The sequence below is a fragment of the Chelmon rostratus genome, chromosome 4, assembly GCF_017976325.1.
Source record: "Chelmon rostratus isolate fCheRos1 chromosome 4, fCheRos1.pri, whole genome shotgun sequence".
Taxonomy (NCBI): Eukaryota; Metazoa; Chordata; class Actinopteri; order Chaetodontiformes; family Chaetodontidae; genus Chelmon; species Chelmon rostratus.
Window position 1 is genome coordinate 16,735,143 of NC_055661.1, and position 245,134 is coordinate 16,980,276.

Genomic DNA, 245,134 nt, shown 5'->3' on the forward strand with positions numbered 1-245,134 from the left:
TGGCAGTCGCAAGTCCAAATTTGGACTCCAATTAACATTGTTGATTAATTTCTTTGAGCTGTACGAGTAATCCATTGTTTCTAATGTAAGCAAAAAGATTTGAGGATGGTTCCCAAAGCCAAAGGTGACACAGTGAGTCCCAAACTGTTTGAAACCGCTGCAGCCCTTCATAGACATTTGCTTTTTCATGGCACCCCTCCATGTGCACCCGCTGTGGGAACCAGTGGTCTGAACAACAGTCCAACACTCAAATATGTTCACACACAAAAATCCAGCATATTTGAGCTAAAGCTGTTTGTCATTTTTGCTTGAGAAATTACTTAAAACATATATATTTTTTATTTCTAAAAAATGTTCTTGCTTAATTTAATGAGGATGTAATGAATTAATGAATGAATGAATTAGAGGTCTCCTCATTTCAGGACCACATGAACAGTAAGAAAACCACACAATTTTAATAAAACTAATTATCCCCTAATTATGTTGGATTTCTTATGAGTGTAATTTCAAACAAATATGGCCACCAGGTGAATTAATGAACAAACAAACATCCAGAAATGCCACTTTAATCATTTTACACCCTGCCTGAAAAGTTCGACTCATAGTAAAATATATTTTTATTTAAATTTCTGGTTTAATTTGCCGGGAAATGTGAATGTGCTGCAGTGGAGGCGAAAACGTGTGCGTGCACAGCAAATAACCCGAGCCGCAGGGACGGGCTGAGTGAAGACCGTCCAGGCTCCTCAGCGTGCATGTGTTTATCTGTTGGTTTATGTGTCAGTTACAGGCAGGACCCCTGCTGAGAGCAAAGATGTTGTAAACGAGGCACCACAGATAATGTATTGCAGCGGGTGTCAGTGAATGTGTCCCTTTGAGAGTACACATAAAACACACACACACAACACAAATGTCAGGACACAGAGGCAGGTGTGAGGCCCGAAAAACTAATAAAACACAGCAGTGAACATGTGTGAACACACTATACACACACATACAGTACATGCTGCCATTGCCCACACAGAGGGTCGGAGAGATACGTAATCCACACACACGCACACACTTTTTCATACACAGGCAGTATTTGTCTGATAAGAAAGGTCACTTTTGTCATTTGAAAGCACACAAACCACTACAGGCTCCACTTATAAAGCTTTTCTAGAAAGGAAAAAGAGGGCAGCCGAGCCTCTGGACGCCTCACTCAGGCAGTCATAATTACAGAACAAATCACACTGCTCTTTTCCCTCCATGTTATTGGAAATAGTGGATTAAGAGCAAAAAAAAAAAGCAGATTTTTGAAGCTCGGCCATCTGTGTTTGTGCACGAGAGAGAGAGAGTGTGTGTGTGTGTGCTTCCTTATCTCATCTGAACCATCCACCTCTCACACAGCTCCCAGTCGCGTTTTTACTCTCCAAGCTGGAGAGGTCGGCTCAGGGCCCTGAAACTGGGTCATCGGGGTGTTTGTTTAAAAAAAATAAAGTAAAACAGACCGGACACTGGCTGCAAAGCTGCCTGGACCACGCACAGGTAGGGGAGAAAGGGATGGAGCAATTGATGGGGCCGAGGAGAGTGACGAGTGGAAAGGTCAGGACGGAACAGTGCAGCCCCGTTGCTGGGGGAGATATTTTTGGACAGCACGCCGGGGTCGCAGCGCCAGACTGTCAGCCTCTGCTCTGCCGCAGCCAAGGCGGAGGCCGGAGAGCCTCAAGGTCGAGCCCCGCACCTCCTCTGCTGACAGAAAGAGGGAGGGAGAGAGGAATGGCGAGAGGAAGGAGGGGTGGAAAGGTCGCAAGAACCTGGACGCCACGCTGCTGTTACAGGTCTAAATAAAACTCGCTTCGTTCTTCTTGGGCGTAAATGTCCGCGCGCACACACACGTCATTGCAGGGCGGCTTTCAGGTCAAGATGGAACAAGCAAGGGCTGCTGGGTACACACTCTCATTTCTGAGGCGAGTGACAGTTCAGGAGTGTCACCCGTCCACAGGGGCCTCTGGCGTGAAACGCGATATCGCTCAGATGCTGACCCACATACTCGAGAGCCGCTGCAGTAATGGATATCAGGTGGACACGAAGTTTTGAAACCCAATAGAGTTCGACGGCACCGAGATTCAATGTTTATAATTAGTTCCGCTTGATTTTGCCTGTTTATTTGTTTCACAGCTCCTACTTCCATCGATACTATCGCAGGTAATTAATTGTTTAAAAAATAGCAGAAAAATATTGACGTTGTCCCATCAAACAGCTACTTGCAGAATTGTAATGTACTTATCTGCATGTTTGCAGTCAAAAAACGTGATCCCAACCCCCCCGACCAGCACCAGGGTTCAGAAAATATATAATTCTGCAAAGAAAAAAAAAAGATGAATAATAATTCTTCTAGTTTATAGGCTAGATTTCTAGACTTTTTGTGGTCATCACCTTGAGCTTCTTCCTCAACGGGACCTGCTACAGACCCATCGATGCATTACAACGGCTCTTAATAAAAATCAGTCCTGGTAGCTGACTGGTAAAGAGACACTTGTGTTGCGTGTCACACTCCTCTCTCACTGTCTGTGTTTCCTGTCTTTACGCTCAGCTGTCCGCCAAGTCCTAAATCGTTTTAAAAAGAAGTCTCTGTATTTATTTATTGTGTTCAACAGGAATAAAACACAGAGTAGTAAAGTTACGTTTGCCTTCCCTTTCATACACGCACTTTTCTCTCCCTCTCTCGCTCTTTCTTGCTCAGTGTTGAGGCTTACTCGTGTGTTCAGAGGATTAACAGATAAAACTGTCAATTTGAAAACAGTTCGGGGACCAATGATTTCAATGTTAAAAAAAAAAAACAAATGACAGAAAAGAGGTTTGTTTGTTTGTTGAAACATTTTATTGCTATGTAAAATTAAAAATCTCTTACCTCCGATGAAAAAGTACTACTCTTAAATAACACAAATAAAATCAGGCAAAATAAAAATATTTGGCATTGTGAATTGATGTTCAGTGAATGGGGAGAGTTCAGTTTGTTAGAATTAATGGTATAAAATGCACACCGTACTCTATTGTACAGTCTGCTGACAGACTACCATCTTTAAAAGTCTAGTCACTGTATCATCTCATGGGTACTACACAGAGCCAAGGAAACTACTAAACATATAACACTGCGTTTCTCCCTATAGACATTTAATACTGTATTTAACTGAGGTCCTACAGGAGATTTGTGACATATTAACCTTAAATAAAACCCAACTGAACACATGAAGTAGATGTGCTTATTATTGGCACATCCATGATATCCCTGGCACTTGTACCTACACTGCGGTGCTGGAAAAGGCGGCAGCTGCTCAGGCAAATCTCCACTGTTACACATTTGGCCTGATGAACCGAGTCATTCAACGTGCTGCACAATCTCTAAGCGATGCAACACATCCTTATTATCCCGAAACTGCACCCACGGCGACAGATCTACAAGTGAAGTGTCTTCTTCTGAGTGCAGCCGATACAAAGACACAATAATTAATGACAACACAAAACTTCAAGTATATTCCAAACGCAGCTCCTCAGTCTAACCACTACATCTGGGCGAGGGGCTAAAATCTAAGCATGCAAACACTACTTTTAATGTGCGCCCACGCTCTCGTTCCGTGACATACCGCAAAGTGCATATTAGGAGCTGGGCGCTCTCTGAGACTTGTGTTTGGCTCTTGACGCTGTCACAGTCAGCTCGTTCTCTACGAGGCAAAGAGGCTTGGCTTTACTACACTGACATTCTAAACATTGTGTTGCTTAATAGTGCTGCACTTAATATCACACAGGTAAAACATGAAGCATTAGCATTCAAAAGTTAAACATGTTGAGTTCTCTGGGCACCACCTCTGTAAAAACTAGAACATAAAGTGACTGTTAAAACACTTCGAAACATAAAGCCTCTGATATAAGTTATGAAATAAATTAAATTCAGAAATAAAATAACTGACAACAGCCAGCAAAAATAAGCTTTTTGTTGTTGTTTTTTTACATCCACTTTTTCAAACAAGGGATAGCTTTGTCGATATCATTCCATACCTGCATTCTGCATCAGCATTCACTGCATTCATGGAATACCTTATAAAATAAGTAAGTACATAAATAAATAATCCTTGCATTGTTAAGTATTTGTTATTCTTTTCTTTTACAGTACCATGACTTGTAACTGTACAGTGAGAAGGTATAATACAGCAGTTACAATGAGAACAGAGGGGTAAACCCATTGTCTGGTGTTACTGGGGCTAAAGGTTGGGGATGAGGGTGCAGGGGGTCTGCTGGTCTAGGCAGGTCCAAACTAATCGAAACAAGGCCCTTTAGCAGTCCCGCATCACCTGGCCTTTCTTTGTTGGTCTTTCACAGGAGGATTTGGCCAATGTTGAGGCTCCGATGTCCAGAGCTGCCCCCAAATTCAGATCCATACCGGACTTGCTGAGATCGGAGTTTGGCTGGGTGAGAGTCAGGGGACAGGAGGTGTCGAGGTCAAAAGGCGAGGTGTCAGAAGCCAGGGTTGCCACGGTGACCTCAGAAGTGGCCCATCCTGGCGGCAAAAAGGCTGCGTGAGCGTGGCATGGCCGAGGAGATGCGGCCAAAGCTGGACGAAGGCCACTTCATGATGAACTGGGAGGTCACTGGCAGCAGATACCTGGACAGACGGACAAGAGCGAGGGACGGAGGGATTAGGGGAAAGGATGAACATAATGAGAGGATTAGATATGCAAAGGTCACAATTTAGAGGTCAGGGCGGCATTAGTGCTCAGCACTGAGACCACATATTGCCCATTTTTTCATATATTGACTCTACCATTATGGCCATCTTCATTTGCACATTTCACCTTTAATAATGGCCGGGTGATTTCAAGATATGGCCCTGATATATCACCCTCCCCTTTAAAACGGGAGACAGGAAAAAGGATGTGGCTTCAATTGTGAGATATGTATGATCTGGAGTCTTTTGTGTAAGACTGCAACTAACAATTATTCTCTTTATTGATTATTATGGAGTTTTTTTCTGATTAATCTCTGCGTATAAAAGACCAGGAGAATGTCACTGACAATCCAAACCCCAAATATATTCAGTTTATTCATTTAGGACGAAGAAAAGTGTCAAAATATGTGAGAAGCTGGGAACAGCAAAAGAATAACTGAAGATTATCAAAATAGAAAACAATTCATTTTCTCACTGACTGATCAATCGTTGCAGCTCCAGTTTGTCCAAATGTAAAATGTCATATACACGGTGCCATCAGTCAGAGTCCTGTTTAATTAGCTTATGTGCGGCTTTAATGCAACAAATGATGGGCCTCACACTGCCGGACCTTTCTTTCAGGACAACTCAATGTTTTAACTTTGACCCTTAAATTTTTGGTATCATGAACATAAAATCCTCACCTATCATTCCGAGGCACAGACGTCAGTACCTTTCTAAGACTTTTCTATGACACCTTCCACCGAGACAGAGCAGTGAGGCAGCTCCTGCTAACAGCGTTCCAGTACCTGAGAATGAGACCAGCGTCAGGTTGAGATAGAGTCAGGAGGGGCTGAACCCTGCTCCCATCTTCCTTAGTTACTGGAAATGAGTCAGATATGGTTGTCAGAGCAATGTCAGATGAGATGATCAAGTCCTGGACAAGGTTAACTGAAGGTTATACAAATGTCGGGGGTGCTGTTCAGAAGACATGAGACAGGGGAACTTTGAATTCTTCCAGACTGATCAGTTGGAAGAATGACTTACAATTACAGGCTTATGCAGCACACTCGTCATATTGTGATATTATACATAATGTGACCTTCTTGCCACATCTGCAGGAAGGATCTTCAGCTAATAAAAAATACATCTAATACTCGTTTAGTTAAATGAGTACAATGGTCAAAAGAAATAGTCCCTGTGGACGTGTTTAAGATGTGACAATCTAATCAAAAGGGAGCCACTGGGGCTGAGGATTACAGAGCGGAGAAATAATATCTTCTTTCAAGCTGCTGCAGAGATAGCACACTTTTTTTTTCTCTGACAGCTCTCTCTCCTTGTGAAATAGCTCTTGGACAAATTAGCAGAGCGGCTTCTTCTAAAGTCGACCATAAAGGGAAAAAAAAAAGGTGCATGTCGCTGAGGGCGTCCGCTTCAACACTGCCCCAGACCCAGGAGAGTTACAAGGGATTCAAATTAAATTCATTTAGTCCAACGAGAGTGTCCTTGAAACAGCTTCAAGTGGGCCGTAGGTATCCCTCCAGCACATCTTCTTCGGCTCTGTCCGGACTTGGTGAGGGTTCTTCTTAAACTCCTGCACTCACGCCCCCAGAGGACACGAGGGCAGGATCTGCTTTGCTCGAAGCCTTTCACTTTCACTGCTGTTCCGTAGCTCTTCGAAGTGACATTAACTGATTTCGTACCATGATTTTGTGTGGATTAACTTCTTATGTTTCTCTTCTCCCCCCTCGCTCGTCACCTCATTCCATCACCCTCCTCTATGAGATTCACATTACATCCATTGGTATTCCGCTCATGGACTCGTGGTGCGATTTCTCCTGTCTCCCTTCCATTTCCATAAGGTTTTCACTGAAAAACCCCAAGCTCAGGCGTGGAAATGGCCGAAAAAAAAGGAAAGAAAATCAAATATTGAACATTCATTGGGGGCCGGGTGTGTGTTCTTCAGAGATCCTCTGCTATTCACTTTGAGAATATTCTGCTCACAGAAAGAATCACGGTGGTGGTAGTGGCAAGAGGTGGGGTGGTGTGGGGGTGGCTCCTCACGTCCGAGCGGCCCCTGTCTCTGCAGGCTATAGTTAATTGGACCCTCGTTCGGCATCTTCCAGGTTCGTCCTCCTTTTGATCATGAAGACGGTCTTGGCAACAGCGTGCATGCTTGAAAGCCAGGGGGAGGCTTGTTCATGCATGTGTGCTTTGCTTCAATCCATCAGTTGACGGGGAGACAGAGAGATACTCTCCTGCGCTGTTCCTTACATGCAAGGCTGCAATCTACCACTGTTCCTACTGACAGGCCTTCCACACTACTCTTAAGTCCTCCATTGAGATGCAGCTGCCACAGTGAATTAAGAGGAGGCCAGACAAGGCGAGATGCCATGACTAAAGATCCTCCATCCACTGCCACGCTAGCTGACGCAATCCTAAACCAAGAGGTACAGAGAGGCTTGAAGGTTATCTGCAGCCCACATTCAGCTCAACACCCCAATTAACCCTAATTACTGCCACACTTTTCAGACAGATGAAAGTTAATAGAATCTGAAACTTTTGTCATCATGGGAAAATTGTCTTTGGGTAGTGACAGTAATTCCAGGCTTAACAAGAAAGTCATTAGCGGAGCTATTTGGCTACTTCCTCTCATCTGCCCACACAGACTGAAGGACTTTTCTAAGACCCATGAGGCTGTTGACACACCGATCAGGGCACTCGAAAGAGGAAGGATGCTTGAACAAGAGCGGGCAGGTGTGGTCAACAATGGAGACCCCAAAGACCCCGGCTAACAGACCCACTTTGACGTGTGCCAAAGGCTGCCAAGAGCTTTGGAAGTGTATCTGTTGTATGTGTACACGTGTGTGTGTGTACATGCACAAGAGGCAGTGTGGAGCCAAATTTTCGGGCATATATGATCTCTGATTTTGATGTGTGCAGTAGTTGAAGTAGTCAGAATGTGGACGTCTGCCAAACTGGGCTTCCAGACGGTCGTTTTGTGTGCATGATCACATATTAAACGGGAAAAACTGGGGGGAGACGGTGAAACTTGCCAGTCTCCAGCTGTTGCATTCGGATATTCCACATTTAAAACGACTCATCTAATAGGAATCGATTCCTGACCCACTATTTCTCTTGTGTCTGTCTGACATTCAGTTTGGTTTTTTTGTATCAAATTACTAATTTACATTAAAGGATAGGTTCTCAAAAATGGACCATACTCACATGCCCACATGTGCACTTAAGGGTACTGTTTGCAGCAATTATTACTCTACTCTCATTCTTCTAATGTAAAAGATGTGGGACAAAAATCCACAATCCTCTCGCCATGAAAAAAAAGCTTTATTATGCATTTTGTGGGGTTTGCAGTCTGAGTTAGACAAATCAAATATCTTCCAAACAAGTCTTTTAGTCCAAAATTCCCTCTCTGTGTTTCCCTAGACAATTAATTGTTTTTCCAGCGAACAAAGACTGTGGATTTTGTCCCCCATCTCCTCCACTGGAAGGGATCTCCTCGCAGCCAGTGCGGACAGCCAGAAAGCTGTCTGAATGTACATATGGGCGTGTGAGTATCATGTCAAAACAGATGTCATATATGTAAGCCTCGTCAGTTGAATGTGAGCACAGCTCGAGAGAAATAGTTTGAGGTTAGCTGAGTGTGAAACACTGAAGAGGGACGGATGAGGGACTGTTGCATAACAGTCGCATGACGTGCATGCACACGCGCACACACACACTCTCATACACACACAGTTTACCCTCTCATATATAAAGCTTATGCATCAATGAGAAAATAATCCTAATTGCTTCTCGGCTATCTGAAGTGGCGGCGGGTTGCGACTGTTCCCTGCATGCCTGATGGAGGGATGTGAATCGTTTGCGCTGTGAAACTGCAAAGCACACACTGCAAAGCCGAGCCATTTTCTGTCTTCTTGAGACAAGAAGAGAGCAGTGCTTGGGTTGATCATAGCACTGATGCGGTGCAGGTGAGGCGCTCACTTCCCACCGGGGCCACTCGTACTGAAAATGCACTCAGGGTAAGATGCTCTTGAGAAAAGCATCGTGTGAAAGGCAGAGTTTAGCATGTCGCAGTGGGGTGATTGGCTGGTGATGTGCAGCAAGCTGGTTGCGAATGGTTGCAGTGTTGACAAACAGTGTCTTAATATGCTTCCTTCTCCTGCCTCCATCCTTTCCAATACATTGTTTACAGTTTTGGGCCAAGAACATTCAGATAATTTGAGACATATCCCATTGCTGTATAAGTCAATCCAAACATCACTTGTATGACTGTTAGTGAGGGAAAGGAGAGGAAACCATGCTAGACTGTTGGTTGTGCAGCCAGAGCAACCATCATTGGGCAGGTGGGACCAAGCCGTAGTCAGAGCCGTGAGGTGGTGGGAGCAGCGGAAAGCAGGGAACAGGGACGGTGCTGGAAGATGGGGGGGGTTTAGCAGAACTAAACCGAGCAGAGACCTGCGTCGAGGGGCGAAGAGACGGAGGAAGAGGAGGAAGAAGCGGCAGCGACAGCAGCAGGGGTGGTGCCATGGGTAGAGGCTGGTCCAGCAGCAAATGGTAAGCTTTTTTTCACAGACATATATAGACACAGAAGAAATAAGGAGAGACAGACCAATGCATGCTTTCTCAAGGATACCTACTGCAAAAATATGGATACAGCAGTGTGTCATTTCGTGCATGCTTGACTTATTAAATCTACAGTGATACCTTTAAATCCTCACATAGTCCACTGACGAATTAATATTCCTGAATCTGTCCTCAAAACAACTATGCTCAAGATAAAACAATCAATAGCAACAAGTCAGATCATGAGTAGTTCTACAACTGTACACAAGCCCCACATACTTTTTCAACAGCTGAGGCTTTTATACTGTAGGCGCAAAGTGATAGCCTGTTAAAATATGCGCAAGAGTTATGAATCATGTAAAGCGAGGCCCCAGGAAAAAAGGAGCTCTCTCTCTCGTAAGGTCATTTGCTGCTCAGGCTCATCTGGGCTCTAATTGAATTAAGCAGGCCTCGGGGGGCCCCGGGCTAACCTGAGCGCTAATCTGTGGGCCATTATTTCCTGTTAACAGCACACTCTTTCTCTCCCTCTCCCTACCCTCCTCCCGCCCTCACTGTCTGCCAGCCCAAAGCATATGTGCTTTTTAAAAGTTCACTCACTCCAAACCTGAGCTGCTGTCTCCTGCGGGCCTCCACCTTAAAAATAGAATGAGGCTGATTTTTGTGTTTGTTTGTTTTATCGGGGTTGTGTGATGAGGATGATGGCTCTAAGGCTCCGTGGAGGAGGGAGAGGAAATGTTTCCTGAGCGAGGTTTAATGATGAGAGCTGTTGAAATTTTCAAATCAAAGCTTTTCTTGTCTGTATGTCAGTCTGTTTATTCTTTATTCTTTTTTACTCAATTTAGGTCCTTTTTTTCTGAAGGGAGTCTCAACAAAGTTTATTACTAGGCTTCTCTGTGGTTCATATTGCTTCAGCAAACTCAGCTTTAACCAGTTTCCACATTGACCTAAAGGAGGAAGACACCAAAATAAATGTCTGAGGATGTCTCTGTCTGTTAATCTTAACGGAGGTTCAGCATCCTGGTGGTCTTGTCTTCCTGCCCCTGATATGTAGTCTATGCTGTGTTTTTATACTGTTATGACCATATATATGATCCATCCATCCATCCATCTTCTTCCGCTTATCCGATGCACTAGTTAAATCTGTAAAGTTGGACAACTTCTGTAATTTATCTACTTGTGGTTGTCCTGTGACAAAATCTGCTACCATCTCTCCCTGAATTTTCCTAAACAGCAGTTTACATTTGCTTTTCAGACATTTAGATTAATGCTTTTTCCAGACGAAGAGCTCAGCATCCTGCACCTGGACACCAAGCACTGCTGGGACGCACCAGTAGACCCTTGAACCCTCGTAACCTTGAATCTTATCCAGCCACCCTATTGTATAATGAAGTATCTATTGCAGGGGGAATGCTTATAAGAATCTTTTAATAATAAAGAGCTCAGTGGGAAGACATCAAAGCACTGAGTGTCCTTCTCACCTGGTGTCATCCCATTCTGGGCTGAGTCCGGTCAGAGAACCACGGGACTCTGAGACAAACTTGTAGACGACCAACAGGCAGTCTCGGCACAGCTGGACCAGCCGGCGGCAGCACTGCAGCTCCTGGGGTGACACCACCTCGCTGCTCTTACTGAAGATGGTCTCCCACGATGAACTGGAGAGGGAATGAGACGACACGCGCATCACCATGAATTCAACAATATACGAAAGTATACAGTGGATGTGCATCATGTTCGCGGATTTCGTCACATACATTCTTGGACAGTATATGGAAATATGTTCTCTAATGTCTGGCCTTTACTGTACATGTGTACATTTACATACACGCAGGCAGACGCACAGGAAGACAGACAGACGCACAGAGAGGGAGGATGAAACAAATCCAAGTACAGTTAACCCCCTTTACAACCCCGGACATACCCCTGACTGTGAGAGAGCTTCAACAACTGAGACACACAACTCCAGGGGGTACGTTTGATGTCTACCCCCTTTCACTCCTTGGGAGGTGGGGGGTGCTTCCTGTGAAAGGGTTCAAAACTGTGTGTGTTTCCATTCTCTTCCTCTAAGTCGTTTTCAAAGCCTGTTGAATTCATCACCCACAATAGCTGCTGGGCCGTTTGATTGTTGTTAAGTCCCTTAGATAAAATATCAAACAAGAGAAAGAGAGGAGGAGGGGGTGGGGCGGGGTGGGTGGGGGCTGCACTCAGATTTGGAGTGTGCTTTTCGAGATGCACAGCTTCACTGTGGCCGCATGACATGGGGGCCCCCTGTGGGGTTCATCCATGTTTGGGCCGTGGCCTGCCGAAGGGAGGGGCCGGACGATAGGCTAGCAAGCTAGCTGGATCATCCAGGGCAGGCTGCGATCAGACAAAAGCTGCATGGGGTGCGGCGCGCTGGGGGTAGCTGAGGCTAGGTTAGGCTAATCCTCCCGAGCCTCTACCCCTCCACCCGCTCTTTTCTCTACCGTTTTTTTTTTTTTTTTTTTCCACTATGTCTCGTTTTTAATCGCTCCCCTCTCTGCTTTTTCTCCATCACCGGGTCCCTCCCCGTCTCTCCTTCTGCTTATCATCCCCTTCGTCTCCATCACCCGCTCGCTCCCTTCCTCACTCTCCCTCAATTACAGCTGCCAAGGAAGTAAAGGAGGAGGACAATGGAGAGCTGTGGACTTCAGTTACACCCCCTGAGCCCTCTGTGTCGAGGGAAACACGGCCACTGAACAACTGAACTGTAAAGAATATGGAGAGGAGGAGATTCAAGAAGGTCACACCTTTGTCATAGCCGAGATGAAAAGCTACCAGTACAGCAGCTGTCTGCGTGTCGGTGCTGTATGTGTGTGTGTGTGTGTGTGTGTGTTCTGCTGCATGTGTGGCTCTGCTTGTGGGCGCTAAAGTGAGAGGGAATAAATGTGTGGAAACCGACTTCACGCATCTGGAGACGACTTGGTGCGTCTCTGTTGGGAAAATATGTGTTTAAGAAAGCCACTGTGAACCACTGATGGGAAACGGTTTTGTGTGTGTTTGCGTGTCTGCCGTTCAGGGGTTTCTATAGGGACATGATCAAGTGGGCTGTCGCTGCAGTGACTCATCTTGTAGGAAGTCACTTTCTGTCGCATCAGAAAAGTCAGGAAAAAAAAAGCCAAATGAAAACTTCAAAGTATCTGATAACAAACTAAAGTAAAAGAACTAAGAGGCCCTCGTTCACCTTCTTCCTGCTTCCATCCCTCCCCTCTCTTTTTCTTGCTCTCACCTGTGAAAAAGCCCTGATTAACAGCTCAGATTTGTGACCTTAATTTGCACCCTGTCTCCACAGAGTAACATGTTTCTTTCATCCCTGAGAGCTTTCAGGAAAGTGCAGCGGGGTCTGGTTGGTCTGTCACTCATTCTCTGTCATTCAGCCGCTGTTGCCTTCCCGGTTATACTGAATAAAAATAGCAAATTGTCCCCGCTGTCACTGAAATTGATATATCAACGAACACTGGGCTTGAGGACATAGAGCGTGAACTATGGAGAGGAAAACAGTGGCGTTGGTAATTGGCCTGCGGTGTGATCACTTGTTTATGTTGATTTCGGAGAATTAGTCTCCATGAACATCTCAGTGCATTCAGGGGTTTTTTGTGACAATTTTTCAATGTCTCTTGATTTTTTTAATTATCTAGTTTCTATGTTGGTTCGCTGGTCTGGTTTTAAGTCATCAATTACAGTCAAAACCAAACTTGTATGGGAAGCATGAAGGTTGTTTTTATTCAAAGGCGCTTAAGGTCTCTAATTTTGTTGATGGCAATTTTTTGCAGCTTTTCTGAATTTGATGGTTCCTTGTAAATGGAGGTTTCATGGCCCCAGACCAAATGAATGAATCAGAATCTACGATCATTTACTCATCTCCATTGTAGCACAGTCTGGCATCAGTAAGTGAAAAAACGTACTTATCAGCATCCAGAACCCTCTCCCCCCACACCTTTCTGACGTTGGAGCTGCAAGGAGCTTCACGCGACAATTTAAGTAACTGTCTGAAACTGACAATCACTCCGCCTCACACACACTGGCCAGGTGTGCAGAGGTGAGAAAGGAAGGAGGATTTGATCTTCTCTCTCAAGCTCTCTCTTTCACTCTTCACACAGCTACTGCTGTCACTTTTGTGTTTACAAAAGAGAGCAACACCATGAATACCTTTGAAGAGAATCTGTCCGAATATGTGCGCTCTTCTCCCCATTCGTGCGATCCATCACACCTTGCCTCTCTCTGTGATGACAGGCCTTGTACCCAACCTTGGATTGTGCCACCCTGATCCTAACCAAGCTCACAGCCTTGCTCAGACTGGCCTACCCGGTGTTGGAGAAGCAGTTCCACAGGCCCTGGCCATGACTCCAGAGCAGCCGGTTGAAGACGCGGTTAAACAGCCGGTACAGGTGGAGGCTCTCTACATCCGGCTCCCTCCAGATCCGCTGCAGCGCTGAGCGTACATTGGTACGTACAATATCCAACACCTGAGTGACAGAGAAGGTGAGAGGGAGATGGAGGAGAAAAAAAAGAGAGCAACAAGGGTTCAAATCAAGCGTGTGATAATGAAGGAAATTAATGCTGCAAGACAAAAGGTGACAGCAGTCCTAATTGATATGCGTGAGTTGGCATTTGTTCCAACTGTAAGATTTCTTTTCTCTCTTTTTTTTATCTTACCATAAAATTAGCAAACACAGAGGCTAATGCATTCACTCAGTAACAGAGAGCAAGCTTGCATTCATGAATAAACAGACAGATCCATGCACGCATACAAGCACGCTGACAAATAGAGCATATGCACAAACACATCCTGAACATTTTCATCATTACCTGCACACACATTGTGGGGATTTGGGCACGTTTATCTCTGCATTCATGTTAAAGCATGCACAGACATACAGGCTATGTGTAGTTTGTGTATGTGTGGTGGGACAAAAAGTGCTGGGGCAGACAGCGGAGAGCATGGGAGAGGACTAATTGCTGCACCGACGTCAGTCTTGGAGAGGAGATGTCAGAAGTTCCCAGGCGGTCTGGGGACACCTGCACCAGCCTTCCATCTTCCCTTCTTTGTTTTCCCATCCCTCACTGCCTTCTCTTCCTCCCTTTTTCTCTCTCTTCACCCCGCTCAGAGTGCAGCGCTGTGGCCCTTTTGACTTTGATTCCTCGCTCCTCATTACTGACGTGCCTCTCTGACTGTGTGTGTGCATGTGTGTTCGCGATGCGAAGAGGCAAGATTTCCCTGCAGCAATGTGAGGCGAGCGAGACGCGCAGACACACTCAGACGAACTGATAGATGAGTAAACACACACACACAGATATGTTTTGGTATGGTAATCAGATGGCAGAGCGGTGGGCGCTACATTCCTGACCTCTGCCTGCTGCTCATTAGGCTGCTCCACTCCAAATAAAACATCGGCTCGCACCGCCACAGCCCACAACACAGCCGAGCACAGTTGTGCAGAAAGCGGTGGCTGAGAGATCACATCATTACCGACACGCCTACTGGATGCCATTTCACATCTTGTCCCCTCTTCTGTTTTGTTTACATCCTATTTGGTGTCTCTACCTCTCACAGTCTGACATGATAATGATCTTCATGCTTGTCTTATTTTTGTATTTTTTCCTCTGATGTTTGATTTGGGGATTATTTTTCCCGTTTTAAAAGTTGTTCAAAAACATTGGGAGGAACGTAGCGCTGAAATTTTGTTGCATTCGCCGGTTTTAACAACATCCATTCTTTGCAGTCTGACCGTATAGGCTGTGTGGCAGCAAGTGCAAAGGCAGGCAGTTTATACATTTTTAAGACTTTCACGATTAACATATCCAAAAATGAGAAATGAGAGCTTTACTGATAGACCTGTACAACTCTTCTATTTGTCATATCATGTTTATCGTATTTGTGCGGGTGAGGACAAAGTCCACACTTTCACCAGCATTTTCCCGACAGCTGTCCTTCAGACCACGAGGATACAACAAGAAGTTCTCTAATTTTTCTCTTCTTTGTTGAATTGTCTCTCATTGTCTGTTGGTATGATCTAGTAGGACGCAGTGACTTCTTATCTGGATATCAAAGACGTTTGAAATAATTGGCTGTCTTTAAACTTATCTCCCAAGATGTGAAAGTTTTACACAGTTATTCTGCTGAGCATCGGGAGCCACAGAAGACATGGAGCCAAACTCCCTGTAGAGGGTCAGGTCAGGTGTGCTCCAATATCTTGCAATGTGATTCCGGTATGAGACTCACCTTCCGTTGTTTGGTGGAGTCCAGCTTCACTAGCCAATAGGAGGCCACCTTTGATTTATGGTACTTCCAGTTGTCAAGGATCTGTGGAAGAAAAGTGAGAAACAATCCTTTGAACATGCACAAAACTTGTCTTAATACATAGCACTGTTCCTTAAGAGGCCACCCTCAGAGCATTTTACAGGTATCATTTTGAACAAATAACACTGCAAGCCTACTCCACTGCCATTTTATTACATCTGCTGCTGTTTCCCAGCAATTCTGCTGTGCAGTTAAATCGCTGCCAAAAACAGCAACAACAAAATCAACAGATCGGTCTGGAAAGATACCTGCAGGAGGAAATAAATACACCTTTAAAACCTCAGGACAGGACTTGGCCAAAGGTATTCTAAAGAGGTTTCTTGGGCAGATCATACAATGTGTCAGACATAGACGAAGAACATACAGACCAAGTCTAAAGCTCATTCCCACTATCACACACTCATCCTTTTTTCCCACTTCAACCAGACATGAAATCTGTAACATGGCTTGGGTTCATCTATCTGTTAATATAATGGGTTTTTGGCTTTCACACATAGGCCTCCATTATGGAAAAGTTCCGTGTTCGAACATGACAGGACTCTTACATATAGAGGTGCAATGCTTGTGCGATATTTGGCATCTGGCTCGTGATACTAGGCAGCACAGGAAATACAACGTGAGAGAGGAGAGGCTTCACTGCAGCACATCTCTACGCTGTCTGGTTATTTTGTCTCCAGCCCGGAGGGGAGAGTAGGTCTGCAATTTTGGCATCAGACCAATTTCCAGACAGTTTTACAAAACCACTCGTCAAGATGGAGAATTTAGGCTACTTTTATCTACATTTGAGTACATGTTAAACTAGTAAAACCTTAGCTCCAAGTATGAGGGCTACCAGAGAGCCTTCTATGGCACTTCAGGTCATTTTCAAACATCATATCAACATGTGAAATTGTGGCGTGCGTTCAGAGAACACAGTGGTCGTCTGCACACGTTTGTCTGGTATCTTTTGTAGGTGAATTTAAATGCAGCACAATTCTGGGATAGTAGAAAAACAGTGTCATGATCTTTGGTTATTTAGCAGAAAAACCCTATGCCTTTTGCAGTTGTGTCAAAAATGTGTGTGTCGTTACGCTCAAAAGCTGTGCTAGATATTCCCGTGCACTTGCTCTGAGTGCCAACATCACTGTGTACCTACAGGCACTGTTATTGTTGCTCTGTTGACTTAGTCTACATCTCCCCACTGGTGCACATAAACCTCTCACGTAGCATGCTAGATCCCCTGCAAACAGCGCTCCCATTGGGAAGCTCCAGTGTAAACTTTATGTTTACTCACACACACACACACAACAAAACAATCCACAAGGATTCACAGATACAGAGCTGAGGTATACAGTGAACACTTTCATTCGCTTTCCAGAAAGTTGCATGTTTGTTTGTTTAGTATTCTCTCTCAATAAGAACCTTATGAACCTTGGGCCTCATCACAGAAAGTCTTAGATCCTTTTTTATCTCATTCAGGATGATGTTTAGGATTCTTAGTATTACAGAAACATGTTTTCTAGTTACAATTAGGGAACAACCCCGTTTTAGGAATTTAGCTATTAGAGACCCATCCTAACAGAAGAGGTTAGGGTGACGTAGACCCTGTCCTAAATTCAAAATAACTACCAAAAATAGCAGCACCACTGCTGTTTGGTCTGTAACAAGATGAACACATGAAATATTAGGATTGAAAGGCCAGAAGTGCTCCTCTTCTTGGCATCACAGGCCAAGTGATGGACCGCTTTTTTTTTTTTTTTAACTGCATCTGCAGTCCTCAAACTCTGCATACTGATGGCATCCACCACCTCTTGCAACTTCAAATCTTTATCCTGGACTGAGGTGGTGTTTCCTCTCCTCCACTGACACGATTAATGCCTCAGATTCATCAAAGCTAAAAGTGAGTGCCTGACTTTCCTTGTTCAGTATGGCAGGCTAGCTAGTGCCAGTGAAGGGAGACAGCCGTGGATAATTGAATTGAAGAGTCAAGTTTACAGTAAGATATGGGTGTGAGATTGGATACGACGCAGCCTTGAGGTTACGAATTGCTTCTGTAAGAGGAAGATAAAAATCGTACTGTCTTTGAAACTTAAGGTAGGAGAGGAAGTTTGGAGGTTTTTCTATAATGAGGCCCTCTGCCTGGTAAGATGCACAGTCATTTGTCACATTTGTTTCATATGTAAACAGATTACCCTCAATTAAAGCACAACAAAATGCACTCGATGCATTTCACCTTTCAAAGGTTCCAACTGAGACAAAAAAGGCAGGTTTTGAGTGAAAGATAAAGGAGACAATTACTCAGATATAAACACATAATTAGCCCAATTAGACCTCAACTTTAAATCACGAAAAACATAAATTGCCTAAGATTGTTTTAATGCCAAGCGAACACTCCTTCTCTCCTGAGGCAAAGAGTGAACAATACAGGTGCAGTGTGCTCATCTGCGTTTCCATGGTGCTCTCATTAGGGTTTGTTAACAGTACAGGTGTGGTGGTAATTGTCTCTCACGACCCTGACACATCCAGATGCCTCGCACACACACAGGCTGGTTTTGCTGTTCTTGTGAGGACATTGTGTGGGCTCACATTAGTTACTTGGTGGCTTGCCCTGACTTAACCTTAATCATAACAACTCACAGCTTTACCATAATCCTCGACTGACCTGAATTTTATTGAGAAATGGAGACAAGCAGATCAACACTAAAGATCTCGCGTGCATTACAACACATGTAATAAACTGAATCTGAAGATTCACCTGTGGTGTTCAGACAAATTCTATTTATGTATTAAATATTGTGAAGATTACATGTGAAGGGTTTAGCCCAAAAACCTCTGAGATGAGATGGGAAGTTCCCATGTCAGCTCACATTTTGTTAGCTGACTGACTTCCCAAAGACTTAAATAAGCCATGTCTTGTCCCAGGATGACTTAACTACAAAGCTATCGTTAACGGAAACATCGGGCAGCACGATGCAGAACAGAGTGACTTGTCTCTGTTAGCTGCTCTAACACTCTCAGTTTCAGTGCTGAAAGTTAGCAAAGTCAGCTAATGTTGGTACACCCTCCTCTAACGCCGCCCAGTGGGATTGACTCTTGGGCTAACAGCACTGTCAGCAGCCAGGGAGCCGCTACATGGTGCGAGAGGAATTTATAACTAAACTATGATCAGGACGCACACTTTTTTATTTCTTTAACTGTGAACTGAACGATGAACAAATTAAAATAACAATGTTGACCCGACTTGAGTTTTTTTTAGGAAACCTTGAGCAGCTCGTAAATGGTGACTCAATAGTCGCCCCCTGCCCCAAACGGGGCACTGCCAAAACCTTGCAAGGCTTCTTGCCACCAAGCCGCTTTGCCCACTGGCTTTTTGAAGTAAAGCAACATGAGAGAGGGACCAGCCTCCTTGCACTTTGGCCTGAATGTGACATAAATAAACTAGAATAAACCACTTCTATTTTCCTCCTGTCTGCTTCTCATGTAACCCACTGAAAACCTTTTTTTTTTGTCCTTTGAACATGTTATTTTGGTGGCATTTCTGTCATCAGTCACCCTGGTGAAGACAGTCTGGCCGGCTGCTGTCCTTTCAGCACCGCGGGAGCTGTGGTGCTGAAAGGACAGCTGGTTCTGAGGACGGCGATGGCCGTAACGGAGGTCAGAGACAGTGTGGACTGGACGGATGGACGCTTTCATAGTACTTCTGTGCCGCTGATGTGTTGCTTCTGGTGTGAATTCAAGGTGAGCCTCTGCCTCTGTTTGGGCTTTCTTTTCTTATTGCTTTGGCAAAATGCAACATCCAGTTCAGCTTTCCTGGAATGTTTTTTTTTTTTTTTAATTTTATTGACGAAATAAAAAAGGTTGGAGAATAAATGGAAAAAACTTCAACAGCTGTGTTTGTGGATGGCCCACAGTACAACACATAGTGGGTGTTACAGCTGCTAATAGTAGCTAGTTAACTAATAGCCATTGTTGAATTGTTGGGGAGCCTGCTTCCAACAGTACATACATGATAAACGTTATTTACATTCATAGGCTCCAGGGGTCTCATTTATAAAACAATTGCAATCAATTTTAACCTTAAGTATGACTGAAGCAGAACACCACGTATAAGCAGTGGTTTATAAAACCTTACTTTGACGTGGAAACGATCTTATCTCGAAACAAATACTAAGCTTGACGTTAAGGATTTTACTGTTATGGAGGAGTATTGCACTTTGGGACACATTTGCACTTGCATGAGAATGAATTATGTGGATTAGCAGGCCCTCAGTCATTGTTTTTGGAGACACCGCATCAGTTCTTCTTTTCATATTGAATTCTTAGGCAACTTTTGTGTTTTAGCTTTGTTGTCAACCCACTGAATAATACACGTTGCCTGGCTTCAGGCTCCACTGCCATCGCTGTGATCTCATCCTCCAAAAAGTTTGCTTTTCTCTTTTGGTCCATTTCTACTCCTGACTAAACCCTTGTTTGTGGTGGCATTATAGAAGGGGAAATCACAAGGCAGGTGCTGTCAATATAAGTTGATTTGAGATTTATAGATCACAGGTGTGTAAGGCACAAGTGGGGTTCTTACATCCTGCTTAAACAACATTTTTATGCTCAGCATCTTTTATGAATCAAATGTTACCACACCATCGGAAATGATCTTAAGACTCAGTTCAAGTATAAATCTAAGAATATTTTTATAAATGAGACCCGAAGGTAGTACTCTCAGACGAAAAGACAAACAGTGCAAACACACACACACACACTCAATGCAATGCAGAGGTCTGAACAGAAGTAGAGGCACTGATTAATACAAAGGAGCAGCGGGGAATAGCGCAGGGCTGCAGACTGACCGACAGGTTGTCACTGGGGTCATTTGAAAGACAATGGGAGCCAAGCCAGAACTGACAGGCTATTGTGGAGGGTGGCGAGGAGGTCTCTTTTAGTTAGGCTGCAGAGTGACCGCACCTGGCCACAGAGGGGGCTCTGGGAATGCCGATTTCTGTTCACTCCCACTTTCTTCTGTTTTATTTCAGCTTTTTCTTTTGTCACTTTTTTACACTTTGACACTTGTTTCTGCCTCTGAATTTGAATCATAGTGACACACATTAGATCATTGCAAAAGGTAGCAGACACACAAATACAACAGAGGTAGTGCACCCACCTCATCCAGCACAGACTCAGCCTCTTCCTCGGTTTTTCCCGGAAACCTGATCCTCATGGCGGTGAGCGCAGCCAGAGTCTGACGCACCAGCTCGGCCTCCTGCTCTTTACTCCTCAGGTTTATCAACGGATCGCCCTACACGCACACACAAACAGAAGGAAACTAGCTGAGTACATAGATACATGATAATATTTAGCAGAACGTTTCATTCAGCACTGCAGTTTCACATCACACCTGCACACCACACCACTTAGACTTAGTTATCAGGACAATTCAGGTTTTGGAGCATGTAGATGTAATTAAAGGGCTGCAATTAATAGTTATTTTCATATTAATTACCTATCAATTAATGGCATTTTCCCATGACAGTCAAGGCAATTGGACTTTTTTGTGTCAGAGAAAATTTTATCAGTCCCAATTTATGCAGGGAGCTACTCCAAATCACCTCAGCACAAGAGAGAGTTGTATTCACACAAGTGTTAACATGTCGTGAGCAGGGCGCAGTGTCTTATTACTGTATTATGTATGTTAGTCATTATTATTTCAAATTATCAGGGTCACTTGAAATTTCACAGATATTTTAGCCAAGTGCTCAATAATTTATGATCCTGCTGCCATCTCTTACAGTCGCAGATCAGCATTTCCTTTACAACGCAGTTAGCACAGAGCAGTATCAGTAACATGAATCATATTTGTATTAAAATAACCTCCTCAAAATGCTTTTTTTTTTATTGCTACAGAAATGCACTCGCTGTATGCTGTACCAGCATGTACTCATCCCCACATGTGATTCACACAGGGAAGTCAAGTGTGCAAGAAGGTAAAAAAAACTGAGAAGAAAAGAGGAAATTCTCCCGTCGTTCTGTATACGTGTGTCAGGATACAAGCATACAACTGATGCCCTCTATGGCCTTTGTACAAAAGTTCCCCACTTAATTCTATTCTCAGTGTTGAAAACTGTGCCTTTCCATTTCCTCCACTGTATCCAAAGGTTACCAGGGTGCCTTTTAAAGAAGGAAGGGGAATGGAGGAGGCAGGCAGAAAGCAACAGATGGCAACATAATAGAAGGTTATTGTGGTGGGCTACAGTAGGCCTATACAGTATGGAAGGAGCTGCTTAAGAGATTCCTAGGGGGGCCGGATATAACATATGCCACAGGAGGAGAAAAGCAAAGGAGACAGGTAAAAGCCACAGTGGCAGACGAAGTAAATTTGTACATTTGGTTAAATAGAATTGCAAAGTAATTCTAGATAGTTTACTTTAAACCTAGTTGGAGTAGTGGATCAGCAGAGGATTGCCACTATGAGCAATATGACAGCTTGACTATTTGAAAATGAATTTAGCATACTGTCTCTGTGAATGACAACGTATCTGACTCGCTCTGAATGGTAAAGAGGTGTGTGTGTGTGTGTGTGTGGAGCGTCTTACTATGTGGGAGTGGATGGTCCCCAGGCTGTTGCTGTGAGGCACGCGGTGGGCGGAGCCACTGCGACTCAGCGAGTGAGAACGCAGCGTGGCGGAGCTCGGCCTTATGAGCGGAGTGGCCATGGGAACTGTAGGAGAGGGCCTGGTGGACAACGCCCGCACCTCACTGGGCGATGACAGGGAGGCGATTGAGCGAGGGCAGGAGATTGAGCGCCTGATGGGACCAGAAAGAGTTGGGGAAGCGGAGGGGGCGGGGCTGGTTTTGAGTGACTTGACTGGAGGTTTCCAGTGCATTCGACCTGTAAAGAAACAGAAGGGGGGGGGAGACACTGACTCACTGTCACACTTCAATTTCTTTTCTTCCCTGATGCTGTCTCAGTGCCCAAGTCACTGTCAAGCTCTCCTCTCAGCTTTCCATCCGTTGCTGGGTGGCTTTGGAGATCAAGTGTGGCATTAAAACTCCCATTGCCGCACCCTCCGGCCCACAGATGCCCGGTGTGTGTATGTTATTAACGGCCTCAGCATGTGTAGTTGAAACCAGCAGCTAAACAGTAGTCCTGTCTGGTTTGGGAATGGATTAAAGAGCAGCTCTCTCTCTGTCTCAGACACACACGGAAAGTGCACACACATACACAGAAAAATGAAGCTGAAAACCCACACTGACACTCCCCATCACCCTTGACTCTCCTCCAGCTTGTCTACCAGCCAATGCATTAGTGTGTGCTTTCTATTCGTGCAGTGTGCGCGTGTGTGTCTGACATCAAGTGTGCACACAAGTGATTATATGTGTCAGTCAGTCTGTGTGTGTGTGTATGCGAGTGGCTGCTGAACCTTCCGAGGTTTGACCAGTGCCAAATGAGAGCATTATGGGGCTTAGTCCGAGCAGCTCTTTGGTGGCTTGGTATGGAGTAGGGCTTGGCAGGGTTGCTGTCTCTCTCTGCACACACATATGCACACACACACACACACACACACACACACGCAGTCCAGAAGTTGGGCTTTCATGGGTTTGTCCCTTATTTTGTGACAAATGAAATGAGCTCATGCAAGGGCCATCTCTATTGAGCAGTAAAATCGTCAGTCCACAATGCAACCAGAGAATTTTTTCTTTCCAAGGTCGGCAGCTATGAAGGGTGCCCCCCCTCTCAGTTCAGAGAGCTGAAAGTGAGTTGATGTATGTGACTTATGCGAATTTGTGGAAATGCTTTGCACTTATCACTCTCACTATAACACAGAGAGTTTTCAGCATTAAACTCAAGGTGTTTTCAAGGTAAACAACAAAAAAGGTTCCTGTCTTTCTCTTTTTCTCTATCAATTAAATTCCTTCTTCTCTTCACCTTCCACTCATTGGAACTGTACTGTTCAGGACACTTTTATTTCCTCAAGTGCTTTTCTTTCCTCAAGTGCTTTTTTTTCAGTGCTTCTTCATTTATGTATGTATGTGTGTGTGTGTGTGTGTGTGTGTTTGTCCAGATAGTGTGTGTGAAGCTAGGACACTCCTTTCCTGAGGAACTAAGAGACACATCCCACGGGTCGCAGGTTATGATCATCCTATTTACACTTTACACTTTAATTAAAATCCAATGATCTACCACCATTCCATCACTTCAATTAGGCACATAAATACTGGCAGGGTGATGAACATCAGTAATGTAGCACCTGCTGGCTCACACAATCACAACCTGCCCCACGCTGCTGCTGGAGAGTGTGTATGTGTGTGCACTGTAGGTACTGATCAAAGCAAAACTCTCAGCAGTTGTATTCAAGTGTCTGTGCATGTGCGCGTATGGAAATGTGGTCTGTGCGACTATGAATATTTTTCCAACTGTATAAATGTGTAAAGTGTACGAGGTCGGAGTGTATGTCATGAGCTTGGAGCATCACAGGATCAATTCCAATTTCCTTATTGCATCATTATATACATGCACACTCGTAATCTCTCTCTGTCATAGTCAGATAAAATGGAAATGGAGATGCTAATGCTAATGCTAGTACAGACAGTGTTAGGGAAGTTACTTCTCAAAGCATAATATATAACATTTGTATCTGAAAGTAGTAAGCTACTTTACAATATTACTGTCAATGTAGAGTAATGCGTTACTGATTACACTACTTTTGTGTTTCGTTCACCAAGTAATAAGTAATAAATGTTATATTTGGCTATGTCACAACAAGCTTTATGAGATGAATTTTCCCTACTTGTGCGTCTCACGCAACAGATTCGCTCGTATTTCAATCTCTGCAGCTGTCTTTGCCGGCTCCCTGCAGGCTCACGCTTCAGCTGTGTCTCACGGGCGTAACCCTGACCTGAAGTGTTTGTTTATGCTTCAGGTCTTCTTTTTTTGTGTGCGTAAACGCGAGGTTGATGCCCAATGAAAAGGCACTGAATAAATATTTGTATCTACATTTCGCAGCCCGGGTGGAGCAGAGTGTGCTGCTCTCTAGACGAAGCCCATTTGCATCAATCAATATGGCGCATCAGATTTTGGTTAGTAATTACCCCCAGAGCACGTACGCCTAAAGTGGTGAAGTTCTGTCCTCTTGGTTTTGAGCTACACGTTTCTGGTATTTGTGGTGCCCTCTGTAGGTCGGGCTCAAAATGCTTCGGTCAACCTATTCCCAAACATGGCCTGAAGATATGACGATTTATGATGACTTGACATATTGTTAACAAGTTATGGTCAGTTTCCTTCTTAGACCCTTGTGAAGTTTTCTGGTTGATGTTTTTCCACCAGTCTCACTCATTTATAGTAGAAAAGTGCATCTCAGTCCTGCTTTTTACTAAATTTTACTATTTGTCAGTTTATGCTAATTAGCAAAACAGCCATCATTTTGGACTTTTAAATGGGCTCATATTTCTTGGGAAGGACTTGCACATCATTTCCAGTTGTTGGACTGAGTTTCATGTTTCTAGCTCAGTCCAGCTCAAAGCAAATTGAGCTTCTGTGGCAGACAAATAATAATAAGAAACCGGCACCAACACAGTAGGGTTCTGCCCCTTCGGGACTTGAACCCTATCAAGAAAGCAAGAAAGAAAGAGTGCAGGAAACAAGGTCCCTGTCAAACACCAACGCTCCGTCTTCTTAATAAAGACACACTTAGACACTTTTATACATCCTGCCGCTTTACCTGAGCGCTCGGCCAAGTTCTTCTCCTTGCTCTCCCCAAGGTCGTAGGAAACTTTCTTCTCCCTCTTCTCTCCACCTCTTCCTCCTCCTCCGCCTGCTTTCCTCCTCTCCTCCTCTTCTTCGTCTGAGGAGGAGCAGGAGTTATCGGCGCTGCTGCCACTGGTGAAGTCAGCCAGATAGTCGGGTCGTTGACGTCTTGGTGTCTGACTGCATTCTGGCATGGTGGTCAAGGGCTGGCAGGGAACAAACACAGATACAGACACATACATGCACAAGACATACACATACATCATTAACAGCAGAATGTGCACACATAGATGCATTTAGTAGACATATATGTGCACATGATGATACACGTGTGCTCTCCCTCATACACACACACGCACACACACACGCACACACACATACTTCTACCTTTTCCTCATGGGATCTTCGACTGACTGCTTTCACTTTCTAACCCTAAGCTGTCCAAAATTACCTCACTTTGGAAAAATGTCCTCTTTCCTAAGGTCTAAAACTCAAACAGCCTCTCACAAGGACATAAGTACAAGAATACACACACACACACACACACACTTATATATAAAGACATTGAGATGTTGTCAGCCTCCCTCAGCTCATTACCATCTGTCTCTGGGAGACCTGGTGGTGACACGGCGAGCCCACATGCACACATGCGTGTATGCTTGTCTGCAGGCTCATTATACACAAATACAACATTACATGCACTCCTTTAGAAGCTTGGTTGTAAGTATGAATAGGAACATGAGTGGCTTCATACCTTGAACAAATTGGATGTGACTAGATGCGTAAAGGTTAAATTCAGAGTAAAAGTTTCTTTTGACATTAAACACTGACTAATGCTGACACAAAGTCATCTGATTCATCCCTAAAACACAAACACATGAGCAAGTTCATTAAGTTGAGTGTCTACTTCACATCCTGGAAGGGCACACGCTGATAGCATTAATAAAGCATTTATACATCTGTTATTCAACGGTTAGCTCGGGCAGTGCTGTCAGGCCACCCAAATTAATGGGCAGGAAGTGATCACAGGGCTTACACAGTCACCGCTGGGTAGCTGTGTGGGTGAGTGATAGAGGAGGATGGAGACAGAGAGAGATTAAATACATGAGAGGAAAATAAAAGGGAAGATGGGAACATCAGATTGATGGGGATACAAATAGGAGGACAAGGTGAGTCTTGAGTACGGGCGCGGAGAGGGAAACAGAGAGGAGGCATTGAATAGACGGGGAGAACGGAAATGAACGCATAAGAGAGAGAAAAGGACGCTGAACATACGAGTAGAGACAGGAACAGACAGTGGATAAACAAGAGCGAGGCAAAGAGGGAAGGCCAGACACTGAACAGATGAGGAGTGAGAGAGTGCAGACAGAGTGAGGGTGATTGGGTAAAATCAAGCTAAATGGTTAGCTGTGGAGAAAGGTGAAGGAAGAGGCCAATGAGGTGCACATCATACTTAGAAAGGCAGGAGTCAAAAAGACAGAGGGAGACAGTCAGAAAAACGACTAAATAAGAAGAAAAAAGGAGGCACTTCCTCGCTCCCCCTCCTTTCACCATTTCACTTCCTGCCTTCTTTGCTTTCAACCTCCTCTGCGTCTGAACATTTCCTCAGCGATGACAAACCTTTGCCCTGCCTTCCCTCAAAACCCTGTCTCTAATCCCTTCGCCTCACTCCTCTCTTCTAGCTCTCGCGCCCTCGTTGGTTCAGTTTCGCCAGATGGCTTGTGAGCACTACACCGAGGAGTGAGTCTATCCGTCACAGCTCTTTCTTTCCCCGCGCTCTCGACGTCTCTCCTCGCGCACTCGGCAACATCGAAACTGACGGGGTCCAAATTAATTTGGACAACAGTGATTGTGTCTGAACAAGTCCTCATTCCGGCAAAGGCCCCTCTAATGCAGCGCTGAACTGCCCTGTCGAGTCCCTAACATACTCTTTGAGTGTTCCAGCCAATTTAGCCCTCGAGTGAGGGACGGATGTAGATGTGCAGGGAGAGAAAAGAGGATGGAGAGGTGAAGGGAGGGGAGTGAAGCAAGGTGATGGAGGGAGTAATGTGCTGTCGTGGGAAATCGAGGGGGTGTATAGGTGTATGTGACAGAGAGAGAGAGAAAGAAAGGCAGATAGACAGAAAGAAAGATAGCATGGAGAAAGCGAGTGAGACAGCCTGACAGCTGTCCCCTAAGGGAGTTGGGTCTTTTCTTTGGGCCTCTTTCTGATTCTTTTCTTTCTTACCTAACCCAATACCCCCCTCTTTATTTTTCTGAATCACGTCCTATGTGCTTTCTGTGGGCGTTAGCTCCAGGCATCTGCCTACCTGCCTCCCCCCTCCCTCCCTCTTTCTCTCTCTGACACTCTTTTTTGCACTTTTTCTGAGGTCCCTTGAGGCTTGTGGCCCTTATTCTCCCTCCTCTCTCTTGGTTTCTGCGTCTCCCTGGCTCTCTCTCTCTCTCTCACCCACCTTAGGGCCTCGTTGCCTGGAGGACTTGCCCATCAGCTTCTCATCGTCCAGTTCGCATTGCTCCAGCAGATCCAAAATGTCCTCCTCCTACACGCACCAACACGAAACAAAAACACGAGGTAGATGAGAATATGCCAAAGGTGCTGATTTTTGTTACATAAGGAGCATACAGTATAAAGCATCAGCAAAGACTAACAGCGTAGTTCAATCTTGATGATACACTGATAAGAAATAATTAAAATTCTTTGATGTTCCTTATCTGTAATTACTTTGAAGTCAAAATGAGGTGTTAGAAAATAAGAAAAACTTTGACTTCACAGGAGTATGTGCCTTATCTGGGGGTCGAGGAAAAAAATGCCCTGGCTGAACATTGCATTGCTATTTGGCAGCGGTTATAGAGGCTGGATTTGGAAAAGGCAACATCACGGCCATCGCCAATATGCTGGGGCCTTGGCCATTTGGCCGTAGCTGAAATGCAGGCAAAGGTGATTAATGTTGCTTCATGTCTGGGACTGAAAAAGCTCCCATTTGCCACTCAAAAAGTGATTGTTTTCTCTCAGATTAGCCATCAAGCTGCTTTGTGGGGTCTGTGAAAAGGTCACTGTGCCCCTGGTCCTCTGTGTTGGTGTATTCATGGACATTTGTGTGAATGTGCGTATATGTACAGTGGCATATTTCCATGTCCAAAAGTTTTTGTTCTTCTGTCTCAAAGTATGCATTCATGACTATTCTTGTTGTGTGCCCTTTTAATTAATATATATAGCTCACTGTATTTTTCTCCTAGTGACTGTGCAAGCTATGTTTGCGATGGTGTCAGCCTCAACAGAGGTGGAATGAACTTTAACAGTTGTGCTAGTGTCTCTACCCAGACCTCATACTTTATTATGATCAGTAAAAGAAATATAAACATGACAAGCAGAGTTTACAGGTCACCACTGAGTGAGCTAGTTGAGTGTATCAATTCAAAACCTGCATTATCTTTATGGATAGTTTAAGTATTTCATAATTGCAGTAGTAATGTGGACTATGTGTTGAAAATGACTATGCCAGCTGTCTACTGCAGTATTTGTCTCTAAGATTGCAGCTGCTAATATGTCTCAAGAGGAACTCCAAGAATTATAAGAAAAAAAAAATGAAAAAAATGCCACACTGTGCGCAGCCATTCATAAATGTGGGATAGGATGCTGTAACATATCATGCACTAAATGGATTGTATAAGTGGTCCTGAGGCGGCCACAACCAAAATTGACAGTTTTATGTTTATTTAACTTGATCATTAAAAACAGTAAGCAAACAGTACTTCGCCGTGTTTTGAAAAAAAAAAAAAATTTGGAAATTAGAATCATTTTTACTCCAGTAAAAGTCTACCGTCTCAATAACCCTTTACGAGGTGAAAGCGTCTCCACCCACAGTGGTTTAGAAACCGCTGGAGGCCCATTACCTTGTTAAATTGCAGCAAAGCAGATTACATGGATGTTTTGACATGTTTTACAGCATGGGAGAATACCTAATTTGACACATATATAGAAATTACAGATGAACTGAAAGCTATTTACTTTCTCTGAAGTAAAGGTGTATGTAACACGGTGAGTCTACATCAAATGATGTAGCTCCACAGACTGGAGAGAGCTCTTATTTAGCAATCACTGGCTGCGCTGTCAAAATAATAAGTATTTCCAAACTTTCTCAGATGATGATTTTTAATGATCACTTTATGAATAATATATGTAGCTGTCTATTACAATACCTTGCCATTGCTAATAATGTCTGTACATGTCAGCTCATATTGTCCAAACAAAGCACTTTTTTGGCACCATAGGAGGGAAGTGTGTATTCCTTTCCAGAGGTCTTTAGAGCAGGCTGTATTTTTATCCACTTTTGTTGAAAACGTAATATATATATATATATATATATATATATATATTTTTTTTTTCCATTGCTGGCAGCTTCTACCATGCCCTTCCCTGACTCCATATTTCTTGGCTGTTTGACAGGTGACCCTGTCTCATCCATTTCTTTGGTAATGTAGTCAGAAAATGCTTTCCACTGGTTTAGGAATTTATTTCCGCTATGGTAAAAAGAAAAAAATAAAACAACACATACCCCTGAGCCAGCAGAAAACTTCTACGGGTAAAACTGAGCTCGTTCCTTCAGACAAATAAAACCTAATCAGGACCCTCCTCATTTCTTTGTCAAAGCAAGAATAGTCTCGGTGGAGAGAGGAGGGACAGCAGAAAGGATGATCCAGTTTCTAAAACGCTCTTACATAACAACCAGCAGTTGTAAAAAATGCAGTTTCGCCACCCGCTGCTTTACATCTGCAGCTGTAAGCTGTTGCTGCTGTTGCTTTTTTGCCTGTAGGTGGCGAGCTGCAGGTTTAAATGCAGTGCAGATGCTCTTCTGCAGTTGGATGATACTGGCTGGTTCTGGTTTCAGGCACTTCAATGATTAGTTCTGCCTGATGTGCAACATAATCAACAGACCTTCGGCATTTTCTTCATATTTTCCTCTTTACTGTCTTTTACTAGAAGTAAATTTTGAGCCATCCGCACCAAGAGTGGCCTGTTAAGTACAATGTAGTGAGCAGTGTCTACTTACAGCAGGAAACATAACTTTTATAACTTTCTTTTTTAAGGTGAGCATTGTCAAAAAAAAAACAAAAACAAATGATCCTTACAGATTTTTAATATCCCTCTGCTTAATGTACATTTGCAGCGCTTGCAAACTGACTGACTCTGAAGTGCTCCCAGACAACACTTGCAGTTTTTGTACTTGTGCTTTTTTATTATATTGGCAGAACACGACAGGCCAGCTGAGCATGCACCTGCTCAACAACAATTTTATTTTTAGTATAGTATTTTAGTATTCATGTGAGAAAAATGGAGGAATGGGAAAACATCAGCGGAGCGGGCGGGAAAACATAGATTGCTAACAACAGAACTAACAATTTGATGCATACCTGTCAGCCTAACTGTAATGGAAGTGGGGAGAAGGGTGATGCAAACCCTGTAGAAAGCAGTGTAACCCATGGCTGCCTTGTCAGTAGCACAACAATGAAGCCAGGAAGGGAGCTCTGCAGTGCATCAGCATGCTATCACTAGGACTACAACGCACATTTTGTTTTCTTTGATAGTGTGACAATTCATGACATTTTTCAATTCATGGCCCTGTGGAGCCCACAAAGGCAGTAAACAAGTCTTGTGAGTAAGATGTCTGTCAGACGCGACAGACAATATGTTGATGGAATGCCGGCAAATGACCTCTGGCCCCTTGCAACAGGAAAATACCATCATTAATTGTTATGTTTAGATAGAAACCTTAAGATGAGTATATACAAGTTGTGTCATTTATTCTTTCTTGTAACAAGTGCAGCTACGTGCTGCTAGACAGCGAATGCTAATTTTAGCTAATTAATTTCCTAGCAGGTCTGGAAGCAGTGCTTTGCGACAACAGCACTCAAACTAATTCCACTATTCAAATACGGTATTGGTCTAAATCATGCTATAGGCTATAAATAAGCTAAACTCTTTGTCTCCACTGTCAGTGTGTGCACTCATGGACAATGACTAAGCAAAAGCAAAGCAGGAGAACCCAAACAAAGCCACCTGAAGTCTGTCAAGAAAATTAACTCAAATCACAGCATCTTGACGGGAGACAGACTTGAAAATGCACGTTCAATTAAAAAAAAGGTAGGAAAAACATTTGAATGCATAATTTGAGGTCTGCTGAATGTCATATTCAAATTCATCCGTTCCACATCCTTTCTTTACTATAAATTGCCAAGATTAGTGTCTCACACTGTCCTTTGTCCAGTTGTCACTCATGATCATGTTATTAGATAGCAAACTCTAGAGCGTCCTTTGTTCTTATTATCTCTCTCCCTTCTTCTTTGAGCAAGAGCCACATCACTGTGTGTTGACTAAATTAAACTTACCTCGGCCTGGTGTTTCGACTCTGCCTGATCTTTGATTGACATCTCTATAAAAATTCTCTGCAGAGATTCCACTCTTGAAAGGACACACAATAACTTTCTGAAAAACAAACTGCAAAGGGCTAGAGGCTGTTGAGGTAGGTTTGTTTCTACAAAAGCTGCAATAGTTGCATATGACATCTCCTCCCAGTGCTTTGATTTGCATTTGTAATGTCAATACTACTGTCAAAAATATCCATATTCTGTATTGACTGTTGCTATTCAGTTGCCAAAAGCAGTTAAGTTTTTTTGTTTCATCTGCATCTTTCTTACTCATTAATGCATCTTCCTTCCATGTGTTTTAATATCCCACAATGCCTTCCTCTGTGTCTTTTTGTTTCATTGACTTGTTCTCTCTGAATACAGAACCAGTCTTGAAAACAGAAAATTGCCTCTTTCTGTTGCATATTTTTTGTACTTGACTCAAGTCATCCTAATTCGTAGTGTGTTCATAATAGAAGTCTGTCAAAATACTTCAAAAAGCATTTTACAAAAAACAAAAGTGACAAAACAACTATCTCTATGAGCTTCTCACCATCTTTTTACTCTCTGACTATTTTTCTCATCCTTCCCTCATCACCATTTACCTAAATACTCCACATTCCTCTCTATTCTCAGCTCTCGGTCCTGTGAAGTTGTGTGGTATGGAAATCAACTTCTCTCCGTTGCAAAGTCTCTTCACACCTTTACCTTCAAAGTTTAGCTGGAGCCACATTCTTCCTGATACCAGAGAGGCTTTGCATTTGTATGCATACAATGACTTCTACCCCTGTACAAACATGCACATATTTTGGCGCAGTGTGTGAACATATGTGTGCATTCACAGGTATATTTTCAAATATGTGTCCCTGAATCTTTGTCGTAAAACAAATAATGAACCTGTCTGAAAGTGCATTCAAATAATTAGGCAGCAACTGTAATCAACATCGCAGCCTCTTCACAAGCAACTCTGACAGAAAGAAAAAAAAAAGGACAGACGCAGAAGGTAGAGAAAGAGGACAAGAGAAACTGAAGGGTGTCTAACTGTAAAGTAACAAACATGACATTGTTGTGTGGGATTTGATTTGCTTTTAAAAGCTCATGTACACGGCACAATAAATATTTGTGGAGAGACAGCGTGAATGGCAGTGGGAAAGCGAGGCAGATAGAGGAGAAGAAGGACATTCTGTCATACTTTCTAACAAATACGAAGGACTGCGGCACACTTTCCGCATTATTTGCGCATCCTTTTCTGTCTCTGTGGGCAGAATCTTAATAGAAATGCATGTGTGTTTCTTTTCTTTGGCATGCGCTTGTCCACAAGTGTCTGCATATTGTGTGTATATATTTGTGTGTCGGTCTCTGCAGGTTTCTATGATGTGTGCGCGTGTGTGTGTGTGTGTGTGCGTGACAGTCTGCCACTGACGTACGTGCCTTCATTCGTTTCAGAGGATTATTCATTTCCTTTTGAAGTGAGGCAGCTCGCCCGGCGAGGAAGGTCTGAAAGGCGGCCGAGAGCAGGCTTTCATACTTCTCCAACAGCAGCTTGTCGTCTGGGGGGTAAATACGTCTGTAGGCCGCAGAGACACAGAGAAAAGCAAGGCAAGTGAAGGAGGAGTGGAGAAAGAGGGAGAAAGAAAAAAACGAATGGAGGAGGGTCATCAACACAGGGAGAAAGGGGATGAGAGAGGAAAAGGGAAGAAATTATGAAAAAGAGATAGAGAAAACATTTGGGGTTCATAAAGGAAGGGTGGGAGTGATGAGGTGGAGAGAAAGAAAGAAGAGGAGGATTGGGGTTCAGCAAAAGAGGGATATGAGGTGAGAGGAGGAGTGGTGGCAGAATTGGGAGGGAGGGAGCAGTGGCAGGAGAAAAGAAGAAGGGCAAGAAACGAGTAGAGGAGGAGGGTTGGCAAAGAGACAGAAAGATGAAGAAAATGAGCGAGAAAGAAATGGAGAAGGGATACAAAGATGGAGGGAGGGAAAGCTTGATGAAAGACGAGGGAGGAGTGGATGGAGTGAGGCACAGAGAGGTCAAGGCACAGCAGGTGAGAGGAAAAGAGCGAGCAGGAGGAGAAACACAGCGAAGGACAGAATTATAAGTATTTCAATGAGAGGTGTGAAATGATGGAGACAAAAGAAAGGTAAGTGGCAGGACCGAGGGAGAGGATCAAGGAGGAGGGAGCAAAGAGAAAAGACAGTAAGAAAGAAGTTTTAATGGAGACCTTGAGTTAAGAAACTGCACAAACATCAGTCTTTTCACATGGCGTAATGCATTAATTCACAACTGCTTCCCACACACACACACACACACACACGCTGAGATGTGCACGTTTGTCGCAGTCTTTGCTAACGTGCCGCATCGTTCTGCTTAGTTTTAACAGTGCTCGTGTTTATCTTTGGCCTGAGGGGATTAGGAAAATGTATAAATGTCTGCCTGTTTATCCTCATAATACATCTCCAAACTCCCCCCAAGTCGTCGCTTTAGCCATCAAAGCAAAACAATGGCAGCGTTTTAATCAAAATAAGCATTGGGCTGTGTGGAGTGTAAAAGCAGGGAAAGAGTTAGGCGTCCACGCAGACATATTCAGAGCCAGACTCCTCCCGAGTTGGCCTTTTGAAGGGAGTCAAAGGGAGCACAGACCTCCTTTTTAAAAGCACAAAGACATAAAGTTGGATGTTAATGTCCTTGCAGTCGCACAATTTCTGCGTAATGACCAACATTACAGGCACATTTATGTAAATATTGGTTAGAAAGCCATTACACATACCAGCGTCTGAATCGTAGATTTTAGTGCAAGTACAATGTCAAGTAAAGTTTAACATTGCACAGTTTCACCATTAAAACTTTTACTGCACCCCATCCGCCATTTAACTATTTTATGCAGAGATGCTGTTCTGAGTGCATGATTTCCATATTGTTGAGAAGTTGACCCAATTTTAAGCATTACTGTAGTTACTGCAGTTCAGATCAAACAACTACTGAACGTTGAGAGACCCAAGATGAACCAATCACTTTATTTCATTCCCTTTGCACTGTTTTCTGTGACATTTTGTAAGTGCCATACTGTACATGGATCAGATTCTTTTCCTCCTCTTGAGAGACACTCTGAGAAATGTGGAAAAAGTCTCTTCATAACATCCGGATGAACTGAACTGAAATGTTTAATTTAAAATATGTGAAAAGAGCCAGAACTTGTCAGTCCTCAAAGAGCAACATAAATCATTTGACTGAAAAACATAAGGTCAACACTTTAATAGTGGGTGTTAACGGCTCCCTCCTTTTGGCACTCTCCATCTCTCAGCATATGGACATTTTATTTGATGGTGACCCTACAATAGTCTTTAAATAAAACAGGCTTTTTTTTCTCCCACGTGTTTCCAATTGGGAAACTAATATTCATACTCCATTTCCGCCAGTTTAAATCTCTTTGTTTAGTTCAACAGTGTCTTTCCAGCCTCCTGATTCCAACTGCATGAATGATGTTAAATGAACATCAACAGCAGCGTTAACCAGCTGGGTTTCACTCTGATGCCATCGGGTCCTGGCTAGTCTGTACCTGATGCAAGTTTCATCTAATAGCCAAATGTAAGTAAGTTAATTACTCAAACTCATCAAATGAGAAGCAGTGTGTTAATCAGACTCCAGTGCTGCGCCGGGACACCATTTGAATGCTAAGAGATCTTTATTAGGGGTGCTCCAGACAGACCTCAGCCTGTCTGATTGACTGTCTGGCTGCGTGTCGGAAAAGAGGAAGAAGGTGACAGCACTTCATGCAGGCTGCGATCAGCATTCTGACTAGCCATTCAGTCAAGTGATGAGTCAAGAAGTCACTTACACTTGGGGAGACAGCAAGAAGGGCAAGTGTGTGTGTGTGTGTGTGTGTGTGTGTGTGTGTGTGTGCGTGTGTGTGTGTGTGTGTGTGAGCCACACACACACACACACACTCTGTATGAGCAGAAAAACTGTGCAAGAGAGAAAAAGAAAATCAAGACCTGGAAATGTGTGTGTGTGTGCACATGCCGGATAAAGAGACGGAGGCAGGAGGAGAGACTGGGGGGGTGAAGGAGCATTAACAATTTGCAAGGGATAAGCGGCAAATCAGAACGTCGTGTTGCTGAGTCATGGTCTAAGGTTGGATCTGCGCCATCTGTGAGGTGACTATTAAAAATTGACACACTCGGTGTCTTCCGACGTCCCGGCTGGTGTTACAGGAGAAAAGAATAGAGGTGTGGGGGAAAGATGAGATGCAGAATGGCTGGCAGTAGGCAGGCCAAGTACACATGCTAATTTGAATTTCTGAAGTGCAGAAAAGGTAATGTTGTGTATAGAGGACTAACAGTTTGAACCTTGTCGCTACACACTACCTCTGATTTCCTTTCTATTTTACATATTCTCTCAGTCTTAATTCTTCCGTCTCCCGCTCTGAAAACATTGGGTGTTCTCTTTTGTTTGTTCTCTCTGCAGCAACATTATTTATTCTCCTGAGAGCTTGGCGCTCTGCAGATGACCCCATAAATGTAAGCGAAGCTGGCACTGGTATGGTGGGTGGAGTTCCTGAAGGGAGAGCCCCCTCTCCCCGGCTGTTTGCCTCTTCCTTACCTGTAGTTCCCCAGATGTTGTTTTTCATGCTCCTCCCTGGAGATCTGCTTGCGGACCTGTGCCAGTCGCTCTTTCTAGAAATGGGAGAAAACCAGAGATAAAATGACTAAATCCTCCAGGAGAAAGCCCCCCCCATTTTGTCTTCTATTAACTAAAGAATAAAGTCTTACAAATGGGTAAGCAAGAGGAGAGAAAGGTAAGAATAGAGCAGTCTCACCCAACAATGACTCCAATCATTTGGAGGCATTCTTCCATCTGCTGTCTTATTAATACATTACAAAGGTATAATTGTGGAGCTCAGTTGGCCAATTTTGCATAAAGCAGAGAGGAGGGGTTCGCTCCACTACAGACACTGCAGTACCATCGAGCTCTGAGCGATATGTGCCTTCAATAGACCTGAGCGTGGTCTCGCACTTCAGCCATAACAGCACTTAAAGATGAGGTAGTGCCCTTTTTAAAATAGCGCCTCTGCGCCATCTTTCCTTATTCCTGCTGATTACTGCCGTGGCTGATCAAAAGGCTAATCAAAGAGGGAGGGAGGCGTAAAGTACTAGTAGCTGCCACTTTTCCCCATATAGATGAGAAAAGCTCCCCTGACTCCTTAATTTCAAAGAGAAAATAATTAAATGGTATGCTTGTCTCTGAAAACTTTGACTCTTTTGACGTAGAGTCAGAAGTTAGTGAAAGGGAGCTTTTGCTCACACTTTCAGCTTTTCATGTTTCAATCTTGTGGAAACACTGATTGTTTACTACAGTGTCCAATGAAATGAGAATTTGTTTTTTTTTGTTTTTTTTAAACATTTTTAAACTAAGTGATGTGTTTAGTAAATGTCTTTGCTGAAGTCAAGCCACCTTTAGTGCTCATTCTGGTGTGGCCTAAAAGGCTTAAAGGGCATCTCATGACTTATGATCAGGGCTTCTGACTGTTCAGCCGTTGTTTCAGTCCCCAGGCTGGTTTTGAAAGTCTGGGTGGGGAAATGAATTAGTTTCACTCTTAACTCCCTCGACCACAGTCAAGGTGCACCACCTTGCACAGGTGCTTAGCATCCCAGATGCTCCGATGCTGCAGTTGGTCAGTTGCCAGCAGAGAGACCTGTGGATTTACCAGGCAGATTCCAGGGGGGAATATGTGCAACTGTGTGAGTGTGAAACACAGTCTTGCTCAGCAAATCTTTTCGAAGTGAATAATGAGGCTTAAACCAAATGCAATAGTTAAATAATTTGCTTGTGCCTCACCAGCTCTTCTCTCCTTCGCTCCAGTGTGTGACGTTGTTTCTCCCAGTCCGAGGAAGCAGCCGAGAGTTTCTTCATGGAGCCGTGTCCATAGAGCCGTCTCTGAGCCTCTGCCTTCTGCTGTGCCAGGTTGCGTTTCTTATCACTGGCTCTGGATCCACACAAAACAAGTACAGAGTTGAGAGAATGCACATTTTCAAACTTAAAAGTGTTGCACCATTCAAGTGCATTATCTAGGAACACAAATTAGAGATGCACCAGATACCGACATCAGATAACAGTCGAATACTGAGTCAAACAGCTGGATCAGGCATTTGTGACAAAGCACTGATTTGGTATCAGATACCATTATTTTAATGAATAACAATTCAGTGCATTTATATCTATGTATCTGCCTGGTATGGCTTGACACATAAAAAATATGTTATCAGATCGGTACTCATTATGAGCCCATTATACCCAAGGCCCAGGTAAAAAAAGTCGGATCGATGCATCCCCAACACAAATGTTTTTGTACATTTTCAGTGTTTTTACACTGAAGCTCTGATAGGAACAATGTTTTTTAGAATACTTGCATGTTCGATTAGGTTTCTGTCACAGGTTTAGCTGCTGTTGAGAAACAAATGCACTATGAATGAAATCCCATTAGCTTAACCGGCTAAAGTGTTCTGTCCCTTTCTCATTTCGATTACAGGATCAGGGACTGTAATAGTTCTTTCAGAATACACAAGACTTGCTCTATTTTATCTCTACATACTCCACGAAGAACAGATGTTATCAGCAGTAAGAGGGTTTCTTTAATGCTTTAAACTATGATGAAGTTTGACAGCATGCAAGTCTCATCCCTAACTGGTGGACTGACCTGAATTTGCCTTTTGATCACATCATTTTGGTCGTTAAAAAAACAAAAAACATTCAACAATACAGACATAAAAGATGGAGCTGAGGCACAAGCAAACTGACAAAACCGGGATGAACAGGACTAGACAGCTAATTCTGAACAAGTGGGCCATTGCGGTCTGGAGAGAGGGCAATTCATTTTAGTCAATTGCTGGCCCTTTAAATTGGATATTGAGTGCTGTTGGGGGGCTGAGGTTTATCAATGTCCATGCCTGGCCAGGCCTGAATTGATCCCACGTTGATACAGTTGGTGTTGTGAGCAGAGTTGAGAGCCGACCTTACCTCTGCAGACCACCAGCCCCTCCCTTTTGGGAAGCAAAGCCATTACTATATAAGGAAAAAGTGAGCGAGGTAGAACAAAGCCCTCATTCACTCCAGCATGAACATAAGCAGTTTGTCCAGTGGAAAGAGCTCCCCGCCGCTTGTCGAGGCCTCCTACGATTTATTTGTCATGAAATAATCAAATCTCCCCTTTTAATCTGTGGGAACACAGCAAACAACAGCCATGAAACAAATCATTTTGATAAGAGATTTGTTTGTGCCGACTCAAGCTGGGCGGGAGGACGGAGTGAGTTTTTATGTGGGATGGCTGCACCACGCTCCACACTTGGCCAAACTAGATCTATGGTGCTGCATGTAATTGATCCATTGTGTATGTGTATGTGTGTGTGCGTCTGTGACTAGTTGACTTGAGACTATATTTAGAGCAGCAAGCGGAGTACAAGCACAGAGAGGGAAGGCAAAAAAGAGAGCAGAGATCCAGAGGTCTGGTGTACGATGATCAATCAGTGGACAGACTCACTGTAGCTGGGGGACAGAAAAGCATGCCAGCGAGCAAACACACACAAACACACGCATCACATATGTACAAAAAATATATAACACAAGAAAGACAGTACGCATACCCTAAACAGGCAAACAAATACACCCGTAAAAGCAAAGTTAAAGAGCAACACAGGAAGCTAAGTAAATACACAATGAAAAGGGTAAACAGGGTAGACTCTGAAATACAAATAGCATAACCGTTATCCTGTTCCTATCACACACACACACACACAGCGTCTCTGATTGATAGGTGCACAAAGCCCACAACAGAGGCATAGCTTTGCACCTTGGCCATTATCTGCCTTTGCATCCACCACAGCAGCACCAACAAATTTACAAGTGCAGCATTTTTGTTTTTGTCCACGGCTCAAACCTCCTGTTGGTTTCAGACTAATGTCCCTACTGTGTCATCAGTTTGAAAACAAAACAAGCTGAAGGCCAAAATGTGGCATGAATCAAAGTAATTCCAAAGTTTTCAGGTTCCCCAAATAAATAAAACAAAGAATCGATCCCTAAAAATCCTCAAAACCTCAGAGAAATAAATAAATAATAAAGTGTGACGTGAGCTTTGTCCGTCTGTGCACATGAAACTAACTGTAATGGGCCCCTAGATGCAATTAATATGTGTCTGTCTGTAAGCACGAGCATGTGTGCGTATGACCGTGGCGGAGAACAGTACCGAATGTTGAGGAGTTTGAGCGCATTGAGCAGCACCCCTTTCTTCACGTCGTAATCAATCTTCTGATCAGTCCCGAAGCTCGGAGCTCGATTGATCTGTCAGAGAGGAGAGGAGAGAAACATTCAAAGAATATTCTTGGGGCTTTTTTTCTACTTCATCTCATTTTTTCTTTCTTCTCAATTCAGCAGATAGAAATGCTATGCAATTACAGGAGCAGATTTAGGGCATCTTTGGAAAAAAGCGATCTGTTCTGAGAAGAAAGAGAGGAAAGAGGAGAGAAGGAAGAAAGAGATGGGAAGGGAGGGTTTTTTCTCTCTCAAGGACACTTTGGAACTCTTATCCTTTGCCTGGGCATAAATCCTGTCTGACACTGATGTGCGTATGTTTGTGCATGAAGAAGACGAGCCTATGTGTGTATGAGTGCACGCATTCGAACAGATTGTGTAGGTTAAACTGTCACCAGATTCGTGACCCTGCCCTTTTGAGCCAACCACAGCAAGCAGTCCATGGGTCTGTAACCTCAGTATGCCAGGCACTGCAACATCGCTCCGTGCTGCTGCCACCAATAATCTCTTTGTGAGCATCAGTGAATCACCACCGCTTAGCTCAGTGCCATAATATACAATCAGAGAGCGCTCAGAGAGTCAACTGAGCGAGAACAGAATAAGCCACCTGTGATTTGAGGTACAAAAGCCAGTATCACCCAGGGAAAAATTCAAGAGCAGCTTACCTTTCTTAACAGGACAATTTCCAGCACCGGTGCAAGGTATTCAGATATCAGTTATTATACCTGACACAACAAATCAATTCTTCCCCTTTACTCTTTGTTATGTTCCCTCTGTCTCTCTCCCAAGGTGAGAAAGATTGTTTGAGGCAACAAAAGGACCAGCAAATGGAGAGAAGTGCAGAGAGAGGGTGAATGAACTGGCAACCGTGATTGGAATGGCATCTTCCTATGAGGTGACTTCAAATGACAATGCAACAGATGCCCAGCGAAGGGCTGGCTCTGGCTGTTAAACCTTGATTATTGAGATAAGTCAGGTCTCCTCCTGACATTGTTCAAAATGCTCAAACAGCCTGTTTTCTTTTTAATTTTGGAACAATAGTATGACAGCCACCTTTTGATCATTCGATTTTTAATAGCTTTAATAAAGGTGTATTTGTTGAATGAAAGTGAGTGCATACACGTGAGCATTGTGAATGAACTTCTTCAACACAAAGAGATATCTGACTTTAACAAGTGTACAATGACTCACTAGACAGAATCTCACTCACTCGCCAGATAAAATCAGGAAAAATATCTATGATCCATACAGAGACCTGTGCAGTAATGCAGTGTACAGTTAACTAGGGAAAGATATTTTTTCCTAAGCTGCTTAAAGTTTTCATTATTAAAGATTTAAGGATATATGTTATTGCTACTGTCATACTATGAGCCAGCATACATACATCTGTCTATGAAAATCAATGTCATCAAATCAGTCAAATGAAAATCACTGCTTATAGTTAGCTGGAAATTCATCCCTCTCAGTTGTCTTAATCTGCAGTCAGAGTGAGTATTTGTGTCAGAAACATTATTCGTCCTGTTCCTATCTTCCTTTAGAAAAAAGCAGTTGGATACAGTTGAACTCATCAAAGCAGCACGGCAGCCAATCACAAATTGTGATTCCTGTAACGGAGTACCACGGGCCAATCAAACGCTTTCGAGCCCATTATCGTTCCATTCCATCCACCAATCAGGAACTTGGGTAAAGAATCGTGAAAGAGGCCAATAAGAAAACAGACTGTGTGCAGCATCAGGCCATAAAGATTTTTGGCTGAAAATGAGCAAAAGCTCTTTTACAGAGATGTGTGAAGCATCTCAAAGGTTGCGGGGGTAGCACTCACAAACACTCCATCCCTCTTTCTCCTCCCTTCTTCTGAACTAGCCATTACTAATCCAGACACAAAGGTGCTCACTGCTGTGTGGAAGATTTGGGAACAGTGCTGCAAGATAATATTTACATCACAACCAGGCTCCAAGGAACCGGGGGAGCCAGAGTGGTGTGCTGCCAGCCATGGGGCAGGTAGGCCAAAATAGAGCAGTAACTATTGAAAGATTGCCCATTTAGATCAAGAGCCAGCTGTAAAAAAAAAAAAAATCTGGGCAGGCTTAAATGAATCAATAAAGCCGCCCCCTACATTAACAGCTACTCCCAAATTGTCCTTCAGGAAGACACCTAAACCTTTGGAAGCATGTGAATATGGTTGAATAAGGAAGCTTCTGTGCTGAAGCGCATGTAGCTGTAGCTGCCCATGTTAACCTTCTCTGACTCTGTTGGGCCATCACTGCCCGAGTCTCTTTGGCTAGTTCGGAGGATGGATCCACAAATACCACAACCGAGCCACTAAATCCACTCCAACATGATGATGTGTGTGTACGGGCGTGCCTTCGTCAGTGCGTGCGCGCGCACCCACATGCACGTTTTTCTACTCAGCAACTATTTATCAGAGGGAGGGGGGCGGGTAGGTGATGAATGTCCCTGAGCGCAAAGAGAAGGAAAAAAGGAACAGAGACCCTATCCAACTCTTTCACTCAATAGAATCAAGTCTACAATACATCCCTCTGTGCGCTGAGAGGGACAGAGCTCCACTTCAACCTACAGTACCTTACCTAAGGAAAAAACACTACAAAAGAAAAAGAGGGCAGGGGTCTGTTTTCATTTAGAGCACTCCCTGATATGACAGCCACAATGAAAAGAGTATGGCTTTAGAGCGCCGTAGCCTATAGGTAACAGCCAGACTGGCAGTGATCCTGGCGACGGTTGTCTCGTTACTTGTCTTCATTTCTTAGTTTGATTTGTGGTGTCAAGCTGTCACAGAGTAGACTGGCATCACGGCACTCGCTGTCTCTCTTTGCTCTCCCTCAATCTTGCGTCTCTCTCCTTCTACTCTCCGCCTGTCGCACGCTTCTTCTGGTTAGTTTCCCTTCCCGCTTTGTTTCTCGCTGTCTCTCGCCCCGTTTTCTGTCTGGTCACTCATTCATCCCCTCCGCTCACTAGCCCTCACTCTCTGGTCGTTACCTCTCTTCTTCTGTTCGTCTGTTCTCCTTTTCCTCCCTGGCAGAGGAAGTTGGACCAGTCTGGTCCTAATGAACCCCTGCAGGCTCCCAAAACCCCCACTCTGATTTCTTTAAGTGACTCTGGCAGGGTCTTAAAGGAGCCCTCGGTTTCTCCAAGAAGCATTCAATAAAAATGTCAGATGAAAAGATTAGAAGCTCCTTCCTACTCATGCTTTGATTCGGTTCAGCATCGCATCAATGCAGCAAAAATATCACTCGTTCAAACAGCCAAATGAGCATGTAGGAAAAGAACATATCTATCTGTAATTTTTCACAGGACAGGTTTATCTTCCTCTAATCGTCCAATTAAAAAAACAAAGATCAGAGGGCGAGAAACACCACTGACATACTTTATACGGGACATGCAATTCTCTCTGTTCTCTTTCTCGTCTCTATTTTCTGTACCCGGAGGTATGTGACTGAGACACAGAAGTAACCTGCCAGTGTTTAGGAAGGCAGTTGTGAAACAAAAATTATGGTGGGGAAATTTTAGCATATTTTTTTCAGCTCTCCATTTGGTTTGAATTGTCTGTGAACTGCAAACCTGTCTGCCGATCTTTATTGCAGGTCTTAAAGTACAAACAGAGAGGTAGAAGTGCAACCAGCAAACTGTACATGCTTTATATTATTTTATACAGTACAGAAATTTTCTGTACCCTCTCACCCCTGTTTAATGTAATGGCCATACAGCAAAATCAAAATTGAATAGTAACAGTATTATTAACGCAGCCATGGGCCATTCTTAACACCTAGAAACAATAAACTCATTCTCAGTTCATACTATGGTTTAACAATTACTCCTCAGATTCCAACTGTGTCTAACAATTCATTATTGTCATTGCAATTATGAATAAACCTAGTAAAAAAATCCTTACAATGATTATATGACTCACTCATTGTTTAAAATGTCGTGGGCATTGCGCTTTGTGCCTGTGGCCTCTGCTGTGTCACACCAATTCTAATAACATAGCAACAGCAGTGGATCAACAACAATCAGCTGCTTTCTTTCCACAACAAATTGCTTCCCCCTATTGACATCTATTCCGTGTCTGGAATATTCGTCAAACAAGTGCAAGGGCTGCTCGTGATTAATCAGTTCGCAGAAACGACCCCCTCTTATTCCTGGCAGAGTGTAAACAACTACTGCTTTGACAAGCCCCGCACACTCGAGGGTATCGGCACAGTTCAACCGCTGTCAGAATGGGGTGTTTGTTGCCGCACAATGGTGGAATAAGAAAGGGAGGCAGAGAGGGAGAGAGAGGGAGAGCATGAGTAGCAGAGCGACAGAGAGACAGACAGCTGGCCGCCATGTTAAGTCGTTCTCTTGTTTCAGCCGTCTTATCAATCACTGTTTTGTTCTTTTTGTGGCATTTTTAGTGGTCCTGTCGGAGACAGGGAAACTCTAGCTCAGCATGCTGAGCTGCTGGTAAAGGTCCTGGGAGTGAGCGGGCCAACGCTTAGCTTAGCCACCAGTCAGCCTGACCTGCCTGACTGGCTGGCTGGCAGGGTGCAGGGAGTGTTGCTTTCTTTTTCTTTCTTTTTTTTAAGACACGCAGATACAATCATACACGGCCACAGAAAGCAAAAGGTGCTTTGATGGTGCACAAAAGGGAAAAAGTGGACATAGTTTAGACACAAACCTAATTCCCACTAAAATACTTACAAATCTGCAAGAGTATGTCTTACTTTACAGTCTCTTGCACACTCAACCACACATACTACAGTTCCATGTGTCACTCATAAAGATGCAATATATATCATCCTTCTCAATCACAGGCATGCACACCCAGACACGCACACACACACACACACACACAGTCACTGGTGCTGTCATACATGCCTGATGATAAATGACTAAATGTTGGGGTGTGTTTTCAACTGCCCCACATATGAGGCCTGTATGCTCCTAATTTGATACTTATTCCATGAAATAGTCATGTTGGGGGAAAATGGATGTGGATAGAGACAGACAGTCCCATACATCATTCTAATTATTCTTTAATAAACCTCTTATAAGCCAAAGAGTGGCTTGTAGGTAACTACTGCCACCTAGGGTTCACATGGAGAAAGACACCCCCTCAGAGCTAAGGCCGATATCCAGGTACATTTAAATAAGAATGAATCCTACTAAGTGGCAAAGATTAATCAAAGGCAAAAGGAGAATGAGAGGTGGAAGGGTGCAAGAGAGACTCTGGAAGATAATTGAGTATATCAAACTGTATGTATTCTCCTCTATCCTTTTTCACCCCAGAAAATTCAATCATGAAGGGATGAAAATTATTTGGAGAGCACAGGTAGCAAGTAAATTCCTCCTTAATCACCCTGAATACACAATAATTTTCGACCTGGCTGTTGTAGGGGTTAGAAAACACTTTTTAAATTTCCCGAAGAAAAACCTGAAAGACAGGCTAACCTCTAAATCCTTCTTCTAAAACTCCTAGGAAAACAGCTACGCTTTAAATGGCTACTCTTTAGACTTTCGTGGAGAGCTATAAGAACATACAATTTTCATCTCATTCTGCACAGATGAAACAGAATTTCGACTGAAAGCTTATTTAAGTGTGATGCACTATTTATTCCACCCAGGAAATTAACAGTATTTTCATTCGTTTCAGTGTGTGTGTTTGTCTGGGTTGCAGATGTGGAAGGGGGAAAAAAAATCCATGTGTTTGTTAGTGTATGTGTGTATCGTGGCATCTGTTTACACTTGCAAGCGCAGTGTACTCCCCACAGACATACCCCCAACATAAACACACACACACACACATATACACTTGGACTCAAAAGAAAAGGAAGTCTGGATTATGTTCGCTCTGAGGGATGGACAGGCAAACCAAACTCATCTTGAAACAATCGGGGACAGAGCACAGAAAGAGAGGAAAGTTGCAGGAAGGGGTGAAGGGAGAGAGGAGAGGGGTGAAGAATCACCGCCCTTAGGGGAGCAGTCCAGCTGCAGTCTGTTGGTCTGTTGTCGTAATGCCTATTCACATACACACACACACACCGAGACACAAACAAACTCGTGCCACGGTTGACCTAACCATGCCCGCCTCATTAGCTGCCAATCACTCTGCACAACCCGTCCAGGAGGGGAAGAAAGAGTGAAAGAGATGGATGAGGAGACGGTAGTTAAGTTGCAGCCATCAATAATCACGCTGCCTAAGCTCCTGTGTGTGATGGCATCTTTATACTGTTACACATAAAACACCATGAAAGTTGGCAAACAAGGTTTCCTGTGCCTCTCTTTATTCTGTCGCTTTACTTGAATTGGTCTGTTTTTGTCTTTTAAGCCAAATTCCTCCCTGCATCTCCGACTGGCTAAAAAGACCGGCTGTGGGCTGGAGTCAGTTTGGTAGGCAGATCAGAATGGCCAACCACACATACACACACACTACAGAGGACTGTTCCCAGAGGCACAAAGACCACACATCCAGATACTCAAACACATAGGGGAGTAGACACATTCACAAGAAACACAGAAATACCTTCAGTTGTATGCAGTGGCTTTCATAATGCATATGTATGTTTATAGTGCAGGCAAACACACATACAGTACCTACAGTATGTGCCCATTCTAACACCACACACAAACACAACACAAATGAAAATCACATTCTCTCTCTCTCTCTCACACACACACACACACACACACACACTAACTAACATTCATTTACACACAAACATGTGCACTCTCACACACTGACTGTGGCCCTAACAAGCAGGCCGACCAGCCTTTGAGCTGCCTGGAGCCTGACACCAGAGAGACAGCTTCGCACGGACCAGGCAGGTTTCTAATTATTCATGCTCACTACAAACACTTGTTTCTTTTTATTTAGAGTTGACCAGCTGGAGCTTTTTTTTTTCTGCCCCGTGTGGGGGAACAACTACATTAAAAAAAAAAAAAAAAAAGAAATTAAGCAAGCCAGAGCCTGTAATGAGGCTGGGCCTCAATCCACCCGTCCTTGTGTCGGGGTCCATGGACACCACTCAGGACCTCATGAGAACAATAAACTGTGCTCTTTGTCAGGTTCTGTTTCAAATATAAGGGGTGGAGCATTTAAAGGAGTATTTTTTTAATAAATAGTTTCCTCACCCATCACCCACCAAACCTCTAGTAATATTTTTTCCATTTTCCTCACTCCGGTTGACATTATTTGTCATGCCGGCTTACAGCACATGGGCCCTGGATAAACTTGAGAGAGGAGGGGGTTGCAGGGGTGATAGTGCTGTCCCATTGCTATATTTTGCCATTGAGTAAGTGCACTCCTTATGACTCACACTGGATTTGGAGTGGTCTGCTGTTCTCTTTGACCCGTGCACCCCAATTTTAAGTCACCACCACTGCGGAATTTATGAGTAAAGCCTGTGTCATGAGGCGTTCCCTGAGCTGAAGTGAATGTACGTGCATTTCTACACTGATATGTTTTCCTTTGATTTTTTTTTTTTTGTTTGTTTGTTTTATTTTAAAAGACAAACATTCAATGAAGCCCTTAAAGCCAAAGCCTTGGCACTGACAATACAAACCCCAGTCTATGCAGACTGTGTGTGAATATGCACTCTGTGTGTGTGTGTGTGCGTGCGTGCGTGCGTGCGTACTCATGTGTCTGTGTGAAGTGAAGAACACGGCTCAATGAAACGCCTTTCCTATACGAGACACAGATGCTGTCTGGGCTGGTTTAATGAAAGTGAACGTCTCGGGTTACGCCATTTGAGCAAGTGTGTGTGCCGATGTAGTGCTGATGTTTTGAATGTCAATAGGAGGCAAAACTTGTGTTGAAACCCTGCTGAATTAAGATAAGGATCACACAAAAGCCTGTCTCTCTTTTTTTACCTCCTCTTCTCCCCTTTCTATACTTGCTCTGAGCACAATGCGCCTGTTTGATGCCTGGCCTTGGTTTGAGAAGCATCACTCTTGCCTTCTCTTTTTTCACCCCTGTGCCGAACTACCTTAGCAGGTGTGCACTGGTCTGTGGATTGTTCCTCTTGAGTATCCGTATTTGTTATCAGTATATTTGCAATGATTTCTCTTTGTGCTTGGCTGCTGCATAGCCAGTGTATTGTATCTTGCACAAAGGTTTTCTGGCAATGGCAAGATACAGGCAATCATGTCCTCTGATTATGGGAGTTTGGAGTTGCACTATTTTGAATACCTTGTAAAAAAAAAAAAAAAAAAAGTGACTATTTTCTGGTGGTGTAATTGGAGGATGTGAGTGGCAATTGTGTTCCTTTTCCCTCCCCACCCTCCTACACACAGCAGACAAAAATACAAATACAAAGGGTACGACTAATGTCATTTGACAGTTTCTTACATATGATACCATCGAGCTTTCAGGTATCCGACTGGCTTTGAGTTTACACAGGTTGAACTTTCATTTCCTGGCTGCGAGTTTTCATGTCCAACAACCAACTTTGACGTTTTAGAGAGGAAGGCAGTGTCGGAACAGCAGTCTGGGTAAAGCCACGACGAGGCGCGGCACGCGTAATTCACAGTGGCACCAATAAGGAAACTTGAGCGGTAAAGTCCACAAATTCAAAACAAACCTGTAAGACCTTGATTGTGTTTCAATTCCTGACATAATTTTTACTGTGCTGGGACTCAGGGGGGTAACAAAAAAAATTAAGAAATAAAAAATGGTGAAATGGGTTGAAATAAATTCAATTTGCCACAAAATGTTGCAAAGTGATCTGCTGAAAAATTTAATTTGGACTTGAGGGCTTGCCATAGGGTACCGTTTGTGGCAACCAGCCGATGGGCCCGGCCGCCTGCTGCATCCCTGCTGAATAGGAATGAACGTCAGCAGACTAAAAAGTGGTAATAAAGTTATTTTCAGGCTTGACAGCATACGCAGTGAGGATTTGAGAAAGGGTCTCTATGCATGCAACTATCCCCTGACTAATCAGTTGAATTTTGGAAATAAATGATTGTTGCTGTAAATGTTGCATGAAAGAGAAGTAGGGTTGTGTGTGTGTGCGTGTGTTTGCGCGTGGGATGTTAATTGATGAGAGTTATAGAGAGCTGCTAGTAGCACAGGGGGGATCATTACTGCCGGAGTGGAACAACTGCATTCACGGCTGTTTGCCATGTCTCATACACATTTACACACACACAGAATGCACACATACTGTCACAGTGCACCAGCAGCCAAAAGGAACACCATCCTCTTGCTCTCTCTTGTACATCCTTTTTTCATATAGAACAACTGCTCAACCACACAAAGAGTCAGGAAGGGTAATTATAACACGCTAATTCCACGATCACTCTTCGGAAAACACCAACCAACTATAAAATATAAAATCAAACGCTTTTGCAAGATCGCAAGATTTATTTTGGGTTGGCATGATGGGGAAAAACAAACAATTATCCCAGAGGCATTTCCCATCCTTGAGTCAATTTGTGGGAAGGGGGGGCGCGCAGCCACTTTGGGTTAAAGGATTTAGGTCACGCTTTAACTGACTGGCTGACATCAGAACGGTGAGACAGAAATCCTGGAGTGGAATCTGCACTCGAATCAATCTCTTCAATGACTGACACTTGAGAGACTGACACTGAGAGAATGAGGGGCGGGTGTCTTGTGAGTCAACCTGCCATCCTGACCTATATTTTTATACTGTGTGTGTGTGTGTCTGTGTCTTTGTATGAGGAAGAGGTGTCTTTGTCTTGTCTTTTATGCTGCTGTGTGTGCCGGCGTCTCTATTTATATTCGTGGGTGTGTATGAATGCACGCATGCATGTAATTGTGTGTGCGTGTTATTGGTTGTGTACGACCCTTTCATTTTACATGGGAATGTGTCTCTCCTTGTGTTCGGAGGTGCATAAATACATACTTGAGACTGTGTGGGTGTTTGCTTGTGTGTTTGTGTGCACCGGAGACGAGAGTGTGTAAGCAAAATCAGTGTGTGTTTATGCTTTCTGTCAGTGTGGGGCAATGTCTCCCTCTCTCCTGCTGATGCCACATTACTTCAGTTTAGGAGCTGCTGTCACTTTTGCAGCGACATAGACAGGTGAGACTTCACAGACGGCAGCCATCCTCTCTCTGACTGACAAACACACACATACACTCTAGAGAAAAAAAAATCATAAATCACAAAAGTAAATATCCTGTGCTTTCATTATTTTTCATTATGTTTTAAAATTTAAAAACATTGATTTCCATAATATTCTGCATAAAAAAAAATTGAAGAATAACTTTAAAATTGAAAAATTCCAAATGATTAAATAAAAAGGTCCCTGTAAGTTGTGCATTAAATACACTTCTATTTGGATTCAGTTTTTGCCAGCAAACACAAGTAGAAATTATTAGGAAAGAGTGAGAAACACATATGCCTTTTCACACACACTACACACAAAACACACACACAGAGTTATACCTCCAGCAGCCAGGGTTTGAGTTTGTGATCCAGAATTATGTCAAAGCCCAGGACCTCAAAGCAGACGCTGTCGCTCCCTGGTGGCTGGCCGGGGCGACACATGCGATAGGCGTGCAGCACATGGGGCTCAGCCACTATTAATGTCTTCACCACGAGCTCCTGGCAGGACACAAACACAAAGACAGAGGAAGTCACCCAGCTGACAAAAAGAACACAAATCCTACTAATTTCTAGTGGTTTCATTCATGCTAAAAAGCCACAGGCGGACGTTTTTACAGCAGCTGATTCAAGCTCTTAAAGTGAAAATGGTGCAGTTAGTAGTCCCGCTTTAACTGCAGGTTGGAAACACTTGAACCTTTAGATTTATGACTCTGACATTGGAATAATCAAGGCACATACTTGTAACCTACAGACCTGCTTTGAGGTAAGACTACAAACCAGACTGACCCTTAGCTGTACTGTTTGTCAAGATACAGTTTAAAACGCGAGGAGAAACAGTGTTACTGGCACAGAACCTTTTTAATTTCGCTCACACACAGACTTTCACCAATGTTGGTGGTGGTCCATCTGTGTTGGTAGTGGCTCCCAACCTGTGCTTGTGTGTGTGTTTGCACGTATGTTTGCTGGCTGCTACCTGCCTACTCCCACTGTGCAACTGGAGTAAACATGCTCACTCTGACACACACACACACTCTGCACAAAGCTTCCCCTTACCAGTCAAGCCCCACGCAGTGCTGCTGGCCTGCAGTTTGTCCAGTCTGACTGCTGGGTGCAGGAGAGGGGTATGGTGGTCTGGCCCTGGCCTGATAAGGCGGCAGCCCCCCTCCCTTTTCTATCTGTCTGTCGCTCACACACCTCCATCCATCTGTCCATCCATCCACCCGTCTGACCCACGGGCTGCCCAGCACAAACACCTGCTGCCACCGTTTATGCCCGAAGTCCCCAGTACTGGCTGGTGTGTGTCTTTATCCCTGCCCCCATCACCTGCCTCCTTATCCTGAGCCCCCAGCACCGGCCACTGCCTATTGCTGTGCATGTGTGCCTGTGTTTTGTTGGGTTTTATAAGCCTCTTTGAACTCTCTATTTTTTAATATCAGCTGGATAAATGTGTTTGTTATTTTAGCTATTTCACCTGTGCATGTATAATTAATTTATCTAATCTCTGCTTAAATAGTGTCACTTGTCTTTCTGACAGTGTAGTAGAGACAGCAGGCTGTCGTAGTGGTTACTGAGGTTTACTCGGAACCACTGGTTCCTTGGTTCATTTGATAGTATGATAAAGATGAAAAAGTTAATCAAATTCGGGGAAGGATTAAGTGTAGTTTGTCCTTAAGTAATATTTCATGTCAAATTTATGCACACAAACTCTTCAAAACCATTTTCTGAAACATGATCACTGGGGAAATGTTTTTCTTTTCCAAGTGGCAAAGAAACTGTAACCTTTATTGTTTCTGAATATCTACCAAATGAATCAATAGACCTCCTAGAAAAGGAGCGTGAGAGCGTCACGCTAACGGTACTATCTGAGAGGACAATGTGTAACTACTTCATTATACTGACTAGTACATGCTCACTCTGACACACTCTGCACAAAGCTTCTCCTCACCAGTCAAGCCCCACGCAGTGCTGCTGGCCTGCAGTTTGCTCAGTCCAGTCTGACTGCTGGGTGCAGGAGAGGGGTATGGTATGGTGGTCTGGCCCTGGACTCCATAACAAGCCTATTTGTAGTCAGACACTGCTCTCAAAATTACATCCACAGAAAAAAGCGGCAGCTTTGCTGGTCAAACCTTGGACACTATGCCCCATACAGCACATCAATAATGCCTCAATATGAAAGAGATGTCTGTGTTTCACATGAAAAAAAAACAACATGATATTCTTAACCCCCACAGACAATCTTTTGGCAAACAAACTCTCTGACTCTCTGACCATGACCATTGGCGGGAAGAGTCAGGGCAGCCTGCTAGGTCTGTATGGGAACAAAATGTAAGAGGAGAGATGAAAAGAGAAGGAGAGAGGAGAGCGAGCAGAGAGCATAAATACAGAGTTGAAACAAAACGCAGTGTGCGAGTGTGAACGGACAGCACTAACACCAAAGTGGTGCAACTTCTGAAGAAAGAGCAGAGGAAAAAAACTGTGAGAGAACAAGAGAGAGCAGAGGGCGGTCTGCCTGAATCAGAGGGTGAGGTGTGTCACAGAGGGACAAGAGAGATGAGAGAAAAAGAAACGTGAAGAAAAAAGAAACAGAATTTAATGCTCTGACAAAAACGAGCACATGGAGAAATTGCACGAGATGGATAAGAGAAGAGAATAAAGAAAAGGAAAGATCACCTAAACAAGAACTTAGCCAAAATGGTAAAGCACTGACCACAATACCTACAATAGTCTCAAAAGAAACTTTGTTTAACATGAGCATAAAGAAAAGAGGAAGCTGATGGAAAGACGAAATAAAAGACTGCCTTGAGGTAAGTATAATAAGCAATGGGATTTGGTTTTGAGGTAGCATGAGAGCAGACAGTAAAGCAGAGAACAAGCACTGAGGGACCATACAACCCAATTGACTGTGGACCAAGGGACAAAAAGTCGAGGTCGAGAAAGAAATAGAAAATAAGAATAGAAGTAGAACATCAACAGAACCAGGGATAAAGAAAGGGGTAGAAAAGACAGACGTAAAAGCATGGTAACAGACAAAGGGGCGTATGATGAGATCAATGGGTATAAGAAGAGAAAAATTCAGAAATCAAGTATGGGAGTTAAAAGAATCTTCCAAAAAGACTGATGAAAGAAAATGGTTGAGGTAAAGGTGTTTGGATGAGCTGAGTAGTGCCAGGCAGGGAGAGCTCACCCTCCAGGAATGGAGTTTTCACTGAACTCTTCGTGGTGTTGAACAAGGCTCTGAAGCTCAAGCTTGAATTACTGTCATAGCAAATCATATCAAACCACTGCTTGTCCGCTAGTGTTTTGTGTGCAGCGTGTGTCAGTTAGTGGCAAGAGCATGTGTATATACGAGTGTATGCTTACAGATTACACTTACAGATGTATGCATGCGTTGTTTGCATTTGTGGTGTGTTTTCTCATCATACAGCACATCCCTGCTTTTGTGGAAGTACACATCCACCACGATATTTCTGCATTTGACTGTTTCTGTGTTTGTGTTCTGTTTTTAGGTGGACTACCCACGTACAGAGACGTCTCCCCAGAACTTGGCCACATCGTAGTCGTTGGTGCGGAGGAACTCGGTGAACCAGCTGATGGACCTCTTGCTGCCTTTGTCCACTGTCTCGTCTCGCTCAAAGTTCTCATTGTGTTTGTTGACTGAGTAGTTGGTCAGATGCATGTAGAGCTGGCTCTGTGGAGACAAAGGCGGGTGAGGAGGGCCTTTATGCATTAGACTTTGACAGTATGCATGTTCACACCGATCTGTGGCTAACAATTTCTAGCTTTATTTAATTTGATAGCAGTGCGACAACTACATGGGATAGCTCGAGCATTGGAACACAGATTTGGGAGAAATAGGCACAAACACATTACTTTAATATTGAGAAATACAGAATATCTAAGGACAGTTTGACCAGATCTGGTAAACTGCAGAGTTTAAGGTCTGTGGTGCACTTGTAAAACAACTTCTTTTTATAAGTTGTGACAACATTAAAAATCTAATATCACAGCAACAGCAGATCATATTTGCACCAGATGGCATGTTTTGTTTGTTGTTGCAAAAAAATCATTCTCTTCCTCTTTCCTGTAAATTCCATTATTTACTGAGCAGAAGAAGAAATCAAGCTTTTTTTCACCTGCTTCCTTCTCCCAGTTAGATGTATTCATACTTGATACATGTCCAGAACAACAACAATGTAATTCTAATGGCTTCCAATAACTCCACTGAAGCAAAAGTAAATACAATGAAATGTTATTTTAATACATAGTGTACATACTGTATATTGTATTTAAATAGCTGTGGTACTTGTGATGGTGCCCTTTAGTGTAATTATACCTTTGTCAGTGATGATAATCATCACTGCAAAGAACAAGCTCAAGGGTACTGATGCTTTTATCCCCACAGAGTACAGACCCTTGTCTTAATGGAAAACATTTTCTCCAAAGTAATGTGGGTAGACAAGAATAAAGGAAAAAGTGAAAACATCACAAACTAGTCCCCTGGCAACGACTAAGATGGTATGAAATGGTGCAGCAAAAAAAGTAAAGAGCAGCTCACTGTACTATATGGGAATAACTCCCATATAGCACCATGAGCTGTTCTTACAAAATGGGTCTTAGATGATGCTCTTATGGGATCGACTGATATGAATGCAACGGTAGGTAAGCGTACAATGATAGATCAATAAAATCTTAAGTGTTCAGTGATATGCAGAGTCATAGTGCCCTACAATGCATGGTTAAATGCATCACTGAACGGTTGGCTATCAGTAGCCATTGTATAACCCTTGCTGTGTCCCTCTCTTTAAGCACTATCCCTCACAACCTAAGACAATATACCCTTGTCCTTAACCTGCATGATAATAATGCTGTGGCTGCAGGCCACTCCAGCTCCTGATGGCTGTCTGGGAGCCACTCTCTGTGGGATTGAACATCCATCTCCATGGCATGACTCACTCCATCATGTGTCACAGACTGAGTAAGACAATATACACTTATGTCACAGGACGGGTCCAGCGTGTCTGTGTGCGAGTGTGTTCATATTGTAGATAAGCATCATGGCTGTGTGTGTGTGTGTGTGTACATCACATCATCAGCAACAGACTGTGCTTCAGCAGGTGCAGAACCTCAAGGCAAATATGAACTGCTTGATATTACAGGAGACATCTGGCATGTGGACATTTACGCTCAGCTGTGTTCCGACAGTATGCCTGCACATTCTGTGTGTGTGTGTGTGTGTGTGTGAGAGAGAGAGAGAGAGAGAGAGAGAGAGAGAGAGAGAACAATACAGGTAGCCCAAATGCAGTTGTCTGCATTTAGACACTGTTGACTGTGTAGATGAGTACTTGCATGTTTTTGTGATCATAGGGAGATTACACTGTGTGTTTGTGTGTCCAATTCGATTATGTTAAGTTGCATAAGCCCACAGCAGGTTTGTGGGAATGCATTGTTCTGTGAATCTACTTCTGCTATCTGTCTGTAGTGCATTTTCTGACTCACCTGATTGGTCACATACTAGGTACACTATGTACTTGATGATGTAAATCCATGTGTACATCTACAGCTCATCAAACTGGTCTTGTACACAGATAAAGCTTTGGTAAAGCACTACGTAACTTTGCTTTGAAAACTGCTACACAAATAAGAGCTATTACTATCATCATTATTTGTATGAACATTGTCTTTGACTCACCAGATTGGCTTCACTGGGTGCATGGTACTTCTCGGTGCCCATGCGAACCAGACCGTCATTGTAGAGAAAAATGCGAAGTGGGTCGCAGGAAGTGACAAGGATGTAGATGCGCAGGTCAAACTTGTAGCCCTCCATCAGGAAGGGCTTGTCCAGGTACTCCTGAACGATAAAGTGCTCCTGGGCTGGCAGCTTCTCACAGTTACGGATAAGTGAGATCCTGGATAGACAGAAACTTTATTAATCCTCGGGGGGGAAATTGGGGTGTCGTCACCAGCATAATAAAATATGGCATAGTAAAGACAAAAAAGATAATTAAAAAAGTGATAGATGGGAGCATAGCTGGGACCGTGAACATGACTGATGACATTGGCACTGTCTTATATACGCGTTGAAGCAAAAAAAAAAAACTGAGCCAAACAGTATACAGATTTTATGGGTTTCAACACAATATTTCATTTCAAAGTCATTGGGAAAAGTTGGGGGCATATTTCTGGGGTGCCACATCTGTCTCTTATGCTGATACTTTCAATCTTCACATTCCAAGAATAACTTTTTTCTTTTTTTCAAAGCAATGGATGATGTGTATGATGTTCTACAGGAGCAATAGATGCAATGAGAGGCAGAAGATGTGTCCTCCAAATGACTCAAAGGCGTTTGGCCTTTCAGAGTGAAACGGTTAGAGCCGTGGTGCCCTGATGGTGTTTGTTTGACCTTCCACTGCTACAGAACCATCACTGAAATCGTATGGAAATGAGTGCACTCAGCATTCCTCAGGTCTAGTTTGAGCAGGACAAGTTGTTTGGCTCTGTGGGGCATTGAACGTTCCAAAACTTTTGTTACTCTGCTCATTACCTGGCCATATAAATAAAACAGCAGAAAAATAAATGTACAAAAAGCAGATAGGTACAATACAAACGCTGGTTTGTCTGAGCAATTCTGAGCATCTGGAGAGCATTGTGATTTTCTGAAGTCCAACTCCACTCTGTCTGCATGGCACAGTACATCAAATGCTGTTGCAGGGTCTTTCAGCTGCGGGCAGGTTAATGGGAGCAGACATTGTGCTCCGTTTCAACCTCCACTCTAATTCATTTGCTTTGGTCTCATGTCACTGGCACTCAGTTCTTATAGTATGCAGGCCATTGCTAGCTGGACTAAAGAATGAGTTATGTTAGTTTGTGTGCATCTGTGTGACTGTGCACTCGAGGGTGAGGGGCAATATTTTCAAAACTTTGTGAATGTAAAAGTGTGTATGTCTGTCCATATGTGTGCAGGGAGGGTAAGGGGTATAAGCATTTGCAACTGACCTATGTAACCCTCACTCATAGGTAAGGCAGACTTGGCCTAAATTGCTTACATGCAAAGGTTGGAAGGCTCCATTATACACATGCAAGCAGGCATACCACTTACATAAATACAATATTTGGCCATAATGTAAAGTCTTGATTGTTCACAAAGTATAGTTTGAATATTGAGATATCATGGCACTAAGCCACCAGAGGGCAAGCATCGGTCTGCTTTGTGGCTTCTGTAATCTCAGCCACAGCATACAGTATCTTGGGAGCAGTGCAGTCTATGTTGTTTTACTTTAGCCAAAGAATCCACCTGCTCGGTTAACTCTAATAAAGTAAAAACACTGGAGCATTGTTGATGAGCTTCTAAGTGTGAATCTGTGCTGGGATCCATTTATTGCTTTTCAGGTTATGATGAAATAAGGTCTCAGTTCAGCAGTCCTCCCTTCAGAGGTTTGATAAAAAACCTTCCCAGCTTGTAGATCTGCTTTAGTATAATGTTGTTGTTACTTTCAGGTTTATAAATCACTCCCCATCACCACATGCTCCCGCCAACTAAAATACTGCCGTATTACAGATGAGCACCTCTTTGGCCCGCTTATCACAGTACTTCAACAGAAAAGAACAGGGAGAAGTTGATGTGAGCCTGACCGACGATGTGAGGGGCCCTCCTAACAGGCAGACAGCAAGCTGAATGATGAGGACAGGGTTAACGGTGTTAGTTAGTCGAGGAGGAGTAGCTGAGGAGAAGACGACATGATTGATGAGCTGTGGTGTCAGATAATCACAGCCCACTCTCCCCTGCCTATTTAATTTGGCACCGGAGGGGATCTCGCCTTTTTAAGCCCCGCACGCGCTTTTATTTTGTTTCCCTTATAACAAGCTGCGCTTCAGACACAAACAATAACTTCATTTAGTTGGCCGACGGAAAAATAAATTACAGGGGGTAGATATAACTTAATTTCCTGCCGCGTCACACCATGCACAAAAAATTGAGAAAAATCTAATCTTGTGAGCCGCCCGCCGTTGAGTGGACGAGCTAAACTCATCATCTTTCATATTCTTAATGTATTGCAATAATTCAGCCTTTGCTGCCTTTTATTCTTTAATAAATAAGGGCTTAGTGCAGCATGGAGTTATAAGTAATGCTCACATTATACCAGAAAGGACAAATTCAAAGAGAATTAGAGGGTGAGGTGAAGCACACTGAGCTATTTGTACTTCAATATCCCCACCTATTGGTGCCAGTGATGAATACACTCTAAAGTATTTCTTCATATGCGCACTTCAGAGATCACATTTTCAGAGAATATAAAAAAACAAAAAGAATAATTAATAAATATTTCACAATCTGAGCAGTTTAAATGTATTCTGTGTCAAGTGCTCAAGAAAGCTATGCGCAGTGTGCAAAGCAAAAACAAATTCGTTTCAAAGGAATCATGATTTTCACAGTTGGCCTTTGTTTCAGAAACAGAACTATCTGTAAAACCAACCACACTTGAATTATTTAGCTTAATATCACTTTTCACTTCATTTTAGTCTTGTCCTTGACCTCCACACAGGTCACTTTGGAGTTGAAGAGAATTATGTTTTCAGTGCGAAACGAGGGCCTTTGGCTCATACATAAACATTAGAATCAGTTACTGGGATTATTTTTGAAACAATTTACAGTATTTACCTTGTTGACCACTTTTTGAATATTAACTGAACTGCTACATTCTTGCCATGACAACACCCGTCAGTGTCGTCATGGCAAGAGACTACGATGAGTACAGAAGCTCAAATGTCCCCTGGGAGCTTCCTAATTTTCATCATCTCCTCCTGGGAAGGAGATGTTATTCCTCCAGGGTGTCGCGGCTCTGCCTCAGTCACAGGTAACTCCTAAAGCCAAGGAGCTTTCTTACTCGATGGCCAGGTCAGCTGAATGGGCTCTTCACAAAGCAAAGGAGCTTTAAAATCAATACCACCCTCAAGCTCACCCAAGCTTATAATGTTTGGGAGGAGGGGGTTGACACTGTGTCAGAAGGGAGTCAGTTCAACTCTTTGGAAAATTTTGGGTTGCAATGCTTTGTCCACCTTTATTTACATGCATTAGAGGGACAGAATGTTGGTAACACCTTAAAAAAAATGCCACAGCTCACTACAGGTAAAAGGTGGAAGCTTCACCACTGATTGCAGGATTTTTACATTTGACTCCTTAAGAACGTATGGGTATGCCTAATAAACCACATCACCATGCTTGCAGTTTAGAAAAAAACAGGGTGTCTCGAAATACTTCATGACTGCAACTGTCATGAGAGTGAAAACATCATGACACCTGAGATGGGCTCTCACCTGATGGGACTGCAAGTATGAAATATGTATTCAGGTGCCACAGCCTGCTCATTGGATGCTATTGAGAGACAGAGTCCCCCTGCAGCAGCCATCTTGGTCCATTTTCTAGTCTGGTCTCTGCTGATGGTGCCTCATAAAGGAATCTAATAATCACATGCAGAGACCTTCAGGGAAGGAACTACAGTAACTGCCAGGGACCGTGTGTGTGTGTGTGTGTGTGTGTGTGTGTGTGTGTATGTGTGTGTGTGTGTGTGTGTGTGTGCGTGCGTGCATGTGTGTCCTCCACTGGCAGCGATAACCTCTGATTTATGGAGAGTGTGACCATCGAGGACAATGAGGCCAACAATGAGATTCACCACACCCTCTCAGCTCAAATACTCAATCTGGTCCCGGCCATAATGCTATTTCCATAGACACCCATGTCAGGGTCACAAACCTCCTATTGCCTTGTTTTGTTGTGCTTGTCCTCTATTTGCTCTACTACTAATTTCCTCCTCCACTCACTCACTCTCTGGCTTTCTATCCTCCGCTTCAGTGACTCTCTCCTTCTCTTTCTTGCTCTAGCTCCCTCTTACAGCTGATTAGAGTTACGTGCTAGCCTCTGACCTACCCGTGACCCATGGCTCCATTGGCAGGTTTGACAATAAAGGTCTTCTGCTTGCGTTTCCTACGCAGCTCCTTGACGTAGTTCTGGAACTGAGTGTATTCGGCAGGGAAGATCCAGGTTTTGGGTATAAAACTGTACTCTTGAGGCTGGCACTTGATCATTCTGGAGAAACAAAGAAAGGGTGCGTGTGGGAGTGAGGTGACAACACTTTAGACACAGAATCATCTGGAGTCTTGTACTTTTACAGTACACGCTGCATTGATATTACAGTAAGAATTAATTTTGTGCTTTTACAGCAGTATCTTCTACTTATTTGGCTTGTTATGGTGGAGCGCTACAAGCACCCAGTTGTAACTTCACAGAGTGCCAGCTGGCTGAACACTGAGCTTTGAAATACTCTTGATTTTGCAACTGAACCTAAGTGCTGTCATATGTGTTAAGAGAGACAGACAACTTACTTGGACATGTTTCTTGCTAGGCAGTCTTTCCGGCAGATTTCGCCCATGCCAGGGAAATGGTTAATTCTCTGCAGAGGGACAGGCAGACATAATAATGTTGTTAGGGCCATTACGCCACTCAATTCCACCCCCACCCCTTCATAAAAATGAGCACATTAAAGGCAGCAACCTGAAGTGAGCTTACAATGTTCTGACATTTATGCCCAATTACGGACTCAAAACAAAAAGGTGACGCTGAGACCTTTCTCAACCCTTATTTAGTTTACCATGGTTTTTTTTATACTACTTAAAGGTTGGGGAGGGAAGAGCCGAGGAAAAAAAACAAAAAAAAAAACGATCAATCTCAACTCCGAGGGGCCGAGGTAATTGGTTCTGCATCGCAAGCTCCTGCAGTGACAGTTGAATGAATTGCTTTGAATGCGCCGAAAGGGGGGTGGGGGGTAAAGGAAAAACTCCGGGTTTTCTGTATTCTTTGACCAAATGAGCCTGAACAGGGGTGTTAATTAGGCTCATATGAACTGAAACTTGACAGCAAACTCTCACAGTACATCACTAAACGGGAAAAAGGAAAAAATTAAAAGAGGGAGAGAGAGAGGAGAGCCAGGGAAAAAAAGAACCCAGAGTGTAAAAGGATCCCGTGATTATTATCCAAACGAGACAGACGTAATTAGGGATTCGGAAGAGATTGCACAATTATGCCAATGCCGCGAGACGACGTGGCTTGTGAGGGGAAATCAAAACCAATTGTTGAGGGACCTCTACTTTTCTACTGAGAAATTACCTCATGAAACACCACAGTAGCAAGAGAGAGCAAGTGAAAACAATTGACAGCAAATCACCACTTCCATGTGAAACATTAGCCACATTGCTACACGTTAAAGCTGTGACAGTATTTGTAATATTCAATCTACTTAGCTGAACTCTTGCTGCCCCTGTCCTAACAAGCCATACTCTTACTAGCTTGTGATTTAATCAATCATTAGTGCCCAGTCTAATCAAATAAGCACTCAGGAAGATGGATGGCTAACGCTCGGAGCAGCAGCAGCAAGTTCACTCAGCAGGACCGGGAGGTCATATGGAGGTAAGATTACTCTCAGACTTGTACACACAACCCAGAGCAACTCTTGTTGTTTGGGCCCGTCTTGTCAACATCACTAGTGACATCTGAAACCTGACCCCCCACCCCCTGCTGCTCACAACTTGTCAGTCTACCTGTCAATCTTCCCATCAGGCTCTGTGTAAGCTCTGTTGTTCCCTCTCTCTCTGTCCACCTTTCTCTCCTATTTGCTGTCTCTCTCTTACCTCACAGGGGCTGAAAAAAGCAGGGGCAGATTTAGTCTTACGTCCATCTTGACTTACTTGCCATTCTTTCAATTCAATTTCATTTCATTTTCTATATTAAATATTAATATTCTACACTTTCTGTCGCTTTTCCAATCTCTGACTCATCTGTCTCAAATTCCTCTATATACCATCCCCTCTCCATCTGCTCTCATTTCTTTTTTTCCCCTTATATTTTCCTTTGCTTATTCCTTTACTGAAGACAGGTGGTAGAGTGGCGAAGTTGGACTCAGATACCACATTATACAGAAAGTGATTAGGTTCATCAGGTTCAGCAACCTGAGCCATGGTCGTGATGGAAACTTCTCCATTTCTGTACACTGTGAGTACATATAATACTTTATGTGTACTGTTATAACTGTGAGCAGGAAATATACAAATATTGTTGTAATAACCCAATGTCTTCAGGTGGGTTTTTAATGGTCTAAATGTTGTTGTTTTAATTATGTTCATTTGAACTGAAATTTCACTAGGACAGTTATTCGTGAAAGTTTTCTGACTTGCCGGGCAGAAAAATAGGCGTGACTTCAATTCTTTTTAAGTTTTCACATGTACAAGTGTCAGTTATGAAGAGTATTTATGTCTTAATTATTGACAAACCACTTTTTAGGCATGTGCTCACTGCTGAGGTTAGCCAGCAGTATACATGAGGCCTTGTTGTCCTCATGTGTAATGTATATGCCACAATGACTGCGATATCTCGTAACAGGGATTAATTTAAGGTGCAGTAGCTTTTTACCCATGATTGTTATAATTCAGATTTCAATGCAAAATATTTAAAATACTTAGAGTCCTGCATCACAGTGGTTTAGTGGTTTACTTTCTCTACAAGAGTGTAAAAAACGAATCTAGGAACACTTCTTGCTGTCATAAGTTCGAAGAATCTGAAGAAAATCGTGTCATGCTTATCCAACTCTAACCTAAGGAGTGTTTGAAGGAATTTTTATATCAGAAAATCCTTTAGATAAAAATTCTCCGAGCACAGGAGAGTTAAAGTATCTGTCATGTTCATTTCATCCTCTAAATCCCTTTCTTCTGCTGCGCTGCACTTTTTAACTTCAGAGGCATCTCTTTCACCTTTTCTCTTGAGGAATCCTTTGGGAATAGCTTTCCTCGCCTTACCAACAAGTGATGTACACTATTAGAGGTAGGTTATTTTGGTTTTAACATTTGGTTTAACTTAAAAGTCCACTGAACACATATGATCTTTTTTAGATCTGTTCCTCAAAACTTCCAGTTACATACATCCACTGGCAGCTTATCAGTATCATGGTCTTTGGCTGCTGGCCACTGAGCAGCTTTATTGGAGCGTACTATAAAGGTGAAGACCCAGATTTTCCTGTTCAGTGCAGCAATTGGATCTGACACCCTTATTCTTAAGCTCTCTTCTGTAACCTCTAGGCTACCATACAAGGTGTGCTGACTTGACATGGTAGCCATGCAGTGTACCTGATAATTCCTGAGCTCAGCGATTTTCTCGTGCTGCACGGCTGAGTCATTCCAGATGAGGTTGGCAGTCTCGTCCTCATCCCGAGACTTGATGAAGTCCATCTCACTGATGACTATACGAACTAGGGAAAAAACACTCACATTTGATTGTATTCCATTAACAGAATTAGGCATGCAGTCATTTAAATAAACTTTATATGTGGATTTTGAGTTGCCATGTTCATGATGACAAGCAAAATGTGACTTGGACCCACAAATCATAAATTTCTACTTTACAGATCAATGTTTCACTCAAACATTATGCTGGGCTTAAATTCTGTTTTTGCATAAATTAAGAGAGAAATGAGTCCTGGAGATAATATATCAAAAAGCTCACAGCAATATTTACCATTTATGGAATGGTTGCAGAGCAGCCAATCGTAATGCCTCTCTTCAAAAAGATAAATTAATTGTCTGTAATGCATTCAAATCCCACTGGAAACCCCGTAGTATGAGAGATAGGTGGCAAGCCCATTTGGACATTAATCCGACAACTATTCATTATTCAGAGAGTAATGAAAAATTCATATGCCCTAACGAAACGATGTATTAATTAATTTCTTGAAAGCCTTCACAAACCTGGAGAAGGCTTGCCTAATGTTGCATGATGGCACTTGAATGGGAAAAAGGTGTTTCCGATGTAACTTCATCCATCTATTAACTTCGGTAGAGGCTGACAGTGTTTTGCTAACTGGAACATGGAGGGTTTACATCCCAGCAGGTCTATGCTTACAGTTACCGGTAGGGTCTTTGAGTACAAAGCTATAATCAATCCTTTCTTATGTATCTCGCCAAACAGACATCCTTAAGGCCAGAGTTTACATTCCCTTCTCAGTGGGTGTAAAGCAAATTTCCAACACCATATTCCTTCACCTTTCACCTTTACCTGTAATACTATCAATTCTGAAACAAAAAAAGACAGCTGCAAAAAAGGTAACAGCAAAAAGCGGACCATCCATCTGGCCCTTAGTGTTAATTTTCCTTCAAAATAGCCCTACTCTACCCTCAGAATGGCCACTGTGAGGGTCTCGTCACAGCTAGCAAACTGACTCACAGCTAGATTCCCGTCTGCCTACAGGATCCCGGCAGCCCCCATCTTCTACTTGCTGCTGCTGCTGACTCCTTAGTTTCATAGGTTGTAGTTCACCCCTGAGAGCTGTGCTGCCACACAATATACTGAACATGTGAGGAACGCTTACTATGCTCTTTTGGCCCTTCTCAAAAAAACCTCACTGCCAAGTTAAATTACCTCAATAAAGATTTATGTACGTACATAAGGCCGAGCTGTCTCCGTGTGAACTGTTTGGCTGCGCTGCAACTCTATTAGGTTTCATTTAAGACATTAAATAACAACAACCTCCTTCAAACAATCCACCACAGCAAATTAGATTTTATCGTTGAGACGACATGGTGATTGGATTTGCGGTGTGTTTGTGAGGGGCCGACTGGGCCATAGTAAGAGTTCAGAGAGACTTCACTGTGTCACAGTGCACTAATCTTACCTGCAGGACCACCCAAAATGTTGGTCTTTATCACTCATGAAATTGTAATGAAGAAAATCAAAATATAAATTCAGAAGCTTGAAATCTGAGGCTTCCTTTTACTGTATACACCATGTAGCTAGAGCTGACATAAAATTAGCTTAGGCAAGACCATTGATCATTTATTGTGTTAATTTATGTTAACAGTGCATCCAACATGTCTATGTGAGTAATATGTGAGAAGAAAGAAAACTAGAAGAAATACTGATTCTGCAACTGAAACTATAACCACTTATGCTACTGCTTAATCATTTCAGGTAGCTTCCTTGTTTTCCAACAGAAAACATCAATACTCGGGTAATGTACATCAATGAAAGGATTTCATCAGCCATCACAAAGACAGCCTCTTTTCATCCTACACTAGCTTTTCCATTAAGATGAACTCTTTGATCAAAAAATATCTTATCTTTGCAGACTGGCATTTCTGTGGCGTATATGTTTTACCTCCCTTTTTTAATTGTGTCTGAAATCTTTATTGAACATTTTTATGTGTTGTTGTCATTCCTGCAACTTCCAAAATGTTTTAATATCATTAGTAATAAGTAACCGTACCAATCTCGTATTTGGTGCCAGCGACATTGGCTGTGATGGTGCCTTTCTTCTTTTTGGTGCGCACCTTCCTCTTTCCACTGCTCTGGTAGGAGCCCACAGATGGCCCGTTCACGGGGGACGCTCCTTGATCCTCTGGAGGAGGAGACAGCATACAACAAAACTAGATACAGTCACAGCTTGTGCTCCGGACTGGGAGGGGAGCAGGAGCATTCCAATATATTTTCCTCATTTCTTCAGGGGATTTAGTGGGGTTTGTTTATGGAGCTAGGGTGTAAATGAATTAGAATTCTAGTTTGTTATAGCTGCATGCATCATGATCATTTTATCATAATCTGTGTGTGCTAGAGAGAGAGTGTGCATGTGTGGCTCTATGCAGGAGAGAATACTAGGAGCGGGCAGGCAGGCACATACTGTATACAAGCAGGTGGCCAGGTGTGTGTTCATGGGTGTCACAGTGTATGTACAACATCTAACAGAATAAACCTGTCGTTCTGGAGAAAGCTGGACCGCTCTTACTCACCTCCTTCATTGGGAGGGGAGGGCATCTCAGGGGCTGGAGGAGTGAAAGGGCAAGCCAAGCTTTCTGCCAGGCTTGGGGGGCGGGTGGGCCTCGCAGGGTAATCAAAGCACCCTCCAAGGGCTCTCTCGCACTCGCACTAGTTAGTCTTCCCTGTCTTGGGCTGTATGGACGATGTGGTTCGGGATGGTCCAATGGATCATCTGAGCATCTCCCTGGCGCCTTTCAGCAGCATAAAGAGCAGCAGTAGAGTCTGAGTGGGCAGGGGAGTTAGAAGGGGGTAGCAGTGGAGGGGAAGAGTGGGAGGGGAGGGGGGGCTCTCAAGGGTCTACACAGCCCCAGCTTATTTACGGCCCCGAGAGGAGACAGGGAGAGAGGGGGTGGACAGAGGAATGGATGGGAATGCCTGTAGAGGAGAAGAAAAAAGATATTTTACAGCTGCAGAACAGTAGTAGTAGGCTGACTGCTCAGAGGGTCTGTGTGCATTTTCTCACTGGACTGGACTGCATTGGACATGCTTTTGATGTAAAGCAGCAGCAACACAGGCCTATCACAGGCTACATCAGTCAATCTGACGCTGAGCGTAACAGCTCAGTGAGAACTCTGTACAGCTCTGACACTGCAGTACTACTAATGAAATAATCTAAAGCTGTGTGATGTCCGTTGGACTAATTGGTATTCCATGAAACCATTGTGAAATATTAATGTGGTTGTCAAGTAAAGGGTTTGCAGCATCTCATTGTGCCTCATGTGTGTGCCAGCTGGGTTTCATTGTATGGCTGAGAGGTGACTTCATTCAAACAGATGGCATCTTTACAGTGGTTTGTTAAAAGGAAGCTTCGGGCTATGAACAGTGTGGGAAATTAACACCAGTCATCAGCCAAATCCTGTTATTGTTTGGCTGTGGTCTGAGAGTGTGTCTTCAAACCACTTTTGGATGCCATACACCATTGTTGAGATGTCCAGTCACATTTAATTTCTGCTGGCTGGGGCAGTGTAGTGAGTGGTTAGCACTATTCCCTCACAGTAAAACAGGACTGTTCTTGAATCTCTGTCTTCCTTATGAGGGGTTTGCATGTTTTCCTTTTGTCACTATGGGTTCTTGTGTCTCCAGATTCCTCCCATTCTCAAAGACATTCAGGTAGACCAGAGACAGTAAATTGCCCACAGGTTTGAATTTGCGTGACTCCATCCAGTGATGGACTAGCAAGCTATAAACTGTTTCCCCAATTTACGGCAAGCTTGGAACGATTCCAGCTGCTCGCAAATCAAATCGCTGCTTAATTTTGAGTGATCCATACTAATGGACTGAGGGGCTGAGAGCAACCCCCTTCCTGAAGGGTTTGCAAGATGAAGCTGAAGGGTTATGAGATGATTAACAGGAGACAAGCAACATATTTCTGCTGCACAGAATTAAGCATATTTATCTTTGCTACTCTAATCTTTTCTTGTTAATTTTCTGGATATTATACCTTCAAGTCACTAAAAGTTATTCAAATAAAATAAGAGAAAATATATCACTCTCTGGTCAACTTCGTCACAACCGATAAATACACGCAACCAGTGAAATGTGTTGCAATAAAGTATTTCAGACGTCACAAGCCAAAAAGCCACTGCCTCAGAAAGTGTTTCAAAATTGCCTTATTACAATTAAAAATTGTGTTTTCAGTGTTTTCCTGATGATGGCAAATATAAACTGCTCAGTGACTTCTGTATGATATAAGGCCATTTCCTGCTCAGCCTCTTCCTGTGGTTGAAAAAAAATCACAAATTCTAATCAAGATGTTCTAACTTTGCAGAAAAAAAATAACCGAAAAATTGTTGACTGACTCAAAGAGATTCAAGGTATCACGTCCATGAAGTACAGTAACAGATATAACCACATAAACTACAAATCATAGGTAATATAAAGCAGATACATCGACAGTACATTTGCTTACGGTGCCTTTCTCATTTCATAAAGAGATCAACAGTAGCCTCTAGTGGTGAGAATATACTGAAACGCATATTTCCTATCTACCAATGTTCACTGTCCACGCACACACAGATACACTTGTAGATGTACTTCCACAGATCCACATCGGAAAATATGCACAGACACTGACGTGAAAAGCAACCCTATTGATTCAATCAGCATCCTCTGGACAAATTAGATTGGGGAAACAATCCAGTCGCATTTCTTGATCACTCGGTAGTCTTCACTGTCAGCCTCTTGGCCTGCCTGCGGTAAGCACAAGACATTGATCCTGGGGAGGACAGGGAGCGGAATGAGATCAGCACAGAGGGGGAGAGCAACAACAAAGAGTCAGAGTGATAAAGTGAAGCAAGCTGTGCTGATGACAACCTGCCCCCACCTCCCAGTGGTGTACTGGTTCTCTGTACAGGAGCCAGGGAACTAATCTATAGGAGCACTGGACCTTGGTGTCATGTAAACCCTCAGGAACAAGAGGGGATCTGACAGGCACATATGATGCAACTAAACACCTACAAACACACACATATGACAAGAATACACATACATACTGTAATGAAAGGAATCTCAGAAAAATACACACAATGCCCAGACAAGGTCTGTGATGTTATTCTTAATTATTCTGCACAATATTGCAGGACAATTAATCTTCATGATTTACGGAAGAATTGCTCTTTTTGTGTTTTAACAACACTGAATATCAGCATCTTAATTCTTTTCAACTACAGCACACATTCTAAATTAAACATAAGTTTTAATTTGCTATTTATCTCAATATTAACAATTATTAATGGTGTTAACCACATTGTTTAATATCTTCAGTTTGTTTCATTTTTGCATTAAACTTGGACTAAAAACTTTTAAGTCATGCTGCCATAATAACTGAAAGAGAAGCACATTTACAAACAGAAATTCATTTTTCAAATATCTGATCATTTCATAAACTTCCTGTCCTTTCCCCTCGTAGAGTAAAATGTCAACACAGATTTCTATCTAGGCGTGTTTGCCTGACAACCATAAGGTCACAGTTGAGGCACTTATCGCAATGATGGATGACCCAGCAAAAAGTGGCTGTCGTGTTTTGCTCATATGTCTCAGTGATGGTGGTTATCAATAACAAGATGGCCCAGTTTTACTTGCATTCACATGATAGAAGGGGAATTTCAATGTAAGCAGACACCAGATTTCAGTAACTGTTATTACTGACTCATAGAGGGCCGCGAGCAGGACATGCTGTTGTGATCAGGTTTTAATTAAGCTCAGTGGCCGCTGTCACATGTCGTACCCTTCCTAGTGCTTCAGCACTTTTAATATTTCCTGTGTAATAAAATAGATAAGATACCATCTCTAAATAGAAACAGTACAGTACTACAGATAATGCATATTAAATATGAATAGAAAATAATGACATTTATGCTGATAATATGCTGAAGCATCTGTGAGCTGCTGTCCTTAGATGTTCCCTTTTTTCCCCTCTTTGCAGTTTCTATCAACCAACTGGTTACTTTTCCTAAATTTTTGGATACAGTGTGAGAATATCCCCAAAATGAGGTTCAGTCTTCGTAAGCATTACTTGATGATATATTGTACTACTGGCAACAAAACAATCCCTGAGTGAAATATGAACACAAAATCCTAACTAAATCCCTTCCAACAAGTAGAGTGTGTACTGTTAATCCTCTAATGTAATGACACATTTTTTCCAACAGAGTGAGCCAGAGGGGCACCACAGCAGAGCGGAGCTGAATAGGCTGAACTCATATGGATGGTGAGCTCATTCACTTCCCCTTTGCCACACACAACACAGAAAGGCTCCATTGTAGACAGTCAGCTCTTCATGCTGCTCAGCTGCATCACTCCCTGTTTCACAAGCTCTGTCTTTCAGGGCATTGATATGTTGAATTTTCCCCAAATTATGCAGCAGAAGTTGTTTGTGTGTGCTACGTTACTATCCCACATGTTGTCTCTCAGGAACACACATTTTGATTGCAGCATTTAGTCTACATTAAAAACAATTACTGAAACTATCAAGAAGTAAAGTGATTCTAGTTTAAAACTCTACCAAGAAAATTCATCTGCACACAGATACTGTCTCACTATCATAAGACAAGGCATTTCAAAAATATGGTACCCCCTTTTATATCAAAAGCAAATCCACAAAGACAGCACAAATAGCTTTACAAGAAGTGCGCCAAAGGAAGAGCTGAACCGAGGCAGGAGACGGTTTATTCATGACAAGTGTTGTCACACCAATTACACAAGTCCCTTCAACAACCAGTGGTACTTCCCTGAGGGGTTTGTTTTATGTTCTCCCTGCCTTACATGAAACTACATCTTGAAAGCAGTCGTCAAATACAGAATCAATAGAAAGGCTCTGGGATTCACCACTTAGCCTCATATTATGCTGAAAGCACAGGACTTGCAGACACAAGTTCTTTTCTGTACATGCAGTGCGCCGGTCTTGCCATTACAGCAGTGCCGGGACCTCAGGGTAAAAGGGCAGAGACACTGGCTCAAAATGAAGACATGTACAACCATATCACACATCCTTAACTGAAAAGCGAATGTAAACAAAATAGAAAATGGACCTTTTGTCATTTAAATAGTATAAACCCTTTTCACTTGACAGTTTTCTTACACTTAAAAGGCACAATGCCAAAGTCAGTCTGTACATGTTCCAGATCTAAAACATACAGGACACTTGCAAGATCCCTTTTGTAAAAACTACTTCTACTTCTATCATTATCTATTTGACCACCACCACAACATTGTCCCCCCAGGAAAAATGATAGCTGAGTTTGCGGACTACTCACAGGAAAGTAGTTGGTTTAGAATTGCCAGTGGATCTAAAATTAGCTCAAACCAGTGGCCCGACACAGGCTTCGTGCCTTCTTCCAGATAGGAGGAGGAACAAGTGTGGGAGCTATCAGCCCACAAGGTACTGAAATACTCCAACAAACAGCTGAGTGTTAATCTTAACTTTATCAGAGAGAATCTACAAAAAATACAGGCAAAATGGTCAAATGTAAAATTCAGCCACTGCCTTATAAATGTTATCAAACATTTATATTAACTACAGTCTTGCCTGACCTTATTTTGTGTAAGTGGAGCGCATAACATGAGGTTGCTACATTGTGTACATTAAGTGCTTGTTCAAAAGCACCACACTATTCAAATAACGTAAGCTTTATCTGTATGGAGGTGTATCATCAACACCTATGAATGTGGGTTAAACTGTGAACACTTTGCTCTAGCGCTGCAACTAATACTTATTTTTAGTCTTGATTAATCTGCCGATTATTTCCCCGATTAATTGTTTAGTCTATAAAATTTAAAAAAAATTCACAATTCCCCAGAGCCCAAAGTCATGTCTACAAAATGCTTCTTATGTCCAACCAGTGGTTCAAAACACAAAGACTCTTCATTTACTATGATAAATGACAAAGAAAAGCAGGAAATCCTTATATTTAAATGTTTGACATTTTAACTTGAAATATAGTTGGTCATTAGTATTCTTTCAATTGACTACATTGCTCTAAAGTTTTACCTAAACTGGTCTAATTATTGCCTGATAAGACTGGTGGTTTGCAGTCAGAAAAGCAAAAAAAGGTTCTATTTGTACATGAGAACTTGAAGACTTTACAAAGAGAAGGCCCCTGCCAAGCAAAATCTACCAGGTGAATTGCAATTTTGAAAATGTAAACCTGATGAACAATGTAGGCAAAATAGACCAAACCTACCAGTATTTGTGGTGTTCTCTCACTTTAGATGTGTCAAATAGCAACCAAACCTAATTCCTTGGATGTAGGCGCAATACTGCAATGAATATCCTGTATTAATCCAAAAACTTCAGGATGAAACTGTAGTCTGCATGAAAATAAAAGATTATACAGATCATATCCGTCTTAATAGCCTTATCCCTGGGATATGTTCAGAAGGCAGGATGCCATCCAGAACTCATATGTTATGCTGTTATCATTATGTAATCCATCTGCTCTGTCGGGACTGGTCATCTCCAGGGCGCTTTATCAGCATGTGGTCTCTAAGTGGCACACTGGACTACAAACAGACCAGACTAAATCAAATGGCTCTTCAAACACCACATCCCTCATGGAATTAACCAGGCTCGGAGCACCCAAAGTTAAAAGCCATCAATAGTATTGCATGCCACAACATATTTCTTAAGGGCACTTGCAAAGCTAGCCTGAGCTAAAACGCTATGCTGCTAAGAGCAGCGAGGGGACCTATGCCTGTCACAGCACAGCAGTCAATATGGTATCTTCCAGATCACTGGAAGGATAGTAGGCCATCCCTTCCCACAGATCTTGTCTGTATTTCGGGATTAGCGCAACATGGACTTCTTAAATCTCGCATTTAATGTCTCTGGTGTCAAGGTTTTTCAGGAAATCGGTTGCGCTCACATATTAAATGTCACAAACACTAAACAGGTGTATTATTGCTATGCATTAGTTGCTAGCAAGCAGTAGCTAACGGTAGGTTGCTAGCCACTTGTATAGGTCAGGTGGGATGATCAAACGGAAACAAATCTGGCAATGTTGCTATTCAGTTAACTTGCTGCCATCAAATGCAGCGTTACCAGCAACGTTAACGTTTAACTGCGAATGAGGCCGTCTGCATTTCATGTTGCTTCCAAATGAGAGAACAAATTCCTGAATGAGATACGGTCTAATAATTCAAAGGAAACACAATGACCCCGGGCTACTCTACAGTTAGCTTAGCCGCACTACCTAGCAAAGGATGGAGAGGCGAAAGCGGAGTAGCCAGTTAACGTTACCTTATTTATTCCAGGCACTGGCAGCGCAGCTCCTCTGCTGGTCTCATCCGAACGACACAGCCGCCGTTATTGAGGGAGACACTGGGGTCTCTTAAGAGAAACCGTCCAGTCCCAAGATTATTTTTCAAGACTGTAACAGTGTTAATGATAGATAAAAGCGTTACTACTGAAGATTGACGTTGGTTGACAGATACACACACACACAAAAATCTGTATCTTGTAGACCTCTGGTGTGCTGTGAGTGCTGGAGCGAGCCCATGGGCAAAACCATTCGCTCTGCGAGAGGGGGAACCTGAAAGAAGTGCTGAAGTTTGCATTCTCAATCTGGCACCAACGTGACGTTTAGTGTACTGTAGGGCGTACATGTTAAGTCAGCGCATATCATTTTCGACTCTTAACCAGTTGTGAGTGAAAATAAAAGTCTTACCACAGTTGCGAGATGTATTTCTTACACCTTTCGGTCATTGTTCAACGTGCGTTTCGGTGCAGCTCTTCCTCCACAACTTGCTGATACAAACACAGGGAAGCTACCTAGCAACTGTGTCGCTGACCATGGTGCTAAAAAGCAACCCTGTCGATTATGGGTGCAACCCGTTCAGAGGTCATTAACATGCCATTCACTTTTTATAACCACTTTGTCGCTGTATTAGCGTGGAAATATTCCTAAAAGGCCTCAGAAAACTGTTGCTTTTATTGTCCTTTGTAAGTATCAGTTTATGCCCATTTGACCTTTTTCTTTACTTTTATCATACTTAATTGAATGCATCATTCATGCTTTGCGACCAAGGGCACCCCGTGCAAGGTCATAAAATAGTAAAAGTAAATTGCATTAGTTTCTCTTCTTTCAGTTGTTCAGGTGTGTTTATTTATCACACTTATTTTATTCAGCCATTCATTCATATGCTGATTTATTTCAACACCTTGAAGTTTGAAGTATCAGACCACTTGGCACCTCTGAACAACTGGCTTTTGATGCAAAGCCTTTGTGAAAATTCTGTATTCTGATACAACACCTCTGATCCTTGTAGGGTAAGTAGGTCTGTGGTCTTGTGCCCCCTTGAAGGTCAGAGCTCACAGTCAGCTACAAAGTGTTAAACATTATATAGTACTTTCCCTACAAAGAAATTCAATATATTTTACATAAAAAGAAAGAGCATTAGAAGAAAGAAGCAGCACAAAAAGTGTTTGTGTTTGTGATACTGTAGCCTGCATCAAGTCTCATGGGTGTGCTGGAACAATTTGAGGACTAACAGATTACTTGATTCCAAAATAAATACTTTGGGGTTCAGCACTGTTAGTCATGCCATAGGAATTTTAAGACCTATGAATTCTAAACTTCTAGTGCAAGTGCAACTATTATTTTTGACATTCAACAGTGCATGTGCACACAAATAACTAACATTATACATAACATACAGCCAGATGCAACTTCAATTATAACTAAGGCTCAAAAGGTAAATCAAGATTAGAAATGATCTTTTGTTTTTCACATGCATCTTAAATTACTGACTGGTAGTCACCCATTCAATTCAATTTGATTCAAATAAGTAATGTTATTGTGATTAGTGAAATGAAAACATGAACATTTTTACCTCAAGCTGAGGTGTCTGTTAAGGGAAAGAGATTGCTAACACCTCTCATCACAAGGATTCACCTTATTGGTGTTTTCATTTTCTCAAACCCACCCAAATCTAAACTGCGTGTGGTCTAAATTCTCAAAGGTTTCTTCCAAATACTCTTGACTTTGAAGGACAACATCATTCCCTCAGCACAGTAGTTTGCAACTGTGCTATCTGCTGCATTCATGTGTCATTGTAAATGCTGAAACCCTGTGCTTGAAAATATAATATACGCTTGCTAAATTACTATCATTTTGTGCTCCAGATTCTTAACTGTCACAGCTGACAGGATATTTCCATTGTGGTACATACTGCAGAATTTATATGATATATTAATACTGTTGAACAATGTCCATAACTTCATTGGTAGTGTTTCATAGCAGAACACAGGGTTAGAAGCCATTGCTTGTGTTGATTCATTCATGTTTTTTGAAACCTTGAATCATTGTACATAATGGATGACCAAACAGCATGAAAAACATTGTAAAAATCACCTTTTTTGCATATTACATCTACTGCGTAACATTATAACTACATCTGCATGCACCTTTTACACTGTTAGTCTTAATATCTCAGATCTCAGTCAAATGTGCTACAAATCATCTAATAAGGATACAGTCCCATTGTCTCTGATGAAATCTCTTTGCATCATAATTGAAAGAATGCACAAATTGAGTAGTAAGTTTAATTTGAGTATATCTTAAGGAGTATTTTCTTGTCAGCAAACTTTTGATAAATTTGACTCCTATGTATGTAACAAGCAACTTTCATAAAATAAATCAAATCATAGTGATGTATGCATCTTGACGATTTCCGACCAATTTGAACGCAGCATTTCACCCATCAAGTCCGTTCATGGGTATTCCCATATGACCTGAACGCAGCACAAAACGACAGCAGGCAGAGGTGAAAAGTCTGGATCATGTTTTCATTCCAGCGGAGGCATACGTGAACGACAAAGGACACTGTAAATAAAGATCAACAGGGCGGTTAGCAGAGCACGTCGAGGTTCTGTCTACAAAGAGAGGACATTGATGTTGGTTTTAGCCAACCAGCTAGCACAAGCTGAAATTTGTTAGCTAGCTAACGGAGGACCCTCTTAGCTAACCGCCACCATCATCGCTCCTAGCCAGCTGTGCATCGCCCCGTCTTCCTACGATGGGAAACGCAGCAACTGCCAAGAAAGGCAATGAGCAAGAAAGCGGTGAGCACCTGAAAACCATCCAGCTAGCCTGTTAGCCACCTAACGTTAGCTGCTGTACAGCGTGAGAGCTTGTTTGTCGTGAAGTCAGTGGAGAGCAGCCTTTTAGCAGCTGCTGCCCAGTATTAGCAGGCAGTACAGGAATATGGGCTGCAGAGAAGAACCATCTTTGGTAGGGCAGTTTACAAGGTGTGTTAAGTTAGCTCCATCCGGATGATTTCTGTTAGCTTATTCCACTTGGAAACAGAGTCACAGATGATGCAACTAGCTAATTATTAAAGCGACGTATGTGCAGAGGGTAGGGAGGTCTTCACCATCCTGTTGAAGGTTTTCCACAGCAATGAATGCAAAGAAACATCCTTGACTCAACGAAATAAAAGCTTTCCTTATTGTGTCACACAGTCACGTTTAACTGAAGTTATCAAGGCACCATGTTTATACTCCAAAGGGCTAATATCAGCCGCCTGGAGCTAGATAACATCATCAAACACTGGTTTCTACTAAAGCTGCAGTACAAGGCCTAGTCACTGCTAACAACAGGTACCTGATAATGACTGACAGACAAGCTGCTTGATGTGGTTAAACCAGGCTAATGATTGCAATAAACGAGTATTTGTAGTACCTAGTGTAGCTTTGTTTTCAAAGTAAGGCCTACAAAATGGCTAGCAACAGTTTCTAGCCAGCCTGATTAACACTGATGTGTCAAGCCAGCTGTCAACAAATTTACTGTAAATCAAAATGTCATGCCTCGATCTCTGCTTCCTTACAGTGACATTGTTTTGATGCTATAATATAAAGGAAAGGTTGCTTCCTTCTAGTCAAATTGCACCTGTTGAATAGCCAGTTGGCAACCTCAAGTGCTCCATCAATCGCTTGAAAGCAGTAGCCAGAGGGCACTCTGTTGTGTTTATGGTGTGTTTGTCAGTAATGACCTACGTAATCCACTAAACTGTACCATGTCTAGTAGTCTGTCTGGAAAGCACTGATCTTGACCTGCTTTCTGACTGGCAGTAGTCCATACACTCTTGTAGCCTTGTGACTCAAGCCACCTGTAGTGTCTGTAGGGAAGGGCTGAGGGTTGTGTACAGTAACACTGTGGTGCAAAAAGCAAGCTACATAACCACATTGTGCTAACACATTGTTTTTGTCCTATAGATTTCTGTTTAGGTTTTTGGTATTTGAATATACCAGCGTGGTCCAAACTGTTGTTACTCCAACACAAACCCACATTTCTAGCACACCATATGCAGCATGCGGGTGAGTTCATAAGGGTGACTTTAAAGCACAGAGGAAAGCTCGTTGAAGAACTGCATTGTAAAACTTTACCACCAGAGAGCACAGTAACCTGTGAGACTTACAGGCGTATGTCCTTATCTTTATCAGTACTCTGAATGCACCACAGCTGTGCAGTGTTTTTGACATAATGTTATGAGACTGGCTCATGTGTGTGTTTTGCTGGCTTTGTATACCTTTGTCAAAATAACATCACCATTTGCATGGGAGACCAATAGGTGTTTTCAAATGACACCACATAGACAAAGCAGACAGGCCGCTGAAACTGATGCAGAGTGCATGAACAGGAAGCTTAACTTTGTGTGGTTAGCCAAGCATTGCAGCGCACTTGGCTGCAGACAGGAAGTTTGTATCGCTGTTCTTGGTCTTCAGTCTGAAAACGGTTACTTTGCCTGTGAGCCTGTGCACTCACACTTAGTCTCAAAATGGCCCAGGGAAAGGATCAGTCCTTCGCCAGCCGTTTTTTCAAATATTGTAAGAGTAACCAAGACCACAGAGGACAAGAGAGTGAGGCACCTCGCGTCTCAGAGTTCACCATCATGTGGGATAAGTCGAGTAAGTGCAGCGTTTTGCTTTCCAGTTCAAATGCGTCAGACACCTTCTGCAGTTGTGAGCAGGATGAGTCTCACCTTACAACTTGTAGCTCTTTGTTTTTGCAGGACAACTGATTTGGATGAAGCTCATAAAATAAATCAAGCGGCATGTTAGTCGAAGTTGTACAGGTCTTTTAATGGGTTTGATAAGCCTGTAAGTTTGAATATCTACTTTTTTCATACACCGGGTTGTTCAGTTGGCCATCATTAGTTTGTCAGGTCTTAAAGCTTCAAGCATCAGCCTGGTTTCACAACCTGTTATTGCTTAGAAGGCCTCCTCACGTTCCTCGTCAGGTTCACAGTGGCTGTATTTGCACACATTCTTGATCCACCAGTAAGTGCAGCTTAGGCATAACACTTTGTAAGATGGGCCGTTTGTGGTGCTCCAGTCGCGTATTTCATCTTAATATCTCTGTCCTGTCATTTTCACGTACTGTTTTTCAAGTATCAAATGTGTTTTTATGTGTGCTTTTTACAATGTCTTTTCAATCACTGTTGTTTTATGTTCTTTGTGGAGGATGTTTGTGGTTTAACATAATTTTATTCAGTGTAGGATAGTGAAAGCCTCGTCCAGCACTGGTAAGAAAGAAAGAGAAAGATGGGTCCAGATGTTGAAGACTACCTACTGTGCAGCATTAAACTACTATGAACAGAAATATCCAACTATTGTTTAATTGTAAATAACTAACAAAAATATATTCTAATGAATATGCCATACAACAGTATATAAATACTCTTGACTATTGTTTTCAGAAATAAGTCGTCCAGCCAGAATAATCTTCTTGTTTCAATGCAGAATAATTTAATCAGGTTCAGCTTCTGTCAGGTTTTAGAAATTCCTTATGTTGTCTTTTAAGTGTCATTTTGTCCTGTGTTACATTTAATCCACTTGAATCTCAACTGTTCATGTTTTAAGCACTTCATAAATGTTTCTTCCTCTCTTTCTCTTCTCCATCATTTCCATCCATGTGGGTGAATGTTCCTGCAAACCCTTGGTGAACTGTAGAGACTTTTGGTATGCTCATATTTTCCATGGGCCGTCCTAAGTCACAGAGAAAATATTAATTCTGCAGTTTAGGCCTGCTAGGCTTGTGTTATCCTGCACATAAATATTAGCAAGATTGAAGTTAATTAGGGTAGTATGTCACCATGCTGTAAAGCTTCCACATATACACTATAGCAGTCCTTCAATGCCAGTTATTAATTTAAATCCACAACTGCATAACAAATACACCACCAACTAGACATTAGATACTTGCCATGACTCTGTGACTTTGGACATCTCATGTCTGCTGTGACTTTCACAATGCACTGTCTTTCTAATGCCTGCACTGTAGTCTCAGTTATGTTCTGCATTTTGTCCTTTTTCTCTGCCCATTATTACTGCTTCCCCCGTCACTCCCACTTATTCCTGAAAGGGATGCAGAATAGCTTTCCTTTGAATTGGCCAGTTCTGTAAAGTTTACAAGAGCTCTTTGCATCACTTTATAAGTAGAATTTCCTGCTTAGACGTGTGGTTTTGAGTTTCTTTAGGAGGTATTTTTTGCTGTTTTGTCCAGTATAGTCCTGCATCCCCAGTATTTGACCTTTGCCTGACTCTAATGCATTTCCCTCAACATGTGAACTGATTCTGTTTATTTTCCTGAACACGTTACACTGCCCCGGTTTTTTACTTCCCTCAACATTTTACCCGACCTCGTGTGAGTGCCAAAATGCCAATTGTGAATTTAAACTTTTGTCTGTTTTTATAGTGAAAGAGTTCTTAGCTAAAGCCAAAGAAGATTTTTTAAGAAAATGGGAGTGTCCTCCACAGGTAAGCTGTTCTCATTTCTAACTTTAATGTTCCTTTACACTCTGGACGCAACCGTTTTTTTCATGAAGCAAAGGGGTCGACATTTTGTGCGATAGTGCCTAGCCACTTCCTGGCTCAGATCTTGTTGACTTGAATGCTAGCTGACTGTGCTAGCTGATTGTTAAAAAAAAAAAAAAAAATCATCAGTTTGCTGTCTCACTTTCACTTATAATGTGTTTCCTCAGAGCACAACAGGCCTGGATGACTTCGACAGGTTCAAGACTTTGGGCACTGGCTCATTCGGCCGAGTTATGCTTGTCAAACATAAAGAAACAAACCAATTCTATGCCATGAAAATCTTGGACAAACAAAAAGTAAGTGTATGTTTGAAAGAGAACTGTTTACCCGTCTCATAACAGTTATTGCTGTAAATGTGGGCAGCGTGTGAAAAGCAAACTCGTGCATGCTCGACAAGTGCTGTAACTACATAAACGCTGTGTGTCACATAAAAGGAAATGGAACGTTTCCTCTCATGCACTGCCACCATGTTATCACTGAAAACCTCAGAGACGCTTCACACGAGAGTTTCGATCTTTAAATACTGATGTGAGAGTCGTAGGAGGAGGGTAGCGCGGCCTTGGTGAGTTGCTCACGTAGCGGTCCACTTCCCTTGAATTTCACAGCGTTTGTATAAGAGGTAAACCTGTCTGACTTTTTGTTTCAGCTGTACTGCTGAAACACTTTTTCTTTTTTACAGTTTATTTTGTGTGCTGAACATTAATTACTTTGTCAAACAGGTCTTAAAGGATCATTTTGTATTTTTACAATTTACATTTGTATCTCACGTGCTACTGTTCACACTGCTGCTTACCATTTCCCAAAGCATGCCGTGCATTCACAGGTTTGTTTATGTGTTTTTACTGCCTTACGGGAGCCGTTGTTTTCCATTTAGATATTTCAGTACAGTGTACAAATGCATATGAAACTCTGATGAGATGCAGTAGGTAATTCACAGTAACTGTCATGGCCAGTTGTTATTATCATTGTGATGCAGTTGAAGCTATGGATTGAGCGAATGTCTGACAGTCTGGTGTGCTGACATGCTCATTTGAATCGCTGTGAACACGAGCCTTTTTAAACCAAGGACCTAGCAAATTGGCACTTGCCTGTCTGTGATGTCTGTGCTTGCTTATTTTTAGTGTCCTGACTTTGATTTTCTGACAATACCGCTCGTGGATGCAATGCTGCTGTACACCTGACTCTTAAGTCTCCTATGTCCGAGCTTCCCACCGACTCATGAATGCACCAGACTTTTCGAATGCACATATTGCTATGCTTTCAAATGTGATCATCTGTTTGCATTAACTCTTCAATTAGGCATACAGAGTGATCAGAAATCATCAAACAATTGTATCTTAGAAATTATTTAGCACTCAAATACCAAGAACACACTTTGCTTAATATACCTTTAATACTCATGTTGTGCCTTGCTTTTTTCAGGTGGTGAAGTTGAAGCAGATAGAACACACACTAAATGAAAAGAGAATACTACAGGCTGTTTCCTTCCCCTTCCTCGTCAGATTGGAGTACGCTTTCAAGGTACACGCTGTCACCCACCTCTTACTGCCAACTACATGATGACCACGTTGCCACCGTGTTCATGTGTTTCAACAAGGAACCCTAACGCTCACCTAGGGTTAGGGTTAGATCCTTTAATCTGATTGGGGTGTTTTCTTTCTCAACCTGACTAACGCGTATCAGTCAGGATGTGATCAGCTGTCATGCTCAGGAATTCCTTGGACGTGCTTAAAGGTGTCTTGCTTTGATCAACAGGACAACTCAAACCTCTACATGGTGATGGAGTACGTGCCCGGTGGAGAGATGTTCTCACACCTCAGACGTATTGGAAGGTTCAGGTATAGTGTGCATAGAGTTTACATTTTATTTGAAGTATTTCATTTTTTATTTGGAGTGCAGAGACTTACCACAGTGCTCACAGTGGTGTGGATGGAAAGGCTTGAGACGGGCATGATTTTAAAGTCGCTCCAGAAGAGGAGACTTGTGTTCATATGCTGCACCAACGTCTGACTGTTCCTTCCTTCTTTCAGTGAACACCATGCAAGATTTTATGCAGCTCAGATAATACTCACCTTTGAGTACCTTCACTCCTTGGACCTCATCTACAGAGACCTGAAGCCTGAAAACCTGCTCATAGATCAACATGGGTACATTCAGGTACACGATCTTTGTAAAGTTTCATAATGGAAAAGTATGGAAAAGCATCAGTTGTCAACAAGAGCTGGAAACAGCCAACAAAGAATGTGCGGACCTGCTGTTTATGAAGACAGGTTACACAAAAAATGTGTTTGACCCCAAGTTAAATATTTAAAAAAGGCTTCTGAAAATGTTTCTGAAGTGTAGTACATGTTAACTTTGCCCTTCCTTGTCTTATCATGCTCTTATTGTTCTGTCCTCAGGTCACAGACTTTGGCTTTGCCAAAAGAGTAAAAGGCAGGACCTGGACATTGTGTGGAACTCCTGAGTACCTGGCTCCAGAGATCATCCTCAGCAAGGTGAACCCTTTCTACCCAACTTATTTTGGCTCTGTGCTCAAGCACACTGGATTTCAAATGAAAAGGATGAGGTATAATACTGAAGTTCAGCTTAAAGGGTGTTCACATTTATATTTGGATTAAAGTGTCAAGAATCGTAGTCCTTTTTTATACACGGCATGCATGTGGCACAGATTGTCCTTGACTGGCCCAGTCAGTCGCCTGTCCTGACTTCAACTGAGTACATGTTTCACCTGAAGATTTAGATTTAGAGACCAGACTTTGAAACAAGCAAGAATTGAAGCTCGCTGCACTAGAGGCCCAGTAGATCATCAGCGGAGAAGATTTCTCTCTGCTGATGTCTTGGTTTGATAACTTGTTTTCATCAGCTGGTCATTGAATAAAAGGATTTGTGACGAAATATTAAATACGAATTTAGTCAGGTTGTCCAATTACTGTTTGTGTCCCAAAACTGGGGGGACTGTTTATAAAAAGCGCACCAGATGCAGTTATACGATGTAAATGTGCAGAGCTAACATGTCAGTCAGTGTGTTCCTGACTGCTCTTATGTCTCAAGGTAGTTTAGCCAAGATACCAACCTATAGCCTGTGGAAAATAATGGATTTTAATCTGTTTCTGACTCTCCCAGGGCTACAACAAAGCTGTGGACTGGTGGGCACTTGGAGTCCTTATCTATGAAATGGCTGCTGGTTACCCTCCCTTTTTTGCTGATCAACCTATTCAGATCTATGAAAAGATTGTGTCTGGCAAGGTACGCAGAGGTCGTCACACGTGAAGCCTAAGAATGTGTTTTAAGTATTTGTATCTGCTTGCATTCTGTTTCTCTAGTACATATTTTCTATTGTCCTGTAGATACTGTAACCAAGCAACACGTGTCTTGATCGTGCTTGATAAGCCATTGTCCCCTTCTTTCTTTGCTCCTGCAGGTACGATTCCCCTCTCACTTTAGCTCCGACCTGAAGGATCTGCTGAGAAACCTGCTTCAGGTAGACCTGACAAAGAGATTTGGCAACCTGAAGAATGGCGTGAATGACATAAAAAATCACAAGTGGTTCTCCACAACAGACTGGATTGCCATTTATGAGAGAAAGGTTGGTATTTATTGTGTCGAAACGTGTTTCTGAATCCAGAAACAGGTTACTGTCTGTCATTAGGTTCTTGCTTTTGAAAAAAATCAGATGATAAACCGCTATTTTGAAAATCTCTGCCTCAAACCTTGTAAAAATACGAACCAGGATGCAGCATCATGTGGTAGCATCATCATCAGCCTGCAACCAGTTGATCAGAGCATCCCAAACTCAGATCATCCTGAGATCTGGAACAACACTCACTCTAATGATTACAATGCAAAAATAAGCACAACTTGTAGTACGTTAACACAACATATAAACATCAGCCTTTGTCTGGCTTAATTAAATAAATGATCAGAAAAAAATCCCTATTTTCTTCTCTACTTTAAGGTTGAAGCCCCGTTCTTGCCAAAATGCAGAGGACCAGGAGACACAAGCAACTTTGACGACTACGAAGAGGAGGACATCCACGTCTCACAAACAGAAAAGTGTGCAAAAGAGTTTGCTGAGTTCTAGTGAGGGGGCAGGAGTCCCGTCAGGGCTCTCGTGTTTTGGGATATTTGCACTCTCCTGAGGGTTAAGATGGAACAGAGGCCGTCACGTGTTCAAAACAAATGCCTCGTTCCTTCATTCCACACAGCTGAATGAGGTCCTTCTTGCCATGATCCTGCGTGCAGTTAGCACTAACCTATACACAGGCACATTATGCAGACACCCCTCGTGCTGCAACACAAAAATACTAGACCACGTTCTCATTTTTTCTTTTTTTCTTTTCTTTTTCATGTTTGCCACCTTTGATAGCCTCCCTCCTCCTTATTTCAATACAAATAATTATTTGAAAAGCAACATGAAAACTAATATTATGCCCATTCTCAAGAGGCACAAAGAGTGATTGATTGTATTAGCTGGTATTGCACATATTGTGATTTAAGCTTTGGGAAAATAGAAGGGATTTTTGTTTTGTTTTTTAACATTGAGTTTTGCCAGTAATCTGTCTGTTACACACCTGATTGTGTTTTAGGGTTCAGTTTATTATTCATTGATTATGAACACTTTAAAATTAACCATTATTCCATCATCATTCTGGAGTCCTTAAGACCAGGGACCATGTATTTGTGCATATAGAAGTATACATATATGAGAATAAGATTTTCAAACCCTTTGTGTTGTTAAAGCATGACCAAAATCCAAACAAAGAAACTGGTGTTTAGCGAAGGAAAAGCAACACTGATGACTCCTTCATGTTCTGAGTTTTAGCACTCAGGCATTTTGATTCTTGAGGAGAGTGATCAATAGTGGCAAGTGTTATTACGAAGCAGGAAGTATTAACTGATCAATTGTAGCATTGTTTTATCCATATCCGGTCACAGGCCATGTCCTTTTACCTCACACTAGTTGCGGTATTAAATGAATGGAATGAGATGATATATTTTTCAGGTACAACTCTGTTTCACGAGGAAGGAAAACTGAAGGGGTTCGAGTATGTCACTCCACACAACAGGTCGTCTGTTTTTGGTACGTCCAAAAATGTATGATTAGCATTTAGCAATGGCATTTTTCAATAGCAGGAAGGTCAGTTTGTTAGCTGTTCTGAGGAGCGTGTTGTTGTGGATGCAAAGCAGCGTTGTTCACATGGACGTATTTTGTCCATTCGGGGTTGTTTTTTTTTTTTTTTGTCGATTTTTTGTTTTCAAATGCTAGTTGGGCTTCAGCAAAGCACTCGGAAGCTATTGTGTAACTGCCATATTTGTTTTACTCATTTTTACTTTTGCATGTTTGCTACATTTGTACAGCAGTGTCACAACAAGCTAATAGCTCCCTGACAGTGTTCCCATCTTTTTGTTGTTGTTGTTGTTGTTGTTGTTGTGTTGTTACATTTAAATCATTTCATAACCTGGGACATTGATGCATTGGATAGGCAATTTTTATCTGAGCGACATATTCCTCTGCATAATCCCATGACAGAAAAATGAAATCATTAACCATGAAATAATAACAGAAAACTGAAATATCATAACCTTAAAGTATTCATTCATCTTGGTCACTACTTGGTTGAAGCATATACTTACCTCAACTATAGCTTGTAGTCTCTCTGCATCATTTTTTAACCAATTTGTACACTGTGATGGAGCAATATTTGCTCATTCTTCCTCGCAAAATTGCTCAGGCTGAGTCAGGTCAGTTAGAGAACGGTGACGGACAAAAATGTTGTGGTCTTGTAACAGATTTTCAAAGGGAATAAGGTTAAGAGTCTGACTTTGAACATTTTTTTTTTTTCATTGTTAATCACTCCCGTTAAGTTATTGTCTACAAATATTTAAGACATATTTTCTCCCTGAAGAGAAATATAAGTTTTATGAGGGAGTTTTCTATGCTGGGCACCATTCATTTCCTGTGATTTCTGACACGTTGCCTGTCCTTGCTGCTGAAGTGTAGTCCCTGCCCCTGCAAACTCCTCACTGGCGTGACAGGTTGACATGTGTATTTAACAGGTGATCATAGAATCTCTATGTCTAAAGTTCAATTGCTACAAGGCCAAGGTGTCCACTTGTTGAACTTCCAGATGTCGGAAAAGCCCTCATTGCTCCTGTGTCTGCGATCCTTTGACTCTCTAGAGGGGAAGCTTGTCTCTGACGTCCACAGGGAGGTCAGAGTTTGAGGTCGCTTCTACAAGTGGGACACTCAGGGTTGCTGGGAAATCAGAGGTTAACATTTCACATCTTGATACAATAATGCATTCGCTGACGTTCTTTCAATTGAACATCTTGTAAGTCTGCTGAAGTTTTCATCATTATTTGACATGGTGCTCAAGTGTTTGTAGATGAGAAAAATGCAATTTAATCAAGTTCAACAATCTTCGACAACCAAATGTGAAAAAGCTTTGGGGACTGAATGCTTTTTTTAAGGTACTGATGTACTGTATATGGATATTGGCTATGCCTGAATTCAACTTTTTTCATATATTGAGCACATGATGTGACATTTTATGTAGCCCTTATTTCATTTCAAATGGCACAACTGTTTCTATTTTTATTTATATTAGAGATGTCTAATAAGATTAAATTTAAAATGTTTTAACCTGCATAGTTCTCAGTATATATAAGGAGACTCAACTGTTTTATTCACAGAAGTGTTATAAACAGTGAATATATTGGATTATTTATTTGTACAACTTTTTTTTATTTGCCCTTATTAAAAGATAAAACATTTATAGAAATAAACATACTTACCACAGTTAATACACATTGATGCCTCTCATGCCTATTTAAAAATTGTAGCCTCTTAATCTAATTTATTTTTTCTTTTTCTTCTTTTATTTGTTTTATTTCTTTCTTACGAAATTAACTTAATAGAAGGGGTTCTAACATGTTTCCCAGTCTGAAGGGGTGAACAGAATGTAATTGCCGAATCTGACATTTTTTTTAATTTGGACAAACTTTTAAAGCTACACCTGGGAATTCAGCATGTTTCAATCCAAACTGCCTGTGTGTAAATCTTCCCAAAAAGTGTGTAGGAAATCCACAACTCTTCATATGTGTCATTTATCCCCCATGTGTGTAATAATGTTTGTCATATTTGATGTAAATGATGGCACTTTTCCCTGAGCCACCTCACACTCCTGACTGAAAGAAATCCGTTTATGAGTTCTTCATAGCTAGTCACACATGCCAGTATGGGATCAATAATCTGAAATGTGTCTGTATTTAGTTTGTGGGATATTTTGCACATCATTTAGAAGGTTGCCACGTTTTTCCCACCCATATTTACTTGTGTTTGCAAGGGGAATATACTTTGCTGTAGCAGATTTTATGTAACAAAGGATATGTCACTATAATAAATTCTTTTTATTAAAAACAATTATTGTGATGAGAGAGATTGCTGTACGTGTAGTAATTGCACAGATGTAGTTCAGCATGTGGCTGGTCGTGCTGAATTACAAACGGTGTTAAAACTGTTTAAAAAACTTCACTTCCCATGATTCTCTGCTGTCATGTGGGCGAAGGAAGCTAAACCGATGAAGAAGGGCTAGTTGGCTTTACTTGATTAAATCTTGATTTTATCAAATAAATATCGCCATTTCTTTGTTTGTAAAATATTTCAGTGATTAGACAGCTTTTTGTTATGTAAAGGGCGTGTATAGCTTGTACGAACTGTTGTTGTGAAGCAGGAATCATCTAAAATAAGGTAACTGTTAAATTTTGTATTAGCAAACCAAGCTAGCTGTCCCTATTAGCTTAATACGAAATACGATCAGGTAGCGATTAAATACTAGCTCTTGTCATAAAACGTGACGTTAGTAGTATATTGTGCTGTACTGAATTGCTGTTTTTTATTTTATTAATGTGTGTGGCAATTAGATCGATTTCATGTGGTATGAAATGTTATTCTGGTATTTTTAATCCAGCTAACGTGAGTTTTAGGTCGTCATTTTCACCCGCTGCATCTCCCTGCTGTCAGTTATTGGCACAGCGCTAGCCTTAGCTTTGCTCTTTAGCTATGTTGTGCTTGACAGTGTTCGTACTGTTTTATCAACTGTACTATGTCACTGTCATTGCAGTGAAGACATCCGGTGAATGCCAGACTGCGAAAGAAAAGCAATGATGGTGTTTGAGCTGCCAACACACTGAGTACTCCGAGAGAAGACATCTGATGAAAACTTACTGCAACGTTACTGACTGTAAGAGACACGTTTGGTCTATTAAGGCTAAATTTGTGCTTCCGCTCAGAGTCGCACGACCTCAATGAAAACGAACTACAGAGTAGTTTCGGCTGGACAGGTTTTTTTGTATACTGCTGAAACCCCTCAGACCCTTTGCTAGTTTCATCATGAACTCATGTTTTATGACCAAGCACTGTGTAAACTCACATAACAACACAAAATCCAGATTAATGCACTGTAAAAGATGCAACAAACAAACATGTCCTGCTGTATAACCACAAACCATCCAAAACTTACATGAGATATGTCAGTGTTTGGAAAAAAAAAAAAAAAAAATCAGGAACAGTCCAGTAGGTTTTCTAGGTGTTATGGTGCACAGCAGCCAACATGTGCAATGTAAGAGACATTAAAATGCATGTTTAAAGATGTTTAAAATAAAGTGAAAGCAATATGCAAATGTTAACAGTTCAAAGAATTAGTGTAGAATTTCAATATTTTACTGCTGGAGCAAGTAACTTGAGCATGTATAGTTTCTTTAACATTCATATAAAACATATAGTAATTGTTTTTCCTGTTTAATATTGATTTGTTTGCAGTTGCTACATATTGTATTACCAGTTTTGTAGAACTTATTGATTTATTTGTTGAAAACTTTTTTCACATAATTATGTAGCCTGTTAAACGTTCAAAAGTAGTGAAAAAAGACCAATGTGACAGCTCCAAATGATGTCTTTTGTCTGACCTATTGTTCAAAACTCAAATATAGTCAAGTTGCAGTGATGTAAAACAGAGAAAACAAGAAAGTCCTCACTTTTGAGAAGCTGGAATCAGATAATGATTGCTATTTCTGCTTGATAATTGACTTAAACGATTAATCGATTAGCTGTTATCTATTCTCAACTAATCGTCTCTGAACTAATCGTGTGTGGAATTTTGTGGTGAACACTGACAACACTGAGTTGAAGTTACTCGATGCTCAAATGGCTGTTTTGATTTGGTGATTATTATTGTGTTTATTCATTTTTACAGCCGGCATGGAAGACAAGGCAAATGGCTCTGTTGACACCAAAAGGTATCATCTTCAATTAGTGGAAGATGTTTAGTCAAAGAATGTGTTCAACAGCTGTTACAGTGTACATGCACATTTAGCTGAATCCATTCACTGTGACCCCACAGCCCAGTGGAGAACGGTCAGCTGCCGGACCCTGCCAACTGGGGGGTCGCTGACGTCGTCAATTACTTCAAAGCAACAGGGTTTGAGGAGCAAGCCACGGCTTTCCAGGATCAGGTTGGCGTGCTCTTCCTGCTCAGAATTCGTGTCGCGTGATGAAAACCAACTTGGATGTCAGTCAGATATTTCTCTCTCCACCTGACAGGAAATCGATGGCAAGTCCCTGCTCCTGATGACTCGCAACGACGTCCTGACAGGGCTGTCAATAAAGCTCGGCCCTGCACTGAAAATCTACGAGTATCACGTGAAGCCGCTGCAAACTCAACACCTGAAGACAAACGCCTCGTAGCACCGCAGGCTGTCAGTACACCCACCTCAGTGACAATCATCGTGTCAGGAGACCCCAGGTTAGCTGCCGCTTCACAAAGACTCCTCTGGCCACAGTGGCACCTTAACAGGATTTGAATGCTGTATGTTTTTATAAGCGTGGACCCCAAAATGGGTTGCACATGGAGTCCACTCCGCTGTTTACCCTTTCAGCCATTCTTATTTCTGCTGCTTGAGATATGTATTTTTATTTGTTGTGTGTTTTATTTAAAAGAAGGAAATTTGGGGAGAACGTGATTTTGTGTGTATGTGTGTGTACATAAGTGTGTGTTTGTGCGTGTGTGCAAAGTGAATCAGCTTTTGTTGGTTTAAAAAAAGACAAGTATTTGTATATAAGATGATATATATAGTTGAAAACTGTGTATGTTCTGTTGTACCTAAATACTTTGATACATGCAGAAAATGATTCTGCTGCATCCTATTTTGCCCTAAAATCATTTTTTATGCCCTAAACTGCGCAGCTGAGTCCATTAGTCATCCTTAGCATGCAACAATGAAGCATTTTGTTTTTCCAGACACTAGGAGCCGACCGAAAGCCACTTTGTTCCTGCACACCTACATCATCTAGCCCCAGGGCTCTTGATATGAAAATATTTGTGGATATATTCTTATTATGTTCCTACCTGTGGTGCTTTCAGCATTGTCGCAAAGACAACTGTATTGAAGTTTGTATGACCAATGTATATGTGCAACATAACACTGGAGTTTGAATATCTGAATCAAAGATTTGCAATAAACGGTGCTCTTTTCTCACCAAAGAACATTATTAGTTAATGCATTTATTCCTAGTAGTTTTCTTTGATTCTTTTGTAGTTACATATTCACATGGCCAAAAGCTCTATTGTGTCTGAGAACTCCTCAGTTGTATTCGTGATTTGGACAATAAATCTTTGAAAGGTTATTCTTGTTCTCAGAAGCTCGTTTAATGTGCAGATCACAGCAGCAGTATTTTCTTCACAGCTTGGCTTGCTGTTTCCTGCGCAACGTCCCTGTGATGTTGCCTGAAGGGTTATCCAGGGGAAGGAGAACCTGTGAGGGCAAAATACATGTCAGTAAACAAGTTTCATGGAATTTCATGACTAAAAAACTTGAAAGGTTGACGGTCATAACAGAACTTACTTCATCTTTGTTGCTGAGGCCCATTTTTGTCATGTCTATGGTGAAGTAATGCTGGTTGGGCATGACGACCTCTATTTCATCCACCTGGAAGACAGAATATTTGCAGCCAGGGTTTTTCTGGATGAGCCTGTTGCGCATGTGACCTTATGTGTAACTTAAGAATTTTCTATTTGAAGTTACACAATCAACAATTTGTCCTCCAGGCGTTCTTTACCTTGTCTGTACCATGCGGTGACTGTGTTGTAAATGTATGGGCAAAGTGCAGTGATCAGCCAGGCAGTATTTGTAAAGACACAAGCTGGTCTGTACATGTTGTGATTCATTTTTAGCTTTATTTTCTCTTTTGACAAGTATGAACGTGTGGCAAGCATTGATGCTATGACTATAATAGATTCTACCTGGAGCTTTGATATAAATGTTATCATCTAAAATATAGACTTACGTCAGGAAGCCTTTCCAGGACCAGAACCTGTGTGTCATAAAGGGTTTTCTGCACAGAGGGTGAGTACATTCCACGGTCGTAGGGCCCAGCAAACTTCTCAATGATCGTCTCCTTCACACACTTCCTATGAGGACAGTGAAAGCATGCCATTTCACCTTGAGGATTTTAGATTTATGCCTCATTTATGTGAGACAGGAGAGATTTTCCTTCTATTATGTGTTGAGAATCCACTGGTATATAAAGTTACGAACATGGACACCTCCAGCTAAATATGTCCTCCTTCACATGTCTTTAACAGATAATTACCACGCAGCATCAAAGTCGACATCCTGAGAGTTGTAGCGCCACCTAGCATAGACAGAGGTGCAGAAACACCTGTCCTTGGCCTCTTGCAAAGTAGTGAAGCGGTCTCGGAGGAAACCCTCAAAACCAGACTGGGTCGTTTTCAGCACGGTCATGTTCTTGACACCACTGTGAACGACGGGGGTCCCTGTGTGGGGCACAGAGCCGGTGAGTGTGGAGTAATCAGAAACATTGGGAATCGTGGGGTTTCCTTTTTTTTTGAGCTCCTTTCCACAAGATTTTGCTTTTAATGCCACTTAAAAGCAAAACAACATACAAGCAAATGCACTGATCATCATCTGCATTGATTTAAAATGCTGCCTACGTGTGCGTTTTTATGTGTGTGGCTGTGCTTACCATTGAGATTCTGTTCAACATCACAGAAGCGGCAGGCTTCTGGGCTGTAGATGAACGCATGAGCATGCTGTACGCCATTCTGAGAAAAAATTGGGTGAAAATCATGTTTGATGATGGATATTTCACTTAAGTGAACAAGTTAAGATGTATTTGATTTATGTTGCTGCTGCAATAGTTTGAATTGAGGACACACTTCTGAGATAATACATGCAGCAAACAATAAAAGATAGATATAGAAAGATCAAAAGGGTCAATACAAAAGGTATACAGAATGAAAAATAGAGAATCAGCTTAGTATATGTACATTACGTACAAGAGTATAAAAATACATATTGCCTAAACCTAACCCTTCCCCTTGCTTTCAGATAATCAATAATAATAATTATAGTGGGATAAAATTATTTAGCACACGTAGACCTTCAGCCATTGTTAAAGAATCACATAAAACCCCCTGAAACTGGTGGTTTAACAGCGTGCTTTGATCCTACCTCTGACCCAACATCACTGCTGGCGTGTTCAGAGGTGAAAAAAAGACTTTTTAGTGTCTTTGGTTCCACTTGTGCTTTTACCGCTAGGACAAGTGAAAGGTCTGACATCAAACAGAACAGATCACTGAAAGCTGTGTTTTACCTTCTCCAGCCTTCTCCACGGAGCCTCCTCCATGTGAACCTTGGCCCTCAACACATGGTTGAACGAGGTCAGGAAGTGATGGCAGATGTCCAGGGAAAACTGCTCGATGGTCTTTACCTGAGCAGATGTGCAAAAAGCAGAGTGACGGCCTGTAAGTAAAACCACTTCAAAAAAGTCTCTGAAACATGAGTAAGAGTGTTATCTAACACAGTGCTTCACAACCTTTTTCTTTTCTGTCATTGACTAAACTGAATTATGGATGTTTCATATTATGGTCACTGCATAACAGTAACAGTACTGATAAACTCTGAGTCTGAGCAGATTGTTTCCTCTGAATATTGAATCAGAGATGACTTTTCCATATATTTTAGGAACATTTTATACAATTCTCTGTTTGTGTTCAAGATCATACATACTCAATCGACTCTTTTTTGACATACTTAGTGTCTTCTTCTCCCTGACACTTGTTCTATTAGCTTTGGTTGGTTTACCTGCTTGCTTTTCTAATGCAGGACGAGGCTGTGTAGCAGAGAGTGAAGGCTCTGTGAAGAGCTTGAGTTCAGATCTTCACTGTGCCATTATCCTGAGAGATTCTTCCTCAGGTTAAATAATAAACTTTATTTACTAAACTTTAGTAAATAACAATTTAAAATCAAGAAGGCCTTGCAACCCCCCTGTGAAGCTTTGGTGTCCCCTAGTGGGGGTCAGGACAGCCAGGTTCGAACCAGTGATGAAAGAGAGCATAAATGTAATGCTGACTTAAACAAACAGATTTTGCTTAACCTTGATTTTATCTGATCAGTGTGTGTTTGAGCTGTGCTCTGACAGATCTCACTTGTGACAGAAGTGAGGACCGTATTAAGAGTCTCCCAGATCAGTGGAGGAAAAAACTGTGTTAATTGTGCAGGGATTAAGACACTGGATGTAACATCTCTGTACTCTCTTTTTTACAACATGGGATGATCCCTACATAGCACAACAAGTGGATATACAAGTACTGTATGTTGCCGTTTATCCTGTTGAATCTATCCACATCAGACTTCTACATAGCTGCAGTCAGTTTAGTTTAAGATGGATGAAAAAGACCTTTCATGTAGTGATGAGTGGGAAGAGGACTGAATGTAGCGTACGCTCTACTATGATTTATAGCCATGTTCTTCATCCTACCCCCTTGAGCTTGGCCAGTGCGTGCACAGTGTTCTTGATGGTGTCGGTGGGGATGATGTCTGAGTTGTCTCCGTTCAGATAATCCTTGCGTGATTTGAGCGTGAGCTCCACGTCCGCCTTCAGCTCGATGATGTCGTGGTGGCTGCCCTGTCTTCTGATGACCAGCACCTTCACTGTGTTCTTGCCGTAACCTGTTCGCACAAACTCCACATTCTGCACACATAAAGAACAGATGCTGAGGCATTTCAAGTCCTCAGTGAGCCAGCAAGTGTTTTGTGAGGTGTGTGTATTCGTTGCTGGTATTCTAAACTGTGCTTGACTTCATTTGATGTATGCATTGTTTTGCACTCTATTGTTCTTCTTTTGTTTAAAGTTTGGTCTTCGGTCAGTTTGTGCTCACATGTGGGAATGATCATCATTTAGATTAATTTGGCTTTAACAGATAACTGTAAAATGTTCAACTATCAGAGTATGTTGATTTTTCTGTAAATGTGTTACATGTACTAACAGCTGTGTGCACTTTCATTTAATGTCTGGTCCCTAGTTGGTGGTAAAATGATATCACGTTAACAGTTTGCATTAAAGTACACATATTCACCATTAACTAGCTGTGTAAAAGCATGCATATTAATGGAATATTGGCTCTTTATCTGCCATTATGAAGCACTCCTTCCTCACTCTGCATGACCATATTATATATATTATAAGAGATTTTCCTCAATAAGCTCCTAATTACTGCATATTGATAGTAAGTACAGAAGTTGTTGTACATGAATTTGGATCTTAAAACCTAATTCTAACCTTTAATAAACCTAGCCCTTAGAAAATGACTAGCAAAAGCCAGTATGCTACTGATATGCATGCTAAGAAGCAACTAGTTAATGGTGAATATGTGCACCTTCAATAAACTATCACTGATAAAACAAAATTTTTGAAATTTGACCTTAAGGGTTTAGCTGCAGGCAAAATGGAAAATATACACATTTATAGATTTAACAGCAGTCTCAATGTAATGTGTTAGGAATAAGACATTTGAAATCAATAAATCAACCTCCACTGACCGACGTATTTTACTGTTAGTTAACAGTATCAGGGTTTGACAAAAGTTTAAAATTTACACATGGTGGTTTTGATTTTTTTTTTTTTTATGAGACATGAACACTGGCCCTGTGGTCGTTTACCCCAAAAATGAGATAAACTGCAGTGCTGATTGAGTCAAATCTTGTTCTGCGTTTTAGAGCTTTTTTGCGATGTATAACATAATGTATGGTTACCTGATCTGAAGCAGTTGCCATGGTATCTTCCTTTCCTTTACCTGCTCCTTGTCTGTCCTCAGTCCCTGCCGTCCCCCGCAGAAAGTGTCTCTACCAATGAAGGAGGATTTTGTAGGGAGGAGGGTGCTGCCGTTGCACTTTGGTTATTAGCATGAAGTTCAACCAGTTTTACCTGTGCAGTGTTAATACTGCACAGGTAAAACTGGGAGATGGGAGGTTAACTCTTTGTAGACTCTTGTAAACTTTCTGTACCACAGTTGTTACATCATTAGTTGAGGGTCACTAAAGGTCACCTGACAGATAACATCTATAGCAACAAGGCCATTTGGTTAAGATTGAACAGATCACTTCATTGAGGAGGTCTTCAAGGGAATGGTCAATCTTGTCATTTGCATTTTATGAGTTTAGCAATTTGTCTTTATTTGTTCTTTCACTATGTAAGGTGAACGCTCTGAAAGTGTGGCAGAGATTGCTTTGGACTGGTCGTCTCTCCACGCAGAGATGGATAGATAGATAGATAGATAGATAGATAGATAGATAGATAGATAGATAGATAGATAGATAGATAGATAGATAGATAGATAGATAGATAGATAGATAGATAGATAGATAGATAGATAGATCGATAGACTTATTTATCCCAAGCTGGGAAATTGCAGTGCAGCAGCAGAATTACACACAGTAAAATAAGTGAAAAATTGTGAAATAGGACCATAAAGAACAAACTATACATAATAAAATAACAAAAATAGCAAGCAGTAAAAAATTGTATACATCATAATAAAATGTGTAGGAAATGTAGGATATGATCAGATCTTTTTGTTGTATTGTATTCTCTCCTACATGTTGGTTCTGATAAGCAGAGGGGCAGAAATAATGCTGGTAAACCCACACCTCATGAGCCAGACACCACTCTGATTGGGGCCTCTATAACCAAGCATGTAAGAATGGCAAAGACCAAATATCTTCCCATGAATGACACATCTGTCAGAGAGCTAACAGAGCTGCTGCCAGGCATCCTCTCTACACGTCAAGTGATCAGAACATCCTTATTTACGTAGGATCTTTTGACACTCTGCAAACAAAAAATGGCTCTAAGGTCTTAAAAAAAGACTTTTGCCTGCTACTGGAGAAACTGGTCGACTGTCAGTCACAGCATGTATTCACACCCCGCTCTAACCTCTGGGAACAGAATAGAATCTTTCAGCTGGCTTCTTGACCTGAATACTTGGCTGACATCGGATTGCCTCAAGCATGGGATAAAGTTTATTGACAATTTCAATGTTTTTTTGGAACTGGAAAGACCGCTTTAGGCCTGATGGGGTACATCCAAACATCAGTGGTTGCATACTGCTTGTTGCAAACCTGCATCATGCTCTTTGCATGCTGTACTAAAACAAGAATGCACAGATGAGCCTCAACGTGACCCTGCACAGGCAGAAAGGGACCCAACCTCCACAACAATCACCAATCAGATAGTTAGTTAAAGGTGCCATAATCAAGCCCAGTCAAACTGTTGAACCATTAAACAACAATAACCACAGACAGACAACATGCCACTTACTTAAACATACTGGTGATCTTATACAGCTGGTGGTGTGGTCAAGCACATCGTAGCAATCACAGACCCTCTGGTACCTCAGTTATCTTACATTTGTCAATGTTCAGCCACAGTCAGTCTCCTCTCCTGTCACAGAATCCCTGCAGCTGAAATTAGCTCTTTTTAATGTCAGATCATTGGCTAACAAATCCTTCTTGGTTAATAATCTGATAAGTGAAAACAATTTGCTGATAACTCAATAACAAGATAATCTCAAATAGTGCCAGCATTGCTGCTGATGTGATCACAGATTAGCCCAACAAACCCTGTAAAAAAAGTATTGCATTAACTGAGCTCCCCAAGACTGTCACAGAGTCTAACTCATCCCCCTCATGTGCTGACCCTGTACCTGCAGCATTTATAAAGCAGGTGTTTGACAGTGTTTCAAGTGGTGTCCTGAAGATTGTAAATACATCTCTGCAAACAGGCATCCTCCTAGATGTGTTTAAAACAGCTGTTAGAAAATCTTTACTAAAGAATATATTTAAAATAAAGCTAAGAACTGATACAAAACTAGTAAAGTTTATTATTGTTTTCAGACCTTTTCCAGGCGATTAATGGTGGAACAGTCGGTTGGACGGGTCCTGCTTGGATAGGATGAATAACAGTCAAGGAGATTTTACACAACCTGGCAACCCAGAAATTATTCTTATTAATGACAGATTTATAAAGCTAGTACTTGATTTATTAACCATTATTACATGTATAATTGTCTACACTAAAGGGTGCCTTTTTTTAGCATGTGGTATCGTGATATATGAAAATGTACTGCAATCCGTTCCAGCTAACCCAATTAGTAAATAAGTAAATAAAAATAGTCCAGAGACCATGTGCTGATACTGTTTATACAGATGTGTCTCACCTATGTGTGTACCAAAATTGATAAACATGTCTTGATTTTAACTCTCTGTACAAATATGGCCAAGTTTTGTAAGAAAAGCAGAATGAATGACTGAATCTCAGAAACTTCATCACATGTTTGGTTTGAACTTATTGCAAGTTTCTTAATGCCAGATATGATGACAAATTAAAAATATAAGTATAGATTATGTCATTTCTGTGTGGTCTGGACATGCAACCACATGATCCCTTGTAAGAACAGAATATTTCTGTAATATTATTAGTACATATTCAAAATTAAATTTATTCACCCATAAAGGATCTTAGTGTTAACGTTCATGTGTTCTTCATATCAGTAATTTACTATTTGGCTGTTTTACTCTCCACGTTTTACTGTCACGGCTGGTTTTCTTATTGTAAAGTGAACAAAAGGTTTAGTGACTAATTAAGTTCAATCTCAATCTCTGAAATCGGCTTCTCATTTAATCAGTCAGCCTCAATCGATGCCGCTGGCAAAAGAATTGACTGCCAAGTTCAATCAAAGTGTTTCATTTCACTGCTTTCATGCAGGGTGAAAGAGTCTTCTGACCACACGGTTTCCAGACTCATCGCTAATAAAAGACGACTGTGGTCGTACTGAGAAGCAGGTGCAGCACTTAGCATGTGAGCTTGTGGTTCTGAAAAAGACAAAAAAAACCTCTCACTGGATAAGTGAGGGAGCAATATGTAGACTCACGGAGTAAGTAAAAGCAGGCAAACATTTCATTTAATAATTCCCCTATCAACTCTTACAGCGGCTTCCTTGTCCCCCTGTCATGTGACTATGTCTTATGACTTCCTGTTTTGCATCTACATGCAGCTGCAGTGTGTTCACTTTCAAAGTTACTCAATCATGAATCGCACAACCTAACAAACCATTTCAAATCCCCTTTTTTGCTGTCTGCTGTGTTCACTTCACCTTGAGGAGTATGGCCACACACATCAGTTCGTGCTTACAGGAGATTATCATCATGTTTTTGTGTTGCACAGTGTGTAATACTGACATTTCCTGTAGAAATGAAGCTGGGGAGCCCGTTGATTGGTGAGTTGATATGATACATTGCAGTATACTGATGAGAATTAAGCTTTAATGGCACAAATCTGGAAGCTTTTAGTCATGGCGCTCGTGGTGGGTAAGCAGACATTGTACTTGTACTTGTTTTAATACATTTGAGCATGAAATTAATATAAAATCTGTTAAATTCTTCCCTGTTATTTTCTAGGATGTCCTCTTTTATAAATGTAAAAGAAAAAGTATATTTCCCTCTCCTTCCTCTGCAGGTTTATCATCTACAAACTGCCCAGGTATAAGATTGGCGAGGTCGGCAGCGGGGTGGATTACATGTACCTGGACTCCTCAGTGGGAAGCTGGCAGATGAGTAAATTCATGGTTAACACCAGTCAAGGAGCCTTAGGGAGCACGCTGAGCCAGCTTTACATGGGAAAGGCCTACAAGGTGAGATTATGTCCCTGTTCTTCAAGTGGGTTTTATGCACTGATCCCTGTGTATAGCGGGATGGGCTGGCTTTCATGTGGCTTTAATCAGGCTTAGCAGAGCTGATGCTGGGGCCAGTTTGCTGAATAGACGCACTTCTGTTTCCGATGGGGAACTGAGCTGAAGCTGGATTTTAACAAGCTTGTCCAGCCAGAAGAAGTAAACAACACAGGCCTTCCTCGTGCCGTGTGCTTTTTATTGCAAGCATGTGCACATTTTTCAGTGTCTGAGGCTCATTCTCTGAGCAACCAACAAAAAGGAAAAAATGGTACCGCTTTATTGACAAAGCAATAATTAGATCTCTTTGCCTAGAGATAGTTAGGCGATAAGAGATGATTAATTGCCCTCTCAAGGTTGGACAGTAAATATGAAGCTACAGCCCAGTCAGCGCTTGGTTACCTTAGCTTAGCATAAAGATTGGGGGGGGGGTGATTCTGTTCAGAAGCACCAAAATCCACCTACCTCTGAAGTTCACTAACTAATGTGTTGCATCTTGTGTTTAACCTGTTCAAAAACCAACCAGGTCAAACTGGTTTCCAGTGTTTGTGCTAAGCTAAGCTAACCACCTGCTGGCTGTCGCCTTATATTTACCGGACAGAAATAAGACTTTGATCCTGTCATTTAACTCTCGGCCAGACAGTAAATAAGCATGTTTACCAAAATGTTGAACTATTCCGTCCTTCAACAAATTAACAGTGGTTGTATATTCAAGATAATTGAAATGCTCAGAAAAAACACATCCTCAAAAGTGTGCTTCTCCATATGCTGTATGTATAAAACAAGTATTCCCCTCAGTCTAACAGTTCAGTCTACGCACTCTACAATGATGCACCACCGATCCTGGATTATATTCAAGGATATGGACACACTAAAGGTACAGTGGTTTATGATGATTCTGCTTTGTTTTCACTTTTTTTTAGGGTTTTGCTTTCAGTGAGATGCATTTTGATCGTGGCTGTAGGAAGAGGCTGATAACTCCTGAAGATCATACTCTTCACGACAGAAAATATCACATAGAGAGTCTGTAGTCACACTGTATGTGTGTTTAAGCAGAACAGTAGCTCTGCATTCATGTGTTGGTACATATAAATTCTGACTCTTTTCAAGATCCAGAGAAAAATGTCAGCTAATTCCATAAACTGGCAGTGCCTTTCAAATCTATTTTAACTTGTCCACCTATGTTGCTAATGTAAAAGCTGTATCTTCTTGTAATGTGGTGCATTCAAAGACCTGTGTACTTTTTGTGTCTATTATAATTAATGACAGATGTATTTCCCGGCTTCTGTTCATCATTTGCTCTGCTATGATTGTGCAAGAAATAACAGATCAATATGGTTTTGGTGGCAGGGGGAGGAAACGGGCAAAGAGCATCTGTCTGATAACTGCTTTTGACTGTGGATTATCGACCGACCGAACATGACTTGGACATGTTCGGAAGCGTGCATGTTAGTTTGCACGTATTAGCGAGTCATTTGTACGTACACTGAGTGCTGCTTGTGTGTGTCCTGCAGGGGTGCTGCTCTTTGACCACTCTCAAGGCTTCTGGATATCACACACCATTCCCCACTTCCCCTCGTTCCCCGAGAGAGGCTACCTCTACCCGTCCTCCGGCAAAGTCAATGGCCAGACTGCCCTCTGTGTCACCTACCAGTATGAACAGTTCTCCCGTATTGGTGAGTGAGTGCTGATTAGGTAACAGGGCCTGCCTTAGTCCAGCTCTGTACACATCCCAGACTTCAACTTACAAAATTCTCTATTTGCTGAATCAAGAAATCATTTACGCAGTGATAATCACAGTGTAATCAGTGCTTTATATGCATACAGACATGACCCCAAATGTACACTGTCATACCCAATCATAATACTTTTTATAAAAACTGTCGATCTCTATACAGTAGCATTAGCAGCTCTAGTTTCCTAACATACAGTATCTCTTGTTTCTCTCTTTGTTGTGATACGCTCTTCTCCCTCTCCAGCAAAGCAGATGGCGTTCCTTTACCCACGTTTCTACAACTGCTCTGTACCTGCTGCATTCTCGGCCGACCTGCCGCCATTGGTCCAATTATGCGAGGGCACCAAACCGCCGCTGGCCTCGGATAAGAGAGAGGAGCAGCTTTTCTCAGTCCGAGGGGACAAGTTTGTCAGTTTTGTCAAATCTGACCACTTTGTGGATGGTAAGATATTATTTCTGATTTACTGCTGGTCATTTATATTTGACTTTTCAGACACAAAGTTGCTCCTTTGCTGCTGTGCAATATGCATACACATATCAAATATATCGTTTTGGAAAACAGTGGTGTTACAACACCGCTGTTGGCACGTGAACATATGCTTTACAGAAAATCTCATATCAAAACTGCAGTTGCAAACTTTTTACACAGCCTAGCAATGTTGCAAAAACTTGTCTGTCTGCCACTGTCTTGTTTGCCACAGTCACTCATTATCAGGTGCAGACACGCTATCATGTCAGGACAGTGAAGCGTATGAACACACCCCACCCAAGGCCTTCAGAAATACTCCCAGCTCCAAAAGGGTTTGTCTGGTGACCCTGATAATGCAGCAATGTCTGCTTGTGACCGTCGTCACTTTTAATGGACTGACTGTGGACAGTTGTGAGCAGTATTTTATCCCTCTTACTCTGTTTAATTTGCAGGATTTGTACAAGAATATTACAAGAATAAAAAAAACATTATGTTGTCTAACAGACATTTGTGTTTTTCTTTCTTATCGCTTTAATCATCTCCAGGGAAGCCACTGAGAGTGTAAATGATTTCTTGAGTTTGCCATGTGTTCATTCTCTTTAGTTATATGTCCAATGTCCAAATACCAATACAAGAAACCGACAACATAAAATTGCTAGAATATTATTTAAAGCATTCAACCTACTCCAGTGCATTTAAATAGTGAGCTCACCTGTATTTACTATGTGCTTTTCTGCTGAACTAACCCCCTCGCTGGCTTTCATTCAGACATCTACACAGGCTGGGTGGCTCAGCGCCTGGGTGCCGACCTGCTGGTGGAGACCTGGCAGAGACAAGGTCACAAGCTGCCCTCCAACTGCTCCCTGCCCAAACACGCCATGAACATCGCGAGGATTCAGCTCCCTGGACCAGTCCTGTTCCAGTCCTACCACGACCACTCAAAGTGGTGTGTGTCGCAGGCCAATGAGGACCAGGTGACCTGCCTGGGGGATCTGAACAGGGAGAGGGCCCAAATGTGGCGTGGTGGGGGGCTGGTCTGCTCCTTCAACCCCTTGATCTACAAGGCCTTCAGACAGGTGGTGGACAAGTACGTAGGCTGTTGAATGAGACAGAACGATAGGATGATTTGGACTGGATTAGTGTCACCCGTCATGCTTTGAATGTGTTTCAAATTTATGGGACTCATTGTGGAGGTGTGTTCGGGTTAAAGCAGCTGGGATTAAACTATCAGACCTGACAACCTGTTTCTGAGCGCCAGTACATGATGAAATGCTACCGTTTTGTAATTATAAGAACGTTTACTTCTGTAGTATGTATGTAATCTAAATGAAGTACTTCTAATTCTGGATAGAGTCAAGCTATATAAGGTCAGGGACAGTGGTCGCCTAAAGGCTAGAAAATGAGATAAATGTGGGAGGGGAAAGTGAAACAGCAGCCCCTCCAATGAAATGACAGTGCCTCTTTACCACCTCAGATCTGGCCTTTGAGCAAGTCCCTTAACCCCCTGCTCATCCAGTGGACGTTGCCTAGTATCCAGTGCAAACCAGACTGGTTGAACTGGTGTGTATCGGTGTGAGTGTGAGTGGGGAAAAAGAAAGCAGTTCACTCAAAGAAACTGTCCTGAATGAAAGTGGACGTGGACTCTTTCAACATCCAATCTGTGTCTGCTGAGTGTTGTTATATTTTACCTGTGGTGGAATGTTACGAAGCACATTTACTTAAATACTGTACTTAAATACAAATTCAAGGTACTTGTACTAAGGAAAATGTTGCAGTTGTTGTACTCGACTAAATTCATCTGACAGCTTCAGTTACGAGTTACAATTTTACATACCCCTCCTATCCAGTGGAAACCATGTATCTCCAAATTTGGTGATTTTGATTCTGAATGTGATAAAATGAAGGATTAAGTGTTCCTTTATGAGTTGAGAAACTTCTATTATTTGTTAGGATAAATAAACTGTTTAAAAACCCTCTTGGATTAGCTGGAAAATGCAACATCACAAAGCTGAAAACTGGACAGAGATGTTACAAGCATATGATGATTTTTTTTTAAATGATGCATTGCTATAGATTAAATTACTCAAATATATGTAAAGTAGTTAAATTAGCCCAACCTTTAACACCTACAGCAGTAAAATGCAACATGCACATTAATGCAGCAATCATATTAATCCAAAAACGTCATATATGATAGTAAAACACTGACAGGGAGCATTTTACTGCACAATGAGTACTTTTGCTTTTCATACTTTGGGTACATTTTGTTGTTACCTTGTCCGGAAGACACACTTGATGAATGATTTAGAGTGCTTTGTTCAAACAGCGACACCTAGTGGTCAGACTGGGAGAATCATACTGCAGGTGTAGTGTTTTCTATGTGGATCATGAGAAAGTGAAGGTGCCTACGCTGCTCTTTACTTATTGACTATCGTAGTAAATATTCTCAATTCTTATACATCTAAAACAAAGATTATTTTTGTCTTTCTTTTTCTTTCTTTTTCTTTGTAATTGCCATGTGGCAAACTGGTTCAACCAGCAGGGACAAAGAGAACAAATGTGGTCTACAAGCCAGCAATGAACTTTCTATCACTGCACTTGTGGTTTTGATTTGTTCTGTTGGTTGCCTTCAGGTCCTGGAGGACACTTTTAGTCATTTCACTGGCCAGGTATGTTTTTGTCTGCTGTAATGCCCTGGAAGCACCACACGGCTGTAGCCCTCGGCGTGTCAAACTACGAGTTAAACCACATTTCACTTTCATAATGATTGTTATTTCTAAGAAATGGTCAGAGCTGTGTCTTGAATAATTAAGAAGTATTAAATGAATTCTTAATTATAAAAATATGTTAGTTTATTATTGTGGTTGCAGAACGTCAATCAAAAGGTTTATGCTTAAACCCTGATACAAATGTTTAGTTTGAAGGGTGTGTCATGTCCACATTCATCAACACAGCCAGTCTAAATGGATCCTACTGTATGCAGCAGGCAGATAAACCTTTAACTGTCACCAGCATACAGCAGGCAGAGCAGCATTTTGATGCTAGGCGTAAAATGACTGGATCTGTGTCTGAATGAGGAACAAGGAAGTAAATGAAACTGATGTCAGAACTGATCAACAGTTGACTGTGAAGAGAAATTAAGATGACTGGATATGTAAGTAAAAGTTTTCCATGGTTGAAAATTATGCAAAAAATAATAAACATATCATAAGCTTCATACAGAATCCTAAGATGTATTCTTAGCATGTCAAAAAATATCTACAACTACAGCAAAGTGCAATAGAAAAAGTTACTATCTCTCTCTCTCTCTCTCTCTCTCTCTCTCTCTCTCAGTAAAAAATGTACCCTTGAAAACTGAACTGACTGTGTTGCAGTATTGAGTGATTTAATCTTGTGGATCCAGGAAGTGTTGCTTTACAGAAATGCAGAACTCTGATAAGTCACTCTCCTGTCTGAATCAACTTTAAGATCTTTATAATGGCACCTATTCTAGATTAAACTCTACACAGCAGATGTTTTTAAGAAAATCACATATGTATTAAAAGCCATCAGCTGGGGATTAATCTGTGAGAGCACGACTGACTCCTGTCCATGTTATTCATGATGATTTGATGGTTGTTTCAGAAAACAATGATAATGTTGCTCTTCACTGTTGAGATCCTTCTTCAAGGGTGTGATTCAGATGTGAAATGCAGAAATGACAAAGGAACCGCGGTGGACTGGTTGGTGGAAGCTTTTAACTGCAACATTTTATATCTTCACTTTTTCTCCGCATCTGGAGTCAAAATGGAATATATTTCCCTCTGTATCATCAGGTACATCTTATACAAGCTGCCCTGTGTGAATGGTGATGGATTGTCCTATCTGTACATGGATGAGAGCACCAACGGGTGGAAACTCAGCAACAAGAAAATCAACAGTAAATCTGGAACTGTGGCAAACACCCTGAAGCCTCTTCTCCACTTCTACGACAAAAAGGTGGTGTATTAACAGGTGTGAGTCTCTCTGACACAGCACAGTTTCATTCAGGACACTGATTCAGAGTTTCCTGTTGTGTTGTCTCAGTCTGAAGGCTTTGGATACCTGCTCTATAATGATCAGCCTCCAAATCAAAACATGGCTCCTGCATCATTTGGCCACAGTAAAGGTAGGTGCAGCAATGTTCCACTTTCCTGTTCCCGAGATCATCACACTGAAACAAAGCTCTGTTGCTCTTGTTTTCCGCTGTTTTTCTTCCAAAAGGAGTCGTGATGTTGGACAAACAAACTGGAGTTTGGCTCTCGCACAGTACACCAAAATTTCCAACATATCGCAGCAAAGACTTCTGGCCAACCAGTGGAAGCAGTAATGCTCAAACATTCATGTGTGTGACTTACTCCTACGAAGAATTCAGAAAAATAGGTGGGTGGATTCCAGACATACTGCCATCTTGTTGTGGTTGTATTTATGACAGTTATTTGCCAAAAGGAATAAGAAAAACAGCAAAAACTTCAATTTGAATTCTCAGGATTGCAGCTCAAGTACATCCACGCATATTCCTACGACTTCGACGTCCCGACAACCTTCCACAATGAGCTGCGATGTGTCGCTCAGCGAAGCTGCTACCCAAAGAGGGAGCCCTGGTCTAACGTGATGACGCTGACCTCGATGAGAGGACACAGGTTCACCAGCTTTGCCAAATACACACGCTTTGGGGACGGTGAGTGTTTTCACGTCAAGTATATTTTCCATATATATAAGTAGTTTATGTTAAGAAATACATACAATATCAAATATCATCAATACAGCCTGATTATTAACATTTACACACACACACACACATATTCTTAAAATCAGAAACAAATTTCCAAACCTTGTGCTGTTGTGTAAAATTCCCTTTTTTTGCAGGACAATAACAGCTTACAGCATAATAGTATGTTTAGTTATGTCTGAGTTTTGAGGCTGTAATTAGTACATTGTATTGGTATATATTTCTAAATTGTCTGTACTGTGTATCTGCGGGTTGTGAACTCTTCTGATAGATGTATATTTTTGTGGTTAATGGCTTCATGTTGTCTTGTTCCCCATTCTTTTGTAGATCTGTACTCTGGCCTTATTGTAAACCATCTGAAGCAGGGTCTGTATGTGAAGAGCTGGGGGAGGATGCGGCGCCCCCTGCCTTCTAACTGCAGCATCCCTCACCATGTGTACAACGTAAAGACAGTCAGGCTGAATGGACAGTCCTTCCACGACACCGTGGATCACTCCAAGTGGTGTGTGACACCTAAAGGTGGTTGGACCTGCATAGCTGATATGAACAGGGAAGTGAGTCAGATGAAGAGAGGTGGAGGAGCAATATGCACCAATGATGCTGAAGTTGGGGGGGCTTTCCACACACTGTTCAAAGAGTATGAGTCATGTGAACATCCACAAAATGATTTTCAACACAGAGAGCTTTAAAGGCACAACTCTTTATCGCAGCTGCACTGGAACCTGATATCTTTTCCAAATATTGACAACATCATTACACATCCGACTTCATCTTCAGTGTATGTGAACTGCTGTCTTTGTGTTGTGTATTATTCGTTTTAATCAATGGGAAAACTGCTTTTATTTTCAAAATCATGCCTTAAGCATTAACTTTTATACAATCAGGCAACTATTTTTTCAACTGGATTTATTTCCAGATGAAATAAATCAAATTAATGATTATATTAAAATTTAACTCAAACTCTATGTTGCTGCAGATGTTTTTCTTGTTAATGGTTGATTAGCCGTTTCTAAGCTCAGACAGATTTAGCTGTTTTGGGGCCCCTGGATAAAAATGAGCTGCCAGGCCACTATGAACTCAAGTATCCATTTCACTGTGTATATTTTATTCTGCTTGCATATTTTATTATTTTATTGTTTATTGTTTAGTATATTTTATTGCCTTAGTATATTTTCATTCTGGTATATTTTTAATTGCATTTACGAATATTTTTATTGCACGTTGGTTTATTTTATTGTAGTTATCTTAATTTTATTCTTTCTAATCTTTCTTATCTTTCTTATTATCTTGTTTCTAACATGGGGGTTGCAATGAAAATTTTGTTGACATGTCATGCTCAATGACAATAAAGAATCTTGAATCTTGAATCTTGAATCCTTCTCTGTGCAATGTGTTGAGTCTCTCAATGCTTGGTTACTATCTGGCACCGCATTATTGCATTAATTTAGGAATATGTAACATGTGTCCACAAAACTAAAATAAAGGACTTACAACTAGATTTTGACATGAGGACACTCTTAAAGACAGGATTTCAAGGTCAGGCATAATCCAGGACCCACCTTAAGGCCCTTATCAGTAGTGTGTATATTCCTGCACAACTCTTCTGACATATTTTCACAAACAAGCTGACATACAGCAACTCTGGAGCTTTTGTGGCCCCTGAAACTCAGCAACTTCCCGACTGAAACTTCCCGACTGTATCGAGTCAACCAACAAATCCTTGGCAGTTAAAAGAAGTTTTTGAGAGAGCAACAAGGAAGCAGATGAGCTGTGAGAGATGTGGGTTTGGGTTTTAACAGTGACAAGCTCAGAAGCAGCTTCATGCAAAAAGGGATGTACACACTTCACTGTGAGGATCTCCCAGTGTCGGCAGAAAGATGGAGATGGCAAAATACGTAAGTAAGAAGAGAAAAATTCTGCTGGAATAGTAATAGATTACAACAAAAAAGCAAATACTAGACTTGTATTGCTGTTTTGATTATTATGTGCATGCATAAAGGCTTTATCCTTGCTGTTTGAACTATCTTAATTTAATTATACTGTATGATAAACAGAAACAAGTCATATACTCAGTGGAAATATGAAGACCTTAAAAATGTGTCATATAATATAGAAAATAAAGCTAAATATTATTATTAGATTTTAACTATTTGAAAACAAAAGATACCTGAACTTCATTTCATACAAGTCATTCTTTTCTTCTTTTGTTGCACAGTTACTGATTTTAATTCCTGTGTGTCTACTTTTGTGTATTATTTTGTTTCTGAGCCACTAAACGGCGTTATTAGGCTGTTGGTTAAGGTTGTGGTTGCTTAATGTTTGACTGTCTCGGTTAATTATTCATTTAAAGGCCAAACATTCCACAGAAAGGAAATGATTGTTTTTCCAGTAAGCGGTGAATGCAGAGTGTCGCACAATGCTTGAACAGTACAACGCTGTACACTGCTTTTAAATAACTTGAGTCTCAAGCATTAAAGCCAATGTAACATAGGTGTTAAATGCAAACCACAAAATGAGCTTCATGTTTTAGTTGCAAAATCTTCAACTTAAAAGTGAGACATATATGGAGTAAAACGTAAAAAAAAAAAATCTGCCCATTGTTCTCATCATTCTGCTCATCAAACTTGACAGGCCCGGAGGCACAAGATTTGAGGACTCAGAAATGCAGACCACAAACAGCTCAGCAGAGTTTCAAAATAAAAGGGTTTAATGAACTCAAAGCGCTCAGGATAAATGCAACTGAAGGAGAGACAAAGTACAACAGAAAACGCTAAGGATAACCTGGTAAACTAGAAATGAATATTCAAAGCACGAAGGCTGAGGAGATAACAAAGTACAAACAAAAATACCAAACTAGACTAGATGCAAAAGTAACAAACAAAAGATCTCAAGGCAATACTGACAACTAGACTTACACAGACAAGGATCAAGGACGCTAGAGAGCAAGGCGAGTACGAGACAAGGCACATGACAATCTGGCACAGGACAAAGGGAGACGCGGACTATTTATACGCGAGGTAACAATGAACAGGTGGAGACAATTAGGGCGGGGTAGACAATCAGACAGGCGGGAAACACAGCGGGAAGTCAAGGGCCTGAAATGAGAGGAGAGTTAGGTTTCACAATAAAACAGGAAGTGTATGACAAGACATGACGCTCGTGAACAACAACACTTAACAGATTTGACGAGACATGACAAAACTGCTCATTGTCATATTTCATATTTCATATTTCAACTACAGATTCTAGAGCCTCGGAGATGTACTTAAATAAAAGAAAATGTGTCATTTTCCCGCTCTGCACACAAGTTATCATTTTCATATTTCATTTGTTACATTGGAAAAATCATGCAAGCATATTTACTCAGAGGAGAAATTTTATTTAAGTCGACTTGACTTGTTAATATACTGGTTATGATGCACTTCTCAGTGTTAAATTCCAGGAAGTGGCTTTTAAAAAATGTAGAACTGTCACTGGCCAGTGATACCTCACCTTCCTGTTCAGGCCACCATCATGCTCCATCATGCTTTAAAGTCCTGGGCCCTGAGAGGGACTGCTAATATGTCAGAATCTCTGACGCTCAGGCCATTGTTGGAATGAACAGTTTATCTCCAGAATTCAGTAAAACAAACACAACTCGACTGATGTTTTTGACTTTTTTCATATTCTCACTTTGCCTTATTATCAAAATTTTATCATGAATATGTTTGATCGTTCCAGAGAACAGTGATGATGTTGCTCATCACTGCTGGGATCCTTCTCCAAGGGTGTGATTCAGATGTGAAATGCAGGAATGACGAAGGAACCGAGGTGGACTGGTTGGTGGAGATTTATGTATAAAACTCTGCTCACTCCGCTGAACATGTGATAGAATATACAGAAAGTACCTTTTATTTCTTTCTCCACTAACTAGAGGTATTTCTCTCTGTGTCATCAGGTACATCTTATACAAGCTGCCCTGTGTGAATGGTGATGGATTGTCCTATCTGTACATGGATGAGAGCACCAACGGATGGAAACTCAGCAACAAGAAAATCAACAGTGAATCTGGAACTGTGGCAAACACCCTGAAGCCTCTTCTCCACTTCTACGACAAAAAGGTGGTGTATTAACAGGTGTGAGTCTCTCTGGCACAGCACAGTTTCATTCAGGACACTGATTCAGAGTTTCCTGTTGTGTTGTCTCAGTCTGAAGGCTTTGGATACCTGCTCTATAATGATCAGCCTCCAAATCAACGTCAGGCTTCTGTATCATTTGGCCACAGTAAAGGTGGGTGCAGCAATGTTCCACTCTTCTGTTCCCGAGATCATCACACTGAAACAAAGCTCTGTTGCTCTTGTTTTCTGCTGTTTTTCTTCCCAAAGGAGTCGTGATGTTGGACAAACAAACTGGAGTTTGGCTCTCACACAGTACACCAAAATTTCCAACATATCGCAGCAAAGACTTCTGGCCAACCAGTGGAAGCAGTAATGCTCAAACATTCATGTGTGTGACTTACTCCTACGAAGAATTCAGAAAAATAGGTAGGTATCTTGTTGTGGTTGTATTTATGACAGTTATTTGCCAAAAGGAATAAGAAAAACAGCAAAAACTTCAATTTGAATTCTCAGGATTGCAACTCAAGTACATCCACGCATATTTCTATGACTCCGACGTCCCGACAACCTTCCACAATGAGCTGCGATGTGTCGCTCAGCGGAGCTGCTTTCCAAAGGAGCCCTGGTCTAACGTGATGATGCTGACCTCGATGAGAGGACGCAAGTTCACCAGCTTTGCCAAATACACACGCTTTGCGGACGGTGAGTGTTTTCACTTCCCTTCCCAATTCCCTTTTTTTGCAGGACAATAACAGCTTACAGCATAATAATATGTTTATCTATGTCTGAGTTTTGAGGCTGTAATTAGTACATTGTATTGGTATATATTTCTAAATTGTCTGTACTGTGTATCTGCGGGTTGTGAACTCTTCTGATAGATGTATATTTTTGTGGTTAATGGCTTCATGTTGTCTTGTTCCCCATTCTTTTGTAGATCTGTACTCTGGCCTTATTGTAAACCATCTGAAGCAGGGTCTGTATGTGAAGAGCTGGGGGAGGATGCGGCGCCCCCTGCCTTCTAACTGCAGCATCCCTCACCATGTGAACAACATAAAGACAGTCAGGCTTAATGGACAGTCCTTCAATGACACCGTGGATCACTCCAAGTGGTGTGTGACACCTAAAGGTGGTTGGACCTGCATAGCTGACATGAACAGGGAAGTGAGTCAGATGAGGAGAGGTGGAGGAGCAATATGTGTTGAAGACTGTGCAGTTGCAAATGTTTTCACTGCCATCATGGAGCAGTATGAACCATGTCAACCTACATGTCCAAACCGCAAGCGAATGCTGTCTGGCTGACTTCACGCTGCACGAAGGCAGGGCCGTAGGTCCAGGTTATTAAAGTCACTGCCTGCTTTATGCTTTTTGCTATGACACACCATGTTTTGGTGATTTTTAAACCTTCTCTTTATATATCATTCTAAAAAAAATTTTATGGCTGAAAAACTGCATGCAATATTCAAAGCTTACAATTACAAGCAAATGGAAATGAGAAATGTCTGCTTTTATTTTGGTCTCTGCTTTTTTCCTGAAAAATGAAAGAATATACGGGTTCTGATAAAACTGTATCTTAAATTTAACTCAATGTGTTCGTCCAATTAACAAAGTATAAATTGCTCTTCCTCAATTGTTCACCCTCTCTAAACTCAGTGTTGATAGCATAAGGGAAAAAGAGAACAAAGAGTGCCCATGTCAACATGATGAATCAACTTTAAACTGAAATTAATAGGCAAAATCAGTAATCTTAGCTCACTCAACAGTCTGACATCCTAATAAATATTGGGCCACGATGTATAAATAAACATAGATCTCTACAGTGTCTGACATTCTTGATCTTGCCTGAATTTAGAGTTAACTTAAGTAATTTCTAACACATCAAGTTTAGAATATTCAAATTGCCCTAGCTGAACAGTGGTAAAAAAAGCCCTCAAGGTATTTATAATGTGGAAGTGATGTGTCACAAGTAGAATTCATGCATTTAAAGTTGTGCTGTTGCAGTATTTGCAGCAAAGTGGCCAGAAGGAGAAGCAGAAGTGTGCTACTCCATGGCCCTTTATATACTGTACGTGGGCTGAAGGTTTCATTCACAGCTAAACATGCTGCACATAAGCAACTGTTTGCTCACACTAACACTGATTATCAACTTAAGAAGTGAGAATATGTCAATGTTGTGTTCACCTGTTTCTGCTGCCCCCAAGTGGCCAAAAAGCAAACAAACAAACAAACAATTATTGGAGGTTTCAGGCAAGCGCAGATAAATCTTTAAGTATCAATGAATGAGAATCATCACAGACATACTTTTAGTATCAAACTCTGCACATTCTTACACACATTTGTGTGCACAGCAAAGGTCAAGCGTACAGTGGCCCTGAGGGTCAAAACACAACAACATTTCACAAAACACAACCTTTCAGATTACGGAAAAGCACAGACAACACTTGTTTGTGATTGGACAGAACCCAAGTCGATGACGACAATTCAGTGTCATTTCCTGTTCACTTCGTTTCTGTTGGTTTGCGTACAAGAAATAACACTGTGTTTTCTGAAATGTCACCATATTCAGGACCATTGTACAAACATTCAACAGATATAACAATAAGCAAAAAATAGTTTCTATAAACACTTTCACCTCTATTTAAATTCCAAACTTTTCCTGTAGTTAGTTAAATTAAAGCGGGCAGCTCCGCTCTTTCTCCTCCTCACCACTAGGTGTCCCCACATTTTTACTAACTACCACAACTCAGTCACTTCCTGTCTCCAGCCGTGAACACACGAACAGACAGCCACCGTCGCACACGTGAGAAGTAAAATCAACCAAAACAGACCGCTGACACAAGATGGACATCACGGAGGTTCCCGTGAGTCAGGACATCACAGGTAAGAAGAAGAAGAAGAATAAGAAGCCAAAGAAGAAGAGTGTGAATCAGGAGGGTAATGGAGAAGGCAGCGGAGTTTTGAAGACGGAGCAGAAGATGGAGAAGAGCGAGCCAGCGGGGGCAGCAGCAGGAGCAGCCTTTCCTCCGACCTTCAGTGTGTCCGAAATCAAGAATAAACAGCGAAGACACCTCATGTTCATGAAACTCAAGCAGGAGAAAAGAAAGGTAAAGAGAGATATGTACACGAGGTAGCGCTGTCGTTAGCACTTAGCTAACTAGCTAAAACGAATGCTGCATACAGCCCTGTACTAAATCCTGTTTTCATGTAAGTGATAATGTTCAGGTCTGGTTCAAATTGTTTGCTCAGACGTGTTGATTCAATTTTTTGAGGCTTGTTTGATCTGTACTGTGTTATACTGAGAGTGTCTCTGGTGTTATAATGTTTTGTGATCCTGGTGGAAGGTAACATCACTCAAACACTGTCCTTCAGTGCAAATCTGAGGTACTTTTACTGCACTGCAATTCAGAGGAAAATACTGTACATCTCATTCCACGATATTTATCTAGAAATTACTGCTTACCTTGCAGATTTTGATTGATACATTTCAAATACATATGATCCACATATAAAATCATTATCGATTGATCTTATCTTTACGTTTTCGATTGATTGCAGAGTCCATAACACACCAGATGTTTTAAAATGCCTGTCACTACTAACCCGAGCCCATGCTGACATCTTCAAATTGCTTGTTTTGTCTGTCCAACAGTCTAAAACCCAACGGTGTTCAATTTACAATCACATAAGAATGAGACGAGCAGAAAAGCCTCACATTTGAGAAGCTGGAACCAAAGAATATTTTGGATTTTTGCTTGATAAGTTTAACACTTAATCAGTTATCAATGTTGTTGCAGATTAGTTTCATGTCAAACGACTAATCAGTGTCTCAGCTGATGGTTGGAGCTCTACGTCGTTTCTAGTATTTACAGTCAGCTCCACCTCAATCAGCTGTGACATCAAAATGCTGCTCATATGTTAACGCATTAGTCATCATATTCTAATGATATGATAAAGTATAGCAACACTCTGAAGGGGGCTACTCTACACATATGTGTACTTTAAATTTTGATACTTTAAGTACATTTTGCTGGTAATGCTTGTGTACTTATATGTGCCTGAGTAGTTTTACTGAGCACGATTGCTACCTTCACCTCAGTAAAAGATAAGAGTACTACTTCCACCACTGAGCTTCATAATAAATGGGGTGGTGAAAATATTAAAAACGCCTCACTGCATATAACTACAGACTTCATGAAGGTAGGACTTATTGTAGGCTGTTGTGTTAGACTACTGTAGATCCAGCGAGGTGTACTAATAAACTGAAAACTGGGTGTATAGATTTTTTTTCTCGAACCACTGATTAAACATTTACTGTATAATGTGCCAAAAAACAACAAATGCCTTCCCGTGTTACCAGAGCTTTCTGTAAGTAGAGCTGTGAACCCTCCTGATACTAACCTGTAACCAGGAATAGTTTTGTAGTTTTACATCACTGCCGATCCATTTTTTTTTAAACAAATGAGTGATTAATTCATCAATTTATGTAAGTTAGAGCCACAGTCCTCGTGGAAAGTCAGTGTTCATATTTTCTCCGTTTTCACATTTCAGCAAAAGATGCAGCTGAAGAAAAAGAAGAAAAAAGAAAGAGAAGCTTTAGGTGATAAGGTGAGTTTTCTGTTTTCTGTGTTGCCATTTTAAGTCAAAGACTACATTTTATCATGTGGCCTCTTAGATACTTTTTACCATTAAAACGTGTAAACATTAAATTGGGCAGTCATTCTTTCGTTATTCTGTCCCCAATGTAGGCGCCACCAAAGGAGGTCCCAAAGACGATAGAAAACCAGAGGGTGTACGACGAGACAACAGTTGACCCAGAAGACGAAGAGGTGTGGACCAAGTTTGGCTGAGCTTGTTCAGAAGACTTCAGGTTACATTTCGTACATTTATGTGTTTTCCTGTCATCTGCAGGTTGCATTTGATGAAGGAACCGATGAGTTTTCTGCCTACTTCAATGGGCTGACAAACCCCAAAGTGCTCATCACGACATCAGACAGACCAAGAGGGGTGAGTGGCCGCTGCTTGGCTTAATATGTCTTTTTATGACTTGTTTTATCACTTTATTGAGGTTGCGCAAATATGACACTTTAATATCGACTGTCAGCAAACATGCCCCTGAGGAAACTGCTTTTGATCTTTTCAATTTCTAAAAGTTATACAGTCTGAATTCGATCAGAGGATGAGACTGTGTTCTTTCTTTTAGCCACACTTTGTGATTTGACCTGACTTGGCAGTCCTTGTATAAAAAAAACTTGAACCTTTCTGGATTTAGAAAAAAATATATAGTTTTTGTCTTAATCTGCTTTGCATACCAATGTAAGGTTTGCAAGTTGTCATAACACACACTGAGACTGTTTGACAGTCCATGTGTGTGATTGACATTTTATAGGCACCGTGTGAATTGTCCTGAGGTGGGAAATTTCACACAACAGCGTCTGTTCGGCACATTGATTGTTCTCCGATGCATGTCTTGTAGAGGACGGTGAGGTTTTGTGAGCAGCTGGCCACGGTAATCCCAAACGCCCACGTGTACTACAGAAGGGGTTTGGCCCTGAAGAGGGTCGTTCCTCAGTGCATCTCCAGGAACTTCACCTACCTCTTGGTCATCAACGAGGATCGCAAAGTGCCCAGTATCCTTGAAGGTAGATGTGTCAGGAGGATCGTACGTGATGCTCAAAACTGATTTCTGCTATCCAGTTTCTCACAATTGGGAATTCTGTTTAATCAAATCCATGTAATTTTACTGAGCTTTAAATCTTAACACCTTCAGAGACCGCTTTTATCAGATGGAAGCTCAATGATGAATATGAAAATTGCAATAAGAAACTAAATACATGAAATGGCTGTAAGGCTGTAGTCAACCAAAGAAACGTTACTGTACGTTATTATTGTTTTTTTTTTATCCCATTACTGACAAAATTAATTTAAAGGACCAGTGTGTATGATTTAGTGGCATGTAACGGTGAGGTTGCAGATTGTGACTGTATAGTCCTGCACCTCACCTCTCTCATTCCAAGCATGTAGGAGAACCTACTGTGGCTGCGAAAGGTGCTCCCTGGAGCCAGTGTTTGGTTTGTCCCATCTGAGCTCCTGTAGAAACATGGTGGTGCAACATGGCAGAGTCTGTGGAGGAGGACTGGAGGACATAATGTGGATCTCATTTCTCAAAAATGTCGTTTTCTCGATCCTCGCTCGAACCGGAAGATAACACCCATAGGGTACATCCCATTTCTCAAAATTGCATCCTTGTTTCCCTCACTTGCATCTTTTCCTTGCGTCTTAGTCCCTCCCACCGGGGATGCATGAGAGGAAGCAAGGAAACCACGCAAGGAGAGAGGAAACGAGGAAATATGTTTTAGGAGAATTGAGACGTCCTTTCCTCTGAAGCGTCACGTGAAGCGACGTCTGTTTCTGATGACGCGACACAGCTGGATCTGCTGCATTTACCGTTATATTCACACCCCCACCACCCCCCGCCCTCGATATATTTATATTTTATACTTATATTTACATTATTAAAAAAAGTCTCCAGCACTAGCAAATAAATATGAAACACTTTTATTAACGGACATGAGAATTAATGAGTTCATTCTTGGCTGGATGCTTCTTCCCGAACAGGTGGTCATTCATTCAATTCCTGTCAAGCAAACAGGAAGACATGTGCAGACCGGAGCTGCTCCAGTGAGCAAGCTGAGCTGTTTCAATCCAGTGGATTAAGAAGTGCTTTTCCCCTTAAAAATTACACCAGCGATTGTCTGACCAGAAGGTGTCAGCCCTAAATGGCTTTACACTGGCAAACTTTGACTAGATGAGCTGTGTTTTTAATGTCCGCTACCTTAACCGTGACTTAAAGATGGAATGGTTCTCTGTCATCTACCCGACGGGCCGACGGCACACTTCAAGGTCAGCAGCGTTAAACTGCGGAAGGAGATGAAGGCAAGTTGATAAATCCAAACTCTTTTTTCCCCGTGTTTGTTCTGATTAAATGAGAAATGTGGCATACCATGCAAATAATAATGGGTTCACTGTTTAGAGCATCAACCTAAGCTGACTTTAGCAGGAGGTCATGTACGTGATGTGTAAAGCCTTTCTTAGCTCAAAGAGTGAGAAGCATCCCTGAGCCTGGCTGTGTGATCCCATCATAACTGTGAATGTTTTCTCTCTGCAGAGACGAGGCAAAGATCCAACTGAACACTCCCCAGAGGTGATCCTCAACAACTTCACCACACGTCTGGGCCACAGCATCGGCCGGCTGTTCGCTGCTCTCTTTCCACAAGACCCCCAGTTTGTGGGTCGACAGGTCGCCACCTTCCACAACCAGAGAGACTTCATCTTTTTCAGGTTCCACAGGTGAGTATTTTACCTGTGAACTCAAGGACACAAGGCCTTGTAATGTAATCCTCCCTGTTCAGAAGCTCTTCAGGAAGGTTTTCCTTAAAGTTAGAAGACTAAATAAACAACTTTGTTGCATCTTCAAGGTACATCTTCAAGAATGAGAAGAAAGTTGGTATTCAAGAGCTGGGACCGCGCTTCACCCTCAAACTCCGCTCTCTACAGAAAGGCACCTTTGACTCAAAGTATGGAGAGTACGAGTGGGTCCTGAAGGTGAGTCTCTCAGCATTTGGTGTTTTATTTGAGATGCCTGAAGGGCTGTGGTGGTGGAACTAATGGAGTTAATGTCAGCACTCTGTTTGTGGTCATTTATTTCGGGCTATGTAAAACAGTGCACAGTGTATTGATGTTATTTGTGGTAGACACGTTGTCATGGAGCCCATTGCATTTCTCAACTGTGCCCATGATTCATCCTACTCTGCCTCTGATTGGCCCAGGTTACGCTCACACATGCGGCGATGAAATTTGCCTTTTCACTCCGCATTGAGTCAGCTCCGGTGAACTTTGATACGAATTTTGCCTCAGCAGGTGATCTGCCTGCATTCATGCATGTGTGACCTCACCCTTACCGATCTCGCTTCTAAACCTAACAAGCCAAACCAACGAAGGCAACCAATCAGAGGCAGAGTAGGGCGGATCTTGCCAAGAAAAGCAGTGAGATTGCAGTAAATGATAGCAATGCACTTGAGCGACATGTTAAAAGTACTTTTTTAAATGTGACAAGTGACATCCAAGTCTTTTCCTGTAAAGCTAACAGCAATTCTTTTTTTGTTTCCAGCGTCATGACATGGATTCTTGCAGACGAAAGTTCCAGCTTTGAATGCAAAATAACAGCCAGCTTTTGTGGTCAGACGAGGACAACCATGTCTATTATCCAAGATATTACTGCTGTTTGTGGCTTTGCACAAATGGACTTGAAAGTGGATATGCAGATTCTTGAGGACGACCAGTGGCAACAAAACATGATTTGGGTTCAGCATCGATGACTGGATTCTGTGGTATCACATCCCTGTAGATTCACCCTCACCTTGGAAATGACCTCTATAAAGCTGCTTCTGCAATGCGTTCTGGTGGCCAAGTGTGGGACAGGAGCCTGTAGCTTATGGCAGAGTCTTTAACCCTCTGTTTGTTGAGAGATGTGCAGGCTGATCAGTGTCAAATTTGTTTTCACATTCTGTATGAATGTAGCCCGAAATTAATTGGAAAGTCCTTGTGAGCCTGCCCTGGTCCGTCTGCTGTGCATGCAGTTATACATACGTTAACACTAGTCTGTGCAAATAAGAATAGTGAATTCTGGACAGTGTGTGGAAATGGGTAAGTTCTTCAGGTTGTGTTGTTACAGTGCAGCTCCTTTTGTATGTGACAGGACTTTCAAAATAATTATGGATGGCACATCAATCACCTTTCCCAGATTTCTAAATGTGTAAATATTTACCTTTTAATAAAACATGTAGGCGGACGTTTAAAATGTGGGAATACCATTTATTTATTAAAGTCAGGCATGAAAAATGTACAATTCAAAAAGGCACATGTGTGTTGATATGAGTTAGTTACTTCTATGCAAGAAGGTTAAGACGTTTACTGTGCCACAAAAGCACCTGGAAATGTTTCTGTGTGAGATCTTACAAAAGGCAAAAGTAAAAAACTTGTTAAGTTAGTTTGCTTGTCCCCAAGTTCCCGAACACTCCTGAGACGATTCTAGTCCACAGCGCAGGTCCTGAAGCCAGGTTCCACAAGGCACCACAATGTTCAAAACCTGTGGAGATGTTACATGGATTAGTTGGATTTCACGTCATATTAGAGTTTAATTTAACATTTATGACCTCTTACATGCTGCTTAAAGTGGATCTGTGTGATAAATTAGATTTTTAGATTAGATTTTTCCAGGTACTGCAAACTGTGGCTGTAAACTGATACACAAGTTTTTACTTTGATCCAATGCCATTATCAAGTATTGACAACATGCATTGATACAAAAGCAGGTGCAGAACAGGTTAAGCTTTTCAGACATGCCTATCCTCAACTTTTTTTTTTCCATAACCCCATAATGATGGTTGTAATATGTTGCTAATTGGAGAGTTAACCTAGAAAACTAACATTTCTAACTCCAAAATGGTCAAATATTGATTAAATATAAACTGCCAGACTCTTGAGAGCAACCTATACAAGTTCTTGTTATGCAGGGGAAAATTGTTGAATCCTATATAACCACATTTAAACTCTGGCCAAGATGCTGTTTCCAGATACCACGGCAGGCAGATTTACAGGGAGATGCGTACGAAATTTGCAACTGGTGCAAAGCTGACAAATGTAATGATTATGTGCCCAGTGCGGACAAGAGTGGGGTTTAAGGCTATTAGAGAGACAATCGAGAGCTTGTGCGTTTAAAACTGAAGTCGAAACGGATAGTAGATCCATATAAAGGTGCATCTCTACCTGGGATTCTTCACAGTTCAACATTGTAGTGTCCCTCTGCGCTTCAGTCAATGAGGTGTTCAGAGGTGTCGGAATCGATAGTTGTGATTGAGAACAGGTGTGAAAGCGGTGTCTGCACTGAAAGTCAACGGCGCTTATTGTGCGGAGTGTCTGCTGTGGTACTCACGGAGGCAGAGGGTCGGTCAGTCGGTGCTATAGGAAGGAGCAAACCTTCTGCGGTCTGAACGGGTTGTTGCTGGACGACATGCCGGTGAGCAGGGGGTCCTGCATGGCGTTCTGAAGGCAGAACTGCTGCAGGTCCGCCGCGGCCTGGGACACCTGTGGGAAACCGGAGTCCAGGAAAATTAGCTGCTGTAATGTAACTAACTACTTCTGTAACTTAAATGAAGAGCGAGTAGATTGGTTGACACTAAAAGCAAAAAAGAAAACGGCAACAAATGAGACAACACACGCCCCAACAGCTGAACACTGAAGTTAGCACAGAGATCTTGATCGTTACCTTAACTCTGTTTATGCCGGCTTCAAGGCGCAACTGTTGGACGATTTTCTTCATAGCTACGATGCTGGATGATCCCGACATGGTTGAGAATTTGAGGCGACGAATATACAAGTTTTTTATATATATATAATTCGCTGTTGTTAGCTAGCTTGCTAACTACTTCTTCCTCATCACCGAGTTTCCGGTTTTTTAAGGGAGTGTCCGCCGTTGTGCCTTCAGGGGATGCTGGGAGGAGGGACATAAAGTTTTCACATTATTCGTGCCCGACACACCAGCTTTGCCATCGATTGTCGACGCATTTTATGTTGCCTGGTGGCTCCAAACATGACATAAAAGTCACGACGGGGTTCTGGGGGAGAAAAAAAAATCTATTTCCCGTTAAATTTAATTATTACGACAATTGTGAGTACACGAAAGCAGCATCTGATCGAGCCAGATTGCGGCCTCTAGTGGTGAATATGCACCATCACACTGGCGAATATAACCGGGGGGAGCAAGAAAACGAGTTTTTAAATGCAAGAGTTACGCAACCACTGAAATAAGATAAAAACGATATTAAAAAATTGTGGTTTGTGCGTTCAAAGAAAACTAGTGTCACGTGTCGTCGTAGCTTGCTAAAACTAGGCCTATAATTCCCTCAGTTCACATGAAACTTGAACGGAAGAATGATGCTAAATAAAATGCAATAACTACCCTACGAGCACTCACAACTCGAAATTAAATCAACATAAAAAGCATATAGGAGTAAGTTTAAAAACTGAATTATACCTGCATAACAAATATAACTTGCAGGACTGTGTAGGCTCTGGTAACCGCAGGTGCAACAAGCTGCTTCTTTCTGCAACAGTTGTAGTCATCATCAGCACCAGAGCAACCACCCTGCTGGCACCCTCATAAAAGAAACTCCACTGGACGACTGGCTGTGTTTGATGACACCAGATTGTAACCTGGCAGTCCACGCCTCCACAGCGCAGCAAACAAGACTTCCTGCGGTCAAACCGACGGGTAACTACCTTCTGTCAGTGTTTCTCTGCAGCTCCTGACGCTGGCTGGACTGATCATGGAGCTGTCTTGTGAGTCAGTGAGATATCCTGAGGACAGGAGACCGGCCAGTTGTAAGGTATGTTGAAAGACTGAATGCATTGTTGCAAAAGTTGCATTTTATAATGAACTAAAGCAGCGTGCTCCCTGAAATCTGTTGTTGTGCATTTATATTTATGTGTTTAGTATGTGGAGCTCCATGTGCTGTATGTGCCAGATGACCAGTGGGATGTGAAGCTCAATAAAGTTCCTGCAGAGGCCATAGAGAGCTTCATATCTGCCGGCTTCATCAGGTGAAAGTGCTGGAAATGTTTAATTTGACTCAAGACATCAAACTCAGAACAGGATAAACATTTGTATTTAATTGTCGTGTGGGAACTTGCACACATAGAAAGGTATGAAAAATTTTGGACATCCCTGATCAAAATTTCTGTTGCTGTGTACAGTTAAGTGAGTAGAAGACGGACTGATCTCCAAAAGACATAAAGATTTAAGATTCAACACTTTAAGCAAGTGAATTGCATTATTTTTATTCTGTACCGCTTTGTGTGAAAGCGCCATGCAAAGGTTTGGGTACTCCAAAAGATGAGAGTCTCAGAAAACCTTTACCAGACCTAAGGCCAGGTGATGCAAATTTCCAAGTGTCATAAGAACTCTGACTCATTAAACCTTTTCCCAACAAACTGCAGTCATGGGCTCCTCTCAGCAGCTGCCTCACACTCAGAAAATTAATAATAATCACTGCAGTAGCAGACATTTGCACGGCAGTGTAAGTATCTACACTGTAGAGAGTCATGCAGCAGTGTTACATTGATTTGGAAGTTTTGTTATCAGGTAGTTCAGTGGTATAAAGTCCTCCACACAAGGAAACATGTGCATGAACGTGTTCTACATTAATCTGCAAGGTAACCACAGCCGTCACACAGACGCACTGAAGTAAAAGTACAATATTTTTTTCTCAAGTTCTGTGGAGTGAAACAAAAAAGGCTCACAATATCCAAATGCTCATAGTGGTCAAAGTACCAGCACAGCACCTGAGTGAGTACTTTATGTGTCATACTTGTTTTTTTTTTTTCTAATGATGGATTTTTGTTTTATTCCAGTAAATATTAACCTTTTTCTCAGATCTGTATTCACAGCGTTTAGGCTGTAACAGGCTACTAAAACACACTGAAACCCAGACTGTAAAGTTGTATCTCCTGTTTCTCCTGTGCCAGCTAAAGTAGCTTCAACGCATATCTGTCACAGTCTTACACAAGCATATGTTGTGCTGCAGTTTTGTTATCTAAAAATCTCATTCTCTTCACTGGGATGTCAGGGTTTATCCTGACCTCACCCTGAAAACGCTGAGGAGCGAGCTGGGAGCTCTTCTGGGCGCCGAGAGGAGCGTGGACAAATTCTCCTTCCTGAAATGTGTGGGGCGCAGTCTGGCACTGGTGAGTGCAGCTGGCTGTTTACTGTGCTTTTCTATAGCTGCTTGTGTTTCGCGGGCCAGACAGGAGAGAGAAACAATGCAGACAGTTTGATTAACAAGTTCACTATTCAAGTCGCTACACTGAAGGGTGTAAAGTGTGTGTGAGAGAGTGAGCACACAGTTTTTACTGCCATGCCTCTTACAAGAACCAAATTCCTCCCTATTACAGGTCAAGAGCAAACAGGAGAGGGATCTGAAAGTGAAAACATTCGCTCCACCGTATGTATGTAGAATCCATGTTCCTTATTTGCATTTACTAGAGTTTTAGTAAGTGTCTAAGTCTGGTGACTTTTTCTTTGGCCTAGTTTCAGTCCAAGAAAATATGAATTTCTTTCACTTTTCGAGAGATTTTGCCTTTTTGATGCTATAAAGAATAGATTTTCAGGATTTTCTTTAATAAACAAAAAGTCTAAAAAACCTAATACGCCCTTGTGCTCCCACTCAAAGAAGGTGGATTAAGCTCTGCATGATCAGGTGATCCTCACACGTCAATAATGCTTAATCTTCATGTGCCAATGAAGCTCCACGAATGTCTTGTCCCCTATCTGCAGGCCCCGCAGCCGGAGCTTTACCTGCTGCCCTCTGTGGAGAGCGGCAGCAGTGTTTGTTCCCAGCCTCTCACCCCAGACACCAGCAGCAGCTCCTCCGACCACCAGACCTATTACCACCCTCCCAAGACGTGCAGCCTGCCAGCAGGAACAAAGCCGCCCGTTAAATTCCCCCTCATCCCCCAGTGTTCCCATCAGCCGCCTCCCACCCCCAGCCTGGAAGACGAAGAGGAAGAGGAGGAGGAGGAGGAGGATGAGGAGCAGAGCTATAGTTCTTCAGAGGCAGAAGGAGAAAACGAAGAGGAGGGTCCTTCTTCCAACAATATAGAGTGGGCAGAGCAGGAATGTGGCCCAAGGAAGTCCCAGAGTCAGAGGGCACCACAGGCTGTTTCACAGAATAAAGGTAAAATTAAAGGTAGCCTACGATATATAACTCCTGCTCTGCACCAGAATGCGGCATACACTCCAGTTGTACAAATCTTCAGCCTGTGCAGGTTTCTGTAACTTAAATGGCTGCTGCTGTTCGCCATGCTTTAGAACAGTTCCCATCACCCATCTCTACCATTTTTGCTGCCTAAATATTGTTGCAGTTAGCGTGAAAATGAAAAGCCACTTCAGTCTATATCATGCTACAAAATACTCTATCCTCATCTTTTTATTTATTAAGCATATTGTAGCTTTGGAAATGATACGCTGGGATTTTATAATATGCCCAACCGAGTGCTTTTTGCATTGGTGAAAAAGCTTTGTGCATTAGTCAGCACCGGCGACTTAACAATTTGTAGCCCCAGTCTTTTGGGTCTCACATCGCTGGACTTAGCTCTTCTGTTGCTCTATAGCTACAGCTGTACAACAGTGTGATGCTGATTCAGCTCACGGGAAAGAAGAAACCTGCAGGAAGAAGAAACAGCACCACAGGCAGAACAGAGCGGCCAATGATTCAGGAGTAGCTCTGTCTCTGGAGGACAGAGATTCAGGCTTCTCGCTCACAGACGGGTACAGTGCAGCTCCCACGCCAGGCTGAGGCCTTACTGAGTGCCACATTTGCATACTAATACTACTGCTAGAGCCTATTCTAACAGTGTGTCTGTTTGCAGGCTTGGGACTTCAAAAGACGCACTGAAGTCCACCAGGAATAAACCAACAAGCGGAGTAATGTATAGCATTACATATGTGGGCTTTTAATGGGCTTTTAAAGCAAGCAGGTCCAGTCTCTTGCAAGTTCTTTGGTGTAGTGATTAGTCCAAATTCCACTGCCAGCAGGTGGGTCAAGTGGGGTCTTTGAAGCGAACAAAGAGCTGGAATTGAGACAAGTCAATGGATTCCGATGGACTCATGTGTTTACTGCTCGTTTCAAGGTGACAGAAAGTCCAGCGGTGTTGTCTCGGCCAGTTCGGTGCACCTCTCCCCCTCCAGGTCTGCACTCGGTCACTCAAAAGGCAGATGCCTTTCCCTTCTTTCAGGCAAACAGTAAGCTGTCACTTTGGCAAAATACCAAGAATTAACGATCAGTGTTTTTTCTTACAGAACTGACATGGTTTGTTTCTGATAGGAGAGGAACTAATCGAGGAAATCAAGCTGGTGAGGGAGGAGAGGAAGCAGCTGGAGTGGACGAGGCAGGAGTTGCTAAGAAAGGGCAAAGATCTGTTGGCTCAAAACAGACATCGCAGGAACCAAGGTGAGCAAAAGATACTGTAAATAAAAAGCTTGTATTTGCAGGACAAGAATATTCATGACAAAATGACATTTAAGGATAAATATTGCCATGACAAAGCTTTGTTTGACAGCTGATTCCTGGTTGTAGACTCTGCATTTCCTATATTTTTTAAACAGCACGTGACAGCTGGAAGAAGAAATATTTTGAAACCAAGAAGTCCACAGCACCATTGGAGGAAAATCTGAAAAACCTGCGGCAAGAGTTGGAGACGTTTTACAACAAACTTCTGCACCAGCTCCAGGCCAGAGATAACAGAGGGAAGCCAAGACGACAGGGCAGATCTTCCATAAAGGTAAAATCAAATTCACCTTGAATTTATGGACTCTATTGTGTTCTGCCTAATATTAAAAGGTAGGCAAAGTATGTATTTGTGCACGTAATTACTATGGTCTGGGTGAATACTGGAATCTGATTGGCTGCAGGGTGGCCATTTATTCCTGATAATGAACACGTCGTCTGCAGTCATCCCTGACATATTGTGTAGCTTCTCGAGAAATCAGATACACTAAGTGATATTTTGAATTTCCAGCATACCTTTTACACAGCATGCATTTTACTATGATTAATTTCAGAATGAACTCATCATTCAGATCATGACAGAGAGCCATGAGATTGACAACCTGAAGAGGAAGGTAGAGGATGCCAAGATGAAGCTGGTAACAGAGATAAAGGTAACTGATTTTCTATGAATCGGTCCAACTGTTTCTATAACCTACAAACAAAAGGAACAAAGGAAGGGAACTAGTTGGTCAAGAGATATTTGAAAGTAGCACACATTTTCAACATCCCACAAATATTGCTATGCGTGTTAACACCCTGGAAAGTGCTATTATTCCATTAAAAATGGACTCACATCATCACTCGTGAAGACTACAGTGCAAATCAGCATGTTTGAACACTAAATAAATAATCATGAGTATTGTTAAGCCCTATATCCACTTAGCACATTGACATCAAGTCATTTTTTCACTGTTTACTCACATGTACATGTTATTTCTAGAACCCTTGAGCACTGTGATAAAGGCCTAAAAATGCCATGTTTTCATCTTTACTTATGATAGATGAGCTTGTTTAGTCAGCTGGTGAATTGTATTAACAAACCATTTTATTTTCTTTCCATGAATGTGCTGCGTAGTTGAGGAAACAGGCTGCCACAGAACTGAGGGCCCTGAAGGCTGAGCTGGCCCAGAAGAAGAGCCAGTCCTCTCATCCTGGTCCCACAGTCTCTTCAGGCTTTGGCAATACCACACATGACAGACCCCAAGTTCAAAGCACCTCCATCTAACTCAGTACCTGTACATACAGAGCTGTGAGACAGATGGACTTTGTTACATGTATGTGTCGTATGTTTAGGGAGAGTAACATAAAAAAAAAATGATTTTGTGCAGCTCCACTTTCTACATGACTTTTTCTTTTACTAAGTCTCAAATTTCTCAGGTGCTGTAAGCTAGTTACTTAAAGAAGAACTCTACACCTAAAATGGTGAATGTACGTAATTCCAATCATTTACAGAATCATCAGAAAAGTTTTATTTATGAAAAATATAAAGTGCACAGATCTCAGTAAGCTCAGTATTGGTCAATCAGACGTACTGCTTGTGTACGTCGCATTATAAAGATTGGTTGTAGAAGCACAGTTATTTCAGTTGACACAGAGGAATGTCTGACGACGTTACTACATTCAACCACAACAGCAATAAAAGCCACAATAAACTCTGAAGTGCAAGTATGCATCCCTGAATTCAGAGGGAAGTCACACCCCAGTACTGTTACAAAGAGGTATATTGACTTAGCAACGGGCTCAGGGGTGATGTAAATTTCTGCAGCAGTGTTAACCTTATCCCAGCTAGCATCCTAAGAGTGCATTCCACATCATTGCGGTCTGCTGCCTGGCGACCGGTTCATCGCTGTAATCCAAGATGTTGCCGTTCCACATGCCAATGCCCCTCAAACCTTTAGATCTCACATAGTCCGCCTTGGGACAAATACTTTGTGGGTCGTCATACCAAACCTGATGAATCTGTCCTTTCTGGTCCTGTGGGGAAAGAGGTGCAGATGGTAGTGATAAAGAGAAGGCATTCAGCAGGGATGTTTTATTGCTGCTTGGAAGGGGCAGTTTGTTTTGTTTGGGATGTGACACTGTGGTAGCTCGAGTGGATGCCGGCACTCTAGATAAACAGCCCTTGCCTAAAACTGCCTGGCTTATTGAGTCGTCAGTGCATACAACAGTCAAGCTTGAACTTGGCAGAAAGACAAATAAACCATGAAATAGACGCCCACTTAGCTCAGCCATAAAACATCTAATACATACATACTAAAATACTAGTACATTTTCAGGTCAATTAAAATAGAATTAAGACATAAACTGAAAATTAAAGACAACATACCTTGTAATTGAAGTAAGGAGCCTGCTGCTCGTCGTCCCAGAGCCTGCCGGACAGTGAGGTGTTGACCTGCGTCATGATCCACTTGTATGTCTTCTGTCTTCCAGCTGCATCGCTGCAGGGGGCGCCACGGAAGGGAACTTTGGCAATAAAACATATTCCCTCCTGATAGTGGACAAGACATTAAGAGATATCTGTGTTTATATTTAAGACAGAACAACTTACAATATACTGCGACATGAAACAAGTGTAAATAAATAATAGCAGTAACATTCTTTACCTTCAACAACATTTTAAGGGTGTTGATTTGTACATTATACCTTATTTCATACACAAAGGCAATTTTAAGTGCTTTACATGTTTGCACTAAACCACAAGTTCACATCGGATTAGTTAATTTTTTCTTAGTGTCAACAAATCCCATAAAAGTTTCTAATTTGCTTCTGCAAAAGAAATATATAGGTCACTACATAAGGAATAGAAAATATTTGTTATGGACTACTTTGTGCTGAATATTGATGCACATTCAGTGCTCCACTGAGTATTTAGAGCATCAGTATGTAGAATTGACAATTTGAAAAATACACTATAGTGCCCATGTTCCTGGTAATGACCGAACATGTCACCAAGTGTAACACTGCAATATCAGAAGGCGGAGCAACAGCCAATGTTTTGGGGGCTTCTTAAAGAGCCAGCGAATATTTAGGTGGAGAGCGCCGGTCATTGTTTACACTCCGACTGGCAACCTGACCTTCAAACTCAACAACAACTTCACATTTCTGCTACTCTCTATAGGCAGATGTCTGCATGAATGTAGATTTTAAAAAAAAACAAACAAAAAAACCCGAAATCCTCGTTGTATGAAAGCTGACGCTTCCCCCCCTTTTTGCACTGCACGTGGACTGTTTATCTGAATGCAATCAAAGGCCACTCAAACATGAATGTAGTCTGAGTGTTTTGAACGGACTGGAAATCAAAACTCTTCGAATACCAAAATCTTGTCCCCTGCTTTCAAATTCTGCATTCACATGCAGATTTCTTTTTATAGAGATTATAAAAAATGCTGTTTATAATGAATGTCAGGTTGGCTACACAGGGACAGTAGTACATGTGCATAACATCAAATCATTGTTCACTGGGATTTGTTGGCAATAAGAAAAAGACTAAGAGTTGACGGCCATGCAAGGGGCACTGTGAGGGGTCACAGCACTGCTTTGAGCTAAGAGTTAACCTCAGTATGCTAACAACATTCAGGCTGCTAACATTTTCACAGTGATGTTAACTAGACGCTGATGGGAATGTTTTTAGTTTTGGATGTATTTGGTCATACATCAAATTACTGGACAATTTCATTTTTTGTCCAGAAGATGGTGCTAGATGAAACCTTAAAGGATGAGCATATGTCCTCCTTCTGAGGTGAGCATGAATGTGTTTCACTTAAAACAACAAATGTCAACCTCATGGTGGCGCTAGAAGAAAACTCAGGGGATCAATGTGATACATAGTCTAGGCACCATGAATGTCTGTACAAACTGTTGTGTCAATCCATCAATCCAGCCAATAGATGTTGAGATATTTTACAAAATAAGTCAATAAAATTTGACATGCTTGGTACTAGAGGAGAGATCAGAGGACCGCTAAAGTTATTCATCCTCTGACGACCATGAAAGTCTGTGCAACATTTCATAGCAATCCATCCCACACTGGAGATATTGCCATTCCTAGAGCCATGATGATACCATAGCTAAATAACTTACTAACTGAATAATCCCAGACCTGTTCATTAAAAACACTCAACAACCAACATTTTAACTGTGCTAGCTTTTAAATAAACAGTATCTTACCTGGGAAAGGTTGAGGCATGGGTAGTCATAGCCGTACCATGGCAATCCCATCACTAGCTTCTTCGGATCTATCTTCAGATTCACATACTGCTCATAGGCTTAAAAGAAAGATAACAGGCATTTCATATGGCGGCGATGAGTAGTCCTGCATTAACAAGCTGATCTATTCTCATTCATTACTAAATAACTGGACAACAAACCATTCAGTGTTTGAGCGAGTGGAGCATTGGCCATTGCAATACAGTCCCCCATGATCTGGCTCTGTTCATCATAGGACATCACAAACAGCAGGTCACAGGATTCGGCAATGGTAACATAATCATAGCAGCGCTTGTCGATACATTTTGGTGACCAGGCGACGTCAAATGAGACCTAAAGATCAGGATGAGACAAACATCACTGGGATGGATCTTTGAAATAGAACATTCAGGCCAGGCAGGTTCAGGTAGGCGTATAGTGCTTTCTTTCATTTACCTGCCTGGTTGATTCATATTTAGGATGATGGAGGGGTTTAAGGCTTTCTCGCACTTCACTTGGAAAAAGAAAATCAAATAGAGCCAACCCAATCTTGTCAAAACATTGTCTTCACCTGAGAACCTGGGATCTCCCTGTGGAAGGCCTCAGTGGTCTCTTTGACCAGGTTTGTCAAAGCATGGTACTCTGGCGAGCCCTCCTCCACTGCTTGTTCGATGTCGATGTTGATCCCATCCATAAACTGGCCCTTGGCCAAGTTGACCTTCTCTGTTATCCACGCTGTCCTGTTTTCTTGGTCCACAATGTAGGAGAGGGGAACGTCCCCTTTTCCCACCAACAAGGAGATAGAGAGATGACCATAAATACAAGGACAATGGGTCGATGAACTGATGACAGCTGGAGCATGAAGAACTAACAAAGTTGAAAAAATATATCAGGAACTGGCTTTCTATCTTCATAACATTTACTGTGAAATGATGAACAGTGGGAAGCATTTATAACAACCAGACAGACATGTAGGTGCTGGAACTGTAGCCATTGTAAAACTACTGGTCAAAGAAGGGACAATGGACAAACTGCACATCAATTCATACTGCAGTGAAAAAAGGAATTTACTCTACCTTTGAGTACAACTCGAGCTCCTTTGGAGTGAGCGTAACACATAAGTTCAGCATCGTATTTTCCAAACGTTGCCACAGTCGTCACCATGCTCCAGTTGTAGGACTTCCACGTCTTTCCACCCACATCAAACACAAACACCTGAGAGGAACACACAGACACACGACTGTGAGATGAACTGCTCCTATTCATACTCCACTAATGTCCCACAATTTTCTTTCAGCAATTTCTTTTATTGATAAATCTCCAAAACTTAAAATCCTTTTTGACATATACTCAAAAGATAACAGTACAAAGACAATATATTTTATTTTTGACCAAATCAACTTTATTGATTTCTGTAAATATCTGCTTATTCTGAATTTGATGCAGCAACATGTTTCAATCAAGTTGGGACAGGAGCAACAAAAGACTGGGAAAGTTGTGGAACGCTCCAAAAACACCTGTTTGGATCATTCCACAGATAAACAGGTTGATTGGTAACATGTGAAAGCATCATGATTGGGTATGAAAGGAGCATCCTGGAAAGACTCAGTCGTTCACAAGCAAGGATGGAGCGAGGTTCACCACTTTGTGAAATATATGATTATATAAAGGATGTCACTACGTGGGCTCATGAACACTTTGTTAAATGGTTGTCAGTAAATAGAGTTCATCTGCAAATGGATTGCAGAATGCAAATGCATTCTGTTTTTATTTACATTTTTTAAGTGTCACAATTTTTTTGGAGAGGGGGTTGTATTAGAAACAAAGCAGGGCTGAAAGATTCCTTTCAATGTATTGATTGTTTTTCTAGTAAGTCAAATTTAGTCTAGCCTTAATGTTGAAAATGTAAAATGTTGATCACAAGCAGCCAGAAAATTTCTTATAACAATGTGAAATGGTGAAACTTCAGCAAGCAGCAAATGTTTTAATTTTATATTTGATAGTTGGTTAACACAATCATTATATCATAAAAAATGTTTGACCAGTCAAAAAAGTTGATGGGCATTTTTACTGAATGCATGTAGATAAATCTGGAAGCTACAAACTGACAAAGACAAACAGCTGTTTGCAACTATTGACATCCCTCCACACTTCATACTGTTGATTTCTACTAAGGGTCAAAGCAAATACTTCATTATGCAGACAGCTCTTAATGAAACCAACTGTGACTCTCTTTGCACTGTAGCAAATAAAATGTTGTGTGTACACGGCACATCGGGCTGAATAACAACAGACCTTTCTCCCAGCAGACATTTCACCTTGCAGCAAAAGTACAGGTGTAACTAATGACATTAACAAATTAAGAGTGTCAGTCAAAAATGCCAGTGAGTGTCCAAGAGACCAAATGTGCCTAAATGGGGAACCGTCTCAAATATCAGACCACTGCAAACCAAACAGACTGCATGGATAAAGAGGAACAGCAGTCCCAATCTGAAACTTATGACAGAAACTACAGCATACAAATTGAGTAAAAATTTGTAAATTGCCATTTACAAAGCCAATACATTTCCATCAACATACAGTGTTTATGTAGCTCCTTTTTCCAGACATGTCGTCCTTTGTCATGAAATGGATATAGATGTTTAATTCTTCCTGTACTGTTCCTTCAGTAAGAGATTACATTTTCTCATTCATTATGATTAGTTTATATATGTCTTGGCTCTGATAAATTCAAAGTTTTGCAGGTGAAGATTCCACTTTAATGCTCACTCACATTTTATAGACCTCCATCAAAAGATCCACTTTTATTACAGTCATGAACATTGTCTAAAAGGTTTGTAATATAATTTTCATGGAAGTGGAGACATGACAGTATAAGAGATGATGCAAGAAATTGGTGCAGTAGCCTGTAAAATGTAATCTAAATACGCGACACGGATATCAAAGTAAAAAATATTCAATTCAGCGGGTTTCAGTGTCAACAATTTCTCGTTTTCTGTCTTAATGTCGAACTTCACCTGCCAAGTGTGGGCTCTAACATCAGCAGCATGTTGGCTGCCAAGCATTAGTTTGTCATAATGACCAGCTTTGCACTGATAATCAATAACTTACTACTGAATCACTATCAATTAGCAATAAACAAGTGTCTAGGCAGATGGACAGTGGTGGTGGTGTTTTTAACAAGCTAACGTTAGCTAGCGTTAGCTAACGTTAACTACCTCAAAGTCTCTCTCCTCGCGGATCTGCTGACAGAGCTCCGGTCTCTCACACGGACACACGGTAGCCCCGCAGACCAGGACTGAAGACGACAAAACCAGAAGAAACCAGGACATCTTTACAGCACAAGGAACAGGAACTTCAGACCGAGAAAAGTCGGTGCAACTGGTCGGACTCTGAACTGTCAATTAGTCCCGCTGGTCTCGTCAGTTCTGTACAGAAGCTGACGTGGTACAAACTTCTTCCGGTTAGCGTATAGCACGAGGATGTTACTGACAAGAAAGTACACCAAAACGTTGCTATGAAGTGAAAATAGCACTTCAATTCCTATTAAAGATTCATATATAGTGTTGAGATGCATAAGCAAGAAGAAGTAAAGAGAGCATTTCATTCACCTTTAGACCTCAGCTGTGCAGACACATTACGGGACTTTGTAAGCTCTTTGATTACACATACATGGCACCTTGCTTCCTATAAAACTATGTCCTTGCATATCAAATAACATCCTACTTTCCATGCTTGAACATATTTCTTACATGTTGTTCTGAAGTGAAGGGAAAAACTCTAATATTTCTCTAGGAATACTAGTAAATACATTTTACAAGTTGGTGTTTTTGTAAAGCCTCTGAAAAAAACAGGTTTGAACCGATGAGCACAACTCATGAGACCAGGCCAGAGAACAAAAAAAAATGTTCAAGTTAACTCAAGGTCGAAAACAGGTGAAAGTCAAAACCTGACACGCAGGGGAGATGAGGCAAGGTGTCCAAAAGGCAGGCAAAGGGTCATAGCAGGCAGAAGGCAAAAGGCAGAAGCGCACTAAATAATCTGGTGTGGAATGAATAGAAGAAGGCCAGTATTAAACTGTTACTGGGCTGGTGGGGAAAGGAAAACAGGTGGGAGCTGCAGGATCTGAAATGACCAGAGAGACAGTACATGGCAAGTGAAAAAAGGAGACAAGGAAAATGACAGAGGAGAAATTGGCTGATATCAACTGAAAATGTTAAATTCCTCCATACATTTCATTGCTTTTCATTCCCTGTACTGACATTTGTTTTATATCTGCTTAACATGCATATTTCCAACAGACTAAATCTACAACACTTTTATTGGGAGATCAAAAAACAAATCAGAGGGAAATGGTTTAGCAAGTCAGAAAATGAGTTTATATGTATATGATTATGTATACACATGCTCGGATTATAGCTTGTAATGCTGTTAAAATTTACTGGTACAACACGTGCAAAGGCAAACTAATATGGTCTTGTTGCAGAGATGAAATGGTTTTAAAAAAAACAGCCACGATTAGTTTATCTATAAGTTGAAAGTAATGTGAAATATTAAATTATTTCTCATTTCATCTTCTCATCCAAGTTTTATTCTATTGCTGCACTACATTCTAGTCTGGTTTGATGTGATACAGTAACAAAAAAAGAGAGCACCATCTTCATCATATGAATTTTCAAATTTACTTGCAACTTTATTTTCAGTTTGATGATTTTGAAACACCGTCACAACAAAAGTTAAGAAAACATATTGGACTGTTGTCCAACATATTTTTACAACATATGTTGACTGAGTCAACAGTGCCTGGATCAGCTTGACAAAATTACAGATCATGACACAGTGACATTTTATTGAAAGACTGGAGCGTCCACATGTCTGTGTAACTGATACCATTCTATGATAACATTTTAACAATGTTTTATTTCACCATTATGATTTTTCAGTATTATAATTTATGATCCATCAAAACTATGTGATAGAAGGGAGAACATGTTTGTGATAGGGCATCAGGCTGTCAAGAGTCAGGTTAAGATAACTTGTTACATCTGTACATTTTAATCTGTTTACCTAATCTGCATGGTCAGGGCAAGGTAACATCAATGACAATGAAAGTTGCCAATTAGTTAATGATACATTTCGATGGGCACACAGTCAGCAAAAAGTGGCTTTAAAAGGAAGCCTCAGCTTGTAGTCGCTCACATTCACCAGCCATGAGGGTGCTTGTACTTGCTCTCGCTGTGGCTCTTGCAGGTGAGTACGGCTTTATGCCTTTCCAACTATATCAACTTAGATCTAACTGAGGAATAAAATACATTTTCTGAAAATGTTGCTTTTTGTAGAGAGAGATAACAGCAGTGTAGTATAGATGAGCACAGGGAAGTGATTCTACACTGATATTGTGTTTTATTAGAACAGAAATGAGAAATTAAATGATAACTGTGATTCAAGACAACTGTTAACAACTGTTTTTGCCAATTAAATACAGCTTAGAAAAAATATGGCATATGTAGCAGAACATTTCCTTTATCCTTTACAAATTAATAACTTTTTTCTTTTTCACATATCTATTTTTCTTTTCTTTGACACCATAATAACATTTTCATCCCTATATTGCAGCCGGTCTCCAGGTCAACTTTGGTAAGTTGTCATTCTATCACATAAGAAATGGAATTCAACAGTTAAAAAACTTTAAAACTTTAAAATTTGTATGTATATAGAAAATAGAAGAAGAAGTTTCTGTTTCTAAGTTTTAAAACTTCATTGAAAAGCAAATGCATTCACTAGTTTGTTTTCTTGTCTGTTATCGCAGCCCCAGAGTTTGCTGCCGGAAAGACCTACGTGTACAAATATGAAGCACTTCTTATGGGTGGCCTGCCTGAGGAGGGTCTGGCACGGGCTGGTGTGAAAGTCCGGAGCAAAGTCTTAATCAGTGCAACCGCTGCCGGCACCTTCATGCTGAGAGTAAAGACCATTAATGCAGTTCAATACAAAATAATGATTTTCCACGTGGCTTCCAAACAATGAAGTGTTCACAATTCATTCAAACTGTCACTCTTCCCCACAGCTTGCCGACCCTGAAATCTTTGAGTACAGCGGCATCTGGCCCAAAGATGCTTTCATCCCGGCCACCAAGCTCACCTCAGCCCTGGCTGCTCAGCTCTTGACACCCATCAAGTTTGAGTATGCTAACGGTGTTGTCGGCAAAGTGTTTGCACCGGCTGGTGTCTCTGCAACTGTGCTGAATATCTACAGGGGAATCCTCAACATCGTCCAGCTGAATGTCAAGAAGACTCAGAATGTCTATGAGCTGCAAGAGGTACAAATTTCTCGTTTTCACAGAGTTCCACCAACAAAATGTCGCAATACTTAAACTGACAAACTGTATTTTGATTTTTATGAACTAGCCTGGCGCTCAGGGTGTGTGCAAGACCCACTATGTCATCACTGAGGACGCAAAGGCTGACCGCATCCTGTTGACCAAGACCAAGGACCTGAACCACTGCCAGGAGAGAATCATCAAGGACATTGGCTTGGCTTACACTGGGAGATGCATTGAGTGTGAGGCTGTAAGTGCAATGCCCTTCTCAGTTCATACTCTCTAATGCAGCACACTCCTGGACAGTGCTGGTGTAATGATATTGTGGGTCTTGTCAATTCAGAGAGGACAGACCATGAAGGGAACTGCTGCTTTTAACTACGTCATGAAGCCAGCAGCCTCAGGTGCTCTGATCTTGGAGGCAACTGCTACAGAGCTCATCCAGTTCTCACCTTTCAACATCTTGAACGGCGCTGCCCAGATGGAGGCTAAGTACGTAGTTTAAATTATAAGGAAGGGTGCAATCACACTGTTGTGAGCAAGATTCTCAGCAAAGAGTGTCACAGTGCAGACTGATGTAGTGCTTATGTATATTCACAGGCAAATCCTGACCTTCCTGGAGATCGCCAAGAGCCCAGTGGAGCCTATCAGAGCTGAATATCTTCACCGTGGATCCCTGCAGTACGAGTTTGGTAGCGAGCTTCTCCAGACACCCATCCAGCTTCTGAGGATCAGCAATGCTGAGGCTCAGGTACTTCAGAAAATATTGCCTCTTAATCAGATTTTTATTGAATTTATCCTGTGGCAACAGACTTAAACACTACACCATTTTTTGTTTCCCAAAGATCGTTGAGATTCTGAACCACCTGGTGGCCTTCAATGTGGCCAAGGTCCATGAAGACGCCCCCCTGAAGTTCATTGAGCTCGTCCAGCTGCTGCGTGTGGCCAGATTTGAGAGTATTGAGGCCCTCTGGACTCAGTTCAAAGCTAGAGCAGATTACAGGTAACTGCAACTTTCATTCGGAGAAGAGCCCTGAAATGGATGGATAAATGAATGGATAAACGATAATATTTCTCTTTTCCAGGCACTGGATCCTGAATGCTGTCCCTGCCATTGGTACTCATGCTGCTCTGAGGTTCCTCAAGGAGAAGTTCATTGCTGGTGATGTGACTGTTGCTGAAGCTGCTCAAGCCCTGCTGGCATCTGTGCACATGGTGACAGCTGATCTGGAGGCCATCAAGCTTGCGGAGGCAAGTCAACCCTAGAAGTTTTCTGGAATATTTCTGTGAAGTGAGATCTGGGCCCCACAATCACTTCTTTATTGTCACCACTCCTCAGGGCCTGGCAATGAACCACAAGGTCCAAGAAAATCCAGTTCTGCGTGAGATTGCCATGCTGGGCTACGGCACCCTGGTTGCAAAATACTGTGCAGAGAACCCAGCATGCCCAGCTGAGTTTGTGAGGGTATGTATTGCTCATATGTGTGAATGAAATTCAGTTATGACATCCGTGACATGAACATTTTTTCTGTTCCTCCCACAGCCAATCCATGAACTTGCAGTCCAGGCTCTTGCCAAAGGTGACATTGGGGAGCTTGTTGTCGCTCTCAAGGTTCTGGGTAATGCTGGACATCCTGCCAGCCTTAAGCCAATCATGAAGCTCCTGCCTGGCTTCGGCAGTGCCGCTGCTAGTCTGCCACACAGAGTTCACATTGAGGCTGCTCTGGCCTTGAGGAACATCGCTAAGTTGGAACCCAAGATGGTGAGACTGCACTTTCCAATTCCTTCCTAAGAGCAAATAAAGCTCTGTTTTATGATGTGCAGTTGTATTACTGACGTTCATCTTTGTAAATTAGATCCAGGAGCTAGCTGTGCAGCTGTTCATGAACAAGGCTGTCCACCCAGAGCTCCGCATGGTTGCTGCTATCGTGCTGTTTGAGACCAAGCTGCCCATGGGTCTGGTGACTACTCTTGCTGATGCCCTCTTGAAAGAAAAAAATCTGCAGGTCGCTAGCTTTGTCTACTCTTACATGAAGGCCATGACCAAGAACACTGCCCCTGACTTTGCCTCTGTGTAAGGACTTACATAACATATCCATTTGTAGTGTTTTGCTATTGAAGAATGTTAGCACCTAAAATGTCATATATTTTAATGATCTACTTTCAGTGCTGCCGCCTGTAACGTGGCTGTGAAGATCCTCAGCCCCAAATTCGACAGGCTGAGCTACCGCTTCAGCAGAGCTCTCTATTTTGATGCCTACTACAGTAAGAGCATAACAGCATAATCATTTGTCATGAGAGATTAAAGATGAAGACATGTGGTTTGACGTTTCTCTTATTTTGCCCTGCAGACCCCTGGATGATGGGGGCTGCTGCCAGTGCCTTCTATGTCAACGATGCTGCAACTCTTCTTCCAAGAGCCATTGTGGCCAAAGCTCGCACCTACCTGGCAGGAGCTTACGCTGATGTTCTTGAGGTATGAGTATCACGTCTGACATAGTTAGTTACGATGAGATGGTCTTATATATGTGGCATGCGTCAAATTATAAACGCAAAAAGAAGGAAGTGTAGCTAGCCTTTTAAATTAATGTCTGCATCTCAGGCTGTTTACCAATGCCCAGAATCCTAAAGTTAGCTTCACATTAGATAGAATTTCTAATCTTTCAGTCTGTTGTAATTGTCTGCTTTGTTGTGTGTACCTTCGATTAAAGCAATTTTTCGTTAACAAGCTTAGTTAATATGACTATTTACACCTTGCATGTTATATTTTCAGTGGTAATTTAAAAAAAACACTTACCCATGAAATGCTATTTCTCTTTTTTCAGCTTGGAGTGAGAACTGAGGGAATCCAAGAGGCCCTTCTGAAAATCCACGAGGCCCCTGAGAATGCAGACAGGATCACCAAGATGAAGCAAGTTATAAAGGCTGTAAGTTTAAGGGATCATTAATGTTAATCAAAATTAAATAATCAATCAATTTTATGTTAAATGTATGTTGAAATTTGAAATATATAATCAAATCACATTTTATTTTCAGAGGATGTAGTGTTTAACTTACTGCTTTCTTCCTCACGCAGCTTTCTGACTGGAGGGCTCATCCTTCCAGCCAGCCCCTGGCCTCTGTGTATGTGAAATTCTTTGGACAGGAAATTGCATTTGCCAACATTGACAAAGCCATCATCGATCAGGTTATTGAGGTACAGCATTTTCTACTGTACGAATGACTACAAAGTAATCATTTTATTATGAACTGAACATCTGACAAATCTGACAAATTTTATGTTCACAGCTTGCCAACGGACCAGCAGTTCACACTTATGGCAAGCAGGTTTTGGATGCTCTGCTGTCTGGTTTTGCAGTCCATTATGCTAAGCCAATGCTGGTTGCTGAGGTTCGTCGCATCTTTCCCACTGCTGTCGGTCTGCCTATGGAGCTCAGTTTCTATACTGCTGCAGTGGCTGCTGCAGCTGTTGAATGTAAGTTGCACTGGTGTAGCTTAACTGTTCCTGATTTGACAGACATATGTGTGCTGACACTGAAATTGCGTTGTTTTTCATAGTCCAAGCCACAGTGTCACCACCTCTGCCTGAGAACTATCACGCTGCCCAGCTTCTGAAGTCTGATGTCAGCATGAGGCTTGCCATTTCTCCAAGGTAAGCCAGTTGTAGCTTACTTGAAACCTAAAGAAGCTTCTTCTCATCATTTCAGTTATCAAAAACAAATGTGTTCGGGGTAATCACCCTCAAAGTTGATGTTTTTTCTGTCCCTTGCAGTGTTTCCATGCATACCTATGCAGTCATGGGAGTGAATACTGCTTTCATCCAGGCTGCCCTGCTGTCAAGAGCCAGGGTTTACACAGTTGTTCCTGCAAGGATGGAAGCAAGAATTGACATGATCAAGGGCAACTTCAAGCTTCAGTTCCTGCCTGTTCAGGGCATCGATAAGATTGCATCTGCAATGTATGTACTTTTTTGTAGCCAAGTAACATATTATCACCCATTTGTAAAAATGTCATTTTCTTCAGTTGATTTCTCTTTTCTCCAACAGTGTGGAGACCTTCGCTGTTGCAAGAAATGTGGAAGACCTCGCAGCTGCCAAAATCACACCAATGATTCCAAATGAACCTGCAACACAGCTGTCATGGGAGTTGTTCTCTTCAAAGATTTCTGGGATGTCGTCCTCTCTGGCTGGTGGCATGGTGAGTTTGAGTCACTGACCATCTTTTCCAACGCAAACATTTACTTTGTTCCAAATAAACGTGGTAACCTCTGTTGTGGTTTTACAGTCAGCATCCTCTGAAATCATTCCTGTTGACCTGCCAAGAAGAATTGTCAGCAAACTGAAATACCCCAAGGCCTTCGTGAAGAAAATGTGTGCAGCAATTGAAACCTTCGGCCTCAAGGCATGCACTGAGATTGAATCTCGCAACGCCGCCTTCATCAGAGACTGCCCACTCTATGCCATGATTGGAAAACACGCTGTCCTTGTTGAGGTTGCTCCAGGCAAGTGAAATGGACGTTAAATTGCTGACAGAAGTCATTTTGTTAGAAGTTTCTAAAAAATAATGTATCAGTTTCTTTATTTGTTTGCAGCTGCTGGACCCGCCATCGAGAAGATTGAAATTGAGATTCAGGTAGGAGACAAAGCAGCAGAGAAGATCATCAAAGTGATTAACATGAGTGAGGAAGAGGAAATCCTCGAGGACAAGAACGTGCTGATGAAACTCAAGAAGATCCTGGTTCCTGGTCTGAAGAACAGAACAGCTTCCTCCAGCTCCAGCAGCTCTCGTTCCCTCAGCTCTCGCTCCAGCAGCTCCCGTTCGAGCGCCTCCTCCTCTGTATCCTCCAAGTCCTCCTCCAGCTCCTCCTCTCGTCGCAATAGCCAGGTCGATGTTGTTGCCCCCATCAGCAAGACATCAAGGAGAGTGAGCAGCCGCTCCAGCAGTTCTTCCAGCAGCAGATTGAGCCTTCGCTCAAGGAGCTCCTCCAGCAGTGCTTCGAGCAGCCGCTCATCTGTCCTGTCCAGCAGCCGCTCTTCGAGCTCCAGTTCCAGCTCCTCCAGGTCCAGCTCCCTGTCCAAGGTGAGAAAGCTTCACCTCTGAATATGTAAAAAAAAATGGTAGAATCAAAATATATGTGCAGTAATTCATCTGCTTATTTTTCTATTACAGCAGGAACTGTATAAGATGAAGTTTACCAAAAACCACATCCACCAGGTACTTATTATCAGATTGTTTTGTAAAGAGCATGAGACAGCCACATTATGTACTCTCTTTGAGGAGACTAACTGTATGGTTTCTTTGTTCGCAGCATGCCCTGTCTACAGCTCGCGCCAACAGCAAGAGCAGTGCCTCCAGCTTCGAAGCCATCTACAATAAGGTAAATCATCAGACCAAGCCATTCCAGTCTCTTGTATTCAGTGAAAAAAAAAACTTTCATTAACATCAAGCTTTGGTTTGCACTTTAAGGCCAAGTACCTCGCTAATGCCATCAATCCTGCTGTCACCATCCTCATCCGTGCTGTGAGAGCCGACCACAAGGTTCAGGGATACCAGATTGCTGCTTACTTTGACAGATCTACTGCCAGAGTCCAGGTCATTTTTGCCAACCTGGCCGAGAGCGACCGCTGGAGAATCTGTGCTGATGGTGTGATGCTGAGCAGCCACAAGTTGATGGTAAAGACTTTGATTTGGTGACGTGAGTTGAGTTGGCAGCATTTGTTACAAATTTGTGCAGTGCTTGAGAGTTTAACTATTTAAATTTCTCTTAGGCCAAGGTTGCCTGGGGCATTGAGTGCAAACAATACCAAACTGAAATCACAGCTGAGACTGGTCTTATGGGTCGAGAGCCTGCAGTCCGCCTAAAGGTGACCTGGGACAAACTTCCAAGGAGCATGAAGCAGTATGCAAAGGAGTAAATATCAATTTCAAATATTTTCTTCTATTTTATACTCTCTACAACTAACTTTATTGAAAATTGCAACATTTCAGTTATACACTTTGTTAGGCATCCCAAATGTAGAAATGTATGGAAATTCATTACTGTCTTTAACATGATTTCATTTTCCAACACATGTATCAACCAGGTGTGTATCAAACAGCACTCAATTAACCTTAACCTTTATGTCTCTTTAGGCTCTCTGAGTACATTTCCCGCATTGCTCGGGAAGCTGGAATAAGCCAGGCAAAGTTCAAGAATGTCCGTAATCAGATCAAACTGAGTGTGGCTGTTGCTTCTGAGACAAGCCTGAATATTGTGCTGAAGACACCAAAGGTGCAGTTTTATTGCCCATTACCTGCATCACACTTGTCACCCTTTTGTATATGCACATTTTTCATAATCATTCTGATTTAATATTGCAGAGGACCATTTACAAACTTGGTGTGACTGTCCCTGTTTCTCTGCCATTCGGAGACACTGCTGCTGAGCTGGAACACTACCAGAGCTACTTTCCTGACAAGATCTCCTACATGTTCACCAAGGCTTATGCAGGTGGGAACATTTGAAGGAACATTGCTTCACTGTCAGGCTGACCAGTAAGTGGCTAACTTACTGATTAATCTTTTCTGTCTACTCCAGCTGAGTGTGCCATGGTCAAAGACACAGTGACCACATTCAACAACAGGAAATACAAGAACGAGATGCCCCACGCTTGCTACCAGGTTTTGGCTCAGGATTGCACCCCAGAAGTTAAATTCATTGTTCTGCTGAAGAGGGACGAAACACAGGAACAGAACCAGATCAATGTGAAGATTGCAAACATGTAAAAACAACTTTATATTTAAATTGTGGGAATTGTCCAAAAAAGAGACACAATTCAAAATCTAGAATCCAGAAACTGACTATAATACATGTATTTTAATACATTTTCAACAGTGATGTTGACATGTATCCAAAGGACAACGCTATCATGGTGAAGGTTAATGGAGTTGAAATCCCCATCAGCAACCTGCCGTATCAGCATCCCACAGGTTTTTTACAATTATTAATTCAAGTTTAACTGTCATGCTAAGATTATTCAATTCATTGAAAGTTCAAAATCACATATTTGCATGTATTTGCATTCATTTTAGGCAAAATTCAGATCAGACAGAGAGGTGAGGGCATCGCTCTCCATGCTCCCAGCCATGGTCTTCAGGAGGTCTACTTTGAGCTGAACGCATTGAAGGTGATAGAAAGAAATCTGACTACATCAATTGGATTCACAATTAAATTTGACTTCAATTCAGATTTTTATGAATCTCCATAATGATAATGATGCAAACGTTGACTTGTTTTGGGTTTTTATTCCCAGGTTAAAGTTGTGGACTGGATGAAGGGACAGACTTGTGGACTTTGTGGAAAGGCTGATGGTGAAATCAGACAGGAGTACCGCACACCCAACAATCGCCTGACCAAGAACGCAGTCAGCTACGCCCATTCCTGGGTTCTGCCTGGAAAGAGCTGCCGTGATGCCTCTGGTAATACTTATAGCATCAGCTTTACCTTTCTCTTCTAGAATATAATATTTACTCAGAATGACAAAAAGCACTAATTAATGCTAACAAACCCACACCAAACCAGTATTTTATTAATTATAGAAATATAATGTAGGAAAAATGATTTTGGTTAATGCTTACCTTCCTTTTTCAACCGTTTCCAGAGTGTTACATGAAGCTTGAGTCTGTGAAGTTGGAGAAGCAGGTGATCCTCCATGGCCAGGACTCCAGATGCTACTCTGTTGAGCCTGTGCTGCGCTGCCTGCCTGGTTGCATGCCAGTGAGGACCACCACGGCCACTGTTGGCTTCCACTGCGTGCCTGCTGGTGAGTTTGCAAGAAATCACAGCTTGTTCACAAAACTGAACTATACTACATCTATCTTGTTATCTTGTTCACTGCCTAACTGTTTTCCTCTCTGCGTGTTTTCAGAGACTAGCCTGAACCGCTCTGACGGTCTGAGCAGCATCTACGAGAAGAGCATTGACCTGCAAGAAACAGCAGAAGCCCATTTGGCCTGTCGCTGCACTGCTCAGTGCGCTTAACTTCATTGCCATCAGTCATATTATGTCTTATTCTTTGTTTCATACAAATACAACTTTGGGCTGTAAATGTAAATAAATTACAGAAGCATTTGAAACGTGCGTTGTCTGAAATTCTTATAAATGTCAACAAAACAAAGTGAGGGGTCATTTAAACTGAGAGGTCATTCTTCCCTTGTGCACATTACCGCACATGTTGAAATGAAACATAGTTAATATGAATAAATAAGAAATATTTAGGAAGAACACAGCACTAGGGGTGGTGAAGAAAAGAACAAACGCAACAACATTGTCATCCCATACGTGTGTTGAGTATCAACAAACAAACACTGCAACCTTTTTTTTTCAAACCCAGCAACACACTGAGACAGAAACTGTTCCACCCAAAAGATTGCACACCCAAACACAAGAAAAGCAGTCAAGTGTTTGCAGTCCAACGCAGTGAGGAATGCACAGACTTCTATATCGGGGAAACTAAACAATCACTAAAAGAGCGTCTGGAGGGCTGAGTCCTAAAGCCCAGACTCAGCAGTCTACCTACACAGGAAAGACCAGGAACACTCCTTCAAGGACAACAACGTATATATTTTCGATAGGGAGGCTAGGTGGTTTGAAAGAGGAGTTAAGGAGGCTTTTTACAAAAAAAAAGACAGACCATCCCTCAGAGGAGACCTGCGGTGCCACCTGAATCCACCTGAAATGCTGCCCTTTCATCCATCCAAGGAGATTTAACAACACACTAGCCTCAGGTGAGAGCTGCGGTTACACAGCCAGGACCACCAGCGACCCCAGTGGAACCAATGACCTTGATGACGACCCCACAGAGGCTGAATACCTGCGACTGTCAGTAACTGAAGAGGCCCTTTGGCGAAACGTTTTCAAGTTTCTACAGCCAGCCGCCACTGATTTAATCATCCTTGAATAATTGACCTGAATGACTGCAAATCTTCACACACATTATAAATTGGCACGATGTGTGCCCGGTCCAGGACAGGAGGGCTCTGCAAACCACACAGAACATCATTAGTACTCATTTAGCAAGTATCAGAGATATCAGTGAGGTGAGATGCCTGCGCAAAGCCAAAAGTTTACCCATAGGTGGGGGTCAATTATCCCAATTTAGTAGAAAGACTGGAAGGAGGGGGAAGCAGTTTATTTTGCATGTTTACATCGGACACTAAAAGAAATGCAAAAACTTCAATATGTGCTTTTAGGGGAAGTCTGTTCCCTTTCTTGACTTGACAATTTATTGATCTGCTCTACTTTCTCAACATCAGTCACATTCAAATAAATGAGGGGGTGTTTATGACATGACAGCAGTCAAGGTAAATTATCTCTACAGTATATCTGAGTTCATTCAGAAATCAAAATTTCAGATCCAGAACCTGACAAATACAGCATTCATCTGCAAAGTCAGTCTTCAGTGAAGCAGAATTACCAACCGAGAAAAGTGGGAGGCTAGGTTCACTTTGATACTTGCAGTTTGTTCTTGAGGCATAACATAATAAAGCTGTATTGTGTGGTGTGCTGTGTGTGCTTACATGATGGGTTCAAGGCAACACAACACATACATAATGTGCCAAAAGATCATTTTTGGTCACTAGTGGGTTAATTTGACAATGCTGATTGAGAACCGCTGTTTCAAAAATCATTGTTGTCTTGTGTTGTGTTATTGCCATCTGCTGTTACTTGCTGTGCCTCTAATTCCCCTCTTCATGACAGAATGTTAGAATAAAGCTGTATAATAAGCAGTATATAAATATTAGATGATAAAAGTGGTTTGTAACACACTATAATGTAGATATAGGAAGATATAAGGGTGTTTTAAGTGTTTATGAATGTACGGCATTTGTCAACAATTACAACTCTACCTATGAAGACACATTTGATATTATTACTACAATCAACAATTACTTGATCATTTAAAAAAAATAAGTAAATTACAACCGATTATAGATATATACTATATATACTATATCCTGTTTCATTCATTCTTTCAAAAGCATTTTTTAAAACAATTTGGATTTAATTTGTGCAACCATACAGGAGTATATCAGTGTAATGATGCAGTATTATAGAGCAACTAAAACAGTTTATATACTGTATATTTGAAATATTATTACAATTTTGAAACTAAAGCTTTGTTACTGACATGCAGCCAATGCTTGTTTACTTTATGGTGAGAATAATGTAGAGACATTTATTTTTCAGTCATTAAGAATAATACCACTGGACAAAAGGCTATGTTGTGTTTTTGAGCTGTCACAGAAAAAGTCAAGAAATAAATAACTTGGCTCATGGTTCACTGTAGGTTGGAAAAAACAGTCAGTAAAGGGAAAACCACCGGCAATCAGATCTGCACTGTGAGATATAAAACACTGTAAAATTATCATAGGGTTATAGAAATAAATCCACAGCAACAAGGCCGTGGATAACACTAGCTGTAAATGATTCGTTTTGTTTATATTTTTTCTTAGTATGATGTTTGCATCACAGGTTGCTGTTGTAAAGATTAGCCAGCATTTTTCAATACCAGTGTTAAAGCTGTTCAATACAAAATACTTGTTAATAATTGATATTCTGTATCATTTTACTAATGACAAACAGCTTGATGCTCTAGTTTCATTGTACCGCTGAAACTAAGAACATGGACTACAGGGATTCATTGAAACGTGTCAATATGCTGAGATGTATTTTCAAGAAATAGCCAGAGCCACACTAACACAAAATCAACAAAATAAACATTTGTCAATATATGCAGTAACACTTCCATTTCACAGCTGAATCGCTGTCAAACAGAGATGACATGACATCAGTGGTCATCCTGACCAAAACAAATAAAGTGAGCAAACAGTCATAGTCATGGTGCCCTCTTGTGTAAACTTCGAAATGACATTTCAGCAAAATGATCAGACAAAATTCACAGCATGCACAAAATAAATAGCAAACTAATCAATGTGGGGAGTACTAATATGGCAAATGAACTGAATCAATTTTCTCTTAAGTTAAATAACGATTTTGCTGTTGCTTTTTTCCCTTTGATTAAACATGCAGGGCCCAATAATCTTTGGGTCAAAGGTTTTTTAGCAAACCTGTTTCTTTTGATTAATTTTTGGCTTATTTATCATATGTCAAATCATAACTACATATTTGCAAATGAGAGTAGATACAGCATCTGACAAAAAGTGATATTTTCAAAATAAGGATTATTATGAGAAAATAAGTGTTTTCCTCTGAAGTATTATTGTAAAATGACTTGTGAGACATGGCATATATTTTGAAACATGAAGCTGAACTTTGACCTGGCATATCTGTGGAGAACAAAGTCAGGTGACCCTAACTTTTTATCCACTGATACAGGCCCTGTTGCCCCAACCTGAACCCAAGTTCATTTGAATCTAAAAGGTGAAACCTAGTCTATCTAATAGAGCGTATCGATCAAATATTCCCAGGACCATATAGTATCTAGTCGGCAGAAAATTCCCTTTAAAAGGCCACCTGTGACTGCAGACATTCACAACCCCATTAGCCATGAGAGTGGTTGTGCTTGCCCTGACTCTGGCCCTTGTGGGTGAGTATGACTTCTGTTTTTGCGAAGTCGTGGCTTTTTTTTTTAAATTAATTCTTTTTAAAAGCGGGTTTTTTTCAGACACTGCAAATTACTTTATACATTTTGTAGCTGGATCTTTAAAAAATGCTTTTGAAATAGTAATCTCAACAACGAATTTAAAGTTTAATGTTATTCATCACATCACTGACTTTGGGGATTTTGGGTGTATTTTCCCATCTGTTTTCATTTAAACATCACATTGCATTTTCCTTTTTTTTTAGTTTAATAAAAAATGCTAAACTACATTTAATACTTTTCCCATGTACTTGATGGATTATTCATTTCTTTTTCTTCTAATTTCAGCCGGTCAACATCATAGTTTTGGTAAGTTCAGTACATTATTATAACCTTATCTTGTTAATATCTTGTTTTCCAAACAATATATGGAATCCCATAAACACTGAACACACAATGCATTGCAACATTTACCACAGCTTGTTATCCAAAAGTGAATTATGATGGTAAAATCAATTTCATAATCTATGATTCATCTCATGACATACATAACTCACATAGCTTGGTGGATATGGTAAAATAAGTTTCATAGAGTAAAATTTTTCTTACAGCTCCTGAGTTTCCTGCCGGAAAGACATATGTGTACAAGTATGAGGCACTGCTCCTGGGTGGTCTGCCAGAGGAAGGCCTGGCAAAGGCCGGACTCAAAGTCAGCAGCAAAGTTCTCATCAGTGCTGTGGCCCAAAATTACTACATGCTGAAGGTAAAGATCAAGCTGTGTTCAAGCAACAATCTTTCCATTCTTAAAATGAAAACTGCCCTGTCATAAATCTTGTTTTTACATTCTAGCTTGTCGAACCTGAGCTCTATGAGTACAGTGGCGTCTGGCCTAAGGATCCTTTAATCCCAGCCACCAAGCTGACGTCAGCCCTGGCAGCCCAGCTCATGACTCCCATCAAGTTTGAGTATGCCAATGGTGCTGTCGGAAAAATGTTCGCCCCTGAGGGAATCTCCACAATGGTGCTGAATGTTTACAGAGGTATCCTGAATGTCCTTCAGCTCAACATCAAGAAGACACAGAACGTCTACGAGATGCAGGAGGTTTGTCAAAGATCCTCCAGTACTGATAAATAAAAACAAAAAAAATCCATGACAGGACAGGAAGTTGTATCCCCCAATAAAGTATCCTTTTCTCATTAGGCCGGAGCTCAGGGTGTGTGCAAGACCCTCTATGCCATCACTGAAGACGAAAAGGCTGAACGTGTCCTTTTGACAAAGACAAGGGATCTGAACCACTGTCAGGAGAAGATCATGAAGGACATAGGGTTGGCATACACTCAAACATGTGCGAAGTGCCAGCAGGTATGCTCACACCAGTTTTGTTTTCTGCGTACATCTATGAAAGTAGAAAATGTCACGTGATTAAGCAGCTATGTGGCTTGTCTTTGCAGGACTCAAAGAACCTGAGAGGAACCGCAGCATACAGCTACATCTTGAAACCAGTTGCTAGTGGCATCCTGATCCTGGAGGCAACTGTTAATGAGCTGATCCAATTCTCACCTTTCACTGAGATGAATGGAGCTGCTCAGATGCAGACCAAGTATGTCAGTGCTTAATAATGGCCATGTTTGAACTAAACAGAGCTGCAGATTAACCCTTTTTTGTATTACTTTAAAGGCAATCCTTGGTCTTCCTTGAGATTCAGAGGGCCCCTATTGTACCCATTGAAGCTCAATATCTTCACCGTGGTTCTCTTAAGTATGAGTTTTCCACTGAGCTTCTTCAGACGCCCATTCAGCTCATGAAGATTAACAATGTACAGGCCCAGGTATTACTTCAGACTGTTCTAAAAGATCTGTGAAGTCATGAATTACTCTCTACCATAAATATTGACTTCTCCTTCAATCCTGTGTTCTTAGATTGTGGAAATTCTGAATCATCTGGTTGCCCACAATGTGGAGAGAGTCCATGAGGATGCCCCTCTGAAGTTTTTGGAACTCATTCAGATCCTCCGTGCAGCCCGCTTTGAAGACCTGGAAATGCTCTGGAGCCAATACAGAACCAAACCTGCTTACAGGTGACTTACGCTACATTTGAATAAGATGTAAAAACAATATATATAGATATACAGTAAGAGAACAGGTTCACTCACTCAATTTCCATCTTTAAGACAGTGGATCTTGGATGCCATCCCTGCCACTGGAACTGCTGCTGCTCTGAGATTCATCAAGGAGAAATTCCTGGCTGATGACCTGACTGTTGCTGAAGCAGCTCAGGCTTTGATTGCATCTATTCACATGGTGACAGCTAACATTGAGGCAATCAAGCTGGTTGAGGTGGGTAAAGCACAAAGCAGGTTACTCTGTCCATAATAAGAATGGAGATATGGCACATTTCTGATTGTTGCTCTCTCGTAGGCCCTGGCAATCAACAACAAAATAGTGGAAAGCCCAGTTCTGCGTGAGATTGTCCTCCTTGGCTATGGCACCATGATTTCAAAATACTGTGTTGAGATGGATGTCTGCCCTGCAGAACTCATTAGGGTGACAGAACTTTGTTCTTTTGTTATTACTTCAAACTCTTCTGCACATTTCTGGATGAAAAAGGGAGATTTTACTTTTTCACTTCCTCCCAACAGCCCATCCAGGACTTCCTTTCAGAGGCTGTTGCTAGGGATGAGACCCAGGATATCATCCTGTTCCTGAAGGTTTTGGGTAACGCTGGTCATCCTGCTAGCCTAAAGCCAATCACAAAGATCCTGCCCATACATGGCACTGCAGCTGCATCTCTGCCAATAAGAGTCCATGCTGATGCTATCATGGCTTTGAGGAACATTGCAAAGAAGGAGCCCAGAATGGTGAACTATCAACACAGCTTTTCAAGTCATTCTAGTTTTACATGTAACTCCCTACTGAGGTTGCTGTCTGTTGTAAATTAGGTCCAGGAACTGGCTCTTCAGATCTACATGGACAAGGCCCTTCACCCAGAGCTTCGTATGCTTGCATGCATTGTGCTGTTTGAGACAAGGCCTGCAATCGGTCTGGTGACAACTCTTGCCAACATTGTGAAGACAGAGGAGAATCTGCAAGTAGCAAGTTTCACTTATTCTCACATGAAGTCCCTGACCAGGAGCACCGCTGCTATGCATGCCTCAGTGTAAGAGCAGCTGTCTGATCCCCATTCATCATCAAGTCTATCTGCTGATGTCTGCTTGCTCAGTTCTTTTATGTTTTCATTGCAGTGCTGCGGCTTGCAACGTTGCCGTCAAAATCTTGGGCCCAAGGTTGAACAGATTGAGTTCATGTTTCAGCAAAGCCATCCACATGGACATCTATAACAGTAAGATCAATGTCACATCTTGTTCCAATTACCTCAAGTTTATTTTGTATTATCTCATCATCTCATCTCATCAACTCTTTCAGACCCCTTGATGCTTGGTGCTGCTGCCAGTGCTTTCTACATCAATGATGCTGCCACCATTCTGCCCAGATCTGTTGTGGCTAAGACCAGTGTGTATCTTGCTGGAGCTGCTGCCGATGTTCTGGAGGTAAAAGGAAAAGAAAGCACTTGCCCTCAAAGGTATTCAATCAGTTATTTGAAAATAACCTTTTTAACATGTTGAACATTTCCTAGGTTGGAGTAAGAGCTGAGGGACTCCAGGAGGCTCTTCTGAAAAACCCTGCATTTATTGACAATGCTGACAGGATAACCAAAATGAAGCGCGTCATTAAGGCTGTAAGCAATGACGCATCCAGAAATCACAAATACAAGGACATAACAGCATACAATGGCAAATGACAAAACACAGCAAGCTACTGATAAGTCGGATTGTGTGTTTCCTTTTTCGACAGCTCTCGCAGCTCAGATCTCTGCCCGCCAGAACACCTCTGGCCTCCTTCTATTTCAAATTATTCGGACAAGAAATTGCCTTTGCCAACATTGACAAAGCCATGATTGACCAGGCCATTGCGGTATGATTGAAATCCGTCAACCAAGATCAATTTTATAACACATCGTTTAGCACTTCTTTTTCTTGCACAGACACAATAGTTCTGATAAATCCTGTCCTACAGTTCGCCACCGGTCCCTCTGTTCAGACACTTGGTAAGAACGTTATCAGGGCTCTGCTGTCTGGCGCTTCCTACCACTTTGCCAAACCTCTGCTGGCTACTGAGGTGAGGCGTATCCTGCCTACTGCTGCTGGTCTTCCAATGGAGCTCAGTCTGTACACTGCTGCTGTGGCCGCCGCAGCTGTTCAATGTAAGCACAATTTAGCATGTTAAAGGTCCCACTTATCCCACTAGTCTAGTTTGCCTTGTTAAAAAAGGTGCTGAAGCACTAGAATATGCACATTTGTAAATGCAAAAGCTTACCTTTATAATATCTTATAAAGCACCTCATATTATCATCTATACCAAATAAGGTCTTTGCAGACTCACAAAAGCAAATGTCTATTCATTACTGTTATGTTGCTTTACCAGTGCTCTCTCTTTAATAAAATGGTACATAAAATCATGTAATAGTTGAACCAAGAGCATTATAAGTGGTGATGCGTATTTGTTTTCTTAGTCAAGGCCACCACAACACCAGCTCTTCCAGAAAATTTCTATCTTTCTCACCTTCTTAAGACAAACATTCAGCTTGAGACTGAGATCAGGCCAAGGTAGGTAGAACGTCTACAACTAAAATACAAAGAGATTGCAAAATATATCATGTCATGAAATCTAACATACAAATGTCCTCTCCTTTTAGCATTGTTGTGAACACATTTGCTGTGATGGGGGTAAACACGGCCATACTCCAGTCTGCCCTGATCTCAAGAGCTAAACTCAACTCCATTGTGCCCGCCAAGATCGCAGCAAGACTCGACGTCACTGAGGGCCACTTCAAGATCGAAGCTCTGCCGGTTTCTGTGCCTGAAGACGTTGCAGCTGTGCAGTAAGCCTTTCTAACAGTTCAAACACTTGTGTCACTTGTATGATGTATTCATCTTTGGAGTCTAAGCTCTTTTTCTTTCAACAGTGTTGAGACAATTGCTGTGGCAAGAAATATTGAGGATTTACCTGCAGCAAAAATCACTCCAATCATCCCCAATAAAGTCTTTGAGCCCATCTCAAGGGAGATTCTCACATCTAAGTTTGCTTCAACTGCTGCTGCTAGTCTGGTGAGGTTTAAACATTGTCTTTTAAGATAGCTACAAGACTATCTACATTTATAATCTAATTAACACCTTTCTTTTAATAGTCAAAATCCTCAGAGATCATTCACCAAGATGTGGCAAGTGCCAGACCTGCCATCATGAAACCCAAAGCAGCTCAGTTTGAGAAGAAGTACTGTGTTAAAGCTGCTGGCATTGGACTAAAGGGCTGTTTCAAGATTGCCACTGAAAACGCTGCTTTCATCAGGGACATTGCCTTGTACAAACTGGCCGGAAGGCACACTGTTGTTCTTTCTCTTAAACCAAGTAAGTAGTGAGAACATTATATATTTTGAGAAGCTGTGTGCTCAAATAAATTATTGACAGAATTATTGCATTATACTTTCAGTTGAAGGGGAAGTCATTGAGAGACTGGAGATGGAAATTCAAGTAGGACCAAAGGCTGCAGAGAAGCTCATTAAACAGATCAATCTGAGCGAAGAAGAAATTGTTGAAGGCAGACCAGTCTTGATGAAGCTAAAGAAAATTTTAGCTCCTCGTCTGAAAAATGCCACCTCCTCCTCCTCTTCCTCCTCCTCCTCCTCCTCCTCCAGCTCCAGCAGTCATCGTTCAAGCAGCTCTCGCTCAAGCCTGAGCTCCAGGACCTCTTCCAGTTCCTCATCTCGTGTCACCAGCAAGGCCATTGATATAGCCCCTACATCCAAAAGACTTCACAGTTTGAGGCGCAGCAGCAGCAGCAGAAGCAGCAGGTCCAGCTACGCATCAAGCCTTGCATCGCTGTTCAGTGCCAGCTCAAGTTCCTCTCGCTCCAGTGCCCATCTCTCAAGGGTAAACACCTGGAGAATGTTTTGTGAATTTGCATGGAAGAATTTTAGCGTATATACATATCATAGTAAGTGCTGAATCTCACAAAAATATTTCTTTTGAACAGCAAGTGATATATCGCCACAAGTTCCAAAAAAACCATAAGTGGCAGGTAAGTTTAGGTGGTGCTTCAAGCAATGACATTGTATTGGCCAGATTGAACATGTTAACTTGTGTTGCTGCTTTTCATGGTGGCCTCTAACTTCTATGTATTATTGTTGTAGGCTCTCACGTCTCAAGCCACCTCAGCAGTAATTTCCAGGAGCAGTGCCTCAAGCTTTGAGGCCATCCAAAGACATGTAAATTTTGGTCATTTGGAAAAAAAATCCTTCTTCAAATATTTGTACCAATGGATTTGTTGGTCAACACACACAACTAATACTTATCGTTCCCACAGAACAAATTCCTTGGCAATGAAGTAGCTCCTACCTTTGCCATCATCTTCCGTGCTGTCAGAGCTGACAAAAAGGTGCAGGGATATCAACTGGCATTCTACTTAGACAAAGCAACCGCCAGAGTTCAGATTATTCTGGCTGCCTTGGCTGCTGATAACAACTGGAAGTTCTGTGCCGATGGAGTTCTGCTTAGCAAGCACAAAGTCACGGTAAGACACTGCCTTGCTTACATCATAGATCTTAGGACACACTATAAAAGGGCTGTAGTTTAAATGAGCTGCCTTATTGTCACATCTACTGTCTCTCAATAGGCTAGAGTCGGTTGGGGAGCAGAATGCAAGCAGTATGATACCACGATCACAGCCGAGACTGGTCTTGTTGGTCCAAGCCCTGCAGCTCGCCTGAGAGTGGCCTGGAACGAACTACCTTCTGCCTTTAAATACTATGCAAAGAAGTATGAAACTTTCAAAGGACTGTCTTCAGCCATCTCATACGCAATATTGACTCTCTAAAATATCTGATATTTGGAAATGATTTTATAGGGTGCGTGACTACGTTCCTGCTTACATGATGACTGGCTGGGTTAAAGGAAAGGATGAAAACAGCGCCAAGCAGCTCTCACTTACAGTGGTTGCCACATCTGACAGGACCCTTGACCTCATTTGGAAAACACCAACAGTATGAATAATCTAGTGGTTCTCCCAAAACATGAAGAAAATGTTTGTTTTTACCTTTTTTCCCTAAATAATTGTGAATTATTCTGTCTACAGCATACTGTCTATAAGCTGGCTCTGCACCTTCCCATTGCTCTGCCACTTGATGAACTCAAAGGTCTCACCCCCTTTGATAGCCTTACTGATAAAACCCACTACTTGTTGGCCAAGGCTGGTGCAGGTAATGGATGACCTTATTGTTTAAAATGAAATGCAGTGGCAGTTATCTGTAGCTGTGTGCTAAGGAGTAAACATATTTTTTTGCTTCGCAGCCGAATGTAGCTACATGAGAGACACACTGACCACATTCAACAGCAGGAGGTACAAGAACGAGATGCCAGTGTCTTGCTACCAAGTTCTGGCACAGGATTGCACCAGTGAGCTGAAATTCATGGTTCTGCTGAAGAAAGATCACGTTGAACAGAACCATATCAATGTGAAGATTGCTGACATGTGAGTGTCTATTAAAAACAAGAAAGAAACGGTGGTTTTCATCCGGAAACTGACAGAACTAAACATTTTAATTTCTGCACTTGCAGCGATATTGACCTGTACCCGAAGAACACTGACGTGATTGTGAAGGTCAATGGAATGGAAATACCCATCAACAACCTGCCATACCAGCATCCCACAGGTTTCTATACACATTTAGCCCACCATCAAAGTCTTGCACTGTAGTAGCAACATGTAGCATGTAGCGAAGACTTAATATTGCATACTACAGTACATATAATGGTTCCAATACCTCAAAGTTGTTAAATCATTTGCATGTATTGTTCAGCATCTTAACTGACTTAAAGTACATGATTGTGATCCTGTTTTGTTCTTACAGCCAAAATCCAGATCAGGCCAAAGGGTGAAGGCATCTCTGTGTACGCTCCCACCCATGGTCTTCATGAAGTCTACTTTGACAAGAACTCATGGAAGGTAAATGCAACAGTAACTATGAGGAAAAAACATAATGGCACCTGTCAAGAGCTATTACACTTTCGAAACATTTGACAGATACTGTATAATTTATGTCTATAGTGTCTCATTTGATCTTGCCATGCAGGTTAAAGTTGTGGACTGGATGAAGGGACAGACCTGTGGACTCTGTGGAAAGGCTGATGGGGAAATCAGACGGGAGTATCTCACACCCAACGGCCGTCTGACCAAGAACGCAGCCAGTTTCGCTCATTCTTGGGTTCTGCCAGCTGAGAGCTGCAGGGACACCTCAGGTGAGACACAAAGTTCAGTGTGGACTTACAGCAACATCCCTTTCCATGCACCCAGTTATATCACTGCATTTGGTTAATTTAAGTCTTTGAAACATTTTAAAGATGCTCTAAATCCATCAGAAACTCACTTATCAACACCTTCCCATTACAGAGTGCCGTATGAGGCTTGAGTCGGTGCAGCTGGAGAAGCAGGTAGACATCCATGGCCAAGAATCCAAGTGCTACTCTGTTGAGCCTGTGCTGCGCTGCCTGCCCGGATGTTTCCCCGTGAAGACCACTGCCGTCACTGTTGGCTTCCACTGCCTGCCCACTGGTGAGTCTGCCAGAAATTACAAGTGACAGAATATGAAAAGGTGGAGAAAAATACACAGTTCCTAATGGCTCTCCTTCCTTCAATTGTGCAGATTCTGCCCTGAATCGCCCAGAGAGTCTGAGCAACATCTACAATAACAGTGTGGACCTGAGGGACACAGCAGAGGCCCACTTAGCCTGCAGCTGTACTGCTCAGTGTGCTTAACAACACTTTCTTCTGCTGGTCACTTGCGTCATTTATTTGTTTTGAATGTACTTATAAATAAACTGCATCTCAAAATAAGTTTACATACATTTGTTTCAATTATACTGACTTCGCAGAGCTTGTGTCGCATCACTTAAAGGGAAAATGCATCTCCCTCCAACCTATTATTGACAATCAGTGTGCTGATTCTCTACAATAAATCTTTTAGTTTCAACTGAATGCTGATCAGTCTATGTGATCCCAAACCTACTGGACGTAATCAAAACCAAAGTGGATATTGATGATGTTTCAGAGCACATTACAATAACGCTGATCAGAAACTGCTGGTTTATGCTTTTAATTAAACATTTTTGCAGGTTTATACCATTATTGTGTAAAGGGATCTCAATATACACACTGGCAGAGAAAAATAGCTAAAATAGCTCTACAAAAAACTTTATCACTGGGTTAATTTTATATTTCCAAACACAACTATGTACAATATCTGCAGACTTAGTACAACCTAGATTCCAGAAATGTTGTGAATCCTTGCTAATCCATTCCACAGGTAAACAGGTTGATTGGTAACACGTGATAGTATCATGATTGGGTATGAACGGGCATCCTAGTAAGGCTCCGTCGTTCACAAGCGAGGATGGAGCAAGGTTGATCACTTTTTTGGGACCGGGGTTGTGTTAGAGATGTTAATCAATAACGATAAATACCTGCAAGAACAACACTGACTAGAAACCAAAAGCAGATGAAAAAGCAATTCATTACAGTGCTTACCTCAGTACTTGACAGTTCTGTCACCTCTCTGCTTCACTGTGTGGTTTTGCCTCAATGGACTCCACTTTGACAAGATGACACCGTGTGAGGACAGATGAAGCTGTTCCGCTGATCAGTGACACAGAATTATTTCTGATAGAAGTGAACAAAGGTCAAATGACAACGAACTTGTGTTTCAAGAATGTGTAATGAATGTTTCAAGAATACAAGATTGTCTAGAATGCATTGTGTCACATTCCTATTTTAAGAGTTATTCTAATCCATCAGTAAAAAGCCGCTAAAACAAACACATTCGTTTTGAAAAAATGGTGAGAGGAATTTACATTCATATAGACATCAGAGCAGTCTAACCTTTGTCAGGGTTCTACAGCACACATCATGTAATTTGTGCTAAATTCTACAGCGTTTCTTCCTATTTAACAGCAACATCACACATCACTCATTACTAATGTAACTGCAGCAGTTACTAGAAAACAATGCTGTCAATCACATTTCCATATTGAACTACAGAAACATACTTCATATTTAACCCAGCTTTCGTATTGCATTCAGTGAAACAGCAGCATTAAATTTACATTCTAAAACATTGTGTCAGTTGACCTGCATAACATTATAACAGAAGCTGAAAAGCAGTGATATCAACAGCAACATTTAGGCAGGTTTGAGCGCCAACAGCGACCACTAACAAGGGCCAAGCAGCGTCTCATTACAGGGACTCATGATCTTTTGTTGCACCTGCATTGCTAAAATATATTAGCCTCAGACTAAGATCCTAGATATAAGATATGATGGTAAAAACAAGATTTACAGTACCACATAAATACTTTTGTCACATAATCTAAAATAAAAATAGGAAGATATAAAAAGAAAAACAATTAGATAATTTTTCTCTCAGTCGCACAGAACACCAGCAGCTAAGCAGTTTGGCTTCAACTGCTCCCCAACTTTACAGTCTTTCTGCAAGTGTTTTGCATTTGCAACTCACGTATATCCTCCATCATCCATGATTAATGGACATTAACAATAATGCTGATTCAAATGATGAAAGTTTTTGGCTTCATATAGAGCTGTTCTTTTCCTTTGTGAGTGCGTTGCTGCTGTGGTCTTCACTGTCGTCCCACCGTTTGTGCTGAACTGGAGCATTTCCATTAAACAAGATACTTGATCCTTCAGCAGTCTTTCTCTTTGGTTTGGTGGAGCTGGAAATCAAATGTGACAAACAGTCAGGGACACACGACAGCAGAATTCATTTACAGGTACACCATGTCATGATTTGCAATAATGTGAACTCAACCACTGGCTTGTTTTATTTCTAATATTGTTTACTTATGTATCATATCCTGCTTCTCCCTAATATCCCCTTTGCTGCTGTAACACTGCATGTTTCAGTGCTGTGGGATTGATAAAGGATTATCTTATTTCACAAATCACCGAGCAAATAAAGACACTGTACCTGTTTTCTGGTATAAGGCAAAGTGTGCGATACAGGTCGGCTGTGGATGGTGATGTGAGTGGAACACATCTGGGTGTGGCCGTTGTGTCAGACGGGCATTTGATGAGCTTTTCTGGAGCCGACACTACACTCGCCTTTGTTTCAGCTGCAAACATAAGATTAAACTTTATTGATCCTCGTCAGGAAATTTACAACCTTGATTCCAAAAAAGTTTGGATGCTACAACATAAGTAAAACAGGATATGACAATATGCTAATCCATTCTGACATATACTTAAGTGAAAACAGTAAAAGACAAAACATTTAATGTCTTAACCATCAGCTTTATTGATTTTTGCAAATATATGCTTATTCTGAATTTGATGTTTGTGAAACACATGATTGTATAAAGATATTACTACATGGGCTCAGGAGCCCTTCATTTGCAAATGACTGCATTCTGTTTTTATTTATGTTTTACACAACTTCCCAACTTGTTTGGAATCAAGGTTGCAGCTACAAATAATATCAACACGCAGGGGAAAAGAAGTATAATATAAAACCAAACATTATTTGCTTAAATAAAACAGTTTTGGTATACAAGAATGATCGCCACATTGCCAACCCATAAGTATCATTATCATTCAGATTATCAATTATAATTATTATTCAAAAATGTATGATGGAAGATTATAATATCAAGATAAAGGTGATCTGGGCCCGTGCAATGTAAAGCAGCAGACACTTACATATTAAAAAGGCACTTTTAGACTTTGACATAGGGGGTTTCTTTGAGTCAGCAAATGGGCTCAGGTTTAAAAACTGGTGCTTGAGCCACGTTGCTCGATCCTCCTCGAAGGCCTTCCTCTGCAAGTTGAACCAGATACAAGTCATTTCACGAACACACACAAATCACACTTTTTAAATGTGTGATTAAGTTTTAAAAAGCCAGTGTGTAGGATTTAGTGGCATCTAGTGGTGCAGATTGCAGCCAACTGAATACCCCTGAGTAAGGTAGAATGACCATAAAAGCTTGTGAAACGTGCAAAAGTTGCCCTCTGGAGCTGGTGTTTGGCTTGTCCAGTCTGGGTTACTGTAGAAACATGGCAGTGCAACATGGCAGACTGGAAGACAAACAACTCCCTCTGTAGATATAAAGAGCTCATTTTACCGTAACGAAAAAACAATGATTCTTATTTTCAGGCGATTATACACTACGCAATTTCTCACATATTCCCCCTAAATCCTACACACTGGTCCTTTAAAGTGAGCACACAGACATAAAGAAGGGCATCTTGGCACACAGAGAAAACTTTGCTTGCTTTTATTTCACCTCATGGCTAAGTCTTATCGCTGCTTCAGTGAAGTTTCTCCTCTCCCTCTCAAAGATCTTTCTCTGCTCCTCCAGGGTCTTCCATTCCTCTCTGAGGCGCTCCTTCTCCTGCAGCATGTAGCAGTCGCTCAGCAGGGATGCCGTCTCCTCGTCGCACGGAGAGCTCAGCTGCTGCTGCAAGAAGAGAAGCAGACATGGTTTCTTCAGCCGGGGTTTAATAAAAGAAGTGTTAGTTCGAAATGTAAGTACTGCACCAAAGAAAATTCAGTATCTTTCCTCCAACAAGCAATGTTAGAGGTCAAGTAATACTTAAAAAAAGCAGTTTAAAATGTAAAACCCTTCAATTAAAAGTTGATAGCCCTCACTCAGTTCCAGGGAGCTTAATGGCTAACCCTCCAAGGTAACTTCAGTCTTACCTGCAGAAGCTGCTGCTGTGTTTGAATGAAGTCTTTGCACTGCTGGATCTCCAGCTTCAGTCTGTCCATCTCCTCCTCATGAGTCTCTCGGGAAACAGCGTCAGTGTTTTTACTCTCACCCATCTGAGCCAAAGATGCTGAACAAAAACAACCCAGAAAGTATCATTTCACAATTATGTTTACGAGACGCAGAGTTGTATTCCTGTCATGTCTCAACCAGGCATGGCGTTCTGCGTGAAGACTACCTTGGCTGTCCAATCTTTCAACATGGCTCTTGAGTCTTCTCCACTGGAGGCGAATACTGTTGGTGAGCTTCTCCCGGGCGTGAACACAATACAGCTCAACGCTTTCTTTGCTGGAATCAAACACTTCCTCTTCCTCATCTGAGTCAGCCTGACAGTGACAATGACGATATTTTCTAATTGATTTGTAGCACATCTGGCAAACATGTCTAAAAGACTAAGTGGCAGGCACAAGGATGATTGTCAGCTGTCCATCAAATTGTGATATATTTTAGCCACGGTTATTGTGTTGGTGTGTTTAATCAGTCACTTTGCAATCAGCTTTTATGAATCTTTCCACAACACTGAAATACTGGGGAAGAAAAGGGAAGAGCTTGTTTAATGAGTGTGTGGCAGTATATTTATCTATAGAGGCCCTGCCTTCTGCCTGTATGTTCTTAATTCAACCTTTGGGTTGTGAGTGCGTAGTCCCCAGCCAATAACAGCGCACAGGTAAGGCCGGACTATATGAAAAGATATAAGCAAGATATAAAGATTTAATAATAATAATAATAATAGAAAAGAGAAAAACAACTTGTCCTACCTGTGTGCCATCGTCTTGATGCTTTTCGCCTTTCAGCGTCAGTTTCCTTGAACTTAGAATGGACACGATGTCCTTTTTCATTTGCTGCAACACTTTATTCAACTCTGCGTTTTCTGACAGCAACTCCCTTTGTCGAGTGTCATAGTCGCTCAGCAGAGTCTTATACATCTCTCCCTCATGCCTTGGGATGAAAAGACGATCATCTATGTTAATTAATTGGTTAGAATCTCACATACATGACACATCTACAGACAAAATCAATTAAAGCTCCAGTAACATCTAGGATTTAGCAGTGCCACCAGGTTTGAAGCCTATGTTTCTGAAAATAAAAGCGTGTCACCTTGAAAACTGACAAAGGAGCTGATGTGCAACTTGTTTGAGATATAAAAGTAAGATACTTCTTGTATTTTACAAATCCTAATGTGTCTTAGGAGACAAGGATACAAAAGATACAGTAAAATGAGTTGACATATAAGCTGAAAGAAGTGAGCTTACTTTGCCTCTGTCTTTTCGGTTTTCCAAAGGCTTCTCTTCCCATCAGCTCTTCCAATGTTGTTTAATACATCAATAGCTGGAAAGAAGAATTCAAAAGTAGAATATGGGATATTAAGATTTTCCAAACGTCAATTTGAATCTTGTGTATAAAGTTGTTGGTTTAATTTCAAAATGTTAAATGTGGGGAACAGGATTGGGTGAAGGATGGGGCTGATTTTAAGTTTTCTATTAAACCTTGTTTCTTTTCCTTTTTATCAACCAGAAGTTGATTCAAGCGCTCCTTCAGTTTGTTAAATTCTCTTTCTTTCCTTTTCATCTCATGATTATACTGGCTGGCCCGGCTTGCAATTATGTTCTGAAGTTTTTGCACCTGGCAGGGGGAAATACATCAAGTGATTACTGTTGATACTGTCATGCTTATATTGTCATGCTTTAAAAAGAAAAAAACAGCTGGTGGATTCACTCAGCATTGTCAGGGGCAGTGATTACAAAGAACATACCTCTTCTTTTTCATTTTTCAGGCAGTTTTGCAAACTCTTCACTTTCAGCTGCAGTTGTCGCTCTCTCTCAAGGAGTCCTGTGTTTTCTCTTTTGGACAATTCAAGCTGCTCCTATGATAACACAATAACATTGTCACAGTGCAAGTTAGTATTTTCAGTATTGACAGCTACTCCTAAGGTACTTAGTTTTGGTTCGACATTTGTATTGCTATCTATGTTTTCATATTAACATGGAGTAATCACTGGGTTTAATTGTTACTGTACTTTTAGTCGGGTGCTGGTGAGCTGTAGGTAGTCCACATTGCTGCTGGACTTAAGCTGCTCCACTTCCATGTTTTCCAGAGTTCGGAGGCCCCTGCGATGCAGCTGAATCAGGTCATACATGCAATTTAGCACAGCCACAACATTCATCTCCGAGCTGCTGCCTGACTCCGTCCAAACTGGTGGGAGGCCAAGAGATGAAACCTCCTGCGAAAGGAAGGAAGGAAGAAAAGGATATTGAGTAAAAGGTGTATACGACCAGCTAGACTTAAACCCAGGACATTGCAGTCATACTGCCCATGTCTTAGACCACTGGGCACAATCATTTACATATCAATAGCTGTGCTAATAATACATCAAAGACACGTGTAAGGTTACCAACCTGATTGATGTGTGACAGACATTCTTGCACGTTGTGCTCTGTGCAGAACGTAGTGAGCATGTGGGACTTTCTGTGCAGTGGCAGCGATGATTGGCTAAACTGCCTCAAGGGGGATGTTCTACATTCAACAGAGGTGCTGCAAATATCCTTGACTTCTAGGGGAAAAATGTCTGTCATGTATAATGTCATAAAACACTTCATATAGAGTAAAAGTTAGAGAAATTGAGTCTACTTTTGGCACTTATGGCAGGTTAGTTTAATTCACAAGGTCTGAGCTCCAGATAGAGGTCAAAATTATACAGTAACCTACACACAACTGCTGAAAGCAGAACACTACATTACTATAGTTCAGTTCATCTAACTAATGAGGATGCAGACGTAAAATCATATTTTAAGAAACACTGTACAGTCTCTCAGACATGTAAAGATGTCAGTGAATTTCAGTTTCTTCTTAACAACTGCTGGGTACAGCAGCCAACTGTTCAACATGTCTCACGGTGCATATTCACTGGTCTTCAAAGATGTCAAAATCTGAACTCACCCAGGGAGGACTCTGGCATTGTTGTGCAGTGCAGCCTTGAGGCTACGTGTCTGGATCATCTACTACATGTGCAGGATACACAAAGCTCACCACAAGATCCACCTACGCACTCTGCTCCTGAAATAGAGGGTCAGATTAGCAGCGGCCAGTCAACACAGTCTGGATTACAAGGCAATGGAAGTGAACATGCAGCAGTGAGGGGTGGAAACACGCAGCAGCCTAAATAACAGAGCGTGAGAGCAGCAGTTTCACAAGCTCTAATTCATTCATCTATCACAAGCAACAAGCTAAACAGTGATACATAGTGTACACGCAACCATTCTTTACATTATTCATTTATTTACACTCATTGTGATTATTATGTCCTGTTGTTGCTGCTTTGTGGTTGTCAATGCAGGAGTATCTAACAGGTTGCAGGTTGGTACCCCGCCGGCATCTTATCCCAATGCTCTTATCATCAGCTGATCAGACTAATCCCAGACAGACACTGTGGTGATTTGTCCACAGAGCCATACAATCAGAAACACATGTTTTTTCTCCTGTCAAATAACATCTATGTTTTCAACAAATAGACACACTACATACAGACATTTCTGAAAATTTACCATAAAAAAAAGAGGTAGCACAAAACCTCTTTAATAGCAACTATGAGAGCACGAGCAGAAGCTGCATGTAAAAACTGAACATTTGTTCTATGAAGAGCATTTTGTAGACTTTACATGCATTTTAGAAAATTGAAAAGGCTGTGGCTCATCAACAACTCAGGGGACCTACCCTTTGGTCTCAGCGACACTTAATCAGCCTGGCAAGACAGATGGCAGGCCGAGAGCCACACAGCTTAACAAGCCTAGACCGTGCTTAGACCGACTACTCCACAAGTGATAACCTTTAGATCATTAGTCAAATTAAAAAGTCTTCAAAGAGAGATTTACATGCAAGCATCTACAGAATGGGTTTTAAGGTTTGTGGTTTCTCAGAGGCATGTGTGATTAAGGTCCATAGTTTAAACCAGATTTTAAACTATGACGGGATGCAATCATAGGAGGCAATCATAGGGGGACAGGGGATGCAATCATAGGAGGCAGTTCAGACAGGTACACCTCAAACATTAGCGCCTACATGAACGTAGGATTCATGGCAGGGCTGTTGTATTGGACTGCATTAGTTTTAGCTAGGTGTACCTGATAAGTCAACTTGGTCCACTTGAAAGGAGAATAAAATGTTATGTAGTGTAACTTTAAAGTGTACTCAAACTCGAGCATTGCTGGGACTGTCCAGAAAAGGTTGGAAAATACACTGACTTAGTTGACTAGAGAATATTAACGAGGCTACGTCGCTTTTAAACGCATTCTGACAGTTAGCTAAGTATCCAAAACATGCTAAATGTGCCACATTAGCCCCCGTTTACATGAACTGTACTGTAAGCTACATACTGATCTAACGGTAGAACGTTATTTTGTCGAGGCGTTAACTATTTAACCTCGCTATCTCCAAGACAATGTTAACCGACTCGATAAATCATGTTTTATCATGATAAAATAAAACAAGTCGATGTGCAGTTCCTTCACACAGCAGTCAGTGTTAAACTTAACTACCGTTACCCACTGAGTGCCCCCGCACCTCAAAACAATCTGACACTGGAGCGCAACGGCTGGCTATGCTAGCTAAACAAGTTGACTAGTGACGAAAGCAGACGTTTAAAATGTTCACTTCATGAAGAAGTGAGCAGGAAAATGTCTCCAATACTTACTTTGCACTGCACTACGTTGCAGTCTCGACTGTATTTCCCAAAACCTCCCAGCCTGACGATACTGCAGCTCCTTAATCCATGTCGGTCCGAATGACAGTACACACCAGTGCACGCAAACCAAACAGCACGCTAATTGGTCGACTCGTTGTCTAGCAACCAAGCACGGCTCAACGTGATTGGCCCTTCGTTGTAAGGCATGATAAGAGTTTTTAACAGCAGTCGTAGATTTTTTTTATCTTTGGTATCATGACCTTATATTTTGGACTGTGGTTAGAAGCTACGACTAAAACTTTGTTCATTATTTACTTTATTTATCGAACTGTATTCACTAATACCAGACAGAGTCAATTAAATGTGTAAGGAGCAAGACTGACATAAAGCAGTGAAAGTTATCCATCGTGTATCTACCATTCTGCATTTACAAGACAGATGCACCATGTGAATGAACAAAATTATTACTTCAAAGTAACTTTAATGATTTATACAATCACTGAATATGAGAACAACACAATGAAACAGCTCAATGCACTGCACAGTCAGCAATACCTTACAAAAACTACAGCAGACAAGTGCACGTTCTTATTTTAAGTAAGTAAGGAGCTCAGTTGTATGTATCAAATCTAATCTGCATCCAGTAGGCATGCAAAAAGTTCATGGCAAACTACATCATTTGGAAAATGGAGCGTGGCTCTGACCTTTTCACAACAGAGATTTTGACTTCTCATAGCAGAGAAAGATCATGTGTAGTAACAGCATTAACAGTGGGTCAGTCTTTTCATTTCTACCTGTGAGCAATCTTGTGCAACACCAGGGCCCTTATTGCCATAAATAAATGGAAAAAAAAGTGATTTTCAAGTTTATTAATTACACCTGTGCTTTTCCTGCTATGACATCATTGTCTGTATTGTCTGCTGTGCAAAAGGCCTTTACTCATTCAGACGCCAGTTCTTGCATCTAAAATGTAAGGAATCAGATGGCTCTTATCTAAGTATTATTTTATTAATTTTCAGGCAGTGAATAACTCCTTTTCTCTTAATTTGTCAGGAAAAAAAAAAACTGGCACACTTCTCTGCATATTGTTTTACTTTCTTCCAAATGTAGAAAAAAAAGAATAAATAAAAGGTGACCATGTCCTGTGCAACAGCCTTCCAAAAGAAAAAAAAAAACATATTTTTTTATTTCTTTTTTACATATTGTGCATTTCTGGGATATTGCTTATCATCTTCACTTCTGGTCACAACAATGGAACCATCATGATGGCAAATACTTTACTAGTAACATGTACTGGGTTTACATTTAAATATCATTTAAATTCTTGATCAACTAGCCTATTTGTTTATCCTGTCACTGTGTCTGCACAATTTAACTCCAGCATAGCTCACTGGGCACAATTCAATTGTACACAACACAAAGGCTGACCAGTTTTTTAATACAGTTATTTTCACACTTTAGGCTTTACCCAGATCTAGTCACTAACTGGCACTGGGACCCCTCTGGATTCAGATGTTCTGAGAAGTGGGTCTGTATGATCGTCTCTCTTTGCTTCGAGCCACCATGTTGTCATGTCCCCTTTCCCCTGTTTGGTCAAGAAAAATGAGAGACAGATTGAATGTGTGTGAGAGAGAGAAGAGAGTCATATTGCAAAGCATGTGTCCCTTTGAATTTTAAATAAAGCCATTAGGGTTTGATGGGGGGCAGAGAGCAGCAGCTGAGGCCACCTCTTAGCAAGACATCACAAGTGTCAGCAGTGCAGGCCCCGTCCGTTGGGAATGAGACGGAACACCCTCCCCCATTATTACACTGGCACCACCCAAAAAGAAGCCTTAGGTTGCAGAGTGAATAGAAGCCAGTAGAGCAGGATAATACAATACTTGTCTGAAAAAGAGAGCAAATACCAGACCCACCTGATCTCTTTTCCCTTGGAGGGAAGTTTTAAATTTCCTGTGATCTTTTCAAATCTCAGCCTCATAAATCTTTTGTCTTTTTCAGTCAGCTTCAAAGATTGTACACCAGCTTCTAAAACTAGTGCAGTCTAATATAATAAATCCTAATCTCATGAAGGGTATAAAGTTCAGTTTTTGTTGAATCTGTTCTGGAGGAGTGTTGATTCATCTTTATGGTCATTTTGGAGGATGTGGTGCTGTTGAACTGCACTGCATCTTACAGAGTGCTGTTTCTGTTATTTAGCCTACCCTCACTGATATAATATAATGGATGAATGATACAAAAACTGCCATGGAGGTAGGTATTGTAAGACTGTTGCATTAGACTGCATTAGTTTTAACTAGATGCACCTGATTAACTGGCAACTGAGAGTATAGGAGCTGTGCTGAGTGAGATGTGCTTTCCAGCACAATAAAAGGTCCAGTCACTACAGCAACCACCATGACCAGGAATGTACGAAACATAACCCTCTCTTCAGTGTTTTGAGAAGTTGTGGCAGACTTAGGTTGTGTGAGGGGCAGGGTGAAAAAAAGAAAGGGGCTTTCCTGAGTGCACCTTATCACATTTTCTCCACTGGTAAAGCACCATATTCGGCATTGTATCACGTTTTCTCCACTAAAGGGCACCAGAGGGGGCATCACATTTTCTTGAACACCGGGTGACTGTAGCGGGCACTTAGAGCTATAATGTTTGATCTACCATAGCGGTACCAAAGAGTGCACCTTCCCAGAGGTTTTTTCAGACATGGGTCACCACAGCAGTCCACCAGTGTGTGAAGTATGTTTTCCCACAAAAAAATTAAAGCTACAGGAGGATAAATGTATATTTTCTCAGCAGCTAAATATCACAAATGTATGTAGTCTATAACAATACCTTCACATTAAGTGTTCCTCTGCATGTCAGAACGTAACCTCTGAGTGTGTGAAGCAGGTCAGCGGTAGCACCACTCACCTGGATCTTCAGAGCTGTGGACATAAATATAAAGAAATACACAGCGAATGATATTGTGCAGTTATATGAGCAATGTGTCTGAAATTTAATGTAGCAGTTTAACTTTTTGCATGATTATCATTATGTGTAATATGATCCACATGTGCCTCTTGTTCAGTCTACTACATACTCATACACAGAGGTCTGTAAGGCATGTCTGTAATCATGTAAGACAAAGTTAGCAGATGCATAAGTACTATATGTAACAGATGTTTGCAAAAATGTGCAAGGCAAAGTATTTTACTGTGTGCACAAACCTCACTCCAAAACTGGGATGACTTACCTTTTCTTTGCAAAGCTCACCAGGTCAAGTTTTTATCTCATATCTAGTATGAGCATATATTCATCATTAACATTTAGACTTTTGTTTTTTTTTAACTTCTGAGCCAACAATCTGAACCTGCAGACTCACTCAGTGCTTTTCCATCATCCCACTAGCTTAATGCAGAGGATTAGGTGCTTGGTGAGCACACTGTCACACCTTCCATGTTGTTAACTGGAGACAATCCTGTTCGGCACAACTTCAGCAGCAACAGCACAGGTCAAAGGTTAAGTCTGACCTGCCACTGAGGCCAGTTACAACAACACTGAAGACAAACTTTTAATCAATGTCAAGAGGGCAAACAAAAGTAATGTAGCACAGTTCAGGCAGTAAAAACTAAATCTGAAATTAACCTTTTTTCTGAGACTAACTTCCACTTTGAGACATTAATTGGATGAAAGGCAACGTGTCTAATCCTTCATTACCTTCACTTGTTGATTCCATCCGAGATGCTGTGTTGACAGTGTCCCCAAACAGGCAGTAACGAGGCATTTTGGTGCCAACCACACCAGCCACAACAGGTCCTGGCAGAATAAACAGCAGTGAGGTTATTTAAAAGAGTCATACTTCACACAAGTTACATGTATATATGAAGCATTGTGATTGAGATTGTGAATATGAACAACCTGCTAAAAATATTGAGATTTACGTAATTATCAGTATTAACGCATTAAATATGGGCCTGATCCAAACAGGATTATTTAGGAAAAATAACATAATGAGCATACAGGAAGATTTTCTGGTGACAAAGGAACACTATACAGTTCTGAAGGGATAATATTAATAATACTAAAATATTTAAGATAAGATAAGATAAAACTTTATTCATCTCCAATTTTGGGGCAAATTTGGGCATTACAGCAGCATTGAAAGCAATGAGGAAAAAAATAGCAGGTTGTGAACATTCGAAATAAACAAAATACAAAATAAAAAAGTAGACTATATATGTACATATTATACAAGCAAAATGGAAAATATATATATATATATAAGAAATATGTAAAAAGTGTGTATTGCCCCAGTAGCTGTAGAAAAAAAAACAATGTAAGCTGCCTTCCGATTAAAAATAACAATAAAAATAAGACATCATATGTGTCCTCAAAACTAACTTGCAGAGCAATTCAAAATCCATTATGATGATTCAAGCTACATGCATGTGTTGCTATAATGACAACAAATTATTTGTATAGATTGCATTATCATTATTTTTCCTGACCAGATGTGCAAAAGCATATTTAAAGGAAAATAATAGTTTTGGTCTTGCCTTTGAAACAATACATCTTCTTAAAAAGGCCTTTTAAGTCGTTCTTTTCATAATTTCTGCTGCATTTACATCTAATTTTATTAACATTTAGCTTGTCATATATGCACACAGGCTATTGTTTGACTGTCCCATTCTGCAACCTTGGAGCATTGCAAAATTATGAATGTGTCCTCTGAAAGCCATCTGTTGTCTTAACCTTTGACATTTCTGATAACTTGTGTCCTAAGGAGGTGTTCAGTGATTGTACTTCCCCCAACCTTCAGAATATACGTGCTTTCTAAAACCATGCATACAGTATGTGGTCGGACAAATGTCCACAGTACCTGAGTGGATGCCAGCGCGTATCTTCAGCTGTGTGTTGGGTTTGTGAGGGATCTTGAAAGTGTGGCAGACGCTGACTAGATCAAGAGCCATGCTGGCTATCTCTCCAGCATGATTAATGCCATTTTCTTGAGGGACCCCAGAGACAACCATGTCTGGAGGTTTCCATGAAAAGAGACAATACAGGAAGAGGCGGAGACGGATGAATTTCACATGCTCTTCAGCCAGTTATTTTCAAGCTGAGATTTTTAAAATACTATTGTAATGGAGCTTTGTGAAAATGAATTTATCACTTTGTGCAAGTGGTTAAAAATCAGTTTGTCATCCTTACTCACAAGCATCGCCTATTGTCTCTACTTTGTAGACGTCGTAATTGTCTATAATGTCATCGAAGGTGGTGTAGAGCTGGTTCAGAAAGTTCACAACCTGGTAGGGAGTGCTGGCACCAGACAGCTGAGTAAAGCCGACAATATCGCTGTCACAGGACAGTAATACAAAGTTAATCATCTCCAGTTCTACGTGTGTAATATAACCAAACAATCTTTGAAAAAAAGAAACAAATTGTATGCCCATGTCCATTAAAAACTAAAAAACTATGAATTGAACATGCTTTACACACCTGAAGTAGACAGTGGCGTTGGAGAAGCTCTGAGCCTCTGCTGTTCGACCTTGCCGAAGGTCATCAGCCACCGGTTTTGGTAACATACCTGCACAGGAATTTCATGACTTAAAAGTATGCACCGTTTGTCTGCTGGAAAAGGCTTTGGGGCAATGCTCAGTAATGATGAAGGTGCTACTTCTGCACCACTAGATGGCAGTCAGCACATTAGAACGTGTCCTTCAATGCTTGAAAATACCCCTCAGGTGAATGACTAACTGACATTGGTTTAACAGTAACAACTCTGCCTTGAGCAGCTTTCCATATGCTGCACCATGACATGCACATATTGTAGATCATAGATGTGTATGTGCACATTTTATAGTTTACCTTTCATCACCCATTATGTAATGCACTACAAATCATGTCCTGCTTGAACTAGACACATCCGTGTTATCTCTGCAACGTCGCCAAGACAAATTCCTGCCTGGCTGATAGGATGTTTCTGCTTGGGGTCAATCACTGGAGCCGTGCAACTCTTTCTCATCTCTCCATGCTGTTATCCTGACTCACTGTATAACAGCCGATCCGTCTTCTGTTTCTCTTGAAGAAGGTCCTGTGTTCTCTCAGCAACTATGGCCTCCAGATGTTTGCTGTACTTCTCCATCTGCGGTTACAGAAACTCTGTTTGTGTCTGAAACTCACAACAGTCCAAATTTTTTTCGTAGCATTTGTCTTTGATATCCAACCATTTCGGAAATGAAGGTTTTGATCCAAATAATATAATGTTTTTTTTGGTTATACTTCTTGTGCTACTCATGGTAGAGTTAATGCAAGCTATGTGTCTTTACACCAATGTTGTTTCATACTATTTTACCATATTTCAGTGGGTTATTACCAGGTTCATCATCATGTCCACTGGGCTGACTTTGTGTGGGTTCATCTTGTCGAGCATCTTCTTCACCTGCTCAAACGTGGGCCTCATGGTGGCGTTATGAGACCAGCACTTCTTAATGAGCTGCTCAAGTGTTCCAGAGAAGAAATGTGTTCATACAGAAATATGTCTATGACATATCATACCAATAGAACAATTTTCCCTACACAGTTCTAGCAACATTTGCACATGTGACAGACCTCGCAGTAGTCTCCTTGATTGGGACAGTCAGTATCTGCCTTCCCTGCTTTGATTTCAGGCAGAGGGGGGCGCCACATGAGATCCATCCTCACTCCCTCAGCCTGGTCCTGTTAGAGAGGACGGCTGGTTACGGAGCAAAGATCAAAAGAAAGCCGAAGGCTGTAATCTTGAGCGAGGGCTGTCATACTCACTGAAATGAGGTCAGAGCGAGTTGCAATCTCAACCAGAATCATGGAGTAGCTGAGGAGAGGGAAAAGCAGGGAGAGGACATTATTTTCCATTTCCATATTTACTAAAATTGAGCAGAAACACTTTTATGAAGCTGCTTGCCTGCCTCAGTTTCCAAATAGTGCAATCCAAAGTCAACTGCTTGTACTGTGACACAAAAACACACCTGTAGACGTCTGCTGCTGGTGTCATGTTGGAGCTGCTTCCCAGCATCACCTCTGGGGCACAATATATACGATTTACATCACCACAATTGAAGCCATTATTGATGGCCTCAAAGTCCTCCTTTCTGTAGGCTGTGAGCCCATAATCTGAAGCCAAACACAGAAAAAAAAGAGTAAAGCGACGCAGGATGTTGTTGTTTCACTTTGCTGCTGATGTGGGATGTAGCTGAGTAACACAGTGAGTGTTATTTCAACTGTCTATGTCGAGGAACTTATCACACTTAACTGCTGGAAACAGAATATCACAATGGGAAAAACACTTTGAGTTGACCTGGCACACTGCAGACTCAAGGATGACATACTGATACCTGAGATTTTGCACACCCAGCGATCATCAATTACACAGTTTCTGGAGTGAAGTCTCCCATGAAACATCTTGTGCTGGTGGAGGTAAGACATCCCACGGGCGATGTCGGTGGCAAAGGACAGTCTGTGTGGGGCAAGAAACCCTTACACGTTACTATATGTTCGAACATTGGGTCACTCCACACCAACAACACAAAAATATAATACTGTTTGTCTCAAAGCTTGCATGCATGATCTATAAAACTCTAATCTATACAAAAAGCTGGAATAGGGAAAAGATCAAGACCAATTTAATGTGTTAGAAATTAAGCTGTGTGTGAATTCTCACCTGAAGCCCCAGTTGATGGGGATGTCGTCATTCAGCAGGACATCGGACAGGCTTCCTTTGGGGCAGTGCTCAGTGATGATGCTGACGTAGGGGACCTCAATGGACCCACCGACGAATTTGCACAGATTGGGATGGTCCAGCTGCCTGTAGCCAACAGGAAGCAACACACAAGCTGCAGGGGTTGATCTTTCACGTGAGGGACGAGACTTTATCATGTCAGTAAAGTCTAGTTTTCTCTTCCCTTTGTAGGATTCTTCTCACCTGACTTCTTTCACCTCCTTCCTGATGGTCTTAGAGAGGGCGAAGTGTTTATTCTGGATGCGCTTCACCGCCACTGTCCTCCCATCGCTGCAACACAGTTAAGATCACAAAGTTTTAATGCCATCTCTAATTTCTTTTCTTATTTTATCCTTATTTAACTCAAATATTTTATCTATTTCACTACCTCTCAGACCGTCTCTGTGCTCCTGTAACATGTGAATTTCTCTTCAGGGATGATCAATCAAGTCTTATCTTCAGTTTTTACTGCCACAGCTGTACAGTGCTGATTCATATAGTATTGTTCATATTTTATCGATCCACACAGCAAAAGAGTGAAGGAGTAAAGTCGTGTGTTTGGATGAAACAGACAAAAATTGCACCCTTTTACTTCTGTTAATTGAACATTTCCAATTTATGAGCGGTGATATAAACTAATAATAACTTTTCTCACTAGATGCCTGGCTGGATGAAGTCTTGTTTGAAGGAGGCGTTCACTCTGGTGCACACAGTCATATCCGTAGTTCGACTGATGGTGGAGTTACTCTTGCCGCGCTGCAGGCTGGTGGTGCTGCCGAGGCCCATGCAGTATGCCCTACCTGCAGACAGTGAGGCACTCATGTCAGACAGGGGGTCAGTTTTCTGTAAATCCAGGTCCATGCACGACTGTGCTTTATATATGAATAGAAATGCTTTTAATGGAGGGCGTATAGAGGGTAAAATATCCTCCAGGCCTGGTCCACTCTTATTTACATAAAAGATGAATTTGAGAATGAAATTCACATACTAGCAACAGATATAACAATAAGATAAAAGATATATCATTATTTTGGCACATTCAGTCACATTCTTCTCACTTAAATGTAAAATGAAAGTGATCCATTCCAACTCTCAAGTCTTATAAGAATGTGAAGGTCTAGTAAGTTAAGTTTTCTGCAGAGATATACATTATGTCTGTAAACAGTGTCTTTTAAAGGCTTCAGCCTGAGACATTTTACCAAATATTATGTTCTTGTAGTTGATGATCCAGCTTTCATCCCATAACATCCTCTGTTTCTGGTACTGGAGCCACTGCAGGGAGGAAATTAAGATAAACATCAGAGCATTAAACATCTCCTCTCTCTCTCTCTCTGTGTGTGTGTGTGTGTGTGTGTGTGTGTGTTGCCAAGACTGACCACCATGGTTAGAATGAAGCCGCTGCTGAAGAGAGCGACTGGAAGCCCGATGGCCACCTTGATAGTGATGGACATGGGGCAGATGCCACAGTCTGCGGGACAGTTGAGGCAGTTCTCCTCCAGCTCGCAGACGTCATCCCCACACACTGAAATATAATCACACAACTGAAGCACAAGCAGGAAAACCACACTGGAGAAAAACTCTGTCACAAACAAAAGTCTGTACAGTCAAAATACAATACTAAAAGCTTTAAAAAATACTAAAAGTAAAGTTTCATGGAGAATAATAATTTTTAGGTTAATTTTAAGGTGGAGCTAATTTTAGCTAGTTAATATAGATAGATAGATAGATAGATAGATAGATAGATAGATAGATAGATAGATAGATAGATAGATAGATAGATAGATACTTTATTTATTTATCTCCAAAGAGAAATTTACAGTTCCAGCAGCTCAAAGGGTGGAAACACAAGGGCATGCAAAATAAGAACAACTTTCAGGTACAAAATGCAAAGACCATTTATAAACCAGGAGGCAAAAATACAATACAAAATACAAAATAACAATATAAGAAAAAATAGTGAGATAAAAATATAGAACTAAGCTGTATAAAATAAAAATCTGGTGATTAACTATGAGCACAGTAGTGCAGTCGGTTTGTCCACAATTAAGTCCAGCATATAGATGTGTGTGTGATAAAGTCCTGCATATAGATGTAGCTTGCAAATTTCCTATAAGGTCTTATTTTATATGATCTTACCCTGTAATAACAGATCATAATTAATTTCTTGATTCAATTCTGTATTTTGAATCTGCAAAGTAGTTAGTAACCATCAAAATAAAAGTATAAAGTAGTCAGAAAATGGAAAAACTCAACTTAAGCACAAGTATTTCAAACTATACTTAAATACAGAACTTAAGTAAATTCCACCACCACCATTATGTTTTGAGCATAATTACAGATACATTAACAACACAAATACTTGTATAAAAGTCTATTATTGTAACTGAGCCGATAGTGAAGCAGTTGTTTTGTAATGACAGCCTTTCTACTGCAGGGTAACACACAACTCGACCTTCCTCCTGATGTTTCCGTGCAGATTCAGTGTGTAAAGAGGAGTGTGCTGGTACTCTCCTTGTCTGATTAATAAAACATTTGCTTAGTGCTGTATTGCTCAGCAACTGAAAGGTGGTCATTTTCTGCAAATGCGATGGTTTTACCGGCTCATGGCTGAGCTGCAGAGGCATTACTCAAAACTACCGATTCAGCGAATCCTCATGCGCAAACTTGAGTTAGCAGACTGACCTTGAGCACTGACAACGAGCACTTTGGACTCCAGGGCGGCGTGCATCTGCCCTATCTTGATATGAGCAATGACTGAGGTGACTCCCACATGGATCAGCACCACCTGCATGAGAAAAAAAATACATGCATGCATGAAAACCAGTTGTGCACATTTTTCAAACCTTTAAAAAACTGCCAAACTTTGCTTCACTATGACTTAAAATTGGATCCAAACAATCAGAAAACAATCACAGCTGTAGATGTGTGAGCTGTATAAGGAACTTCTTGCCTTCATGTGTCTTTGTAGGATTGTTGTTTTAACCACAACATTAAAATTTTATAACACATGAACTCATTTTTGTTTGTTTGCACTTTTAATTTTACAGTCGTTTGATAATCCACAGCTCGGGGTATGGCCGACCCTTGTAATTTCCTGCTAAGAGACAAGTAATTACAACCTGCTGCCGTGTTGTATCGTGACGGACCAACCAAACAGACTGCAGGCTCCACAAAGGATGTGTCACTTTGATCAGGACTTTCATGTTTTGTCTGGGTGCAACATGAATCCCCTTCAGACAACAAAGTCAGAGTTGAACATCTGCCATCTGACAGACTCTTTCACCCAAAAACAAGGTGCTGGACCACAAAAGACTGCAGCTGGTAAATTGGTTTAATAGCATAGGGTGATTTTATTTAGAGATTTGTGTTATAAAATAAAATATATGCATCTATATATATACATATATAGATGATATGGGGGTGAAAGAAATACTACAAATCTCCAAACCTCAACACATGTTAGACATTATGCATTCTTTTGAAGGGTTTTGTTTGGGTTGGCTCACCTTTGAAGTCCAGTATTTCTGGGTCATCTTGCCTGCTTTGGATACAGTGTGAGTCACTATTTTACCATCGTCAGGAATCCACGGGCCGCAGATTCCACCTTGTTTCTGTGCAGAAACAAAGCAACAGTTTGGAGAGGTAGAGGTAGAGGGAAATACTTTTTACTCCGCTACATTTGTCTGACAGCTTTAGTTACTAGATGCTTTTTAGACTACACTGTTTCATTCCCCTCCTGTCAAGTGAAAACTCTAAATCTGGTGATTTTTAAAATTTGAATGTTTGTGATCAGCTGAAGGATGACATGTTTGAACTGTCTTGAATTAGCTGGAAAATGCATCGTTATTAAGCTGAAAACAGGAATATGATGCACACGATTTGTTGCTGTAGATACTACAAACTACATAAAGCCGTTAAATAAAGTAGTTCAAATGAATGAAGCATCTACAGCAGTAAAAGGCAACATGCACATTAATGCAGCAGTGATATTAATCCAGAAACATCAGATCTGAAACACTGACAGAGAACATTTTACTGCATGATGAGTACTTTTACTTCAGTAAAGGTTTTGAATGCAGGGCTTTTACTGATTTCCTTCAAACGTGGTGTCATTTATTTTAATATTTCCCCCAAAAAAACAGCTCAGGATTGATCTAGAGATCATATTTGCATGCTTAACTTTCCTTTCATGAGGAGGCGAAGATGATGGACTGGCTGCATTTGGTGAGCCAGTGTTGCGCGGCACACTGCTGGGTACCCACCATGAGTCCAAGAGGACAGGAGTGGATGTTGGCGTGATACACGCAGCAGTTCATTTCATTGGCGTTGTTCCAGTTTGCCGGGCACTCGTGTTCATGGCAGAACCTCTTTGCCTCTGATGCATTACTAAATGGGAAGACAGGCAAATAAACAATGAAAAGCAACACCCCAGGATGCTATTTACAAGGGAAGTTCAGCTTGCCATTCTTCTGGCTTAAACTTGAAAATGATAGCAGGTTTGAGCCTAATTTAAGATAGAATACATGTTCAGGGACACACATGCATCTGTCAGGAATAAGTAACCGATTAGGTGTCTTCTACCTTTTAATTTTTAACAGACTTTCAACAACTTGGCAGACTTGTCTGGTGTATACGTTATGTTTTTTATGTTAAATTCTACTATATTTGGTGTGTCGTTGTCCTCTTTCTCATTGTGAAGTATATTGATAAACCGTGTGAAATTTATTTACTTAGAAATATTGACTTTCGATGGTGGTGCAGCAGTATGCCAGCATGTGTGTGTCCGTGTGTGTGTGTGTGTGCATGTTTGTGTGTGTCTGTGTGTGCATTCTGGGCATGGCAGACGTTTAGGATTCCAGTTGTTTATGTAACACACTCACCTGAACTGGAAAATCTTGTTCCTGACTGTGTACTCGTAGAAGGAATCTGACGCTGTCACCGTGTACGAGACATTGAACTCTTCCCCGTTTGTCACCTTCTCTGGCGGACGCTGCACCCACGCCATTTCCAGGCCTGAGAGAACACACATGTCACAAGAATGTACACACTGTGTACGTACGCCTACAGTAAAGGATGCTGCGCACTGTACTTGCACTTAACTCTGTTAAGCCCCATCTACTAAGTCAATGTGATGCATCTGAACAAATGCTGGTGTCTCCTTCCTTTTCAGCCACAAGAGGAAAATCATTTGTTTCTACAGTAAATGCTCACACATAAATCTCTCACAACAACTAAACATCAGCTGTTTTGACTTCATTGAAACACTCCAACAAACAGAGAGCCAGGCACACAGATAAATGTCTAAAAAAAAAAAACTCACCACCACAGCTGATCATGTTGTAATCATTCGGATTGTTGATCGGCCAACAGTCGTACTCTGTGTTGTCCAGATCGTGCCAGCAGCTCACTCCCTGCAGGAAAGATAGGAAGCTTTATACATAAAGGCATTTTTCATTGGTGTGTGTAAACAAATTTGTAAAGCATAATGTGTGTTGTTTTTATCAGTGAGTCAGGGCTGGTCATGTGAGTTTGTTAATGAATTAAATACACACTCAAGTCTGCAAAGCCTTGCTGGTTTGGAGCCAAAACGATAAAGAGCAAATTCAAACAGCAGCCGACAGCATGACCAACAAAATCGCCACAGTGGATAAATGTAAGGATCACAGCGTTATCTTTTAGTCAAGAGTGGTTATACAATGCTTTTAATAAGCCCCACAAGAAGCTGGCATGTAACCCAGCGATACACGGAAACGCCACAACGCCTGCGGCAACAAGTGTTTCTGACAAGACAACAAAAGCAAAGGGGGCTTCCTCGACAATACATGAAAATGTGAATATTAAACACTCAGTTTACGCAGCAGTTCATAGGCTTTCCTTTGTGTAATACAGCCAGACATCAACGCATCACCCCTGCCCTCTTCTAACAGCATTGTGAAGTCCATTAACAGGCTCATCTTAAACATGTGTGGCCATTAGTCCACATTTCCTCTCTGGAATTGAATCTTTTGCAGTGTTGTATCTGTAAATCCTCCTGTAGTGTGAGAACTTACCAGCAGGAAACACAGGTAGAGGGACGCTGCTGTCCGTAGAGCCATGAGGAGGTTTGCTGTTGTGGCTGGACCTGCTCTGAACTGACTGACTGACTGACTGGATGACCAAATTTGTGTGTGTACGTCTGTGTGTGTGTGTGTGTGTGTGTGTGTGTGTGTGCAGTCACCAAAACACAGCTAAAGTACCCTTCCCCAAATGTTTTTTTTTCCTTGAGGCCCACCCTTTCCCTTGTCCCTAATTGTCCAATCAGCAGAAGAGGCCCTCCAATCACAATTTGATCACGTACTGATCAAAGTGCTTCAGTTCACCTTCACTGTCTCACAGGTCAGAATCACCCAGAAGTCTCTGCTGTATCTGAACTCACTACCAGGGAACCGTTTCTACTGTTTTACGTCTTCTGCACGATCTGACTCCATCTATACATCCTAAATTAGTGATATTCACCAGAGTAAACTTTATTTCTATCAACTTGACGCTTAATTCGGATATTCAACCCTGGTAGACATGACCGTAGGCCCTTTATTATTAATGCACTTTATATCTTAGCAAAATGTACGTAAGTATCAAAAGTAGTACGTTTCCTGACCTGAGAAAAATTCCACCATTGTTCTCATGTATTAAGCTTTCATGTAAGATGGCCTTTATTGTCTTCCTCAAGGTAACAACTGGTATGGTGCCAACGGAAAGTATTGGCTGTTGAGGTCAAAGCTACCAGACAGTGACCTTCGGGTTCTGTACATTTTTCAGTACTATTGGCAAATACAATGTGTTTTTGTAGCGATGCTGAAATGATTGCCGACATTAATAAGCAAAATGCTTTTCTATCTAACAAAAGAAGTCAGATCAAGGAGGTTGTTAAATATTAAAAAAATGACTAAAATTGGCTAAATTATTATTTTAATCAGAGAATAACTGATCAAAGTATAATTAAACAAAACAACTTTGACCAGGCATTTAATGCAGCTTTTGATACTTAACAGTTTTGATATGTATAGTTGTACCAAGTATTGAGTGAGGATACACAGCCTTGTTCCAGGACACTCAGTACATATGTGATAAATCTTATCATAGTCACCTTTACCATATGCTGTCCTTTCCTTCTGACACTGTGTCAGCATGTGATGTGAAACTTTTGTCCCCATTTATTGGGCATAATATTGCATGTAACTTTGCAGGAAGAACCTGTCAATTCTGTACATTATACATGATTTAACTTTGAACTTGGGCTTCATCATTAGGGGTATTTATATAACATCATACCCTGTGTACTGATGAACATTTTCCATCTTTGCCTGCATGTGTTCGCCCTGAGATTAAGACCAAACCAAAAGACGGCATTTTTGAACATCTGTGAAATTTAATTGGCTTTTCAAGAATGCATAATTACAGCACAGCTGTAGAAAAAAGGCCTGCCACACCACACAGTTTACAGTTCATGTTTTTGGAAATGCAAAACCAGAGCGGCAGGCAGCAGTCACGACAGAGGGCTCTACTGCGGACACACAGTCGTCGCTACAATACAGCATGTTTTTAATGGAGGCCACATGACTTAAATCAAGTCAAACCTCAACCTGAAATATAAACTGAATGGCATTTACACCCTGAGTAGTTTTCTATGAAGAAAATGTACAGTGTTGAACAGTGTTTCTTCTGCTGTCAGTGGACAGTGGCTGTGTTTACGGGATTAAATCCTGAGTGGGATTTTACTGCATAAAAGGAATATAACATGGGATTAGAAGTGTTGTACAAGCAGGTTACCGAGCGAATGAGGGCAAAATAAAAACAGCTGTGGGTTTGTGGTTTGCAGAGAGTGAAAGGTTATGAACGATAGGCCTGCTTTTAATGCATGTTGACTTCAGTAAATTAGAGGGCAGGTTTGAAACTTTAACAGGATTCAAAGGCTTTCTGGGGACACAGAAACAGCGTGCATGTAGTATTAAACAGCACACATTTAAAAATGACTGGCTGTATACAATACGCAGTTTATGATCTGCCTAACATGTTTTAATGTTTAAATGCATTTATTCAAATAGTGGCAGTTAACCCAGCTAATCACAGAACGCTGTACTAAACGTGAACTATAATACTTTTCTGCGGTTATTTTTAATTCAGAGGAGGATCTTGTTCCGCCCACTTACGAGTCAATTGCTTTTCTCCAGCTCTTCAGCCGGTAATGTAACTGGCTGAATGGAAACTGAAGGTTACCCACTAATTGGCCTGACCAGAGTAAATCATCCTGAAGTGGCAGCTCTTGAGAACCAGAAATCTAAAGCACGGTTCATCATCAACTGCTCACTGCAGTACAAGTCATGTCAGAGGAGCGTCAGATAATCCTTTCAGCGTTTTGTTTGTTAGTGCACTAACATCTCTGCTGCAGTGTCATCAGAGGTTTTCAAACAGTTTTCAGTTAGCGACAGTTATTTTCATTCAAATTCAGGAGACAATCTGACTCAGTCAAACAGGATTTACGAGTAATCTTATGGTTTGGTTTGGCTAACGTAGGTGCCAAGTGGGCGGTGTGTGCAAAAGTTAAAAAAGCTGCAGCCACTCTACCGCGGTGAGGCCAAACTAAGTGCTAACATCAGCATGCTAAGATACAAACAATCACATTGTTAGCATGCTCATGTTTACTTTATTGGCCATCTTAATTTAGGATGTTAGCATGCTAAGATTTCCTACTACACACAAAATACAGCTGATGGAAATCTGCCTGGTTTTGCAAGTGTGTGGTCCTGAACTAAAGTACTAAACATTTCAAATTAAAATTAAAAATTTGACCTGATAATGGCACTGGAGGAAAAGTGAGGGGAAAGTTATTGAGCAATATGAATGTCTAAATCAAATTTTATGGTAATCCATCTAATAATTAGATAGACATTTCACTCAAAACCACAAATGTTACCTCATAGTGGTAACAGTGGAAAAGTCAGTCAGTGACAAATCTCAGAACACACTGGCTATCGTCTGATTAGCAACTGGAGATGTGAAAATGACACTTTTTTAAAATCTCTTTAAACAGATATCTGCATATGAATGCAGACAAAAAAATAATAAACAGCTAAATCACCATCAGATGACAGCCGATGAGGTCTAAGATTGCATTTTGGCCAGTGCATTGCACCTGTTCCAGACTGTCTACCTGCATACCAAAGCCAGCTCAAATGTGATTGGTCAATACCAGTCGGACTACAACGGAAACCAGAATGCTTCCCATATGAAAAACTTGTCCCTCACCTACAGATTATGCAGACATGCTGTTTTATAGACATTTGTCGATCACTATTTGTCTGAGAATATGTACAAAATGTCGGGCCAATCTATTTGGTATATTGAAAGATCAGGGCGACACTGACGTCATAAAGATGAGGAAGTGGATCATGAATGTCTGTACAGAATTTGATGCCAATCCAATCAGTAGTTATGATATTTTAGTCTGGACCAAAGCGGTGGACTGACCAACCAATCGACAAACATTGCCATGAACCCATTAAATATATGGTCTTTGTAATGTTTTTAATTAAGTATATGTCTAAAGGGGTTAGAAAATTAACACAATCTGTTTTATTCATGTTTTATGCAGGCGTCTCTGACTTTTTTGGAATCAGGGTGTGGCAGCAAGAAAAGGTGTAGCTGCAGAAATTAACCTCAATATTAAACTCTGCTTGCTCTTTTAGTATCATGTCATTTTATCAGGAACAAACATATTGTACACATTATCACATTTGATGTTTGACAATAAAAATAACATGAAATTCCAAAAAGCTGCTACTTCGCAAAAAGAGTCAATTTTTATGATTTTAAAAGGCCGTCGGTTTAAAAGTCTCACACACACGCACACACACACAAGTTCACACCACTCTCATACACTCCCAAGATACGTAAAAACAGAACAGCTTTAATGATGTCATGTCCTTTACAGCAGGAGTGGCATAAATACTGTACAGCAGGTTGAAGAAGAGTCATCTGAAACCCGTAGGGGTGGGGTGGGGGTAGTTAGTCTATTCAGTCGTATCCTCTTCGCTTCCTGCAGGTACTCAGTGTCTGCTGAACCTCCAGCATACCTCCAGTGTGTCGCAATGATTGTAAACCCCCGCCCTGTCAGGTGAACAGCTGTTTCGTCAGAGCCACAGCAGCCATTCACTGAGCTGAAGCGGATGTGTTAAAATGCTGCAGGGTGAACAAGTTTGCCTCCGTGAGGTGCTGCAGGCAGGAGTTTGTTCAGGTGAACTTATAAAAGACGACAGAGGGGACAAGAAAGGAGCGACCCACTTATCTTTTCCCCAGAGGTTAACCTGCTTAACATATGAAAGCAGGGTGTGAACTGACTTAAAACTGGTTGACATTACTTCACCTCTTCCTGAAAGCCTCTCACAGGATGAAGAAGTAGACACATAGCACAGCACTTTACAGTATACTTAGGTTTAAAACCAGGAAATAATCTTTAAAACTGTGCCCCAAGCAAATCTACAGTTTTATAGTACCTGATTCTAAACAAGTTATATTTCTTAACTCGATCATGCATTGCAGCATTGCTTCCCTAGAAGCTGCACAGGAAGTAAATCTACAGCATAAGTGATGTACAGAAATATACACTAGGGAGAAAGAAAAGCCACCCTTTGCATGATTTTTACCCTTTTTGGAGGTAAAAGTAGAAATGTACCGCTGTGTACTTTATACTGTGTTCTTTCTTCAGCCATTGGAGAGCAGTATGATCCAAGTTTAAATAGCCCACAGGAATGTGAAGAGGAAGACACAAAGAGCAGGATGAAACAGCAACAGGAATCTCCCATTATACACAAACAGGAGTTAAGTGTCCAAAAATGGTAAAATCCTGTAAAAACTGACAAAGCACATCTTTGCATCTGTCATGGTAGCAGTGCATCATGGTCTCTTCTCTCCATCTCACCACAACCCCAGCTCTGCACTGGAGCAGCTGGCTTGCAGTGTATCTTCCAGAAAGTCCTTAAAATCAGAGAACGACCCCCGGAGAGACAGCGACGTAGTTTCTCTTTCAAGTCAACTCCAATCTGCATCTTTGACAGAAGCTTAACAAGTTCCATTTTCAGGTCTTGAGTATGCCCTGATCGTCATTTTTTGTCTCCTCTGAGGGAAGCTGACTGTTGCCCGTGTCCTGAGCGGAGCTGAGCGGCCTGGCGTTGGCCTTCGTCGACCGCTGCCGTCGTGTGCCGTTCCCAATGCAGCGCAGGAGGTTCTTGAACGTTGTCCACATTTCCTCGTCCTTGTAGGAGTAGATGCAGGGGTTCATGACGGAGTTGAGGACAGCCAGGAGCAGCAGCCAGCGTTTTAATTTCATGACTTTACAACTCGTACAGTTGAGGCCGTCCAGCAGCAGGACCACCAGGCCGGGAGTCCAGCAGATCACAAAGGCCCCTTCAGAAGAAAATACAGCCAATCAAACACTAGTTGTTGTAACAATTATATGTAACACTTGAATGTACAACAAATAATTTGGGGATGTCAGGTTGAGAGCACACAATATTATACACAATAGCACTGTATTGTGTAGTGAAAATCCACAGTTTACAGTTTAAACCTGCAGCTGAAGGATAATCAGACCCACCTTAAAGGATCCATTAGTTCAAAGTGGGCTCACAACCTGGAAACCTAATGTTTCAATGCATTCATGCAACGTACCATATTATTTGGGATGTGTAAAGCATTGACGAGTACTCTATCAACCATCAATAATCCTGAGTAACAACTTAAAATCCCTTTGCAAGAAATCCTTAAGTTATTCTTGCACTCACACAGTGAAATTTAACTGCCAGGTACAGACAGTTACCTACAGGGGGCCGTTTAGCTGAAGTGTCATAGGGTTGGGGATCGTACACACTACTTAAGGCCAGGTTTTAATGAAGGCTATATCTAATGATTGTCATTATTGATTCTTCTGTTTTCAAGTTTTTCTAAGCAACAGTATAAAACCCGGAGATGTTAAATTTACAATTCAGTGAAAAATCACATTTGAAAACCTGGTAGCTGAGAATTTTTGCCTTTTTTTTTGCTTGACATTTTTCGTTTTAATACCACAACTAAATGATGTTTCCCCCAGGCCCCTAATTGTTCAGATGGGTATTCACCCATTCTAGCACCATTACAACAAGCAGACACAGGTTGGGAATACAATGCCATTATTGTGTCAAATACTTAATACCGTGTGTTTAGTACACAATATGGTCGGTAACAGGGCCACTGAAGCAGCAAATTAACCATCTCTTTCAAACATGTTTGGGCACAAAACAGAGCTACGAAGAGATTTCTGGAACTAAAGGGGAGCCACAAGCAGCAACTTGTCTACCGACAGTAATGTTGACACTACCTGCATCTCTACAGCTTCATTACATCCTGCAGAGCAAAAACAAGCACTGTTTCCTGCAGCTCTCTGTCTCTTTGTCTCACACACACACACACAAGCATGTGCACACAGACACAAGTGTTGATTTCAGTTTTTATGTCTTTCACTGTTCTAGGGCCTAAAAGTGAACACATTTGCCACATTTGTAAAGCGAATTTCCATTTTTAATAGTACTTCCTCTTGTCTTTAATGGCCCACATGTTCAAAATAAGTGAACTGAACTGAAATGGAGTGCGAGCCAATTAAATGGTCCGCCTCCATTGGCAGTTTTTGATGCACTGAAAAAGTGGACTTTCTTCCCCTTTAATGTCTGACAAAGAAAAAAAACAGAGGGTTTTAGTGACACATGTTTCACGCACATGTTCCTTCTCTCATTCGACGATGGTGGTTGCACTGAGAGAATGAAAACAAGAGCTGAATCTGCATAGTTTGAAGCTTTACTTAACAAACAGGCTCTCAGACAGACTCCAGCTGTCAGCTATTAAATTATATATTTTACCAAACAAGTGCCATGAAGAGTGAAGCGCAAATGTGAAAGAGAATTCCTTAAACTTTATTTGTTAGACATTCACGCCAGTAAATCAGTGATTAAAGAGCATATTAACACATGCTGTACATTACACACCTATGCATTTGTTCTTCACGTCTTAAACAAGCACCAGCGACAATGTCCAAATGTATCCAACGCTTACGCTCTCATTTATCGTTTGTTGTAACAAAGCATGTGTGGGTTTAAGTGTCCCTGAACTGGTTTGCCCAGTTGAGATTTCCGCCTCAGCAGACTTCTTTTTACCTAGAACAAGAGTTAACAGCTTTTTCCTGCCTAACATATCCCATGATTGTCCTTGACCTTACTGTATGTCTTAAGATTTCCTTCCTTTTCCCCTGAGATATCGCTACTACGTTCTTTGCACCACCTATTACATGAGTGTGTCAGGCACTTCTCTGTAATCTTGACCAGGAATTTAGGAATGACACTTGTGTAATACAACTTCCACAAGCTCAAGGGAACTCTGCACGCATGTGAAAGCAATTGACAGAATCCTTTTTGTTTTTTCTGGATGGGTGGAGAGAAGGGGATGTTCATTGAAGGACGGTACGCCACACAGGCTGAGGAGCGGTGTCCTTGCAGGGAGAGATAATTACACAGCAGTCGGGAATAAAAAGTGTGTGCAGAGAGGCAGACGGCTCCTACGCTACATCGTGTATCGAGCCATCTGGCCGGGCACGCAAAGTTCCCGAAGAGACAAAGAACAATGACAGACCTTTATCCTGCAGGGCAACCACAAAAAAAAAAAAATCACTACAACCATCTCATGCATGTTTTTATCTGGATGACTGTATGAGGCGCGCATTAAAAGAGAAACTGAGCGCATTAAACACTCAGATGAACTCATCTGACCTGCAGGTTTATCTGAAATGCGTCAGTCTCACCAAAATTCCTGACTGTATGGAAACTCATTGTGTACAATATGTGTTAAACCTGCATGAGAATATGTATTTAACACCCTATTTTTGTTCTCCAGTTGAATATACTGGTGCAGTCCTATTGCTCCATTTTAAAGGAAAGCTTTCCTACTCAATAGAATAGAGCAGTGCCGCAAACATGACAATACAATTCAGAAATTAGACAATGAACTGAAAAGGGATTGCTTAAAAGTTGATAATTAATTGTTGAAGGAATTTACAGCTGAAAAATTCCAAAATCTCCAGTTCCAGCTTCTCAAACAGAGCATTTTTCTTTTGGGTTTTTGACCGTTGGTTGGACAAAACAAGATATTTAGAGAGGTCCCTTTCAGCTCTGGATAATAGATCTTCACATTTCACAGACAGAATGATTGATCCATTAGGCAAATGATTAAATGACGGAGTAAGAAAGAGTGGATTAATGAGTTTTCAAGCCGCTGGGCAGAAAACAAAGTCATAAAAAGCTGACTTTGAAGTGGCCAATGGAACTTTTTTTTGCTTATGCTTTCATTTGCAACTCCCCAAATCTACTGACGAGCACTCAGCACGTTTACTGGAAGCATAAGGGTTTGTGTTATTATGCTCAAGGTCTTAACTCTTATCAGGAAAACAGAGGTTACAATCCAGCAGTGACTCAGAAAAAAAGACAGCTGTACAGCTCAAGCCCTTACACCTGACTAATGCTGGAAATGTCTCTGACTCACTCTGGTATCACAAATGATGGTGGACAGACATTTGTTTTACGACAAGCACCTACCAAGCACAACCATCACCGTCTTGATGAGCTTGATGGGCGTCCTCTTGCGGTTGATGGAGCCGCTGGTGTGTGGCATCAGCACCGACGTCTTCTGCTTGACGTAGGTGTAGATCCTCATGTAGATGGCCACCATCACCAGGAACACCACCAGGTTAGACACGGACCAGAAGATCAGGTAGCTCCTGCTGAAGATGGGAGCCAGCTGGGAGCAGTCGCGCAGGTTACAGATGCAGTTCCAGCCCAGGCTCGGCACAGCCCCCATGAAGATGGAGATCGCCCACACCAGCACGATCAGCAGGGTCACCCTCCTCTTCGTCAGGTTGCTGTGGACTTTCCAGTTCATGACGGAGATGTAGCGCTCCAGAGCAATTACCAGCAGGTTAGCCAGCGAGGCTGAGAGACTGATGTCCAGAAGTCCTTGACGGACGAAATATCCTTTAACCGTAAGTTTCCGTGACACCTCGCCCGTGTTAAACATGAGGTACACGTAGGCTATGCCGGCCAGGAAGTCCGAGGCGGCGAGGTTGGCGAGAAGATAGTAGAAAGGGTAGTGAAACCTCTTGTTGGTGATGACAGCAGCGATGACCATGGCGTTGGAGACCAGGATGAAACAGCAGAAGAGAGAGCCCACCACCTGCACCAGGATGAGCTGGGCCTTGTCCCATTTATCATCAGCACCGCTGTTGTTGTAGAAGAAGCCCATGGACTGATCATAATGACAGCTGAGGTTCTGCTGGGCCATTTTAGAGGTCAGACTGCGAAATGAGAATGAGAAAACATTAGGAGCTAGAACCATGTATCAGTGATTTATCAGTTTGAGAAGAGCTAAAATTATAAGGTGACTTATTGGTCAGTCGATGGACAGAAGTTCCTGCTTCTCAAATGAGGATTTGCTGACTTCTATGTCTTATGTGATTTAAGTGGATTCTGGACTATTGTTTGGACAAAACAAGACATTTGAAGACATCACCTTGGTTTCTGGGGAATTAGGATTGTGAAAAATCTTTCTTCCGACATTAATCTAATAATCGAGACAGGTCAGTGCATAGATAAGTGCATAATAAAATTTCCCAAAGTGACACGTTCACAATACTAACTTTGTTCAACCAGTAGTACAATATTCAAAGTTATTCAAAATAAGAGCAGCAAATCCTCACATTAGTGATGCTGGAAGAGTTCTTGCCAATCAATGTTCTGTCAGTCGACTAATTGATTAACCGACTTCAGCTATACTCACATATGTAGTTCAATTTATAACAAAACATCATGTATGATAAGATCTGCGTATGTTTTGTCTTTAAAAATCTTAATCTGTAAACTGAAAAATTTCCCTGTGGTGGACAAGAAAGGGACAAGAAGAAGAAAAGACTCACAGTGAAAGTACTTCAGATTTGTAGTAATAATACACTCAACCACTGGGAATTCACTCCAAAGGCAACCCCCAAAAGCCATTTACTGCAAGAAACTGCTTTCAATAAAACTGAACATAACAATAAGAGCCGATAACGAGAATACTAACAACAGAATGAGAGCCAAAACAATAAGAATCGATTAATCGAGTCATGACTTTTCTACCTGTACAAACAAAGCGCTACAGATGCTAGATTTTCAACGCAATGCGGTCTAAAGTACAGATTTCCTCCTTTATTATGCAATTAACTTTACTACAACCTGTCCGACAACAGCCAATAAAGGATGAGGAATTCCCACAGGAGGGAGTGACAAAGAGAAACAAGCTGGAGCAGAGAGCAGGACACAAAATACCAAACAAATAAGACCAAACATAATCCCAAAAGAGTTACCTGGAACAACGACGAGCCAGGTGATCTTACCTGTGGTCACGGGCTGCCGGTGATGCGTCAGAAGGCTACAAGTTGCGAAACATTCCGTGCCGGGTTAATGAGCATGTTTCCCTGCAGCGGAGGACCGACGGAAGTGACAGCGGCGCGCGAGACGAGCGAGTGAAGGAAGGACAGACGAACGCGCTCACTTTGAGGCTGCGGCTCGGTGACGTAGAGGGCGTGTGCCGCCCAGCCTCACGCGCGAATTCCTCCGGGTGACCGCACGAGGCGAAAAGACGGGTCCGCGCAGTGAGGAAGGGACCTGGAGGCGCACCGGGTCAGTGCTTCACCTGCCTCTGAAGTGATGTATTTGATTTATTCTACCCAGAATCAATACACTGTTGTAGCGGCGGCTGGTTTATTTTCTACTTGTGAAAGTCCAAACTGTTTAGTTCATGTGGAGAAACGTGTGTTTGTCCACTTTTCTCCACTTTGCTTGAGTATTTCCATTTTTAGATACCTTATACCTCTACTCCACTACATTTCAGTACTTTTTACTCCACAGCATTTACTTGAAAGCTGGAGTAAGTAGTTACTTTTCAGATTAAGATCTGAATTAAAAAACATACACAGAGGCTTATAAAAGATGTTGTTATTGAGGTACTGATAGTCTGGTAAGGGGCTCCTGTGAGATGTTAGCAGTTGGAGATCACCATCATCATCATCATTTCCCCTCTAAATTTTTCAACTAGTTTAATATTATTTACTGTTTGAGGCCCAGTGAGGTAAAATATACACATTTATGTACACAAATTAAGTGGTTGAAAGTAGCTCCACCTCAACAAGTTATAACAGTAAAATCCTTCTTACTTTTCTTGATAATTTTTTTTTTCTTGATAAAAATTTGACACGAGGGCCAGGTTTTCTGCATAATGAGTACTAATACTTTTGATACTTAAAGAACAGTCTGCTGGTAATATTATCCACTGATGTACTGCAGTTGGATTTTGAATGCAGGACTTTTAATTGTAATGGAGTATTTTTATGTCTTGGTCATTTTTACACAAGTAAAAGGATGAGTTCTTCTTCCACCACTGAGAATTACCCCCCCCCCCTTGAACACTGAGCATGAACATGGTGAAGTTTATCTGTTGGGGCCCCAAAAATTCGGTGTTTGACCCCTATGCTGACCAAACACAGTGCCCACCCTCTTCTGTACAATTGAAGCTGTAAGTTTATGTACACTCATGTTGAAGTCATTAAAACTCTTTTTTTTTTTACTTTAATTTTTTAACCACTCCACAGATCTCATGTTAAGAAAATGTACTGAAAATCTACTCTAATTATTGATAACAGATTACTTCACTTATAATTCACTCCATCACAACCCCTGAGGGTCAGAAGTTTACACACACTAAGTTAACAGCTTGGTAAATTCCAGCTTTTCAAGCTTCTGACATCCTTTGAGTCAGTTGGAGGTGTACCTGTGGATATATTTTAAGGACTACCTTCAAAGTCATCATGGGAAAATCAAAAGCAATCAGCAAATGCTTCAGAAAAAAAAGTCTGGTTCATCTGTGGGAGCCACGGCTGCAAAACTGCTATAAAAAGTCAGACTACGGTTTGCAACTGCACATGAGGACAAAGATCTTATTTTTGGAGAAATGTCCTCTGGTCTGATGAAACAATGAACTGTTTGGCCATAACGACCATTGTTATGTTTGGAGGAAAGCTGATAAAGAACATCATCCCGACCGTGAAGCACAGTGGTGGCAGCATTATGCTGCAGGAGCGACTGGTGCACATCACAAAATAGATGGCATCATGAGGAAGGGAGATTATGGGGACGCATTAAAGCAACATCTGGGCCAGGAGGTTAAAGCATGGTCGCAAATGGGTCTTTCAAATGGTCAGTGACACCAATCATACATCCATAGTCAAGGCAAAATAGCTTATGGATGATAAAGTCAGTCCAACAGAACATTTGTGGGCAGAGCTGAGAAAGCGCTCGTGAGCACGGAGGCCTACAAACCTGGTTCAGTTCTGTCAGCAGGAATGAGCCAAAAGTCCACCAACTTATTGTGAGAGGTTTGAGGACGGCCACCTGCAACATCTGACCCAAGTTAAACAATTTAAAGGCAGTGCTTCCAAACTCTAAGTGCATGTAAACATCTGACCCTCTGGGGGCGTGATGAGAGAAATAAAAATCATTCTCTCTACAGTTATTCTGACATTTAACAATCTTAAAATAATAAGACGGGGAATGTTTGCTGACATTAAATGTCAGGAACTGTGAGAAAGTTTAACTGTACTTGACCAAAGGTGAAAGTAAACTTCTGACTTCAGCTGTATGCGTCCTGTTTGTCTCCTCCATGATCCCATTAAGAACAAGGCACAAGGCAGACTGGCTGCTCCATTACTTGCCCAGAGACAGTGAAACCCAAGCAGCGCTCCTGTTTTCTCTGTTAAATTGGTTTGAGGTAATTTGGGGCACCAGGAGGTCTGGAGCCCTGCTTCGCCATTTTCCTGCTTTGCTCAGTTGGTAGTCCATCACGCAATATCAATTCAGGTCAGTTTTCTCTCCGATGTTTTCACCCTGTTTCACAAAAGTTCAGCGCAAATTCAGAAGCATTCTGAACTGTCCTGAAGGTGTGGACTCCCCTTTAAATTAAAAGTTAGAATTGCCCATGTGTTCATATGAAAATCCCAAGTCATTGCTGTGTTCAATGCTCACTCATCTTTTGAGACAGCACACACGCATATTGACATTTGTTATTAGCCTACATTGTGTTAAAAAGTTAGAGGGATGTTTGTTGATCCAATCTAAACATCTGTTTGCAGTGTAAATCCTTGCAGTGAATATCCTGCTCGACTTAGTTTGCTCTGGTCTCAGTTCTGACTTGAACTCATATCTCTGAAATCAAATGTTAGTCATATATGGGCTATATTGCCACATTGGAAAAATACGCTGTGCGGCGGCACTTAATGACGTATCGTCTCATTAGCAGGTCTCACACAAACCACCTCTGCCTCAGGCATTTTGTCACATCCAGGCTTAAATTAGTCAAAAGGTTATTTTGGATGACATTCAAATAAAGCAGCCCCACTGGATGACCAAGGTCTCGCTATAGAGAAGTCCTTCAGTTTGATCCGGCTTGTCGTTGGGGTTCAAGTAAACACATTCCTTTGATTTTATCGAGTTAAAAGCACAGTAATCACGCTCTGGGTGAGAAGTCGTGCTCCGGCTTGTCTCAAGTCTGAACCTGCTGGTAGATTGGATGACGATGCTGACTCATGCTGGAGTTCTGGTGTTGTCATTCAAAAACTCCCCTCTTACTCAATCTCCAAGCACTAAAAGTTTTATGCAAATGAGAGAAACCTTTGGAGCACAGAAGAAACCTGTTGTACTGTAATGTTGTTAATTCCCATTAGAGCTGATATTATGTTGACCATGTAAAAAATCCAATTACAAGCCCAATTAAAAAAAAAAGTTGCAAAACATAAATAAAAATGCTGTGTTCACTGACAGCAGCAGTTCTACAAAGCGTTCCTGAGCCCATGTAGCAATCTACCTTTACACAATCATGTGTTCACAAAGTGGTGAACCTCACTCCATCCTCGCTTGAGAACGACTGAGCCTTTCCAGGATGCTCCTTTCATACCCAATCATGATACTATCACCTGTTACCAATCGACCTGTTTACCTGCATAATGTTCTAAACAGGTGTTTTTAGAGCATTCCACACCTTACAAAAATCAATGTAGTTGATGAGGTAAAACATTACATATATTGTGTTTTTACTGTTTTCAATTGAGTATATTTTAAAGATGATTAGCAAAAGTTAGCAAAGTTTTAAACAGTGTTTTTTGGAAGTGGAGGTTCCAGTCTACAGCTTCAACTGCTTACTTGTAATCTGCTGTCTGACTCAAATTTTGAAAGAAAAGCTGAATGTGCACACTTGCATAAAAGAAGGGAAACATTTAACAATATCCAATTAAAAAAATTAGCTTTACTGCAATCTTTACGACAACATTGGACAAATAAATTACATTTAGTACTTGCACAATGTTGCATAGCACCAGTGTTTGCACCAGCAGTGAAATGCACAAAACACTGAATCCAGTTCTTTGGCAACGAAATGCATGTGCAGACCTTAAGAAGGCCCTGTAAACTTCTCACCAGCACCCTGAGCTCCAACGGATAACTGTCACGAAACCTTTCTGTTCCAGTTCTTAAGCTCGAGCTGCACTTTCATGTCCGACAGAGGGAACTTGTTCGGTGTTTCATATTGCACTTCACAGAATCTTTCTCCTGGATCAGCACCGATCACTGAGTCACTGCATCTTTATCAGACGTGAGAAGTCCTGTTTCCAGCGTCCTCCACCTCCCTGAACCAGTGGGACAGCTGTCAGCTGATCAGGATGACATCGTCGTTTTCAGGAGCTCTGCAACAAAATGATCCAAAGAGAAGCGTGAGACATAACATGCTTTATACTTTAGGTCATTGATAAGGTTGGTGAATGGATGCATCAGATTTTTTTTATTCCTAGTATGTGACACCAGCCTGGATCAGGGTGAAACTACTATCCCAAACTGTTTGAGTAGTTTGTTTATAGGTGCTGCTTGTTCAGACCGGTGAGGTTTTCTTTAAACTCTTGCTGCATTATTGAACTGGCGCTGTTGGGGTAATCCCTGAGACAGTCATAGTCCACTCATCGTTGATTCCTACTATTCAAACCAGCACAAGCATGCCTCTTTTTCTCAGAGCTTAGGGTTAGGATGCAGGGTTTTGCCCTGACACAAAGAGAGGCGATGAAGGGATGCGGGAAGACTGGATTTCTGGTGAGTGTGCGTACCCGGTCTGGGAATAAATCCCTCAAACAAGCACTTTGAAAATGATAGCCTTTTCACCATGCGTCTTGAACACTTTCCTTGTGTTTGGTTGTTTACGCTCAAGAGAAACAGCCAATTATGTTCCGGTTACATTAAATCTGTAAACAATTAGATATTTTTCCTTCATCTTTAGGATCTGGAGAAGGTTTTACTGCTGGGTTGAGTTAGCAGAGAGTCTCTCTGTTCCACAAACTGCCGCAGCTGTTCGAGGATGCGAAAGCATTTCACAGAGAGAAGGAACTTCTGTCCAGTCATTCACTGGAAAGCACAACTGCCCCAACTTGAGGTTTTACTGTATTTATGCTCTGCTTCCTGTATTTATACATTGCTTCTATGCACAGCTTAGCACTCCCTTTGTCAAATCTCTTTCAAACGTTATATCCACTCTTTGGATAAGCTGCTCTTTTATACTGTGTAATCACATACAATTTATGAATCGCAGCAGATGCATTCAAGTCTTAAGACATTTATCAGGATAACATTTCTGTCGTCGTGGGGATTTGAATAACTATTTCAGTGATAGTTAACAACTCTTTTCATACTTGTCCAGTCAACATTCAAGTCACAATACTCTTGAGCCATAATACATTATTTCAACTGACAAACTTGATATATTGGGCCCAAATAACAGGTTTTGAATCCAAACGGAGGGCGACTTTTGCTCCTTAACTTGCTTTCCAAACAAGACTTAATTACTGCATAACAGCAGGAAGGGGCTAATTGCATGCAGATGAAATTTCATCCAGTAAGACATTAACATGTTTGCTGCAAGCGCTGATCTAATTTTGTGAGCACAGCAAGACAAAGATACTTGTAGAAATGAAATTTGGTCAGGTCAGAGGCTGCAAATGACTGCCATTACAGAGTCGGCGTAACTTGACAAGAGTACGCCTAATGACCAAAGGTCAGCCCAGTTCTGTGCTCATCTCCACAGAGAAGATGCATGTTCAATCATCAGCCTTGCATTACGTTAAACTATTACACATTATTACATAATGGCTCTGTAACTGAGACTAAATTTCCTTAAACACTCGGACAACCGGAGTGGGAAAACTGGATGGCTCGGTGATAGACAACTGCTGGGAAGCATGGAGCAAAGACCACAGGGTCAGAGCGTTAATGTCTGCTAAAACAATAACGATGGAAGAGCCCTGAAAGGATACGTATGTATTATAAGAAAAAGCAAAGAAAACTTTCCCATCTTTAACTGTATTCAGTTCTTTTCCACTGATTACATGACTCTGAATTATTTTTACAGTCTGTACAAACATTCGAGGCTCTGGCTTGCAGAAAATAATAGTTTGATGGCAAACACTGCGCAATTTTATATAAATTGCTACAGTAGCTGCTTTTCTGGGATAAACAACATCTTTTCGCACTCAGTCATAAAACTTATGTGGAAGGCTACAGAAACCGTGCCTGGTGTCGGTCTGCAGTTAAGTCGTTTCCTGAATAGAAACTTAATTGATCCAAAACAAGGAAATTGAATAATATATTAAAGAGTTATGCAACGTTACGGGAATCTCTCTAGATGCAGAACCAAAAGCCAAAATAACACACCGCAGTCTGGTGAAGTGCTGCTTTTGGTTGAGCTTTGCAACTTTTCTGTTTGGTAGAAACAGACAGTTAAAGAGGAAGCAATGACTTAGCAACAAGCACCAAGTCGAGCATAAACTCTACACCGTAGCTTAAAAATGGACGTGGTGAAATAAAACACAAGGAATGCCACTTATTCTTGTGAGGTGTTAGGAGATAGTTGTCAGAAATGTCATGTGATTACAAAAGGAGGATAAAGTGATACAGAATACAATATAAAACCACACACCGGGGAGCTACTGAACTCTTCCACAGGCCACATTAAAGGCAACAGGAGTTAAACTTTCACCCATGACGCTCAAATCAAGTAACTCCTAATTAACCACCACGCTTTAACAAAACTTTTCTGGCTCAATTGGCTGAGCCTTAACCGAGGCCTGTTTATTTGGGAGGCAACACAGCAAAGAGGGAGTGATGGCGGGGGGAAGGGGTGTGTGTGTGTGTATGTGGGGGGTTCTTCCCAGTGTACAGCCTCAGTTTCTCTGTAATCAGCCCATCACTGGGTGTGTCTGCATAGCTCCCACCACTAATTTCATTGCTCTCAGACCACGTAAGAGCGAGCCAAACCACAGCGTGGAGGAAACTCCGCTCCAGTCTGCTGCCTGCCTGCTGATGATAGAGATTGGCTCATAGAGAAGGAATGAGCACAAAACAGGGACGTATAGAGAAATACGACGACTTGCTGTAGCAACAAGGTGTCAGCAAAGCAAACAGCTTTCTACTGTAACTGTGTGTGGATTGTTTCTTCATTTGTTTTAAGGGATTTACTTCAAACAGGGACTGGCTGACAGACACACTGAAGTAATGTTGCTGATATTTTCTTATGAGAAATGAAACGACTATATAAAAATCTGCTTGAAAAACATGGTACATTGTTCTAGAGCTGGAACAATCGGCTAAAGCAAGAGGACAACTTGACTAAACCTGTGTGAAAGTCTAGAACTCAGTCATATTTGTACAGTGCAGCTTCCAGGTAATGTGTGTGCAGCAGGTCCTGTGAATAAATATTATTAAAAGCATCAGAACATAAACACCATCATACCGTCGGCAGCAGCAGAACGCAGACTGCCTGACATTAACGTCTGTCTGACTGCCCTCCTCTGCAGCAGAATAATCTTTCTGCTCTCTGAGGAACTTCTGCAGGTCCGTCAGCGGGAATCCGTCCTTTTGGTAGTTCTGTTAGTCAAAACACAAAGAAATGCAACAATACATAAATGCAGGCTTGTTAAGAAAGAACAACATGGAAGAAACAGGTAAGAAGAGGTCCTCAGAGCATCTCTGTACCTACACATTTTGTCACATTAAAGGGTTTAGATGTTGCCTTAAAGCTTCCCAAAATTTGCTTGCAAAATGCATCGAGACAGCTGCAGATTAATTTTCTGATATGTTCATAACAGCTGATCCCAGAGGTCACCACTCAAACAGCGAAAGGAATACTATGACATATACTATTTTCTGTTACTGAACTCGCTTTCATGACGTAGGAGGATTTTAAGTACCTTGATGGTCTCGTAGGCGTCAGTGATGAGGGCGATGAAGAGCGACAGCACCATGTAGATGAACAGGGAGATGAAGGAGTAGAGGTAAGCCCGGCTGAAGAGCCACACCAAAGTGTTTTTGTCCTTCAGCTGAGCGAAGGTGGTAAACATGTCGTCGCCGTTCACCAGGGAGAACAGACACTCCGCCACAAGACTCAGGCCCTCAAACTGAAGACAGAAGAGGAGACGTTGATTTTATGGAAGCTAGAAATGGAATAAGCAGTGAACATAGGGGCAGTGAATCAGGTTAAATCAGGGCCCTACAATTTTGCCTGAAAAATAAAGAATAATCAGTGATCAAAATTGATCTGATCCAGTAACAAGCCAAACAGTTTGGGATCCACAAGATGTAACCATGAGATTCATCCTTTGTTGCTTGCTACTAATAAACATGACATGCAAAAGTACTAAGAAGAGTGTTCAAGAAAACAAAATGTACACTCAGTTTAAAAAAAATACATCGTGCCTGTGTGCTGTGCATTTTCCAACAAGCATCTTTCACATAATTTCTGGCTTTTCACGACACTTGTACAAAACAAAAACACTGGTCCTGACAGAGATGCATCTGCAAAGAAGGGGAAGGAGGTGCAGGCTGCTGACAGAGGGATGATGGTTGATAGAGGTGGAGGACAGAAAGGTAAACAAAAAGACAGATGACTTAGAGGGAGAGCACGGACATTATGAAAGAAGTCCCTCCAGATTGTGATAGTATCTTAATACAACATCCCACTGCGACGGTATGGATCCAGGGAACGGCACTTGTAGACGTGTGGAACGGCAAGTCCGAGAACATCCTCTGTTTATCCCTTCAGTAAATACACAGAGGAGGCTGGAAGGGCTGACGGCACACTGCTGGGGACTCCCCCAGCTGCCACAATGTAAATATGTGACCCAGTATCAGTTGACTGCAGCGCTGGACACACAGGGGAACTGGAGCGTGGTTTAGTTCAGCAGCAGCACCGCAGCTCACTTTCACTTCCACTAACTACAGATGAGAAGGTAATTAATGTGATTCTAATGTTACACATAACAAACCTTCCTTCTGGGTTGGATGTGGAAACACAAGTGCATTTAACAACTAAGCATGCGCTCCATTTATGAGGTTTCCAAATGAGAATTTGTTTAAATGTAACTGTCATCAGCATCCTCGAGTAAACTGGCCCATCAAGCGCACAACAGATGAGGCCACAGCTTATTTACAGTAGTTCCTCCTCTTCAGTTTGAGATTATCAACAACCTTCCATTTGGTCAGTGAGATGTCAGCTGGCCCGCGGCTGATCTCGGCCTATCTCACATCTGTCTCTCCTACAGTACGAGCTGCCTTGTTTAGACGCCCACTGCATGCTCGGACTTCCGTAAATAATTTATCTTAACAGGCAAGGACAGCTAAACACACACGTTTTCCCTGATGGCAGCTGCTGGCCAAGGATCTCCATCTGACAGCAGTTAAAGTATCTGTTGATTTTCTGTTTTCAGAGCACACAGAAAAAGTTACCAGGTTACTTTTTCTTTCTTACTGCCCTGTTTGGTTGAAATCGCATGATGTTTATTGCAGTCTGTGCAGTTTCTGCAGTGGCGTGCAAGCTTAAAAAGGGAAGTAAACTTGCTGGTTTGGGCGGTTAAGAAAATGTTTTTCCACGGTGACCCGGGGGTTTGAGATGCTCTTCATGTAATCATTACATTCCCAGGTTGAGTCCTGCACGCGGACCTTTGTGGCATGTCGTCCCTCTTTTCGCTCCTCTGTCTCCTCTACAGGACTGGGTCCCATCACAGGGGGACACGAGGCCTTCTTCATTTTAAGGAGTGTAAGAAAACCTTTTTGAAAATATGAAGTAAGCCTATATCTCAGCATTTCAATTAACTTCAAGGGCACAGTCAAGACCTGAACACAAAACACGCTATATCCACAGAGCCTTCACTCTCTGCTAAACAGCCTCATCCTGCATTAGAAAAGCAAGCAGCTAAAAAAAACCAAAGAGCTAAAAGAACAATGGCCAAGTGTAAAGTGAGGAAAACACTTAATTTGTCAAAAAAAAAGACTATTAAGAATGTATGAAAATAAAATGTATGTATGAATGTATGAAAATACACAACACAGACAGAGAATTGTATAAAAAGTTCCTCATATCAGCAAAACTCTTCTCTGATTCAATATTCAGAGGAAATAATCTGCTCAGAATTCATACACAAACATCCTGCAGTTATTGAGTACAGTGGGTTAATTGTACAGTTTATCAGTTGTTCATTGAATATAATATGAAATATCCATAAAATAAGTCATTTAGTCAGGAGTTATCAATTTACTCAAAGGAAAAAGGTTGGGAACCACTGCTCCACACTGCTCCTCTGTCTAATCAAAGGGAAATAAATCCCCCCTAAAAAAAAAAAAAAAACACAGACAAGCACAGACAAGGCTGTGAATGTGTGTGTGTGTGTATGCACGTGTGTATATAGAAAGAACTTGTGTCCCAGTGTCAGATTTTCAAAATATGGGCTTAAAGGCAGCTGCTGTCATTGAAGCTGGAGGTTTCATGGACAGAACATATGCTGACACCTGGTGGCTGCATATTCAGCGTCCTCAAAAACCAAAAGGGCTGATGAGTTGAAGTCGCTCCTGGACGAAGGTCATTTTTACAGTTTCCTGAATTTGCAGGTCATAATGTTGCACCAGCAACTCAAAAGCTAAATAAAGAAAGTCTGCAAAGTTGCAGTTTACTCCAACTGTAAGTGAAACATTTTTTGAAAAACTAAACCAACTTTTAGAATTAAGAAACACTTTGCACACAGTTATCACAAATTCAGTATTTCCCATTATATGAATCGCACACTTAATCTATGCAGACTATTTATGATACTTGCACTGATTTTTTTTTTTATCTTGTGGTCAGTCATAGAATGTTGCTTCAACCAATTTAATTGTTGCACACTCCCTAATCATTCTTGTGGCCTCAGCAGTTCTGCAGGAATAAATAAGAGCAAAGTCAGTAAAAAGAGCCTTGATAGTTCCTCTAATTTCTCCTCGTGCATGACATAACAGCCAGTGCACTGATTCAGACCAGCAGCTGCTCCACTGTAAACTAACTTCTCCAATCTCCACATCCTCTGCTCTCAAACCGGTCGGGCCAGTTACCTTCTCGTGGTATGGTCCCAGTACGATCCACCCGCAGAAGGTGTAGCCGAGGTAGATCATGCCGGCACAGCAGCAGAAGCGCAGGACTTTGGGGAAGGCTGCTTTCATGGTTAAGATTAACACCTACACACAGAGGAAAGTATGGAGACATGAAGCATTTATTGAGCTACACATGACTCATGGAAGAACAGCTGAAGAGACGTGATCAGCGGCGGAGAGGGGGTGTAAAAAGTTAATGATTGTAATATAATGATGTAACTGGGAAGCATCCACGGTAGTTAAGCTGTACACTGTCTCAGACTCTCCTCTGCACACAGGTGATCTGGCTAACTCGCCTCAAGGTGGAGCGGAGGGAAAGGCAATGAGAGGAACAGGCTTACAGACTCACATTGTATTTCTGGAAGTATCCCAGGTACCTGATCACCCCGACCCAAACCATTAACGTGGACGTTCCCAGGAAGATACTGCACACGTCATAACTGGTGAGACTCTGCAGGAGAGAAGAAAAAACACTCAGAGAGAGAGCAGAGAAAGCAGCTGTGGCACACAACACGCAGATACGATACAGAGTTAGCGGGGGTTATATATTTAACTTACTGCTGCACAACTGTAGGTTTTATTGCAACAGATTGTAAACGGACATGACCTGCACGGATGATTTTATCAGGCCTTGAAGTGCAATGAGGAAGTGCACTGGAGGAGCACTCATTAACTAATGCGTGACATAAGGTGACATTTTTGCTTTTATAATCTCGGTTCCAAAAAAGTTGGTACACTGCATAAAACGTTAACAAGAACAGAATGATTTGTTTTTATTCATGTTCTGTTTCCGTCACAACTGTTTGGGAATCAGGGTTGTGTGTTCTAGGGTTTTAAATACAAATACCTCATTCAGGACAATCTCAGTTATGCAAGTCTAGATCTAAACTTCCCTCGTAAATAAATTCAGAAAATTTGCCTTGTTAAAAATAAATTTAAAAAAAATCTCCTGATCTACCACCACTGTCAGAAACAAAATGCGTCGTTCCATGCATCCTTATGCATTACCATCCCAATCAGATATTTAAGAAACATTTTTAATTGCATTTAATGAATCCAGTCCACCTATCAGATGTTGTTTCTTCATTCCCCTGATCGAGCTGACTTGACAGATTAAAGACGTTGGCATTTTGCAATCATCAGCAGGCATCTGACTTTTAAAAAAGGAGGAAAAGACCACGAGGAACTAAAAATATCAATGATGGCTGTGCTCCATCTAGGTGAGCCAGTTCAAAAGGCCCACTGAGGCCTTTCCTGCTTTGACGAGTGAAAATATTTGCAGTGAAAAGGGTCAATTCAAGAGGCGCGTCTCAACATCGAGAGTAATCCTCGACGGCAAACTTAAAAACTCACGACAGAAGACCAGCGGTGCTTTCCTCTCAAACAAAACCTTCAGTCAGGGGAAAGGATATGCAGGGGAAATGTTTATTTCTACTCCTGTCAAGCTCGGTGTAAACACTTAACACGGTGCCTATATAAAGGACAGAGGGCCAGGTTAAAATAAACAGATCTTTACGGCGTCGACACTGAGCCTTTTCACTCCAAAGTCCACCAGAGACTGAGACTCTCCCAGAAATATGCTTCTCAGCTGATCGACAGTTCACATGATTTAAAACCAAAGGTGGTGACATGCATTCAGAGGCAGTACACAGTAACCTTCTCTCTGTGACCTTCTCGTACCTTTGCTTGTATTTCCATCTTCAGTATGGATCCAACTATGGCCAAGAGATCGCTGACAATGACCAGCACATACCAGCCATTCAGAAACTCACCCTGGTCATCCTCACACACTTTACGGTTGTAGTTCTCATGCAAGAACCTGGAGAATCTCTGAAAATGCACAAAAAGAAAAAAAAAAGTGAATTCTGGAGAGACAGCATCAACAAAATGCCTGCAGACTGCAGAGAAGTCATCATATCGACATGTGATACTCCAATGATTAATGAATTTAAATATTTTGTGCTTATTGCGACATCTGGTTCTGAACAACCAGAAACTAAATAAAGAAATCCAGAGCAAAGACTAGAAACAAGACAGACCGATCATTAGCACGAGCAGCTGACCTGGAGCAGCCTGACAGCCAGTACGATGGAGCGGGTGCACAGCACGGCTGACGTGACGCAAACAAGAATGACGAAGCCGTCAAACACCAGAAGATAGTGTGTGTTCTTCTGAGCTGGAAAAGAGACAAGGAGAATGTGTGTGTGTGAGGGTTTATCTCTTACATAACTCCCTGACACTCAGTTCTGATAACAACAAGCTTACAGGAAAACGCCTAACTAACAGTCAGTAAAGGATACTTGCATTTTGGGGGTCACATAAGTTTGTTCTTATGCATGATTTGGTGAACATGCAATATGTAAAAAAATAAGACATAATTGCATGCATCGAAGTCTTTACAAGTACACTTTTAATTTCTGTGCTTAGTTTAAAGTATGCTTGACATATACTCTTGGAAAGTGTACTTCTGAATGAATCCGGATTTTCACTGGTGGACTTCAGGACACTTAAAGTTTGTAAAAAAGTTGTGCCCATTTAGCACATTTTTCACCGTTTAATAAAATTTCACCGTTAGGTTGATAACTGCACCTTACCCGTCCCTGATATCTTCCAGTCTCGACATGCGCTGCTCACAGAGTCCATGTCCAGGAATATTTTCACCTTTCCGCTGTGACACTGGTTGTCAAATGTTATCTAGAGATAAAGAGCAAAGAGAAGCATGTCAGTAAAATAATGCCTTGTCCACACTACGTCTCTCACAGATAAAGAGCATCAAAGTGCTCACCTGGACCTCACCTGCTTACATACAATTCATTTCATGACGAAAGCAAGCATGGCTGAAACCGTACCGTGATGTAGAAAGCGTAGCAGTCTGGTAACTCCCGTAAACGCACTGTCTGCAGGTTGATCCCGTTCAGCTGGAAGGTTACTTTGATGTCAACCAGCCTGAAAGCCAAACGGAGGATTTTAACAGACTTAGGGAGAAAGAAAATAAAAAGAAAAATGATGTGCATTAGCTGCAGCCATATACAGTACATTGATGGGTGATGAATACCTGTAAAAGTCCAGCTCAAAAAAGGATGAATTATGGGTTTTCCATTGGTTTGCAGCCTTTGGGGCGAGTGACAAACATTCTGAGAGAGAGGAGATGAACAGAGTGAGAAAACAAACACTGAGATCTTCTTTTTACAAGCGCATGCAACATTTTTACATGCGACATGACACAGGAAAAACACCTCTGTACTTCTGCTTTACAGTGAAATACAGACGCACGTTTCCACGGTGAAACACAGAGAAACACAATTACCACATGTTGTGTAATGTTGTGTCTTATCTCAGTGATGGTAAAAACTTTTAAAAGTAATGTAATGCCTGTGATGTGTGCCGAAAATTGACTGTTTTCTACATGCAGAAATTTATATTCATTTTAAACACAAACAGATAATCAAGTTTGCAACAGAAGGTGTTTTAAAGCAGGGAGAACTTCTGGGCACGACAATGAAGTGTGACTGAGATGATGACTGCCTGAGTGAGCAGCCAGTGACTTTATCGTTCAACTGATAACTGAAGAAAAGTTGTGTGTCCTCTCACCTGTCTCCAGCTGAGCGCTTATGTCATAAACCTCATTTGAGGGCTCCACACTGCCCCTGCTGTAGTACTCCTTACAGATGACGATAGGCAGCGGCTCCCTGTCTTCGTCCTCAGCGTAGCTGATGGGACCCACAGAGATCCGGCCCAGCTGACTGTACTATAAATATCAGAGGCGTCAGGTAAAACTCACCGTCTCTGGCTGATTTACATAATGTCATTGGTCAAATATTCAGAGACAGAAGAAAATGTCTTTAAATCACCTTCAGGATGTTTACATGACCATTAGCACCACAGTTTTGATCATATTTGGGACACGTGGTCATTCATACCCCCGTTAACGCAATTGTAATGATCATCAGGTGCACGTTCCTGATGGTCTGCATGCAGGTGTGTCTTGATTCTTCAAGCATAAGGACCAGTGAACGTTTCTGAGACCATGACATGATGGTCTTTATGTTTGCCTATTATGATATCCAAATCTCACTACTTGTACATGCTTTGAAAGTTTTCTTTATGGCATAATAACAGCAAAATATAAAACTAACTTAGAAACTGGGCTGCGTTCAAGTCTAGTCAGAGATAAGATAACTTCTCCTAAATACCAATTTTCAGCATGTAAATTGCGCTCATATCAAAGTCCGAACTGGGGAACAAACACGGATTCCTCAGGTCAGCAAGTGTCTGTTGTTGAAAGTAATCAAACCAAAGTTTAATGGATATATGGTGTCAGCCATAATCGATACCATCACGCAGCCACATCACTCTTTACTTTTTGACAACGGCGGTAAAAGAACAAGCAGGTTGAACTTGCCTGATCCAGCACATAGGACAGACTGTCGTGGACATCGTGCTGCGTGTACACAGCAACGCTGTAGTCGTCCTCGTCCACCCCGCTGTAGTCCTTCAGGAAGAGGTGTTTGAGGGCCATCGTGTTCTCCTCCTTATAGGACACCACCAGCTGGTTGTTGAGGCCGAACAGGACGAGCTACGGTGGAAAATTACATTTTAATGCAGATTCTTGCAGTAATTCCTCTTTAGTTTTCTAGTTTAAAGCCAAATCAGTAGCATTTTTTTATATGATGTCTCTTGAAGCACAAATATTTCTTATGTCAGTTTTTTACTTATGTAATCATTATGAAATCATTATGGACTGCATTATCTGCCATTTCCAATGACTCAATCACTCAACACTCATTTGGACTTTGCTCTCTCAACATTTTATCACAGTTTATTCAGCTCTCAGGTTAATTATTTGTTATGCTATTGTTCTTTTGAGACGTTTTTTCTGTTTTGTTTCTGCAGACTAGTGGAACAGCAGAATTATTTTCTAGTGCAACATGTGAAAAAATTAAACTACAAATTCCTTCACTGTCAGTGTTACAAGCAGCCAGCAGCAAGGGGAGCAGGACTCGGATGTATGGGTGGGGTTCACTTATTTCATCATCTTCCACTTGACAAAAACAGACTCTCAGATTATGCAGGACTCCCCGTGTTAAACAAATATCAGCACTACTTCATACTGAGGCCACACGCCTTGGACAGATTTTCTCGGGGCGGATCTTCTTTCCAGGTATTTCCTGAACTACCTTAAATCCAAGGTACATACTTGTGTGGTGATCATGATGATTTTCAGAATCTGCACCCCAAGCTTCCAGGGTATGTGCCGCCTGGCCCGGTACTTCTCACACGGGCTCATGAAGTAATACTTCAGGTCGTCTCTCAGGTTCTCCTCTTTGATGCCGTCTTGAGTCATGACAGAGCTGAAACAGAGAATCCAGCAAAATGTGTTGTCATGCAAGAGACTGAACACTAGTATCTTCCCCTGAATCTTGACTTAAGTCCAGCAGGGAGAGGCCAGAATATAGCACTCAGGGGAAAAAGAAAAAAAAAACAGAAGTGAAAGCAGTAACTTCATGATAATTTACTTGAGCAATAGTTGCGCTGTGTGCAACAGACTGGTCATCTCTTACAGGAAGAACTCCATGTCCTGAGCACACTGGCTGCATTCATGCAGCCACCTGGGTTTAAGTCCAAGGTTAGCTCAGTGAGCGCACTTTCAGTAACAGCTTGCCCACAAGCTCTTCCTTCCAAACCTCCCACTGCTCCTTTTCAGCACAGTTCTTTTGTTAAATCACACACCTTACAGGTGTTTTCAGCTCAACGTGTTGTGTTTAACACCTGCCTGGTCGTGCCAGGAGAGTTCAGCGAGTGCTGCTGTTGTTTTAGTATCAGATAACAATCTCTTGCTTATGCAAATAAGCTTTATCTTTATTTTCCGGCGACTATATCCGGTGTTTCTGTTTAGCCTACACTTTATATTTCATCATTTTATGGCTTTTTAACCCTTGTTTTAAAATGTCCAAAATAAGTTTTAACACAGGTCTTTTAAAAAAAATAATAACTTACCTAATTGAATTGCTCCTGTCCAGATATCGACCCAATAATTCCATGTTTGATCAGCCACGTGAACACACCAGTTAACCGAGCGTGCGTCTGTCAGACGGCTGACAGACACTGGGCAGCACAGACGAGTCACCTCGGCTGTCTTTTCTGTGTCAGCACGCGGCTGCCAGTCAGCCAATCAGGAAATGAGTTTCAGGCGGAGCGCAGGTTCCCAATCGAAGGTCCGGGGGCCAATCGAGGGTCACCGAGAGGATCAAATGGGTCCAGGAAAAAAAAAAAGAAAAAAGCTTCATCTCGACTGTTTTTCAATTATTGTTGAGATTGCATGAGAATGACTCTCAAAATATTCAGCTTCTATTTTTTATTATTATTTTGGCATTTTTTTAAATATTTGATTTATTTTAGGATTTAACCGTGTTTAAATACACAGAGTCTAAGAAATACTGGAATCAGCCTGTGATATATCCACCAAGTGTTTGCTTTTAATTGTGGAATGTAAATCCCCCCCGTAGCTAACATACACAGAAGAATACCAAGGAAATGACCTCAGTGTCTTGAGCCCAGCCCACAGTGTGAAGTACCCTGTCTGTAACATCACTGATGTACTCCAATCCCATATTTAACAAGCAGGGACCATGGTGGGGTTTAGACTAACATCTGTTTGTAGGTTGAAATCTCAAAAATTAACATCAGCAGCCTGTGACCTCACAAAATTTGGCATTCAGCTGTAATTTTGCCATAATAGAACGTATGTGGCACAGAGGACACTCCATGCAGACTCTGCTGGTTATGTAAATAAGCCCTGCCTTTGTGTGCACACATGTGGCTGTGAAATGTAGGGCCAGATAAACAGTGAAAGTTGTCACTGACAGTCTTAATGGCACACTTGGGTTTCATGCAGTTTTAATTTTGGAGTGAGATATGTGGATATTCTTAGGGTTGTTGCTGTTAAACACGTAGCGTTATTAGACATCAAAACCTCTCTTAAAACACAGTGTCATGCTGATAGATGAGTGTTGTCAAAGATCAGAGTGAGCGGAAAATTCATGCTGCATTAATCCAAAATCAGGACACGACGACCTGAGAAACAAGGTCTGCAAGATCCAAGATAACAAAGGATGGTCAGTATGGATGTTTGACTTCAGCTGAGCAACTTCACACTGGACAGACAACAAATTCATTGTAACATTTTATTTCCCACTAAATACCCATTAATAAAATACAATGCTCATCCAGATGTCACATTTTGCAGATTCATGTATTATTCCCAGCACCTGTCATAACTTTTAAATGATTTTACAATTTAGCTGCCAAACAGATTTAACAGGTTTGCCATTTGGGGGGCAGTGAAAATAAGCTGTACACACACTACATGGACATATGATATATTCACCGCAGTCATGTTTCTGGCCACCTGATGCAGTCCAATAATTAGTCTCCTGCCTATTTAGCGGCTAAATGCGCCACTACTTTCATCAGCTAGTTGCTAGCTGCACCTGTGTTAAAAAACATTCTTACCTGACCCTTATTTTTTAAACTGATTTAAGACTTTAAGATCAATGATTTTGTAATGTACAGATTGATTTAGAAATGTATGACACTCACTAATTACAGCTTTTTCCACTGCACCCAACCGTACTGTCAGCAGTCCCGTCCAGCTTTGTACAAGAAGTTTGCCACTTCCAATGGGAAATGAAAGAAAGCAGCACTGCTGCTCGGAAAAACTGACTTCAACATTATTATTATTTCAAAGGCCTCAACATACAAACCATTAATATTCACAAAAATAGATTATTGTAAAAAAAAAAAAAAAGAGCGTGAAGAAATAGATTTTATCCCTTTTAAATTACAAAATCCACATTTACATTTCAACTTCAAAACCAAAACTCATTATGTGCTCATTGTAATAATTAAACAGTCTTTCATTATCATTACAATGAAGGCAGCCATACCTCATTTGTAAGACCATGATTCATACCAATGAGTAAAACACCAAATCAGGTCGACAACGCTGTCCTTGACATGTTCGTTTCCAGTTTCCCTGACACCTGTTTTAGTCTGGCTGATGTGCGGCCGATTGAACGTTTCGCTCTTTCTAACTGAGGAGATGAGCCGATATTATCATGAAATACTAGAATTATCAGATTCACCCAACAGTACAAGTGACTCTGCTCAGGGAGAGGGACATTCAGCTGACTGCACAGTGGCAAGACAAAGTGAGTTGGAATCACTTCTGAAATCTTGTACATGCACATTTAAACAATATCTGTCAGGCATCAACTCTTCTTGGCACATCACCTCCATCGGTCAAAGCACCCAGCACGGATGAGCTTCCTGCTTTGATCGCCGTAGAGACTGTCTACTCCACTAACACTGGAGATGACTCCTGAACAGGAACTCTGGCAGGTTCATCTTGCGTCAGTGCAGCAGAGGAGGTCCTGTCTTCTGCTGAGGCTTCCTGTCCCTGCAGTAAGGGGGTTTACACCAGAAATATCTTACACATCAGCAGCAAATAACACATTCACAAACCAAAGTATAAGATATTAAGATTCACAGAAATTAACCAATAAAATATTATCCAACATAATATATGTCACTGAGTAAATAAAGTAAATACATGCATATTACTGGCTTGAATCACTAAAATGTCTGAACTGACATTTAGCTGTGTAACATTATAGAACTAGGGAGGGTTATTATAAAGCTATAAAATCTATCCATTCACATGCACAACTCAAGCTCAACAGCTATCAAACGACAAAAGTAGAAACACAGGACAAATCAAACTAGTTATTAAAGACTTATTCACCAGTTGCATGTTAATATTCATCATCCCATTAGTGCACATACCATGCTGATGCATTAAAGCAAACTTGGTGCTTTAAAAGTTTAATCACAGTGAAGAAGCACCGTTTTAAGCACTGTATTCCCACCCCACTGTATTTCCTGACTGACCTCAGGTCAGGGGGGGGGGTCAATAGTACTGATGGAGTTCTTCCTTGTTGATGATATTGGTGACAATAATGATGATGATAGTGTTAATGATGTTGCCGACCTTGGCTAACTGTTGATTTTGTTTGATCATGCTGACACTGTCGGATAGAACTATACTTACATATCAATGTAAGTGACGTATTTACTTTTATTGGCGATACTGAGCTTGTAATTGCTGTCCTGAAATCTGGAATTCAGCACTGACTCTCGGCTTTTTGGATTTTATCATTTTGTATCTATGTCTTGCTGTAAAACCTATTGCTGTTCGGTGACAAACTAAGTTGAAACTGAAGTGAAGTTGTGTTTAAAATCGTGAGGTAGGAAGATAAATTTGATTTCATATATTTTAAAAACAACTCACCTTAACGTCTGTTTGTGAAGGCCGCCTTTCTATTGGCTGAGGTTTCAACGCTCCAACGTCTTTGCTGAGTTCATCTTTAGGAAGGTTTTCATTCTCTTTCAGAGTTTTAGTGTCTGATTGAGGCGAATCTGATTCAGTGGGTTTAGTTTCTGATTGGGCTGTGTTGGTAGCAACACTGTCAGCACTCGCCCCTCGTGGCTCTTTCTGAGCCTCCTGCTGGTTTTCTGAACCTGACACAGAAGAGTGATTCTGCTCTGCCTCATGTAGCTGAGCATCCGTCTCATCCTCACTGTAGAGAGACTCAGCAGTGTGCAGCGTCTCCACCTCGACTTGCTCTTCCCTGGGTCTGTAGGCCCGCCTCTGATGAACCTGGTTCCTGTGTAACCTGCTATCATTGGCTCGGTGCCTCTGTGCCTGTCGTGGTGCGTCCCCTCCTGCTAAGTGGCCACGGTTCTCGATCTCCTGGAGGTGACGTTGCGGTGGGTCCAGTTGTGGAGGAGCAGGATCCCTTCGAGGGCGGCGGAAAGGCGCAGTGATGCCATGCTGGAAGGCTGCCTGTACACTTCCATACATGAATACCTGTAGAGAGTCAAATCAATATATTAGTGCAAGGGAAACATCGTTTGATTTCATTTATTTGTATGAATGTCTATGCAAACAACACTCCTGTGTGGCTCAGGAGGTGGAGCGGGTCCACTAATCAGCAGGTCTGTGGTTACTTTGGAGTTCAGATACTGAACCCCAAATTGCTCCTGATGCTGTGCCATCAGTGTGTGAGTGTGTGTGAATGTGGCATGTGTTGTGAAATGGTTTGTAGGCTAGACGGATCCTTACCACAATGGCGAGCACGATAGTGATGAGAACTGGTATCTGCAGGGTAATTGGTAGATCTTTGAGGAGGGCTCGAAGAAACTCACTGATCCCCTGACCAAAGTGCTTCAGCGGCTCTGTGATGAAGGTTGTGATGGTAACCGAGATTGCCTAAACGGAGAGGGATGTTGTTGTATGTGCCATTTATACACCCATTTTGAAGTAGCATGCTGTAAATAAAGAGTGACATGCTTCATGCCATTTCCTCAATAAAAGCCAAAAAACAGGAAAATAAAACAGCAATTTTGGTACTTCTGATGTGAACAAAAGTTAATAGGAACAGTTAATATTCTGTCACGTTTCTGATACGCAGCATAATGTTGCTTGTACACACAAAACACAGACTACATGCCATCATAGTGACCTACCTTGGTAGGAGGTACCAGCAGAATGGGGTTGACTAGGACGACTTCATAGTATCGCTTACAAGGATCATCTTGAAGAGTCCAGGTGCTTCTGAACCACTCTGCAAGAAAATAACCAAAGACAGTAGAGATAGCTCAGAAACCAACTAAACAGAGTTAGTTCAGTGCAAACTAGTGACTTCAAAGCCTAAGCATCGCTGTCAGTAGCAGAAAGTACATTCTCTTTAGAAAAGCTTACAGAACACTACACACAGAAGTCATTTAACCAGAAAGTGTGATAGTACAGATACACACAACTCACTTTCATTGTTTCAATTCAGTAGCCCTAAAAGGGGGATTTTAAATTCACATCATAGTTGAAAAGAATGTGACAATGTGGAAGGGAACGTGCAGGGATTTATAACCTGACTCTGCAGCTCCCCTTAGCTGTACAGTGAGTTTCAGTTCATTGTTTAGCTGTTTTCTGCGAAAAAGCTTTAACACAGTTAGCAGTTAGCTTTTGAGCTTAGTGGAGCATTTATCAGCGAAAGAGGCAGAAATCTCCCTGAGGAGTCAGTAAGAACCATAGAGAGAAAGGCAGGGAATATTTGACCTCCACAACTCCCAATAAATGACAACGTTGCTCAATAACTGCTAGATGTGTTTGCTCACAAGTTCGCCACATCATCTTAAAGGCTGATGTATACTGTACATCAGTGTTTTGTTCACAACTTGTTTCCGCTGCCCCCAAGTGGCCAAAAGAAGCAGCTATTGCAGGTTTAAGTATTTTTTTTTTATGGTTGAGAATATTTCCCCGCAACTCAAGCTAAATAAGTCAAAAATGCATTGATACAAAGCTGAAAAGAGGCTCTGGTTTTCAGAGCTGACATTTTGTACAAGTACATGGGTTTTTTACTGGAGGGGCGACAATATGTAAAATACGTTCAAACCAACTTTCTCACCTCGAAGACTATCACTCCAGTCAATTTTCTTCATTCCACTGCATTTTTCATCTGCGCCGTACATCTTCGCCATGTTGTTTTGGTGCTCAGCAAAGGCAATCTGGGAAAAAAGCAATTGCATTGCATATTTATCTGTCTACAAAAACAAAACAAAAGCACTGAGTAACAGCAAAACAAGATCAAGAGGAGTAAAAGCATTCTTTTTTACCTTGTACAGATAGAACCAGTTCCAGATAATACTGACGAAGAAGCAAACAGCAAACAGTCTCCTGAACTGCATGAACCAGGACACCGTTGACCACAGCTCAGTGCATATGATGGCCACCATAACCAGAACACACAGCCCCACCTGGAACACGAGAGAGCAGAGCACAACTTGAATGGCTGCACAACATAGAAAACCACGGCACAAAATATACACCAGAAGCATTTTAAACTCATACATGCGTTGGCTGTCAGCCAGTCAGGTTATAAGTAAAAACTACATTTCATCTCAAGTTTAAAGCTCAATGGTGACTTAGAAAACAACTTTTTATTGCATTGACATGACAGTTGGCGACTTCCATGTCTCACTGCTGACTGTACAAGGAATCAATAAATTTCTTTTGTGTCTGGACATGTTCTGCATGTCAGAGATTACAGGATAAGAGAGCAGATTTGTTGGCCCTAACTTGTGAAAATTGATTTAAGCTCCTCTTGCTTTGATTTAATCACAAGCCAGAAGTGGCTGCCTGACGTTCATTATGTTTAGAGGTTGCTCAGAGAAATCAGGCCACACAGGTAATCCAACAATACATTTACATGCACTGTGGTAACCAGGTCAGTATAGTTCCCACGTTTACGTGCAGCAGATCAGTGATTTTCCTCCTATTACTCCGGCTTTATTTTGGAAGCATCCTGTGCTTATTTGTGCTTCAATGTAGTAATGCAATACACTGCTCCCTCATTGTGTGTGTGTGTGTGTGTGTTGAATGCTGCAGGGCTGAGAGGAAGCTTATTTAAAATAAGAGAATGTTCTGCTACATGTAATGACCTTTCCTGTTATCTCACCGCTGTTGTCACAGGGTACTTTCCCTGTGGTCAGTTTTCGTTATCCATATGCAAACATGTCAGAAGCAGTTTTGAAACCCATTTACGTGCACACATGGCCAAGAAATCACCTTTCTCGAGGAGAAATCTAGCTCATGTTTCTTTAATCTCAACCCTGATTATGGAACTAAGGTCTCTCCTTTACATGATGTTTAAGAAATCAGTTTAACAGAGAAAGTCAAGTGTAAGCCCGTTACTTAAGTGCATATACATACATACACTGAGATTGAACAAACGACTTAAGTGTCTTTAAAACTTGTTTAAAAAACCCTCAAAAAACAGATGAGCAGCTCACTTTTAATACTGTGTCAAGCTCCACGCCAAAGGTGTCTTCAAAACGCCACTTCCAGGCCTCATAGTCATGTGGTCTGAGATCCACCAGTATCTGACTGATGGCATTGTCCAGAGCCCCTGTCCTCCAGCTCTCTTCACCATCCAGAAGTGTCTGAATCTCAGTGATGGCCTGTCTGGACAGTTTGATTTTGGCATCATACAGGATGTCCGTGGAGTCACTGGACTGGGGAGAAAAAGGTGACAGGTATGCTTCAATGGCAACACACCATTTACACTGTATTGTGAAATTGTGCAATTTGAATAGCCTTAAACACAGTTTGAAACATTGGGTGTATCACATATAAAGCAGATAAACTACCTTTATCAAAAAGTAGGCCATGAAGACTGCAAGAAAGGTTTGGTAAAATGCATTTAAGCTTAGCATGTTCAAAGACACATAACACAGTACAATACATGAGAAACGAGCACGTACCAAACCAACTCTTTGTATTTCCTTCAGGAGTCTGCTAAGGAAACGCTTGAACACTGGATTGCATGTAGGCTGCTGCGAGATGAGCATGATTCTCTTCTTTTGTTCTTCAATCTGAACGAAAGCAAAGCACAATATTCGTGATGCATTCATGAGGGCAGATTTTCTCATTTGCATTATTGAGACTCAGTGTCTTGCCAACTTTCTGGTTGAAGGATGAAGAACAGTGTCTCCAGTAATCTTGTGCTCATGGCAGCAGTTGTGTTTTATTTGATGCCACATAAATGTTTAAAGAGAAAAATGCCTAAAACACAGTGATATATGTCAGCAGCAAAATCACTGACACAGAAACAGACAGCAGAGTCAGATATAAAAGCTCTTTCATCCCCTATGCTATCTCTAAACCAAACTCTGTGAGGAAAAGGTACATGACCACGTAAACCCATTCAAGATCTAAATTCCAAATCTTTCACTTATCTACTTTTATTCATGATTTAGCTTATTTTAAATTGTTTTCTTCTTATGGGCACCGCTGCACAATCACTAGCAAATGCAGACAAAAAAATGACACTGAATACTGGTTGACTCTGACAGTAATTAATGATATGATGGATTGCCACGTTCTGCTGAGAGCACTGTGTGTGTGTACACTACATTCACGTGATTCGTTTCCTCAGAGGAACGCCTAACAAATGCCTTGTATAGCCTTTAACCACCGACCTGTTTCTGTAGATCCGCCACTTCTCGGTCACAAGGCGTCTGCTCAGGCTGGCTGGAGTCCCGAATGTACTCTCTTCTTTTGGTTGGCACATTGTGGTAGTTTGCTGGCTGCAGGGCATACATGCACACACATTGGTTCCGTGCTATAACAGAAATGGAAACCTGTAACGTTGGACATTTAACATCACCCAACCTCCGCAGGCTTCCTCATCGTTTTGGTGCTTGCATCGTAGTTGAGCATATCATAAGGGTCAATCCAGTCGTCTTCTGCCTGCTGTGCAAGGCCAGCCACTGACAGCCAGCATACCAGGACGGTGAGGAGCATCCTGGCAGAGAGAGGACGGTACTTTCCCCAGCTAACCGTCCAAGCGCTAAAGCTAATGTTAGTTAGCTACCTGGAGGGGGGCGAATCCAAGCAAGAGTCCTAAGAAAGTGAGAGCAAGTACAGGTGGCTAACAGTCATTTAAGCTAAGTACGTTAAACAGCGTTAACTACACAACGTTGAACTACAGCTAACGGTCGCTGATATACTCATTTCAGACCCGCCGACTCAAACTTGGTTTTGTAGAGACTTTGATAGGTGAACGATATAACACATAAACGCTGAATATTACAGATTTTCTGACTATAGCTACACCGAACAGCTACGAGGTGAGCGGCTACATACATGCCAGCCCCTTTACCATACGCCGCTAAGGCTCACCGGAAATGTAGTTTTTAGAGAAAGGGTCGCGCGGTAGCGGCAGCCAATGACTTCTCTTCACAACCGACGTTTTAATGAGGAAAAACACGAGCGTGATGGCAAAATTACAGGGACAAAATCAAACAAAACACTGATAAAAGCATTCAAAATATTATTCGGTTAAAAGTACAGAGGCACTATAAACAGAATGCAATCAAAAGTATCAAAAAATAGTTGAACCCCATGAGTGTTTTAATTATTTTTGCTCTTTCATTACAGCGTAACCAACATTTTAACGTTGTGTCAGCTCAGAGATCTGTGTCAGATTTTTTGAAAGCGTGTTCATATTTGGGTTTTTCGATCAAAGCATAATTTTTTTACAAGACGATCATATGTTTTGCATGTAAAATCTTAATCTGTCCAGGAGTTTAAGGAACCCCAGCAAAGGTTGCCAAAAGACAGCATCCATGTGAAAGTTCATTTTGGCCTCTGTACATGATACAGGAGGCCAAATTGTGGCGTGCAATGTATCTACTCACTCTGTCAAATAAATGTAGTAAAACAATAACAAAGAGTAACAAAGAGCAGACAATGGAAATACTCAAGTACAATTACCTAAAAATTGCACTTAATATACAAATATATTAAATAAATATACATGCCACCACTGGTGTTAAATGTGTGTACTACACTTTTTTGGGCCTGAATTTCAATTTACATTTTGAAAGTTAAGTGACACATTTTTGTATTCAGTCTAATTTTGCTACAATTATCCTTGACTGTGATTCTCATACACTGTGATCACAATAACAAAATGTAGTTTCAAAATCCAGTAATCTAATGACCAGCCACTACCAGCAAAAAGCATGATGAACGTTCAGAATCCTCCGTCTGGGAATTGAGGACCTGAAAATAAATCTACTTTTCTTTAAATCACAGGAATAACTGAATAAATGATTATGCAAATTGTTTAAACAAAACATTTATTGCAAAGATGTATATATATTTACAATCTTAATACCAACATTTCTGGAGAACACATTTATTGTTATGTTTAACTTGATTTACTGTGAATTACAGTTCAGCTGTTAAGTGAAACCACACTGTTCAAAGAGCTTCAAGGCAAATATCCTACATCTTCAGAAAGACGTACACAGAACACCTGCTTTTAAATACCTCCACAACATATCTCAAGTGTCCAGGAGTTTAAGGAACCCCAGCAGAGGTTCCCAAAAGACGGCATCCATGTGAAAGTTCATTTTGGCCTCTGTACATTATACAGGAGCCCAAAGTGTGGCAGGAGCCTTAGCTCACCAAGCTCCATAAATACTCACCTGCGGCATAAGACCAGGTTATGTTTAACAGTTACCAGGCAGGACTGTGAGGGCACTACAGATTCAAATTTATCTTCCTTTTCGCCCCTTAGCACTCTTCATCCCTCCTTTGCCACCCCTCGACTGTCCTCCTTTTCCTTTGCCGCCTTTAGTGCGTTGTTCTTTCCTCTGCATTCCCCGCATGTCTTTCTTCATGCGGCTGTCCACCACTTTGAAGGCTCCCTTGACGCCGGGGGGCCGCCTCACCTTCTTGCCGGCCCCCTTTTTGCTCACAACATATGTTACTTCTCTTTTCTCCTTCCCCAGGCCTGCTTTCTTGTAGATACTGACAGAATGAGGAAAAGACAAGTCAAAATGATTGAAACTATACTATTGTTTAAATTAGCTAGTTTGAAATAATGCATTTAGTTTCATGGGAGTCAGGATTTGAGGTGCAGCTACAGTGCTGCAGGTGTGACGTCATACCTCTTCAGCTGAGACATCTTCTCCCTCTCGGAGATGTCCACTGTGTTGACAACTGCCTCTGCTTTCTTCTTGGCTTGCTCCATCTTCTTCAGCATCTACAAGAGACACAGAGAAACTAATAAAGTAAGATCTACAGATATACTTTGACCATTTCCTGAGTTACAGGTTGATCATCTTAAAATAGGACCTAGCAGCTGTAACGATTTCAATCATGATCCAGTTTCATGTCTGTTCATCTTTTGGCATCTTCAGTTGCACCATTGTACTTTTCCCTGAGCTTACCCTCCTCTTCTTCCTGGCTTTGGCCTCAGCAACACGTTTAATGGGTCGAGCATCGATCTCCTTCCATTTTTGTTTGTACTCCTCCACCATCTCCTTGGTCACTGGCACTGGCTTCTTCCGGTGTTTGCGTTCATCATCCAGGAACCACTCAGGTACCTCCCACTGCTCCTCGGAGCTAGCAAACCTGCAGGAACATACCATCAGCTTGTTGAACAGGTACGTACACAGTAATGATGAATTACAGGTTATGTAGTCATAAATACTCAACACTAAACCTAAATCAAAAAGCCTCCATTACAAAATGGAGGCTTTTTGAGACTATTTGAACCAGTTGGAAAGTGGAAACTCACTCAAACACAGACACACACACAGACACACACACAGACACACACACAGACAGACACACAGACAGACACACACACACACACACACACAGACACACACACAGACACACACAAACACACACACACACACACACAGACAGACATACACACAGAGACACAGAGACACACACACACACACACCTGTGGAAGGAGCTGTCCAACAGGTCCCTGGCTCTCTTCTTAGACGTAGCGATCTGACAGCCGAGGGCCAGGCCTTCTGCATCCAGGATCCTGGCTTTCTTACCTGAGGGGGACAGAACCCGAAAACATCCACAAAATTACAAAAAACATGAAGCTGAAGCACTTTTACAGGCTGCATTTACATGCATGGAGGAGGTTATTTTTAGTAGAGATAAGTTTAATTCTCCAGTTTCTAGAAATGCATTTCAGATGCCTGGTTTCTCTTTTGTTATAAGTTCAGCAGTTTACAAAGGTTAGGATTTGTGCAGGTTGGAGATCACCTGCTGACATAAATGTTTCTCATACTCACTGGTGCTTTCTACAGGAACAACCTGGAAGTCATCATCATCAGCTGCTCCTAACATCCCACCAGCCCCTTTGCCCTGCTTCATCCTGGTAATCTCCCTGGAAACAGCAGCAAAATATCAATGAATATTTACTATAATTACTATAATATGAATCAAATTGAATCATTGTATCGTATTTTGAATTTAACAAAACAAAAACAGAATAGACAGCCACAGTAAACAAGGTCTTACTTCTCATCATCGCTGCTGTCATCTGAGTCGCTGTCACTCTCCTCTGCAGCTTCCTGTGAGGGTCCCGCCTTTTCTTCCTCTGGTGCAGCAGCCTTCTCCTCCTCCTCCTTCTCCTCTTCCTTTTCAGCTTTCCTCTTTTTCCCTTTCCCTGTAAAAGACCCAAGATTTTGTCAGTCCCAGATTCAAGAGAGCTACCATCCTTTTAAAACTGATACTTCATACTCGTTTTGTGATTTTTCATTAACACGTGTGAACAAATGAGTATGAAACAGGGCAGGTTGTTACCAGTTTGTTTGTTCTGAAGCCACTCGGTCTGTCGGAGCTCGCTCGCTGCATCTCCCTCCAGGTCGATCTCAGAGAAGATGCCCTAAAGAGCAAAGGGACACTCAAAGGTCAGAGGTCGCACAGAAATCAACTCAATCACAGGTGTAATCCACGAAGGAGGATCAGCGATGATGCCGAATGAAGAGGCAGGTGACTGAGCATTACATAACACCAGCTTCTGTAACCAGAACATGATAAATAACCGTGATAACATACTTTGCTGAACCACAGGTTGGTCTCTCGTTCCTTCTTCTCATCCTTTCCCTCTAGTTCCACCAGCAAGCCACTTCCCTGCCCTTCATCGTCCTCCTCCTCCTCCTCTTCTACAGTGAACTTCACTCTGGAAAACACAGACACAACTAATCAAAACCTAAACAAGAGAATAATACATCAGTGAGGGTCTGACGGTTTTCTTTTTTTCTGTGAAATTACAACCAACACGCTGGAAAAAGATTTGCTTTTAACACAGGGATGTTTATCATCTGGGCAGCAACTTACTTCTTCTTTGGTGCTTTCCTCTCCAGCTCTTTCTCTCTCTGCTCCACCTCCTCCAAGTCCTCGTCGTCCAAATCAGAGGCCAGGGACATTTTATCTGCCTCGTCATCCTCTTCCTCAGACAGATGGAGGTCGTCCTCTCCTTCCACCAGGGTGTCGGCTGCCTGCATGTCCCCCTTGGATATATCAGCCAGTGCCTGATGGGGAGAGGTGAATACAAAAGGGACATCAGATTAGCATTGGTAAAAAGTTCTGCTGACAATGTCTGCACCAAAACTGCAAAATGACCTCAGCTAACAAGCATAAAGTACCCAGCAGAGTTAAGTCTGCACATAAAGATTTTACCAACCCAGAGGTTTGCATCTGTGTGTGTGTGTGTATGTGGTCTTCACCTTTTGTTTATTGATGGTGCTGAGGGAAAACATGGAGCAGTCGTTGGTATCTGCGATGGAGACGCCAGGCAGGTCCATCTTCAGCTCCACCCTCTCCCTCTGTTTCCTAAGATCCTTCAGCAGCTTCCTCTTCTTCCTGATTTAGCACAACAGTTTATACAAACTCTGTTTTCTTAAGTACGTTCAAGTTAAAACCTCCTGTTTATCAAAATAGTGATTCTGTGTCGCACCGTTTGAGCTCAGCCACCTCCTCAGCTTTCAGTTCTGTCAGTTTCCTCTCCATCTCCGCCTCCTCGTCCTCCTCTTCCTCCTCCCCTTCTTTCTTCTTGTCCCCCTCTTCCTCTGAACTACCCTCTTCTTCACCAGAACTTAAGCTAAAAAACAAAGAGGATTTGTTTAATCTGCTGTCTGGCAAAGACATAAGAATAATTCTGTGGCTCACTGTAAAAGAGTTTACTTGATCTCCTGGTCAAGCTGTTTGGCCTCCATCCTCAGTTTTTTGGCCAGATATCTCCTTAGCTTGGATCTCCAGTTCAGCAGCAGGCTGCAGATGTGGGGGTGGAGGGAAGAAGAACACACACATGCATGCTTCAGTCATTAATACTGTATATAATCATTATTATTATTATTTCTAAAAAGAAAAGAAGTCTTACCGGAGCTCTTTGCGGCCCAAGACTTTGATGTCGCGACAGCACTCCTTTATCTCGGCACTGGTGGCTGAGTGAGACTCCAGGTCCTTGTTGTCAAAGGTGATCTAAATGACAGGGTGAGAATGGCAATACAAGGAAATGTTTTACTTTTAGCCTGACATTTGTACATTGCCCTGTTTTCTATGAAATGGTAGAAAATGTGCAGACTTCCAGCATCGGTCTTTGATGGAGAGCTCACCTCACTGGCTTTGCCCAGGAAGTCTACAGGATTGTCAGCTTTCAGAAAGGTTGACACTGTGAAGCTGTGGTAGAGCGTCAGATCACCATCTGCGTATCCCTCCGCCTGGAACAGAGGAGCAGCTGCTCGGTCAGTGATGAATGCAATATTTGGAGTCAAATGTGGCCATTTTAATATGTGTTAGTGAGAATTATCACACCATAACTAATCATGTGTGAACAGCTACTCTGACAATTACAGGAAATTCATGGACAGTCAAGTTTGGTGTTCGTACTGTAACTAATTGTTAACTTGAAATTATCTCTGTGGCTCATCTAGTATTACACCACAAAGTGTACATGCCTTTGGTTTCTTGACAGGAATCAGCTCCCTCACAGTCTTGGCCTGCACCTCCACCTCTTTGAACGCATGTTTGGGATCAAAGAACTTACTGTCGATTTTATCTGGGGCAACAAAACCTGGTGAGGAAACAAACAATTTGGTTCAAATGCAATCTGCACAAGTGACTAAGACACAAGTGACTGTAGTTTGTAGCTGCCACTCACCCTGACAGATGACAAAGATCTCGGCGGACTCGTTCCTAGACGCCTGTGGCTTGGTGGCCTGCACCTTCTTGAAGAATTGCTGGAAGATCCAAAGCAGTGGCTGGTAGTCTTTGGAGCGGAAGACCTTGGTGACGAAAGTGCCACCTTTGGTCAGAAACTCACAGGCCAACTTCAGGGCCATGAGGGTCAAGTGAGCTAGGGGTGAAGCGGGGGACAAAGTGAGACTTTGTGACATTATAACAGGAGGGTGTGCCTCTAATGAACTACACAGGAATATGACTGGGACATAAACACACTAAACAAAATAATGGTAAGAACATTTAATTTTCATTTCTTACTATATGCAAAATGTTCTTATGTATCAATATTTATGGACACATAGCAGCTCTTAATCAACACAAAAAATGTACCATGCAGACTGAGAGTGTGTATTAAATTTCAGCCTAATATCTGGAAATGCTTGCTTTAGTGGCACCTACCTTGTGAGAAGGCATCATGTTGCCAGTTGGCTCCCACATTCGGGGCTCCATCATTAAGCACAACATCAACCTTCCAAGTCTGCAGTTCCTTCCGTAAAGCCTGCAGACAGGACAGACAGTATCTCACTTAACAATCCATGTTAAGAAACTACACCATAGGTTGCTATTTTAGAGAAACCATCTGTGTCTCCACTGTCATACTTTGAACAGGGCTATCAAATTGATTCATGTGTGTATATGAGAGTATGCAGCACTGTAGTCAGGATGCTGACGTTTGCTTTCCTTCAGTAATATGCCAAACTCAGCAGCAGCTGCCTCACCTGTCTGCATTTCTCTGTGGTAATGTCTTCTTGCAGGGCCACCACATTGGGGATGGGCTTGATGGGCACCAGGTCAACACCTGATGAGAGGACACACTTCTTAAACACTTTCCTTTGAGTATTTAATTAAAATCAGAATGTGGCATTTCCAAACAAACCAAAGAGACCTTTCAAAACGACTGAAATTAAAGCAGAGGCAGAAAAACTTATTATCAGATAATCATACCAATGACATAACACTCACCAATAATGAGACTTGATACGGGCATAAACTTGGAAGCCACCTGCAACCTGCCAGGACATTTTGAATCATGAGTGTTTTCATTGTGCCTCATATATTCAACAACATACATTTCATATCTGTCACTCAACTTTGTAATCAATATATATGTTTGAATGGATCGAATGAAAACACAATAAAGAAGTCTGGCATTGAACACCGATCCCATATTAATTTTAACTTGTGTTACAGTTTGGGCACCCCTGCTTTCAACGCCCAACATACTCGACAAACAATTTGCATTTGATCGGGTAATGACAGGCAGCTCACCATCCACCGGGAGCCGCACACAGGTCGACCAGCGCTCTGGCTTTCTGTAGAAACTGGAATTTACGGTTGAGCTGGATGAGTTTGAAGGAGGAACGAGACCGATAACCTGAAAAAGACAAGATGTTACTAGTCAGTTGACACTCTAAAATCCCGATCCAGCACGCGTCTTTCTGGTGTTAGCGAGCTAGCTAGCAATCCTGCTAATGCTAACATCTACCTCAACTCATTCAGTCTCAAACGTATCGTTTCTAGGAGTGGTACTCTACCTGTTTCTTTGGCCAAGTGGTAGAATTTATCTTTTCTGGTCTTTCCAACTTTGAGTTTCTTCCCCATATTTGTCACAGCGGTTTAACACTTTACTCTAACACAGAAATATCACACTCTTTCGGAACTTAATGCACCAATACGTCCATGAAAACAACACGTGTGGCTCTCTCGACGCAGATATACAACGTCATCCAGACGTATTTCCGGTGTTAACGGGACGTTGCGCCACCTGCTGTCTGTACTACAGAATGCAACCCATGGAAGCGCCTTATAACTGTGATAACATTCGGTGGTAAGAAGACACTACATTTATTTAAGTGTTGTTACTAAGTACAGTTTTGAGTTACCGGTTCTTCATTTTAGTAATTATATTTAAACATGCTTTCCCCTTTCATCCCGCAACGCTTTAGAGGTAAATGCACTTGTTAGTGCAGCACTTTTTACTGAATGCTACTTTTCTGTTCATTTCAAGTTCATGTTAAGCCATAATTTTATTTGAATAATACTGTTATATGATTCATTGCTGTAGTTTTAATTAAGTAGTAGTAGTAGTAGTAGTAGTAATTAAGTAGTAGTTAGATAGAAGCACTAGCCTGCTGACAGAGCTACTGTAAATGGTGCATGATGATGCAGTAAAGGGCTGGTTCATCCATATCACAAAACATCATAGAGCTAGGCCTACTTTCTCTTGCCCAGTGGCATCCAGCCATGCAGATATTTCAGTTTTTTTATTTGTGAAGCCTTTCAGATAGATATCTGTGAAATTTTTGCTACCATCCCAATACAATAGAAGATGAATGGGATTTGGTTTGTGGTACTTACTGCTTTGAAAAGTTGCATTCATAATATTACCTTGCTTGTTTAGCATTTTACATTATTGTATCATGGGGTCCTATTAATTTGCCCATCAAAAACACTTGAAATCATATGTTGTGGAATATATGAGGCTAGTTACTGAACAACTAACACACTCATGTACATTTTCATTAATACTTTATTGTTTGTTTTTTTTCATCACAACTGCATGAATGTTGGGAGATGACACCCTTCAGTGAAGAACACAGCTGTCAGAAAGGCCTGTTTCTGGATCGCGTGTTGATCAGCCCCAGGACGGAGAAGGCGCTGGCTGCTGCCGTCACCAAACTGATGGCCCCAATGGCCCGTGTAGCCTGTGGAGACGGGGAGGAGAAGAGGAGGTGGACTGAGGGTTACCACGAAGAAGCAGGAGAGGTCAGAATGAAACACAGAGGATCTTTTGGCCTATTTATGGTTCAGCGTAATTCTAAACATTAAAGAGGAAATACATTACTGTCTAGCTTATCAGTTCTAAACAGCTTTAAATATCAAATATCACTTGCATCTATTAAGGCATTAGAATAACATAAGGAATGGACAGCAAAGATCTTTTTGAGTGGTTTATATGGATGTTGTGATCATTTTTGCCATGTAAAAACTGGTCACTAAACCATTGTGATCTTAATTTATTCAACCATACCACAGCTGTCATTCTCTGTGAAGAAAGAAAGTACAAACATAGGCCACTTGAGCAAGTGAGGTGAGTGTTTGATACTGAAAACATAGATTTTGGGTGCAGTAAACCTTTGATCTCCACCCAGACTGTAGTCATAACTCTACACCAGTGCTTAAATCCAACCAGCCGAGACAGGCCCAGTGATTGGATGTAGGTGAGTAAGCAGAACTGAAATGAATAGAATCAACTCCAGGTAAAAGAAAAAAAATATTCTGATTCATCACTTCCTGTTGCCAAAAAAGAAAATATACCTGATTCAAGAATTTAATGTAAACAAAAGGGTCAGTGTTCAGTGTCAGTTTGGGGGGTTAATACACTATTTTTACATTAAACCAGTGCAGAGCAGCGGAGGTCAGCCATCTTTAACGGACAACCACACAATGACAGACACCCAGACCCCACCCAGATACCCAGAAAGTAGCACAGGTCATTATGGATTAAATGTTAGATTTGCTCTGTGGAAACATTTGCTTTGATTTTTCTCTCTGTCAAAGAATTTCTCTTTTAAATGTCCTGTTCTGTTCTAAAAATGGACATCACAAGTAATTCTACAACACTGGCATTTGGAATTTATCATCTGCTTTGGTATGTTGAGAGAAAAGTTAATCTTCTTCCCTGATGACACACGAGACAGAAACAGAATAGACAGAGTGAGAGACCTGCTCGGACACCCCCTCCCCGTAGCGCAGAAGGGTAACAAAGTGCTCGCAGCAGTGCTCCCCAGCAGGTCGTAGGACACCTCCTGGCCAATGAGGACTTGCGCTCTCTGGATGATCTCACAGACGGGCAGGGGTGTGTGGTTGTGGTCGTACTTGTTGTTGACGCGGTACGAGTCGCTTCCCACCACCTCCTTCAGCAGCTGCATGCGCACCACGGCCTTCCGGCTGAAGACGGACTTCACACTGGACATGGCGGCTGCCGGGCTCTCATCTGGAGAGGAAGAGGAGAGCCTCAGTGTGACGAGATCAAGAGACCTTCTTCAGTGGATTGTTAAACTCTAAAGTTATATCTAAGGATGCCTTTGAATTAGCTTATTTAGTCACAAATTCTACATGTTATAGAATAATATAAGTTTTCAGGAGCTTTAAACCGAACCACATTGGTGGAAGAAGTATTTAAATCCTTTACATGAGCAAAAGTAGCAAGACGAGTGTGAAAATACTTCATTCAGAACACTACCTTCTTATCCATAAGAATTTTATCAGCATGTTGTGTTTACTGATAGTAGAGATACAGACAGGAAGCGCAGGGAGAGGGAGGGGATGACAGAGGTACCTGTCCAGAGCTTGAGTAAATGTACTTAGTTACTTTGCACCACTGCCCAACCACAGAGAGCAAGTTTAATATCACTGAGTTTCATGTGTAATTATTGGACCAGTCAGCGTGTTTCAACGTGCAGGCTCATTAAATGCATCATCAGAATCAACCTGTGTCGTCCAAGACGCCACTTTTTTTTTTTTTCTTTTTTTCTACACTACTGACCAACAGGAGTTAAGTTGATGATGTAACCATCTCCCAGATAGAGAGCCCAGTGCTGATAGGCCGGTCTGAAGATCTCAATGAGGTCGCCAGGCTGGGGGTCAGCACAGGGGTCAGGAAGGTCAGGGTCATTAGAGGCCATCTGCACACACACACACACACACACACACACACACACACACACACACACACACACACACACAAATACACACACAGAGGCAGATACAGTGCATATAATAAGCATTTTGCACATTAATTGCTTTCATGAAAAGCATGCACATCTTAAAGTGGCCTTTATGTAATGATTATAAAAAAGACATTTTGGTTCTAAAACAAGGATGTTTAAAAGATAGAATAATTGGCATTTGGGAAATATTAATAGTTGCGCTCTTTGAAAATTTAAATTATTTCGTACTGTAGTAAAGAAACATCTGATGCAGTATGACAAAACTTTAAATCTTAAATAAATGAATAAATTCAAATTTTATTTTTCTATCAAGCCTTTTTAAACCAGCTACAGCTGCTGTGATAATTATGGCTACAATTAGACTCTGAAATGACCACTGACTCACATACGTTTCCCTTTATTGAGGTCAACGGGGTCATTCATGCTCCATCGTTACGTCTCCATCCCATCATGCATATAAACCCACACTGTATAATTTCAGGTCATGCTAACAGCCTTTCAGTCCACTTACAGTAGAGTTTTGTTGTTGTTTATCCATCCCACATCATGCTTCCACAAATTCTAAAAAGGAAAGAAAACACAGATAGAAAAAACAAACAACAAAACTACTTTCAAGCCACTGACAGATCTCTGAATGTAAATCTGAGAACCAGACTTTTTATTTTTCTGACTCACTTTGTGGTAAAATTCCCAGAGAGAGAGAGAATGCTAGATAGGATGGTACAATGTAAAGGGCGCCCATACATACACACACAGACAATGCACACCAGCTCACACACAGACAATATACACACAAGCTCTTGTGTCACCTGTGCTGCCACAATAGCATCGACACAATAGGGAAGCTGACAGAAACATAGGTGGAGCCCAGGTTATTTCACATAGAAATAATCACCCATAAAAAATGTTGTTTTTTTTATGAATTGTCTTTGATCACCTGGGATAATAATCAAAATTATTCAAATTTCAAGATTTTCCGTTCATTCCACTGAGACGAGACTTTTGTTTGGATCAAAGCCATGCGTGGATGGGATGAAATCTATATCTGCCCAGGAGAGCAATGAGTACATCCATCACATCATTAATTTATGATACTGAAGCCACGCCGAAAAAAGAAAGCTGCATATTATTTTACCAAACCAGAACTCCAGCAGCACAGTCAGCAACACACTATCATGGACAGGTACCCTAATATAACTCTTTATGGACATTTTGTAATTATTTTGTCATACATTATGTAGTCATGCTCTATAAACATCTACTGTTACTGTATATACAATACATTGTGTAGAATACTGTATAAAATATAAAAAATAAGTAACCTTTAAAGTGTCTTGTTGTATAAAGTTGTATGTTTTTTTATTGAGGCTATAATAAGAATTCATGTCAGAGGCTCAAACAGTCAACAATGAGCAACGTGCATACAGGAGTAATACTTACTCACACACCAGCAGCTTTTTCTTCCTCACCATTTTAATTCTCCATCATAAATCAGCACATAACCATAAAAAAAATCCAGCAAGAAGAGAGAAACAGAACGAAATCGATTCCAAGTTTCTGAGCCGACAAAAGCTTGCCAAATATCCCAAAGCCAAACCAGACGCTGGAGGTCCTGGTGGAGGTATTTCAATGTCCACTGCTCTGACCGATGACAGTTTGCCACTGTCGCTTAGGTCACACAGGCGCGCACACACTCACACACACACACACACACACACACACACACACACACACAGTTTCCTCTCTGGTATCGTCCCATTCACAGGCTGAGTTATTGTGGGCTTGCAAAGGCAACACACACATGACTGATTTCATTTAAATGCTGTCTGATCTCTATGCTTGGAGAGGTGACGTTAGTGCAGCAGCCCATGTGCACATTCACATGTCTATACCCTACGCACTGACTATTGTTTCTTCTAAATTTAACATATAATGTAATTTTGCATGAGCTCTAGAGAGAGTAAGAAAATAAATCTCTCTAATCTAGCTTGATAAAAGATGTCTTGCGCAATACTAACTGTCCATGTGATAGACTCCTGTCCCCTGCACCCCTGCACAGGATAAACAGGTCTAGATAATGGATAAATATGTGGACAGTCCTGTAGTCTGATTGGACCAGTGTACCAGTGCAGTGATATCATGTCGATAGTGGCCTGAAATATCACATACCAAGCTTCAGGAACTGTTAACCCATACAGGATTTTACTGGAGGGTTCTTAAACTTTTCTAAGTGGATACAAGTAAAGGTTTGTATGAAATACTTTTTTCCTTTTCTATTATGCATAATTATTCTATACAATATTATTACATACTGTCCCTAAAATTATTATTATCTTTTTCTTAATCAAACATGCACTTGGTGTTGCTAAGTGGACTTGAGTGTCATACCTACATTAAAGGAGCTCTCAGGGGTTGGTTTCATTCTTTGCTCGTTGATTGGCTGCTGCTGTCCGCCAACCTTTTTCGTCACCTGTCTCCGCCCCCTTTGTGGAAGAATCCCCAATTTAAGGAAAGCGAAACTGAACAGAACAGGAAGTCAGATACTTTAAGTCTCAAAATAAAATTAAGTAAACCGATCAAGACTAAAAAAAAAAAAAAAAATCATAGTACGATATCTCACCTAGAGAGGCACACGTTGTATGCTGTAAAATGTTTAACAATAATTTGATCATAAATAATGAATTATAAAGTAAAAATGTATCATCAGAATGACATGATTCCATTTGTCTGGTAGCTTCAACCTACACTTTTTTCGTCTGTAGAAAATGTGTATGCTATGTATTGTTTTCTTTTTTCTTTTTGTAGTTTGTGTTGTTGTTTCTTTTCATTTCAAACTATTCGTGTAATTGCTTACAGACCAAATATAAAGGCTTGTAGTAAAGTTAAAATAAATTGTTAAACAAAGTCTATATTCCTTTGAGATTCTTTGTATCCTATTCAGAAAAATTGCTGTATTTTGCTTTTCTCAATAATTTGGGGACTAATGACAACTAAGCCTGTGAAATCTGACTCCAATTGACTTTAATTATGAAACTTCCAAACAGTAAACAATGGTTGTTATAATATACTAACCATAAAAATAATAAGTATTCTGTAACATCAAAACCATTTGCACCGAGGCAGTGAATCAAATTGATTTTAAAGAAATCAACTACAGCTATTTAAAGCGCAAGCAAGTCAGCAGGAACTCCATTCAAATATTATCCAGCCACATTCAAATACTTGTACTAATGGCACGATGCCAAACGCTTCCAGTCAGATCAACTGAGCTTTTAGTTTGAAATTTGTGCCGGAAGCCATTCTCCTATTGCTGCTAGCTTGACAGCGGTGCTATTCCAGGAGGATACAAACAGAAGGTTAGCCAGACTGACAGCAAATAATCTTACAGCGAGGAAAGATTGTCTCGACTGTTGCAGCGGATCAGAACTGTTTGTGTTATGAGAAGAGGACACTGGCTGTCTTAGGACTGTGGTAAGGAAACAACGCCGCTAGTTAACCGTGCTAATGCTAGTTTACCGCCGCCTGCCACTTGGAACGTTTAACTAGCTAACATAGCTTAACGTGTTAGCTTGTTTAGCAGCCGCATGCGTCCGTTCGTTTGACATAACATTTTCAAATATTAGTAATGACCAGTTGGGAACAACTAAATATGAGTTAGTGTCGTTATCTATACATATGTTGTCTGTTACTCACATGTGTGGTGTGTCGGAGTTCCACGTTGCCACTGCTAACTTCTCTGTGTTCACTTACAGTCAAATTAGATATCTTAGCTAACGTACCGTTTTAACATCTGCTTGCCTGAAGTGTATTAGCTAATGAACCTGCCTAAAAAGTTCTTATTAACTTTAGCTTGATGTAAACAGCATGATATTATGACCACATTATTCATGCCCTGTGATGTAACAGTGTTTGCCCTTTTTGACCCCACTCCGTGTTTAGATTGGACACGATGGCTGCAGCCCCTCCACTCACACGGTCAGATTCAGCTCGAGGAGAGTTCTCCCCTCTGAAGCACTTTGTCGTGGCCAAGAAGAAGATAAGCGATGTGTTTGAGCAACTACTGAACTATGTGCAAGAAACTTCTGAGTTTGTAGAAGGTGAGATGATTTGTTTTGATCTGTTTTACCATTTGTCAGTCAGCTCTGGAAGGTAATATAAATTTTATTCGAAATCAGTTGTGTCAGTATTATAATGCTAAGAGCTGCAGAATCCTTTTATGTTAAAGAGAAGTCATTGTTGTTGTTCGTCTGTCAGTCCGCTCTCTGCCTCATGTTGTATGGTCTGTGTGTGTTTGACAGAAACCTGTGGGAATAAAGCTTTGGAGAACATCGCGAGTCAGGATCAAAAGCTGGAGATCCAGGCGTACGCTGACAAACTTGCTGTCATTAAGGAGGTGCTGGCACGCAGACACATGAAAGTGGCCTTTTTTGGCAGGTAAATACGTCAATACAAACACCTTAAATTTAGTGTATTGTAAAGAATATTGTTTAAACACTTTTCTGATGTGATTTCCAAATGTACATTTTTCAATAAGAGCAATCTTAACTGACGTAATTGTGGTGAAGTACAAGTCAGACTTGCCCCTCCCCAAATTATTCAGTCGGAAGTTTTGCTTTCACTTTTATTCTCTTTTAATTTGACTGCTAGGCTGGCCGTGACATTGTTCAGTCACTGCATTAATTATCTGTCGTTAAAGGCCATTCTACATGATTGAGTTAAACTGAGACACTCCCTATGCTTGATTCAGCAGTGAGGTAAAGTTTCACTGCAGTATCGTAAACCTCTTTACATTTACAAGGTTATCTACTCAGCCTGATCTTTTTACTGTATCCGAATGTCTTTTTATTTGCATTCAAAGCTGTGCTAGAGGTTTTTGATTGAAGCTTTTTTAAAAAAAAAAAAAACCTTGAATAAAATCCTCTAAATGAGGTAGCCTTTTTTTCTTTCCTTTTAACAATGGAATCCACTTTCTTTAAAGAATATAATTTGTCAGTTTTGTCAGCCAAAATCCATGTACACAGCAGGCTAACCTAGTAAAGGCATAAAAAGTGATGAAATAATAATTGTGCCCTTTGGGTTATTCCTACAGGCACGTGCCTTCCTTTGTGTGCGGCAAGCAGGAGAGCAATCAGTTTTTTAATGTAGTGAAAATGTTGTTTTTGAAAACCTAATCACCAACAAAAATGAGCTGAAGCTGAAACTACAGACCTACATGTTTGTGTTGCATTAACAGTTAACTAACTTAAGATTTGACATCTTAGGACTTTGTATTTGACTATTCTGAGAAGAATTTGAAGTATGAGCAAAGAATTTGGCTACACATTCAGCTAACAACTGTTTTGTTTGTTTTTAGGACCAGCAATGGTAAAAGTACAGTGGTCAACGCCATGCTGAGGGACCGTGTGCTGCCCAGCGGGATTGGCCACACAACTAACTGCTTCCTGAGTGTGGAGGGCACTGATGATGACAAGGCTTACCTCAAGACGGAGGGCTCTGATGAGGAGAAGAGCATCAAGGTAAATGTACTGTTTTTTTTTTAATGAGCGCTGGTCTGCCTCCAATTCACGTATTTGATACCTGGGATGTGCTTTGGGCAGCTTGTTCTCAACTATTTTGAACTATGTCTGCTAGACTAATTGGGGACAAGTTTTTACACACACACAATCACAACCACACACACACACACACCAGAATCTGGCCATCTTCACTAATCAGACCATCTGTTGCCTTCAGTCATTTGTCACCCAGTTGCAGTGATAATGAATGTTGGGATATCTAAGAAGTAATGTTGCTTTTCCTCACAGTCCTCTGTTGATTGACTGGTGTTCGCCCGGGTGCAGTCATAATAGAAAAGCATCTTTTTTTGTTGTTGTGGAAGTGTTGTTGCACTCAGTTGGATCACACGGTTGAGCATACAAGCTGATAAGGGTTTTTCCTCACCCTGATACCAAGGCCAACTCATATGTTTGTATTGATTCTTCTACAGCTAGCGTGTAATAGTTTTATCAGTAGTTTGTTTTTCTAAATCAAATGCATTCATAAAATGCCTATTTCAACTTTTTAGTGTAGTTATGCTAAGACCAATGAACAGTAATTCAAAAAGAAAGGGATAGAAGACCAATAACACAAAAAAATTTGTGATTTTATAGCAGAAGTCCCCAAAATTTGCATGCCACCTTGTCATTTTTTACCTGCCAGCCATAATTTTGACATAGATAAGAATAATAATTTCCATTTGGCTGTTGGTGAGGGTTAATTTCCCAAACCTAAACCAAGCAAATGCTACCGGAGCCCATAGCCATGTGAACAGACACAGGTATGCAGGATATTCAAGGTGGTGTCAGGTGTCTGAAAGCCTGGCGTGGGAGACGTCGCTCTCTCTTCAGTTTAACTCACTGAGTGGCGATCTGTTGTCCTCTTATATTTTCTCACTAACCTGTCCATTGCTTTTACATGATACTGTCTGGAGTTTCTGAAATTAATGGGTGTTTTCTAGTGAAATGAAGATTAATAGCTGACCTTGTCTTAACATTAACAGCTGATAGTACAGGGATCCTTGTGGTGTAATACATACACACAAAAAAAAAACGCTTAATAACGCGTCACTGCTAACTTATTGATCTTGACCTTATTGTCTGATATTGTAAACTATACCTTCCAGCTCTTGAAAATCGCAATTCTTACAATTAAAAGAAAAATCCTATCACTGTATCGCAGTAGTTAGTGATTACTCTATTGGAAATTTGTAATTTTAAGAGGATAATAACACAAATGGTTGCAAAATGGTTTAACATTAGAGAAAAGTTATTACATTACCAACCATAACGTCAATCTGTTTACGCCTCTTCTGCAGACTGTAAACCAGCTGGCTCATGCACTCCACATGGATGAGAGTCTGGACGCCGGCTGTCTTGTCCGTGTCTTTTGGCCGAAGACCAAGTGTGCTCTGCTTCGAGACGACCTGGTGCTTGTAGACAGGTAACAGGATCTGTTAAACACACCAGGACCTTCTAGAGAAGTTTTAAAATATCAATTTGACAGTTTCTAGGATGTGAAAAAGTGTGATTTACACACATGAGACCGATAATGTGCAGAATAGAAATCAAGCTCAAGGGGATGTGTTACTTCACATATTTTGTAGTGTCATGCATTTGACCTCTTGACCTCTCTTCCACTCTGTAGCCCAGGGACAGATGTCACATCACAACTGGACAGCTGGATTGACAAGTTTTGCCTGGATGCTGATGTCTTTGTGCTGGTGGCCAATTCTGAATCCACACTTATGAACACGGTAACTAGAATCTGTTTACTGCTGTGTAGGTTCACATAATATTTATTATTATGCATAAGGTGTGTAACAACAAAAACAGCAAGTAGAAAAATATAAAGGAAGATTAAAAGCAGGTACTGCATGTCAGGAAGCATAAATTGATAAGTGAAATATAATGCCTCTGAGCCTCATGAAGCTCATGTTTGGCCAGTAACCTGTGGAATTTGCGTCATGTGTTGGTTGTTAGGTTTGGCCATTGTTGTCAGTCAACTGTTAATGATTAGAATACACCTGCTTTTTCATCAGTAATTCACAGTGACACAGTAACTTGAGCCAAAAAGAGGAGAGATGACTTAAACAATCATAACTGACTGTGAAACAGCTCACTCACTTTGAATCGACGTACTGTAAGAGCAATCAAAGTAAGTTTTCAGTTATGTCGGTCACCTATGTATATGAAAGGGTCAGTGGATATGAGAAGGATCAGTTTGCTGCGCTGATCTGATTACAGAGTGGAGAATGTGGCTGCCTGTGTTTGCATACAACCACAGAGGCCCCACTCTTGTCTCTCTCGGCTCAGGCATTCATGCAATGTGAAGCTGGACACACTCAGTCACAGAGCTCCTTAACCCGGCAGCAGCTCTTAAAGGGAACGCAAACACACATTCCACGCTTGGCTATTCAGTGGAAACGAGCTAAGGTGTTATGTAAATAATGTAAGATTATCAAGTAGCAAAAAAAATGCGTCATGTGCCGGAGCCTGAAGTCTGGCTGGTTGTGCAAACATGAACTTTTTTATCCACACTGCAACACCACCATTGCCATCGTGATGAAACTGGAACACACAAAAACAGAAATTAAAGTCTGTGTTCCTGGATAGAGTTAAACACTCGATGTACAGTACATGCATCCAATGTAAGTGCTGAATTTGAATCCTTTCATTTTTATTGTGTAAATGCTAGCATATATTTTGATCTAGCATGGTGCTTTTTTGGTTTTTGGTTGTTTGTGAGAAAAAGAGGAAGGAACGTATTGAATGTATTCTTTTTGTTTTATTTCCAAGATTTGAACAAAGTTTAACACCACTCTTATCTCTCTTCATCCTTCTACCATCTAGGAAAAGCACTTTTTCCACAAAGTGAACGAACGTTTGTCGAAGCCCAACATCTTCATCCTCAACAACCGCTGGGACGCCTCAGCAAACGAACCAGAATACATGGAGGATGTGAGTCAACCCTCAGAACAATTGGTTGTTTGTGATGTCATAATTTTTTACCGATTTTTGCCAAAATTGATTAAACAAAATCAATTAAGATATGAAATCACAAAAAATAGCGCGCCCTAAGAATGTGTTACTTGTTCCTCCAGGTGAGGAAGCAGCACACAGACCGCTGTGTGAACTTCCTGGTCGAGGAGCTGAAGGTTGTGGACCGCGACCAGGCACCCAACCGCATTTTCTTCGTGTCTGCCAAAGAGGTGCTCAACTCCCGCATGCAGCGTGCACAGGGCATGCCGGAAACAGGTGAGGCTTCACATTATAGCAGGTGATGCTGTGTTTGTGAAGGGATGGAGAAACAGTGTTTATATGACTATATTTGATATTATTCACAACCAGGAAATGCTGTTTATCAAACCAGAGTCCTATCAACTAGAATCTGCAGTGTTTAAATTTTGAACTAGTTTTTTTTTTTTTTTTAATTGAACAAATTTTTTAGGAAAATAGTTGCATTCATGATGCAAATGATAAACAATGAAGAAAACTGTGGTTATGCTAATTAAAATAATCAGAAGCATTCGTGCAATAAAAGATTTAGACACCATATGATCATTTTCCACAACAGGTGGGGCCCTGGCTGAAGGCTTCCAGGAGAGACTGAAGGAGTTCCAGAGTTTTGAGAGGCGGTTTGAGGTGGGTGGTGGTGTTTGTGTATGTGTGAGTAGGTGCGTGGTTGGTTGCGTGTGTGTCAGTGTCAGAGTCCTCTCCATATCTTCCAGTAATTTTATTACCACTTCTCAAATTAAAATCTATTTCCCGTCTGAATCCACAGAGACAGATTTCAGTTCAATAATTTTGTCATGCATGTGGTTAGGCACTGATATGTTCGCTTCCAGAAAGACATCTCAACGGGTGAAATCACTGTCAAGTCAAATCAAGCGAAAAGCTGCAGGTTGCATGGATGCTGATAAAGTGGATAAACAGTGCGGTGCTGGTGTATCATAAAGAGCAAAGCAGCATTGGCTGCTGCCGCTGCTCATTGCTGGGAATCACTCTTATGAGAAGTGGGGCTATTTTTCATTCGGTCAGACCAAGAAATACAGACAGTGGCTGCGTTATCAGGCTGTGAAGTTTACTCTATTGGTCAAGTTACAGTAACTCATTGGGCATTTGAGAAAGGTGCCATTGTGCATGTCTGAGATTAATGCATGCTGAAAAAACATGGCTAAAATGAGAAGCAACCAAAGTCCTTCTAACAGTAAGAATTAACCTGAGCAGTGGTTAGGGTTCCCCACCGACCATGCAACACGAAGCTGGTGACCCCAGGATCCTCGAGACCAATCACTGTGCCTTTTCCATCAACTTCCGTCTTCATTGCTGAAGTCTAGATTCACTGAGGCGAGGGCATCGGCTTGTTTTCATTCCACTTTGATTCTGTTCTGTCTTTTGAATTTTGATTGTTGAGTTCTCCTTTGTTTTGTCTCTCTGTGTTTTGTTGCATCTGGTTGTGATGTTTTGATTTTTACTAGCAGGAATTGAATTGTGCTCACACTGGGAGGAAATTGCCATAAAATGATTACAATCCTTAATATTGAAAGTCCGGCTGATTTTGCGCCACCTTTGTTACCGTGTTAACAGCAAGTGCAGTTTAAAACTACACATCCCATAACTGTCAGAGCAGCAAGCAGTTGTTGAGCATTCGTTAGAAATACAACACCAGAGGAACTGCTGTATCTGTTTATAGCGTAGACAAACAAACGCCAGTTGTATTAATAAAGAAGTTAATAATTGGCCTTTTCCCATGAAGTCATGACCAACCTGATCTCATAATGTACACAGTGCGATTACTTTTCCACACAACAGCAGGACACGATAAAGTTGGTTACCTTACTGATGAGTTGTACGTGTGCTGTCTGTTAAATGTTAAAAGTTATCCGCTGACGACAAATGCTGAAATTGACTGTTTGCATTTGGAATAAATTTCGTGATCGCCGCTACAATACGAATTTGAAGCCGTTCAGTAGCAATAACTTCACACAGCTCTGGTACACCGTCAGGAGAGTGAACAGTAATCACTGAGCTTACTGTGGGTGCGATTGCACTGTTACTTGCGTGCATCCCGTGAAGGCACTTTGAATCTAGAGCAGAAGTGGCGGCCTCCGCAACTAGCAATAAAAACAACTCCATAGAGAGATGAGTACTGAATGTAACTACTGTACAATCAATTAACTAATCATAGTAGAGGACTTTGAGAATTAAAAAAAGGCAGCATTTGAGCAAGTTTGTTCCTGAATCCTGAAATCATCACTCTTTAAATGCAGTTAAAGAACAACAAATAGACAGCCGAAGTCATTGAACACGCAACAATATAATTTATCCCAGAATGACACAGTATTCCTACTTTTACATGTTGTTTTTAAATTTTCTTTCCCTTGCATTCTTGGTTGTATACACTTGACATGTTTTGTTTTTTTTTTATTTTGCTGAGGCTTCACAGACACATTACTGTGACTTTCCAATACGTGGGCTGTGGGACGCAAGATACACACACTGCTGCTGCTTTCCTTTTCCTCTCTTCTCTTAAGTTAAAGTAGCAGGTGTATATCTTGTCCTCTGTTCGTCCCCGGTAGTGTGTGAGTTCATGCACGCTATCCAGCAGTAGCCCATACATCTGTCACAGTAACTGGTGTGTTATGGCCTCGCAGGAGTGTATCTCGCAGTCAGCAGTGAAAACAAAGTTTGAGCAGCACACTATCAGGGCCAAGCAGATCACAGAGAAAGTCAAGAGCATCATGGACGCCATCAACATCGAGGCGGCAGAGAAGAGGTGAGTGTCTCTCTCCAAACGTCCTTTCCCCTCTGCTCTGTTAGTGTGTCGATAGAGATGAAAGTCTGATGCTGGCAAAGTGACATCGCTTAATTTTGTCCATGCCATGAAGGGCTGGTAGAGGTTTATCTATGAAGCGGCAGAGAGAAAATGCATATGCATGATATTTTCTTTGATAATAGATGGATAAATGAGATTATAACTATTGATTTCTCAGAAATTCGACTGTGTTGCACGTTCACTATTCTTTTTGACTGTCATTGTTCAGCCACTAGTTGTGTTCGTGACTTATTTCCTGTTGGTGTGGTGGGGCTTTAGAGTGGCGGCTCTGGAGGACAGAGAGTATCAGATGGACCGGCTGGAGTTTGTCAAGAATCAGCTCAACTTGCTGATCAGTGATATTAAGAAGAAGATCAAGGCCATCAGTGAGGACGTGGCGTGTAAGGTAATGTAGACGACAGCTGGTGGAAGCACTATTCACTGTTCTTTACTCTTTCTTTCTTTCTTACTGTCTTTTTTTATCTTACTTGCGTTTCATCCAGGTATCCACCGCCATGGGAGAGGAGATCTGCCGTCTCCACGTAATCGTCGATGAGTTCCACACTGACTTCCACCCATCACCACATGTCCTCAAGATCTACAAGTCTGTAAGTAGAGACGCAGATTAATTCCATCGGGTGTTTGGGGGATTACAAAGCAGCTGTGCCAGCTTACTGCTCTCAAACAATTGCTCTAAAACCTTTTTTATTGACTGCTTTCCGTGTGACCTCTGACTCTTGTTGCTGCTGGCAGGAGCTGCTGTCTCATGTGGAGGAGGGGATGGGCAAGAACCTGGCCTACCGCTGCTCCGACGCCGTCTATGCTTCTGTCCAGTCCTCTCAGAGATACATGATAGGTACTGAAAGTGCAGACATCCCTTTTGGAGTACTGAGTTGTCCACGTTTCAGTTGGCTCAAGAGTTACCAAAAACAAATCTGTTCAGTGAGCGCTTTAGCCCCAGTCTGTAGCCTTTACAAGTGAAAAATTCACTGCCACTACTACTACTGCTGCTGCTGCTGCTACTACTACTACTAATAAAAAGTTGTGTGGCAGCGCACTGCAGTACTTTTGTACCTAATTATTTACTTTATAATGATTATCATTATTGATTAATCAAAGTGAATCGACGTAGTGTGGGATTAGACTTAGGTTTGTCGTGGTCAAAACCAGCTCATTTTTGATATTTTGTAATCATGATTGTACCATCTTAAAGGACCAGTGTGTAAGATTTCGGGACTCTAGAATAAGGCAGAAATGGAATATGATAATCATAAGAATGTTTTCATTGGTGTATAATCACCTGGAAATAAGGATTGTTGTGTTTTTGTTACCTTTGAATGAGTCTGCCATGTTTCTATAGTAGCCTTAATTGGACAAACCGAACACTCGCTCATATTTTTTGCAAGTAATGTGGTCGCCATACGTTCTTCTACACCCTTTAAAAGGAAGGGTTAGGTGTGGGGTATTCATTTTGTTACAATCTGCAACCTCACTGCTAGATGCCACTAAATCCTACACACTGGGCCTTTAATAAAGCAGAAATCCCCAACTACTAAAAGGGATGGAAGAATAATGAAGATTGAAAGCTAAAAATGGATGATTGGCTGTCTGAAATTATTATTTCGTAACCTTTACTTGCTTAAAAGGCCAAGGAGGAAATCATATTTTCACAGAAAATGACCTCAACTCACACCTCCAGGCCACCATTGTTTTTTCACCCGGAGTGTTGCCAAACTTGGTCGGATCCTGTTGGGCACTCGGGCGACGGTCTGCAGCACCCAGCGCCCTGCTATATTTACCTCCTCGCTGAATGCCATCATCCCATGGCCCATTATGCTGCAAATGCGTCACTGTGTCGAGCACACATGCAAGCTGTGCTCAGTGGCAGTGATGTCGGAAAGGTGTTAATGTGCCCTCTGATGAAAATGACTCAGGGGAAAACAAAATCACATTTTATTTCCTGACAGCACCCAAGGAGAGATAAATGAATTATTAGCTGTAAAATATACTTTTACCAAAGTAAAAGTACTCATTTTGAAGACTAGTCCTTAAGGCAATTAAGGGTTACAGGTGAGTAGGGTAAAAATTTGAAGCGATAGCTGATACAGTAGCACCATGAAACTTCCCCTATTACATGCGGTTGGCAGTTCTTTTGTTTTAAAGTTGTTTATTTAAGTATGTAAATGCTTCATTATCGAACTAAATATGCACTAATTCACATGCATAGAAATCTGAACAATGGATAAAGCCAGGTTCTAAATTATTGTTTCATTTTGTTGACACTTAGAGTCAATGTTTTTTTTAAAAGGAATTTTGGATTTCTCATTTTTTGTCACTCCATAAATCATAAAATACTCTCAAGCCATAAAAATCAATTTTCACCCATGTTTTTAGGAATGAAATGTTCCATAATTCAGGCTTTGAATGACACAGGAACAAACCCCTCTGTAAAAACCTTGAGAATATACATGGAGAACAGAAATCTGAGCTCAAATAAATCACTGAATGTGTATTTTGGAATTCTTTCCACTAGTCTGAAAGAAGACATGGAAGCAAAACAGCCAGAAATCTCAAAATTGGCCATGTATAAAAAAAACGATGATTTCGGTGTCTTGTCTGAAAGCGTTAAGCATATTTTCTGTTGTGCATCAGTGCATCTGATCCCTCTTTCTGTCTGTTCCTTTTGTAATTCTCACACTTCATGTTTTCTGTCTCTCCAGAGAGCATGCTCCCTCTGCTCCCCTCTGTGGTTCAGAGCCAAGTCCACATGCTGGTGCCCAGCAGGAAGTTTGACCTGAGTTACGACCTGAACTGCGCCACGCTTTGCAGTGACTTCCAGGAGAACATCGAGTTTCAGTTTTCACTGGGCTGGACGTCGTTAGTCCACCGCTTCCTAGGATCTGTCAACGCACAGAGAGCGCTCAAACTGGTGGACCAGAACTTCCAGGTCCAGGCTACGGCTTCTTTGTGATGTTTAATGTCAATAATAACAAAAGTGTTCACGTAAACTCATATGATGAAAGTCTGATTTTGAAAAACTCTGCTGTCATTGATCAGGCCTCTCGACCAGCACTGCCCCTGGCCCGGACGCCCTCCTCAGGACCCCCCTCGACGATCGCCCCGCCCAACAACGAGACAGCCCTCATGACCCAGGAGGACCTGATGGTGGCCATGGCAACAAACGTGGCGTCCCTCACCTCCCGCACTTCAATGAGCATCGTCATCGTCGGAGGAGTGGTGCGTTGTTTTCCCGCATTGTTTTTGCATGTCCGCATCCCCGATGAACGCATGTAGAGCATCAAACATAATGTCGTCTTTTGTTCTGTGCGTTTCAGCTATGAAGAATTAATTTTCCCCGTTGGGGAAATATTACATTTAAATCAGCTAATTTATCCCTTTTGTCAAAATTTCTGTTTGTGTATTTGTTAAGGTGTACCGAGCAGTTGGCTGGAGGTTGATCGCCCTGTCAGCCTCACTGTACGGCCTGCTGTACCTGTACGAGAGACTCACCTGGACCACGAAGGCAAAGGAGCGGAGTCTGAAGCGGCAGTTTGTGGATTACGCTTCCGAGAAGCTGCAGCTCATCGTCAGCTTTACCAGCGCGAACTGTAGCCACCAGGTCCAACAGTAAGTCCTGATACAGCACATTTCGATATGAACGAGACAGACCGGTACATGAAATGTGTTTTCTTTTTGATCACATGAACATGATACAGAATGTGACATTTACAAAGTAAGATATTAACCAATTTAAGATGTTTTTCTGGTTCATGTCTACAGAAATTATAGCCATTTTCATCACTACAGCAGGACCAGTAAACCGATTCGCTACTCTTTATGTCATTTGATGCTATATTGTGTTTAGCTCCTGTATGATATCATTTTTGAATAGTTTGTTTTTCAGGTCAATTTGCCTTTGATGGGGTAGAGGTGAAATCCACCCTGAAACACTTAACATTAAGCCTATTTGTGATATACTTTGTGCTCCTTTGTGAGTTTTGTTGTATTTTACTGTGATAGAAATGGTTAAAAGTGTAAAATATGGCATTCCAAGACTCATCCCAAAAATTATGACTGGATTGAACATTAGAAATGGATAATGTTTTAAAGGGTGGCTTAATCCTTTAACTTGCAGCACAGTTAGTCTCACAGTGCTGATATCAAAATGCTAATTTCTCTGCACACTTCAACAATTTTTTGTCTGTGATATTTAGCCCACTGACAAGGCCTGACTCCCTATAATGTTCCTAATTTACACACACACACAGAGCCCTGCCCCACCCCACCCCGCCCTCCTCTGTGCCCCACCCCGCCCCGCCCTCCTCTGTGCCCCACCCAGCCTTCCCCTCAGGAGCAGGGTGAAATAAACAAGTGCTGACACTGAGCTGTGCCCTCTGTGTTGCCAGGGAGATGGCTACGACCTTCGCTCGGCTCTGTCAGCAGGTGGACCAGACGCAGAAAGAGCTCGAGGCTGAAATCCGCCAACTGACAGCCAAGATAGATCAGCTGGAGACGGTCCAGAGCCAGTCCAAGACACTGCGGTCAGTCCGGCGTCTTCTCTTATTGGGGACAACATGAAGTGTAGAGACGTGGGGGGATCAGATAACTGTTATATATCCTAAGATGATGTGAATGATACTACAGGAATAGCAAAAATGTCAAGACCTTAAATGATCAAGCAACGATTCCAAGAGATTCAAAGTTTAAGAAGCAGTTCATTGATTTTCAAACTGATCCCTACACACATAACCATCATGTGACGATATGCCTGTGTACAAAATCACACCTGTTAACTGACCTGAAGATGATCCCAGCCTGAGCAGCTTTTCAAGTCTTCTCATAGTCATATTTGGGTACAGTAGTGATAAGAGATAACACGGAAAGGACATACAAATTATTTTTTATTACTACTGCTCCATCTGCGCTTGTGACTAAACAGCTTCCTTTTTATTAGCGTACCAGTATAAACATGTTCACTGCTCTTTCAAACAGTAGAACAAACTGCTATTTGGGTAGAAATGAGCAAATTATGAGTGTGTAAAACAGTGTTGTGCTTAACTCAGGAATTTTAGGCAGATCTGGGAAGTCTGAACAGGCATTTTTCTATTTCCTGTTTTTGAAAGGTTGTGAACTGCTTATACTGCACATGTTTAGCCAAAAAAAAGAACATCTGCTCAGTCATGACACACATGTAACTGTGCCATCGGCAGAATTTAGATATTACAGAAGCGCTCTGGAAACGTGATATTAGAAATAAGCTAGTAGAAGCTTACTTCACAGGTGGTTTGGATGAAGCTGCTCCAGATCATGACGTGTGTTTGTTTCCTCTGCAGACATAAAGCCACAGAGCTGGAGAAACAGTTGGAGGCGTTCACAAACCAGTACCTGCAGCCTCAGCAGTGAGCGGCTCTCCTTTATCGCTCCCTGTTTTTTGGTTCCGGTGGAGCCGATCATTCCTCAGCCAGGCGCCGCCACAGCGCCTCATCAACTAATCCACAGTTTCCGTGTGGACAGTAGTCCTGAAAAGAGAAATGGCTCAACCGATCTATCAAGCAAAAAGAAATCTATACGTATTTTGATAATCAATGAAATGTTAGTTATTTATCTGGCGGAAATACCAAACTTCTGCAGCCTCTCAAATGGGAAGATCTGATCCTTTTGTGTGACTTTTAAAAACATTTTGTAGATTAATCATTTACTAAATGAAAAACCCCAGAAAACAAAGATTAATCGATGAATGAAATAGGATCTGTAGTTTCACTCTTCGTGGACAGGGGAGCGTGAAGGCCCAGACACGACAGTATTTTCCTCTCCTCCGCAGCCATTCAGGTGCTTCAGGTGTTTGAGAAACTGCAGTGACACTGTAAAACAAAACTGCCTGTAAAACAAACAAATGGACTCACGACGTGCAAAGACGCTCCACGAGACGGCCACAGGATCTCGGTCGGCATGAAGGCTTCCGGTCGGGTGCTATATTTTGACACTAGCGTGCTTCTAACTGTGAATATGCCTTTTTTTTGACTAACTTTTGTGGAGCAAATGAAGTTGGTGTGTCTGTAAGACTGTACATGTATCTGTCCAGGCACAAGATCTGCTGTATGTTAGCAACAAAAAATAAATATATTTAATAATAAAAGAGAACAGATTTGTTTTTCTGAATTCTGAGGACCCAGTTAGTTAAAATTCACTGAGAGAAATAATTTGAGTAGAAAGGGAAAGCATGTCTTTAACATACTGTAGGTTCACATTCTATTTTCTAAGAATCCAAACTGTATAGATCAAAGGCTTTGGAGATCCTCATATATATTTTATAATATCCTGCTTTATTTATACACTATCCATTAGACTTGTAATGACAATTACACCAGTCTACAATTACAGCGGTCTTTTTATTTCATTTTTTTTCTTGAATGTGTGTTGAAATACCTCCAGATTTGCCTGGTTATATTAAATCTGTCACAGTCCAAAACTGACTTTTTGTGTATCTCTTTGAAAGACACTGAATTTAAACATGTCCTGCATGTCGAGTGTTGATGTAAAATGGAACATCAGTGAATATTAAATGCTCAGATATAAATTCAGTTCAGTTTTTAGCTTAAAAAACACCAAATGTTAACTTCTTGTCTCTTTCCAGACTTCTATATGTATTCTCTGTGTCAATTAACTGTAATAATAAGCAAGCAACAGATAAATACAGGTCAATATGTTTAAGTATACAGGTTAAATATGAAGAACCCAAAGCAGAACTTATTCAAGCCACACAGCCAGTTTTTGTTTCCTTTGGTCTTTGTTGCAGGTTCTTTGAATGAAACTCCTTTTACAGTTAATGTACTACCAAAAAAACCCAAAACCTTTGTATAAAAGTACTGTATATAGTTCTTTACTCACTTACAAGCAGTCTAATTTTTGTTGTAAAGAAAAACTCAGCCAGGATGTGTATTCTTGGTTAGAAGCTTTTTATTGGTTACAATAACTCATGGCAACATATCAGTATCACCAAGCCACTGTACAAATACAAAAAAAATGTCTGGTGTGAAAAAGACTATAAAAATTATTCCATAACAAGTGATTATAATTTCACACAATAGCACTGTAAGAGAATTATCATGGCACCGAGTCCCTGGTCTTTACTGGCTTAAAACAATAAATAAAATCAAAACAAAGGAATAATTGTCAGAACAGTAGGTTGTAGAGTCAAAGGGCAGTGCATTACTTTGTGAAGGTGCTGTGGTGGTGATCACGTGACAACCAATTCAAGTGGTGGGGTGTCATTGATTTTACTTCCTCCTACGTTTATCAGAAACTTAAAACAACTTCTCATAATCAGACACTAAATTGGAGGTTGGTGCAAACACAGTCCTCCAAATACTGCCCGAACCTGAGCAGCTGTGACACTTTCACATCTGCTCTTTGAAGTCGGGCGTTGGCACCTTAACGTCGATGGCCACGATGCAGCCAAACATACCACTCCAGCCATTCACAATTTCAGGCTCTGCCAGTTTGGTACTTCAGACAGTCGATGCATCAAATGTTGGCATTTGTGGAACATCAAATAAGCTCCATATCAGTTGTGTAGTTAGGAGAATAAACTGGAGGAGACTTCAGGTAAATACAACAATAATGTGAAATCAAATGAAGTCAAGCACCTTTTCTTGTTTAATGAGTCTACTGCACTACTTGGATGAATGACCTGCACAGGCACAGTGTTACTATTCCAGGTTCCAGCTGCTAATACTGCTGAATTACACACAGAGCGAGGGCATGTCGGCCTGCTGAATATCACTGTCAGTAATACACACAGTCCCCTTTTCAGCTGTTAGGGGCTGTGGTGTAGTTTTCTTCTTCTGATGTCAGCTCCTAACTGAATGAAAGAACAGCGAGGGTTTATTAGAACAGCTCGTTGTGGGAAATACGCTTCTCTGGTGGAGAGACAATACCACTCATAGAAGGCTACTCCTAGCTGCCAGCTAGCTTAGCTTAGCACAAAGACTGGAAACAGAAGGAAATGGCTAGCCTGGCTCTGTCAGATGGTAACTGTGTCTGTCTGTAAAATAGGGCTGCAACTAACGATTATTTTTTGTTGGCGATTCATCTGTCTATTAGTTTCTCGATTAATCGATTAGTCGTTTGATATATAACATGTCAAAAATTGAAAATCATTTAACAGTTTCCCAGAGCTCGAGTCTTGTTTTGTCCAGAACCAAAAGATATTCAGTTTACTGTCATAGAAGAGAAACCAGAAAGTAGTCACAATGAAAAACTGGAATTAGAGAATTTAGACTTTTTTTCTTAAAAAATGATGAAACTGATTTGATTATCAAAATATTTGGGGACTTATTTAACAGGCGACAACTAATCTATTGTTGCAGGTCTACTGTAAAGCTCACTAATTAACACCAGATATTTTGTTTTATTAAAAGATAACATTACGAAAAATGACAATTTACTGTTTGGGGCAGGTATGTGCTGGAGGAACTAAATGATCAGTTATCAGCCAAGAAACGGTCAGGTGATCTGTTGTTTTGTTTAAAAATTGAGATATAACATGTTAATCAGAAGATTTGTTTTTATTACCTTTGGAGAGAGCTAGGCTAGCTGTTTCCCCATGTTTTAACTCTTTATGTTAAACTAAGCTAACAGGCTGCTGGTTCTACACCAGCAAAACAGACATACATTAGAGTGGTATGAGTCTTTTCATCTATCCGCCACATAGCAAATATTTCCCAAAATATCGGTCTACTCCTCTAAATTCACTCTGTGAAAGTCTGATGTGCGCTGATTGAAACACAAACTTCCACCTAATAAAGACTGTCAACTTAATAACACTTCAGATAAGCGCCCACCCGC

At 41.5% G+C, this 245,134-nt stretch overlaps 21 protein-coding genes across 27 annotated transcripts; 10 read left to right on the forward strand and 11 right to left on the reverse strand.

The window, feature by feature from the left end:
* Nucleotides 1-4,518: 4,518 nt before the first annotated feature.
* ttll7 (tubulin tyrosine ligase-like family, member 7) lies at nucleotides 4,519-65,934 on the reverse strand. Its single transcript, XM_041935961.1, has 20 exons — nucleotides 65,881-65,934; nucleotides 65,361-65,492; nucleotides 63,229-63,350; nucleotides 60,439-60,506; nucleotides 59,984-60,142; nucleotides 55,751-55,967; nucleotides 53,585-53,749; nucleotides 50,401-50,559; nucleotides 39,933-40,027; nucleotides 37,532-37,679; nucleotides 36,296-36,369; nucleotides 33,130-33,265; nucleotides 27,747-27,833; nucleotides 25,268-25,499; nucleotides 22,142-22,437; nucleotides 20,713-20,847; nucleotides 15,504-15,584; nucleotides 13,586-13,746; nucleotides 10,744-10,917; nucleotides 4,519-4,639 (listed from the first exon to the last, which is right to left on the reverse strand). The coding sequence occupies exons 1-20, from the start codon at nucleotides 65,903-65,905 to the stop codon at nucleotides 4,519-4,521; spliced, it is 2,787 nt and encodes a 928-aa protein (XP_041791895.1). The 5' UTR covers nucleotides 65,906-65,934.
* A 9,221-nt stretch (nucleotides 65,935-75,155) lies between these two features.
* On the forward strand, nucleotides 75,156-86,030 carry prkacba (protein kinase, cAMP-dependent, catalytic, beta a). 4 transcript variants are annotated; one of them, XM_041936110.1, is made up of 11 exons: nucleotides 75,156-75,467; nucleotides 78,357-78,365; nucleotides 79,102-79,163; nucleotides 79,388-79,516; nucleotides 80,643-80,741; nucleotides 80,976-81,058; nucleotides 81,251-81,377; nucleotides 81,620-81,715; nucleotides 82,344-82,466; nucleotides 82,642-82,806; nucleotides 83,176-86,030. In XM_041936110.1, the coding sequence occupies exons 1-11, from the start codon at nucleotides 75,422-75,424 to the stop codon at nucleotides 83,299-83,301; spliced, it is 1,065 nt and encodes a 354-aa protein (XP_041792044.1). In that variant the 5' UTR covers nucleotides 75,156-75,421; the 3' UTR covers nucleotides 83,302-86,030. The 4 variants fall into 4 exon arrangements, with proteins under 4 accessions (XP_041792044.1, XP_041792045.1, XP_041792042.1 ...); XM_041936108.1 differs by lacking the exon at nucleotides 75,156-75,467 and adding an exon at nucleotides 76,670-77,312; XM_041936111.1 differs by lacking the exon at nucleotides 78,357-78,365.
* A 143-nt stretch (nucleotides 86,031-86,173) lies between these two features.
* samd13 (sterile alpha motif domain containing 13) lies at nucleotides 86,174-89,780 on the forward strand. Of its 2 annotated transcripts, XR_006006811.1 has the most exons (6): nucleotides 86,174-86,970; nucleotides 87,344-87,463; nucleotides 88,475-88,517; nucleotides 88,622-88,733; nucleotides 88,822-89,023; nucleotides 89,519-89,780. XR_006006811.1 is itself a non-coding variant. In XM_041936113.1 (5 exons), exons 2-5 carry the CDS (start codon nucleotides 87,436-87,438, stop codon nucleotides 88,963-88,965), a joined length of 327 nt encoding a protein of 108 aa, XP_041792047.1. In that variant the 5' UTR covers nucleotides 86,174-86,970; nucleotides 87,344-87,435; the 3' UTR covers nucleotides 88,966-89,778. The 2 variants fall into 2 exon arrangements, 1 of the variants encoding a protein (XP_041792047.1); XM_041936113.1 differs by having other exon boundaries at nucleotides 88,822-89,778.
* A 26-nt stretch (nucleotides 89,781-89,806) lies between these two features.
* Nucleotides 89,807-94,449, reverse strand: uox (urate oxidase). Its single transcript, XM_041936112.1, has 8 exons — nucleotides 94,335-94,449; nucleotides 93,061-93,273; nucleotides 91,894-92,010; nucleotides 91,264-91,342; nucleotides 90,871-91,054; nucleotides 90,565-90,688; nucleotides 90,123-90,206; nucleotides 89,807-90,032 (listed from the first exon to the last, which is right to left on the reverse strand). Exons 1-8 carry the CDS (start codon nucleotides 94,353-94,355, stop codon nucleotides 89,958-89,960), a joined length of 897 nt encoding a protein of 298 aa, XP_041792046.1. The 5' UTR covers nucleotides 94,356-94,449; the 3' UTR covers nucleotides 89,807-89,957.
* Nucleotides 94,450-97,632: 3,183 nt separating this feature from the next.
* dnase2b (deoxyribonuclease II beta) lies at nucleotides 97,633-102,482 on the forward strand. The gene is made up of 6 exons (XM_041936159.1): nucleotides 97,633-97,855; nucleotides 98,095-98,269; nucleotides 99,104-99,182; nucleotides 99,820-99,981; nucleotides 100,285-100,482; nucleotides 101,278-102,482. Exons 1-6 carry the CDS (start codon nucleotides 97,743-97,745, stop codon nucleotides 101,610-101,612), a joined length of 1,062 nt encoding a protein of 353 aa, XP_041792093.1. The 5' UTR covers nucleotides 97,633-97,742; the 3' UTR covers nucleotides 101,613-102,482.
* Nucleotides 102,483-102,632: 150 nt separating this feature from the next.
* Nucleotides 102,633-106,454, forward strand: LOC121606004 (deoxyribonuclease-2-alpha-like). The gene is made up of 7 exons (XM_041936158.1): nucleotides 102,633-103,663; nucleotides 104,134-104,231; nucleotides 104,325-104,487; nucleotides 104,575-104,656; nucleotides 104,752-104,910; nucleotides 105,017-105,208; nucleotides 105,587-106,454. Exons 1-7 carry the CDS (start codon nucleotides 103,652-103,654, stop codon nucleotides 105,946-105,948), a joined length of 1,068 nt encoding a protein of 355 aa, XP_041792092.1. The 5' UTR covers nucleotides 102,633-103,651; the 3' UTR covers nucleotides 105,949-106,454.
* A 584-nt stretch (nucleotides 106,455-107,038) lies between these two features.
* On the forward strand, nucleotides 107,039-111,100 carry LOC121605891 (deoxyribonuclease-2-alpha-like). The gene is made up of 7 exons (XM_041936006.1): nucleotides 107,039-107,154; nucleotides 108,980-109,077; nucleotides 109,197-109,359; nucleotides 109,447-109,528; nucleotides 109,624-109,782; nucleotides 109,870-110,058; nucleotides 110,291-111,100. The coding sequence occupies exons 1-7, from the start codon at nucleotides 107,137-107,139 to the stop codon at nucleotides 110,653-110,655; spliced, it is 1,074 nt and encodes a 357-aa protein (XP_041791940.1). The 5' UTR covers nucleotides 107,039-107,136; the 3' UTR covers nucleotides 110,656-111,100.
* A 1,020-nt stretch (nucleotides 111,101-112,120) lies between these two features.
* rpf1 (ribosome production factor 1 homolog) lies at nucleotides 112,121-118,298 on the forward strand. The gene is made up of 9 exons (XM_041934943.1): nucleotides 112,121-112,457; nucleotides 113,902-113,958; nucleotides 114,099-114,179; nucleotides 114,262-114,357; nucleotides 114,827-114,980; nucleotides 116,204-116,286; nucleotides 116,519-116,700; nucleotides 116,829-116,955; nucleotides 117,521-118,298. The coding sequence occupies exons 1-9, from the start codon at nucleotides 112,194-112,196 to the stop codon at nucleotides 117,560-117,562; spliced, it is 1,086 nt and encodes a 361-aa protein (XP_041790877.1). The 5' UTR covers nucleotides 112,121-112,193; the 3' UTR covers nucleotides 117,563-118,298.
* On the reverse strand, nucleotides 118,204-119,883 carry LOC121605149 (guanine nucleotide-binding protein G(I)/G(S)/G(O) subunit gamma-5). The gene is made up of 3 exons (XM_041934944.1): nucleotides 119,678-119,883; nucleotides 119,345-119,496; nucleotides 118,204-118,498 (listed from the first exon to the last, which is right to left on the reverse strand). The coding sequence occupies exons 1-2, from the start codon at nucleotides 119,756-119,758 to the stop codon at nucleotides 119,371-119,373; spliced, it is 207 nt and encodes a 68-aa protein (XP_041790878.1). The 5' UTR covers nucleotides 119,759-119,883; the 3' UTR covers nucleotides 118,204-118,498; nucleotides 119,345-119,370.
* A 785-nt stretch (nucleotides 119,884-120,668) lies between these two features.
* Nucleotides 120,669-126,015, forward strand: spata1 (spermatogenesis associated 1). The gene is made up of 12 exons (XM_041934946.1): nucleotides 120,669-120,797; nucleotides 120,905-121,011; nucleotides 122,037-122,154; nucleotides 122,362-122,415; nucleotides 122,744-123,143; nucleotides 123,580-123,736; nucleotides 123,838-123,892; nucleotides 124,099-124,210; nucleotides 124,293-124,418; nucleotides 124,574-124,749; nucleotides 125,030-125,128; nucleotides 125,593-126,015. Exons 1-12 carry the CDS (start codon nucleotides 120,738-120,740, stop codon nucleotides 125,740-125,742), a joined length of 1,614 nt encoding a protein of 537 aa, XP_041790880.1. The 5' UTR covers nucleotides 120,669-120,737; the 3' UTR covers nucleotides 125,743-126,015.
* On the reverse strand, nucleotides 125,609-132,123 carry ctbs (chitobiase, di-N-acetyl-). Its single transcript, XM_041934945.1, has 7 exons — nucleotides 131,921-132,123; nucleotides 129,779-129,917; nucleotides 129,274-129,482; nucleotides 128,885-129,056; nucleotides 128,685-128,782; nucleotides 126,844-127,005; nucleotides 125,609-126,491 (listed from the first exon to the last, which is right to left on the reverse strand). The coding sequence occupies exons 1-7, from the start codon at nucleotides 132,032-132,034 to the stop codon at nucleotides 126,303-126,305; spliced, it is 1,083 nt and encodes a 360-aa protein (XP_041790879.1). The 5' UTR covers nucleotides 132,035-132,123; the 3' UTR covers nucleotides 125,609-126,302.
* Nucleotides 132,124-133,912: 1,789 nt separating this feature from the next.
* On the forward strand, nucleotides 133,913-143,038 carry LOC121604978 (vitellogenin-2-like). The gene is made up of 34 exons (XM_041934665.1): nucleotides 133,913-133,952; nucleotides 134,319-134,339; nucleotides 134,512-134,663; nucleotides 134,767-135,018; nucleotides 135,107-135,268; nucleotides 135,362-135,510; nucleotides 135,619-135,769; nucleotides 135,864-136,021; nucleotides 136,104-136,269; nucleotides 136,358-136,483; nucleotides 136,562-136,780; nucleotides 136,875-137,092; nucleotides 137,186-137,283; nucleotides 137,370-137,494; nucleotides 137,844-137,945; nucleotides 138,095-138,214; nucleotides 138,307-138,493; nucleotides 138,577-138,670; nucleotides 138,791-138,976; nucleotides 139,065-139,215; nucleotides 139,303-139,519; nucleotides 139,610-140,097; nucleotides 140,188-140,232; nucleotides 140,327-140,395; nucleotides 140,485-140,691; nucleotides 140,787-140,929; nucleotides 141,151-141,289; nucleotides 141,379-141,508; nucleotides 141,596-141,779; nucleotides 141,893-141,987; nucleotides 142,090-142,184; nucleotides 142,311-142,476; nucleotides 142,659-142,820; nucleotides 142,926-143,038. The coding sequence occupies exons 1-34, from the start codon at nucleotides 133,913-133,915 to the stop codon at nucleotides 143,036-143,038; spliced, it is 5,130 nt and encodes a 1,709-aa protein (XP_041790599.1).
* Nucleotides 143,039-146,566: 3,528 nt separating this feature from the next.
* Nucleotides 146,567-155,467, forward strand: LOC121604971 (vitellogenin-like). Its single transcript, XM_041934655.1, has 33 exons — nucleotides 146,567-146,610; nucleotides 147,195-147,363; nucleotides 147,450-147,701; nucleotides 147,801-147,962; nucleotides 148,052-148,200; nucleotides 148,278-148,428; nucleotides 148,520-148,677; nucleotides 148,771-148,936; nucleotides 149,018-149,143; nucleotides 149,239-149,457; nucleotides 149,539-149,756; nucleotides 149,842-149,939; nucleotides 150,023-150,147; nucleotides 150,234-150,335; nucleotides 150,452-150,571; nucleotides 150,674-150,860; nucleotides 151,170-151,263; nucleotides 151,353-151,538; nucleotides 151,623-151,752; nucleotides 151,845-152,064; nucleotides 152,147-152,586; nucleotides 152,690-152,734; nucleotides 152,847-152,921; nucleotides 153,020-153,226; nucleotides 153,329-153,492; nucleotides 153,560-153,695; nucleotides 153,788-153,911; nucleotides 154,003-154,183; nucleotides 154,270-154,364; nucleotides 154,563-154,657; nucleotides 154,785-154,950; nucleotides 155,102-155,263; nucleotides 155,355-155,467. The coding sequence occupies exons 1-33, from the start codon at nucleotides 146,567-146,569 to the stop codon at nucleotides 155,465-155,467; spliced, it is 5,079 nt and encodes a 1,692-aa protein (XP_041790589.1).
* Nucleotides 155,468-156,411: 944 nt separating this feature from the next.
* LOC121605762 (afadin- and alpha-actinin-binding protein-like) lies at nucleotides 156,412-164,255 on the reverse strand. Of its 2 annotated transcripts, none has more exons than XM_041935827.1 (14): nucleotides 164,171-164,255; nucleotides 162,421-162,537; nucleotides 161,880-162,031; nucleotides 161,501-161,704; nucleotides 161,237-161,347; nucleotides 160,971-161,106; nucleotides 160,737-160,812; nucleotides 160,242-160,422; nucleotides 159,662-159,809; nucleotides 159,417-159,553; nucleotides 159,001-159,174; nucleotides 158,417-158,534; nucleotides 157,689-157,833; nucleotides 156,412-157,434 (listed from the first exon to the last, which is right to left on the reverse strand). In XM_041935827.1, the coding sequence occupies exons 2-14, from the start codon at nucleotides 162,437-162,439 to the stop codon at nucleotides 157,293-157,295; spliced, it is 1,743 nt and encodes a 580-aa protein (XP_041791761.1). In that variant the 5' UTR covers nucleotides 162,440-162,537; nucleotides 164,171-164,255; the 3' UTR covers nucleotides 156,412-157,292. The 2 variants fall into 2 exon arrangements, with proteins under 2 accessions (XP_041791761.1, XP_041791760.1); XM_041935826.1 differs by having other exon boundaries at nucleotides 161,880-162,034.
* A 1,116-nt stretch (nucleotides 164,256-165,371) lies between these two features.
* LOC121605434 (atrial natriuretic peptide receptor 2-like) lies at nucleotides 165,372-177,993 on the reverse strand. Its single transcript, XM_041935339.1, has 23 exons — nucleotides 177,938-177,993; nucleotides 177,208-177,298; nucleotides 176,768-176,900; nucleotides 176,150-176,273; nucleotides 175,394-175,498; nucleotides 174,570-174,672; nucleotides 173,264-173,409; nucleotides 173,087-173,159; nucleotides 172,543-172,687; nucleotides 172,092-172,178; nucleotides 171,831-171,974; nucleotides 171,505-171,626; nucleotides 171,139-171,283; nucleotides 170,936-170,984; nucleotides 170,744-170,845; nucleotides 170,508-170,627; nucleotides 170,183-170,276; nucleotides 169,631-169,718; nucleotides 169,347-169,486; nucleotides 169,014-169,166; nucleotides 167,852-167,950; nucleotides 166,988-167,079; nucleotides 165,372-165,746 (listed from the first exon to the last, which is right to left on the reverse strand). Exons 1-23 carry the CDS (start codon nucleotides 177,980-177,982, stop codon nucleotides 165,636-165,638), a joined length of 2,511 nt encoding a protein of 836 aa, XP_041791273.1. The 5' UTR covers nucleotides 177,983-177,993; the 3' UTR covers nucleotides 165,372-165,635.
* A 1,250-nt stretch (nucleotides 177,994-179,243) lies between these two features.
* lpar3 (lysophosphatidic acid receptor 3) lies at nucleotides 179,244-188,497 on the reverse strand. 2 transcript variants are annotated; one of them, XM_041935832.1, is made up of 3 exons: nucleotides 188,371-188,497; nucleotides 186,539-187,293; nucleotides 179,244-183,329 (listed from the first exon to the last, which is right to left on the reverse strand). In XM_041935832.1, exons 2-3 carry the CDS (start codon nucleotides 187,278-187,280, stop codon nucleotides 183,001-183,003), a joined length of 1,071 nt encoding a protein of 356 aa, XP_041791766.1. In that variant the 5' UTR covers nucleotides 187,281-187,293; nucleotides 188,371-188,497; the 3' UTR covers nucleotides 179,244-183,000. The 2 variants fall into 2 exon arrangements, with proteins under 2 accessions (XP_041791766.1, XP_041791767.1); XM_041935833.1 differs by having other exon boundaries at nucleotides 188,341-188,478.
* Nucleotides 188,498-192,309: 3,812 nt separating this feature from the next.
* On the reverse strand, nucleotides 192,310-205,617 carry mcoln2 (mucolipin TRP cation channel 2). The gene is made up of 14 exons (XM_041935026.1): nucleotides 205,514-205,617; nucleotides 204,714-204,867; nucleotides 203,919-204,092; nucleotides 203,108-203,264; nucleotides 202,572-202,650; nucleotides 202,366-202,462; nucleotides 202,111-202,210; nucleotides 201,580-201,692; nucleotides 201,197-201,346; nucleotides 199,866-199,967; nucleotides 199,478-199,600; nucleotides 196,309-196,515; nucleotides 195,852-195,985; nucleotides 192,310-192,765 (listed from the first exon to the last, which is right to left on the reverse strand). The coding sequence occupies exons 1-14, from the start codon at nucleotides 205,555-205,557 to the stop codon at nucleotides 192,729-192,731; spliced, it is 1,671 nt and encodes a 556-aa protein (XP_041790960.1). The 5' UTR covers nucleotides 205,558-205,617; the 3' UTR covers nucleotides 192,310-192,728.
* A 1,087-nt stretch (nucleotides 205,618-206,704) lies between these two features.
* Nucleotides 206,705-214,282, reverse strand: clcc1 (chloride channel CLIC-like 1). Its single transcript, XM_041935401.1, has 10 exons — nucleotides 213,807-214,282; nucleotides 213,614-213,721; nucleotides 212,897-213,007; nucleotides 212,426-212,647; nucleotides 211,250-211,390; nucleotides 211,042-211,141; nucleotides 210,104-210,201; nucleotides 209,700-209,846; nucleotides 208,866-209,444; nucleotides 206,705-207,974 (listed from the first exon to the last, which is right to left on the reverse strand). The coding sequence occupies exons 1-10, from the start codon at nucleotides 213,936-213,938 to the stop codon at nucleotides 207,870-207,872; spliced, it is 1,743 nt and encodes a 580-aa protein (XP_041791335.1). The 5' UTR covers nucleotides 213,939-214,282; the 3' UTR covers nucleotides 206,705-207,869.
* Nucleotides 214,283-215,307: 1,025 nt separating this feature from the next.
* Nucleotides 215,308-221,877, reverse strand: ftsj3 (FtsJ RNA 2'-O-methyltransferase 3). The gene is made up of 21 exons (XM_041935565.1): nucleotides 221,738-221,877; nucleotides 221,472-221,577; nucleotides 221,166-221,212; nucleotides 220,922-221,001; nucleotides 220,602-220,701; nucleotides 220,123-220,317; nucleotides 219,920-220,035; nucleotides 219,578-219,682; nucleotides 219,343-219,443; nucleotides 219,147-219,233; nucleotides 218,920-219,063; nucleotides 218,690-218,825; nucleotides 218,301-218,494; nucleotides 218,019-218,142; nucleotides 217,764-217,845; nucleotides 217,479-217,626; nucleotides 217,250-217,344; nucleotides 216,901-217,003; nucleotides 216,377-216,560; nucleotides 216,095-216,189; nucleotides 215,308-215,954 (listed from the first exon to the last, which is right to left on the reverse strand). Exons 1-21 carry the CDS (start codon nucleotides 221,802-221,804, stop codon nucleotides 215,699-215,701), a joined length of 2,565 nt encoding a protein of 854 aa, XP_041791499.1. The 5' UTR covers nucleotides 221,805-221,877; the 3' UTR covers nucleotides 215,308-215,698.
* A 928-nt stretch (nucleotides 221,878-222,805) lies between these two features.
* On the reverse strand, nucleotides 222,806-225,517 carry plaat1 (phospholipase A and acyltransferase 1). The gene is given in 5 exon segments (XM_041936097.1): nucleotides 222,806-222,907; nucleotides 223,929-223,979; nucleotides 223,982-224,199; nucleotides 224,752-224,890; nucleotides 225,447-225,517. Coding segments are annotated over 5 exon segments (537 nt in total). The 5' UTR covers nucleotides 225,474-225,517.
* Nucleotides 225,518-228,263: 2,746 nt separating this feature from the next.
* mfn1b (mitofusin 1b) lies at nucleotides 228,264-243,082 on the forward strand. The gene is made up of 18 exons (XM_041935016.1): nucleotides 228,264-228,406; nucleotides 228,875-229,032; nucleotides 229,234-229,369; nucleotides 230,289-230,451; nucleotides 231,789-231,913; nucleotides 232,118-232,226; nucleotides 233,323-233,430; nucleotides 233,574-233,727; nucleotides 234,047-234,114; nucleotides 236,127-236,248; nucleotides 236,567-236,693; nucleotides 236,791-236,895; nucleotides 237,041-237,143; nucleotides 239,008-239,234; nucleotides 239,345-239,524; nucleotides 239,718-239,914; nucleotides 240,694-240,828; nucleotides 241,621-243,082. Exons 2-18 carry the CDS (start codon nucleotides 228,885-228,887, stop codon nucleotides 241,688-241,690), a joined length of 2,277 nt encoding a protein of 758 aa, XP_041790950.1. The 5' UTR covers nucleotides 228,264-228,406; nucleotides 228,875-228,884; the 3' UTR covers nucleotides 241,691-243,082.
* The last annotated feature ends 2,052 nt before the right edge of the window (nucleotides 243,083-245,134 follow it).

Coding starts and splice junctions, on each gene's coding strand:
- LOC121606004 (XM_041936158.1), top strand. Junction 104,488..104,574: donor TCCACTTCTACGACAAAAAG/GTGGTGTATTAA, acceptor GTGTTGTCTCAG/TCTGAAGGCTTTGGATACCT. Junction 105,209..105,586: donor ATACACACGCTTTGGGGACG/GTGAGTGTTTTC, acceptor ATTCTTTTGTAG/ATCTGTACTCTGGCCTTATT.
- rpf1 (XM_041934943.1), top strand. CDS start 112,194: ATGGACATCACGGAGGTTCCCGTGAGTCAGGACATCACAGGTAAGAAG. Junction 114,180..114,261: donor TTGACCCAGAAGACGAAGAG/GTGTGGACCAAG, acceptor TGTCATCTGCAG/GTTGCATTTGATGAAGGAAC. Junction 116,701..116,828: donor ATCTTTTTCAGGTTCCACAG/GTGAGTATTTTA, acceptor TGCATCTTCAAG/GTACATCTTCAAGAATGAGA.
- LOC121605149 (XM_041934944.1), bottom strand. CDS start 119,758: ATGTCGGGATCATCCAGCATCGTAGCTATGAAGAAAATCGTCCAACAG. Junction 119,497..119,677: donor CCGGCATAAACAGAGTTAAG/GTAACGATCAAG, acceptor GGTTTCCCACAG/GTGTCCCAGGCCGCGGCGGA.
- clcc1 (XM_041935401.1), bottom strand. CDS start 213,938: ATGCTCCTCACCGTCCTGGTATGCTGGCTGTCAGTGGCTGGCCTTGCA. Junction 213,722..213,806: donor CGATGAGGAAGCCTGCGGAG/GTTGGGTGATGT, acceptor TATGCCCTGCAG/CCAGCAAACTACCACAATGT. Junction 213,008..213,613: donor TGGCGGATCTACAGAAACAG/GTCGGTGGTTAA, acceptor GCTTTCGTTCAG/ATTGAAGAACAAAAGAAGAG.
- LOC121604971 (XM_041934655.1), top strand. CDS start 146,567: ATGAGAGTGGTTGTGCTTGCCCTGACTCTGGCCCTTGTGGGTGA. Junction 152,922..153,019: donor TTGAGGCCATCCAAAGACAT/GTAAATTTTGGT, acceptor TCGTTCCCACAG/AACAAATTCCTTGGCAATGA. Junction 153,696..153,787: donor TCATTTGGAAAACACCAACA/GTATGAATAATC, acceptor TTCTGTCTACAG/CATACTGTCTATAAGCTGGC.
- dnase2b (XM_041936159.1), top strand. CDS start 97,743: ATGGCCACACACATCAGTTCGTGCTTACAGGAGATTATCATCATGTTT. Junction 97,856..98,094: donor GCTGGGGAGCCCGTTGATTG/GTGAGTTGATAT, acceptor CTTCCTCTGCAG/GTTTATCATCTACAAACTGC. Junction 98,270..99,103: donor ACATGGGAAAGGCCTACAAG/GTGAGATTATGT, acceptor TATTCCCCTCAG/TCTAACAGTTCAGTCTACGC.
- spata1 (XM_041934946.1), top strand. CDS start 120,738: ATGGAGCTGTCTTGTGAGTCAGTGAGATATCCTGAGGACAGGAGACCG. Junction 120,798..120,904: donor GGAGACCGGCCAGTTGTAAG/GTATGTTGAAAG, acceptor TTATGTGTTTAG/TATGTGGAGCTCCATGTGCT. Junction 124,750..125,029: donor AGGGCAGATCTTCCATAAAG/GTAAAATCAAAT, acceptor GATTAATTTCAG/AATGAACTCATCATTCAGAT.
- LOC121605762 (XM_041935826.1), bottom strand. Junction 160,813..160,970: donor TAAAAAGGAAAAGAAACAAG/GTTTAATAGAAA, acceptor TCTTCTTTCCAG/CTATTGATGTATTAAACAAC. Junction 160,423..160,736: donor ACCGAAAAGACAGAGGCAAA/GTAAGCTCACTT, acceptor TTTCATCCCAAG/GCATGAGGGAGAGATGTATA.
- LOC121605891 (XM_041936006.1), top strand. Junction 109,078..109,196: donor GAAGGAACCGAGGTGGACTG/GTTGGTGGAGAT, acceptor CTGTGTCATCAG/GTACATCTTATACAAGCTGC. Junction 109,360..109,446: donor TCCACTTCTACGACAAAAAG/GTGGTGTATTAA, acceptor GTGTTGTCTCAG/TCTGAAGGCTTTGGATACCT.
- mfn1b (XM_041935016.1), top strand. CDS start 228,885: ATGGCTGCAGCCCCTCCACTCACACGGTCAGATTCAGCTCGAGGAGAG. Junction 233,431..233,573: donor AACCAGAATACATGGAGGAT/GTGAGTCAACCC, acceptor TTGTTCCTCCAG/GTGAGGAAGCAGCACACAGA. Junction 236,896..237,040: donor TCCTCAAGATCTACAAGTCT/GTAAGTAGAGAC, acceptor TGCTGCTGGCAG/GAGCTGCTGTCTCATGTGGA.
- ttll7 (XM_041935961.1), bottom strand. CDS start 65,905: ATGCCCTCCCCTCCCAATGAAGGAG. Junction 65,493..65,880: donor CTCCCCTCCCAATGAAGGAG/GTGAGTAAGAGC, acceptor CTCCTCCTCCAG/AGGATCAAGGAGCGTCCCCC. Junction 25,500..27,746: donor CCAGGCAACGAGGCCCTAAG/GTGGGTGAGAGA, acceptor GTTCCCTGCCAG/CCCTTGACCACCATGCCAGA.
- samd13 (XM_041936113.1), top strand. CDS start 87,436: ATGAAAACTTACTGCAACGTTACTGACT. Junction 87,464..88,474: donor TTACTGCAACGTTACTGACT/GTAAGAGACACG, acceptor TCATTTTTACAG/CCGGCATGGAAGACAAGGCA. Junction 88,518..88,621: donor GGCTCTGTTGACACCAAAAG/GTATCATCTTCA, acceptor GTGACCCCACAG/CCCAGTGGAGAACGGTCAGC.
- ctbs (XM_041934945.1), bottom strand. CDS start 132,034: ATGTCCTGGTTTCTTCTGGTTTTGTCGTCTTCAGTCCTGGTCTGCGGG. Junction 129,483..129,778: donor AGCTCGAGTTGTACTCAAAG/GTAGAGTAAATT, acceptor TGGTGGGAAAAG/GGGACGTTCCCCTCTCCTAC. Junction 126,492..126,843: donor CTCCTTACTTCAATTACAAG/GTATGTTGTCTT, acceptor CTTTCCCCACAG/GACCAGAAAGGACAGATTCA.
- prkacba (XM_041936108.1), top strand. CDS start 77,183: ATGGCCCAGGGAAAGGATCAGTCCTTCGCCAGCCGTTTTTTCAAATAT. Junction 79,164..79,387: donor AATGGGAGTGTCCTCCACAG/GTAAGCTGTTCT, acceptor GTGTTTCCTCAG/AGCACAACAGGCCTGGATGA. Junction 80,742..80,975: donor GATTGGAGTACGCTTTCAAG/GTACACGCTGTC, acceptor TTTGATCAACAG/GACAACTCAAACCTCTACAT.
- lpar3 (XM_041935832.1), bottom strand. CDS start 187,280: ATGGCCCAGCAGAACCTCAGCTGTCATTATGATCAGTCCATGGGCTTC. Junction 183,330..186,538: donor GACGGTGATGGTTGTGCTTG/GTAGGTGCTTGT, acceptor TTTCTTCTGAAG/GGGCCTTTGTGATCTGCTGG.
- uox (XM_041936112.1), bottom strand. CDS start 94,355: ATGGCAACTGCTTCAGATCAG. Junction 91,343..91,893: donor CGTGGAGAAGGCTGGAGAAG/GTAAAACACAGC, acceptor ATTTTTTCTCAG/AATGGCGTACAGCATGCTCA. Junction 90,207..90,564: donor TCCTGGAAAGGCTTCCTGAC/GTAAGTCTATAT, acceptor TCTGTCTTCCAG/GTGGATGAAATAGAGGTCGT.
- ftsj3 (XM_041935565.1), bottom strand. CDS start 221,804: ATGGGGAAGAAACTCAAAGTTGGAAAGACCAGAAAAGATAAATTCTAC. Junction 220,702..220,921: donor CCACAGAGAAATGCAGACAG/GTGAGGCAGCTG, acceptor TCCTGTCTGCAG/GCTTTACGGAAGGAACTGCA. Junction 218,495..218,689: donor GCACCATCAATAAACAAAAG/GTGAAGACCACA, acceptor TCTCCCCATCAG/GCACTGGCTGATATATCCAA.
- LOC121604978 (XM_041934665.1), top strand. CDS start 133,913: ATGAGGGTGCTTGTACTTGCTCTCGCTGTGGCTCTTGCAG. Junction 133,953..134,318: donor TCTCGCTGTGGCTCTTGCAG/GTGAGTACGGCT, acceptor CCTATATTGCAG/CCGGTCTCCAGGTCAACTTT. Junction 135,511..135,618: donor GCTGCCCAGATGGAGGCTAA/GTACGTAGTTTA, acceptor GTATATTCACAG/GCAAATCCTGACCTTCCTGG.
- LOC121605434 (XM_041935339.1), bottom strand. CDS start 177,982: ATGGCTCTACGGACAGCAGCGTCCCTCTACCTGTGTTTCCTGCTG. Junction 175,499..176,149: donor CCTGTCCTCTTGGACTCATG/GTGGGTACCCAG, acceptor GTTTCTGCACAG/AAACAAGGTGGAATCTGCGG. Junction 170,985..171,138: donor CCAGCAGCAGACGTCTACAG/GTGTGTTTTTGT, acceptor CCCTCTCCTCAG/CTACTCCATGATTCTGGTTG.
- mcoln2 (XM_041935026.1), bottom strand. CDS start 205,557: ATGGAATTATTGGGTCGATATCTGGACAGGAGCAATTCAATTAG. Junction 204,093..204,713: donor TCATCATGATCACCACACAA/GTATGTACCTTG, acceptor TTTCCACCGTAG/CTCGTCCTGTTCGGCCTCAA. Junction 199,968..201,196: donor AGATGGAAATACAAGCAAAG/GTACGAGAAGGT, acceptor TCTCTCCTGCAG/AGTCTCACCAGTTATGACGT.